Source organism: Sciurus carolinensis, chromosome 7 (genome assembly GCF_902686445.1).
Source record: "Sciurus carolinensis chromosome 7, mSciCar1.2, whole genome shotgun sequence".
Classification (NCBI taxonomy): domain Eukaryota; kingdom Metazoa; phylum Chordata; class Mammalia; order Rodentia; family Sciuridae; genus Sciurus; species Sciurus carolinensis.
Genome location: NC_062219.1, coordinates 115,449,404 through 115,737,761, shown reverse-complemented (window position 1 = coordinate 115,737,761; position 288,358 = coordinate 115,449,404). Strand labels below are relative to the sequence as shown.

The window sequence follows — 288,358 nt, the reverse complement described above, 5'->3', positions numbered from 1 at the left end:
TCCTCCACATTGTTCTTGTCAGCCATTTCCGTCATAGCAACGTAGAGCTGACCAAACCAGTCTCTGTACCACCTCTTTATATTGACTGCCCTGGAGTACGGTTTCCAGTGAAAGTGTGTCCCTCTTCCTCTTAGACAAATGTCTTTTAGTACATTTTTCAGTTTCCTTGAGGGCAGGATCTCTGACTTTCTCATTTTTATATTTTGTATGACTGTTAGACCAGAGCCTGGCATGTAATACTCAAAGTCAGAGTGATCTTTGGGGTGGACTGAGGAGATGTGGGCAAGTTAAATGTTTGTTGAGTCAAATTTTTTAAAATTTATTTTTAATTTATGTATAATATAATAAAATACACTTTTTAATAATGTGCAGTTCTGTGAATTTTGACAAATATGTAGTCATATAAGCATCACCACAAGTAGGACACAGAACAATTTATCACCCCTTCCCCCAAGATCTTTTATGTTATCCATTAGTTGTCAAATATTCCCCTCACTTTGGGCCCCTGACAACTCCTGATTTAATCTCAGCATCTAGTTTTCCCTTTTCTGGAATGTTGTATAAGTGGAGCTGTATGATATGTAGCCTTTGCTTCTGGCTTCTGTCATTCAGTGTGATGCAATTGGGATTCATCCATTCTGTTACACATAGCAGTGGTTAGTTCATTTCTATTGCTGAGTGGTATTCTAGGGATTGGACAAGGCACAGTTTTATCCATTCACTCACTTAAGTACATTACGTGCATCTTTATTTACCCAGGGTTAACACCTAGAAGTAGGTTTGCTGGGTCGTATGGTTAGTGTATGATTTATAAGAACTCCCCCAAACTGTTTTCCAGAGTGACTGTACCATTTTGCATTCCCATCAGCAATATTTGAGAATTATAGCTGTTTTGCATCCTCATCTGCACTTGCTATTGACATTTAAATTTAAAAAAAAAATTAATTTAGTAAATACTAGTATCTCATGTGATAATACTTTTCAATTTCCTACTGACAAATGATGGCAAACATCTCTTCATGGGCTTGTTTGCCACCTGTTTATCTTTTTCATGAAGTTCAAGCCTTTTAGTCACTTACTCAATTGTGATTTTTCTTTGCTTCTCCTTTTAAATTTTGATGAAGTCTAATTTATTAATTTTTTCTTTTATGTTTTGGGCTTTTGTGTCATATCCAAAACTCTGCCTGATACAAGGTCGTGAAGTTTTTTTCTTACATTTTCTTTGTTTTATACTTCTGAATCAATAACTTTGTATTAGGCCTGTTTTGCATTCTTCCACATTTTAAATTAATATTTGTATAAGGTGTGAGGTGCATTGAGTTGAATTCAATGTCTGTGGGAGACAACTTACCTTGGAAGATCCTACTTCCAGCTCTACTATTGCAAGCGTAAGATGCTCCATTTCTTTACATTAGAATCAAAACACCAGAGAGCATATCCTTTGAGGCTGTGCAAATTTGAACTGAAATAAGACTTAATTTTAATCAGACAGGGTTGACTGCAATGAATATTAATAAGGAAGACAAATTAGATGCTGAAATATCTAGTTGTTGGCTTTGACAAGTAAGTATTGGTTGGCAAAATCAACATACAGTATGTCCATCTGTATGTATGCATTCATACACATGCACACACACGTACTGACTATTAAATATTTCTGAGCTATTGCCTCTCCTTTGAACTTGAAGCCGCAATTTCACTTATTTAGAAATTTTAGCTACTCTTTTCCCAGAGGCAGGAGATTTTGGTTAGTGGGTTTAGAATTTGTCACAAATTGTCACATTATTCAGTTTATAAAATGTCCTTGACTGGAGTAGGCCAAAGACGGATTTTCCATGACATCACTTAGAAATAGATAGGTCTTCCCATAAACTCACTTAGACATTTTATCCCAGCTTTAAATTTGTTTTAATCTTTCATTTCTGTTTTTTTTAATAGCACTTTTTCAGGCATTCAGCATGTCCTTTTTGGTGCTGGCAACATCAAGAAGCTTGAGTGCATTGCCTTCCCCCAGCCAGCCAGAAGAGCAGTGTGGCACTTGAGGTCTGAGGCAACTGTCGCTACTGTACTCAATGAGACCTTGCCCTAGGGCTGGGAGCGTTTTACAATTTCTTGGATTTAGGATTAATGACTTTCTCACTGTGTTGTTTCTTTAGTGCTTATGGGTTCACTAAATAAAAGTCACTATCATCCTTGGCCTAGCACATTGTCTATGAATTAAAAAATGTAATTATCTAGGTTAGCCTTTACAAAAAGTATAGAACACTTACTTATTCTGGAAGATCGAATTCTTTGTTCCACCCCTTCACTCCACTGCAAAAGCACCAGACATCTATACTCTTTGCCTCGTAACTTTGCATTGTCCTTCCATGGGACAATGGGACAATGGGAGGAGTTTCTCCCCCCAAGCTCCACTTTATCCACAATGGACTTGACCTTTGGAATGGAGTAGAAGTGGCATGAACAGAAGCTTTTTTAATTTCTTTCTTTCTTTTTTTTTTTTTTTTGGTACTGGGGATTGAACCCAGGGTACTCTACCATTGACCTAAAGAATGGACCAGGCTAAAGAAAAAAAAATCTATAGCAGATTGTTACCTGTCCAGTTCATGGCTAGAAATATTCACTTGTTTGTTCATGTCAGGAAATAATAATTGGTGCTGGTTTCACATTGACTATACCGTTCACAGGAAACATGACTGGAGATGAATAAATGTACTAGTCAGCTATTTCTGTAATTATGCTGTATAAGAAAATTCAGAAGAAAACTCCCCAGTCCTTTTTATTTTTTATTTTGAGGCAGAGTCTTGCTAAGTTGCTGAGGTTGACCTTAAACTTGTGATCCTCCTGCCTCAACCTCTCAAGTCACTGTGGTGTGAGCCACAGTGTCTGGCAAACCGAGGCTTCATGTATGCTTATGTGGTTTGGCTTGTTTTTTGCTCCTGTGATTACCAAGAGAAGAGTATGGCCCAGCTAGCTCCTCTTTCCTCAGGTTGGGCCCAGAATGACACACATGGAGTAAATCCAAAACTAATCTGCATCTTGGACCTAAACTGGTCAAACTGCTAATCCTGAAGCAGAAGCTGAGGACCAGTGAGCAAGAAAAATAAAATGCTGGTTGTTTATAAGCTTCTGAGTTTTCTTACACAGCATAATTATAGAAATAGCTGACTAGTACATTTATTCATCTCCAGTCATGTTTCCTGTGAACAGTATAGTCAATGTGAAACCCTGCACCAATTATTATTTCCTGGCATTAACAAACAAGTGAATATTTCTAGTCATGAATTGGACAGGTAACCATCTGTTATAGATTTTTTTCTTTAGCCTGGTCCATTCTTTAGTAATCTTCTCTGAACCAGTTTTCTGAGTATGTTTTTGGTAGGACCAATCTATGCAGAATTATAAGATATTAGTTATCCTCACAAGTGCTAGATTCTAGTAAGTTTTAATGTTATTATTTATACATGGATTGATGGCATGGATTCCAAGTGGTAGGATTCAAAAATCTTGGCAGTAAGAAGAGCCTTTAAACTTCAACCTTTTCATAATAATATTAACCCTGATCATTAGTGGTTACTAAAGTGTACTCTGCAATGCTCAGTGAATATCAACATAGAACAAGAGTCTGTCCCCCATTCTGCTTTATCCTCAGATGAATACATTTCTTGGCATTCCTCGCTCCGTGAGTATAGAAACATTTTGCAGTTAAATTACCAGGGTTGGCTAGACTTTGTAAGTATATGTCCTTATGTCCAGATGTTTAACTACATAGAACTGGAATATTATTAGAGTGTATTCTGTCTAAGGACATAGATCAACACCCCCTTTACAAATTATACCTCCGAATTGCATGCTATCATCTTAATAGCAGGAAGTTCCTAGGTCACCTCGAACCCTAGATGCTTAACTTTACAGCTTGGTCAAATAATCTTCAGTCTTTTAATCTATAATATGAAGTCTCAAAAAATTTTAAACAATTGCCAAGTACAGAAAAGTCTTACCTTTAATATTTGTTGACTCCATTCTTTTTTTCAAAGTTAGTTCTTTTCTCACCTTGACTCTTTCTACTTTCCGTCCCACTATTTTCTTTTTCCATGAATGCGATTGTTGGGCCTTTGGTTACCCAAATACAGACAGATTAGGCAAAACTACATTTTAATTGTAAGACAATATTTAGTCTACAAAAGCAAATTCTAGAGGGATATATTCTAGTCACTTTTTAATATTTGGTCATGTTAATAGAAGAGGGAGTGTTTGTCTTGTATTGTTGTGTAAAGACTCAATACAGACAAATGAGAGCAAGTCATATGAAAGAAATGTAGGCTCAATTAAAACATTTTCAAACAACTAGGAATATCCAGTGATGAAACAGAAATCAGTGAACTTCTCATCAATGGATGTGTTCAAGCTTCTCAGGAATAAGAGAGAGGAAATTCCCAGGTCTCTGAGTACCTTCCAACCCCAGAACACAGTGACCTGCTCTATTTGATTCTATTTGTTTGTCAACTTGAACATATGAACTGTGTGACTGGGATACCATGGAGCACTTAGTAAGTGCCATAACATCTTTATGATCTTATGATTAAATGGAAAAGACAAGCACAAGTTGTAACCTTAAATTCAGTCTGTTTTTCTAAATAGTCCTGGCTTCTGTGGAATCAAAATGAAAAGCCTATATATAAGATAGAAAACATTCCATTTCTTTGTATTCTACTATTTAGTCTTTCATTGTAGCTATAGCTATTTGGGAACATAAATACACGTGTATCTTTATAGCTGAGATGGAAATTTATTGTGGCCCATGGCAGTTACGAAAGTATCTTGTTACTCTCTTTTTTATTTTCCAACCACAGTGATTTTGGGGTTAAGTTTCCTTAATCTAAGTATATTACTGTATAGAGAATACAATGTGTAACACTTTTTATGTACATTTATTCAATCAAGAATAAAATTCAAAAGATTTGAAAATGGTATACTTTGAAAATTATCCCTTTTTCCCTAATTAAATCAAAGGTCAGATTTTTTTAAAAGTATTTAAGACTTAAGCTTCAGCATTCAGATGATTTAGTTTGAGATTTGGGATTATTTTCTTCTGCCTAAAGACAACCTTTAGAAGTTCCTTCACTGTGATCACTTGGTGGTGCTCTATCTGTGTTTGACAGAAAATGTCTTTTTTGAAGAATATTTTTCCTGGTGAAGAATTTTCAGTTAGAACTTACAGTAGTCCATCCATGTTCAGGGGCATTAGTTTCAAGATTCCCCTGCACATACAAACTCAGTGGATGCTCAAGTCCTCCCTACTAATGGCATATAACTACATACATCCTCCCATGTACTTCAAATAATCTCTAGATTAATTGTAGCACCTAATATAATGTAAATACTTATAAATAGTTATGTATATTATTTAAGAATAATGACAATAAAAAAGTCTGACATGTTCAAATACAGACAGAATTTTTTCCTGAAAATTTTGATCTGCAGTTATTTAAATCTAAGCAGAACTCATCAACATGGAGTGCCAACTGTACTGTTGTTATTGTTGTTTCAGTATACTGCAGACATCAACCCATTGGCTTCTGGCTTACATCGCTTCTGTTGATAATCTGCTGTCAATCTAAATGTTGCTCATTTGAACACAGTTTCTTTTCCTCTGGCTATGTTCAAATTTTTCTCTTTGCCTTTGGTTTTCTGCCCTTTCCTTCGAATGAACCTGGGTGAATTTCCTTTGTTTTTCTTGTTTGGGATTCATTATATTCCTTAAATTGGAGCCTAGACCTTGCATTTATATTTCTAATCAATTCTGGAAAATTCTCATCCATGAATCTTCAAATATTGCTATATATCTGTTCTCTTTCCCTTTGTCTTTTTAATCCAATTAAACAGGTTAAGATTCCTCATATCTCATATTCTCCATGTCCCTTATCTTGCTTCTGTATTTTCAGAATTAGTTATTTGTCTCTCTTTGTTTCATTTTAAATATTTTTGACACACCTTCCAATTTTCTAATTCTTTACATGCTATCCATTGGGATCTTAATTTGGTTATTAGAATTTTTAGGTCTAGAATTTTTATTCATTTTCCTTTGAAAAATTTTATGGTTTCAGTTCCATGTTGAAATTTTCAACTTTTTCTTAACTCACAGAATATATTAAACATAATTTTATTTCAAGTATATATCTACCAATTCTAATACCTAAAGTCCTATATTCTGTTTTTTTTCATATTATATTATACACACAATGTTACCTAGTCTTATTATTTTGATATCTGTATGATATCATGTTGATCTAAGAAATAATAGTTTCCTCATACTTAGGACAGGGAAATTCTCACCTCTTGGATTAGCTGCCTGACACACTGATTTGTCTTCTTGCAGAGTGAACCATAAGTGATTTTTTTCTGTCTTCCTGCATCTTTGCGATAATGATTAATTTAATAATAATGTCTGTGGACTAGGGATGTGACTCAGTGGTAGAGTGCTTGTCCACCATTTGCAAAGTCCTGGGTTCTATCCTCAGCACAGGAAAAAAAAAAAAGATTGTGTGTAAATGGGATCTTGAAGAGAACAGAAAAATGAACTAAAATGATAGGATATTGGGATTATGTGCATCTAAAATGCCTATTACTGTTTTTGCAAAGACATAGTTGGGCAACAAAAACAAATCCATGCAAATGACAACATTAAGTTCCATAAAGCTAAAATGATAATAGCTAATATTTTAATGAGTACTTACTATGTACCAAGCCCTATTCTAAGCCCTTTACATATATTAACTCATGTAATTATCCCAGTGACCCTCTGACAGATTTATTATTATAATATTATTTATAGATTTATTGTTATTATTTACTATTTCATGAATGAAAAAGTTGAGATGTAAAAGTGATAAATAATTTGTCCATAATCACACAATTTTAACACAGACAGTCTGGCTCCAGAATACACTTTCTTAATTTTTGGTTTATAAAAATAAGGAATCAAGAAGGAAAATTAAATGAGAATATCAAGAAGTATACCTTTACCAACTTATTATCACATCTTCTCTGACATTCTCAGCACCATTCAGAACTAGCTTTAGAGAACTAGGCAAGAGAGGAAGAGAAAAGGAACATGTCCTAGGTACCAAGTAGACATAAGGAATTATCCTAAAACTCATTAGTACAAAAGAACCATTTATTTTGCTCATGGATTCTGTGGTCAGGAATTTAGGACATCTGGAGCCTACTAGAAGAAGAGGTGCTGGGAATACTGTAATTGTCGGAAAGCTCCTTCACTCACATGCTGGCTATCGTCGATGACTACTAGTTGGGGCCTCCTCCACTGTCCATCAAGTCCATTGGGACTTTCCTCATAGGCTAGTTTGAGCTTCCTCATGACCTGGGGCTGGCTTCCTCCAGAGGTAGCATTTTGAGACAGAGAGAAAGCCTGGGGGTAGGAGGGTGGGGGAACAGAAATTCTTATGACCTAGATGGGAAGTCACAGGGCATCACACTCTGTCACAACCCCCACTCAGGCTTATGGGGAGGACAAATGATGGGACATAAATTGAAATATACATTATGCCTCAGAAGGAATATATAAACATTTGTTTCTGTGTTGCACCAAAGTCAATAGAAAGAACAGTAGTGATTTAGTAAAATGTGAATGACATTCTTTTTTCAATTAAAATATAGTTAACAAAAACATGTTTCTTTATGCCGGGTGATAGCAAACAATTATATTTGTTTATATAAATGCAAATGATATTAAAACTAACAATGTAACTCTGCCTTGAATAATTTATAAGCTTCATCTATTACTTAACAGTAGGACTATTATTCTGAAGGAAGAAAAATCTGATTTGACAAGATAATGACTGATCTTTACACCAAGGATCGACCTGAGACGGTAGCTGTGTGGGCAACACCTTCCATCAAGCAGACAGAGCCTCTGATAGTTAGAGAGGGTGGCAATTTGGTTCTTAAGTGTAAAATATGACACAAACAGACATTTTGGAGAACATAAAATGGGTCTTGAGTGTCCCTGAAAAACAGCGATAATAAAAGATGAACTTCATGAGAAACAAATATTATATTTCAACAAAGGTGGTCAGTGGGACAAAATTGTCCACTCTGTTTATAAGGTGAAACTAATGCCAGTGATAAACCAACAAATGACACATTGTGCCTTCCTGACATGGCATATAAAAAGCCTGAACTGTAAAGAATGTTTGTGTTCACAGCCTGACCTGAGCCTACTGGAGTGTAAACAGTAGCCTGAGCGTTCAGGAGAAGCTGGCTGTGAACGCCCACCATGTTGGAGATGACTCCACTTTTAGTTCATCCCTAGCCTGTTCTGCAGCCAATGAGGTGGGAAAAGATTCAACCAAACGGGCTCAATAAAATCCTATGCAAGAAAGAAATCCATATGTATTAAAATAAAACCCAATCCCTCGACATGTACAAAAATACTTACAAGTTACTATAAAACTTTTCTTGAAGAAGATGATCAAAATTACAGAATTCAGAGGCAGCAAAGCCAGACACTGGCACAAGAATTCACAGTCCTGTTCAGGACAGATGGTTGAGCCAACTGCTTTATGGGAGGCTCACAAGAAGTGCAACTCAAGACAGCGGGAGAGATGATTGGGGCCACTTCCTGGGCCATGTCTCCAGCCAGCCCCCACCCTGTAGATGTGTGAGTTACTTCACCTCAGGCTAGAGTTTTTCACCCCTTATATTCTGGTGATACTGCCTTTAAGACCAACAAAAGCAAAGACAAAGACAAGTCTTTGCAAGATATAGTGATTATAACTATGTAAGAATCTCTTTGTGTGCTTGCTATAGCTCTGGCAATAGGCAAGGATATACAAAGATTACCTGGCTCATTTATTGAAATCATGCAGGTTTTCTTTTATGATAGCAGGGGTCCATTTGAAATTTTTAAGCAGTAAAGAAATACTGAGAACATAACTTAATAGAACTGGCATAAATCAGAAGTAATCCGGATTTACATATGGATTTAAAAAAAATCTCAGAAGACGACTATACAAAATTCTTTTTCTTGAACTAAGTGATTTTAAAATAAGTTAGAAATACCATCTTGAGCTAAAAATCTTGCATTTAGGGATACCCATTTCAAATGTTATAGAAAAAAAGAAATTTCCAAAAGATGCTTATAAATGTGACTGTTTTATGATGTTATTCAATTGCCAGAGATGTTCTGGAAGTGCATCTGTGGGGACAGAGCTAGCTTGGTAGGAATGGGGTCTGGAGTCTACTGCAGTGTAAGCTACAGGTGCTGATGCGGTAGCATCCTCCTTCCTCTCCCTTTTCTTGGAGCTTTTGGCTGTCACTCTACTGGAGGGAGACAGGAGCTTGCTGTTCCTTGGGGAGTAAACTTGAAGAATGCCATTTTATTTAGAGCTTAGGCAAAGTCCACATGGACCTAACCCATAAAACACATGGTATGGTTTCCTTCTCCTGTCTGACAGGAGAACCAGTCACCCACGCCAGCCTCCTCTCATCTGACTATGTGGAGCATGATTACAGTTGTCCTCAGAATAGTCTCCTTAATGTGCCATAGTGGGATGCCACCCACTGCCCAATATCATCAGAACATGTGGTCTCTCTGTCCTCACTTCTAATGGCTGCTTCTTTTTACCCTCCTCAGTGGTTCCCAAAGCTTTCGTGATCCATTTGCCCATTTCGGCTAGTGAGCTGCTTCCCTCTGGTCACAAAGCCTTTCCTTCTGCTTCATGACTCTGTTCACATGTCAGAGTGTCTATGTTCAAGTTCCTGCATATGTAGTCCTGTGTGGTATGGTTGTTGAGGAAGGGGCCAAGGGGCCTGCCTCCTTTCTCTGTGGTCTGCAACATGCCCCTCTTTGCAAGGTGTTGCACAACATATTAATGGCTTCTGAAAATAATACTTATCATGCCTCTAGCAAAAAACAGGATAAAATTTACTTGAAATAAAATGACCAATGCAATCTCAAAAAAGAAACCCACAAGAACTCACTTTTTTTTTTTTTAAACAAAACAGAAGCCCTTTTGGCCTGAACAACTTCCTCAAATTTACTTCCAGCCAAGGGCTTATTTATAGAGACAACCTGATGGATCCTTCTAGACTTTTTCCTTAACCTAGTAAGTAGGTCAATGAATTTTCTAGTTCCTTTTCCCTCATTCCCTGCCCACCTCAGAATCTATATGCTGAAACAGTACAGGATGCATAGGACTGGATTGCCAAATTCCTGAAAGTTAGCTTCTGAACCTGGTATTTTCTTGCAATACTGAGCATGTCTTAGCACAGATATTGTTCATTTACTTGTAGTTCAGCTTCCAGTTAAATGACAGGAGACATATGTTTGACAACACAGGTTGGATTAATATGTTTGAGATTCCAAAGTAGAATTTCTAAGATCTTGAGCTATATTATAAAAGACATGAAACACACAGATGTTACCTGCCATCACCATACAAATAGTGAATCTCTCTGTGGGGAAACTGACCTTCAGGCCACTATTTCTAATTAGCTGAAAACATAATTTCATCCCTCACACGATGCACTTTCCCTGGATGATTTCAGACACAACTTTAGTTCCCTCTTCAAACTGGAAAATTCTCATATCTCTATCCAGTTCCTAAACCTTTCATGACCTCTAGGCCATCCCATCCAACTGTACTGGAAATATCCATGTGAGTGTCCAACAGCCAACTCAAAATAAATATGTCCAAAACTAAACTCCAAATCTGGTCTTCCTCCTATTCCAAATATTATTTTTTAACGACGCTATCCTTCATACTGGACCCTTGCCAGAAACTCTGACATCATTCTTGACATTTCCTTCAAACTAATTCTCCAGATTGAACTAGTTGTCACATCCCATCTCATTGGACTTCTTAGTTCTTTTAATTTCTGAATAGTTTTTTGAGGTTTAATTTACATTTCTTAAAATTCACTCACATTAAATATAGTCTTTGATGTGTCTTAATAATTAAAGCTAGTTGTGCAACCATCATTCAATTTTAAAACATTCCCGTTACACCAAAATTTCCCCTGTGCCTCTTTATACACAAAATTTCCCCTGTGCCTCAAGCAAACACTTCTTCTGTTTCTGTGTTTTCACTTTTTCTGGAAATTTCATGTGAATGGTATCATACAATATGAAGTCTCTTGTGACTGGTTTCCTTCATCTACGTGATGATTTTGAAACTCATTTATGTTGTTTCATGTATCAAAAGTTTTTTTTTTTTTTTATTGTTGGTAGTTTTCTATTGAATGAGTCTACCATGTTTTGCTTATCCATGGACATCTGGGGTACTTCCAGTTTGGGGCTATTTTGACTGATGCTGCTTTGAACATTCTCATACAAGTCTTTGCGTGGATCTTGATTTTCATTTCTCTTGGGTAGATACCTAGGACTGGAATTTTGGGTTTATATTGTAAACGTATATTTAACTTTTTAAGGAACAGTCAAACTTTCTATTTTACATTCCCTCTAGTAAGTTCCAGTTTTTCCACAGCTTCACCAATACTTGACAGTGTCTGTCTTCGATAGTAACCATTCTGGTAGGAGTAGATGGTAAATCATTATCATATAATTTTCCTAGTGACTGATGTTGAACATCTTTTCATAAAATTTGCCATTCTTCTGTCTTCTTTGGTGAGGTATCTATTAATATCTTTTGCTCTTTCTATGGGGTTGTTTATCTCTTAGCATTGAGTTGTAAAAGTTCTTTATATTTTCTGGATACAAATCCTTTATCAGGTCTATGTTTTGCCAGCCTTTTCCCACCGTTTGTGACTTGACATTTCATTTTCTTAATGGTGTCATTTTGAATTTCTTAGGTCTTTGGAGTCTGGGTTGTTCCTCCCTTTCCACAGCTACTTCCTTAAGTTCAGTTGTCTTCCATTCCTGTCTTCCACAGTAATCCACTGACTGGGCTCTTTATCACCATGTTGCGTTTTTAAATATCTTGTGCTTTCAGGATTGAACACCTCTTCTTAGCCATATGCATAGATGACAGCTATGGACATGTGCCACCCAGATCTCCTTCCAAAGAACCTGTTGCAGGAGCACAGCTGGCTGAGTGCCTCTAGCTGCCCTAGCTGTGACCCACCAGCACGCACACCAATATCACTTGTGCTCCAGGCTGCACTTATCCATCTAATCAGGCCATTCTGCACAGTTCAAGAGTCTTCTAACAGGCAGCCTGTGACTGGCAACTCCCAATCAGCCTGGCCACGGCTTTCTTGGGAGTGCTACATGCTGCAGCTTCCAACCCACACCTTCCCATCTTTGTTCTTTTCAAGATGGCAGACCAACACTGTGATCTGAAGGCTCTCCTGCTCATTAGGCAATTCTCTTTCCCACTATCCTTAAAGGTCTTTTCTCCACTCAGTCTCTTGCCAGTCCCATCTTGTCTTGGCATCTGCTTCTCAGAGTATCCAAAATGATAAACAGTAAGGCCCCCACCTCAATCTTACCACTCTGTCAGCTGGCAGTGAGATTGCATCTTCCCTCTTTAGACACTATAACTGTGGAGAGAACCAGATTTCTTGTGCCTCATCCAAGATTCCTCCCTTGTCTTCAAGCTTCCGGGGCAATAGAAAAAGTCAACCTGCAATACTGTAAAGACTGTATTAATATACTGAGAAGGCATATATGAGCAGGAAGAAGAGGAACTCCAAGGGAAACTTGGCCATTAACTACCACCCTTGCCTTGTCTATACCCCAACATTCATTTTTAAGCTACAAATGTTGGAGGTAGAAGGTACAAAACAATGACCTTTCTTTCCATGGACAGTTATTCTCTTCACACGCATCAATAAATTCATTCCTCCTTTGAAAAATTATGTTTCAGACAATTGGTTCAACTGTACTTTTGGAGAGATATTTTCAGTAGTGAGAGACAGTAGAGAGAAGTAAAGTATTTATCATCATAAGAATCTATTGGGGCTCTTTTAAATAAATTACAGGACTCTGGACCCCAACCCAAATGTTCTAAAATAGTCTCCCCAGAGAGAGGCATTGGTGAGATTATTTTTAACAATCACCCCAAGTAATTCTTAGGATCATATATATTTGGGAGATGCTAATAGAATTAAGAACACAATTACTCAAACCAGTCTGATTCTGTTTCATGTTAGATTATGATCTTTGCCAGCTATGTAACCTTGGACACATCACTTAACATTTCTACACTTTAGTTTATCTATTGTCAGTAAATATGCAATAATGGGTAGAACCTGGTCCACAGGTTGCTACGAGAACCCAAAGAGTATGTGGTTTTCGAGTATGTAGGACTCCGTGGAGTCTACCATGTAGTAAATTGCTCTTTAAACTTAAACTCCTATTATTGTTGTTGTTATCATTATCATTCTTATTAGTAATAATCCAGTTCAACAACAAAGATCTTGAACACTTGTACGATATTATACTAGAATTCAGGGTGGAGTGTGTGTTATTGTCAGGGTTAGAATTAGAATACAGATGTGAGTGAGACACACCATCTGCTCATAGCTTGGTGAGTTTTTCCTTTCCCATCCTCATTCTCCTGTGGACTCTCCACTACCCATGCATGCAGCAGCAGCTACCTGCCCCTATCAGGAGTGGAGTCTGTGGTTTGGTGCAGAGTCAAGTTAATGGTCTTTGATCTTGGCTTCAGAGAGGCTCAGATACATATAGGAAAGGTCTTTCAGGCATGAGATCAGAGTTCACATTCCAGGTTATCTCACTTCCTGGAGGAATGAGTGACCTTGGGCAAATTATTTAAGCTCCCTGGGCTTCTGTTTCCTTAATTTCTGAATGTCTTATGCCTCCCTGGGCTATTGTGAGGCTAAATTAAGATGCAACATGTAAAAACTACTGGTGAAGAGTAAGAATGGAGAAATGGGTACCTCATCTTATTTCTTGGTGTTGTTTTGCTTCACTAAATTACCACCCACAAAACCTGGATGAACCTAGCCATCTCCCTATGAGTTGTAAGCCTCCCCATACTGTTAGGCCCATAACTCAAACATTCCCTCTTCATGTTGGATGTGTCTCTGCACAACCATTAGTTTGTGATATGTGGGACTGTTTGCTCCTTGCTCTTGAAATGCTTTATTCACTTCTACAGACTGGGAGTGATATCACAGTTCCACAGTCATTTAAAATAAGGATAGAAATACATCTTGGTTCAACAAACCCAACTCTTTTCCCAAACTTTGACTTGAGTTTCATCAACATGATTTCGATTCCTTGCCCTCTGCCTTGCTGTTGAGCACATCTTGCCTCTATAAATATGGCATCAAAGTGTTTTCAAAATGAACTTTGGAACAGAATGGTAATTAATACCACCAAAGTAGCAGTCACGGGTCAAATGATCTTTTTAAATAGTCTAACATTTTTGTACTTTGATGTGTCCATATTTCAAAAGAATATGTAAACTAATTGGTATTAATTTTATTTTTTAAAAATTAGAACATTTCTTCAAGTCGTTGCCAAAATTGTGTCTCATTTTGAATGGTTCTTTCTTTCCTCATTTGCAAGGGATTTGGTAAGGATAAGGTTGAGTAATAGAGACTGCAAATCCAAATTTCCTTCTCACAGATTTCTAAGCTTCACAAGAAAGCTAGTGCCCGAAAATGGATCGGGAAGCGCTTGAAAGCTTCATGAAGGCCAAGGGCAGGATCATGCAAAGATAGGAACAGGCAGTTCATGACCTTCTTGATATTTTTCAAGTGTGATGGTGAACTCCTCCAAGTTAATAAAACACAGAAATAGAGACATAACAAAAACTTTTTGGCACTGAGAACGATAACACTGGGATATTCTAAAAATTTGCTAGATAAGCAACTCATGTTCAAAGGTGAAATAAGTCATACACATTGTATGATTGATTTATTTAAACACGAGTCTATACTTCAGGGGAAAGTGATTTCTGGAGGAATTGAGTGGAATTCTGGACACGCTTGCCAAGATATGCTTGAAGAAAAATTGCATCTACCAGATAAAAACCAGGATGTAGGAATACCCACAAGAGTAGACTGCCAATTCCTAGGGTGCTCAGCCACAGCTGATCCTTTTATCCTTTGTACACAAAGAAGAGGTTTCCTTGGGGTGACAGAAAGAACCGCCTTTTGATGAAATGCAGCAAGTGGAATCCTACTGAAACCAGTCCTCAGAAAGGCCAGCGGATGAGGAGGAGCAGTACGGCCGGAGCAGCAGCAAGACTCCCCCTCCTTCCTCGGTGAGTTGGCAGTCCATTTGACAGTCCTGCCCAAATGAAGAGATTTAAAGCATAGTCCCACATGCAGCCTGGGAGAGACATTTTTAGGCATGGTTCTTGGCCTGTGTCTCAGTCATCTGTTGCTGTGGAACAAATTTCCCCCAAAACTTAGTGTATTTAAACATCATCTTATGATTTCTATGATTTTGGATTCAACTGAGTACTTTTCTCCTCCATGTAGTGGCGGTTAGGGACAATTGACTGCAATCTGGTGGTGACTGGACTGGACTGGAAGGTTCCAGAAGACCATGATCACATGTCAGTCAACTCAGTGCTCCTCCATGTTGCCTCTCCATGTGACTGGCGTGGGCTTCCTTACAACACGGTGGTCTCGGAGCAGTCCAGCTTCTTATATGGCAGCAAGTTTTGAAGATGGGGAAAGGGAAGCTATCAGCTCTCAGAACTTCCCAACTGTCACTTCTGTCACATTCTACTCATTACAGAGACATACCTCCTCAGATTCAAATGGAGGAGAAACAGATCCCTTGTCTTGATGGAGTAGCATGACATATAAGAAGGAAGGAAATGGATGGTGGTTCTATTTCAAGACTCCACCACAGCCTGAGAAGGTGGGGCTGGTAGCGAATGGCTTTGAAGAAGAGAGTGAAGCTTTTTCAAGAGGAGACAGTTTGGCATCAAGCTTCAGATGGAAGTTCAGAGATCGAGCAAAGGAAGTTGATCCTGAGGAGTTCCAGGGAATAGAAGAAAGGAAGTAGGAAAAATCAAGCTGGCATGAATCGGATTTCCCCTGGCACCACAAATTTATGAATGCTAAATGTTTAGCAAAACCAGTTCCTTTTGCATTATCTCGTTTCACTGATGACTTCATAAGTTTGTTGGCTTTAGGTAAAGAGCAGGGAAACAAGTGGCTGAGTAATTGTGGAGCCAGAAAAAGCACAGTCAGTTGATTTGGTTGCAAAGGGCTTCCCCACTGTGGCTTTGGACACCAGGGTTCTGAGCCTGGGAAGAAGAGGTAACTTCCAAGGGCATTCCGGTGGGCATCCTAAAGACTTTTGGTGCTGTTGGAAGATCTACTGGTATTTAGTGGAGAGGAGAAAGGGAAGTTAAATGACCAAACACACTCACACTGGCGGGATTAATCCAGAGACATCCCAGTTGAGAAACACTAAGGTAGACCATAGGGATGACGTAGGACATTGGGGTGGAAAATACGTAATTTAATGTTCCATCTACCACAATAGGCTTTTGTGCTCTACTAGGGCTGGTGGCAGGCAAGATGCTAAAACTGTAGGAAGTATGATGTCTATAAAAATATGCTTTTTGGATCATACAAAAAGGTTATCATTGGTAATAAGCATGTTCTCACTTAGCAGCCTAGTCCTTCTGAAATGTTAACTGAGAAAACGAGGAAGATTGTATGAAGAGATAATTGTATGAAGAGATAAGACTGACACTGGGTGAGGGGTAGGAAGGTAGAAAGTGGGAGGGTTACTGTCCCCTAAGCTCTTTCAAACTTCTTCCTGGCCATTGGTTTTCCAGCATCTGTGCAAATCATGACATCCATTTCTGTTGTTGAAAATCAAATATATTCAGTTTGGCTGTGAAGAGATCTTCCTGGTAATTATGCATTGAATCACATTTTGTTCTTTTCTAATCAAAGTGATGTTCTCTCCACATGCAAATCAGCCAGTTGCACACTGTCAACCCCCGTCCTTGTTGATGGCTGAACCTGTCTTATACCTAAGCCTTATGCAGGATGGAATGAGTTGGGTTTCACCTCATGTTTCAGAGACATACTCTATCTTTTCTCCTGTGGTGCTACATTTAAGAAGTGGGCTTAATCAGATTGGGCATAAAACTGCTCCTCTCAATTTGAGTCCTTTTTTTTTTTCCCCTGCTTTCTTTCCTGCTCTTCATTTCACATGAAGCATTCGTGTGAAGCTTGGCTTTGTCCATCCTGAGGCCTGGAAATGGACTAGGAGTTTGCTGCTGTGTGGTCGGCAGATGGGAATCATAACGTAGCAGCATCCAAGAAAAGAGAGTATGTCTCACGCACGCCTAAGCTTAACAAGTTTCAAATTTTAAAAGCTTTTGAACTATTTCTAATTTGTCGATGGATAAGACAAAATTACGCACAGACAGTATGGATTGTGTGCGGTACGCTGACATCTGCCCTTCTTGCTGCATGCATTCAAAAGCTGTGCACAAGTATTTTGGTCGAGTCTACAGTGACCACGAAGAAACTCACTGGAACAAGGGGAGGTTCCAAGTGAAGTGGGTGCAGATATTCATTATCCACAGAGTGAATTACCTGTGGCAAATTTGAAATTCCCATTTTAGTTCTTCGTCTACCTAGCACTTATCTGGCCCCCTGCCCTCTGTGGTTGGTTGATGTGAGCTCTGGGAAGGCAAACTCATTTTAGTATGTTCTCTTTGATGGTTCAGAAGGCATCTGAGACCACGCGGAGCCCCAGGGTCATGATTATGAACAACAATTATTGTACTGGAGAGTTACAGATGTGCTGGTTACTAGAGGGTTGTGGTTAATAGAATGCGAAACAACAAAGGCGCTATTGTATAACCGAGGGGTGGGGGAGCTCCCCAACAGCAGAATACATAATCTCAGAAGGTCAGGGGGCTGGAAGAAAACACATGAAATTGAGTTTTTCCTCTATATAAATTTTTTTTTGTTCCTCCAAATCAAATGGTCAGTTTTAAAAAGTTACTCTGTGGGAATATTTTGCTTCAAAGGAGAAAGAGATCAAATGTAGATGCAACTAGCCAGTGACTCCCATGTGTAAACTTTTTTCCACAGCGTGGTTAAGCCTTTGGTGAAATCTGATTAACTCAAGTCTCGTGGGAATGATTTTGTGGTGTTTTATTTCATTGCACTGATTCAGGTCCCATGGACCTCCTGCAGTCCAAGGAGCATCAGATCTTACCTGTCTGTGGCAAACTCAAATGCAGTTCAGGAACTACCAGGTCTCTTTACACTAAATGCATTAGTGTGACACCAAATTTTAGTGTTATCACTTGACTTAGACTCAGGTAATCATATATCTAAATTGGTTCACCAAAGTCTAAGAAAACTCCGTGGGGATAATGCTTATTATTCTACAGTCAGTAAGGGTCTTCTTTAAAAATATTTTTTACTTGACACACAGTAATTGTACATATTTTGGAGGTATAGTATGATATTTCAAATACAGGTATATAGTATAATTAAGATTCATGTATGCAATGCATTAGGATAATTGGCATATGTATATTGCATTAGACATATCATTTCTTTGTGCTGAGAGAATTCCAAATCCTCTCTACAGGCTATTTTGAAAGGATGAGGGTTGGGAGTGTAGCTCAGTGGTAGAGCACTTGCCTAGCATGCACAAGGCCCTGGGTTCAAACCCAACACTGCAAAAAAAAAAAAAAGGAGGTTCTTTCTTTCTGACCCATTTCCCAAGACTAGAGAAAGCTGCGTCAAAGACCAATCAAACCACAATGAATTTATTTCATGCATTTGGTACAGAGGCTACAGAGCACCCAATAGGTGGTGGTAGAATTTATATGTCTAGTGACTGCTCTGCTCTGCATATCTTCCACTTGCCCCTCCAGATCTATTCTTCACCCTGATTTATTCTTAACTAATAGGATAAATTTTAATATCAATGGAAAGTTTTATGTGCAGAGTCAGAGATCAAAGAGAAAATTTTTGCAACTCTTATTTCTAAGACTTCTGAGGTCCTTCCAGAACTGGACAAGAAAAAAAGTCAGAAAGACATGACATTCAGTGCCTCAAATGTTCCCAAGAACCTGGTCACTCAGAGACTGGTCTAGGTAGGTTGCTGTACTATGGTGGTCATGGGAGGTAACTGAAGAGTCTTGGTCCTTAGCAGACTCTTTGTTCCTTTGTGCTCATGACCATGAAGGATGTCCAGCTCTGCCAACCATTTCACATAGAATTCCAGCAATGGTCCAGATGAGATGGTGGAAGTGGACCCATATTGCTCTGGATAAACCTGTGAGTGGCAGGTTCTTTTCATCAGCCAAATGTAACACCTTAATATGTGATACTGTCCTGCTGTGCTTGCTCCCTTCAGTTCACAAATACAAGAGCAACTTCATTACCTTGTGTTTTGAGAGGCTCAGGATCTCAAAAAACTTAACACCAGAAAACCAAATAACCCAATGAATAAATGAGCAAATGAATTTAGCAGACACTGCTCAAAAGAAGAAATATAGATGGCCAACTAATATATAAAAAAATGTTCAGCATCATTAGCAATTAGGGAAATGCAAATCAAAACTACACTGAGATTTTACCTCACACCAGTCAGAGGGCAGTCATCAAGAACACAAACAGTAAATGCTGGAGAGGATGTGGAGAAAAAGGAACTTTTACATGGTTGGTGGAATTGTAATATAGTGCAACCACTATGGAAATCAGTATTGCGGTTCCTCAAAAGACTAGATCTCGAGCTACCACATGACCCAGCCATACCCCTCCTTGGTATTTATTCCGAAGAATTAAAGTCATCACACTACAGTGATACATGCATACCCATGTTTATAGCAGCACCATTCACAATAGCCAAACTAGGGAACTAGTCTAGGTGTCCATCAATGGATGAATCTATAAAGAAAATGTGGTGTGCATACACAATGGAGTTTTATTGAGACATAAAGAAAAATGAAATTATATCATTTGCAGGAAAATGGATGGAAGTATAGACCATTATGTTAAGTGAAATAAATCAAACTCAGAAGGTCAAGGCTCATGTTTTCTCTCATATGTGGAAGCTAGAGAGGAAAAAGGAAAAGAAAGGTGTTGGGGGACAGGGATCTCATGATAATCAAAGAGAGATCAGTGGAGGAAAGGGACCAAAGGGTGGGAGATGGGGAGGAAGGGGGAAGTGTTGGGGAGTTCTATGGGCCAAATTGTATTGTTTTATTATGTGCATGTATGAATATGTAACAAAAAGTCCCACCATTATGTAAAACTGTAATGCACCAATAAAAATGTGTAAAAAAAAAAAAAGAAAGAAAGAAAGAAAAAGAAAAAGAAAAAAAATAAAAATTTGCTTCTGGTCCAAGAGAGAGGATTGAGGTCATGTATAAGAAAAGCAATATAGGAAGCACTAGAGACATAATGAAAAGATAAAAGATTGGCTTGGACTGTACTTGGAAGTGAAATTCTCCCTCATTTACATTTCCCAGGGGTCATCTGGGTGTTGGGTATTTTCCTGGGATCTGGATCATGCTTTCATTACAGGAAGTCATAGATGTTGGTATCATAAAGACTGCCGCTTACACCAGAGCACAAATTAGACACTTCATGTGAGCTTTGGAAAAGAGCTGAAGCTTTGTTTCCCTCAGTGGTCACAGCCAGTCCTAGATGCAATGGGTTACATGTCACTAATTATAAACAAGCAGACAATGGAGTTTGTTTCTTGCTCTGAGAATCTGCACTTCGTTCCCAGTCAGATCTGAATGCATTTTAACGGTAATAGAAAGCAGAGCTAAGTGCTTTGGGGCTTCATAATGCACTCAGAAAAGCAGAAGTAAATGGAAAATCCAATCTAAGTTTTCAAAAATGAAGTACCTACTATGTGTGGATTGCTTTACATGTTTTGTCTCTAGTAGATGAAATAATCATGCAAGTTCACTCTGCATCCTATTAGCCTTGGTTTATAGATGAGAAAACTGAAGCTTGGTATGGTTATTTCCACATGGGCAGGGCCACCCAGTTAACAAGTGTTTTAGCTGGGGTGGAATATTATGTCCATCTGGCTCCAAAGCCCAGGAAGCATCAATCATCTCTCCATGTGGCTAATTTCCCCCAGTATTTAGGAATATTTAACTTTCTTCTTGAGTGCACATTAGTAAGGCTGGAAGGAAGTTCTTGCCTCATGTCTACTTTTTCCTTCCACTGAAACTACATTTGAACTGCCTCAGATAAATACTATTTCTGTAACTTTCTCTTATTATTTGTTTCTGAGAAGTTGTCTCTTTATGTCTGATCCAAATATTTCTTGCTGTAAAGTCTCTCCTGTCATGCCCTTTTGGGGAAGGCAGTTTTACATACATGCAAGTCACAGACCTATAGATTGTGAAGTTGCCACTCATTACCCCTCTATGGAGTAGGAAAATTGTCCCTGTCAGTCCAGGCAACCCAAGCAATCAGAGAAAAATCTGGCTGTTGTCTGTTGGAGTTTGTTGTGGTTTTTAACCTTTCCTGGTTTTGCTGAGCAAAAATTCTACTTGTAATTAATCTATCTTCAGTATTCTTAACAAGGACCCTCATCCCCCAATTCCTGTACATGCCCTCCCCCATCCTCAACCATCCTTGGATTAAAAGATGGGTAAAGAAACAGGAAGTGGAGGTAAGGGAATGGGGTTGATATAAAAATGCAAACATCAATCACTGTATCGAATTTCTTTGCTGACAAATGCCCTTGCGGAGATGCAGCAGATAGAAGGAAGACCAGAAGAGCTAAAGAGGTGGTCTCTTTCACCTGGCACCTTGGATGCCAATTGACACACCTGGCTGAGTCTGTGTGCGGCCGGTGGAACTGTTCCTGTGGTTGGAAGATCAAAGCAAAACAGTCTGCCCCAGTCTGGTCCAGTTCATCCGGGAATGAGAGCCCAGCAGAGGGAGGTTGCCCACCGTGGACAGAGATCAGAGGGAGGGCTGGGCAGTGTGGTCAGTGGTTGGCAGCAGGATTCCAGTGCAGGGCCGAGGAAGGCTCTGTAAGGCAGCCAAGGCGCTAGATGGCAAGCTCCAGGCTGGGTTCAAAGGAAGCTGCAGGGGAACCAGGACGCTACAAAGATCGGGAGCTGATGAATGCCCCAGTGTTGCATCTGATGCTCTGCATGCACTGGGAGAGGGGCAGAAGCCCTGCATGGCTGTCTTCTGGGGCTCTGAGACCTCCCTGAGCGTTACTTCCCTTCCCAGAGTTTCGGCCTCACCTGAATGAAGATGCTCCCTACCGCCCTACTGAGTGCAGCCAGGAGTTCTGTGAGGACTCCTATTTTAACCACTGCCCAATGTATCTGAACTTGCGGTTCACCTCTTCGATACTGCTCCCTTGCTTTGCTTCCCATCTTGATCACTGATACAACCACTGCTAATTCTCCGAAGCGGGACAATCTGGGATCCTCTGATTCCTCTCATACCCAGATCCCACCCCCATCTGTACCCACACTGTCACCATCTCTTCATCCAGCTCTGGTGTCCCTCCTAGTCCCTTGGAGTTCTTCCTCCAAGGAACAGCTTACTACCAGCTTCCCCACCGCAGCCTCTGCCTTTTCCTGTAGCAGCTTCTGGGTGTGGCCATGCCTGGCTCTGAAGCTCCGGGGCTTCCTTGGTGCCTGTAGGGTACAGACAAGACTTGTCCTTCATCCTTTGACCCCCAAATAACTTGCCTGACCTCACAGCCTATCAACCCTCCTCACACCGCTGCAGTCCAGGCTTGGAATCTATTGGCTGAGTCTTGAGCCCTGGCTTCTTGGGCAAGGTTTTGGTGTCCTAGAGTGATAGCTAATGAGAGGCATCTGGTAGTGTTTGCCACGCTCATGATTGACTTTCTGAACTCACTGGTACCATATGTGCATATGTATACACCCACAAATGCACCTGCACATGTGTTCTTGTGTAAGAAGTACCCACTGGGCACTTACCTTGTGGGTAGGTAGTTCTAAATGCTTATGCACATGAACTCATTGATTCCTCCCTTGAGCCCTCTGGGGTACCTATTATTATTAGTTCCCATTTGTAGGTGAGGAAATAAAAACAGACATGAAGAACTGCCTCAATGTTGCATCACTAGAAAATAATAGTACGTGGATTTGAACCCTTGCCACGGAACTCCAGAAGCCACCTAGGAGCTGTGATGCCACACCTCCGGTCATCCCCTTACCTCAGCGGCACACTTTCTCATTCCAGGAGAGTGCCTCTACTGGCCATCCTGGGGATATATTTTTTTTTCACCATTAACCCTTTATTTAGATCCCTGAAAAATCACAACTGGGAGGACTTTGGGTTCTGGTCCAAGTTCTCCACTGTTCAGAGAAGTGACCTATTCCAGATCACACAGGAGACCAGACAGCTCCAGCCTAGAACTTCCACACTGCTTTCATTGTATGTTTCTGGACATAATTTCACACTCATTATCCCCTCATTGCCTTGCTTCTGATTCAGGACTCCTGCAAATTTGCTGCATTTCAGAAAAGAAAAAAATGGGTGTACATTAAATTTATTATGAATAGTATATGTTTGCACACACATATACTCAACTGTATAAAGGAAGATATGCCCTCAAGATTCTCCAGAGTGAGTTTTGCTTGTTTGTTTTATTTTTCGTGGTGCTGGGATTGAACCCAGGGCCTCACACATGCTCTGCAAGCACCTTGCCCCTGAGCCATATCCCCAGCCCTCTTTATTACATATTGAGACAGGGTCTCCCTACGTTGTCCAGGCTGCCGTGATCTTGCCATCCTCTCCTCCTGCCTCAGGCTCCCGAGTAGCTGGGATCACAGGCGGGTGAGCTCTTCATCTCCAGTTCAACTCTGCTTTACTCTCCCTTGGCTTCTGGCCATAACCTCCTTCCCAGTTCTTGCTGATCTTATCTAGGTTAGAAACCTGGAAGCAACTACAGTGTCTCAAAGAGCTAAATACCTTAATGTGCCTGTGCTCATCTGTTACTAATGCCCAGTGAATGCAAACAAGAACTAACAAAGGCAAGAGGATAAACACATTTAAGCCAGACCTTTTTCCAGAGAAATAATTTAAAGACGGTTCAAACACACAAGAATAATGATTTCCCCATGGAGACACCGTGTGCTCGCTGGCTCTATAACTTTGGCCTAACATGCAGAATCCCATAAAAAGTTAGGGGCAAGATAAAAAGAAACAAGTGGTGCACAATGGAAGAAAGCCATTTGTGCTACAGCAGAATATTCCTCCCCAAAATTACCCAGCGGGAGTCGGCTGTCTGGGGATTCCCGGCGCCTGCTGCTGTCTACGGAAGCCCCGCATACAGATGCTGAGGCACACAGAGAGACAGACTCCTGACTGTGGCTTTCTGGAGTGAGCTTCTTTGTCTGCTCACAAGGTAAGTTTGTCTGTGTTTATTTGTTTCCTTTTTGCAGAGAAAATATCAAAGTAGATATGCAGTTGGGGAGTGGGGGAATGACCTGGTCCCCTCTGGGGTAAGACCGGAGTCACAGGGAAAACATTTCTTTTTGACTCGAACACTGTCTACCCTCTGCCCCTCTGAATCACTTGAAACCAAGACAGGTGTTAGCATCTGGAAGGAGGATTCAGCCCAATCCTGAAGGCTACCTTTGGACTCTCCCACCCACCGGCTCCAGGAGGCATATTTTGGCAGAGGAGAGTAGGGGAAATTAGTGCAGCCAACTCCATCTGTTTTGATCTGCTCTTAAGTCCTCCACTGGGGACATCATCCTGGATGGTAACAACCCTGAAATCTTCCCCTTGGCCTAAGGTTTCCAGACTCTAGGGGTCCATCAAAAGTAATGAGTTGTTTTCAGTATTTCAAGAAAGCTTTAAAAAAAAGGAGGAAGAGCAGAAAAAAGAAAAAAAAAGCCTGTTTCTTCTGTAATAAGACTGCACATGTTGGCTAAAGAATAGGGTTCTTAGCTTATGGCTAGAGTTATGTTAATTGAGAATGTCACATGCTATTGAATCCCACTCACAAGTGCTAATTGGTAATGTAGGACTTGTGGGGACTTTTCTTAGGGCTCCAGACCTGCCTGACAGAGTCCCCAGTATGTATCCTACCCTCCTCCTAAGCTACTCCTGGCTTAGGTCTGAGAGCTACAGCCTGTCTTCATCCTGAATTAGATGCTCCCGAGTTCTGTCGCTCTCCCATGCTCGGATTCCCAGCTCACCATCCTGAAGATGAGGGACCAGAGAGCGCATGAGGACAGGAACACCCTTGGTTCCCTCCCTTGTGTGTGGGCTGAAGCTTTGAGGATGATGAAGAGTCCGACCCAAGGACAGGAATACTACAAGTTCAAGAAGGTGCCTTGAGTTATGAAAAAGGGAGGAAAAACCCCCAAAGACAAAGCAGAAAGGGAAGCGTAGATTCTCATTTGGCTGAAAGTCAGGTTCAGGAGCTTCCCAGACTTGAGGTTTTCACTTTTACCCATGTCTTAGGTGGGGTTTCCCAGGGGAGACCCAAAACAATAACTCCTGTATGAGTCATTTATTATGAAATCACCCCTGGCAATTTCCATGAGGGAATGGCGGCCTGCATGGGGAAGGGGAGGAAGACAAGCAAGGGGCCATTTCAGGCAAAAGTTTAGTGGGGGACACCCGCATCTTCAGGGGGTCTCTGCCCTGGAAGTTCCTCCTCACTGTGGTCACGACCCAGGGTACACAATGAGCTGGACTGCTATACTCCCCGTGTCACAGTCATGGGTTAAGGACCTCTGGGGTGGAGAAAGGGTCATAAGCAGATCTGTGGGTGGGGAGAGAGTGAGGAAGTGCAGGTGTGGGCCACTGAAGTCACAGCAGAAAAAAAGTAGGGGGTGTGCAGAGACTCAGCAGGGAGGGCCCCCGGGAGAATGGACACCGTCCGCCACCACCCAGCTCCCCATGCACAGATTCTTCCCTGACCTGCACTCTCTGGACTACTCAGGCCTGGGCCTTTGCTTTGGAATTGACCACTCAGACTCTGACCTGAGAATCATTCTCCTAACCCCTCAGTCTGGACCCTGATGACTGGGGGTCTTGCCTGGAAGGAGACACCCCATCCCCCTGCCCCACTGAGGCAAAAGGCAGGAGATGGACATGGTGCTTCCTGGCTCAGAGTCACACTGCCCTGCCCTTTGGATCCACACCCTTAGTGGATCCTACTTTAGAGACCAGAGGGAACACCAGGGGTCTACACAGCAGGTTGCCACATGCTGTACATCCAAGTCTTGATTATCCGTAGGGATGGTTCACACCACTGCTCTTTCCTATTGTCATGGTCATAGGCACCTTTCATCTCGTATTTGTGAGCTTAATGGTTTTCTATATTTGTCAGATGAAATGGTAGAAAATAACCTATCAATAATGTATAACTATGTGGGATTTTGTTGAGTAAAGAAATCTATTTTCATTTAAGAGCAAACTTCAGTACTAACCATTCCAAGTTAGTTTGCATAGGTAATAATATAAGGCTAATTATTAGTATTAGTGTAAGAGCGGTTGGTGCTGTGTGTCATGCTCTGTCCCCCATCTGTACATTCATTACGATGTCATCATTTCCATTACTGCCATTTTGCAGAGGAGGAGATCCTGGCACAGAGAGGTTAGGTAACTTGATTAATCCACACAGCTACTAAGGCACAGCAAAAGGATCAAACCCAGGCACGTTCCCCTCCTGCACTTGCCTTCTGCTGTTGTTGCTGCCACAGACAAACAGAAAGATTGAGAAGTTTAATAAAAAAAAAACAGAGAATTATTCCTGCTGTGGATTCCTTACTTCAGAAGTGTAGTGGGAATGTGCCACAAGATACTTATGGACAAGAATGAAATGACCAGGATGGCCCTCTGAGTGGCTTTGATCTGGTCTCAAAGGCACAACCTTAATGGAGATGCAGCTTCCTGAACCATTGGAGAAAACCCACGAGTAGATGAATAAGTGCCAGGGTAGCTCTGTCCCATAGTCTTGTTTATGTCCCCCAATTTTTTCTAACAAGTGTCAGTTTTATTCTTTCGCTTCGAATAGAAGTCAGGAAAAAAATGAGGGTTGGGGGAGTCAAGGGACCTGGGGAGCCTACTGAGGGCGACTTGGCTTCCGCACACATGCTGGGGCGCTCTCGGATGACAACGGTAAAACTCCTCCTGCTGAAATCTCTATGCATAAGATCACAGAGCTCATAAAATTTGGCTTTCTGGTTGTAAAGGGGCACAGCTTAGAAACGGATGAAGACACTCCTCTGTAGAAAAAGAGAAGGACCCTTTATGAAGTTCAGGTTCTATTTTTTAATGTGGTGACCACAGAAAGATAATCTGACTTGTTTGGGAAAGCTTATTTTTAATCTTTTAGAAATGACTCCTTTCTACCAAAAAGGAGACTTGGGGGAAATAGAAATAGTTTTCTGTGGGTGATTTATAAAGCGAGCTATTTCAGAGGATTAAAACTGTCTACCTTGGCTTGAGTTATTTGATTATTTAAAAACTTGAATGAGCATAAGGCAGTTAATTTGTTGGCTTTCAGGTTGGCCTCTGTGTCATCATGTCCCCTTCAGACAAGTTCTGGGGAGATTTATCTGGGGTGGCCCCTCAGTGGAGTTGGAGCCTGCAATAACACTTAGTTCCTCTTCCTCCCGACAGGCCCCCTCCTCAGGGTCTTTCACAATGGTTGCCTTTGAGCCCAGAGATCCTCAGTCATGCAGGCCTCTGTCTAATGTCTCTGAGGAAAATGCTGGAATCCCTCGGAACAGAGCGGAACTGGAAGGGGAGACGTCATTATCCCAGAGCTGACTGTAAATTGTGCTGTTTAGTCTGTAAAGCAATTAGGTCTGGGGAGTGTAATGTGATCCTTTCTGGCCTTTGTGGCCCTCTGTAGGTCTGTGGGTTCTTTGCTGGGCACTAACATAGAGCTTTAGGGCCAGTATCCTGCACTCCCTAAGCCAAACAGATGCTTCAAAACAGGCCAGCTTTCTTGTAATCAGTGGAGTGGCTGCGTTTCCCAGGGGCCTAAGCTGGGTATTCAAGGACCAGAGTTCAAATTTCCACTTTGCTTCTTCCTTGTTTTTTAACCTGAAGCAAGGTCTGTCTCTATGGCTCCCCTGAACAAGGCTCAATTTCATTAAACTGACTTCAACAACGTCTCTGTCACACAGGTTTAGCTGAATTGTGCAAGGCCTGGTTTGGGTGTGATGTGCCTTTTCCAAAATCCATTCGGGTACCTGTGCAGTGTGGCCGGCTGCTAGTTGGTTAGTGGCAGCCATTTGAAAAAAGCGCCACGGTTTCCATCTGCTTCTTGAGAACACTGGTGACCTGAGACCTTTTCCTTATGTCTCTCCCTTACCCTTCCTGTGGAATTCTTGTTGTGCTGTGTACTGTCCTTTTATAGGTCTTGCCTGCTATCCTCTACCCTGGCTATTTCCTATATACCACTTTAGCCATGATATTAATTTGAGTACCTCTTACCTGTGAGCTTCCTGAAAGTGTGACCATGGTGGCTTTATCTCAGTGCGTCCTGCACCAGTATAGTGCCCAGCAGAGTGACCACTCAGTGAATATTTTGTAGGATGAATGAAAGAAAAACAATACATGCCCAGTAGGCAGGTTGGAGTCAATACCCTCCTCCTTGTCTGCCTGATGAAAGTCCAAGGTCAGAGTCACATTCCTGAAAGGTCCAACAGGGCAACTTTATCCCTGGTACCTTCCGAGTACATCTTCATACCCTCGGTACGCAGCCTCGAACTCTCTACAAATGGACTTCTTGCTTATTCGTGAATAAAAAGTGAACTTTTGGGGCTGGAGATGTAGTTCAGGGGTAGAGTGTTTGTTGGGCATGGGTGAAGGTCTGTTCCATCCTTGGCATCTTAAAAAAAAAAAAAAAAGAAAGAAAAAAAAAGAAATAACTTTCTCTTTCATTTATGCTACTATTATTTTGGATCCTCTGCTATATGTAGCCAAAATTTATTTAGTTGATATGCCAGGGAAATTGTGCTCAAGGCAGTTGTAATGGGCTAGGGATTTCTTTGGAACAGCAAATAAAATAATGAGGAGTGTGTGTGTGTGTGTGTGTGTGTGTGTGTGTGTGTGAGAGAGAGAGAGAGAGAGAGAGAGAGAGAGAGAGAGAGAGAGAGACAGAGAGAGGGAGTGAGGTTCACAGGAATCCTGCGTGTGTTTAGTGTGGGAGGAATCTCCACCCCAGTGAAAGATGGGGCATTAGGATTCCTCTTGTTACGCTGTGTGTTGAGCTGAGTCCTCTTTTCTCTGTGTGGACTCCAGTACACATTTGTTTTAAATTATTCCCTAATTGCTTAAGTGTCTGTGGTGTCTTTTCTCTTAACATAGGGCCTGGAGGGTGGAAAGAGGGAATCTCACTGTGGGCTGTCCCCTGTCCCCAGGGTGGAGACCCTCACAGGGAGTCCCCTGCTAGGCTTAGAGAGGCTGGTGGGTTAGAGAGCTAAGACCCTGGAGCGTGAGAAATGGAATGACCACTGGGCTTCCCTTCTAATCCTCCAAATTCCAAGACCAAACTTGGTGCTGTGTTGGGAAATCCAACTGTTTTGCTTTTGTGGCAATGCTAACATATACCTCATTAGTCTGTTTGTCTTAAAATCCACCCACTCTTCAAAAGAAAAAGAAAATAGCCAGGGCTTAAAATAGTTCAGTTGTCTGTGTGGGAGCCATTGCCAGGGCCTTAATAAATACAGAAACCTCTTCTTCGTCTTTGCTGGACCCGCTTCTGGGGCAAAGAGCCGCAGGGACTTGGCCAGTGCTCTCCCTGCTGGGACCATGGGTGGGCTCCTGTGGCTCGGGAGGCAGGGCTGTACACTGAGTGGCAGGTAGGAGTAGGACTGCCAGGGGTGAGAGGCCCTGGAAATCACGGAGCTCAGCCCCTACTGTTTACCCCTGAGATAGCGGAGGACTAGAGATGGTGCTCGACTCACCCACGGTCCCCCAGCTTGCAATGACAGAGCAGTAACTGGAGCCCATCCTCAGTTGGCTCCTTTCCCACTGAAGGTGAAGTTGGAAACACACAGAGTCCAGCCTCCATATGTCATGGACAGTTCTTTGGTGAGTCTCACTTACTGATCTCTTCCTACCCCAAACCAGTGACTTCTGGTTCCCCTCATCTGCAAGGAAGGTCATTTGTTGAATCCTTTCTCTGTGCCTTGACCCTGTGTCCCCATTGGAGCTCATTTGATCTTTATGCCAACCTTGTGAGGTTGTCATAGCTGCTAGATAACCCTAACAACTATGAGTAGGCATGATCGACAGATAACCCTTATTATCCCCTCTGAGGCTCCTAGAGGTTAAGTTCACAGAATGGGAACGTGGTGGGGCTGAGATTGGGGTCAGGGATTCTTGCCCTCTGACTCTGGAGTGCTCATTCTTAACCATGGTACTATTCAGTCTTTTAGACTTTTAACATTTCACCTCTCTGTTCCAGGAATCCAGGGCTGCTCACCAAACATCAATAGACCATGTCCATGGAGCAATTTGTCTTTGGTGATGAGGGAGTTACAGGGATCTATTCACAGTTTCTGGTCTGTTCTGCTTTGTGGGCACACTTGTAGCCCATGTGTAAAGGAACCTGTGTATCCCTCTGGGTTACTTCTCTTGATCCAGAGAACAGGAGAAGGCACCTCAACAGATCTAGGCTGCTGTGCGAGTTGCTCTGCCACTTGGAATGTGTGACCCAGCGTAGCCAATGGTGCTTGAAGAGTCTGTGGCATATTGGCTGCTATATGAAGCCTTTGCTGGGCACTAATATGTGAATCACGACACAGACTGTTGGAATTTTGAGCAAAGATGTGCCACCCAGTGTGTGGATAATGGCTCTTCTTTGAGAAATGACTTTGTCTTACTCCCGGGGCCTAGAAGAGGTGGCTGGCCATGTGAACTAAGCGGCCCATCATGAACCCAGTGTCTTTGTCTGACACATTAACCATAAAGTTGGCTATGCATGCATCCCTCCATCATCAGAGGGAAATGGTTGGTATATATGCATTTGGGTTCAAGCTGGTCCTGAGACACAAGGAAATTGCATGAACAAGTGGCCCAGGTACCAAGGCCAGAGTCCTGCCTAATGCTAGCTAGTCTCACAGAGCCTGTACTCAGAAGGGGTTCTTCTTTGGTTTAAAGCTTGGCTGTCTCTGTCTTGAAATTCTTTATACCAGGGGGCCTTCATTTTCATTTTGTCCTGGGTGTGTCTATGAGAGAGCTCCTGGAGGAGATCAGCATATGAATCAGTAGACTGAATAAAGAAGATCCGCCCATGTGGGCAGACATCCTTTCATTCACTAAGGACCTGAACAGGACAAAAGGGCGCAGGGAAGGAGGATCTCTCCCTCCCTCTCTCTCTCTCTCTCTCTCTCTCTCTCTGCACCAGGACATCCACTTTCCCTTGCCCTCTGACATTAGAGCTCCTGGTTCCTGGTCCTGCAGACTCTAGGACTGACAGCAGCAGCACCTCTCGTTCTCAAACCCTGGGTCCCAGCCTGAGTTATGACGGCTTCCCTGGTTCTCCAGCTTGCAGATGACAGAGTGTAGGACTTCTCAGCCTCCATAATCGTGGGAGCCAATTCTCATAATAAATCTCTTATATGCCTATATATAGCCTATTGTTTCTGTTTCTCTGGAGAGCCCTGAGTAATGTTAGTGCTCTTTTTCCCATAGACAGGATTCAGGGGTCCTGGAATCAAGGCATGGGAATGGGAGTGTGTTCCCTCACTATCACCACTAGTGAAAATTTTGCTCCTTGTCCCTGAACCCATGGCCTCCTTTTGTCTGAAAGGTTTAGTTTTCAAAGGTGGAGCACATTCACCACAGCACTGATTCTATTAAACCGGAAGTTGGGACTGCCCTCTGGCCTCTTCGGGCTCCTTTTGCCAGGGATCAGCAGACTAAGAGGGTGCTGCTGAGCTCACGGCAGAGCTGGATCTTGTTGAGGGAAGCTGGTTGCAATTTTCTCCATGGTGGGGATAAAGAGGAATAGGTGGGGTGTCTGGGATGCAGGAGATTCTTTGGGGGAACTCCTTTTCCTCCAGTGTCCTGTGATAAAAGTCAAAGGTAAAGTACAGGCTGGGCTGTTCATGCCCAGACCTTGTGGGGATGAAGTTGAGTCACTCCATCAGGTAAGGAGCCGTGGCCACTTACTGAGGGCAAAGGAAGTATTGAATGGGTAGTAGAAGAAGGTAGCTACCAATCCATCTCGGACCATATGGCCAATCAGAAATGAGAACTGTAATAATTATGAGCATTTCTTTCTTATTTTTCTGTGAATAGATTAACCTACTTCTCCCTTTTTTTTTCTCTCCCACTTCTTTACTATCTAAAATAAGATGTGTTAATGGTAGTTAACTTTGTATCTTAGTATTTGAATTACTCAGCTGCAAAAGGAATGAACATCACCCACAGACGGATTAAATAACAAAACAAAGCCAAAACCCAAACTCTGTGTACTCTTTCATAGAGAAGGGAGAAGGTCACTGTGGCTCTGATGGTACGTGAGACAATTTCATCACATGAGGCAAAGTGGACATTAAGTATGGTTAAAAGAAATATGTATGGCTGCCAAGTTTTCATGGGGTGGATTGTGGTTAGCTAGGCTGAACCTGTGTTTCCCAGAGTTCTCTCCTCTGTATGGTTTGGGTTAGGGCTGGCCTCATTTGCATAAGATTTGAAAGGTAGAAGTGAAGCTATTGTCTTGGGCTGCTGGTGAGGATCTATGGGTGAGGCTCCAAGTTGGGCACACAGCTCTGCCGGCTCTCACCTGGTACCCTCCTTCCTTTTCTGAATCCCAGGTCAGGAGCAGATGGAGCTGTGTATAAAAGTGCCAGTTTGTCCTGCAGGTCACTTATGTCATTGAGCATCGAGGTGGTGAGGTGCAGAAATGCCTCCCATTTACCCTTCCAGGTTTTAGCTGAGCCTTGGTCTCCCTCACTTCACACCCACTTCCTTCCGGCTCTGCAGACATGGGGCTAATGCCTGATGCAGACGGGGCAACCTTCAATGGACAACCTCCTCATTCTTCCACTCCCTCCCCTAGGTGACACAGGCTAGGTCTCATCACTATAATAAATCCCTTAATTTTATGTCACTCGGAGTGGTTCATCTTTCTTTTTGCTTTTCTTATGTGTTCTTTTTAGATAGTCATGACACTAGGGTGTATTTTGACATATTACATACATGGAGAATGACTTTCCAGTCTTGTGGTTGCAGATGATGTGGAGTTTCACTGGTTGTGTATTCATATGTGAACACAGAAAAGTTCTGTCTGATTCATTCTACTGTCTTTCCCTTCTCCATCCCTCCTCCCTTCCCTTCATTTTCCTTCATCTAATCCAATGAACTTCTATTCTTCCCTTCTCCCCTTTTATTGTGTGTTAGTATCCACATATCAGTGAGAATATTTGGTCTTTGGCTTTTGGGGACTGGCTTATTTCACTTAGCATGATATTCTCCAATTCCATCCATTTGCCAGCAAAGGCCAGACTTTTTCATTCTTCTTTTTGGCTGAGTAATATTCCATTGTGTGTAAAATACCACATTTTCTTTAGCTATTCAACTGTTGAAGGGCACCTAGGTCAGTTCCATAGTTTAGCTATTATTAATTGAGCTGCTATAAACACTGATGTGGCCACATCACTGATTTTAAGTCCTTCCAGTATATGACAAGGAGTGGAATAACTGGGTCAAGTTTTCCATTCCACGTTTTCTAAGGAATCTCCATACTGCTTCCCAGAGTGGTTGCGCCAATTTGTAGTCCCACCAGCAATGTATGAATGAGTGTACCTTTTTTTCCACATCCTCACCAACATTTATTGTTACTTGTATTCTTGATAATTGCCATTCTGACAAGTGAGATGAAATTTCCATGCAGTTTGAATTTGCATTTCTCTAATTGCTAAAGATGTTGGGTTCATCTTTCTTGATTGAACCCTGACTACACCTATACTGATAGATTTTCTTTCAAAATCCTATTGTATCTAGCATCGCACTTAGTCCTTCCAGTAACCCCTTCAGGTATATACTACTAACCTCATTTTGAACATATGGGATTTGATATCAGAGAGCTTAAGTGATTTTACCAAAGCCACATAGCTATTAATAGCCAAGTTAAGACTCAAAGCCAGATCTAAAAAATTCTGAGTTCAAATCTCTGGTCCCCAAACACTTTGAACCTAATTATATTGCTGAATCTGTGTCCTTGTTGCTCTGCTTCTGATCCTGGTAAAACCAGAGGTTAAAAAATAAGATTTCATGGGTGGTAGTCATGAAATCAACTTTACTTTTGTCTCCTGCTACCTTCTCCTACCCATGGCATGTATTTTTTCCCCCGCTACTATGTACAAACTCAGGCTCAGTGACTTTTCTGGTCATTAGTAATTGACAGAAAGTTCTGTAAACATGTTAGGGAGTTAAACGTAGTCTCAGTTTTAAAAATCCAATCTGGCATATTAGTTGGTACTTTGATTTAGAGTTAAATTAAGATTCCCTTCTTCTCTGACCCTCTCTCCCCACACAACCTTCTCTTTGGTTAAAATTGACCGCAGTCTAACTGCCTTTAGAAAAAGATGTGGTCAGCACCCTTGTCTCTTTTTGGCCTGTCTCCTGCCCTACCCACCCTTCTCCCCAGGATTGGAGTTGAGAGGAAAGAGCAGAGGCAGGGACTAAAAGCAAACAAACAAACAAGTTTTACATTCCATAATTGACATACCATAAATTCACTCCTTGCGAGTGTGTAACTCAGTGATTTTTAGTAGAATCATGGACCATCGTAATTTTAACTGTTAGAATATTTCTATTACCCTAAAAATCATTCTCAAGCCCATTTGAAGTGAACCCCTTTCCCTAGTCCAAGACAACCTCTGATCTGTTTTCTGTCTTTGTGAATTTGCCTTTTCTGGACACTTCCTATAAATGACATCATACAACATGTAGTGCTTTGTGTCTGGATTCTCTCACTTAGCATAATGCTTTGGAAGTTCATCCACGTTGTGACATGCATCATAAATCTGCCCCTTTTGGTTGCTGAATACTGTTCTATTGCATGGAAATACCATGTTTATCCACTCACCAGATGATAGCTATTTGAGTTGTTACTGCTTTTTTTTGACTATTATAATAATGCCACAATGAACATTCACATATGTCTTTGTGCAGATTATTTATGTTTATTTGGGTTTCTTCTTTTACAAACATCATACTGTGTTGATAATTGTAGCTTTAGAGTAAGTTTTGAAATCATGTAGTGTAAATACTCTGATTTTGTTGTTCATTTTCAAATTTGTTTTGCTTATTTCTAGGTCCTTTGCATTTCCATATAAATTTTAATTTTTTTCTTTGCTAAAAAAATAAAAAACAGAAAACCTTGCTGAAAATTTAAAGGGATAAACATCCTTATCTTTTTCTGTTTTGTGTTGTTATAGCAAAATACCTGAGTCTGGGTAATGTATAAAGGAAGAAAGTTTATTTGGTTCATGAAATCTGGTGAATTTCCAGTAAGCATGGTTCCAGCTCTGGCTAAAGCTACCCTGTCTGTGTCACCACACAGTAAAGTGGAAAGGACACTGGCTGTGTGCAGAAGGGACCATGCACATTGGGCGGGCTTGCTTGATAACACACCACTTTCATGAGAACTAATTCACTCCCTGAGGCTAGCATTAATCCTTTCTGACCCATGACCCACAACTAACCACCTTCCTAAAGGTTCTACCACCTCTCACATGGCTACCCTTGAGGACCAAGCTTCCAGCACACTTAACTTTGGGGGATACACTTGAACCAAATCCAAACCACAGCAGTCTTAATAACACTGCATCTTCTTAATGCAAGAGCATTTAAAAGTATGTTGCTTAATTTCCATATATTCGAGGATTTCCCAGATTTATTTTTTTTGTTGTTTTATAGTTTTAATTCCTTTATAGTCAAATCCCATAATTTATAAATTTCAATCCTTTTAAGCACACCGATTTTAAGTTTTATAGCCTTGTACATGGTTTTTCCTGTAGAACATTCCAGTGTGCTAGACTAGAAATGGTATTAGAGAAAGGTATTTTGCAATGATAAGATAGTCATCTGATGGCTGTGGAATGCATATGACTTCCAAGCACATCTGAAACATTCTCCAGGTATTATTGGGTTCTGCTATTATTTATCATATATTTCTGATGTATTGACCATTTTTGTCTTTATAATATGTTCTTCTTGGTCCCTAACACTATTTCTAGTTCTGAAGTCTATTTTGTCTGATATTAATATAGCTACTCCAGTGCTATTATGAATACAAGCCCATAAAATAAATCAACACACACACACACACACACACACACACACACACACACACACGTGTGGAGTTGTGGCCCATTTGTGCTGCTGTAATAGAATAACAGAGATGGAGGGATTTATAAAGAACAGAAATTTATTTTCTCACTATTTTGGAGGTTGGGATGTTTAAGATCATGGTGCTGGTGAATTTGGTTTTCTGGCAAGGGGTACATACTCTGCAGGGAGGACTGCTGTATTCTCACATTGTGTAAGATAGATGGGCAAGTTAGCCAAGTGCTACATGAAGGTTTTTTATTAAGGGCTTAACCCCTTTCACAGGGAGTTGCCCTCGTGGCCTAATCACCTTTGAAAGACTCCAACTCTTATTACTATCACACTGGCAATACCTGAGTTTTGCAGGAGACACATTCAAACCATAGCAGGCACACATGCCTGCACACACTCACACAATGTTTGTGTGGTTGTTAAAGTCTTATATATGCTTGCCGCTTTACTGCCTAGTGTCTTAATAATTGGTTGAGAGTGGGATATTGAAATCTTCAACTATCATTGTTCAACTTTCTATTTTTCCTCACAAGTTCTGTCACTTTTTTCTTTATGAATTTTGGGGTTCTGTTATTATTTGTTACATTTTCCTGATGTATTGACCATTTTGTCTTTATAAATTATCCTTCTTTGTCTCTGATACTATTTCCAGTTCTGAAGTCAATTTTGTCTGATATTAATATAGCCACTCCAGTGCTATTATGAATACTGTCTACATGGTATGTCCTTTTCCATTCTTTTGTTTTTAACTGATTTCTATCTTTGAATCTAAGATGTGTTTCTTGTAGACGGTATACAATTGATTCTTACTTTTTAAATACAGTTGATAATCCCTGCCTTTTTATTAGGTTTTAGACCATTCATATTTAATATGTTTATTTTTATGGTTGAATTTTTTATTAACATTTTGCTATTTTTTTCTAGTTGTTTCTTATTACTTTTGACTACTTTCTTTCTGTGATAAGTAAGTTTTTAAGGTTATAATTTTGATTTCTTTCTTTCTTTCTTTTTTTTTTTTAGGACAAAATTTTGGGATTATTTTATCTTTATTTATTTATTTATTTTGGTGCCAGGGATTGAACCCAGAGGCCCTTAAACAATGAGCCACATCCCCAGCCCTCTGTATTTTTTATTTTGAGACAGGGTCTTAATAAGTTGCTTAAGGCCTTGTTAAGTTGCTAAGGCTGGCTTTGAACTTGTGATCCTCCTGCCTCAGCTCCCAAGCCACGAGGATTACAGGTGTGTACCACTGTGCCCAGCTTATTTTGCCTAATTTTTGAGTGTCTTGCTGAATGTAGAATTATTTGTTCACAATATTTTTATTTTTTTATTTTTTATTTTATTTATTTATTTCTTTGATACTGGGGATTGAACCCAGAGGCACTTTATCATTGAGCTATATACCAGACCTTTTATTTTTATATTTTATTTTGAGAAAGGGTCTTTCTATTTGCTTATAGCCTTGGTAAGTTGATGAGGCTGGCCTTGAACTTGCGATCCTCTTGCCTCAGCCTCCTGTCACTGGTGTCACAGGTGTGTGCCACCATACCTGGCTGGTTCACAATATTTTTTTAAAGACTTTGTGCTATTTTACTGCTTTCTGGTCTCCATTGCTCATAAGAGAAGTCAACCATTAATCATGTTGATGTTCCCTAGGTATGCTATTTCTTTTTTTTACTTTCTTGAAGAGTTTCTCTTTGTATTTTTTTTTTTTTTTAAGAGCTTCATTGCTGGGTGTGGTGGTACACACCTCTAATCCCAGGGGCTTGGGAGGCTATGGAGGATCATGAGTTCAAAGCCAGCCTCAGCAAAAGGGAGGCGCTAAGCAACTCAGTGGGACCCTGTCTCTAAATAAAATACAAAATAGGGCTGGGGATGTGGTTCAGTGGTGGAGTACCCCTGAGTTCAATCCCCCCAAAATAGGGTTTGACTATGATTTGTTTAGTCATACCTTTATTTCTGCTTATCTCACTTAGAGCCTATTGAGTTTCTCAGATCACTAGATTAAAACTTTTCATCAAATTTCAGAAATTTTATGCTCAAATGTTTTTCCCTCTCTTCTGGGATTTCTATTTGTGAATTTTGGCACAGTTTATGTTATTTCAAAGATCTCTGAGGATCATTCATTTTTCTTCTCTCTGATTTTCAGATTGGTATTCTTCTATTGATCTATCTTATCCCTAAGTTCACCTATTCCTTATTCTTCCATCTTAGAGGATCTTTTGGTCCTTTAGAGATTTTTTTTTTAAGTTGTACTTTACAACTCATGAATTTTCATCTGGATCCCTTCTTTGTAATTGCTGTGTCCTAATTGAGAATCTCTATTTGTTAGTTCATTGTTGTCACTCTCTCCTAATTCTTTAAACATTGCTTTCTTTTGCTTTTTAAAAACATTTATAGTGACTGATTTTAAATCTTTATCTGCTAAATCCAAAAGCCAACATTTTAGGACATTCAAGACAATTTATATTGATTGAATTTTTTCTCACATATGGATCTAACTGTACCATTTGTGTGTCTTGTACTTTTTGTTGAGAACTAGACATTTAAGAGAACCTGTTGTAGCAACTTTTGCTTCTAAATTTGCTTCCCATGGAAGGCTGCTATTGTTTCATTTGTACATTTACTTTTTACTTGGTTAAAACTGCAAGATGTGCAGTATGCAGACATTGATGTCTCTGTTTTGTCTTTAATATTTTTATTTATAAGGTGGACTTCCTTGTTTTTGTGCAGTGTAGTGATGAACCAAGGGGTTTGAATCAGCCTTGACCTACAGCACCGGAGTCATACAATTCTTACCCTGAGTTCAAGTTTTTAAAGTAGAAACTCTTCTCAGGTTGTCGTATGTCTTTATCTGATATCCAGAGTGCTGAAATGACTGCTTCTGTCAATGATATTCAGATTTATATGGCTTTGGGAGATCAGGTTTTTGATCTCCTCATTCAGCCATAGCTAGATATCCCTCTTTCCACAGGAAAGTTTTCACTTGACTGGTACAGTTGCAAATGGCTCCACTGCTTTCTCCTGAGCTCTCTGGCGGGTTCTCTTCCATTGGCCTCTCTAACTGATCCTTTATGAACTTGGTTGTGCATTCTCTTCTTTTAACTGATTCTCCTCCACTTGGTTTGGGTTTCTAATGGTCCACTTCATACCAACTCTTGATACTGTGGTTCAATAATTCTCCCAGGTAGTCTTCTTGGATAAGATCTAAGTAGAGCTCCAGGCTCACTTTCTCTCTCCTACTGACCACGTATGATCCTTAGAAAACAGGCATTTAATCCTCGTCCTAACAAGTGCAAGGAGTGCCAACCTTTAGTCCACCATCAAATCAAGTCACCATCTGTGTCTCTTTTCTTCCAGGTTTCCAAGACCAAAGTCCAACATGGTCCCCAATTTCCAACTTAGGTGGGCACTTAGGTGGGGTCCTTGGAGTCACACCTCTGCAGCTCTCCTCATTGTGGGGTGGGGAAAGAAACTCAGTGCAGGTCTCTCAAAGAAATCCTCATGCCATTCTTTCTCAACCAACAGGTTTCCAAGGCTTTTCATAAACTCCTTATAAAAAGGGGGTTTTAGAGGCCTGAAGTTGGATTCTCAGATATTTCCTTTTGAAAATCAATTTCTTACTCTGAAACATTATTTTAGAGTTTCTTATCTATTGTATCTGGCTGCTTCATTAAAAATTCCAATTCAGCATCCTGTTACACTCGTGTTTATTTTCAGAGACTTTTCCTAGTCCCTTTCAGACTAAACAACACTTCTTAAAGTTATGGTTGTTCATAGATGTTATATGAAAAATGGTTCCTGTGAGGAGATAACTTGGAGGAATACCGTGTGAAGCACAGGCAGGTCCCTTTGGCTACAGGAATTCTCAGAACCTTGGATATGCTGATATATGCTGTGAGGTTCAGGGGAGGCTGTGGAGTACATAATTTTTATCAAACTTTTTGATCAGATCGAGCCCCTCCCTCACCTTTTTGGCAAACTATTTCAAGGGGTTAGTTTCTGTAGGAGATTTTTTTGAAATATTGACCCTAAAGGTACCAGTGGAAAGGGCAGCTATTTTCTTCCTCATCCAGAGAGCTAACCTCAGGACAGGGCCACATGTTGCCCTTGAGCTCCTGAATAAAGCAGTTCTGAATGTTTCAAACATTTGGAATTTTTAAAAACCTGAAGGTAACAGAGCTGGATTGTGTGGGTCCTCTGGTGGACTGTGGATCCCCTCTGGCCAGGTGCCCATCTTGTTCATCGTGTGCCTCAGGGCTTCCTACATTCCCTGGCACTCAGCAGTAATGAATGGACGAAGGCTTCACAGAAGGGGTTCTTTGCTGCTGTCTCTTCCTTCTTTTAAGGAAGGTAAGAAAGGACTTTATACCAGAGTCCCAAAGCACAGATATGCAGCATTAGGTGCTTATGAATCACCCCCCATCTGTAAGAATCTGTGTTTATGAACATTTAACACAGAGAAGGATGTGTTAAGTATGCAAATGTCCTGTGCTCTTCTGAGGGCATTCGGGGTAAGTTTTATCTCTGTGTATGATTGTGTACACACAGCTGAGCAGACCAGTTGCTGGGAACTTTCCAGAAGGAATGAATGGGATGAAACAGACTGCCAGCTTACCGAGTAGTAATTAAGAACAGATTTTTAACATCATCATTTCCCCATTTTTAAGATATTTTCCTTTAAAAGACAAAACCAATGAATGATGAAACATGGTGTGCTTCTCCTGGAGTCCCTCAGTCTTCCAAAAGTCCTGTTCAACTGCACACACACATATATGGCAGCCCAAGTCACACGTACCTAAACATTGTAAACAGTCTCAGATGATTTCTCAATGGAGAAAAGCGTGTGTGTGTGTGTGTGTGTGTGTGTGTGTGTGTGTGTTTTGCCCATCTTCACCCTCAATACAGTTCTTGGAAAGATTTCTTTCTTTTTTTTTTTTTTTTTTTAATATCCCCAAATACAATTTCATCCTGAAGATGACTGGAGCACTTGGTTCTGAGCTTTATTTTTTTAAGGGTTTTCAAGCTATTGAAAATAGGGATAAAATGTAAGTTTGTGTATGATCATGATAGTGCAAGATTCTCGATCCAGAAATGACAGAAACAGGCAGCTCTGTCTATTAGTGGGTATGGTCTTCTCCAGTCTGGGAACCTTGGACTCTGATCATGGACTGTGTAGGGGGTGTCAGGAAAGAATTCCACCCCTTCCCTGCCCACTCAAGGCCTCTGCTCACTGCCCGGTATTCCTTCCCACATCTGGCCAGGTGTGGTCCATTGGGTCAGAGTTTGCCTTACTGGCCTCTGAAGGGGGCCGCATACCAGATTAGACGCACGCGTGGCCTGCCTCACTGTGGGGGTGGAGGTGGAGGGCTGCCGCCAAGCTGTCCCAGGATTGTGTGTCTTGTGGTTAAACACTTAGGGTTCTGACGTAGGCAAGGCAGCAGAGCTGACCCTCAAAGCTGCTGCAAACAACCTGAGAAGGCGTCTCAGAAATGCAGCCCTTGCCTCGGAAGGAGACGGTCTTTAAGGAGGTGGTGGGGGGCAATTTTCCAATCGCTGCCTATTTGGTGTGGTCATGTCTGAGCCAGGGGAGATTTCTTAACTCTGGGCAAAGAGACTTGCAGAAAACAGGATGCCAGGAACCTGGGGAATTGAATGTGAATGTTAAGTGCATTCTTGGTATTAACGAACAGAGGAATGGTGTGTGGGGGCGTTGGGAGGAGGTGGAGATAGGAAAGAGGGGGACGAGAGGAAAAGGTATGGAAGAATAGCGGACATCTGTAAGGTACAGATATCCCCTCGTGTAATCCTCACTCTAGCACATGGGATAGATTCTTCTCTTAATCAGTACTTTGCAGGGAAGCTAAATGATGCTCTTAGCAGTAAGAATCAGAACTGGGATTAAAATGAGGATTTTCCAAAGCCATATTCTGAGGCCTTTCTATTATACTTCATGACAATGAGGGACTAAAAATACCTTCAAGCTGCTGTGACATCCAGTTCATGTCCTGCTGAAAGGCACTTTGTTGGAGGAAATCGTGGTAGATAGGGGTTTTCTCTCTCTTTAAGTGTATCCTTGGATGTGACTGTTAGATAACAGAAGTTGAGGTATTCTATCCTAAAAAATGTCAGTGAGAAAAGCAAGATCAGTCTAGATCAGACCTATGATCAGAACACCTAGTGAGTGATGTGTCTGTGATAAACTGGGTCTAGTTCAGAACAAACTTATGCCTTCTATGTATTAATAGCATCCTTGATAATGGAGTTCACCCTTTCCCTGAGCAGAGCACCCCGGGGGTCAGCAGGTTGATTCTGACAGCCCAAGTGGTGTTAAATGTTAGTCTTATCTGAAGAAAACACTTTCACAGGAACATCCAAAATAATGTTAGACTCAGTATCTGGGTACCACGGCCTAGTCAAGTTGACACATGAAATTAATCATCACAGACAGTAAGCTTTAGAAAGTTGCTTGCCATGCTAAGGTCACACAGCAGTGAGCAGTGGGGCTGGGGATTTAGCCGAGGTCTCTGATTGTAGCATTTGATCCCCTTCACCACTGATAGCCCATGTCAGTCAATCAGAGCAGGCATACATTAGTCATGGAGAGCGTCATATGGTTAGACGGCATATTCTTGGTGTTCTCATTAATCTTTCCAGAGTCCTATTATGGCTCATGCAGACTAGGGTTCTACCCCCCAGCCAATGAACAAGGAGGAGGCTTTGTGAAGCCTGCTTCCCTCCATGATAGGCTGTGCCTTGGAAGGACTGTTTGACTTTGGAAACTGTGTCAAGCTTACCAATTTAAGATACCGCACCAAGCAGGTACAATTTTCCAGATGGGTACTGTGCTGCATACCTTCTTCCTGTATGTTCAGGGAACAGGCATGGAATACACAGGTGAAGAAAGATGGAGGCCCATACCTGGTGCTCCTGAGAATAAGAGAAACCCCCACCTATGTTAGGACTCTCTGGTAGAGTTGGGGTGGAGGTGAATAGTTGACCTTGGAGAGGACTCTTTCGAACTTACCAACCTCGAAAACAGCTCCACAGCCCTGAGAGGCCCATATTTCATGGACATCCTCTGCTTCTTACTAAGATCACCTGATCACAGGTGGGGATGATTCCCAGACCTGGGGTGTCCTGTGGCTCCTCAGCCTCTCTTCCCCTATTCCCATTCTTGTCACACCCCCCACCTGCCACCTCTAAGTCTGCGGCCCCACCTCGCCTCTTCTTTAATTCCATTCTCTCTCCCTTCACCTGGACTGGAGTCACTTATTCCCACTTGTTCTGCAGCTGCCCATTTCTATCAATTCTTGGGCAATTAGTCTGTGGCATGATTTCCTAGGGAGGATGGTTGCACCATAGCTCCTGATAAATAGAAAGGGGTCTGTCATAAAACTCTCTTATGCCTAAGGAACTTTTCTACATCCTTTTTCTTTTTCGGGGGGAGGTGTATAGGGGGTTGAACTCTGAGGCACTTGACCACTGAACCACATCCCCAGTCCTATTTTGTATTTTCCTTGGAGACAGGATCTCACTAAGTTGCTTAGTGCCTCGCTGTTGCTGAGGCTGGCTTAGAAGTCGTGATCCTCCTGCCTCAGCCTCCTGAGCTGCTGCATCCTTTTTCTTTACAATAATAATTAGTAATAGATCTCACTTATCTAATACACTGAAAAGGACAGACAATAAACAGTTGGAATAAAAGGATTAAAGTCGAGAGGAAAATGGTGCTAGGAGGATAGACGTAAGTATAGAGCCAACGGTTGCCTCAGATCGTCACTGAGCATATGGTGGAATTGGGAGAAAGGGTGAGAACAGGGTTGGGGCTGTGACTCAGTGGTAGAGCGCTTGCCTAGCATGTGTGAGCACTGGGTTCAATCCTCAGCATCACATAGAAATAAAATGCGTAAAGGAAAGGTCTATCAACACCTAAGGAGTACTTTTTAAAAAGGGTGAGATCACTTGAGGAAATCTGTGATGCTGGGGGAAGGGCCGCCTTGGATTCTGACTGAACCCTGAGGAACACTGACCGGTAGGAGGAAGAAGAGGAACAGGGAGAAGGGCAGGAGGGATGGAGAGACAGGCTGACCTCCAGGAGAGGGGAGCGCTTTGAGAGAGGGAAGGGCTCAGCATTTCAAAGGATGTGAGAATGAGGAATGTCAAGATTGGAGTCACCTAAAAGTCCACGTGACCTTAGAGAGAGCAGCTGCAGGGATTTAGGGCAGGATGTCAGAGGGTAGTTGGGGAAGGGAGGGGTTTAGGGAAGAGAGAGCACTGGGTTTAATTGTGAGTGGACTGTGGCACTTTTCAGTTCTAGAATTAACTTGCAGTTGGTTTTAACCTGGTTGAATTAAATTGACTACAAATGACTTGGGAGGAATAAGAATCCTTCACTGAGTTCTTTTTTTTTTTTTTTTATTGTTGTTGTATTATTAAAGATGTTGCAGAAGATACATAGAATTGGAGTAAGAAAGCTAGACCAAGGTCCCAGTTCCCTTGTTTGCTGACTATGTTGTCTGGGGCAGGACTCTTATCATAGACCTATCTTCTTATAATAACAACAAAAAAGAGGTTATGATAATAACTTCCAAAGATGTGAGGTTCAGAGAAGATATATATGAACCAGGTTTTGGAAACTATGAAGAATTAAGCAAGTGCAAGTAGTCATGTTAAAAATCATTGTCACACTCATAAGCCAATGCTCAGTAACTGTTGCAATACTTAGGTGAATTGATGAGTATATCAGGTAAGATTACATGTGGCCACAAATGGCAGATGGCCCAAGGATAACAGACATGCATAACAAGAAGTCTGAAGAAGGTGGAGCCACTTATGGATGTCATCTGGGGCCCATCTCCTACTTTCCTGATCCTTCATCCAACACCAATGGCTGTCATTCTCAGGGTTGCAAGATGGCTGCCTCATGGCCAGGCATCACATCCATACTCTAAGGAAGAAGAACCAGGAGAAGGAGGAATAAGAAACATCAAAGGGCTGAAGGAGCAGGTCACTTGAATCTGACCTTTTCTTAAAGAGTTTTGTGGAAGTTGCCTCTGTCTTCTGTACTCCAATCTCACTGGCCAGAACTGGGTCTCCTAGCTATCCCTGGCTACAAGGGAACCTGGGATGGTGAAGATTGTAGGTTTCTGGCTTCTTTACTCCAGGAAGGCAAGGGAGAAGGGACTTGCCAATGGCTTCTGGAAGCCAATTCATAGTGTCTGCTACAGGGTAGAGCTCTCTTTGCCAATGGACCCTTGTCTTGAGGAAGAAGATGGGGGAGGCAGTGAAATACGATGCTCAGGAGAACAACCCAACAGTGACCAAACAGCAGGGCTCTGAGGCCCTCTGGGGCTCAGATCAAGATAGCTTGGCTAATCCCAAGACTTGGCTCCTTCTGACAATCAGCTCTAACCAGCTGCAATGAAAGGGCGAATGGTTCCAAGTCCTATCTATACTGTAACTGTGAGTAAGGGACACCTCTATCTCCACACCATTCAGCAACAGAAGGTTCACTGGAGTTGGGCTTTAATGGTGATTTTTGCTTATCCTTGCCCCCTCTCATTAATGGGGGACTGAATATGCACACAGTTACCTTATCTAACTGTATAAATAATTTGCGCATGATGAACTTTGCATTTTAAAGTTCATCCTCCAATCTTTGGGAGCCATGAAGAATAAACCATACTGGAAAGATGGCCCCTAAACTAAGTCATTTCCTCTAGCTCCTTCAGCAGGCTGGAGAAACAACTACTGAATTCCAGACCCCAATGCCCAGAAGATTCTGTACAAGTCACCCGGGTGATGGAGTGGGAGGTCCTTTATAGTGGGACTCCTGAGTGTGGGGGCAATGGGAGAAGATCAAGGACTCCCCCGGGGGGTGCTGGCAATCATGGAGGAGACAGTTACTTTTGACTGACATCATTTCCAGTCCTGTCAAGCAGATGAACCACAATCACATTTTTCAAAAAATTAAATGTAATTTTTAGAAGTATGAATAAGAGCTATTGTAAATGGCTCAAACTATGTATATAAGCAATGAAGTAAGATGAATTGACTGGCACTGAGTTGGAAAAGCTATACAGAGGCAGGGAGTGTGGAACATAATTTAATAAAAATAAACTTTTTTTTTTTTTTTTTTTTTTTTTTTTTATACACACACTCCCAAAGAAGAAATGGAAAAGTTGTTAGGGTGTGGACCAGGGCTTCTAATTAGCTGCTGGACGGTGCCTAATCTCTGCCTCCCTTGCCCAGCACCTTCTGGGGACATTGTTGGAGAAGGGGCACTTTGGTGGAGAGGGGATTTCCCCTCCTGCTGAGCTGGCCTTCCACCAGCCTTCTGCCCGCTGCCCAGGGTCGCGGTGGAGAGAAACCCACCGCGCAGGTGGCCACTTGTGCCTCCCTAACCCTGACGTGCTTCCTACCAGAGGGAGCCCTGAAAAGTCTCCCTGCCAAAGTGGGGAACAGCTAGCCTCATTGTGTGCCGCGCCCTGCCTGCCGCTCTGGCCCTCCCTCCCTCCTCTGCGTTCTGTCTGAAAGTGTGAAAATTACAAATCCCAAGGAACTGCAATCAGAACTCTACCTAGGGAAAATTCAGAGTATCCCTGCCATAAATATCCCGCTCCAAGACGCCTGACGTCAGAGCGGGGCGGGCGGGCGGCGCGAGGCCGGGCGGGAGGGGAGCCGCCGGGCTCCTCGGAGTACAGTCGAGGACAGAGCCGAGCGGCGGAGCGCCGAGCAGCGGCCGCCCTGCGGGGGACCCGGGCTGCGGGAGCCGCGACGCGCCATGGGGGCCTCGGGGTAGGTGCCGCGCCGCTCCGGGGAGGCATCGCCACGCTTTCCACCCCTCGCTCTTTACACTGCTGAGCGCGCACCGGAGAGGCAGCACCTCCGCGGGCTGGTTGTTTTGTTTCTCTCTCCAAAGTGTTTGCAGGAGCGCGGACGGACGTTGGAGTGGGCTCCCGGGGCCTGTGTATGCAAGTGTGTGTCCGGGCGATTGCGCGTGTTTGCATTGTGATTGTGTGAGTCTGTACTGGCACATCTGGACACAGGAAATGTCTATGGAAAACTTAAAAAAATTTTTTTTTTGTGTGTGTGTGTATGTGGCTTTGAAATCGGACTCCACTGTTGTCACAAGTGGACAGATAGAGACAGTGGCTCCAAAGCTGACAACTTTTCCATGGTGGCTTTTCCCAGTCCAGTTTGTGCTTCACTTGGCTGGTTGGGAGTCTTCACAAGCCCCCAGCTTCCACTTGGAGGCCTGGCCTCTGGCCGGCAAGCAGGGCAGCCCAAGCGGTGCTGAGGTTCTTGTTCTAAGGGCAGTGGGACCACCAACCAAGGAGCATCTCCAGAAAGGGACACTCAGCACCTGTGACTGGAGCTCACCCTCCGACCACGTTGTGGTCCTGACCTCTCCAGCCATGGGTCTCTGACTTAACTGGGAGAGGAAGGATCTGGTTTGGTGGCAGGTAATTGTAAGAAGGATGCAGAGGATGGAGGAGGTGGTGGCCCCATGCTGTGGCCCTGTGTCCAGCTGTGCCCCAGAACCTAGAACAGGGTAGATGTCTCTGCCACATGTGCCCATGGTGGGGTGAACTCCAGGTTCTCCTAGAGTGCTTCCTGTGATCCCCCAAACAAGATGCAAACTCCTCACATAAAGAGACGTGTCTGAGCTGTGGGATGGAGGAAGGGGGGCAGTGAGGGAGAGCGAGAGAGATTTTTATCAAAATTGAACACAGATTGCTGAGGTCTGGGCTTGATTTAACTCTTCGCTCTCTGCCGTGGCCACTTCTCTACAGTTTGTGTGGTGGATTTGGAAAGTTCCCTAGGGTGGGAAGGAAAATCACACCTCTCCAGGAAAGAGTCCCCACAGGTTTTCCTTGAAATCCACAGAGGAATGATAGCAACTTCCCATCTTTAAAAAATTTCGAGTTTTGTGTTTTCTGACTTCTGAGTTTGGCGTCAGTTTCTTGGATTTCCATTTTTTACCCACTGGGGATCTAGATGGGGGACAGCGGGCTACTAGGGCAGCGAGATGAGAGGCTGTGGGCTGCAGGGACCAGTGGGCCCTGGATGGCACAGCACAGGACACTGCCTGCCGGTAGCAGGAACTCATGAGCAAGTGACCGCAAGAGAGCTTGGGTTGTCAGCTTGCCCCTCGCCAGGTCTCTGGTTTTGTATTTTGCAGTGGAGCCAACCTACACGTTTGGGTGGGAGGGAGATTATTGGACTCTCCCTATGTCCTAGAAAAATGAGAGAATGAAGGGACAGGGAGGAAGTCTGGAAATAAAAACAGACCCACAGGAAGTTGAGATTTGGGAAGGATTTTAGAAATTATACAAATTGAACCCCAGGGAAGTGCCATAAAAGACTGAGCAGGCGGCAATGTCAGAAATGGACTCATTTAACTTCAGGAGTACGTTGCCCACTGAAGCGAAGGGAAGAAGGAAATCACTCTGTGGACAATGTCAACAAGAGTGCGTGTGGACAGGGGCGGCTGGGTCCCCGCGAGATGACAGGCGCGCACATGACTGCGTGGTGATTGGCATGGCCTCGGGCTCGGAGGCATCAATGGTCCATTTCTTCATCTGTGCTGGGAACTTCATCCCACCCCCATTTCTTCCTCTAAAAAAACAACTGTGCTATTATTGTCTTGCTCCCTGGTAGCTGCACACTCTGGCTGCTAACTTCTAGCCAGTTTTTAGGACTTTCCCTCCAGATCCTTGGATGCTGAGGGAATACTTGTGCCCCCATCAGGACGAAAAGGGGAGAGAAAATTCTCCTGGGCCTTAGGACTCAGGAAGGTGGAGGCTGTGAAGGCAGGACCAGTAGTAGGAAGCCTGTGGATGTTTTTGCCTTTGGGGGGCTGGGGGGGTGGTTGAAATACTACTGCTCTCTGTGAGAACATGCCCTCCCCAGTCCATCCTCTTCCCAATTCCCTGTCTTCAATGCTTTTTTGACTTCACATTGTCCCCATTACTGAACAGGTTTGGGACCGGGGTAAGGGATGAAGATAGAGGTGAAGTGTGGGCGGCAGTGAAGGCATAGAGATAGTGAGGGTTGCGAGACTTTCTTCTTTGACTTTAGCGGAGCCAATGGAAGTGACAAGTCGAACTGTTCTCACTTGTTCCCATTATTTAAAAATAGAGAAGACTAAATACCCCAGGGCAGAGGGGATCCATCAGATAGGACTTCTGGAAATACTCTTGGTCTAGCATAGGAATCCCCAGAGGTGGGTGCCGGTGGGAGGCTGACCCCCGAGAGTTAGACTTTCAACTCTTTCAACGTGTGGAGTTTCTCCGAAGGGTGAGTGGAATCCCGGCCCTTCTGGGTTTGCCTTGAGAGACATCTCACCCACCTCAGACCCAGGATGAATTCCCAGGTCACTGACACTTGGACTAATATGGAAGTCGTTTTACTGTTCCTTCCATGAGCTCTGGCTTCTAACTAGTTTTTCATCCTCTCTGAGATCAGATTAATTAGGGAGAGTGCATCCTCAGGCATTTTTGAAGGTCCAAAGGACAAACACACCCAGCAAAATGAACAATGGAGGGTTTGTTGTTGACTTTGGTAGCAGTTGACTCTCTAGGTCTTACCAACCAGAGACTCTGTGAAGCATCCTGTGCCACTTACCTCTGGACGGCGAAGGCAGCATGGCCCAGTGGAAAGAGTGCAGACTTGCAAGCAGACCACTCTGGGAGAGAACTGAGAGCCCTGGGAATCAGCAGCCTGGCATGCATTACCTACTTCTTCTGGGTTTCAGCTTCCTCATCTGTAAACTGAAGACAAATACAAGCTTATTACAAAATGACATTTATGCAGAAGGACCAAGAAGGAAGCCAGGAATGCTGCAGTCCCTTAATAAAGGAAATATCATTTTTTCAAAAAATTTTCAGTTTTTCAGCTATCAGGAGCCATTGTTATTTGGAAAGGACCCCCCCCACCCCATCTGTCCTCATATTTTCCATGATTGCAGGTCAATGGCTGGAGTTGCTGGGGTTCCAGTCACCTTTACTTCCTCTAGGAAAGGTAACCAGTGAGGATTATCCATGAGCATGCCTAGTCCATTATCCTGAGGGGTGAAGGAGGCCTTAGCCATATTGGATAGCTGACCCGGAAATGATCCCCATGTTTGAGCTATGTTGGGAGGGAGAAGGGCAGCTGAGTAGGCTGTGTGTGTGTGTGTGTGGTGGAGAAGGGAGGGGAAGGGTAGCCTGGTGGGGATGTGGGGGTCAAGAACAGATGAGTCTGGAAGAGCAAACCTGAAGGCAGAGGTTGGTTAGGCAGCCATTGCTTCTGGAGGGTGCTCAGGTCAGAGTGAGGGAGAGTCTGAAAGGTTGTGAAGAGTGGGAGCTTTAGCCTTTGTAAACATGTCCAGTGGGTGCGAGTGGGAGGCTGCCCCCTGAACCCCGCTGGATACAGTATCCAGGGGAGTGACTACTCTGGGGAAGGAAGGAGAATCTGATGCTGGAAAGAGCAGCTGCAGGTCCTCTTGGCCCATCCCAGAGCTGCTAAGTTATCCTTCAAGTTGACATTTAAGACTTTGAAGATCACATTTGTTTTTGTTTTGTTCAAGCTCTCTCTTTAACTGTGGCCTGGGATGACTTTTAAGCTTTTAAGAGGCTCAGTCAGTGGCCAACTTCTCTTGAGATGGCCCAGATTGGGGGTCAGTGGATTCCTCCCTCCTGGCAGCATCTATTTCTCCAACTCACTCCTCACATTTTTTGGTTTGTTTTTCATTTCATTATGAGGTTCTAAAACTGCACAGTAAGATGTTGTGGAGGGAGGAAGTGCCTTGGCTTTGAACTTGTGCATGATTGTGCTAGTGCTGCCCAAGGCATATTAGAATAGTCTGATAAGTCATTAGCTAGTGTTGTGGGTTTCTTTCTAGGTTGACAGAGAGGGGGAGACATGGACAAACACCTGGGAAAAACAAACTTTAGGCAGTTTTATGTCTCTTTAAATCTTGGACTAAAGCCTGGTGTAGTGGCACACGCCTGTAATCCCAGCAACTCTGGAGGCTGAGGCAGGAGGATCATGAGTTCAAGGTCAGCCTCAGCAACTCAGCAAGGCCCTAAGCAACTCAGCAAGACCCTGTCTTTAAATAAAATATAAAAAGGACTGGCTCAGTGGTTAAGTGCCCCTGGGTTCAATCCCTGGTACAAAAAAAAAAAAAAAAAAAAATCTTGGCCCAAGAGAATCTGAATAATTTGTAGGTTACCCCATGGTTCTGTGGAAAGAGCTGTACAGTCAAGCATACTTGGCTTTGAATTGTGGCACCACCAGGCCATAAGACATTCAAACTCTCTGAGCCTTCTTTAGCCGTTACATGAGAAAAATAACTACTCTCACTTGCCAGCATTGCTCTGAAGATGAAATGAAATCATACATGGTCAGGACCCAGGATATCATACATATATACCTTTCCTGTCTCCAGTTCTAAGGTCAGGAAAGTACATGAATTTGGACATTTGTCCATAAGTCAAAGTAAACAAGCCACTTATCTGAGGCTTAACAACAGTGCTCAGAGGTAAGATGTCCCAGCCTGGAGATGGAGACCTTCATTCAAAAGCAGAGCACAGATCAGCACTCCCCAGCCAAGCAGAAGGTAGTGCCCTTTGACTCTCTATGGAAATAAATGAAAGGGCAGCATCTTACTCATCCCTGAACCTGGGCTATTAGAGAGTTCTCCATAGATCTTGTTTTAAAAGTGCCCCAAACTGTCTTGGTTCAAAGAATCCAAGTCAAAACTTGGTTTAAAAAAATCACTGAGGAGCACCTAACACAACTCAATAATATTGGCATGGTTTAATGGCAACTGTACTTTAAATTTGTGTAACGATCTGCAGTATGAAAGGTATATACTTTCATTTAAACATCATAATACTATGAGATTGGTATTAACCACATTTTACAGCCCAGACCCTGAGGACTTAAAAGACTTACCCTATTTTACATGACAAGTAAATGGAAGGAACAGAAATCAAGTATTTGTCCAAGCAGTGGGTCTCAACTTCAGCTGCACCTTAGAATCACATGGGGAGCTTGGAAAAGTACCATCACCTGGGCCCATGATAGGCCAATTAAATTAGAATCTCTGGGAGTGGAGCCCAGGCATCTTCAGTTCTGCAACCTCCCCAGGTCATCTGAAGTCGTAGACCAGTTGAAAACCCCTGATTTAAGGGGAGCACGTAAAGCACCAAGTGATCCAGGATACCTGGCATGGGCAAAAGGAACAGGTAAGACTTTGCTAGGATTTAAGCTCTGTGAGGGCAGGGACTTTGTATGGTTTTCTTTGTATCTACAGAACCTAGAAGAGTGTCAGGAAGATACTCAGTAGACATTGGCTAAAGGGATGAATAAACAAAATACTGTAGACAAGGAGCTGGCAACTTCAACACCCATATCCAACCTGTCACCCTGTTTTATAAATAAAGTTTTATTGGAACACAGCCATAACCCATTTGTTTATGAATTATTTATGGCTGTTTCATGCTGCATTGGCAATGTTAAGGAGACAAAACAGAGACTGCATGGCCTACAAAGCTGAAAATATTTACTTTCTGGTACCTTCCATGAAAGGTTTGCTGGTTTCTGTTCTGAATCTGACATGAGGAATGGTTGTAAGGAGGCCTGCAGAGAGTTTGAGAGAAAGAGAACAGAGCAAGCGTAGTAACTTAGGGAAGATCATTTTAGCACAACCATGAAGACTTATGTTCCAGGAGCAGGACACAGTGGTGTACCCTGTCATCCCAGGTACTTGGGAGGCTGAGGCAGGAGGATTGCAAGTCCCGCCTGGGCAACTTAGTGAGACCCTGTCTCAAAATAAAAAATAAAAAGGTCTGGGGATGAAACAAAAAGGCATTCTAGAATAAGAAAAATCTGTGTGCCATTCCTGACTCCCCACTTACCTATTGTAAGAACTTATAAATTATTTTGCATTTCCAGTTCTTAGTTTTCTCATCTGGAAAATGGGGATGATAATAAAATAATACCTGCCTCACAGGATGGTTTTGAGGGTTGTCAGCCCCTGGCCAAGAGCCCTGGCTATGATGGTTGTTAGCCAAGAAGTGGGAGAACTAAGTGACTAAAGTCAAAATCTAAATCCAGTATCATGAGACAGAACAAAGGCTGTGTAGGAAAAAAGCAGTAAGTAAGCCTGTGTGGTGAAGACCGAAGTGAGATTTCTGAGATACAGGGTGTCCTTTCAAGACTGCATGGGGGAGCCAAGATGGTGGATTGGAAACAGGTAGCATTTCCAGCTTCTCTGTGGCTCAGAATCAATGCAGCATGGCTCAGGCCCCAGGTGCAAGTGAGCTCCTGTATGGTGCACTGCTGTGTAGATCGACAATTCCCATCATTCCTCAAGGCTTGGCTTAGGTTTCATGGCACTGAATCTAGTCACAAGAATGTTCTTCTTCTGTACCCTTGTGCATAGTTCTCTCTACCCAAAAGACCCTTCTGGAACCAGTCCTATCTTCCTGGCCTACTCATTCTTCAAGGCTTACTCAGATGTCCCTTTTTCTCAAACTCCCTCTGCAGGCTCCTTAAAACCATTCCTTCTTCCTTAATTCCAAGAACCTGGCACACAACTCTCATGAATTTAACCCGTTTCATTACAGTCAAAGAAGGACTAACTCTCCTTCACATATGTCTTCTATATGTTTGGAGTTCATCAAACTCAAATTGCAGTGTAGAATCCACACTTGGTAGCCAATTGGCATAATTTAGACCCTTAATCCAACGCAGTAGTCTCTGTCAACCCTTGAGGAATAAGATTTGCTCAGGTGTGGATGGAGTTGCACGAGCCAATCCTTACAGCCAACTCAGTGGACGAGAGCTACCCAGTTTACAGACTGTGTGGACACTTTGTGTCCTTATCCCTCCATTCTCTACCATCTGGAACACTTCTATAGTGACTAGCTAGGGAAGGGGAAGGATGGAAGAAACTTAAAACCAACTCTTTGACTTCTTGTGAGCACATGTGGTGAAAAGTTGGGTTTTGGCTTCTCTGAGCTTTTTGTGTATATGTGCCAAGATAATTGGGAGTTGGCTTGGTGTGGCTGGCTTTCATTAGCACAGTAATATAGGAAGCATAGTCACAGATATAGCAAAAAGCAGATAATTCCCACCTTTACTCCTCTACTACAGAATGAGTTGCATAGTTTGTATAGATTTTAGTGACAAATTTATTTTGGTGGCAGATATATTTTGTACAAGGAATAATGTTAAAATGGGTTTTTTTTTTCCTAATGGTTATGGGGCAAAGCATGCAAAACTCTTCACATTAAATTAAATATTTCTTTTGATCATCCTCAAATGGACAATTAGGAGCTGCCTAAAGAGAAAGGAGGAGAGAAAATGAAATGGGCCCCTGCTACATATGTGGTGCTAAGTGAGTCATTTTAAAAAATCTATTGTTCATTTAATTTTTGCATATTATGAAACCATCTTTTCCTTGATTAAAGGAAAGATCATGCAAAGACAAGTAGAAAACTCACTGTGTAGTCCTCCTTTACACCTTGGCAATTAGTGTTCATATCTGGTAGCTGAACTTAAAGCTAAATTAAAAACCTTTGCTATTCCTCTATGCACCCAATACCTACAGGTATATAAACAGGCACGGAAGGGTGTGACTTATTTGGCTTACACCGAAATTGAATCTTTCTCTGCGTGCTACTCTGCAAAAGACTTTTCTTCCCCTCAAGGGTATCTCTACAGAATGGGTCTAATTTTAAAAAAAATTTGTTCTGATTTCTTTATGCCCAGACATACACAGCTTTACCTTTTGGAGATCATGTTTTGCTTGCTAGAATGTTCTTTTTTTTTTTTTTTTTTTGGTACTGAAGATTGAAACCAGGGCCTTGTGCTTGCAAGACAAGCACTCTACCAACTGAGCTATATCCCCAGCCCTAGAATGTTCATTTTTTATCAGTCAGTTATTAAATGAAGTTTCATCCTGGACGGTCACCCTGAGCCCACCAGACTAAGCATCTTACATTGCCCAGGAAAGCTTTGCTTGGGTGCTCAGGCTGCATGATGGACATACACAGCTTGGCGGACCACCATGGGGTATGACTATGCTGTGTGTGCTTTCCTCTCCCTAGGGAAGCTAGGAATGTCAAGTCCTATGGCTGCCTGTGTTGGTCAGTTTTTCATTACTATAACAAATACTTGAGGTGATCAAATGACAAAGAAGAAAGATCTATTTTAGCTCAGTTTTGGGGGTTTCAGTCCAAGGTGGGTTGACCTTTTTTTTGAGCCTGTGGCAAGGTCACAAATCATGGTAGGGAAGTACATAGTAGAGCTAAGCTCTTCACCTCATGGCTGGTATGTGCAGAAAAGGAAGAGAAAGGGGCTGGGGCACACCCAGGGCACACTCCCTATGAACTAAGACCTCCCACCAGACCCCACCTCTTAAAGATTCTGCCACCTCTCAGTGGTCCCATGCTGGACCTTTAGTGGCATGTGGGTCTTAGGGGGACATTCCATATCCAAACTGTCAGCAGTGCCCTCCCTCCTCACGAGAGTTAGCCTTGCCTCCATGGGTCTCCTTAATCCTGAATATGTGGGCAATACAGCAGGAGGCACCGAAGGCTGATAAACTAGATTGGAGAACAGCGCTATTGGAGCAAGTCAGGCTGCGTGGTCTAAAGGTCATGTGTTTGGGCTCTATACTCAGACCATCAGGCTGGATCCAAATCTCTGTGTGGTGGATGCTGGGCCGTGCCACCCAGGCCCCTTAGGACCCAGTCCCTAGTGATAGGGAGTGCTGGTCTCTAGGAGTGAACTCAGCTGAAGAGACCCTCCTTGCCACAGTCACTGCTGACCATGCTGTCCTCCTGGGACACCCCATATGCAGTGACTGGGGAAGCTATGTAGGCCTGCTGCCTCTGTCCTAACATGGGGACATTCTGAGGAGCATCCCAGCTTCCCCTGGGCTTCCGGGAGGCTGCCTGGAGCTAGCTCTCCTTCTCTCCACCCAGTACTTCCTTTACCCTTCCCTCCCTCTTCCAGGTCACCATCCAAGTGCCCTTCTTGATAAACCTCCCACCCCATTCACTCTGCCTCATGATCTGCCCCCTGACGACCCTGCTTTGCCATTGAATAACTTGCCCAACGGGTCACCAACCTTGTCTGCCCTCCAGTTTTCTCACCTGTAAAAGGAAGATCATAGCATTCCCTTCCTCACAGCCTTGCTGAGGCAGTTAAATAGGAAGGTTTATCACATCCTTGGCACAGAGCCTGGTACGACTCCATGAGATTGGACAATGTTATATGAATTTGCTTGAGCCTGTTATTTTCTGTATCTGTGTTGTAGCTAGGTGAGACTATGGAAAAGTGCATTTTTTTTCCTCTGTGTTCTATTTTCTATGCTTTCTAGGTGACCCCCCACTGATTTTTTCTATGAACAGAGTTGTATCATAACTGGGCAAAGTGAGCTAATATCCTGACTTTCAATGTCAAGTTCACATTTGTGTCCCACCCCACGCTCATCTGAGGAGGGTGGTTATATCTGGATGGAAGCATGACCAGATGGCTTTGTTGCTGTTCTGTCTGGAGACTGGGGGCTGGGCAAGTTGACCTTGGGGATTCCTCTTCACCTTAGTGGTGCTTTTGCAATAGATAGAGGGTGGTCTCAGGGGACCCTGCTGGTCCACTGGGAGCCACCTCCCTGCCTGCATAGGTATTCACATCATGCCTGCGTGGGTCTCTCAGCCAAGCCTGATTCCCCCTTATGGGTGTTCATTTCTGACCCCTTTGTCCCAAGCACGGGCAGTCTTTGACACTATGCTTTGAACATCCTGCCTCTCAGGTTATGTACCCTGGTCACCCAGCCAGAATGCCAAAGCAAAGCCTGCCAGTGTGAGGAACGCTTGATATGCCAGGCACAGGGACCCAGACACATTCCCAGGAGCCGTGTCAGCCCTGCTTCCGGTTTCCTCCCAGGGACATATCCCCCAGCTTCAAGTCCTTTTGACCAGAGCAGGGAGGGCAGAAAGTGATTCCAGGTCAGTGGGGAGATGTGTCAAAATCTCCCCAGTGCCAGAGGCAGCTTTGAAGTTAGTTTGAAACAAATTCAGATTTCTGTGCACTTTGGGCGGTAGAAGGACCAGCCCTTTCAACTCTCCCTTTCTCCTCTCCATCAATAGATTTATCAGCCTGTCTCCCACCATGAGGCATTCTCTGGCAGTTTCTCAGAGATAGAGTTGGAAACTACTTTGCCATTCTAAGACACCCAATCGATAATTAACCGTCAACACTGCCCCGAACAGAGGTAATGCTATTGACGCCCATGGCGGCCTAAATGGGAGCTGGGGCTGATGGAGCTGATGGACAGACAGGATTCCTTGACGATGAGAGGTAGCGAGGCCATTTATTCCCAGCAAAGGCCCTGGGTTCAGATAGCCTCCTTTCTAATGCCGACTCTACTTCTTGGTACCTGTGACCTTGAGCAAATCACTTTCTCTCTCTGTGCTTTAGTTTTCTTATCTGTAAAATAAGTCTTAAGAGGATAAAATGAATGTATTATGTGGTCTAAAAGAAAAGAAAGTACCCAAAGCCATGCCTGGCACATAGCAAGCACTAAGAATTGTTGGCATTGACGGTGATGATGGAGAACAGGTACCACGTTTCCTTAGCTCTTCTCCCCACCATCCGCGGGGTGCCTGGCACAGAACAGGAGCTCAGCAGACAGTTATTAAAGAAGGTGTCCCACTGCTGGTTTCAGTTAAGTGTCTGCCTACCTAGACTGCTCAACTCTTTACCAAAGAAAGAAATGTATTTTCCTCTTTCAAACTTTGCATCAATTTCTTTTGAAATGCAACCTTATTTGGAAAATACATGATTTATAAGGACATTGCTCAATCACTTTTCACAAACTGGACACTGTGTAACCAACACCCTGCTCAAAAATTGGAACATTGTAAGCCCTTCCTCCCTCTACCCCATCCCTTCCCCAAGAAGGCCCCTGTACCCATTTCCATTTACTGCCCTTCCATAATCCTGACTCTGAATGCCATTGATTAGTGTCTCCTGTTCTTGAACTTTGTATGAATGGAATCATACAGTGGATACTTGTCATTTGGCTTCTTTTGCTCACTGTATTGTTGTTGTGTTTTCACTCTTGTGTAATATTCCACTACATGGGTCTAATACTTTTTATCCATTCTTCTGTTGATGGACACTTAGATGTTCTTCAAGTTTGGGGCTGTCATCAATAGTGTTGCTGTGCATGTCTCTGCACCTGTTGGGTGAACCCGTGGATTTCTGTTGGTACATTCCTGGGAATGGACCTACTGGCTCATTGAAAATACACATGCTCACCCTGAGGAGGTACTGCCAGTCTTATGAAAGGTTGTACCATGTTTTCCATTTTCTTTAAAGATGAGGAGCAGGTGCAACTGGGTAGTGAAGAAGCTGGAAACCTGGTGATACACTGGATGCTCCCATCCTCTACACCCTTTCTATCTGAGAGTTCACATGTTCTAGGACCTGCTGGGTGATGCAGTACTCTATCCAAGAGACTGTGCTAGGCATTTCCACTTACTCTACTTCACCAATTCCTCATAGCAACACCACAAGCTGGGGCTTATGAAACCCTTTTACAGATGAGGAGAATGAGACTCATGAAAGGAAATTTGAGTGATTTTCCAAAGATCATATAAGAAACTATCAATCAGGATAGGAAACAGAATGCCCAAGTCTAAAACTCATGTAATTTGGAAACCCCTAGTGACTCATTTTGGCTTCATGTGAGCCCTGGAAGGAAAGACACAGACTTAGGGTCTGTTCCCTTAGGACCTGGGCAGGCTATGGGCTGATGTCTATGAGAAGTTCTGCAAAAAAGAGCAGAAATAAGGCAACCCAATGACCTTGGGAAGCCAAATTGCTTTCCTACCCAGGGGCTGTTGGAGAAAGTCATGAATTTCCTGGAAGGCAAGGGAGACCATATAATTTACTGTCTAAACCAGGACTCTTTCAAGAGTGAAAGGGGCACTAACTGGATGGGACAGTAGGGAAATAGGCATAAGTCGAGACTTTCCCAGGTAAACTGGGATATATGATCACCCACTAGAAGTCTGGGTGGGCATCGCCCTGGTCATGGGACTGAACGGGTCCTTTTTAACTCCTTCAGAACGTGGTGTGGAGTTTGCCCTGAGCTCATAGTTGCTCCTAGTCTCTGGAATTTAGTCAGACAGGGTGTCTTCTGCTCTCCACACCATTCCTGGCCCAAATGGGACTTCCTTTGACAGATGTATTCACCTTTGAGATTTATCTGCCACTGAAGCTTCTAGAAGGCTAGGCCTGTGCCTTAGGCACTGTAGCATTTATGGCACCTAGCCTGGGCACAGAGTTAGCTCTCAGGAATAATTTACTGACTGTATATGCCATTTATCATGTGGTCCCTCCCTCCCTTCCTTCCTTCCTTTCCTCCTTTGCTCCCTCCCTCCCTCCCTTCCTCCCTTACTTTCTTCCTTTCTTTTCATAGAACAAGAGCTTAGTTTAGATTCTTTCCTCCTTTTCTTGGTTATTGTTCCATTGACCTGAAAGAGAAGTCTGTGTTGTATATGTGTGTGTGTACAACCAAAAGTGACAAAGAATAAAAGTGGTCAACTTAATTAGTAGCAGATGACGCTGTATCATGGCGCTTGGTGTGAGGATCTAGGTTTGAACTCCTGCCTTCCCCTAGTTAGCTGAACCACCTTCCATGAGCTACTGAGCATTTCTAAGTCTGGGTTTTAGTCCTGTGTGAAATGGAAATGACGAATGACAGTAATCCCTGTGGTATAGGATGGAGGTGAGTCTGAATGACAAAAGGCATATGGAAATTGCTTGGTGCACTGCAAAGAGTTGAATGATTCTGTTGGTAGTGGTTTGGGTTGTTCAACAAATATTTGGGAAGGTGCTGGGTGGAAGACACTCTGTGTTGAGTCAGGCTCTGGGAGTGAATCCCAGGGAGAAAAACTCCCTCCTGCATCCAAGGTTCTGGTCTCTTAAGTGACAGTGTATGTGTGGCAAGCCCACAGGACTGGGAATTTTTATTAATAAGTAAAGGAGGAATCAGCAAATTCTTCAGGGCCTTAGGGATTGGATGTGAGTGTCAAAGCTAAGGATGCAAAGGATAATTAATTTCTTATTAAGTTCACAGCTGCATTCCACTAGAACAACAGCAAGAAATGTTTGATGGCCTGTGTAGGCTGAGTAGATTTGGTATAGCACAGTGGCTTCTAGCACAGATTCTGGGAATCAATCTACTGAGATCCAAAATCAAATTTCACCACTTAATAGGAAGGTAGCCTTGAACACTGAGCCTCAGTTTTCTCACCTGTAAAATGGTAAGAGTAATTAGTGCCTATTCACAAAGGAAGATAACATTAAGGCATGCAAAGTACTTAGAACAGTGCCCGAAATAATGTGCGCTCCTTAAGTATTTGTTATTATTATTTGCCAGATCATTTCTTTTGCCTTGTCGTTCTAGGTAGTATATGGTGCTAATGTAGTACCTATAGAAGGAAACATGGTTTTGAGATGGGGCACATCAGGGAAGGCTTCATGGAAAAGAGGCATCCCATGGTATGTTTTATTTTTATTTTTAGTTTTGGGCACTGGGGAATGAACCCAGAGCTGATTTACCACTGAGCTATATCTCTAACCCTTTTAAAAACTTTTTATTTTTATTTTGAGACACTAAGTTGTTTAGGGCCTCATTAAATTGCTTAGACTGGCCTCAAACTTGCAATCCTTCTGCCTCAGCCTCTCATAGGCAGAGGCCACTGCACCCAGCTCCAAGTTATATTTAGAGTTCTTGTACATCCTAAGCAAGAAGGGCCTTTCATTTCATCATTGCCCTGATGTTAAAGCTTGGAGAAGATTCAGTAGGGAAGAGCATCTATCCCTGAAGAAACAGATTGAGTGCCTCTTGGAACTAAGTAACTGAATAACATGTGGTCCCTGCTCTTACACACTTCCAGACCGGTTCATCCATTTGCCACCATCCTTGTGCCAGGGACTTAGAGATAGACAAATCCTCATACTGCATGATACTCAGCAGTATCATGGTGCAAAGATCTAGAAGAGAAGAATACTGTCCATCTGTCCTATCTCTTTCAGATGCTTGAAATGCACTTGTCTAAAACCTGCTCTATATCAATGGATTTCAAATTATTATCGTGAGGAATAGACTGCCTTTTAAAATGGCTAGTGGAGAAAACTTGGCATGTCAAAGGTATGCCGCAGCACAATGACTCATATGACAGAATACTGTCCCATCTGATGAGTGTTTATGAGAAAGGAATGCTCAAAGTTGAGGGATTTAGATTACATTTAAGAGTTTAGGCCGTGTAAGGATATTACAGAGTCTCCTCCCAGGTTTACGTTCTGCTGCTGGGATGGTAAATACATGGGGCTTCCTGCAGCAGGAAGATGGGCAAATGGGTTCCTGTGGTTTGTGATGGCCACAGGGTTGTGTGTCTTACAGGCAAAGGCGCACAATGAAAACATTCGGAACTCTTTCGATGCCATCAACAGGGTCTCAAAATGTATCCCCTGCCCCATTGCCGGGGGATGGTGGGAATCACTGCTTCCTCTCTGATCTTACAGCTCAAAGACTCACGGTCTCACAACCAGTATGCAAAGGAAATCTTCCCTCTGTGTCCATCTACCACTCTTCCCCGCCCCTCAAGTTTTCTAATGGAGAAGTGACGAGGTACCCACCCCACTCCAAGTTTCACAAATTGAAAGAAAAGTTCTTTTGGTTTCTCAATGATGCAAATATGGGTCTAACATTAAGATGAGCCTATTGAATGATAAGCCTATGAAAAGATGCTCAACTTTCCTTGGAATCAGGGAACTACATAAATTAAATCACAAGGAGATTCTGTTTTATACTCTTCATTTGGCAAAACAACAACAATAAAAAAAACAACCCCATGTTCATTATATTAGCTGTCATGCCAAAAATAACCCCTTTTTGCTGTGGGTGAAATTAAATTGATATGAACATTTCAGAAGGCAATTGGGTACTAGCTAAGAAAATTGAAGATACATTTACCCTGTGACCCAGCGATTTCACTTCTGTGTAAGTCTAGAGAAATTCTAACACATGGGAAAATGAGATATGTTCAAGAGTGTTCACTACGGGGAGGTTTCTGAAAGTTAAAAAGCAACCCAGATGTCTATCATCAACAAGAAGACTGGTTAAATAATTTGATGCATACAAATAATGGAATACTGTGGAATACAGTGGGAAATCGGAGCGTTCTAGAAAGACATGTGCCCACAAGGGTGTACTCTCAGAAATAATTAAGTGCAAAAAACAAGTTGCAGAAAGATGCTGGAGCTATTAAGTTTAAAACCATGCAAAATAATACTCTTATTTGCAAATAATTACATGTGTGATCAAAGTATAAAATCATGTTTGGGAATAACCACAGAATTAGGGAGTTGGCCTCTTCTAGGGAAGGAGCATGGAAGGCTGGGAAGGGGCATTTAGATCTATAATATTTTATTTCTTATCCTGAGTGATGGGCACACAAACGTTTGTTTTACCGTCTATATTTTTAAAATATCTAAAATATATTTTAGTTTTTAAAAAGTCGATTTTTAGAAACAGCACAGATTCCTAATCCATCTCCTCTGCCCGCTGGCATGCTGCAGTGCCAACATGAAGCTGCTCCCCATTTGCTCCAGGTTCATCTGGGACATTTTAGTAGATGTGACATCTCCAAATAGGCCACATGCACATGGTAATCACTGTTTCTGAACAAAAATTCTCGGCCTATTTTGTTTTTTTTCCTGACTTGTGGATTGGTTGGGATCATATTTTTTGATGGTGGTGGAAAGGCAAAATAGGGTCAGAGTAATGGAAACCAAACAGCATCTCCCAGGCTCGTTCCCACATGGCAGACTGATGCAACAATCTCTCCCCAGTTGCTTCCTTGGGAGTTTCTGGAATTTCTTGCACGTGCTAACTGACGGTAGCCATGAGCAATGGTCTCAGGTACCTCTCATTGCCACAGTGCGGAAGGATCTCCTCCTCCCACCACAACTGCCTCCTCTCCATGACACTCTCCCTCCCTTTGGACTTTCATTTCTAGGCAGCCAGCTGGGGCTCTGGGCTTTTGTAAACATCCTTGTGTGGGACAGTGCCTGCCACTGGGAATGGCTTCACTCCTGCTTGACTGCACTGCCAGGCTGATTTCTCTTCTGAACATCTCAGTGAAATGCAGTGAATTCAGCTCAGGTGTGTGCCTCATGCTTTATGATAGCCCCCGTCCCTGGGAATCTGGTCTGAGCCCAATCCAGGTGACACTGTGTTGGCCTCCAGTGCCCCATCAGTCCTCTACTGTGCAGCCTCTGTCCTTGACCAGGCCCAAGAACCTCACCTCCCCGTTCCACAGCAGTGAGGCCCTGTCCAATGAGATGGCACTTACACTGCAGACTGGAGTTGTGGGTGGCTCCTGTCTGTATCCTGCTTGTTTATGCAGCATATAATTCACCTTAATTAAAAAGAGGGAAATCGCATGAAATGGGGGACTTGTTTGAGCAAATCCTGAGAGTATGGTTGCTCTGCAAAGGTATGGCATAGTCTGTACCAGTTGGATCCAGGTAGGAAACGGTCCATGCTCCCCAAAGGACGAAAGGACTATTGGCAGAGAGATCAGGGAGGAAGGTGATGGTGTGGCACCCAAGGGTAAGCAACTCCAGGAAGCTGTTAGCACTCCTTTACTTGAGGGGCAAGGGGAAGGAAGTAGTCGTCAGAGTCGTGTACCAGTCCAAGCCATGAGGTGGGGCCACTTGGCAGGTGCTGTGGCTTAGCAGAAAGGGGTGAAAGAACCTCCCTGAGGGCCCTTCTCCTCCTACCTTCCAGTCACCTGCTCTTGCTTGCCATTGACCAAGTACCACTGGGCACCAAAATCCCAGGCATCTGGGTGATACATTCCATAAAGGTCAGCCTCCTGGGGCAGAAGCATGGCAGAGGAAAGCAGGGAGCAGAGGCAGAGGGGCAAGCAGAGAATAACCAGCACCTTATCTGTTTCTATATGCCTTGCAACCAAAAAGAGGCATCTCTTTGGATTCACCCTGTGGTGATGGACAGGACCTTTGTTCTGTGTTTAAAAGGCCCATGTTTTGGAATGAGATTTGAAGATCAAGTATTTGTTGGGCTTTAAATACTTTGCAATCCATAGAGTGGATGTGTGTTCTCTCCAGTGACTGAGCTTGGTGGTCTCTGGTGTCAGGGTATGAACTGGAGACCTGGCCCAGGCTCAGGCCAAGTGGTACACATCACACATCGTGGTGATCTTAAGGGCTCTGACGAATAAGGGCCTGATGCCAAGGATACTCTTGCCTGGACTCTCCTTGCCTCTCCCCTCCTGGCTCCAGCGTGATTGGCAACACTCATTGCCCTCACCCTAAGGCTTGCTTGAGCACGTCTTGCCTCCCGTGAGAGCTGTGATAAGTGCCAGAAAGGAGTGTCCCTGCATGGCGGGAACACAGTCTCTACACACGATGGCAAAGAACAGAGGAAGCAAATAGTATTTCTGAGCTCCTGAGGGGTACAGAGGTTACAACCCATTAAATGAATCACTCTGTACACACCAAAGAGAAGGGACACCTGAAAAGCCACTTAGCAATGAGGCAACAGTTCATACTGTACAAATAAAAGCATCCTTGGTAAAGGAAGGTGAATGGATGAGCCATTTGATTTGGTGAACTTTGGAGGCAGAGGCCCTGTTCTGTCATGCAGTAGCTGTGTGATCTTACATAACCCACTTGACCTCTCTCAGTAGGCCTCAGGTTCTTCATCTGTAAAATGGGTGAAATGAAGGTGCATTCCTCATGGGCGATTGGGAAGATGGCATAGGATCATCCATGTGAGGCAGAGTGCCTAGCACAGAATCAGAAGTGCTCAAGGAATTCTGGCTGTTAGCAACATCATCATCATCATCATCATCATCATTGTCATCATCATCATTGTCATCATCATCATTGTTATTATTATTATTATTATTATTATTTTGGAGATAAGTTCCAATCATGTTTTTGGAAAGAGAAGTAAGCACTCCAAACTTCCAGGGGCCTAGGCCCCTCCCTTGAGTCTGTTAATTTTCTAGTTCATTGCCCTTTTCTGACCAACCTCGCAGGCCTCCTTCTTTGACTCACACTCGAGACCCATGAAGGGCCAACATCAAGATGTGAACCTGGCTGTCGGCTTGGTTCCCTCGAGGTGGAAAGTCACGAAAGGTTCAGGAGGCAAACTAATCTGCAGAGGTTATCTATTATATAGTGCTTCCCAAACTGCAATTGAGAGCACGCCAGGTTCTCACAACGGTCCTGAGGGGGGGAAAAAACCCAACTGTTGTGGTTAAGACATTTAAGCAACACCCTTCTGTCTCTCCTCCTCTTACCCCGGCAGAGCCACAATGCTCAGAGAAGCGCTGCGGTAATAAACTGGTTTCAGATTGTCTAAATAGCACTCCCCGTTTATTTATCCAAAGAGCTGTTTTCCTGGGACACCCTGCAGAAACTAGTTTTTGAGGTTTGTATCAGTTACAATTTGTGTTCAGCTCCATGGAGTAGAAACTTGAGAGTTGCTCTGTCTTCTAGGGTTTTTAAAAATTATTATTATTGTATAAGCTACACTGTTCAGAGTTGGTAGAGTGGTTTCAGTGTCATCAGGGATCCAGATCCAGGGATCTCTCTTTACTTCAGCCTTCTTTAGAATGAGATTGTCGTCTTTGAGCTGCATTCTAAAGAATGGGACTTTTGTCTGCTCATTGTTTCATGGTTACAAGATGACTGCATTGCCCCCATGTTCACAGCTGCATTCCAGGTAGGAAGAAAGAATATTATGAAGCACAGAAGACCCATGCTAGCTACTTCTTTAACAAGCTTCCATGAAAGACCTATCCAGAAATTGGCCAGAACTGTTCAGTAGAGGTCCCAAAGTGCAACAGTCTGGAGGGAAGCTGAACAGTTTTTAACAGGGCATGTTGCTTTTTCAAACAAGAGCAAGGATCTATTAGTATAAAAGAAGGAGAGACAAGATATAGGGGGCAATTAGCATTGTGTGCCACATCGATCAAACCTTTGCTTCTTTCTTCCATGGGTCGATTCTAAAAGCATCCCAGGTAAAACAAAATAAAAACAAAGCAAAACAAAAAGCTTTGTAATCAATAGAGGACGCAAATACTAAGCCACAAGCCACTTGTGCTCACGGACCCCAAATGGAAGATGCTGCTGGTGCCCCAGGCCAGATCCCCCGTTGCTGTGCTTACTCTGGCCGTGCACACACCTTGGTGGATTACCCTTGGCGTATAGCACTCCTCCCTAAGAGGTGCCTGCGAGTTACCATGCTCTAGTTGCTTGTGCCTTACCTGCATCCTGTGCCACTAATGAGGAAAGGGGCAGAAGCCCTGTACCCTTGCCCCTATGAACAAATATGCACTTCACTCTCCGGAGCCCTGCAAAGATGGGCTGAAGTCAGCCCTCACCTGAGACTACATTCTTGCCTGATCCTCCCCTGCCCTCTGGTTCCCCTGGTGCTGAGTGCGCGGCCTTCAATAAACTGCGCATGCGCATCTGCCCAAGGCTCTGCTGAGGACCCACCTCTGGCGTCCAGGAGCAAGCTGGCTGTTCTTCATTTCCCTCCAAGGCACTGCTCTCCAACTTCTTCCCTCAGTCCAGTTTGCTGGCCACTGGTGTGCTTCGGCTTGGTCTAGGGAGTGGGGCAGCTTCACCTTCCACCTGCCTGCCAGGGCCCACCAAGGACATCTATGGACTCCTTAGCCCACCACAGAGGGGAGTCCAGCACCGCCTCTTCTCAAGGCAGATATTCTTAGAAACATTGATTTGCATTCGTAAGCCTACGAACTGTTTGAAGGGACTTGTCTTGTGGTGTGTGTGTGTGTGTGTGTGTATGTATTGTGTGTATTGTGCGATTTTCCATCTTGTGGCAATGGCAGCTGGGTATTTATAGCTGGATCCACAGGGTCGTTCTCACGTGGCTAAAGAAAATGAGAACCTCATGTGGAGTCTGTTTTGTTTTCCCTCTCTGCCTCTGCCATCACAAGCCCTCTAGTCCTTAAACCGTCGCTGTAACCAGAGCCACCCTGAGCATCGCTACCATGGAGAGGTTATGTAAATTCACTATTTCAGGAAAAAGTGCCTGTTCTCCTTCAGACAGGCCGCAGGGAAAATGAGGGGACTGTTGGGAAGAGCTCGTGGGTGGCACCACAGGGTAGTTCTGCCCAGGACCGTCCTTGCTGGAAAGTCTCCCCAGATGAACCCCAGGGAATGTGGATTCCTTAAATTGCCCCATGATCCTGCTGCTCTTTTGAAAGAAAGCTGTTGCTTTCTCTTTGTTTGTCTGTATTCTTAGGTCTTTTTTTTCATTATAATAATAATAATAATAACTATTATTATTGGTTTTTTGATTCATTGTACACGAATGGGGTCCAACTTTCATTTCCCTGGTTGTACACAAAGTAGAGTCACACTGTTTGTGCAGTCATACATGTACATAGGGTAATGATGTCTGTCTCATTCTAATATCTTTCCTTCCCCCAGCCCCCTCCCTGCCCCTCATTTTCCTCTACACAATCCATCCTTCCTCCATTCTTCCCCCGTTGCCCTGTTATGTATCATGATCCACTTATCAGAGAAATCATTCTTAGGTCTTTAAGTCTGTGTTCCGTCTTCTGGGTTGGACTGAGGCTGTGATCTGTTTGCCCAGGTCACTAGGGTTCTTGGGGGGATGCAGTAACTCAGCCCTGGCTTCCTCCAGAATGGAGGAAGCTCCCTAGACAGCAGGGTTGGGAGTTTGCCTGATGAGTCCTGAGGAGCCTGCAGGCTTCCCAGCAGCTTTAAGCTGAGGACACGAAGGGACCCAGGACCCCTGTGAACTCTCTACAACTTTGTTCTGGAGGTCTGAAGCCCACATGTCCACACTCTGCACCTGAGCAGCTGAGATGGCAGAGAATGCAGGAGTGTGGCTGGGGCAGGGGTGAGGCAGGGTCGAACAGGCGGAGTCCCTAGAGAGAAAAGGAGGAGGGGAACTCGAACTTAGCTGCCCTGGCTTCAGGGGTTTGGGGGAGCATACATCTTCCCATTCCCTGGCCATGCCCAGAGTTGTCTCTGCAGCTGTCCCACTACACTGAGGGTTTTCTAAACTCCCACTCTTCAAATTCCTCCATCAATATTTACCTTTCTGAGGGCCCACTTCTCTGCGCTAAACACTTGAACATTTCAAAACTACATTCTCACTACAACTCTGCACAGTGGCTGTTAACCCCTTTAATAGAAAAGGAGACTGAGGTTCTAAAAGATTAGGAGACTTGCCTGCAGTCACATAGTTAGTTAGTAGTACTGAGGGGATTCTATGAGCCTGACCCCAAGGCCCACATGGTACTGCCCCCTAGTAGGTCCCAACTGTGACTCTTTGTGGTGAACTTGACCACCAACTGCCTGACTTTGCTGTGTTGTGACTCTGACTTCAACAAACATAATTCAGTCTACTGCCTCTATTCAGAGTAGAAGGTGACTTCTGATCGTGGGACCAGAGTAACTTGTGGACTGCTGATAACTTGAACTACCTAGTTAGTCCTGCATCTTAACCCTGCCAACCCTCAGCTCTGCTGCAAACACACCCTCACCTTCCGTTCCTGCCTCCTTCCTCCCTTGATCCAATCCTGTGAGCACTAGAGGGTTTCCAAACCTAGGGTAGAGCCAGCCATTCATTAGTCTTTGTCCTGCTTCCAAGAATCCCAAATATACAAGAATCCCTCATTGAAAACCAAGCATTCTTGGGGAAAGTGTGTGTCACCAAGACAGCAAGATTCCTCACACTGGGAAACAGGATGGTGGTGCAGTCCAGGAAAATAAGTGCGGACTTCAGAGTCAGATGGAAGGGGATTGGCTCCCAGATACCCGCTCAGCAGCTGCTCACCAGCTTTCAAACCACAGGTGGGGAACTCACCTTCCCGGTTCATCTGAGGGCACTAACCTGGTGATGACATTTCCCCTGGACAGAGAAGGAGCAAAGAGGCAGGTTGGGGTGTGTATGTGTGTGTGTGTGTGTGTGGGTGTGTGTGTGTGTGCGCGCGCGTGCGCGCCTGTGTGCGTGTTTTGTGCATGTGCTACAATCTGTGCAGTTCCCCTTGGCGTGAACCACTAACTGCCGGCAGAGCCATTGAGTGAATTTTGGGATGGTCATGGTTCCCCAAGAGCAATGAGCCTGGCTGCCCTTCCATGGTGCGGAAGCACTTCCTCTGGGCAGCTCAGCTTACTAGAGATCTAAGGTCAATGCCGAGGAAAGCAGCTCAAGGTGGTTCAAGGACATTTAGAAAGCAGCCTCTCCTGCATATGCAAATTCATAGGCTAGAAACAGAGGACTAGAGCTAAGAGGAAGCATGTGAGGTGGGTGAGCAGAGTGGATGTGGAGTGAATTATAATCAAGAAAAGCTTTAGAAGGATTTTTTTAAAGCAACTTTCCCTCTTGAGCATAAAAAATAATTCATGTTCATCATAGAAAATACCTAGAAGCAGAAGACAAAAATAAAATTAGCCTTAACGTCTATCACTAGAGGACAGGAAGGGGGTTGGATCTTTCACTCTCCCCACCCCAAGCCCCTAGATCCCCCTGGTCACAAACACCACTCCTGGCGAACATGTCTTCCGAGGTCAGTTAACATCTGGCAAGTAACATTCCCAGTCTTTTCTCTCTGCATACATTTTTAAAGAGGGTTGAGGGCATATTTTATGTACAGATGTGAATCTGCTTTGTTTTCTGATTGTATACCTTGCCATCTTTGTAAATTACCATTACCAAATTTGTAAATGAGAGGTTTGGAGCTGGGTGTGGGTTAGGGTATTGGTAGTGAGAAGACTCAGAACTGGGTGAAAAGGGTATTGGATGCGATTAATCCAATAAAACACTGGAGTACCCCATGTGATGGAAGATCTTTCAAATGGCTCCCGTAGGAACTGTGGACAGCAACAAAGCAAGCTCTTGCCTTGCTCATGACCCGATCCCCTGGCCATGAATAGAGCAATGATATCATTTCTGAGGCTTGGTATTGGATAGACACTAAATTGAGCCCTTGATATAGGATTGATTTTTACAACTCTGAGATGTAGGTGGTTAGATATCCATCTCTCAGACTTGGAAACAAGTTTAGAAGAATTAAGAGCCTTGAGCCAAGTCCCTCTTGATAGCAGCTGAGCTGTCATTTAAACTCATTCATCTTTCTCCTACCCATGGTCCTACCTACATGACTTCCCATCCCAGGAAAGAGTGGGGCCTTGGATTACACAGATTTTGCTAAGACTTCCTAGATGGACTCACCATGGAACGAGGGGCACTCTCCTATCATTTCCAATCAGGATAGGCCATCTGCATAAAGTGTGCTTCCCTGGAGAGGGAGTTGCATTGCCCGAGCCCTGCTATCCAGAGCGCGGATCAAGTACATTTGAAGGATTCAGTAATCCCGGTGTCACTTCTCACCCTTTGACTCTTCTTCTAAGAAGTATTCCAGGTTGAATTCCACGTAACATGCAATCTTCCCCTCCTCTGTGCTTTTTAGTCTTAGACTACTCCAATTTGAAGCCATTCACTAGTTGATATTGTGACCAGATGTCACCTTAGGAGCCCTCTCTTAGAGATTTAGAATAAGCCTGCAGAATCCAACCCCCATAAACAGAGGGCAGTGGTTCTCAAATTGTGGGCTCTCTGGGACCAGCAGCATCACCATCACTCAGGAACTTGGTAGAAGTGCCAATCTTTGGGCCCACCCCAGGCTCCTGAATCAAATTCTAGGGATGCAGCCCCGCAGCTTGAACTTGATCAGGTTCACATGGAGAGTCTGGCACACACTAAAAGTCTGAGAATCACTGGTCTTGAGATCTCAGAGATGGTGGTTGATATTTTTCATGTCACCTCCAGCTCTGAGTTCCCATTTCCATCCTGTTAGTTAATTAGCCCTTGGTCACAAGCAGAGTGGCCCAGAAGTTAAGAACACAGACCCTGGAGCCAGAACACTTGGGCTTCAATTCTGCCACTATGGCTCACTCAATATGTGGGTACCCTGGAGTGAGAGCCTTAAATTCCCTCTGCCAAGACCTCATCTCCTTCCTTAATATGGGACCCCAATGCTGTCCCCCTTAGGGCTACTGTGAGCACTTAGTGAGTCTGGGCACGTTAAGCATGTGCACAGGGCCTGGTACATGGTAAGCCTAGGGTGAATGTCAGGTACCATTACCGTTTCATGCAAAACAACTCTCTTTTGCACCATGCTGACCCAATTGTGTGATTTAGCCCTCAGTCCCTGACTTACACACACACACACACACACACACACACACACACATACACACACGCCATTTGCACAAGGACTTTGTGAACATGGTAAACTTTAAAGCTCTGGGAAGACTGATGGTGTTTACATTACAATAATGCAAACAATTTGAAACTGAATACTAGACATCCTTTTTCTAAAAGAGATTACTTAGCCAAAAGTCATGTCATTTGACTTTCTTCTTCTCTCCCTTGGTGCTGGCCCAAAACCTGAACAAACGTGTTCCCTCTCTTTATCATGCTGAGTAGGTGGGCTCTTTGTACCCCAGCCCCACTCCTCAACTTTGCTTCTTGTTCACTTTGCAAATCTAAAGACATCTTTCAGATAATGGACCAACCCCTTTGATTCTTCTGCTGTATTTCTTCTGCACAGGGAGAAGAGAGTAGCAGTGAAACTTAGTTCTTTATAGATGGGCTAACCCTCAAAGCTCTTTAGTGGTTCTTTAGTTCTGCGTTATCTGAATATGTATATAATTTTTCCATCAGTCTGTCAATGTTCTTCCTGCCCTTCGTTCTAAACCTTCATACCCACATAACTAGCAATTTCTTTCAACCAGGGTTTCTTGACCTTGGTATTAGGCCAGATACTTCTTTGTTGTATGGGGCCATGCTGAGTATTGTCAGATATTCAGGAGCATTCCTATCCTGCGCCCAGTAGATGCTAATAGAATTCCCCAGTTGCAACAAGCCAAGACATCTCCCAAAGTTGCCAAAGTGCCCTGAAGGTGGGTTGTGGGGTGGGGAACTACCCCCCATTGAGAGCCACTAAGCTAAATCCTTCCTGTAATAGTATAAGGCCAATACATCTTATTCTGCCCCAGAGTTTATCTCTGTAGTGTATTTAATGTCAGGAGACTGGGTGTATCCAGTGACAAGAAAGATAACAGAGTTCCTGCAGTTTCTGGCTCACCCTAGATTTTCAGGGGGAACCATCAGTGCTGTGTAATTACATTTCCTCAAAGGCTCCACATTTCACCCGTCTGCATTTGGGCAAAGGACATCTTGCTCTGGATCCTCTCTGGTCCTCTTGACCCTCCCCATGGAGCAGGAAACCTCATAGGCACCAGGGAATGAATGGCCTTTGGTTTTTGGCTTATAAATACTCATCATCTCATTTCTAGTACTGAGATTTTTTTTTTTTTCCTTAATCATGTTTAACATTCTTGTTGCCGTAGTGGAAACTTTTGTTCTTTGGAGAGCTTCCCATTCTAGGTCCAGGTCAGATTCCTCAGCAAAACTCTGAACATTTTCTAGGGAAGTTTCATTAGTGAGATTGTACCTTTGATGCATTTACACATCTGTGGTTGGATTCTAGATAAAGACTCCCAGGACCCCAAGACAGACAACTGGGGAGGTTTGCATCTGCAACTCTCACTGAGACACCAGTATCCAAATCCTTTTATGGTTCCATTAGTTTTCTGGATGTGTCTCCTCACACTCTATCATCTCAAGTCTAAGTTGAACTGCCAGTGCTTCTGTTAGTCTAAGTTAGATTATGCTTGATAATCTTCAATTCCCACATTCTGGTGACTTAGGACAACAAAAGTTTATTTCTTACCCATGCTACCTACCACTGGTCAGCAGAGGGGCTCTGCTCCACTCATTATAGTCATTAAGGAACCCAGGCTGGCAGTACAGATGGTCTTAGATGCTGATGTTGGCTGGGCCAAAGGAAAAGAGTGCCTGGTCCTGCCAAACTAAAAGCTCTAAACCACTAAGGACACCTAAATTAGGGTTTCCCAGAGAAATAAACCAATAAAACCTCCTATCTATCTATCTATCTATCTATCTATCTATCTATCATCTATATTTATTTTAGGAAATAGGCTCACACAGTTGTGGAGGTGAAGAGTCCACTATCTGCAGGGCAGGCCAGCATGCTGGAGACCCATGAAAGAGCTCATCTTGCAGCTTATGTCTGAAGGCAATGTGTGGGTGAGTTATTTCTTCTTCAGGGGACCTCAGTCTTTTAAAGTTTTCAACTGATTGGATGGGCACATTATGGAGGGTGATCTGCTTTATGTAAAGTCTACTAATTATAGATCTCATCTAAAAAATCATCTTCACAGAAACATCTAGACTCATGTTTGACCAAATATCTGGTTCCATGGTCCATCCAAGTTAACACCTAAAATTAGCCATCACAACATTTGATTCCTACTCTTAGCTCTTGGGCCAGAATTAACCTTGTGGCCCCACTCAAACACAAATGGCCAGGAAGTACCTTCTGCCATGTTCCTGGAGCTGGGGTTGGGGATCAATAACCAGCACAACTATAAATAATTTTATCTGAGGATGAAGGAAAGCATCCATATGTGGTATTCCCATTGAAATGAGTTCTGCATAGTGGATGCAGAGCTAGCCCTCGACTTAGACCCATGTGCCCCCTTTTTTTGGTAGGAGACCTAAAAGAAGGAGATGGGGTATGACATGACTTGTCCTCCCGGGTGACTGAATTTGATTACTGTTACTGAACACCTTCCTCTGTTTTGTCCTAATTGTTCTCGTTCTGAGTGTTCTCTGTGTGGTGTTGTACATAAGAATCATTTGTATCATGGGTATCATGGAAGAATGCTTTGCTAATTAATTTGGTCTTTGTGGTTTACTTTGGGTTCCATCCTTGAACTTGTCTTTTCTTGCTTGGATCAGACTCATTGGAAAGGGCTCAGGAGCCAGCTGTCATCTTGCCACTGTCTCATTTTGTGTTTCTGACAAGTCCCTTCCCAGTCTGGGCTCTGGATTTCCTGGCTGTCTAGGGAGGAGTTGGAGCAATGTGATCTTGAAGTTTCCTCTTAGCCTTGGCATTTTGTATGCCGTTGGTCCACACCCTCTCGGGTGGCCTCAATGCCAGGGTGTGTGCACTGGCTACCTGCTTTGGTACAGCTGAGGTTGTATGGTAGCGTCTTCCTTCATGAAGCTGGCAGAATCGTTCTGGGTTCTAATTTGAAGCCATGGCCTCATTGGCACCCTGACCTGCTGCACATCCAAGACAAGAGACCATGTGGTATGTACCAGCCAGGAAGGATCACCCCTTTGCCCACTGTACCTCTGCCTGGCTGGAGAGGGACTTGAGAGCAAGGGTATGTTGGGTCAGAGCCCTGGGAGGCATGTAGAGGGTGGGGGCAAGATGTCAATGTTCTGGCTGAGCTGAAACAAAGGGCAGGGCCCTGGCCAGCCTTTCAGGGCTATCTGGGTGAACCTAACATTCAAAGGGCAGAGTTGCAAGAACCCTCAAACACTATACCTCCTCCAGTAGTCACAATTGATGCTTCTGGTACTCACCCTGGCCAGTGGCATGAAGTTCAAATGAGATGATGTGTGATGCAGTGCTACAAATTCATATGTGATCTTAAACAATTATTATTATCATGTGCTGTTTTATTCCACAAATGTTTGGTGCTAAGTGCTGGGGATAGCAAAGTGATCAAAGGTACTAAACTAATCAGAATATAGTATGGTGACAGGTCTACTAACATGGTGTCTTAGTTGGTTTGGTCTGCTGTAACAAAATACTAGAAACTGGCGAACTCAGACAATGACTTGTTTCCCACAGTTCTAGAGGCCAGGAAGTCCCTAATGAAGGGGCCAGCAGATTTGATACCTGTTAAGGGTCTGCTTTCTGGTTCTTAGATGGCTATCTTTGCACTATGTCCCTTTCATACGTAAGGGGTGAGACAGCTCTCTGGGCTCTCCTTCATAGGGGTGACGATCCCATTCATCAGGGCATCACCCTCATGACATTATCACCTCCCAAAGACCCCACTGCCTAATGCCATCATATGGGAGATTAGGCCTCAACATGTGAATTTGGGGAGACACAAACATTCAGACCATGGGCAAGGGTGACACTTTCGGTAGCAGTCATTTCTGCTTGGAGTAGAAGGCTCCACAGCACCAGTGAATTGGAGTTGGTCTTGAAAGATGTCAGAGTCTTTAGAGGAGGAAAGAAAGGGCATCCCTGGCAGAAGGCGCTGCCTGAGCAAATGGCAGAAGACTGGATAGACTCATGGAAACCTCTGGAAGTCTGGCCTGGTTGCTGGGTGGGGTGGGTGGGACATAGTGGGAGGGAAGCTGCAGAGGGAGTTGAAGATCAAATTATGAAGGGTCTTAAATAACATAGGAGGAATTTGGATCTCACTGCATTTTTTAATTACTAGGTTTTAAATTTTTTTTTTCAGTTTTGACTGAAAGAAAAAAAACCTGTTTTTTATATTTTTTTTAAAGCCTGCCTCTAGGTCTATAATAGGCAAACCTGAACTCAAATAGATTTAATCACAGTTCTCCTGCCCTGTCCTGTTAATTTTGGTCTCTCCTGCCTCTTAGAACTTCCACGAAGAATACTGCACCTTCTTGATCTAGTCTGGGTTGTTTGAAATATTTGAATGGGAGGTAGAAGGTGGAAGCATTCGTTTTTTTTCTCTTTTTTCTTTTTTCTAAAGAGTAACTGCTTTAGAATATGGAAGATACAGAAAGTTATAAAGGTGGAAAATAAAAAGCATAAATAATTCCACCCTCCAAAGTGAATGTCAGCAGTGGGGGCAGGGGATTTCCTTCCACTGAGTATTTTGAGGACAGACACCTTGTCCTGAAGGTCACCTGTCCTAAGACCTGAACCTGATCCTGGTGGGTATTCCAGTTGCAGTTGCAGATTGACATAGTGTGGCTTTCTGGACTCTTCCAAGAAGCTTAGTGGCTAAGATCCAGTACAGTGGCTCTTGTTCAATCCTAACTTGCCCACTCATTTCCTGTTGGATTGGCAATTTATTGTCACTAAGCTTCAGCATCCTTATCTGTAAAATGGGAACAATGATCACCACCTGCAATAATGGTACCTACCTCCTGAAGTTCCTGCTTCTTCCTGCAGAGCCCTTAGGACAGTGAGTCCTTCATACTTGTTACCAGGTGTTGCACTGCTCTGGTTGAGTCCAGCTCTGACTAGGCTCTGCAGGGGTTAAACTGGCTCCTGGAGAAGGGGCCCTCTGCCTCTGGACAAGTTTGTTAGTCCTCAGGACCAGGGTCCTGGAGCTTGTTCCGAGCTTTTCCCTGGAGAATGCTGGCTCACGCTCCCTCTTTTCCTCCCTCCCTCCTTCCTATGTTTCCACCCCCCTGCAGACTCTCAAGCAGACTTTCCCTTTAAGAAAGACAGCTGGATTCTATGCTACTCTGACAGCCAGCCCTGCCTCCCCTGCTGGGTGCTGTGCTGGGCTGCAGCTGGGACCCTCCTGGGCTTGATGTGAGTGCTGGAGCTTCCAGAAGAGGGGGGTTGCTTTGAATCAAGTGCAGGAATCCATGCCCACGAAAGGACTCCCTGTCTACAGCAACCTACTGTGGCCCTGGGTTCCTACTGCCCAGCTCTGTCGCTGGGACATAAGAGGATCATTCTTGAGGACTGAGCTCAGGATCCCTAAAAAGAAAGTTGGAAAATAGCTCGATGAACTTGGTAAGTGAAAGATTCACATGCTGCTTCTTCCTTCTTGGATTGGAGATTGCAGATGTAGGGTTGAGTTCTGGTGATTCTTGCCAGTGGGATTCTGCAGGCAAATGTGAGGAGACAGAGGTGGAGGCTGGGATCCCCAGGGGGCAGTGAGCCTTGAACTTGGGGATAGCCCTGGTTCCTCCCCACCAGTGGTTGTCACCCTTGAGGCAGGGAGATGAGGGTTGACATCTGGACATTGCTGGAACCTGGCCCAAAGAGTGAAGATCAGTGAAGGGAAGATGTCAGATTTCTCCCTCATTTGGAGAAAACGGAGTGTGGCCAGGAAGGTCTGTTTGTGGGACTGGCCGAAGCCAAATGACATTTGCAGTCAAGGGTGGGTGACCCTGTGAGTCTATCTCAGCAGGCAATTCAGGCCAATATTTCTTCCTCCTGGGTAAGGGAACAGACCAAGCCCTGAGCTTGCTCCCCAGATCCCCAAGAGGCCTATGTTTTCCCCTTGGACTGGGGGCAGCTGCCCATGAGCAACAGGCGGTATCGTAGTGGGAGGGGGCAGGTCTGCCGAGGGCAGGAAAGAATGGAGAGCCTGTTACTGCCGAAGCCTGGGAACGCTGCCTCAGGGGGAGGCCCACGCTAGCCAGAGCTGGCATGAGGAGGAATCAGGGAGAGGTCTGCACAGCAGGACACTGGCTGAGCCAGCTCCCCTACCCTCTGCAAAGCATGTGGTCCTGGCTCCATTTCTTATGGCATGGACACAGGTGAGCTGCTTGGCCTTGAGTGCCCAGGTCCAGTTTGGAGGGATGGCTCTTTGCCAAAGGGTGGCCTCCCATGGAGGAGACTGAACATAATAGCATCCTCTGCCCTGGCACTTATCCGAGGCCAGGGTTTCTGGATCAGAGAAGGTTTCTGGATCAGAGAAGCTCTCTACAGAATTCTGCTTCAACAGATGTTTTCTGTGTTCCTACTTGTGCCAGACTCTGTGCTGGGAATTTACCAATACAGAACATGCCATGAAGGAATTGAGAGGGTGTGAAGATCTGGCAAGCTGTCTTGTATATGGGAGTGAAGCCATCATTGCAAAGTAACAATGATAGTTACCATTTATTTTGTACCTTGAATGCACCCATCATTGTGCCAAGGGTTCTCTGTCTCATTTAATGCTTGCAGGAATTCTCTGAGTCATGAATAAGTTTGTAAGTTTTACAGATGAAGAAACTAAGGCTCAGAGGTTAAGGATCTTATGTAGGATACAGAGCCAATGGACTGCAGACTTGAGCATCTGCATTCATTCATTCATTCAACAAAGTTGAACTGATGACTTACCATGTGCCAGCTGTGTGTTGGTCACTGGAGACACAGCTGAGACAAAGGCCAGCAAAAGCCCAAACCAGCCTAACTCCAGAGCCTAGGTTCTCACCAGCACACAATCTTTCACACTGGGGACCAAAGACCCTTGGAAGGACTGCGTGAATGTTTCCTCCAAGGTTTGAGAACTCTGTGCTTTGAAATGTTTTTTTTTTTTTTGTTTTTTTCTTCTTGAGAAATGTTATATTTTGTTTTCATTTTAATAATAATCTAAAAATTGTGAATCAACTGTATGACCACCATATAACCTACCATTGGCATGAGATTTTAGTCTCCAAGTTTGTGTTTCTGTACAAGTTGGCACCCAGTGGTTTCCTAAAATGATAGTGTTTAACTTTTAAATGCTTTGTTGCTTAAACTGGGTTCTGCATTGTATGCGTAGAAGGCCCAAAGTATCAAAGGTTCAGAAAGGCTACATTGATTCTACTGCAGGAAGGGATGGGTGTGATAAGGGTGTCCTAAGAAGACATGGTGTGACATCCTTTCTCCATGGGGACTCAGCTGGGCAAAGCAGGTTCCAAACCTTCTAGTATCCTGGTTTAGTCCCAGGATGAACCCAGGGCAGAGACTCAGAGAGGAGGGCAACCCAGGAGAGAAGAAAGCCCCCAAATTTGGAACTGAGCTCCCAGCTTCTGATTCAGTATGTCTGACCTCCACGGAGGCCTTCGCAGATGGGACATCTTATGCAGAGGCCAGGAAGGGGGAGTGTAGGCCTCCCAGGAACACTGTTCCTCCCAAAGTGTGTTGTTCTCTAGTCATTCACAACTTCTGGCCTCTGGGGTGGGATCAGTTGTTAGGCAAGGTGGCCACAGAGTGATCCTGGATGTAGGGAACTATGAATGTAACTCAGGCCTCGCCATCCCAAGCACACCCAGGGCACACTGGGCTGTTTGGGTTCCTTGACCTTTAGATGGTGCTGGATGCTGGAGAGAAGCAGCTCAGGACTTACATCTTTCTCCTCCATCTCCTTTTCTTCCTTCTCCCGATGAGGGTTTGGGTCTTACCATGAAGCAGCTTGGTGGGGAGGGGGGCGGGTCATAACTACTTTTGCATGATTGGCTCTCTGTTCCTGTCCCTCAGCTGGGTCCTGGGCAATTACCCTGGTCTTCTTTATCCATGTTCTATATGAGGGATCTCCAAACATGTTTTGCACAAAGGCAAGCTATTTATTATTGCGGCCACCAGGTCTCTGTCTCACCACTGGACTCTGTCATTGCAGCCCTGAAACAGTCACAGATAAATCTGTAAACAATGGGCATGGCTGGGTTCCAGTGAAATTGTAGTTACAAAAACAGGGAGGGACCAGGTTTGGCTTGTGGGACATCATTTGTGAACCCCTAACCAGGATGCAGTCAGCCTTTGCTGGAAAACATGGCCTGCTTCCCTCCTGAGCATCGTGGCCCCACCACTTCTGGACTTGCAGGTGGATCTTCTTGTGCCCCCTAAGCCCCACCCTGCCACACTGCACTGCTCGCCTGCCTCCAACATCCTCTTCTCTTCCTTTCTCCTGGGCTTTGCCTTCGTGGTGCCCTCCACCTGGAATGCCCCCTGAGCCCTCTCTGCTTGTAAGAGTTTGGCTCTGTATTCTGGTCAGGTATTCCCTCTTTGTGTCCTGCCCCAATGCCCCACATCTTTACCCTCACCAACACAGTGACTTCTTCCTCTTCTCTCCGCCTGCATTGCTTGGCACCTGCCTCACTAGTGACCGTTTTTATGCTACACTTCAGCAATTTGTTCCTAACTTTATCTCCTTAAGGGCTTGGCTCTCTCTGCTGCCTCCCCCATATCCAGCTCTGTACCCATTAGGAAATATTGTTGGCTTGAATTCTGGTGACCTCTCCCTTTTCCTACTAGCAAAGGATTTTTTTTTTTTTTTTTTTTTTTTTGTGGGGGGTGTCCAGTTGTGTCATTTTGGGTAATCAGGATCGCATTACCTATTAGGCACTAGAACTTTCTGTAGTTAAATCCATCACTGACCCTGAGGGCTGAGCCTTCCCAGACCCTGTGCCCCATGATCAAGCGTCCCTGTTTATTTTGACCTCCTGTGTGGGGCAGAAGAGATCCAGATTTCAAAGAAAGATTTTTTTATTTTTCTAGCAGCCACTGAAGGCCAGGCCCCTGCCAGCTCCTGGGCTCCCATTTAGCATTTTCAGATAATTAAGAAAGCAAACCCCAATCCTGGGCAGTTGGCTCTGCAACTAGGGGACAGAGGAGACTGTGTCAGCATGCAAGAGAGGCCCTGCGGAGAAGGAGCTGAGGGAGCTGAGGGGTGAGCCAGGCAGGACCCATTGTCTTTTCAGTAAGAGGAAGTGCCAGGAAAGTCACGTTATGGGGTAACCAGCTCCATACTGGGTCCAGGACACAGTTTCTGCTCTTCCTTTCCCTTTTCAGGGTGTTTTAAGAAAGGCTGGCTGAGGGAGAATAGGAGAGGAGGGACAAAGGGGACTTTCTTGGGACTTGCTAGTCTTCTTCACAGCCAGACTCTCCCAAGTGTCTAGCTACTTGAGGAATGTGACAAGAAATGACCTGGGATGGCTTTAGTGAGTCTAAAAACTGACCTGCAACCTGCCGAGGGAGGACCAGGTGCTGCTCATCAGGGTGTGAATTTAAAAAGGATTCTCGTTCTTCAAGGGAGCAATAGTTAACTAACTACTGCAGGACTCGCCCGGCTCTGCCGGGGGCGGGGGCACTTCTTGAGCCTGGCTGTGCACTCACACACGCGCCCACCTTTCACCTGCCCAGCCCCCCTGTGGTGTCTAGGAGGAGATGCCAGGTCACCACTGTCCCCACCATTCCAGCCATCAATGTCATCGGGCACTGAGCTCCAGTGGTTACAGGAGCACAGGTGGGAGTGGCCCTGCTGTGCCAGAGTCTGTACTGGAGGGTCTGCCTGTCATCCCCTCCCAGGTGTGCAGGCCCCACAGGCAGGGCGGGGTCATGCATCCCCTTGGACTGGACATTCAGTTTGCCACCTGAACTCCACATGCCGGAATTCCTGTGCCTCTCAGGCAGAATGGGTTAGGAGACCCCATTAGACTCCACTGCTAAATGGCTGGAAAGTTATTTGTGAACTTCCAGATTCTGATGGGAAGTGGGACTGATGCCCACCTCTTACGTGTCCTTAGGTGCCGGTGGCTGGTGGAGATTGGAGAAGGGGAGATCATGCCTGGCTTGAGGAGCCTGACTCCCTCTCCATTGGACCCCTGTCTGGGCTCAGCCTCTGCCTGCTGGCTCAGGATCTGTCTGCCCCAAGAGAGTGGAGAGAAGCAACAGCCAGGACTGTCATCTGCTCCCAGGGGGAGGAGGGGCCTGGGGAGGAAATGGTTGTAGGGTCAGCTCCTGGTATCTGGTGTGACGAGTCAAGCCAACTGACAGTTGGCAGATATTTTTCGAATTTAAAGAGCTTTCTCATTGTCCCTGGGAATTTCAGTATTTTATCACTCACAGTACAAAGCACAGCAGTGAGTAGCTGGGGTCCTTTGGGAAGAGCAGGGCTCTTCAAAGGTGTGGTGTTCTACAGCTGGAGAGAAGATTGGGGGGCTTTTGGGGAGCCTTGATACTCCCTCTCCCCCACCTCTCTCTGCATTTTCAGCCGAATCCTCAAGAAACTGATGTGTAGCTTGTATGACCCATAACTCTTCTTTCCTGGAGACCATATGCAATGCCATCTGACCCACCTAAAATTCCCAGATCTGTGCACACCAGGCTAATTTGGTTTCTGCTTTCAGTGATGATATTTTCTCACTTCCTGTTAGAACTGTTTGCACATAAAATTTTAGGAAAATACACATAAAACTCAGATGTGATGATAAGTAAAGTAAGCCAATCCCCAAAAACCAAAGACTGAATGTTCTCTCTAATATGTGAATGCTAATGTACAATAAGACAAAAGGGAATGAAGAGAAGGGAGGGGGATGGGAATGGGAAAGACAGTAGAATGAATTGGACAGAACTTTCCTATGTTCATATATGAATACATGACCAGTGAAACTCCACATGCACAATCACAAAAATGGGAAGTTATACTCCATGTATATGTAATATGTCAAAATACACTCTGCTGTCTTATAGAAGTAAAAAGAACAAATATAAAATATAAAAAAGAAAAAAGAAGAAAAAGCACTCTGAAGAGCCCTAGGGAAATTAAAATTAAAAAAAAAAATTAGACATGAAATATGAAAAAGCCTGCTAGTGGGTTTCAAGTAATGATCGCAAGTATGCACTGCCATAGGTTTACCTAACCTCAACTTGGCAGATCTGAATCTTTGAAAAAAAAAAAAAAAAAAAAAACAGTTTCTTAGTATACTCCAGACTTCAAAGAGAAAATTTGATGTACAGATTGGGAAAAATTGTGAATTAGTTTCTGGAATATAAGGAAATATCCTCTAAAGAGAGAGGTGGCCTAGCTTGTACCAACACAGGGCTTACCAAATTTATTGGAAATATTCACACTAGTTGAATATGCACTAGAATCCTGGCTAAGATTTTGGGAAATTTTTAATTTTTATTTTTGCATTGTGTTTTTGTAGCTGTTTTCACTACACACACTATCTGAAGTAGAAACTCAAGGGAAACCAAGAATCCACCAAGCTTTGTTCTGCGTCTGCTGTCTAGTAATAAAGAAGAGCCGTGTGCTATGAATTTGAGGATGGGGTTCTAGAAAAGACTCTGTTATGAGCTTGTGCCCTGGCACGGGTGGCTGCTTCTGGGGCTTCAGCTGCTCACCTGTAAAATGGTCTTGACAGTAGGGACCTCTGTTCTCAGCCTTTGGCCGCAGCACTGTGGGAGCCGCCATGCAGGTCCATCAGAGAAAACACGCAGGCATCCCAGGAGGGAGGTATGCTGTTCAGGGACTGAGAGCATAGTCTTTTCCAAAGTCAGATAATTGGAGCTGGGTTCGTGCAGTGGCACTTAGTCACTCCAGAGAGCAGCAGGCCTCACTTGACTGTGAGGCCTGTGGAGGGTCTGTGGAGGTGGGTCTGTGGAGGTGGCCCCAGGCTTGGAGGCAGTGGCAAGAAGATGCTCCTTAGCTCCTTTCCTTGGGGTCCTGGGCTACAGTTCAGTCCCTATCTTTCTGTTTGAAGTGTGCTTCCCCTTAGACCTCTTAAAGGGTCTAAAGGGAATTTGGAAAATCTCAGAACCAGTTTTAGAATGGGAGGAGAGTGAACCCCCAGGACCATGTCCTGGGTGACTTCTCAGGTCCTCTGCCCTCTAGCTGCCCAGGCCCTGCATGTCCCACCTCTTCACATTCTGTACTCCTGCCCTTCCCACTACCTAAAGGCCCATACCTAGGGAATACCAGCCACCCTTCAAACTTAGCTCAAACATTGCCATTTTTATAAAGTATCTCTAACCCCAGTTTCAGGTAGGTGAGGTTCCCCCTCATCTCTACTCCCCCCAGCCTTCCTCCAATGTCACTCTTAGCACAATGTTTGAAAATGACTGTTCTATCTGACACAGTCTCTAAGCCTCCTGAATGCAAGGATCTGAGAGGTTCCATTTTACTTTCCTAGTCTGTCTTAATCCATTTAGGCTGTTATAGCAAAATACCACAGATTGGATAATTTGTAAACAATAGAAATTTAGTTCTCATGGTTCTGGAGTCCGTAACATTCAAGATCAAGGAACCAGTGCAATGGTGTCTGGTGAGAGGTGCTCTTTGCTTCCAAGATGGCACCACATTGCCGATTCTCCTGGAGGGGGATGGTGGTAAATGCTGTGTCCTCATGTGGTGGAAGGGTCAGAAGGGCAAGAGGAGCCCAATCTGGTTCCCTCCAACCATTTTATAAAGCACTATTTCATTCATAAATGTGGAGCAGTTATGACTTAGTCATTTCCCAAAAGGAAATGACAATATCACCCTAATGGGTTAAATTTCCACACCTGAAATTTGTAGTGGACACAGACGTGGAAATCACAGCATAGTTCCAATGACAGGGTCCAACACATGGTAGGTCTCACTGAATTTTGCTGAATGAATGCATGCATAAATAAATACTTAGGATGGAGCAAGAGTGGCCAGTGTTTGGATCATTTACCCAAAGGCCAGTTTTATGAATTGGTGTCTAAATAGATCACTCTAATCAGCATCTCCCCCTTGTATAATATGGTCCCTGGCAGGAGCCCAGGAAGGGGCTGTGCATCCATGTGCGGTGTATGGCTGGACAGCCTACGTGCCTGTGACCTGTGTGGGTAACAAGGATGGTATTTTTCTGTAGATACCAAGAACCACAAACTTTGGTCCCCACTGCCTCTCCTTCTGGCCACTTCCACAGTGGTGTGTGATCCTGTGGCTGTGCCCAGGGCATACTGAGGGAGTGTGACTGTGGAGGGTAGTGGAGAATGGACAGAGCCCCGCTGTTGGTTCCCATGTCCATGCTCAAGGCTGAGAGCTACCTTGTTTGGGAAAGTTGTAGCCTGCGAAGTTTTTCACACTAACTAACAGGAAGTTGGGCAATAGGAATTTTTATGAATGTCAGTGGGATGAGAGAGGAGCAAGAGTTCCTTGGGGACAGGAGTGATCACTCCTCCCGGGTGTTTGCATATCCATCTGTGCACTCATGCTCTTCCTGAGGGGCTTCTGCACATACATCTGTCCCCGTCCTAGGCACTGAAGATGCAGATGGAACCATGTTCTTGCCCTCACAGGGCTTAGTTTCCGGTAAAAGCCCCAGCACGCTGAGAGGAACGTGTCCTCCTCAGAGCCATTCTGAGCCAGCCCCTTGGTGAGAAGCACTGCGTCCCCATTCGTTGGCTCTGTGTCCCCCTGAGATGGTGGCTTACCAGAAGTTCCTTGGTGCCACCCCTGCTCAGTTTCCCTGCCTAGATCCTGTTCATCTAGCTCCTGTCACACCCTGTGCAGCTCCTCGGAGATGTTGCTGCTCCTCCCTGCCTGCTCCCCAGGAGCACCCCTCCCTGGTGAGGGTTGCACTCACTGCTGTGGCCCTACTGTGTACGGTGCCCGGCACCAAGTGGGGGCCCAAGCTGGGGAACCAAGGAAGCCATGGGGCCAACGCTGGCTTCCATGTTTCCTCCTCTCCATCTACACTGAAGCCCGGGTGTCTGTTTCCATCTCTTTTGGGGTCAGCCACGGAGCGGGATGGACTCTTAGGGAAAGTTGCTAATAAACTGGGGCATTGTGAAAAATTAGGGAAACGAGAGAAGCTCCTGGGTGGCGTCACTGTTCTGTGACTTGGTCACATGAAGCTCATTTGCTCTACAACTCCGGCCTTCCCCAGACCGTGGGGTGGGCAGGCTGCAGGGCCTGGGCTCTGAGGCCTGTGGCACTTTTCATGAGTGGAGAGAAAGTGATGCCGGGGCACAGCCTGCCCTGCAGCCCTCTAGCTCAGGCAGCCCAGCTGAGCCGACGGGAGAGCAGGCCGCCTGGGAATCGCTGGGAAGCAAGTCCAGGCCTTGGGTTCCCCTCCTCCAAGGCCAGGATGTGGCGTGGGACCCGGGCCGGCTGAGGTTCCCACTGCTTAGCTCCTGCTCTCCCAAACGCTTCAGGCCCAGCCAGCATCTCTCAGCAGGAGGGGTGGGGGAGGCTTCAGCTGCCTTGGTCAAGACCTTGTAAGACCAGGGCAGCCCCACAGGCACATATCTCTGACATTTGTCCTACACCTGGCCAACTGCCAGTGGCCCTGCAGCCCAGCCTTGCCTTGATGGGGGAGGAGAGTCAACCACTAACTGTATTCAGGCCTCGCCAGAGTCAACTTGAGACTGGTCCTTTCAGATCTGTCAGCAGCTGTCAATCACGTACTAAAGATGGAGGAAAGGGCATATTGCAGATGTTGCTTTCTGGAAGCCTCTCATCAGTGTGGGGGTACAGGCACCAACCCCATTTCCCAAATGAGGAAACTGGGGCCTGTGGAGTTCCAGAACCTGCCCAAGTTTTTATAGTTAGTAAGTTAAGTTGCATATATTCGTTCTTAATTGCAAGGGCCTACTATGTGCTGGGCAGTAATTTTAGTTACTATAGATACAACAATGAATGAGGGCCAAAAATGTCCCATGGAGTTTACATTCTAATGGGAGAAAGATAATAGAATATATAACCTCCCAGATGGCGATGGGTCTGTATGGAAAATGAAGAGAAGGGAGATGGGACACTCACGAAGACCTCACGGAGATGGCACCATTATCCACGCTGAGAGTTAATATGGGGCCAAGTACTTCCCTGATCCAGGTGTGGCTCCTCTCATTCACAAATGACTATTATTTCTCTCACCTGCAGATGGGGACACTCAGGCACAGGGCAGTTAAGTAACTTGCCAAACGTGACACTAGCTGAGGAGCAGTGCTGGCACCTGTGCACACACAGCCTAGCTCCTGAGTCCTGGCTCCTCGCTGGGCTCTCTACCAAGGCCACAGGGACAGTAAGTGGGTAGGGAGGTGAGGAGGTCCACAGGAGCCCACCTGAACAGGTCAGGTGCATGTTCTGTGGGGACAGAGAAGTGGACAAAAGAGCAGGATTCTACTAGGTTTGTGGAAATAAGGTCAGGAGGGAGTGGACCCAGGTGAGGGGTGACCCACCGTGCCTTTCTCCCTCTCCCCACCCCCTTTGTGGTCAGACTCTGAGTCTGACTCAGATCTAGGGACTTTTTTTTTTCTTTTTCTTTTTTTTTTTTTTGGAAGCGGGTGGTGGTGAATGCTGGGAATTGAACCCAGGGCCTTAACCACATACTAGGCAAGCACTCTACCAACTGAGCTATATCCCTAGCCCTTAAAGGGGATTCTTTTTCTATTCTCATCCTCTTCTTCTCTCCCTCCTTGTTAGTCTGAGAATAACTAACCAGTTACGATGATGGTGTTTATGTGCTATGATGAGAGAGTGTGCATATTCATTGAAGAGTTAATGAATTGGGTAGTGAAAATGAAGACATTACACTCAGATATACAGAGATAAGTAATCATTTCCCTTTTAAATTTATTTTTAAATTCTTTGGGGTACTGGGGATTGAACCCCGAGGTGTTTTACCTCTGAACTACATCCCCAGCCCTTTTTATTTTTTATTTTGAGACAGGGTCTTGCTAAGTTGCTGAGGCTGGCCGCACACTTGTGATCCTCCTGCCTTGGCCTCCCAAATCACTGGGACTACAGGTGGGCACCATCACACTTGGCAAAGTAATCATTTCCTATAATGGATAACTTGCCATAGAAAACTTAGCTTGGTAAATGAATGGACTTTGGTCTCCGACTGAAGATGATTGTGGATGGAGTTCCCATCAAGTCACAGTGCAGACTTCCTGTAAAGATATCTTCCCATTCCCTTCTTCCCTGTGGGGTCTGGTCTCCCCGGAAGCTCCAGCATCCTCAAGGCAGCCAGGAAAGGGCCTTGGAAATGAACAGGGCTGTGGCTGACCTCCATTGCGATGTGTCTTGCTTGCAGGGCCTCCGCTGGCACCCACTAATGGGGCCAAGGCAGGTCTGATCCAGGGCTTTTGAGGGATCTGACGCCCACTGCTCCAGCTTAGGGCTTCCTCAGTTCGATTGTCCTTCCAGTCTAGAGAAAGCTTCGCCTCCTGTCCACCATTCCCCACTCTATTGCCCTTGGGTCTGGGAGTCATATCTTCTTTTCCCAGAGAAAATGAGGGCCTGGGCTAGCTCTGACATTAGAAGCCTACAAAAGGGAAAAGAAAAAAAAATATATCTGGGTTTCCCAGGGGCAAATATATTGGGAAATATTCTAAATATGAATTTTTAAAATCCCCTTATCTGATGTCGTTCTCTCTTCCCTCTCCTGATTCCGTGGAAGCCAGGTCCTGTTCTCCTCTCTTTTATTTAACCAAGAAAGGCATCAGGCTTAAAGCCGTCAAGTGACTTCCCCAAGGTCTTGAAGCTGGTGAGTGGAAGAGCCAAGACTGGAATCCAAAAATTCTTTGACTCTCAACCCATCATATTCCTGAGGTTTTTCTGTTTCTCAGGGTGGAGTCTTATGCAAAGAGTATTTAGCTGGAAATCAGTGATATGAAACCTAGTCCCTAAGGAATGTCCAAAATCCTTAAAGAAATGGCATTGGCGGCTGTCGGCCTAACCGAGCCAGCCCCTGGGGTGTCATAGGGAATCTCCTGGCGTTTGGTCTTCAATCCTGCCCTCTGTATGTATTTGAATGCCAACATCTTTTTCTGTCCATTCGTTTGGACACAATGAGTTTTTACTACCTCTTCGGGGAACTGTGCTGGACTAAAACACATGGTGATGTCCCCCTGCTGACTTGCAGGTCTTTATTTTTTATTTTTTGGTACTAGAGATTGAACCCAGGGTGCTTAACCACTGAACAACATCCCCAGCCCTTTTTTATATTTTTATTTTGAGACTGGGTCTTGCTATGTTGCTTAGGGCCTCACTAAATTGCTGAGACTGACCATGAACTTGCAATCCTCCTGCCTCAGCCTCCTGAGCAGCTGGGATTACAGGCGGGCACCACCGTGCCCTGCTGACTTGGAGGTCTTGCCATCCCATGACTCTGTCCCCAGATCAGCCAAAGCCCCACCCTCTTCTCTCTGCCATTGAGATCTGTGGTATATTTGAAAACAGCCCTGGTCTTTGGTTGCACTGGAATTGAAAGGCCAGCAGGGTATGTGGACAGCAGCTAAAAATAATCAGGAGGAAGTCAATGTTGTCTATACACTTTTAGCTTTTATTCCACAATCAGCATCATGTTGTTGGCATTAAAATATTAAATAAAAGGAAGGGGGAAAATCCAGCCACAGTCATACCATATGCATATGAACATGGGTTCGCTTTTCCAAAAGACTTGGTGGGCTGAGCATTCTGCAGTGGAGCGACTGGAAAGAAAGGGAACAAAGTCAACAAGAAGTGGAGATGACCTAAAGTAGCAGGAGCCAGCCAGCCCACAGGATCAATTTCAGGCTTCCTGATTCTCTTCTTTAAGACTCATCTCTGTCATTGCCTCCTCTGGGAAGCCCTCCCTGGTGGGTTTGTGAACAGCCAGCTGTATCAGCTGCCCCTCTCTGCCCCCATCAGTGATGCCCAGCTCCCCATGCCATGTGCTTCCTGCATTGCATTGTGACTGTCATTTATCTGTGCCTGATCGTCCTACTAACCTCAAGCTCTAGGTCCTTAGGAACGCGTTGTCTTTGTTTTGTTACCTCCAGTGTCGGATACATCCAAGCAGGTCAATCAGTGTTGCTTGAGATGCTCATGAAGCTCAGATGCCAGGCACGGGCCAGGCAGTGAGAGAAGATGGCATGCCTTGAGGCTTGCCCGATCCCAAAGTCTGCAGGGAAACAACATGAACTCAGTGAGCACCTTATCCATGTCTGGTATAGTGAGTTTTCCTTCATGTCTGCAAGAAAGAGAGAAGCGAGATTAGGCTTCAGCTTGCTCCTGATGGTCGAAGGGGCTCTTCTCCTGTTAGAAGTCAGCTGAGCATGAGAAGGGCCCATTTTCTCCTATGACCCTGTGAGCACCCAGCGCCTGCCTGCAGATCAAGGGTCCTGTCCTTACCCTGCAGGAGGGCAGGGCTGTGTGGTTTTCACACTGGAATCCCTGCTGTGTGGCACAGTGCCTGGGCAGAGAGCAGGGCTTAGTGAACTTGCATGGAGGAGTGGATGGATGGACAAACAAACATGGAGGAAGGACTCTGCCACCATGGAAGCTTCATCAGGGAAGACCAGAAGGGAGGTGCATGAACTTATCTGTGAAAGAGGGAAGAACATGGGTCAGCAAAGATGGCAGAGAGGGCGTGTGGTTGGGCGATGAGAGAGAGCCCGTGGGAGCTCCTCTTTACCTAGGAAGTTCTAACCAGATGGCCACACTGGTGCTGACTCAGAATGACCGTCTTTTGGGGGAGAGGGAACCTAGGGGACAGGGACAGTGGGAAGTTCATACAAAGACCCAGGCCTAGAGAGGTTTTCCCTCTTTGATTTCTCTTCCTTGCCTCCAGCACTTAGAACTGGAGACATTGCTAAGATTCCTTGAGTCCCTGGGGCAGGGGTGGGGGTGGGGGCAGTTCTAACAAATGAGTCTGGACACAGGCATGTGGAGTGCTACTCAGAGAGGAGGGGAGGGGACGAGAAAATCGCAAGTGAGGAGGAAGGGAAATTCTATTCTGGGTGACAATCTCAGCCCCTCTGCCGGCCAGACTGCTCAGCCCCTGTCCTCTCCATGGGGTTCACTCCTCCTGCTTCTATGCACTGGCTTCTGCTCCGTTTTGGCTCCTGTCCCCGCACCCTTTAAGACTTGGTTCAGTCCCACTTTGCTTTCTGTCTCTTAGTATTTTTGCTGACATCCCCGGCCTCCCCAGACTCTCATGATTCAGCTCATAAGAATCACGTGTGATCATTCACTGTGATCCCCATTTGGCACTTGAAGAGGCTGAGCCCCGAAAAGTTGAGCAATCTGGGTGAGGCCTAGTGTTGGTGGTGAAGCCCTACCTGGAACCAGGTGTCCCAGCTCAGGAGCCCGTGCTTACCTGTTCCTTTAGCTACACAGCCTTCTCTCTAAATTAGAAACTCTGGGGTGGGATGGGCGATCTGCATTTTACCAAGCCCTCTAGGAGATTCTGGTGCACATAGAAGCTGAGAACCACTGGTGTAGCTGATCTGGTTCCAACTTGGCCAAAACTTCCTCATCCACCCTAAATTTGGGGAAAGCATATTGCTGATGGCCGTTACTCATGCTTACTGTTCTGTTACTGGCTCTGGGCACTCAAGACAAGATTCTCAAGTTTCCTGAACACTTGTTTCCCTGATTACAAAATAGGAGCAATTCCAACTCTTCTAGAGGAAGCTCCCTGCCTTCTTGTTTCCAAGAGAGGAGCTTCCGTGCTCCTCAACGCTGGTCACATCTAGCATCACCTGGGGAACTTTTGCTCCCTTGTCAGAAAAAGTCAGTGGACCCATGCCTTTGCTCTTTCGTAGCTAGGTTCATGCTTCTCCCCTAGTCTTCCCTGATGAAACTTCCATGTTGGCCAGAGTCCCTTCCTTCATGTGTTCATCCATCTCTCCATCTATCCATCCATCCATCCATCCATCCATCCACTCCTCCACACAGTTCACTGAGCGTCTGCTCCCTGCCCAGGCACTGTGCCACACAGCAGGGATTCCAGTGTGAAAACCACACAGCCCTGCCCTCCTGCAGGGTAAGGACAGGGTACTAGATTTGGAGGCAGTCATTCGAGGGCAGGGCTCGGGGATTGAGTGGATGGCGACGGGGAACCCTAGCTGCTCACGCTCCAAAGGCAAGGCATCTGACTCAGGACTCTTAGAGAAGTTACCAGCTGGGCCAACTCCCTCCACCTGGCTCTTGGTGGTGAAGTGAGGAGCCTGCTCCAGTGCAGAGTCCAGTTATCCTCCTATGGCAATGATTGGGTATGTGAGTTGTCCTTGCTCATGAGCATAACATCGGGAAGTCCATTGGCCAGAGACCTAAAGCCACAAACTCCCAACTGCTTTCTCAGAAACATGGTTTATATTTTGACTTCCCTCTGTGTGCTTCAAATATTTGTTTCTCCATTGGACCTGAACCTGAGCAAGAAAAGGAAAGTTGTCTGTATGAGTCCCACAAAACCCCAGCACCATGGACGTGACAGAGTTATGACTGAATGTAACGCAATGGCATGTTCAAGCCCCTGAGTTCAGCAGTGCTCCGTAAACGCTGCTGCACGGGGGTCAGACCAAGCCGTCTCTGATCAGCACTACACCTCCCTGAGGGACTGACCTCCCAGCTCCAACCTGTCCCAGCAGGTCGTGCCTGGTTGTTAGCCCCTCAGTCACCACTTAGCTGAAGTCAGTAAACACAATGCCTTTGGTGGTGATTCCCAAAGTATCTGAAGGCGAGAGCTGCACATGGGCTCCTGAGCGAGGCACATCTGGTTGTAGGCACAGCTTTGCCATCAGCGAGCCCTGTGGCCCTGCCTGGCTTGCTGAACCTCTTTGGGCTTAGCTTCTTTGGGTGTCAAATAGGGATCATGGTGATAATACCCTGCTGTGTTTCTTGTGAGTTGAATCAGGACACCTGAGGCACCCAGGATGACGCCTGGCCCAGGCGGAGTGTGGGTACATTGCAGGTGTTGATTATGATTAAAATGGCTCACTTTTTAAAACAAGGTCCCAGCTGCTGTGGGTCTAAGGACACATTGTGAGAAGGTCAGAGCCAAATCACAACAAAAGGCAGGTGAGCCCTGACTTGAAGGGAACACCATGGAGCTGGCTGATTGTAGAGGAGTCTCTTCCCTGGGAAAGTTCAGTGTTTGGCAGTTACCTACAAGTTACCATCCCCTGGAGAGATTTCACAAATGGTGGAGCCTGGCGGGATGACCAGCTCTTTGCCTGAATTGAGAGGCATCCTGGGAGGTGAGACTTTCAGTTTTAAAACTTGGACAATCCTGGCTCCCCTCAAGCCCACCTGGAGATTCTGTTTTAGTTGGTTTGAACTGGGGACCAGGCATTAGCCCTTTTTCAGAATGCCTGGTGATTCTACTGGGTAGAGTCAGGTGTGAGAACACAAGGGCTTTGCTCATGATTCTGGGAAAAAGAGGTAAAAGATGGGAGAAATAAAAAGCTTGGGAAAAGGCTGCAAAACGGGAATAGGAGAGAGCCTAGGAAGAACTGGACTTGGAGAACTTGTTGAAATCCTTATGACTGTGTCCTCGCCCCGTGTACATCAATCAAAACTGAAAGCATAAGCCCCAGGAGATTGGGGATGCACTGTAATTTGAGATCTTCTGCTGAGGTGGGAAAACCAAGAGGTGAAATAAGAGAAGAAAGCTGGGAGACCCAGCTGGGGTCCAAGCAGGTAGCTTGGTGAGTGCTTTTGACCCAAGGCCAAAGGAGGACCGAGAGGGGAGCAATGGAGTCCAGAAGTCAGGCTGGGGTCAGGCTGCCCTGGGCTGGAGGTCAGCCAACCAGCAAAACAGGATGGCGCCTCTCAAATGGTTCCAAGTTTATAGCACGTGCAAGCTCAGGGTGAGGGTGAGACAAGTGCACCACTGCTAGCCGAATGTGCAGGACGGTGTGCCCCCAGCCTCCCAGATGGCGTGACAACCCAGTCACACCTCGTGTGCCTGAACGGAGCCTGAGGGCACACACGGGAGCACAGTGTTGACACAGGAAACATTTCCAAGTAGAGTGTGGAGAATCTGGATAATCATGGGAGCTTTGGCCAGCCTGTTAAAACCTGCCCCTCCATCCCAGCTGGGAAGGTTGTGTGTGCTGGTGACCTTGACCAGGTCATTTGACTTCTCTGTGTGCAAGTGTCCTTGTTTACAAAATTGGGGTATTAATGCCTTTAAGTTTCTTGTGAGCATTAAATGAGATAATGCATAATACCTAGAATATAGTAGTACTCAAGGCAAAGGGGGAGTTAACCGTGCCTCTGTGGTTTTGAACCTCAGACCCGTGGTGCCATTCCCAGAGGAAAGCAGGGGTGTGCAGTCTGAAGGGCAAGGGAGGGAGAAGAAGTCTGTGTGGAGGGACATTTTGAGGACCTGCATCATCACACCTGCATGGAATACACAGAGTTGGAAAAATGGAGCTGCAGATGGGGGAAGGGAGGTGTAGCGTGATCTGCGCTGAGTGAGTCTGAATAAGGAGATGGATGGGTTTCTACAGGGAGGAAGGACAAGGGAGATGGACAGACAGTCAGGGTCTGAGCCTTGGCAGAGCTCCAGCCTATCTAAGGCCAGGCTTTGTGCTGTTAAACTGGAGAGTGTCTGTCACTGACTAAAGAAGGTCTCAGCCCCGTGAGAGTGACTGTAATTCAGGAAGCAATAGGTGGCCTGGTGTTTGACAATGGGAGAAATGGAACAAAACTCAGGATGCCAAGCAGGTTGGGTGGGCCTTGAGGGGAGGGCAGCAGGACAGGCTTCCAGCAGGAAGGAGACCTGGCAGGTGTGGGTCACAGGAGGGGCAAGGGTGGGGTGGGGTGGGCGCAGCTCCTGGGCTGTCTTCCTGGAGGAGGGGCTCCCGGTTTCAGGCGAGTCAGAGACTAGAGGAAGCATGGGAAAGGTGGGTCAGTGTCACATGACCTTGTGGAAGGAGACTGAGCAAAGCACCTTGGGAGGGTGACAGGATGCATGAGATGATAAATGGTTTCCAGAATGAGAAGGTCATGGGCCTCACTCGGCCATGCTGAGAACGAGACCCCTATGGTGGGAACAGGTGGGGTGGAGGTGGCAGGGGTGTCGGGTGGAAGAGAGGTGATTTAGACAGGAGGTCGTGCAGTCCTGCTTGGTGGGCACACCTGTAATCCCAGCAACGCATGACACTGGGGCAGGAGGATGGCACATTCCAGGCTAGTGACACCCTGTCTCAAAAATAAAGCACCTATAAATTTAATCCCCAGTACCTGCCTTCCCTGCCCCCCCCCCCAAAAAAAAAGAGTGCCTGCAAGCACTATTCCCAGGTCCTGGAGACTGATCTGGGGGTGGCCGGGTCCTGGGGGAAGTTTTAGCTTCTGCAGTCCTGGAGTCAGAGTGTGTTTCTCTTGGTGAAAGCATCCCATCCCTGAAGCACAGAGAAAACAAATATCTCTTACGCCTGCAAGATGCCTTTTGTTGACAGGGAATTGGGGGCAGGAATTAAAACCTGGAAACAAAGAAATCAAAGCACCCCATTTGAGCTGGGAATTCCAAGGTCGGATCCACCAAGCAGGTTTACAAAGGAGCATTCCTTTGCCTCTTGCTGAGTGTCACTTGAGACACCTCTCCAGGGTGTTTGGCGAAGGTCTGGATGCCTTGTGCATCCAAAGGTGGAAGAGTCTGGGGGGTTTGCATGTTGATCTCCTCTGGGGAGTTCATCCCTTTTCTTCACACTCAGCTACTAGGGTTCCTTCGTTCAGGAGAACTTTCTGCAGATGGATAGAGGACCTGCCACATAGAAGGCACTGTGCCAGAACCCATCCTCATGGGGCCAGAGTCAAGATGGGGGAAAAGTTCATTGGTATAAAAAATATAATACAACAAATCAAATAACACCAAGTGCCATGAAGTAGTATGTAATGAAGTGCCTTATAAACAAAGCAGAGAGGGCTCTGAGTGCATTTGAGAGAATTTGGGTAGGATGGAAGGCTTCTTGCAGAAGGTGGGGTCTGCCTGAGGACTGGAGGTGAGGAGGCAGAGAGGATGGGACAGGATGGAGGGGAGGGGGAGGGGAGGAGGCAGAGGTGGATGGGGATGGGGCGGAATAACCCACCCACGTGGAGATGGCACAGAGCTGTCCTTTACTGTATTTCAAAGCTAAGCCGTTCTCCCGCTTTTATTATCCAATTGCAGAAGGATGAAGGACATGTAATCTGCGCAAGCTTAATGTAATGTTATGGCTTTGATTATATGTCTTATAATTGATAGGGTCAAGAGTTCAGGAAATACAGCAATTCATTTCATCCATCAGCTCTTATCAAATTCCTGCTGTATTGCTATGGAAAGATCTCCACAGGGGGAGTTGGAGATAAAAACGGAAGTGTCCCTGCCCTTTAGGAATTTCAGTCCCTTGAGCAATGGTGTATTTAGGGAGGAGTGAGTGGGACAGGGGGTGTGGGATGGAGGAGTGAGGTGGAATGAGGAAGGATCAGGGTGGGGGAAGCCCAGTAGTTACTTAGAAGTGGATCAAGGCTCTTTGAGCAGGAAGCCACCCCAGATTAAAGTAACTTGTCTGTTCAGTCCTGACCATTCTGGGACTAGAGGTTACATTTTTGGAAACACACTGGGAGTGGCTGTACTTCCTGGGAAAGATCGCTAGGATGGGCCCCGTAGAGATGGGCAGGACCAGCTGCATGACCCAGTATAAGAGTAAAACGTAGGGCTCCCTATTGGAAACTTATTTGAAAATTTGAGACACAGCGGCAGAGCCTTAAACCAAGTGCCCAGCTCACACACCCAAGATGCTGGCCCCAAACAGATGGCACTGCCTGGACCTTTCTGGGACTGTGTGGTAAGCTGGTGCAGCAGGTTACAGTCTGCGGCGGGGGCATTGGGCTCCTCTGTGCAAGTGCTGAGTTTTTCCAGAGAGCTAGGATGGGAGATGGGTGAAGGGAGAGGACAGGCACCCCACTTGAGGTGTCATGTCTCCAGGAGCACCTACTGTTTACAGCAATGCTGCCTTCTGCCCCTGCAATTTCCATGCCATGAGAAGACTGTATCTGAGTTCTGGAATTGGAGTTCACATGTCTTATGAATTTTCCTAACTTGGGCAAGTTCCTGACCTTCTCTGAGCCTTAAATTCCCTCTCTATAAAAATGGCATCATGATACCATCTTGGCAGAATGTTGGGATAATTAAATGAAATAATAAGTCTGCAAGTTTGAGCCCAGTGTAACTCTTAATAAATGTTAGCATCCTTCTTTCTAGCAATGTGTTGAACATTTATTTTATTTTTTAATTTTTTAAAGCATAAGGAATTGAAACAGTTTGAGATATATTTTTGTCATTAATTTTTTTTCCATCTCTGGCTTATTGGGGAGGAAGATAAAACACACCACCCTAATTTCAAAGAGCAGAGACAGAGGGAGGGTGTACTCTATTGTACACCCAATAGAAATCTAGTCATATCTGCAGTCACGGAGCTGAATTAAAGCAGACTGGAGCTAGATGGCTTATTATTAGTCTAGTTTGGGTATCATCTGCTGGTTTTGATCCTCAGTGTTCCCATCAGTCCAAAGTCCTGATCTCAGTGGGTCACTGTGGATGAAATGAGATGATAATGTGAATACTCAGCCTCTGGTCCATCTTTGACTATCCTTCAAATAGTCTTTGCTCCTACTCCACAGTGTGGTTCATGGAAAACTGAAGAAAAGACATTAGAAACATTTCCTAAATATCATCTTTAGTCAACTCTTTCATAAACTAAGGGTGGGCTTGTTAGAAATTGGCAGGGGGGCTGCTTTTCAGTGGTCTTGCTGTTTTCTCTGGTTCTGTATTTTGGGGAGCTGACAGGTCTTCTTTCTGCTTAGGATGGAAAGTCAGTGCAATTGTGTGTATTTGCTTCTTGGAGACAAACACACAAAAACACACAGCACATGGGCTCATAGGCCACCCACACATGCGCATGTATCACCTACACATGCACCACACATGCATACCACTTACACAGATACCCACACTCCATACGCGCAAGCGCCGCCTACACATCCCATCCACAATACACATATAAACACACAGACACTAAACATACTTGTTGCACACAAACCAAACCACATACATGCACCCCACCTCTGAGCTCATAGAGTCAACCCTCACATGCTAGCTGGCAGTAGTCTTTCCTCTGCCGCTCCTGCCTGTCTCTGCAATCTTGCCTGAGCATCTCTACCTGCTTATCCAGTGTGCGAGGATCAGGTACCTCCCCTGTTCCATAGTACTCTGTCTACCTAACACCCGATGCCTTGTCCTGAAAACTGCAGGTCATGGCATCATCCTCAGTCTTGTTGGCCATCCCATTGGCTTCTCAGAAATTCCTGGGCTGTAACTCAGGCTTCCAGTGTCCCGTTCTTACTCCCCCAGAGTCCCAGCTGCTCAGTTCTGTCCTACACCTGGAGACGTTTGGATGGAGCCAGGCCATGCCTGTGTGTGCTCTGCTGAGCTTCTCTTTACTCCTAATTCAGCCCAGAGCAATCAGCTTCTCTCTATGCCTGTGTGGACCCAGCCCTGGATCTTAGTGACCTCTGTGAGGAGCCAGGGGCCAGGGAAGGGGAAGAGGGCTCAGTGTGAGGCCCTGGGATATGCCCAGCACTGTGCTGGCCCTTTGATACCTGCTCTTCATTGGGGACTCATAGTAGCCCTGGGAGGTGGGCTTTGTCATCCAATGTGCCCATGAGGAACTAAGTAACTTATGAGGTGTACCTCCTGCCTCATGGAACCGAAGATGCACTGAGCCTCAGGTCTGGGGGGGGGGGGGGGGGATTATTGCTCTCCAAACCCAACCCCTGGGCTATGGAGTCTTTCCTGGGATCTTTAAGTGACTTTTTATGTTAGTAGTTTTCTACAGGGTAACAAGCTACAGTGACCTTTGTCCTTGATGGTTTAATATTGTAAGGCATGAGTAGAACCATTTTGATTGTTTTATACAGTCTTATTGAGTTTTAATTGGCATACAACATATTTTGCATGAGTAAAGTATATCATTTAATAAGTTTTGACATTTGTTTGTGACCCTGAAACAATTTCCACAAGCAACATAATGTGTCTATCATCTGTAAAGTTCCTTATAAACCACCCTCCCTACCCACTCTACCTCTCCACGGGCAACTGCTGATCTGCTTTTACTATGGATTAGTTTGCATTTTCTAGAATTTGAGGTAAATAGAATCACACATTATGTACTCTTGTGCTCTGGCCTTTTTCATGTAGCATAATTATCCTGAGATGCATCCACAGGCAGTGGAGAGCAATAGTTCACTCCTTTTTCTTGTTGAGTAGGGGTCCGTCCGCCATATGGATCTACTGCACAGTTTGCTGATTTACCTGTTGATGGACATTTGGGTCACTTCCAGCTTGGAGCTATTGCACATAAAACTGCCATGAACATTCATGAACAAGTCTTTGTATGGATATATGCTTTCATTTCTCTTGAGAAACTACCTGGGAGTGGAAGGGCAATGTGTGCTTAACTTTTTAAGATACTGCAAAACTGCTTACCTTAACAGCCGTACCATTTCACGTTCCCATCAGTAGTAGTGTGGGTGAGTTCCCTGTCTTCCATGTTCTCACCAGCACTTGGCTATTGATCTGGTTTCGAGGCTTCGTTGGTATGGAACTTGTGAGCCCCACCAAATGACTAGCCTAAGAGTTGAAGCTGGTGGCTTTCAGCTTGGACTGTGAAACCTGGAAGGATCCTGAACGAAGGATGGCAGAATCAGGGTTTTCCTAGAAGCATTCTTCAAATTGCTGTTTGCTCGATGACTGGGAAAGGTTGGAAATGAGAGGTTGGCACTAGTCTCAGCATGAGGTCACATGTCTGGACAAGGTCTGTCCATGTTTGAGAATGAAATAAGCAAAATAAAAAAAAAAAAAGACTATTTTTTTCTTCTGATTCAGGGTCTTGCTAAGTTTCCCAGGCTGGCCTTGAACTTGTGATCCTCTGACCTTGGTCTCTGGAGTCAGTGGGATTACAGGCATGTTGCACCTTGCTTGACTTATTTTAGGCATTTTGAAAAAAGGTGGCAAGAGTTGTTAACAGGTAGGGGCATGAGGGATCAAAGAGCAGTCAAAGGGGACTGTGACCTTGGGAGACTATAGCTCAGTGAGGGTAAGAGCGATGTCTGATTGATTTACCTTTACAGCCTAGCACCAAGGGCCAGGCACAGAGTAAGTGTGGGGAAATCGGTGGTCGATGGATGATGACCAAGCGCATGAATGATGAGCTAAGGGGAGCTAACGGGAGCTCACAGAATGTGATTCACCTCTGCCAGCTTCAGTCAGCACCTCATGTATTTGGTGACACACATCTGAGTGTCGGGGGTAGAAGAAACTCTGGAGAATATGTACTTAGACCTACTCATTTGAAGATGAGTTCCAAAGAGACTGTCTCTTGTCCAAGGTCATTCAGATAGGCTGTTAGAACAAAGCTGGACCCAATCCTACATCTCTTTATTCTTCATCTTTTTCTTTAAGCAGCAACCTTTTTCTTTCTAGTTAAAATAAAAGCTGATAGTAGGAAATTTGAAACAATGCAGAAAAAATAAGGAAAGCCATTGAAACCCTCAATAACCCCAAAACAACTACTTCAGACTATCGTGTATATGTGTGCATATGCGTGTGTGTACTTACGTGCCTGTGTATGTGACCAATCCACATTAGCCCATCCTTGTATTTCAGTATTTTTGGTGTTTTCAGTCTTAGAGTATCAGTGACCCTGAGATGGGCTTCAGGTCCTGAAGCTTCAGTAGCATCTCTGATTACTTCCAGCTTTTGTCCTCTCTGTGATACCCTCTCTAAACTGTGTGAGCAGAGAATTCAGGTGGACTAGATCCTCTTTGGGATGGAGTTCTGCAAACATTCCTCAGACTCAAACATTTGTCCTTGGCTTATCACACCCTATCCACAGTTTATTTGTCCAATTGGTTCCTGTCCCCACAAACTGAACTCTTATTTACCCTGTGTTTTTCTAGTTCTTAGCAATGCATTTAGGTGTTCAGCAAATATGTATTAGAATGAATGAACGAACAGATGGGCTTGTGTGAACAGGGTGAGTGGGGAGGCGGCCCTACAGGTGTGACCACGTTTGTCCTCCAGCAGACAGCTCAGCTCCCATGCCCCTTCCCTCCCCAAACTGCACCCCTGAGCAGGTGGATGTGCCTGTGGTCCAGGATTTCTGTCTGCCTGCCCTGAGACCCATTCTGTCTTTTCTGCTGGGAATGCAGGATGCTGAGAGGGACAAGCTGGAGTATAAGAGGGCAGCGTGAGCCGGAGTGGACAGCCTAGGGCTCATGTGCACAGGCCCAGCTGGGTCCCAGGGCAGGCTTGCCCATCAGGACCTGAGGATCCTTTCCTCATAAGTGACAGAATACATTTTGTCCTGGGACCCCAGGAGAAAAGGACCAGAAGGAGCGGCCCGTGGGGTTGTCCATAGCCCTGGGCTGTGGCGTGGTGCTGGGCTGTGGGCACAGTGGGGCCCTTTGGTGGGAGGCTGGGGTATAGAGCCCAGGAGGAAGCTGTGCCATTTCCTCTGCGCCATTCACTCTGTCAGTCCCCTGTGCAGGAACGGGAGGAGGGGGCGGCTTCCTGGAAGCAGAGGGTTGCCCTGTGCAGGCTAGTTTCCCTTTGACCAGGAGCCCCGGGCCTCTAGCTTGAGTGGCAGCAGAGCCTTGGGTGTCGAAACTCCTTCTTCTCTTTCACTTCGCAGCTGTCACCCAAAGAGCTCCCACCACCCCGTCACTCAGCCCAACTCCTTGTTTTATGTGCCCAGTACGTGTCTTGCCATGGTCCCCTTACCTTGCACACGCTGACCTCTCCCTCCTTACACCCCTCACCACATCTCTGGCACCCTTTCCTTCCTCTCTATTCGGGTCACTTCAGGGACTCATTAACTTTCATCCCCAATAGACAGAGTGACCTCTGACTCTTCCGCTCTTCTCCTTCTCCTGCCTGTAATCCACCCTATACACTGCCACCAGGAATGTCTGGCCACATCTCAGCATCAATCAGACCCCACAGATTCTTTCTTCTGAAAGTCAGTGAACTATTCAGCCATACAGCGAACACCCAGCCTGTGAGGACCTTCCCCTCCTGAGCCCAGCACTCAAGGCCTTCCTTTATCTGACCCTAGTCTTGTTTCCGACTGTGTTTCTTTGGGTCCTACATTCCAACCTGGAAACGGTGACTTCCCTTAGCCCCTTGCTCACCTGGGGACATGACTGGTGCCAGGTCCCGGTTCTGGGACAGCCGTTGTTGAGAATGCCTTCTTGGACCCCCATTGCCGTATTCCGCTGGCCAGCTCCTGTGCTACCTCCCTGGCGAGTGTTCCAGATCACCCCAGGCTGAAGTCACTTCCCTCCCTGCAGTCCCAGGGCTGGCGTGGCCCCTCCTCTCCTCCCTTACATCCTGGTTGTTCATCCTGCCTCTCTAATAGGATTCTTAGGGTAGACCACAAGTCTATGGGAGGGTAACATTTGATGTTCGCTTTATCTGAACACCCAGAAAACTGTTGTGCGCACACCCAATGGGTGGGCTGGTGTGCAGCTGGCTGAATGAACGAATGCTTGACCCTGGCCGTAGACAGTCACCATCTCCATGTTTCCTGCCTTGGTAGACAGCAACTCCTTTATCCTCTTTATGGTTTCTCAAAATGAGAAAACCGATTGGAAAACCCACAACTCCAGCCTCACCCCAAGTCGGGAAAAGTCACTGGGAAGGACTTGGAGCTGCGTCTTTCCTGGCAGGATCCCTTTATCCTTCCTCTTCTCCTCATCTCTGCTTCCCCCGGTCCTGGCCAGCACAGAGGAGACTTCTGGGCTGATGGCACTTACTTTTGCTTTCCCAGAGCACAGGGCAAACCGTAATTTAGGTGACTGCTAAATATAGCACCCCTAGTCCTGGAAAGAGAGCTTGCTTATTTTCTGAAGTGTCCCCACCCCTCCCCAGCCTGGCCAGAGGCTCACCCAGCGAGTCAGATGGCTCAGAGTCTGCCTGAGGCCTCGGAGAGCCTTCCAGGGAAGTCACGGGACTGAGCTCCCTTAACCAGGTGGCCCAGCGCTGTCCCAGAGCTGGACACATGGCGTGGGAGGTGGCAAGTCTTTGTGCTCTTGGCTGCTTGTCCTCATCAGGATGATCTGGCTCCATCAGCCTCTGACACACAATGCTGCAGGGACAGCCAGCTGGTGGGGGTCTGAGGCCTGGGTTCAGCCCCAGGCTCACTCGTAGCTTCTTTCTGAGCCTCGGATTCCCTTGTCTGTAGAAAGGGGAGACCAGATTCCCAGATGAACACTCATCCTGGGAGATGCGCCATCAATTGTAACTATTGTGATCAGAATCCCTACGCCTGGCACAGCATTCCCAGTTCAGTGGGTGAGACGAGGACAAGAGACGAGTCAGGGTGACATATTAAGCTGAACCAAATGAATGTTGATGTACATTAAAGATAATTAGATATTGTCAGTTACACAGGAATCAACCTAATAGCACAGAGACTGGCAGAGTGGTTCTGTGATGGACCAGGTAGTAAATATTTTTGGTTTTGTGAGCTATGTGGTCTCTGTTGCATGAAAATAGCCTCAGTCAATACTTAAACCAACAGGCATGGCTGTGTTCCATTAACACTGTATTTACAAAGACGGTCTGTGGTCTGGCTTTGGCTCCTGTGGTATATGCCAACCCTTGTAATGTTATATAAAACTCATTCATACATAAACTTTTTGAAACATATAAGTCAACACTCAGGCACCTTCGCAATTTCTATGTAGCTTTTAATAGCGTTGACTTCTACTCAGCATTAATTGTAGTTAAATATTAACCAATTCAGTCCTTGTGGCAATCCAATGTGGTATAGACTCTTATTATTTCTTCCATTTTTACAGACGAGGAAGCTGAGGCTCAGAGAGGCTAAGGAATTTGTCAGAAATCACATAGTTTAAGCTGATGGCAAGTGAGCAGAACTCAACCAAGCTTGTGGGGTGAGCTGGGCTTTGTAATTCAGGTGGTTTCAGGACAGAAGGGGGTGTAAATAGGGTATGAGGGACCCAGGCCAGTTTGCCACTCACAGAAGAAGGGGATGGTCTTCAGATACTTAGGGTGGGAGTAGACGTGGTGCAGGTGGGCAGAGGGCCTAACAGTGTACTCCAGGATGGAAAAGCCACTTCCTTGCCTTGGGAGCAAGACCCTGGGTAAGCTGGGTCTGGGCCATTTCTTAGGTGACTCCCCAGGAGCCCATGAGGGCCAATGTGCAGGAAGCAGTCTCTGCCTGAGGAGCAGGAAATTGTTTACATTCCTTATGTTTCATGCAGCAGCTCAGGGAGGCTCTGGGCCCAGCCTCAGGGACTTGGTGGAGAGTGGAGGCAAAGAAGCAGGCTCCCCGGGATGCCTTCAGCTCTGCCAGCAAGCCAGGATGTTTACCCTCCCGATTCCCTTGGCCTGTTGACTGAGCTACAGAGGGACCAAGCCACCAGCCAGGACGCTGGCCCACTCAGGGTCATGCTGGTCCATCCTCAGCCAGGCTGTTCCCCTCTCGGGAGGCCTCGCACCATCCTGTGCCCCCTTCCTCCGTTCTCTCGTCTCTTTAAAGATTGACCCAATGTCACCTCCTGGACGTCTGCTCTGACTTCCCCTTCACCACCCCTAGGCTGGGCACGGTCTGCCCTCTCAGTGCCACCCAAACACCTCTCTTTACCCTCTGTGCTATCCCTGCCTTCGTGTCCCCTGCTCTCCCACTGGAAGGGGACTTCCTTGAGGGAGGGTCTGTTGCCTTGCACCCTCACCACCAAGGTGGGTACCCAGCACTGGGTCAGAAGCCAGTGTGAGGGCAGCATCACTGCCTCCAACCCAGCCTCCCCACTCACAGGGCTGGGTCCTGAGCAATTTGTCTGGCCTCTGGGAGTCTTGACACATTCATCTGCAAAATGATGGTGGTCAGAGATGTTGGTGAAGAGTTGGGGGAGTTCATGGGATAATGCAGGAAGTGATCATGACTGTGCCTGGCCTCTAAGAGGCACCATGGAAGAGGCCAAGGAGACAGAGTCAGGAGCATGTCCTTGCCCTGTGACCCTCAAGTGAGGAGGTGGGGAAGGGGACCAGAGAAGGCACTTTGAATGCCCCAAAGCCACAGCATCAACTGAAAGAACTAAAGGAGTTGTTATGGTTTGGATCTGGAATGTCCCCCCAAAGCTCGTTTGTTGAAAGCAGGGTCCCCAGTGCAGGAAGGCTCAGAGGTGGGGCTTTTACACAATGATTGGATCACGAAGGCTGTGACCTCATCAGCAGATTGAACCACTGAGAGCTGTGTGAACAACTGGAAGGTGGGATCTAGTTGGAGGTGTAGGTCCCTGGGGGCGGGCCTGGAGGGGTCATTTAGTCCCTGGCCTCTTGCCTGGCTCTCTCTGCTTCCGGCTGCCAAGAGCTGAGCAGCTCTCCTCTACCACCCTCTTCCACCATGATGTTCTGCCTTACCTCAGGCCCAGGGCAATGGAGTCGACTGACCATGGACTGAGACCTCTGAAATTGTGAGCCAAAGTAAATCTTTTCTCCTCTCAGTTTGTTATCAGATATTTTGGTCACAGCAATAAAAATCTGACTAACAAAGGGGCTTATGAGTTAGCTTTAGTTGTGACGGGACACTGGACTTGGAGTCTTGGAGTCACAATATTCGCTTGGGAGTCCTAGCTCTGTCTCTAAGCCGCTGGGTGTTGTTGACCAAATTGTCCCAGCTCCTGAAGACTCGATTCCATTAACTGTGAGGGGGATTACAATCGTAACCACCTCCTGAGGTCACTGTGAAGCTGAAAGGAGATAGCAGAGCCCCAGAACACCTGGCCCAGCTCACAGGAAATGCAGAATCTGAGTCAGTGAATCAGAATCTGCAGAATACTTGAGGAAACTGCGATCTCTGCCTGGGGAACTGGACACGTGTCCTACTGCTTAAGGGTTTACAGATCAGGAGTTGGACAGTCATGGGTTTGAATCCTAACTATGCCATTAGCTAGTACTATGACTTCATGCAAGCTATTTAATCTCTCTGAACCAGAGATTTTGTTGTAGTTTTTCCATTAATAACTTCTTTAATATGAAGTCACCTATTTCAGACAGTTGTGGGGTAAAGTGTGCATACAGCCCAGTGTCTGGCATATAACAGAGCCTGAAGTGTTAGCATTAGTCTGCATTTTCTAATAAACACTAATGATAGGGAAAAATCCTAAAATGTAAAAACTGATATGTGGGTGGCTTGGGGTCAGGGCTAGGATTTTCATCTTTGCAGGTCAAATAGGAAGAATGAAATCAAGTTAGGAAGTACTTCCTGGCTTGAGGTGGAGTGTGGGCGCAGTGCTCCTTCAGTGTGAGGAGAGCCCTTAGGAATGGGACAGTGGGAAGGGTCAAGGCTTCTAGGATCCTTGAATGTCTTCCGCAGAAGCCAGCGTCCCCCAGAGAGGAAACTGAGTCCCAGAAAGGAACACCATGGTCCCCTGCCTCACGACTGCTAAGGAAAGAGCTGGGCCCAGTCCTAGTCCCTGAGTTAAGGCAATTCATTTCTCCATAGTGTGTGCGGGGCTGTGACAGTGAGTCCGGCTGGGGCCGCAGGAGTGGAGGAGACCCTTTAAGGGGGACTTGCAGGCCTCACAGGAGGTGCTGACCTGGTGGCTGGTGGTTTGTCTAGTCAGGCTATGTTTAGGTGGCTGATGGTCCTGAGAAGACCTCATCCCCACAGGAAGAGGGGAGGAAGCAGGGAGACAGGATGTGGAGGACAGGGAGCCGTCAGCGCCTGGGAAGTTTTCACAGAGAGAAAAGGGGTGATGGGTGGAGGTCCCCCCAGCCTGGGTTCAAGCTCCCGGGTTTCCTTCTCTCCTTGCTTTCTGTTTTCCTCTGTTGTTTCTCAATTCTGCTCTGAGGTGGAAACTGCCATTGCAGCCCTTCCCAAAGGGCTTTTGCAGGGACAAACCTGTCTGACCACCTGGCCTTTCCTGTTCTGTGCCTGGGGTCAGAACCAGGAGTTTTCTTTCTCCCTCCCCTGTTTCCTTCCTTCCTTGTTTTGATTTTTTGGACACATAATAATTGGACATTTTTATGGGGGCAGTATAACGTTTGGATACATGTATACCTGGTACAGTGATCAAATCAGGACAATAGGCTGTCCATCACCTCAAACATGTATCACTGCTTTGCTGACTTTTCTAGTAAGAGAGAGCTCAGAGCCCAGGGAGGAGCCCCCCTCGGGCCTAGATTTCCCATTTACTGAAGGCGCAGCTGGGCAACTTCTTAAATCTGGCGGGGCCAATTCCAACAGGGCCAGGCCTCAGCAGCCCCAGCTGGAGAAGGAAGAGATGCAGTTCTGGGCAGGGCATCCTCACCTTGCTGGTGACCTGACAGTGACACCCCAGCAGCAGTTTGATCTTTATCTAGTGAGTGGCCAGGTTTCCCAGGCTTTTCGCTTCATCGACTCCTTGCCAAAACCCAAGGAGGAAGATGCTTGGTTATTTTGGTGTCAAAGATGAGGAATCAGAGGCCCTCAGAAGCTCAGAGACATGCTCAAGGTCATGAGGCAGAATGGCGAGGCTGGGAGTCACAACCCAGTGTGTCTGACTCCGAGGCCTCTGCACTTGCTTCTGCGACCAGGAAGCTGGAGTGAAGGTATTAGAGCAGGCCAGGTGAGAAATCAGAAAGACGGATGGAGTGGTTCCTACTGGCGGAGAAGAGGCTGGTGGCCTTTGGAATCTCCTTCAGTCTCTGCTCCTCTAGAGGGACCTATGAGACTAGAGGGGTTTTTCTTTTTTTCATTTTGGTTCTGGGGATTGAGCGCAGGGACAGTCTACCACTGAGCTACATCCCCAGACCCTTTTTAAATTTTATTTAAAAACAGGGTCTCCCTTAGTTATTGAGGCTGACCTTGAACTTGTGATCTTCTTGTATCAGCCTCCCAAATATCTGAGACTACAGGCACTTGCTACCATACCCAAATGAGACCAGAGGTATTTCTAAACTAATCTGTAGAGACTGGTCTTTTTTAGCAGAGAGAAGTTATTGGGGGCCTATGGACAAGATGAGAAAAAAGGTCCATTGACAAGTGAAGACAAACTCTGGTGGGACAGTGACTGGACCACAGCTGGCTGTTGGCGTGTCCTTGGTTTTCATCCTAACTCTGTCTCTAGTTGTGTGTCCTTGGATAGGACATATCCTCTTTGATCCTCATTTCTCTGAGCCGTACTATGAAGCTCCATGCTTTCTGAGGCTCCTTCCTGCTGAAAGTACCTGCCGTTTCAGCCTTGGATGTTCGGATGGGGCCTTAAGGAGGGGAAGCAGGGAAAGACTGAGAGGGCGTTGCTGGGAGAAGAGTTGTCTTTAGGAGCATAAACAGACCCGGGAGCCATCAAACAGGCAGCCCCTTAAAAGGGCAAATATGTGCCTGCCGAGTGTGCAAGGCCCTGCTCTTGGGGACAGAACTTCCTCTCTGGAGGGGCCATGTCTACCTTTGCCCTTCAATCCCTGAGCTTAGGGAGATGTTAAAATATTCAATAACAGGTTTGACCTGGACACGAACCAATCAGAGCAGTCATGCTGGGAACAGTAGGTGTATGATTGGACAGGGTGTCCCACCTGTTGGTCAGCCCAGCCCCTGCACTGCATTCCACCCTGAAGAGCCTGGCTCAGGAACTAAAGAGCAAGGAGTGGGGTGGGGAAAGTCGAGTGGGTGAAGGCAGAAAGAGGGGACCACAGACCCTCCCAGACATCAGCCCGTCTCTGCCTCGCGCCCTGTCACGCTGCTGCCAGCCTCCCACACCCTCAGGAGCTTCCCTCCGGTGTTTCATGCCAAAGCAGTCCAGCTCGCCAGCTGCAGGTGCACTGCGGAGGCTCAGGAGACAAAGGGGAGCCGTCTGTGTTCTCTGAAACAGGCAGGGCACCACCCAGGATAGTCCTTCCTGTCTACCTAAGGACATGGAGCCTGACAGTCAGACATCAGGGCTTTGTCTCTCACACTCTTGGCCACTGGCTACCAAGTCCCATGGAAGTCTGCCTTCCTCTACCTTTTCCTCAACTGCCAGCCTATTCTAGGCCTTTGGATCCAAGTGCCAGGATCACTGTGTTCATCTGCTGTCTGCTTGCCCACCTTCAGACTCTGGGACTGTCTTCTGTTCCCTACAGTAGTTCCTGGTGGCTTCTCAACTGGTGACAGAGATTTCAATCAGTATTGCTTGACTGATTATTAAGGACCCCACTTTCCTCCTTTTCCATGAACATAGGTCATTTCCCAATTGACCAAGAGATGTATTCAGCAGCCACTAAGCATAAATACTTTATTAGCTATAGAAGTGGGAGTGGGTGTCAAAGAAGCAGGAGGCAGGGTCCCTGCCCTCCAGTGTCCTTCTGTATCATGAGAGACAGTATGTAAATGGAGAAAGACTAACTGATAATTACAAGACATCCTTAGACAATGCATTATTTGAGGGTTGCCTGGGCCAGTGGAAACACCTGTCACAAATTTTGTAAAGAAAGATAAAAATGTAGAATGGCATTTAAAATGGATTATGATTTATATGAAAAGCCAGATATGGTTACATTAAATTATTAGATTGTTAAGAGCTCAGAAATAAAGCAATGCTTTCTAGAAGTTATCTTGAGCTCACTAGGAACAAGTTATGTCACATTTATCTTGTTTTCTTTTTTGATAAGGTTCTAGAGTTTGGTACAGAGGAATGCTTCAGATTTAGCATACCTTGAGTTCCACAGGGTTTTAGGAAAAACATTTCATTTTGTCATCATAGGAAAGAGGGCTGGATAAAAGCAAAGTCACGTGACTTTAGAGCTGGTTGAAAGAGTGAACTGTGAGAGTATTGATGAATAGTTCTCTGGTATTCTGTGATGAGGTTGTGGTGTTATGGGGTCGGATGTCTTTGTCATTGTTGACATTTTCAGTGACGATGTGGATGATGGCCATAGACCTTCTTATCAGCTCATGATCTGAATCAAGGAGACACTGCTAAGAATCAAGACTCAAAAGCATCTTGACCCCCCACCAAACTAATACTGTGCAACAGAAAGAAAAACATAATCTTCTATTTATGTTCCAAATCCTCAGATCTATAGTGTGGGATGGGGAAAATGTGACTGGGCAGCAGTTGGGGCATGAGCTGTGGTCTCTCTGTGGAACCCATCCAGATTGTCTGAAAGCATGTCTAGGACCCAGCGGTCATGGCCGTGTACTGGTGACTGGGCTTAGAGTCTATGTGGCGTGGACAACTGGAGTAGTGCTCCTCTTATGTTGGTCATCAGTGAGCTAGGACTCAGCTGCTCAGTGTCCATGAGTTCCGGTCTCTGGCCAGAGCAGTGTTGTCTGTTCCTGAGTGGTGGGAAAAGCAGGTCTGCCCAGATTTCTTCCAGCATGTTGAAGACCATTCCAGTGATCCCCATGCCCCTGCCCAGGGTCTACTCTTGTGACTCCCCCGGAGGCCTCTCTTAGTGCAGTTGGCTGCTGCTTCTAGATGGCCGAGGGAACCACTGCCTTGTGATATTTCACATTTTTCCCAAGTACAACAGGCTGGGCAGAAAACTGAGCAAATGTCAGAAGCCTCCAATCCTCTGCTCTGCTGGAGGCCCCTGCGCCAGGAGCTGTGCTACAGACTCAGGAGAGTGTTCCCTCTGCCTGCCCACCTCTGCCCTCCCCTCCCTATCAGGTGGTGCTTTAAAATCAGTCACCTCCAGATCTGAAGGGAATCAAGTGAGTGAACCCTCCTGGAAACTGATCTTGCAGAGGGCAGGTGATTGGATTCTGTCTGCAGCCATGGAGAGCATAAGCTGAGTGCCAGCTCTGAGCACCTAGAAGTCACACTCTGTGACTGCAGCCCTCCTCTCTTCTCTAGAAGTGTCTGTGACAGAAAACACTCAGGGACATGGTAGGAAGGACATGGAAATGCCTCCTGATGGAAGGAGTTGGAGGAAACTGAAGCAGTGGGGAAAGGGAGGGGGCCTTGGCTGTTGGGTTGTGAGCGCCTGACAGCCTGAGGGTCCAGGATTCTGAAGGCAGAGTGACCTCTGCTCCCACCTGCCTGATTGACATGCCTGATTGTCCCTCTCTCTGTTCTGCCTAGATTGCAATGAGGACCTGAGGCCTCTGCCTGTTGACCACCCCGGCCTGAAGTGACCATGGCCCCCCGCAAGAGGAGCCGCCATGGCCTGGGCTTCCTGTGCTGCTTTGGGGGCAACGACCTCCCTGAGATCAACCTCCGGGACAACCACCCTCTGCAGTACATGGAGTTCACCAGCCCCATCCCCAACCCGGAAGAGCTTAATGTCTGCTTCGCAGAGCTGGTGGTTAGTGTGTGAGGGGGCTTTTGACAGTGGGGAGGAGGGCGGATGGACAAGCAGAGTGCAACAGGGGTCCAGGGGCTGGGGTCTCCACCTCTCAAAGCTCCTCTTGGGACTCAGGTAGTCCCCATAAAACACTTCAGAAATGTGGAAAAAGCCTCTCACCAGGGTGGGCACCATGCAATGGTCCCCAGAACAGACCCACCTCCTGTTCCCCCTGGATTCCCAATCATACGATAGCAGTTGGGCTGCCATAGGGTGGGGCAGATCCAAATTTTTGTGAAATAGGCAGTAAGGAGTCTCAGAGAACATCAGAACTCCCGATACCTCTCTCTTTTCTTCTTTCGTCCAGAGTTTCCCCTGGGCCCAATTAATCTCAGGAAGGGAGAAAGGACAGAGTGGGATTCTTTAGGCAGATACTGGATACCTTGGAACAGGATATGAATGGCTAAAAATATGGAGGTAGAGAAGTCTATATCACACCCAGGATCTGATTTGGGTCTGGCATGACTAAACCCCTGTCTACTTGGGGTAATTGCAGGTGTCATTCATTCATATTGGCACTGGACCTTCCTGACCTTTGGCAGTGCCCATTCAGACCAGAGCATCAGCCTGCCATTGTGAGAAGCCCCGTGTATGAAACTTCCTGCTCTGACCACACAGAGGCAGAATAGGACGGAAGCACGATTGCTCTTTGGAGGTCTAATGAGGAACCAAAGCCTGCAGATCAGGAGAGGGCCCAGACCTGAACCCTGGCATAGAGCCAGAAGCCCACGTTCTTCTACCACTAGCTCTTGGTTCCATGTTCTCCTGGCTGGCAGTGGTCAAGCCATAGAAAAATGCTACATATGGTTTGAAATCTGATTTGGCTACGAGGTGTATCTGGTTGAAGTAATCTAGTCCCACAAATACCAGGGCCACTGTAAAATGAGACCATGTAGGTTATCTGAAAAAGTTGTCCAGCTTCCTCATCACACCAGGGTCAGGAAAACTCACTGTCTCCAGATTTATACCTTTCTCCAGAACGGGACCGGGGAACCACTGTATGCTAGTGGAGAGTAGCATTTGGAGTCTGATGGATATTGCTCAGGGATGTTTTCTAGGGTAGAGAGTGTAAACTCTGAAAGGAGAATGGGACAAGAGTTGTTCCCTTTTTTGACCCTTTTTTGTTCAACAAATATTCACTGAGTATCTTGGGTGGGCAGGATCCTCACAAGGCACTTTATCAAAAGCAAGGGTGAGTTGGACGAGCCTTGCCTGCAAGGGGCCTGGTGTCAGGTAGCGATCAAACAAATGAAAAATCTTTCTTAGACTGTCGTGCTCTGGGCCATACAGGGTCCCAGGTATTAGAGATGAGCTAACAGACGGGGCCCTGCCTCCAGAAGAGGAAGTCACCTAGGGAGCACTGGTCTGGAAGAGCAGTGGCAGAGTGGTAAGTGTCAGGACAGGGAGCACTCAGGTGACTGTGGGAGCTTTATTCTAGGCAAGGTCACCGTGGCCTCCACGAATCAGAGACATTTCCATTGAGACCCTAAAGCAGCGTGAGGTTAGATAAGTGGATGGGGATGTAGAACAATGACAGAGGCTCCTTGGAAGAAGAAGCAGCCTTGGTGTGAGTTTCAGGTTAAAAAAGAACTAGGTCCTTCTGGAAGGCATAATGAAAACCAGAATAACTGAGAATTTGGGGTTGAAGTCTAGGGAATCCTAGGAAATCCACTAGGGTTGAACCCCAGGGAAAATCCACTGAAGGTTTGAGGTGATCCCTTCTGCTTTCTTAAAAGACCATGCAGGGTATCAGCTGAAGAGAAGGGGTTGTGCTGATCATTAGGGGTGGCTTGGAGCAGAGTCCGTGAGGAAGGAGAATGGCAGATCAAGAGCGACTTAGGCGGAAATGTAGAAGGGTGGACCATGAGTGAGCCGGAATCAAGGACTCCCAGGCTGCTGAGATGAGGAGCCAGGTGGACACTGGGGCCCTGCACAGGACAGGTGTACTGGAGGAGGCTCGAGCTTAGGGGCCGAGATGATGAATTAAATTTGTCTTTTCTCTCAATGCATCAGTTTCCTCATCTATAAAATGGAGGGATGTTGCATGTTCCAAATAAATGAATAAAAAGCACTTTGAACAGTGCCTGGCACATAGTAAAGGGACATATGTCTATGAGAAACCTGAAGGGCATCAAAGGGGAGAAGTACTGGACACAGCTGGGTCTCAAGGTCTGCAACTCAGGAAGCTGGTGAGCTGGAGGGACAGGTTTATGAGGAGTTGGCATAATAACCGAGTCCTTGGGAATAACAGAAAAGGATACCGCACTGTGTCCAAGGGACAGCAGCATTTAGATAAGATAGAAGGGACATCATCAAAGGAGCCGGAGAAGGAACACAGAATGAGGCATGAGGGGTTGCCCGAGTGTGGCTGCTGAAGAGACCACGGAATAGGTTCAATAAGGAGGGAATGGCCAGCAAAGTCCCATGCTACCTGGGCCAAGCACAGCTGCCAAGAGACACCCATTGATTGAGAAATGGAGACTACTGGCTGGTGCGTGAATACCCAGAATGCAAGGCTGAAAATAATTCAGGAAGGGAGAAATGGTTCCTACCTGGGCAGGTCTAAGAAGGCTTGTCAGAGGAAGCTGCATCCAGGTAGGATTTAGACCATGGTCCTCAGCGAGAGCTGATAGGAAGGGGAAGGACTGTCCAAGAAAAGGAACAAGGTTGAAGAGGGGCAGAGTTGGTGCTGGAAAAACCTCAGGTTAGGTGCTTGCAACTGTCATCTTTCTTCCGTTTCTGATTCTGACCGTGGAAAGGAAACCTCAAACAGGGTTCTGGGAATTTTGACTAAGGACATTTCTGGGATGTGGAGAGAACACTTTGAGGTGTCAACCTTTGTTTGACACTAAATCTGTAGCAGTCTTTAGTTCCAAAAGCAGGTGAACTGATGGGCGTTATTTCACATTCTCATGTATACACTGTCCAAATGGCCGTTGCTGGCCACATGTGGCTACTGGCTAGTCTGAACTGAATGAGCTATAAGTGAAAATCCATACTGGATTTTGAAGACCTAATTTGAAAAAGGAATATAAAATATTTTACTGATTAGTTTTTACATCAAATACCTGTTGAAATGGTCGTGTTTTAGGTATATTGGTTCAAAAATGTATTTAAATTAGCTTCACTTATTTTTAATGTGACTTAGCTTCACTAAGTTTTAATGTGACTAGAACATGTTTAAAATCCATATTGTTCATGTTACATTTCTATTGACAGTTCTGGTCTAGGGGAAGGAAAGTCTGAAATGATCCCCTTTGAATGAAAGTATGGAGAAAAGGTTATAGTTGTCAAGATTTAAGACACTTAAACTTCCTTAGTTATTGCTTTCACTGTTGTATTTGAAAATATAAAGACTATTTAGTAGTATTTTTTTATTTGTTCTAAGTGGTTATATATGACAGTAGAATGCATTTTGAAGAATATTTAGTGGAATTATGCCTCATTGTCTTAATGTGAGTTTGGTTTTTGGTTTTTAAAATGTGTATAATTGAGTTGAAAAGCACACTCTGTTCCCAGTGGCCTGTTAACTCTTTCTTTGATGAGTCTTGGAGTGGCTCATGAATTAGAGGAAAAGAAGCTTCAAAAAAGAGAGCTTTTTAGGGCCCACCTGGTATAGCCAAACCTATAAACTCACTTAAACTACCTACAGAGTAACCCCCAAATGCAACAGCCGCAGAAGCTTCCCAGTCCTACTCTCCAGAAAGCATGGACCCTGCTGCAGGAGGCGCCAGCCTTGTCATGGACAGCCCTGCGGTGCAGAGGCTGCCTCTAGGGGCGCTCTCTCGGTGGGAAGTGGATCAAGGCTGCCCTAGATGTGGTGTACCCTCTGCTCAGCCCCTGTCCTCACTAGCTCTCCTCAGCCCATTTTGGGACCTAAGCTGAGGCTGGGAAAGCCAGAGACTTTCTAGGAGAGACACTAGAAGGGCAGTAGGCTTGAAGAACAGGGCAAGCCTCTGAGAGGGAGGCGGGAGCTGATCTGTAGATGACCCTTTTCTTTGTCCAACCTTGACCTGTGGTGTTGGCAAGCTTAGGAAGGACAAGGACCTGAAAACCAGAAACCCTGGACAAGAAGATTAGGGAGCATCAAAGTAGTGCCAGAGGAGGGCAGGAAACGGGGTGAGCTGGAGGAGGAGCGGGGTTGGACAGGAAGTAAGGGAGCCTGGGTAGAAGTACAGGATTGGCTGGAGCAAGGGGATGGGGCTGTGTTTCTGGTAAAGAAATTCCCCATCCTATCTTTGGTACTTTTGGGAGAAAGCTAGAACACTGAGGGATAGGTTTGGGGCGCTGTAATTTCCAGAGGGCTGAATATTCTACTCTCAGCCATTGCTGGGTTTCACGTGATTTTTCTTATTGTCTTTGCAGGATGAATTGGATCTCACAGACAAAAACCGCGAGGCTGTGTTTGCACTGCCCCCTGAGAAGAAATGGCAGATCTACTGCAGCAAGAAGAAGGTGACCCCCTCTCTGACCCTTCCTGCCACATCCCAGGGGCCACAGCGGGGGCAGCTCTTGATGCCTTAGTCACTCATTCGTTCAACAGATAGTCTTACATGCTAGCGCTCTTCTAGGTGTGGAAGGAACATTGGAAACAGAACAATAATCCTGGCCCCACGGGGGCGCGCAGGCCTGTGCCATCCCCTGGAGCAGCCTTGCTCAAAGAAGCCAGTTTGCAGGGGTGGAGGGGGGTGGAGGCAGGGTGTCCTCTTTTGGAGTGGAGCTTCTGCTCCATCCCAGGCTTGGGGTCACGTGTCCATCCTTGGTCTCCACTCTGTTCATCCCTTTCTTCTTTTCCTTTAAAGAAGCTGTGGTGTCCTGCCTGCGGACTCCCTCCGAAGGCCAGTGCCAGCTCCAGGCAGGGCCGCACTGGATTTTATCTCCTCCTGCTTCCCATGGCTGGTACTCGTCCCAGCATTCTCTCTTCCTCTTTCTCCATCTCTGTGTCCCCTTGGTTCCTTTCCTCCTCTTTTGATCTCTCGTCTCCTTTTATTTTAGCCTTTCTGTTTCTTTGGCTCTGTTTTTCTTTTCTTGGTTCACCTTCCTTCTCTCCCTTCTCCCTCTGTTTCTCAGGCTGGAGTTACAGCTCCCTTTCCCAGCCTCAGAGTGAGGGTATTGGGGGTCAGGGCCTGGAACTCCATCCCCCTGGAGAAGACAGGCAGGTCAGGGGTCTGAGCTGTCCCTCCTCCACTCCCCGTGCCCATTCATGGCTCTCATTTACTCCTCCTGGTCAGGACATTTGTCCGATCCCCAGGGCTCTGTACTAAGCCAGACTGAACTTATAAAATGGCAGGATTAGAATCATATACCCTTTCAGAATTGGAGGGAACCCAAGAAACAACCCACTCACCTCCTTTATTACACAGGAGGCAAGGGAGGCCTAGAGAGGCGTGGACTCACCCAGCCTCCAGCCAATGAGGGCAGGCAGCCAGACCACTGCTGGGGAGAAAGAACCTGAATGCACACACTAGAAGACATTGTTGAATATTGCATGGCACATTTATTAAGCACCTGCAGAATACAATGTTCAGTGTCTACTAACATGAGGAAAATAGGCCTTGAAAAATCTCAAGTCATGGAAGAAAGGAAAAAGAGGAAGGAGAAAATAAACTTTAGGAGTAATTAATCATATTTCATGATTCTCTGCTTTCCAGATTGATTACCAGAGTTCCCTTAAGTTAATCCTTGTACGGTCAAGTAAAAGATTTATTAAAATATAAGGGCATCTCTCACTACTTTGCAAACTGAATGGGGAGTGATTTCCCCATCTGCTCTCACACCTGTCTGTCTTCCCATGGGGCAGTTTCTCTGTCTACAATACCTTCCCCACCTGCCTTAGCCTTAGGAATCTTCAGTAACTCCTCCCGGTCCTCTTACCAACCTGCACCCACAGCCTTCTGTCAGATGCCTGCCCCTGGGTTCAGCACTGGACTGTTATAGCAAAGGCAAAATGACTTTTTACTCAGTACTTGCAGGCTTCGTTATTGATGGGCATTCAGTAGGTATTCATTAAATGCACATGGAATGAATAATAATGAGCCAACAAATGCAAAAAAGTGTATGTTTGCTGATATAATTGTTTTTGCTGGTGCAATTCCTCCCCAAGGTGGAAGCCAGAATATTTGGGTTTTAGTTAATGAAGATTTTATACATAAAGCTGTATGAGGTCACAAAGACCAGAACAAGGCAAATTTCTCACTGGTCTAAAATTTGGATTTTGTGAAACAAAATAGTGGAGCTTGAGTGGACAGAGCTGAGGGATCCAGGGTCATTTGGCAGCTGGCAGAGAGAGGACTGGACAGGGAGGTTCTGGAGGAGGTGAGTTTTTATGTAGATTTGAAGCAGGAGATTGCACATCTTGACAGCAGATGAGAGAGAAGCCAAGTGACCAGGGCACAGGGGCAGGAAGGAGCAGGATGTGTGTCATGCCTAGAGGCAGATCCGTTTGGCCGGAGAAAGCTGGATTTCTGTCAACGTGAATATTTTTTTGAACTCCACCATGCCTGCTGGTGTGAGGGAGAGAGCTGAGCCTTTCTCTTGGGGACTGAGAGTCGCCCGACGGTCCTCTGCACTGCTGACCCGCTGCACAACTCAACTCCATTTGGGGAAGTTGACAGTCAGTGAATCACAGGCATTGGAGGGGTTCCTGAGCCTTTCTAGAACCCATGGTCTTGGGAGTTTCTTTCTTTTTTGTAGCTATTAATTGAGTACTTACTGTGTGCTTTGCACTATACCAAATGCTTTATACTAACGTACTCAAACTGGGAGAAAGACCAAATTTCTAAATTTCCAAACCACCATAGACCATTACTGTTGTATAATATAGGAATGACATTAGCAGAAAATGAAAGACGTATAAAATATAAGCAAAAAATTGTGTTAGACTCAACAGTCATAAGATCACATTTTATGAAGTGTAGGTAGAACAGTTATAGCAGGAAAAAGAATCTTTAAAATGGTACATGTCATCCACTGGAAGCACACGCCTGCAGAGTTTCTGCCCACGTCATTGGTGGGCCATGAGATTCAGTTTGTTGTCTGATTTTACCAAGGAAGAAACCGAAGCTGGGAGGTTTCACGTCTTCCTCCAGTTACCCGCTGTCGGCAGGGCTGGGAACGTCGCTCTGCTGGCTTTGAATAGCGCTCAGGGTCACAGGCCATGGGTCTTGCCAGTTGGTCCATACAACCCTTCTTCTTGTTTCAGGAGCAAGAGGACCCCAACAAACTGGCCACCAGCTGGCCCGACTATTACATTGACCGCATCAACTCCATGGCTGCTGTAAGTGGCTGCTCCTCCCCTCCCAGCGCCCCACCTGGGAAGGCTGTAGGGGAGAGTTCTCACGGTGTTCTCTCAGGGTCCTCCTCACTGAGGTGGGAAAGTTTTCCACTTGTTCCTGTGAACTTATCATAATCCACCCCTCCTCTGTGAGACTTCAGTCCCCCAACTATTTAAGCACTTATGAACTCATCTGGATGTCACTCAGGCTTGGGAAATAGACTGGGTCAGTAATTCTTCCTACTTCACAGATGAGGATAGTGAAGTTCTAGACTAGAACCTGGGTCCTCTCAGATCCTCTGTCTTAGTAACCATTCCCTGAGGCCTCACTCTTCCTGAAGCGAGAGTGCTCCTGAGTCAAACCTGGGCTGGGGCCCAGGTGGCCCAGTGTGACCAGTGTTCCCTCTTACCTACTGGCTCTTCAGATGCAGAGTCTGTATGCATTTGATGAGGAAGAGACAGAGGTGAGGAACCAGATCGTGGAAGACCTGAAGACGGCTCTGCGGACACAGCCCATGAGGTGACTAGGCCTATTTCCCTTCCTCCCTCCATGGCCCTACCCAGGTAGTCCCCTGACTCCCTGCAGCCTCCTGCAGTGCTCTGCTCCCAGACATTCCTAGTCTCTGCTTCACCCTTTCACTTCCAGCTCCATCCGCCCAGTCCTGGGTTGCTGGGAGCTGCTGGGGTGGTGGGGGATGAACACAGGAGGGTCAAATAAGCCTCGGGTCATCAAGGGCAAGCACTTGGTATTGGGGGGACTAATAGAACAGGAGCTGGCCAGATGGATGGGGTATATAAGAAAGGGCTTCCCAAGAACGAGGGGGCAGGGTGAGTGCCCTAGTTAGGGAGGAGGTGGGTGTGGGTTAAGACTAACTCCAGTCGGTGGGTATGGAGTCAGGACATGAACTTTGACCATCTTTGAGTGGGAGCCGTGGAGGCCAGGGAAAGGAGATGGGTGTCACCAACGTCACAGGACGGAACTTGTCCAACCTTCCCAGACCACAGTGGGCAGGGCCCCAGAAAAAGAGCATGAGTTGCGAAGGGTTCCTTGCCTTTGGCTCTGAACACATCGTGTGCTAGAACTCGCTGGTGAGAGATGATTGTTGAATCTTCAGCAAGGGTGCACACTGAGTATTAAACCTAGCTTTGATTAGAATTTAAATCATAAAAACTTATGATTGAATAAGTTGTATCAAAAACAATACTCAAACATATCACTCTCTACTTCTTTTTCCACATTTTGCTATTATATATGCTCTTCACTGTTGAATTTCCACTCTTGAATTTACACCCCTGGTCTGTGTGTGCATCTCTTTTCAACTTCATGTTCAATGACATCACCATTGGTAGCTTGAAAGCAGCTATGCTAGGAGTATTTATGTCATGGAAATGGGTGCACATAATCAGATCTTCTCTTCTCTCTTTTTCCCCCCAAGGACCTAGTTACTTAACATGTATCTGCCATCCACTAGGGGGTAGGTGTGTATTGTCCTGGCTGAGCTCTCTGCCCTGGAATCCTGGAAACAGCCTCCAGGAGGATGGAGCATGTGAATCCCTGTGTCCCTCTGCTAGGGTGGGGGTCAGTCTAGGAAGGAGACACAGTAAAGAATGAGGCCCTCAAAAAGTAAAGGGGTCCAGGGGAGTTGCCAGAGTCATCCACCTCAATTCATTTAACTTTCCTTAATAAAATCTGGATTACAAAAGTTACACATAGTAATTATGGACTTTTGTAGACTACAGAAGAGCATCTAAGAGGAAAAAAAAGGAAAAAATTGTCTATCATTAACTTAATTTGAGAGCATAACCTAGGCATATTTGCACAACACATATAATACAAAATACATATAAATATATTCATATATTGATTATAGATAGTGTTCCCTAAGCTCAATTTATAACCATTTCCTCAGCTCATTAGTCATTATTCTATTGCATCAAGGACTCTAAGCCTTTTTTGTGTGTGTTTCCATGGAGTCTGGCACCCAGATGAAACCTATAGACTGTTTCTCAGAAATGATGTTTTTTAAATAATAAAATAAAGTAGATAAATGGGTAGGGTTCAAAAATAAACAAATTCAATTAAAATATAGCTACCAAATATTAAAAATGCATGAGCTAGCAATAAATGTGCCTCTTTATGCCTTCTACAGCAAGACTGGCACCGGGTCTGATAATCACCATAACCTTGACATACTGATGGGTGTAAATGATATTTTAAGATCCCTGCAACAACCATAATTTGCTATGAAAATAGCAGTGATTTGTTTGGGTGACAAAGTCACAGATTCTGCTAGTAGTGCTCTCTTTTATGGCCTATACTCATCACTGGGGGAAATGCTGAATTTGTTAGAGGTTTTCAAAAATAAGAATGTAATTGTCTTTTCCCATGCCAGTTCTTGGACCCCTGAATGCTAAGCATAGACCCTTTATAAGAACACAAACTCCAGGTTAAGAAGTCCTGAACTAAATGAATTTTAATGTTTTCCACTAATATTCACAATAACTCTCCTATTTTCTTGAGGATCTCTTGAAATGTAGATTCCCATCGCCTTGGTTCTCAGCTCAGGGAGTCTGAGGGCCCCTCTATATTGAAATCTCTCTTTTTATCTGACTATAGTTCTTCTAATTCCCATTTTTATTAGAGATGGATCTTTAGGTATGCTGGCCATTAATTATGATCATCCCTTCACCTACGTCTCATTTAAGCTATGCAACTGATGGTCAACGCTTTGCAAATACACAGCATTTCAAATGCAAACGAAGCGTGAGTTTTCTGTGAGGATGATAGGGTGTCAGTGCGATAGGTAAACTTTATACATGAACCAAGTCTCTGCAGTAGGTAAGAGTGGTGCATGGTGGGATAAAGGTAATGGGGTCGCTATTTGCAAAATGTACATAGAAGGACATTCAGGATACCTCTTTTGCTAATGCCTCTGACTGATAGGTTTGTGACCCGCTTCATCGAGCTGGAGGGCTTGACCTGTCTGCTCAATTTCCTCCGGAGCATGGACCACGCCACCTGTGAGAGCCGCATCCACACCTCCCTCATCGGCTGCATCAAGGCGCTGATGAACAACTCCCAGGGGCGAGCGCACGTGCTGGCACAGCCCGAGGCCATCAGCACCATCGCACAGAGTCTGCGCACGGAGAACAGCAAGACCAAGGTGGCCGTGCTGGAGATCCTGGGCGCTGTGTGCCTCGTGCCTGGAGGTCACAAGAAGGTGCTGCAGGCCATGCTACACTACCAGGTGTACGCAGCAGAGAGGACTCGCTTCCAGGTGAGAAGTGGACCTGCAGGTGGTGCTGCCAACAGGGTGGGCAGAGGTGACACATACTGGTGGCAAGGGACAGTAATGGAAACTGAAGGAAAAGGAGACATCTTGTGGGTGGCATGCCTGCTTGTGGAAGGAAGAGAGGACTGGGAACAAGAGGGCTTACTTCCGAAGACACGATGGGGTTAGCTGGGGAAATGCACTCGTCTCCACGAGGCTGTGAGCTCCTACAGGCTGGAAGATTCTTTTGCTTCATTTTTGTGGTTCTTCCTCTCTGAGTCTAGCGCCTGGCTCATGGTAGGGGCTCGGTCAAGAACTGATAGTGCAATTGCTGGGGTCAAGATTTTAGACCAATGCCTAATGAGGGGACACTGGGACAGCACTGAGACCATGCTATTCTCTTTTTTTTCCTCTCTGACCTACTCAGGAAAGTAGAAATGAGATGAACAATACAAAGTGTCTCGGCACAGTGCCTGGCACAGAGCAGGCCTCAAACTCTATGACTTACGTGCCAGGATAGGCTCTTTGTTTATTCTGTCAGCAAACATTTTTGAGTACCTGCTCTGTGCAGAAAGTAGCCCCTAACCCTTTACAGAAGATGTAAAAGGAATGGAAGGTAGCATCCGTGCCATCGGGAGCCGGGGAGGCGGGCGACATGGGCTACAGCTTGGACCTGGGCCTGCAGCACTGCTCAGCAATAGAAGCTCAGCCTGAGGGCCTTGCAGGCATGAAGGAAGGTGGGGCAGAGACAGGTATGGAGAGGCACAGGAAGCTTGTCACCTGAGGTGAGGCAAGATAAGCTGGCAACACATGATTGGGCAGAGAGAGCAAAGGGGACTGTGGGACATCAGGAGAAAAGGGGCAAAAACTGTTCTTATAGGACCCTGATCCCTGCTCCTGTCCTGCCCTCCCTTCCCAACCAGACTCTGCTGAATGAGCTGGATCGAAGTTTGGGCCGGTACAGGGATGAAGTGAATCTGAAAACAGCCATCATGTCCTTTATCAATGCCGTCCTCAACGCTGGAGCTGGAGAGGTGAGGCACCTTTCCCTTGTCTTTGCTGGCTCCTGATTTCTGATCCTGGGGTACAGTGTGTGTGTGAGGACTTCCTGAGGAAGCGCCGTCTGAGAGAAGGGCCATCTGGTCCATGTGCCTGCCGCTGCCAACATCATCCTCTGATTATCTTTAGAACCTATTGCTTCCTTCACTTGGAGCCAAGAAAGAATAGCCTGTCATGAACCTTGCTGTCACTAGGGCAATGACATGACGGACCTGGACCGCATGAAACTCACTGTCTAATCAGAGGCTTCTCAAAGCTGCTGTGAGAACTGGTTTTGCTTCCACACAGCATTCTTGATTTCACCTAAGCCTGAGAGGGCTCCTGGGGACTCTTGGTGCATTGTTTGTTGTGGACACCCTCCCAGCTGGGCTAGTGGGTGATGACTTAGGTGGGGGAGGGGATTGTTTATGGGAGGATGTCAAGTTTTGGCCCTTCTTTCTAGAGCTTTCTAGAAACCTTCTGAATTGATTTCTGAGTTGGCTGGTCATGCTTTTCTAGAACCTTCTATTAGAAGGTGTGGCTTCTGGTTTCTCTTCAGATCAAAATGTAATCCTTAGACCATTAAGATAGCAACATTAGAAGAACTTGAATATCAGATGAACAACTCCCTCCAATTCTAAGGCAATCAGATGCACCCATCAAGGTGAACTTGAAGGACAAAGGGGGCAAAGGAAGCAACTGAATGACCTCATTTTCCCTTTTCTCTGCCAGCATACGTTTTTTACATGCAAAAAATGATGCCTGAATTAGGCGAGGCAGGATGGGGGAATAATCTGTCCCTAAGATATTGACGTCACTTGCTCTGTACGGTTGTCATCCATTCTGATCAGGGGTAGTCATACCACAGCAGGTGATTTTTATGAATATCACTTCAGCCAGTAAGTTAGTGTTATTCCTATTTAACAAAGAGGAAACTGAGACTTTGCCAAGACCAAAAGTCTAGGAAGAGTGAGAATAGGGATTTAACCCAAGATCTAGCTGACTCCAGAGCTCATGCTCCAGGTCACTCTACAGTGCTGCTTCTGGATGCTGGGAGCTAAGAGAACACTGGTAAGGGGCTAGAAGGAAGTGAGGTGGGAGCCCAGCAGTAGCTTGCTTAGAGGAATAACGAGGTCAAAGGTTATCATGTCCCATCCTGACTTCAAAGCAGCTCAAGTGAGTTAGCTGCAGGCAAGGTGGGACTACGGCTGGGTGTCCACAGGGGATTCTCCTGGGCATGGACCACTCACTCAGTCTGGTGCTTCTTTGACGACCCCCAGGATAATCTGGAGTTCCGCCTACATCTCCGGTATGAGTTCCTGATGCTGGGGATACAGCCTGTGATTGACAAACTCCGGCAGCACGAGAACGCCATCCTGGACAAGTAAGCCACCCAGCCCCACTGCCCACGAGTGGGGACAGTGCCTCGGTGGGAGATGGCCAGGGCTGTTGTGAAAGCTGTCCTTCCCACTGGGGACCACCTGCCATTCCCAGCATAGATTCAGAGTCAGCTGTGTGTGGGACAGGGGTGCCCTAGCCTGTCCCCTGTGCTGACCTTGACTCATCACCTCGTTTAAAGGCAGGTGAGCCCAGCAGTTCTCAACCATGCCAGCACTGCCCCCTGGGGGACACTCGAGAACATGTGGGAGTGCTCTTTGGTTTGCAAGCTGGTTGGTTGGGGACACTACTAGCATTGGTTGTTGGGGACAGGAATGCTAAACACCCTGCGGTACACACCTGATCAGAAGAGAAAAAGCCCATCCAAGATGCGTACTATAAAGCCCTCGCCGATCAAAGAGCATAGTTAAATTCTCGTGTTACTAGTGAGTCCCCTCTGGTTCTGTCCCATTAGCACAGTTCATTTTATTGCACTGGGTTTTAAGGGAGCAAGGATGTCTGAGGAGGAGCGAGCCCGTGTGTTGATGGGGTGGAAAATGAGGGAGAGATTAGCTTGAGGGCTGCCTTGGGGACAGTAGGACACTGGGGAAGAGATGGAGGGCAGCAGTCCTTGACTGAGGGCGATCGTGTCCCCCAGGAGACACTCAGCCCTGCCTGGAGACATTTTGGGTTGTCACTCTTCAGGGAGGGGGTTCTGTGGGCATCCAGTGGGTAGAGACCAAGGATGCTCAACACTTCACAGAGCTCAGTCTCTCACAGCCAAGGGCAATGGAGCCTAAAATGCTGACCTAAGATGATAGGGCCCTGGGCTGATCTCCCTGAAGGAAGGTCATGTGCAGGTATTGGCTTCTCTCAGGTGGCTCCTCTGCTTTGCCTTTGCCTCACCTGAGTTAAACTTTGAGATTTTGCCAGTAGGGGAGGTGGTTGAAGGGGCTGTAATCCCCAACCAGGCATGTCCTGGCTATATCGTCTGCTGTCTCTGTTCCCCCGTCCTATCTAGGCATTTGGACTTCTTTGAGATGGTTCGGAATGAGGACGACCTGGAGCTGGCCCGGAGGTTCGACATGGTGAGGAGCCTGTCGGGGTGGGCTGATTGCAGTGGGGTCCAGGCAACCAGAGAGCCACTGCTCCAGGTCCTGTGTTGTCAGGTCTCTAGGATTGGGTCCTATTTCTGGATCCCTTGTGGTGTGCTGGTTCTGGTGGCCTCGCCTTATGGGTCACACCTGGACGTCTGTCCCCGAGAAGGCCAAAATCCCCCATAGAAAGAGTGCCATGTTCTTTCATACAATTAGTCTCAAATGCTTTTCTGGGGCTGACTTTCTTCTTGCCTTCTGGAAGTTTCCTGAGTCGCCTCTCTTGGTCCCTAACCAGGTCATTCTTAGCAAATCAAATCATTTTAGCTTTAGCAACCCTGAAAGCACAGCCCTCTGCTGCTTAAAGATCATATTATAAAAGCTCTACCTAAGCTGAAGCCTCCTCCCGGGCTGGGTGCTGCTTCACAGGCACCGACAGCACCCCAGTGTACTTTCCCAAAAGCCTGGATTTACCCATGAGAAAGTGGGGGTGGAGGGGACAAGCATCTTGTCTGCTGTGGCACAGCTGGAGAGTAGGTCTGGGACTTCAACCCAGGTGGCAGGCCTGTGCCCCAGGACAGGCGCTGCCTCGAAGCAGCTCGGCCCCGCTTCCTTCCCTTAGTTTGGATCGTAGTTCTCGTCCAGGGCTGGTTGGGTCACTCCCACGGCCGGGGCACATTTGCTGAAGCTGGAGATGGTTTTGATTGTGACAACTTAGGGAGGCAAGGGGAGGGTGCCACTGGTATCTAGTGGGCAGAGGTCAAGGACGCTGCGGCACATCCTGCAGTGCTGGGATGGCCCCGCAGCAGGCAGGCCTCAGCCCACGAGGAGACGGTGCTGAGGGGAAAACTCTGGGTCAGGGAGTCAGCCTCCCTGGGCTCCTTCTTCTCTCCTTTTCCCTCTAAGTCCTGCCAGATGCATGGGAAGAAAGCAGCCCTGAGAGATGGGGCTGCGTGGAGGGAAGCAGGGTTTCTCCCGCTCGTCTCTTTCTCTGCTGCCTGTCCGTCCCCCTTTACCGTGCCATCTGTTTCCTCAGGTCCACATCGACACCAAGAGTGCTTCCCAGATGTTCGATCTGATCCACAAGAAGCTGAAGCACACCGAGGCCTACCCCTGCCTGCTCTCTGTCCTGCACCACTGCCTGCAGATGCCCTGTGAGTGCCCTGTGCTCATGCTTGCCTCCTGGGCCTGAGCGCCCAGGGCAGGTTGAGACGAGGCTTTGGGACCTCTGCGTGGGCAGACTCACCCACATATCCCTCTGCACTTACATGACTCGGGCCCCTCTCTTACCTCCCTCCTTGGGGTCCACTGTCACCCATGGCAGGAGCTGGGATTGGATCCCAAGCAACTCCAACATCCTTGTCCACAAAACAGTAGAGCTTGATCATTGTAAAATCTCATGACAGAGCCTTCTTAGTTCCCCAAAGAAGTTCTGTGCTTGCAGGGGTAGCTAAGATGGACAAAGAGCATGCTCTTTTTTTTTAAGGTCCTAACACTTTTCCATTTAGTCTTTGCTGACTCTCACCCTAACGTCCTTAACTTCTGCTTCTTTACATATCTCATATAGCATCTCTGAAGCAGGTGGCTAAGTTCTTAAGGTCCAGGTGTGGGCAGTGATTGATGACATTACTAATAGCAACCCCAGAATGCGCCACTTGGTACTCTAGCTTTTCACAAAATAGAATATTTTTAAGATTCGTGTGGTCCATCATAATGGTCAACCTGACCAGGTTTGCTGAGTGGTGGTGATGGTGGTGTTGGTGATCCCAATGATGGTGACTACAGTCACAATTTATTGTGTGCTGACCTTGGGCCAGGCATGACATGAGGTTCTTTAGCACATCGTCTCTAAATCTCAGAATGACCCGAGAACTATATACTATTATCTCCATTTTACAACAAATGGATCTGAGGCTGAGCAAGTTCTTCCATAGAGAAGGAATTTTCCTTTCTTTAGGGACAGGACTTTAGATTAAGTTTAACATTCTTTTTAACTGGTGAAAAGTAAGTGGACAGCACTGTCATTTGACAACACATGTGTTAGCGGAACAGTGGAAAGCAAAATAGAGATGGTGAGACAGTGAGTGGGACCAGGAAGTGATCAATTGTCCAAAGCTCAGCTCAGGAGGTCATCAGGGAAGCTGTGGAAACCCTGGGAAAGCTGATGCCTTTTGCTCCTGGAGGTTCCTATGTCTACTGTTCCATGTGCGAGGCGAAGGGGTCTCTCTGCTCTACCCGCCAAATGGAGTTTTGAAGACAATCTGTTGGCTCGTGGGTGGATTTTAAGGTCAGGATTGCACTTGTTGACTTCTATTGGTGATCCGTGGAGACGATGTGTTTGGCCTCAAGGACCAGGAAGAACTAGTGTCTGTCATGTGAAAAGGAAGCCCACATCCAGCTGAACACTGCCTGGAGGGAATGGGAGAGGGGCCTTGTGAGGTCAGGCACAGTACAGGACGCCTTTACCTTCACAGTTCAAGGTCACCTCAGTCAAAAAATCTTCCTGGGTTCCACGAACCACTTCTTTCCCTCATTTTGATGCGCCCTCTGTGCACACCTGTAATCAGTTTCCTTTCATCTTCCTCTGTAGAGCAATAACATAGATAATCCTAAAATCTTTTTAAAAAAAAATCTCCCCTGGAGACTTCATTATTCAGCATGTAATATTTTAGAACAGGTGCTTCTCATAGATAATGTAAAAAGCAATTTGCATTCCCAGAGCATAGTATGCCCAGGGTCCCAAGAGGGAAGAAAGGCAGCCAGGAAGCATTTCTTGGAGTGGAGAAATAGATTAGCAGGGTTGATACATTCACAGACGGTCCACTGCAGGTAATCAGGAGACGGCTGCAGCCGGGAGTCTCCATGCTCAGCAACAGCGTTGCGTCTTCCATCAGACTGGGAGCTTACCATGGAGGAGAAAGGGGTGCCTCAGCGGCAGAGCCTACACAGCCACTCTAGGGCAGGGTCTCCAGGGGCGCCAGGGCTCAGATACGATACCATCTTCCCTCAGACAAGCGGAATGGTGGCTACTTCCAGCAGTGGCAGCTCCTGGATCGCATCCTCCAGCAGATTGTTCTCCAGGATGAGCGGGGTGTGGACCCTGACCTGGCTCCGTTAGAGAACTTCAATGTCAAGAACATCGTCAACATGTAAGTATGGCTGGTCTCCGGTCTGTCTCTCTCCCACTCTGGGTCTCACCAGCGCAGCCTCAGCCCCCTCTCTCCACCCAGACACCCCACACAAGCAGCATGGTTCAACAGAACTCTCCAAGATAAAGGAGTGCTCCCATCTCCAGTGTCCAATGCAGGGAAGCCAAATGTGGCTGCTGAGTACTTGACAAGTGCTAGTGTGACTAAGGAACTGAATTTGAACTTGAATGGCAACAATTACCATCGGGTAGCACAGGTGGATAGGCTGTATTCTCGACTCTTGGTGATCCACCATGTGGGTTGGATGGAGGTTATTTAAACATGTCTACACAGAGGACCGGGTAGGAAACTGGAGCACCTGGGCTAACTCCCATCGTCAGCTTGCTTTTATGTGACCCATGAGCTAAGAGTAGGTTTTATATTTTAGACACAAAAATATGTGACAGAGACTGGACATGGTACATAAACACCTAAAATACTTACTCTGGCCCGTTACAGAAAGTTTGCCCACCATTGATGCAGAGCATGGCTATTTGACGGTGAGGCTTTTGGATAGTTTTTGGAGTCTGAAACCATCTGGCTTATTGTCTTTTACTGATCCTGGATATAGAGAAATACAGAGAAGTCCAAATTTACACCAGCTAATTAATAAAATGACCTTAACAAACTAATTTTTTTTTTTTTTTTTTGGTAACAGGGATTGAATTCAGGTCACTTAACCACTGAACCCCATCCCCCATTTTTTTTTTCAATTTTGAGACAGGGTCTCACTATAGGTTGCTTACAGTCTCACTAAATTGTGTGGAGGCTGAGTTTGAACTTGTGATCCTCCTGCCTCAGCCTCCCTAGCCACTGAGATTACAGGCATGACCACCACACCCAGTTAACACACTGATTTTTAAATATTAAGTGTTAACTTTTGTTATGATTCTGAGTCAATTATTCTTAAGGAGGTAAACTGACTCTCATTGAATCATTATACTGCTTTCCAAAGCCATGTAGAAAAAATTTCTGAACTATTGTTTTCCTTTGTATAATTAATCAGATGTTGATTTGGTCAAAGCCTGACCTAGTATGTTGGGTCAGGGCAACTAAGGCAATCCAAAGGCAGCTTTAGCTTTAGTTTCTGCTAATTTTTGATACTACGCGAGGGAAAGCTTTTCCACTGCCAGGGAATGAACTCATGAGGTCTAAACAAGTTTTAAATCCTAAGTTCACTTTGAGTTGCTGTGGCCAGGAGGGCTAGTCTCAGGTATAAATCGACTTCTGGGCTTGATACAGCTTTAAATCGCTCCCCTGCACTGGCGGGGCCGGGGAGGCTGAAACGTGTGTAGGAGAGGTGGTTGGCTTCTTTGATCTATTCCAGTTCCCTTCCAGTTCCTTCTGTTTCCCACCCCACTTTCCCCTAGCTCATCAGTTTCTGACCCCTTCCAGAGGCAGCCTTAGGGCCAGGAGGAGAAAGGGAAGAGGTTATTTTTTATCGATTGATCAGGCAATATGGTGAGCAGGCCCCTTGCTCCCCAAGCACAGCTCATGCATAAAGATGTCGAGGGGATCCCAACAGCCCCTTGTGGGGGCTTCTCACTACAACAGCCACTCGCGCTCATTCGGGGGTTTCCGCAGCTGACTGCCTGGCTGCTTCCAGCCTCCCATCGGCCCCTGCTTCGCTGGCTGTCCCATGCCCATCGACTCAGGCCTTGGGATGTTCCCGGTCTTCTCCCAGGTGGACCCTCGGGCAGGACTTAGTGGCTGCAGCCAGGTCCTCCCTGTCTGTGAGCAGTTTTCACACAACCTCTCATCCAGCAAAGCCGAGGGATGCAGCATTTCCCAGCTCACCAGCTCTCCTGATCAGTTCTCCTTCACCCACCGGACCTGCCTGGGTCCACATCAGACCCCAGTCTACCCCGCCTGCCTCCCTTTGTCAAGGAACATGGACCAAAACCTTATGGGCCTAAGAGAAGACCCTTCCCTGGACGGGGGAGGAGGAGGCAGCATCTCAGTGACCAGAGCAATAACTGCAAAGAAATCTCATGACCAAACCTACCCCTCTCTCTGCTCCGTCCCTCTTACGTGGTTGAGTAGCCCCAAAGTCACGGATCTAACTGGGGCTCACTTTCACATTTACAAAGCAAAAGCTCGTGGGATCTCACCCTTCTTAAATCTTACTGTCTAGGTAGAAGCTTCATTTCAATACCTTGTGACAGGAGTCTGACATGAACGAGGACTTCCTCTATGTTAGACGTGTCCCCTCTGCACACACTTGTTCTGCGTTTGGGGGCGTGAGCAACTTCTCTTGCTGTCACTCGTTGGTCTTTGGGAGCCTGCATCACGGTAGGGCTGGCATTTCTGCCTCTCAGGTGCACAGACCTATTTTGACACAGGGACACGAGTTTGTACGACTAAGGAGAGCGTGAGATGCAGGCCTACCTCGTTCTGCCTGGAGTAGCAGTTGTCCCCATCTCTGTCCTCTGAGTCTTAGTTCCTTCACAGGTATCACTTAGCTCATAAGGATCACAAGGTCCTTCCTCCTCCATGCGAGAGCTGGGCGGGAGTGGAGACCCAGAGAGGGATCTGGGAAGTCAAAATTCCCGCCTCTGTGAGGTGGCAAGGCAGTTTGGAGATCAGGGTACATGAAGAGGGGGCTCGTCTTCTGGGAGCTGTGAGTGGTGGGCAAGGATCACATGGCCCCTTCCCTTCGCCCCCACCTCACCAGGCTCATCAACGAGAATGAGGTGAAACAGTGGCGTGACCAGGCCGAGAAGTTCCGGAAAGGTGAGAGGTTCCGCCTAGCCTGCTGTGCTCCCTGCCCCAGCCCAGCCCAGGACCCGCCGCCTCCCACCCAGAGGGTGCCCACTCACAGCCTCTGCTCTTCCCCTCTGGTCCCACCCCCATTCCAGAACACACGGAGCTTGTGAGTCGGCTGGAGAGAAAGGAGCGGGAATGTGAGACCAAGACCTTGGAGAAGGAAGAGATGATGCGGACGCTGAACAAGATGAAGGACAAGCTGGCCCGAGAGTCCCAGGAGCTGCGTCAGGCGAAGGGACAAGTGGCAGAGCTGGTAGCCCAACTCAGTGAAATCTCAGTATGTGGTCACTCTCCTCCCTTTGATGTGGTTCAGCTGAGACCCTAGGTTTCAGGACATGGTGGGCAGAGCCCCTTCCTCTAGATGACATTATCCCAGGAAACACACCTTGGATAGCAGAATGTGGGTGGGATATCTGCTCCCCTTACCCTCTCAGCTGGATAGCCTTGTGCAGTCAGTAGCCTGGACAACTGTATGCACCAACATACAGTTTTATTGTGATGACTAGGACTGATTTTCCAGTGCCTGTTTTTGTGTAGATGTTTGTGTTGGATGTTTGGGATGCAGAGAGAAAAAATGGGTTCTAAATCAGTGTAGGAGGTGAGAGCAGGATTTGGGGTCTAGGACAGATGGAGAATAAGTAAAGAAAGAAATGGTGATGGGAATTGACTGGCATCAGTGCTGATGGCTTGGTCCTTCTGATTTTTCTGTCTCCTCACAGACAGGCCCTGTATCTTCCCCACCTCCCCCTGGAGGCCCACTTCCCTTGTCTTCCTCAGTGACAACCAACGACCTGCCTCCACCCCCACCTCCTCTCCCCTTTGCCTGTTGCCCCCCACCCCCGCCCCCGCCCCCACCCCCTGGAGGGCCTCCCACACCCCCAGGAGCCCCACCTTGCTTCGGCTTGGGCCTGCCCCTCCTTCAGGACCCCTTCCCCAGCAGTGACGTCCCACTCAGGAAAAAGCGTGTCCCCCAACCTTCTCACCCACTGAAGTCCTTCAACTGGGTCAAGTTGAACGAGGTGAGTGGCCGCGAAGGGGCCAGCTGGTCCAGCCTCCCGCAGCCAGTGCAGTCAGACCTCTGCATCGTCTGTGGGGTGACGTCTTCCGCCCCCTGGGGTCGGGTTCCTTCTGTGGTGGTGGCGGGGGGATGCAGAGGAGGGGGTTGCTGGAGCCGGGCAGCTCACTGCCCTGGGGAGAACGTCCACCCTGGGAGGGACGCTGGGCACGTGCTCACGCCCAGGCTGACAAAGCCACCTTCAAGCGGAGCTTGTGTGTGCCGAGGGTCGCTGGAGCAGCGGGGACCTCGGTGCCTGGGCCCGGCAGCTGCTCTCTGGACAAGAAGGGCGGGCTAGGATTTCAAGGAGAGGGTTGATTTGGGGGAAAGGGTGCACAGGCAGGCGGGGCTTGGGCCGAGGTCCAGGTCACGGGGAAGTTCAGGGCAATGCGTACAAAGGCCCGAGGAGTCTGTTCTGGCCTCCTCCTGGGGAGCTGCACACACTGCTCACATGTCTAGACCACCGGGGAGAGGCCATCGTGCACGCTGTCCACCAATAATCACCATCCCAGGCCCAGGCGTGGGAGTCGATTCCTCTGCTGCTTCATAAGCTTACAGATGCCCTGGCTCTCCATGGACCCCTGATAATTGAACAACGTGGACAAAGTCCTACCCCTGGTTCTTGCATAATGGCAAATCTTACTAAGAGGACCAGTGGTTTGCTCCCTGGAGCAGATACATGTGGGGTACCCGGTTTCTGCTAGCCTGGCCTACATGCCACGTAGGCACCAACTTGGGGCCAGGGCTCATGGATCCACCTGGACTGTGGGCCTGTCGAACTAACTCAAGGGGAATCCACGACTTACCATTGTGTTGGAGCTTCAGTGAACTCGGATGAAGACTCAGGAGGGAAGAGAGACTAAGCAGATGAGAGGTTTCTAAGCAGGGGCCTGCGGTTGGTCAGATGCCCCTGTGATGGTGGACTAACTGGCCTGTCAGGCTGAGGTCTGCTTTACATAGAGCTTTCTGCTGGGGGATATGACAGGTAATGATCCAGGTGAGAGATGGCACTGCCCCGTGACAGCTTAGGATCTGGCAAACTAGGAAGTATGGTCAGGAAGCAGCTAGAGATCCTGACCACATGGGTCGGGGGAGAGGTTCAAACCCCAACCAAACCCGGTTTGGCTCTAACTACCTGTCTAAATCACTCGTCTTGTCTGTAACTCAGTGTCTTCTCTGTGAGATCATCTCTAAGATTCCTTCCACCTCTGGTCTGATAAACGAGGTGGAAACACACAGCATCTCATTCACAGTCTCCCAGGCCTCCGATAACATCTCCAATCCAAGTGATGAGGGTTTTAGAGCCACCTGTCAGCAGCATTTCAAAACAAGACTGTTAAAACTCACGGCAACTGCCGTGCATGGTGTGGCTGTCGAAGCTTCTGCCAGGGCAGCTGAGAAGACAAAGGGCTCTGCACAACCAAAGCCACGGGCACTGTGGGAATGATCAAAAAATTGTTCATGAGCAGATACCATATTTTTTGTTGTGGTGGTGGTGGTTAAAGAGAAATAATATTTTTGTCTCCTGTACTTAGAATTTAAGGTTTTAAAAACTGTCATTTTAAGTTACAATATGTGCTGATGATTAAGGAATATACCCAAAGCAGCTGATTTTAGGGGAGGATCTTTTCATTACTAGGGAGTTTTGGGCTTAGGATTTTCTCTGGGGTCAACTAATAGTAAAGTCTACATGAATTCCCTAGGGACTCAGAGTAGGCCAGAGCATCGTTGCTAGACTGAAAGGTGTCATTTTGATGGCGTGGATGCCTGGGAGCATTCCTGGGAATTGTAGACTTTCTTGGCAGGAGCAGGGTGGATGGGCATTGAGGAATATTTGAGAACTCTTCCTCCTAGCTTTTAACTGTGTAAAAGAGGCATGTTATTTAATTGTTTGGGCTTCAGCTTTCTGATCAGTGAAATGGGGTAACGCTAATATCCATTCCAAAAGATGGTTGCAAGGATCGATTGACTTAATACTTTACGTTAAAGACTTGAACAGAGACCAACCCATAGAAAGCCCTAATAATAATAATATCAGATTAGTTATTAGTGGCACTGCCCTGTGTGCTCTAAGTATGCTCTCACGGCGACCCAGTGAGGTAGGCACCATGAGACTCAGTTTCCTTTTATGTGACATGGGTAAGAACAGAAGTGCCCACAAACCCCCGTGGTGGCAGGGCTGGGAAGATCAGCCAGCTGGGTCAGCCTGTTCCCAAAGGTAATGCTCTGTGAGGAGGATGTGATGAAATATGTTTCTGAGAAAGATAAAGGGCATCTCTAGAGGTCCAGAAGTCCCAGGAATCCAGACTAGAGATGACGGGGTCTTGGCCAGGGTGATGGAAAGTTTAAATTTGAGAATTATATGATATAAGACGGGCACCTCAGGGTGACGCACTGACAGTTAGATGTGGTGAATATCAGGAACAGCCTGACCTCTGTCTGGCTCCAGACCTCAGTCAGACCTCCAGGAAAAGCCACAAGTCCTTCTAGCAGATGTGGGGGAGCAGGGTGGGGGGCAGCATTTGGGAAAATGTGAGAGGGAGCCCAAGTGGTCTCTCTGCTGCCTCATGTTGGCCACCCAGCACTCCATTCCGGCCCCTTTCCTCTTACCCTGACCTCACCAAGATTAAAGAGGATAGGAAGCTTTACCTCTGTGGGCCTCCCCTCTCCCCACCTCCACCCCCAGCCAGGAGATGCTGGGTCACTCAGCACCCCACGCTGTTGCAGCCAGTTCCCCTCCCGCGCCTCTGATTCAGCTCCCCCTCCCATCTCTCTCTTCCTCCCACATCCTCCTTTCCACGAGTCCAGTTCCTCTCCCCAGTCTCCTTCCTCTACCCTACGCATGCTCCTGGGTATGTATGTACGCACGCGCGCGCACACACACACACACACACAAACTGGTCTTTTCTGCCATGAAAAGAATGTGTCTGTGTTGGGTTTGGCCAGTTGCCTGTATTCCTTGCTGCTCTGAGCTTCCCAGCCAGGCATTCCTCACGAGGGTCCCTGGCCTTCAGAAGGCCACAGGAATGTCCCCACCCCCTGACTCTAGCCTAGCCTCCCTCTTTCAGAGTTTAAGAAAATAAAAGTGAGTGAAAGGTAGCTTCTCTCTCCAAGCCTAGCTGAGGGGGACGTGGAGGGCAGAGGAGGAGGTATCCAGAAGGTTCCCTGGCTGCCCTCTAGGCAGAGGAGGGCGGGAGGTTCTCTTTCCAAGGACAGCAAGCTCTGGATGAGGTGAGGATTCCTGGGAGACCAAGGGGGGAGCACACTGGTGGGGGTGGAGTCTGCACCACACTGAAGTCCTCTTAGCCCATACTCCTGTCCCCTGAGCCATGCACATTAGCAGAGTGTCACAAGACTGCGGGACTGTTTTTGGCTTGGCTCACAAAGCTCCTTTCCAGCCCCAGTGCATGGAGTGGGGTAGTGTCTCCACTGAGAGACCTAGGACAGAAAGTTCTGGGCGCATCCAGTCATTATGGATGGGGACACCTTCCCTGCCTCTGACCAACAGGAAGTTGTGGCAAAGCCTGGATGTTCTGAGCAGTCACTACAGGGGCCAGGGTGTCCCAGTCTTTGGCATTTGTCTTCTTTCTGGGTATCTGGGGAAGCAGGAGGAAGACCTTGGGAAAGAAAATGACCATTTCATACAGGAAACGCAGCCTATGCAGAAGCTTTGAGGATCCCAAATGTGTGTGAGCTCTGATCCTCCCAGTGATTCCAACCAAGGCGGAGCAGCTTCCAGCCAACCCGCCCTTCCTGGAGAGTCTGCCCACGCATGCCCCAAGGGCTCTGCTTTCATACCTGCCTACCCATCGCTCAGTTCTTCAGTGATTTCTGAGATGTGCTTATGGTGGCCCCACATGGAAGGGAAGAGAGGGAAGCTTTCTTGGTCTGCCCTGGAGCAGAGCGTTAAAGAGGGGCAGAGGTTTGGAGGGTGGGAATGGACCCTCCATCCCTGAAAGCCCAGCCATGGTAGTATGTGCCATTGGGGGGCAGATGGGGTTCAGGAAGCACTGGGCATGAAGGAGTTAGACCAACCATAGTGTTTCTCCCTATCCTGAATCCTAGGAGCGTGTTCCCGGCACCATATGGAATGAGATTGATGACATGCAGGTATTTCAGATTCTGGACCTAGAGGATTTTGAAAAAATGTTTTCCGCCTATCAGAGACACCAGGTAAGACCTTGGCCCTGGGGCGCTTGGGTCTTGACTTCTGGTTTTCATCCCGCTCACCACACCCTTGGAACTCAGACCTTAGCCCTTGCCTTCCTCCGCCCCGTCTGTCTCCTTTCTCTTTTCCTCCTATGCCCCTCCCTGTCTCCTCCCCCACTCCTTCCTTGGTTCCCCTCCTGAGCATATATTCTGAATGAGTTTATTCTTGATGAGATTCCATGTTCTTACTGAGAATTAGAGGTGTGTCGTCCAGCAGGGGAAACGCCACCATGTATTAGAGTCACACAGCAAGAGACGCAGTGGTGCGTTGCCCATTCCTCATGGTCATCCTGGAGCACTGGAGGTGGGGTCTTGAGGCCTGGCCACCACTGACCCTTGCTGTTTGGCCTGGGATTTGGAGACTACACCTAGAAGTTGTGTAACTTTTCAAACCACTGTCCCCACCATATGCTCATCTCCCAACACCTCCCACCAGAGTCTGCCAAGCAGAAGATGTTAACACCCCAAGGAAGGGGGCCGGGGGTGCTGCTCGATGTTGCTTCAAGGGGCTGAAGCTGGGGTCAGGCCCTGGAAGGCCAGGAGAGGCCCTGGCCTGCTTCCACTGGCTCTGTGTACACACAGCTGGCCATAATCTTGTTCTCCAGCTATGAAGTTAGGGGGAGCATGTTGGTGGCAGAACATAGGACTCCTTGGACCAGTGATGGGCCCTGTGCCTCCTGGGTCCTGCAGTGGCTGGATGCTGTGGCCTGACTCCCACCAGTCTGGAGAGGGTGTCCTACCCTGCTTTTTGCCAGGCTGGGGCCTGTGAATGACCCTTCCTGAGGGCAGTCAGGGCCAAGAACCTGTGTGCCTGTTCACCCTGGGCCCTGACCAAGGAGGTGGGGGTAGGGGTCAGGCTCAGGCCCTGTCTTGGGATTCTAGAAAATACAGGTGACTTTTTATAAGTTGTAATTACCAAGGCATTCGAATGTCCACTCCTAATTTTAGGAGCCAATGTCCATGTCAGGCTGGCATGGCCACTGGGAGTGGCTAGGGCGGTGGGCACTGGAGGAGTCCTGCTGAGCATGGGTGCTTGTGGGAATCGGAGCTCCTGAGAGGGTTCTGGAGCCAGAGGGAGTGTGTGGGAGTTGGTGGGGGTCAGGCCTGACAATCACACTCCCCCTGCTTTGAGAGTCTTCCTTCAGGTCGGTTTCTAGTCTCCGAGGTTCTATGTGACTGGGTTGGGGACCAGTCAGAGGAGTGAGCGTGAGGTTTAGGGCAAATGGGGTGTGGGACCTTCTGGTTGGTGAATTGAGGAGAGTTAAGACTGGAAGGCCCTGTTCAGCCCGCCTCACCTCTCTGAGCTCACGCAGGCTAGCCCCTGATCCGGGACTGGGGTCAGCCAGGTTAGTATGGCGCAGGAGCAGCCTAGTCTCTGGACCAAAAATGATAGCAGCAGAACTGGGGTGACCCCGGGGTCCGTGTTTCCCTTGTCACCTCCCCTTCCTGTCTCCCAGTCCTGAGTGGTGAGTGCTGCGGTAGGAGAGGTCCTGAGAGCCATGGCCTTCCCTCTGTGCCCTAGACAGGTTCTGAGTTGCGACTTCAGTTCCATCCGTGTCAGGAAGCGGGGATGCAGGTGCAGGACATGCCTCCTCAGTCCCCCTTAGACTTTGAAGACCAAAGGGCCAGGAAGAGTTAGGGAGACCTGCCTTCCCTGCCCCGATGAACACAGCTCCCACGAGCTCCACCTCAAGTTCATATGTGTCTCACCTACGATGAGAAAGAAGAACTCATCCCGGGCGGAGGGATGCCCTCTGCCCTCCGGGTGGCAGGCCTGGGGAGGGGCAGCTGGGCTGCTCTGCCCTGACCGAGCAGCGGTCCTGCTGGGCCCAAGGCATGGGGAGGAGCTGCCTGATCTGCTTGTATGGCTTCTCCGCGAGTGCATGTCTGCAAGAAGCAGCTCATTTCCAGGGCTACTTCTGGGTTCCTGTTTCCAACCACGGGGGTCTCCTGGGGGCAAGTGGACAGTGTAGATGCCGAGGGTCCCTGTATCTGTCCTGGTGCTCCTGGGTCCCTGAAACTCTTGACTAATGTTGTGCATGTTTAATTCTCTGTTGGCTGTGGGTGCTGCCTGCCTAGGACCTGATAACTAATCCTCCTCAGCAGGTGAGTCACTCTTGGGTCTCTGGTCACTTCAGGTTTTAACCACTGTCCTGGGCTGCTGCCCTGAACAGGGCCCAGAAGAAGGGCTTGTCCATTTCACCTCCTACCTTATTACTCATCTGTGTACATCCACATAGGGTGGCATGCAGGAAGGTCCCCAAAGAGAAAAAAGAGGAGAGAGAGGGGAAGTGCGAAAGACCTCTGCCAGCAATGGAGCTGACTGTCTGTGGAGTGAGGAGGAAGCTTCTAGGTCTGACGTCTCCCCCACCAGGCCCAGGCGAGGCTTTCCCGTAGGGCTGCAGGGGTGGGCACTGCGCAACCTAGGGGCCTAACTTCCAAAGAGAATGACGTGAGCAGCAGCCCCTGGAGCTGTGTACCACGGAACCACAGGGGTTCTGTGGAGGACGTTTCCAGAGTAAGAAAAGTGCACCAGAGAGCCAGCCTCACCATCTCCCTCACCAGGGTCCAAGAAAAGAAAGGGGTAGAAGCTTTGATTTCTTAGGAATCTGCTTGCTGAAACCCCAGAGGGGAGGATTCTGCTTGGAATTTGCCTCAGTTTCTGCACCGCTGACCATGCAGACGCCCTTTACTCTGTGCACATTGGGTTGCACCTGATCTCCCGGGGAGTCAGGGGCCATGGCCTTATGGGGGCTTGGACCACCTTCCCATCGTCAGCCTGGGGAGGCTCTCTGGGAGGTTGGCAATGGGAGTCCCCCCATAGGCTTGATCCTATGGGGGACATGGCAGGTCATGTTACCTAAAGCCACAGGGATCAGCCACACCTTCCCCCCTTTGGAGCAGCCCTTCCCTAGGCTACCCAGAGAGGATAATCTCTAAAAGGGCGGCTCTTCGCTCTCTCCACCAATGCTCTCTAGCTCACGGTGAAGTCCCAGAGCCTTCCTGTGAAAGCTAGTTATTCAACACCCTCTCTCTCCGTGTCCTTTTCTTTCCCCTTTTCTCTCCCACTTCTATCATAAGCATCCCATGTTGGTAGGAGGGTGGCTCCCGGCGGGTGGGCAAGAAGATTAAAGAGAGCACATATCTCAACGCTTCCCCTGGGATCATTGCAGAAGGACTTGGGTTCCACTGAGGACATCTACCTGGCCTCCCGCAAGGTCAAAGAGCTGTCCGTCATTGATGGCCGGAGGGCGCAGAACTGTATCATTCTTCTCTCCAAGTACGTGCTAGCCCTGTCCCCAAGGCCCTGCTGGGAGGGAGTGGGCCCTCCAGGGAGCACAGGTTCAAGCTGGGGCTAAAGCAGAAGGTGGTTAAACTGAATGTCCAGCAAGAGGGTGGCAGAGGAATGGGGTGATGGCAGTCTCTGGCCTCCTCCTTTGCAGTCCCCTGGTAAGAGAATGGACACTCATCTAGAGCCCTCTCCTGGAAGCCTCTGTTAAGCATCAGCCTGGGGCTCTGCAGACAGGAAACTACCCCAGTCACCAGGCCCCTGACCAGCCTGGTCAGCGTCTGGCAGCTAAGTTGCTCTAAGCCCATGGAGGGCCCCACTCAGCTTAGGCCACAGAGCAGCATGATCTCAGCCCCTAGGCATTTCCCGCTCCTGCAGAACAAACAGGGCAGTATCTGCACTAACAGCACAGCTTCTGTGCGGGGCCTCCCCCGCCAGGGTCAGGGGCACACCTCCCGTGCTATTCTTAGTGTGGCCCCCAGTTGCCTCGGGGACTTTGCCCCTCTGCACTCCCACAAGGCCCTGAGTCTCGGCTTCTTTCGTTTGATGGTGGGATATGCTGGATCCCCAGGGCTCCCAGGGGTGTGCGTGTGGAGGCTGGGGAAAGGCTGGCAGGTGTGTAGGGGCTGGCTTCTCCCTGTCCCAGACGGCAAGACTGATTGGAGCAGCTGTGTGGGAGCCGGGTGCTGTCAGAGACCGAGAGCAACTCTCTCCAGAGAACGAAAGACAGAGGAAACTGTCCCTCAGAAGTCCTGTCCTCTCGTGGCGACCTGGTAGATCTTTTAGGCAGGAGGAGGAGTCTGCTCTGAAGATGTCCCTTGTATTCCCAAATGCCCCTAGCAGCTCTGACAAGGCTTCATGCAAGACACCAGGGACTCAAGTCTCCAATGAGATGCTTAGATGTTCATTTTCAAGTGGATGGAATGACCCATATTAGTTTAGTCTAAGAAGGCGAGGACAGAGTACTGTCAAAGTACGCCCAAGTCCACGTTTGGGACAGAGAGGTGGCTGAATCTGTGTCATCTGGAAGAGAAGGTTTGGGGGTGCCCTAGCTGAGGGGCCAGGCCAGGCTGCTGAGCTGTGGGCTTTGTCTCAGGTTGAAGCTTTCTAACGAGGAGATCCGGCAGGCCATCTTGAAGATGGATGAGCAAGAGGACCTCGCTAAGGACATGCTGGAGCAGGTGAGGACCCTCATGGGAAGGAAGAGAGCTAAACCTGGGAATAGCCAGTCATATCCCTTCCCGACAGCCCCCAGAGAGGCCGAGACTCTTGGGGGCAAGGAGAAGGCAGACTGGAGTAGTAGGGGAAGAGGTTTCTAGGAACTTCCCTGGACTAACCTTTCTGAGGGGAAGCTGGAAAAGGCTACCAGGAATCTTCGAGGTTCCTGGAAGGAGGTATGAGATCTGAAAGCAAACTCAGGGTAAACAGGGGTCACATCTTCCCCAAATCTCTTCCACCTCAATTTGCTGTGTCCTTTAAGAGAAACCTAGAAAACAAACAAAAGCAACATCATTTGGGTTTCATTAAAATTAAGGGGCACCATCCATCAAAAGGCATTGTGACTAGAATGAAAAGATAAGCCAGAAGAAGATAACTGCCACATATATGTTTATACACACACACACACACACACACACACACACACACATCTATCTGCAAATAAATGAAAAAATGGCAAACACATCAACTTAAAAATGAGTAAAATGAATGACTTGATGAAGCACTTCATGAAAGAGGATTTCTGAGTGGCCAGTGAGCACGTCAAGAGCCGTGCAGTGCTACTGGCCATTAGAGAGACAACAGATCACAGGAGTAGCTTCACACCCACTGGGGTGGCTAAAATTAGAGAGACGGACAGTGCCATGTGCTGGTAAGGACCTGAAACAATTGGGATTCTCAGGCAGTACATTTGGGAAAGCTATCCGGCAGTGCCTGTGAAGGCCAATCACACGCCTACCCTATCGCCCACTAATCCACCCTTCAGCAGAGGCGCAAGAGGAACTGGTACAAATACCGACTTTAAGATATATACAAGAATATTTATAGCAAGTTTATTTATAAAACCCCCAAGGTGCGAACAACTGTCCGTTGATAGGAAAGTGAATAAATAGTCTGGCCTACAGCAAAATAGTACTTAGCAATAAATAAGCACAAAATTACCAGTACACAGCATGGATGGATAGTAAATATAATATGATGAATATTATAAGGATGAATATTAAACATCATGTTGCCAAATGCAAAAAACCAAAAACAAAACCAAAAACCCTTCCCTTCTTGCATCGTAGCCTATTTTCCGTGCTATAACAAAATATGTGAAAGGGATTAATTTACAAATAATAGAAGTTTATTTATTTAGCTCATAGTTCTGGAGGCTGGTAATCTGCTTGGCATCCGGTGATGACCTCGTGCTACAGCATGACAAAGTGGAAGGCATCTCGTGATGAGACGCAGCCAGCGCAGTGACTTGGGTCCCCCTTCCTCTTATGATAAAGCCACTAATCCCATTGTGAGGGCCCCACCCTTGGGATCTCATCTAATCTTAATTACCTCCCAAAGTCCCCACCTCTGAATATGATCCACATGTGAATCTGGGGATTCAATTTCCAACCCGTGACTTCTGGGGGACATGCTAAACCATAGCACAGGTTTGTTCTTATGGCATTTAAGGTGATAGAATTCACTTGAGCTCTATTCGGGAATAGGTGGCTTTCTGAAATGAAGCAAGGGAACCTTCTAAGGGGAGGGAAATACTCCCCACTTTATTCTGATTGTACAGTGGGAAGAAGGTCTTGACAAAACCCCAATGAAGTGAACATTTAAAATGGGTACATTTTATTTCACATTGCTTATAGCACAATAAAGTTGGCTTAAAAAGAAAAGTCATCAAGCTGTGCAGAATTACCAATTTTAAGTAATTTCTTAATTAAGAATAATGTACTTTACTCTATGTAAGCTGTACCTTAGTTTTTAAAGGTGGAAAGAAAAGAGAAAAAAAGAAGTCCTGAGCGAGGGGCCCCGCCATCCCTCCAGGCGCTGGTCCACCCGAGAGCCCCTGTCTCTAAGCCCCTCCCATCTGGGGACCCCGTCTGAGGGCCTGGGCCTCGCACCACCGCACCCACCCCAGCTGCGCACCAGGTTCTTGTCTGACTCGCTCCTGCTCTTTGCAGCTCCTCAAGTTCGTCCCGGAGAAGAGTGACGTCGACCTCCTGGAGGAGCACAAACACGAGCTGGAGCGGATGGCCCGCGCTGACCGCTTCCTCTATGAAATGAGCAGGTTGGGGCGGCCATTGTGGCAAGAGGGTTGGTGCAGGAAGGGGGAAGGAGGCGGCCAGCCCAGGAGGGGTTGGCTCCTGGGGCTGTGGCAGTGGCCTCTTGATGTGCTCGCCCCATCCACAGGATCGACCACTACCAGCAGCGACTGCAGGCCCTTTTCTTCAAGAAGAAGTTCCAGGATCGACTGGCCGAGGCCAAGCCCAAAGTTGAAGGTATGGCTGAGGGTGAGGGTTGTGGGAGGGCCGGGCGAGGGCTGGGCTGGAGAGGCCGAGGCTTCTGGAAGGCAATGCACAGGGCAGAGGGAAGCGCCTTCCTTATTCTTGACCCCCCAAGAAAGAAACAAAGGCCAGGGCAAAGTTCAAACTGTGATGTTGTAGAAAAGTGCCCTTGTTTATATTAGCCTATGTGCCAACCATGTGACACATTTCTGTGTCTCAGCATGCAAACTCTCCACCCCAGAGAGCACCCTGTCCCAGCCTGAGACAGAAAGGAGAAGGTAATAGCCACACCTAGGACAGTGCCTGGTGCACGCTGAGCTCCTGCGTCCTCACCTCCTTGAGAGGTGCTAAGTTTGCAGGAGACCTCTGGGCACAGAATTCATGTTTGAGCTCCTAAGAAAGTAGAAAACTGCGTAAGGTGATTCCTGGAGGCACCTGATTTTCTGAGGCAGGGAAACCTCTTCAAAACAGGCCGTTTCCAGATGGGAAGTTTTAAATTTCTGCCAGGCATGGTGGTGCACAACCATAGGCCTAACTATTTGGGAGGCTGAGGCAGGAGGATTGAAGTTCAAGGCCAGTCTCTACAGTGTAGTGAGACCCTGTCTCAAAATAAAGAGGGCTGGGGTATAGTTTCAGAGGTAGAGTGGCCCGGGGTTCAGCCCCCAGTACCACAAAACAAAAGCAAAAACAAAACAACAAAAATGATGATTTCTGAGAATGATGTGCTATGCAAAAAAAAAAAAAAAAAAAAAGGGATGGTGTCATTTTGTCCTCACAATGGTCCCCTGAGTGGATGCTATTGTCACCCTCAGTGTGCCACCTCTCTCATCTCTGAAGTGGACTGTGGTAGTTGCCTGGGTTGACCATTGTGGCTGTCACTGGTGGGTGGTGGAGCCAGGGTGAGGCTGCAGTTGCTGCTCTTCCTAACCCACGCCTTTCCTCTGGTCCAGTAGTACTGTCCACAGGACATCCTTCTGGGCCACCTGTGGGGATGGAGGAGGAGGGATGGGCAGAGAGTTGCAGAAAAGGTAGGAGGGCTGGATGGGGACAAAGACTGGGAAGTCCAGCAGAGGGGAACAAGAGAGCCTGTGTCCCAGATGCTGAGGGTGCAGGACTGGGGGCAGAGCAGAGCATGGGCCCCCCCTGCTGGACGCCAGGGTCAGTCAACACTCCCTGACACAGCTGGTCCAGAGTGGCCCTTGGTGGAGTCCCGTGGGCTGCTTCCAGGAGGCTTCTGGGGAAGGATGGAGCATGTAGAACTAAAGGCAGAGACTTTCTGTAACCTGAACCCAGTTCCCCTCACACCACACTCGGGCAGTGAGGGACCTGCAGCTGTGGTTAGAGAATGGTCTGAGGGAGAAGGGAACAGTCCAGGAGTGACCCTCCGTTGCTAAGTTCTGCTGGTATCTCCTCATCCCCTGGCCACAGTGAATCCTTATCTTTGTCTTGACTTTCTTCCCGTCGTAGCAGCCTTTGGGGTGTGAGGCACAGATAAGGTGCTCAGCCCAAGATGTGTGTGCTCAACGATTTGTGTGTCCTGGCTCATTGGAGCAAATGTGAGCAATTGTCATCTGGAACCAGAGTAGCTTAGCCATCGGGTGGCTTCCTTTTCCCACTCATAAGTTCTTCCTGATAGTCTGGGGATGTTCTGGAAGGTCTCCCTTTAATATCAAGCTTCACAGAGCAAGATGAGTTTGGGAGACAAAAATGCTGGGGAAAGTAGCTCTCCTCCAGCTGGGCTCTGTAAGAACCGCTCTGCTGGAGCAGGGACTACCGCCTTGAATGCTTGAGAGCTAGGTAGGGAAGAGAGGGCTGAGTTGGTAGTTATAGAATTGATCATGTGCTTGGTGGGGGTAGAGACCAGAGAACTGTGCAGGAGCTGGGAGCCATGCGCTTCTCTCCAGTTCTTCCAGGAAATATTCCTGGAGGAGCCAAGATGGCGCCTCTTCCAGCTGGGCACTGGGCTACGGACACCCACCCTCTCATCCTCCAGCAGGGACTCTGGGTCAACTTACTTAAAGCCAATTCACCAAATTTGAGACTTTACTCCATTCTTCTATGAATACATTCATGAACATATTCATGAATATATTCTTATGAATATGTTCATTGCTGAGTATACCAAATTTACTGATTCTTATTATGTATTATTATGAATACATTCGCTGAATATAGTCAAGATGAATATGGTTGCAAATGTAATATTCTCATGAATATATTCATGAATATACTTCTTGAGTGTATCTAAAATGTCAGGACTGCATAGGGGAGTTTTCCCATTTACACTGATTTCTTTTGAACCCGTCATTTTCTGTTTCGCCAACATTTTAGCACTTTTTAGGATCTCCTTGCAGATTTTTCAAATAGCACATCAACCTTAGGAAAATCATCCCAAGGAATATAAATGGCCAGAAACTTTTAGAACTATTTTTTTTTCCAAGTAAACTTTTTATTGAAATAGGACAAGCACATAGAAAAGCACACAGAGGAGCCCTACTTGATGACTTATTATAAATTGAGCCCCCTGCTATACTCAACACCTGGTCAGGACTGGAAGGCTTCCAGACCCCAGACTCCTCTGTGTATTTTTCTTCCAAACATTCCCCCTTCCAACTATGAAGGCCTCCCTCTTCTATAAAGATGACAGTTATCTTGTCTTCTAGTACTTTTGTTTGTTTGTTTTGAACTTTACATAAATGGAGTTATAGATTCTGAATAATTTCATGCTGGCTTGTATTGCTCAACATTATGGCAGAACTAAAAATTTTTAAGTGCTAGGTTTAGAAAGTAAAAGTATGGTATTTAAGTGTGTATTCATAGAAAGGACATAATCTTTTTATGCATGAAAAAGTGTTTTCAAGTATGTTCTCAGACAGAGTTAATTGGTACAGTCTGAGAAGTCTGGAGACCTGGCCTTGGTGGGTTTGTCTGCGCCCCTGGAGCTGGGGAACGCAGAGACGAGAACTGCCTGGTCCTGCTGAGAAGAGGAGAAAGCCCATGAGAGCTGAGGACATTTGACAGTGCCTTTCTGAACTCTCTGGGGGCATCTTCTCGGGGTGTGAGGAAAGCAGCTGCCCTGCCCGGGCTCTGTAGGACTCTGACCTGTCCCTCCCTCCCAGCCATCCTGCTGGCCTCCCGGGAGCTGACACGCAGCAAGCGTCTGAAGCAGATGTTAGAGGTTGTCCTGGCCATTGGCAACTTCATGAACAAGGGGCAGCGTGGGGGCGCCTACGGGTTCCGAGTGGCCAGCCTCAACAAGATCGCCGACACCAAGTCCAGCATCGACAGGTGGGGACCCGTCTGCCTCCTTAGCTTCCATCTCACCTCACCCTTGACCTCCCTCCATTTGTCTTCCCAAGACTCACTGCCTTACCCTTCCACCTCAGATTCCTCCTGACCCTCATTCCTGGCTCCTTACCCCTGACCTGTCATCCACAGAAACATCTCTCTGCTCCATTACCTGATCATGATCCTGGAGAAGCATTTCCCTGACATCCTAAACATGCCTTCAGAACTGCAGCATCTTCCAGAAGCCGCCAAAGTCAAGTGAGGGGTCCCTCTAAGATGTCCTTTTCCCCATGATCACATGCACTCTGGGCTGACTTGGAGTGGAGGCATTACAGGGGCTGCTTCTGGGAGAACCAGACAGTTTGCTGTGAAATCCTTATTTCAGTGATGCTTCCAGAAAACACCAAAAGAGGAGTGGGGAAGTAAACCAGGAATAAACAGAATGCCAATAACAGGGACCTTGGTAAGCCAGTTACCATGGTAGGCACTGAGCCCCACTAGGTAACTCCTGGACGCTGGTTATCCCACCCATGGGGTGAGGGCACTGGGGCAGTCCCACAGTTTCCTGTGTCAGTCGTTGGCTGAGGGCCTCTCAGGAGGATCTAACTCTCTGACCATGGGCCGTGCACTATAATGGGTGGACTGAGGAAATAGCATGGGGGCACCAACTGCCTCTGCTACGGAGATCAGACCTGAACCCATGGGCTGATAGAAGCCATTTCCGGTAGAACCAGAGATAAAAATGGCTAAGCAGTATCCAGTGCTTGCTGCATACAAGGTGTCCTGTGCCTCTGTCCACTTTCCGTTGCTCTCACATAATACCCAAGATTGGGTAATTTGTAAAAAATAGTTCACTTGACTCACAGTTCTGCAGGCTGGGCTTTCCAAGAGCATGGCATCAGGATCTGCTTAGCATCTGGTACATCATAACATGTCAGGAACAGCACCCTGCAAGACAGCAAGTGTGCTAGCTTGGGTCTCTTGTCCTTATAAAGCCACTGATGCCCTCATGGGGTCCCTGTCCTTATGGCCTCATCTGATCCTGATTACCTCCCATTGGGCCCATCTCCAAATGCCATTAATATAGCTTTTCAATTCAGGAACTTTTGGGGGACACATTCAAGCCACAGCATCCTGTTAAGAACTGATAAGCAGTACCTGGTACTAACAAAAATCTGAGCCAGGGACCATGTGTTAGAAAGTACGTGGTATGGTATTTCTGATCTGAAAGGATCTATGCAATAGAACTCCATGCACCAGCAGGTAGGAGGAAAGTAATTTTTCTAGGACCCCATGTTAGTGGCCTAAGCAGAGCTGGGGCTCAGATCTACAGACCCCCAGGCCACTGTGCTTAGTGCTGCTCTCTACCTGAACCAGCCTTAGCTCCTCACATGCAGAGCGGGTGACCCTCCTCCCCCTCCTCTCTCTCCACAGCCTGGCAGAGCTGGAGAAGGAGGTGAGCAACCTCAGGAAAGGCCTAAGAGCCGTCGAGGTGGTGAGTACATCATCCAGCCTGCCTGGGCTTGGGGGATGGTGTTAGAGAAGTGGCTGCTCATGCCACCGGATCTGATGGTGGACCCCAGCCTGAGGCACTTCTGTGACCTAAAGCTCCTGGCTGGGACGGAAGAACAAATGGCACAGTGAACACAGCCCTCGGGAAAAGACAACTGGGTTACTTGGGGGTTAAATTTCAGTCCATACAAAAGGGACACCTGAGATTGTTTCTATATCCCTGTCCAACATGATGTCCATAGGGCAGGGGACAGAGCTAATTATAAATTTGCCCTTTTTAGTTCAAGTGTATAGGAAAGCTGAAAACTGGCTAGGAACAGGGGCATGCAGGGTTGCAGAGGGGTCTGCTGGTCCCATAAGATCCTTCCTCATGTCTCTTCACCCCACTGGGCCAGAGGGGGACCCATTGCTGATTTTGCTGGAGCCTCAGGTGTCCTGGTCCATTTAGGCTGCCATTAACTGAGTGGCTTATAAATAAGAAAAAATTCTCACAGATCTGAAGTCCATGAAGTATAAGATCAAGTTGCCAGCTGATTTAGCGTCCGGCGAGGGCTCGTTCCGCAGGGATGGCACCTCTGTGCTGTACCCTCACACAGTGGGAAGGGCAATGAGCTCCCCTGGGTCTTTGCTGTGAGGGCACTCATCCCATTCACATAGACTCCGCCCTCATGACCCAACCACAGCCCAAAGACTTCCACCATGTTGGGGGGCAGGGTTTCAACCCACGGATCTGGGAGACACACACGCTCAGGCCATAGCACCCAGGCTTTGGTCCTTGCCATTCCTGCTCCAACGCTTCTCAGCTACTATCATCTCTGGCTATAGGCGAGGAGGGCCCAGTATTGGGAGGTCCTCAACCTTTTGTCCCTCACCCCTCCAAACTAGAGACCCTTCCCCTTTTCCTTGTTAAGGAAGGGGAATGTGAAGAAATGGATTTCAAGAAAGAAGTGACTTCAAGATAAGAAATAACCTTTTGCCACAATGGGGCAAGGGGTGATTTCCAATATTCAACTTGTTAGTCCTATGAAGTGTTACTCAAATATGGTCCTTGGGCCAGCAGCATCTGCACCAGATGGGAGCTTTAGAAACACATATCTTAAATCTTCACATGAATCACCTGGGCTCTTGTTACAATGCAGAATCTGACCCAACGGATGTGGGGTGGGCCTGAGACTCTGCATTTATTAAGGTTTCCCAGATGAAGCTACTGCTCCCAAAACACATTTTATATAGCAGGGTGCTTGAAAAAGAAAGACGCCATTGATAGGTGACGGAAGAATAGCCTTTACCACCTTCAGGACTGCGGGCTCTAGATGTCTCTCTTCCAAAGGCAGGCCCAGTGTCCTGTGAGTGGCAGAGTGGGGTGGTGATGACTCCTGAATTCTTGATTCTGAGCCTGTATCACTCTTCCTCCTTAGGAGCTGGAGTATCAGAGACGCCAGGTGCGGGAGCCCAATGATAAGTTTGTCCCAGTCATGAGCGACTTCATCACAGTGTCTAGCTTCAGCTTCTCAGAGCTGGAGGACCAGCTAAATGAGGCCAGGGACAAGGTAAGGGTGCCCCAAGTGCCCCTTGACCGCAGCCAGCCCTGAGCCCCACTGCTCCTCATCCCAGCTATGTCTAGGCAAAGCTCTGTCACTCCTGCCTACCATAGAAAGCCCGGGGAAGCCAAGCTTTGAGGAGAAACCGTCCGCTCACTCCTACGAGTGATCGCGTTGCAACCATATGGATAACCACACACTACAGAGAGCATGGCCTACTTACCAGGGTTCAGGTTCCACCTGCCTTGCAGGTTTGCTAAGGGTTTACAAGCCCATTCAACAAATGGGACATGGAGAATCAGAGGATGACATGCCTGTGATGGCCCAGCTACAAATGATGGAGATGGCTGAGGATCCTAACTCTGCGTTTCAGCTTGGACTTGGTTGCTGTGCTTCTCCCAGCTTCTCATGCTGACATCACATGGGCCCCCTATGTGGGGATTCTGTAAAATGTGGGTTCTTATTCAAGAGGCTTGGGATGGGGCCTGAGACTCAGCATTCCTAACACGCTTCTAAGAACTGTCTAGGCTGCTGGTCCAAGGAGAATACTTTGATTTACGAGGTGTTCCTTAGAGGGTGTTGTGTGGGTTGAACTAGAGATGGCAGAGGTCAGTCAAAATGGGCCCTGGTACTATAACTATTCCCTTGTACCTATTCTCATTTCCTCCCACAATAACACTATAGATTCTATTATCTCCATCTTACATGTGAGGATGTTGAAGCAGAGAGAATTAAATAAGTAACCCAATGACTAAATGATCTCAGGTCCTTTTGAGTCTGGCTGGGCAGCTCCTGACCTTAGGAATGGCTTCCCAAGGTCTACACTTCACGATCCCAGACCTCCACCCTAACAGATTCAGAAATGGCTGAGGTGGGCTGTCAGCCAGTTCGAATCCCACCTCCCCAGGTGTGGGCCTCAAGCTACTGCTCCCAGAACACATTTTATATAGCAGGGTGCTTGAAAAAGAAAGATGCCATTGGTGTGACCTTATGCATGTGACGATGGGGGCCTCCTCTTTCCCTATTCCCCTGGCCTTGGAGGGCTCTGCTCTGGCTGGAACCAGCTCGCCACAGAGTTGAGCCCACCTTCTTGACGACTCTCCTCCAACCTGTCCCCTCCCTGCAGTTTGCCAAGGCACTGACGCACTTCGGGGAGCACGACAGCAAAATGCAGCCGGACGAGTTCTTTGGCATTTTTGATACCTTCCTGCAGTCCTTCTCAGAGGCCCGGCAGGACTTGGAGGCCATGAGGAGGAGGAAAGAGGAGGAGGAGCGGCGGGCACGCATGGAAGCCATGGTGAGAGGCTGGGCCTAGGGCAGGACGAGGGGAGAGAAGGGGGTCTGCGTGGAGAATCTGAGCAGGGTGCCACTTGGGGTCGGAACTGTTGGGGTGTGAGTGGGACAGGGACTGGGGCACATGTAGGGCCAGTGTCAGTCCTGGAAGACAGCAGTGTGGGGTGAGAAGGTTGGGGCGTCCTGAGAAGTACAGCGGGGCTCTAGTAAGCGAAGCACCCCATCCAGGGGCAGGTCCCAGCTGTCAGGGCATCTGTGCAGCAGCGGGACTGGGCAGCTGCCCCGCTGCTGCCCCTCTCCCTGCGGGGGCCTCAGCTTCTCAACCCCCACCCCCAGCTGAAGGAGCAGCGGGAGCGGGAGCGGTGGCAACGGCAGCGGAAGGTCCTGGCGGGCAGCACCCTGGAGGAGGGAGGCGAGTTCGACGACCTGGTGTCGGCCCTGCGCTCTGGAGAGGTGTTCGACAAGGACTTGAGCAAGCTCAAGCGCAGCCGCAAGCGTTCAGGAAGCCAGGCCCCAGAGGCCACCCGCGAGAGGGCTATTAACAGGCTGAATTACTGACCTGGGGACTGGCCACAGGAGTGGCCAGGAGACAGGGAAGGGCCGAGAGGGGCTGAGTGGAGGCGGTGGAATTCGAGCCCTGGGCTGGGCCCTGGGTGGGGCTGTGTGGCTGGACCAGGTGTCTCTCCATACTTACCTTAAGGAACTCCGTTCACCTCCTCCACATTACTTTTTCTGGCTCCTGGCTCCCAGGGGGATTCTCTGAGGTTGGCTTGGACATCCCTAGCAGGCTGGCCAGGCAATCCTGGACTGAGGGGGCCCTGTTCCTGCTCCCCACCCTGGGCAGACACGTGAGCACAGAACTGTTCCAGATGGAGAATGGAGAGGTCCACGGGCCTTGTCCCAAGCTAATCTCCTGTGCAGTGGGGAGTAATGGTGGGTTGGGCCCTTGAGAGCCAGAGGGAGGGGATCTAGGCTTCCATCACTGAAGAGGAGGCTCAGTGGAACATGAATCTGGGAGCAAACTTTCTTCTTGGATAGAAACAGAAGAGGCCTTATGTAAGAAGATGAGGTGATGCAGGGACCAAAGTCAGGAGGACAGAGTGGCAGTGCCTGTTTCCCACAGTACAAGTCCTTTGGTCTCTCTTACGCGTCTTAAGTCTCTCCCCCTTCCCTATCCCCATGTCCGTCCTACCTGCTAATCTACAGTCCAGAAAATGGACCCTTGGGTTCCCAGGAGTATGTCTTCACCACCAGGTACTTGACAAGCCTGGCTGGTAAGGAGGGAGTTGAAGACAACTTCATGTATCCTCATATCCTGTGACAATTCCCTATTGTCCTGAAGCGAGATCTCATATGTTGCTAGAGTTGCTGGTAGCCCCTCACCAGAGGGTGACACTTGAATGCCTAGTTCCATCCTAGAGCTCCTGGCCTACCACTTAATGTTAGTCGGTCTCCACCCCTTCTGAACACCTGCCTCGGGGCAGAAGCCACAGTGACCTCCCACTGTCCATTCTGCAAGAGACTACCTGGAACCATGAAGAGTTGGCTGGGGTTGGCCCTGGGAAGTTGGTTCCTGAGGGCCAGAGCTACCCTCTGCATTTACATGTCATCTCTAAGGATGGTCCCCCTGGAGGCATTCAAACTGGGGGGTGAGAGGACAGGCAGGGAACTCTGGGGAGATGGGGACAGAAGGCCACCAACTTCCTTGGAGAATATACTGCTTGAAGGAGCCAAGGGAGCAAGGCTGAGCGAAGGCTCCCACTTCCACCTCTGGTGCTCAGTTTAGTTCTCGTGAAGGAGCCCATTCTGGTCTTCCTGTCCGCTACCTTCATTTTGTCTATATTGAGCTGTGCTTGGCAGGTCAGCAAGACAGCTCTATCTGGACAGGTTCTTTCTTTTGAAAAGAGGAGGGTGAGATCAACTCCATGGAGGCTCTTATTTTCAGTACACTCATCTTTAGTCTAGCCCTGCCTGATCTGCACCGTCAGCTGGTTGCTTCCTGGTCCCTTCACCCTTCCCTTTACGGCTCACCTTCCAACCTAATCCTTCTGGCTCAGGGTCATTGCCAGTGGACAGACTGGTGGGCTGGGCTCACTCTTGAGCTGGCTGCCTTCAGTCTTTTCCCTATACCAGATTCCTGGTCTGGGATCATAGTAGCTGTAGGGGAAGAAACCCAGGGTCAGTGAGGCCAGCATGTGCGTTGGTTTGAGAAGGGGGCATGTTGTGTTTTGGTGGGGTCTGTGCAAGTGCAAGCTTGGCCAGAACAAGCATGAGGCCATCCTGGGACCTAGGAAGAGCAGTTGCTGAGAGCTTTGTTATATCAAACTGTATCCCAAGAGCCTCTGGTGCAAGAGCAGGCTCTGGGAGGATGTGCGGTGGGGGTCATGGTTGTGGTCTCCTAAGGTCCTCTCCCAAACTGACTGGGCTGAGTCAGCCAGGGGCCAGGAATAGGGAGGGCTCCATTTCTTTCCAAGAGGCACCGTCCAAATCTTGTCATTCCCAACTAGTATGGAAGACAGGATATGCACCAGCAAAGGCAAGGGATATGGAAGCTGTTCAAGACACACTCGATTCCCAGAAAGGCAGGGTTTGGTTCAGCTGTTTACAGAGGACACATATATTCTTCCAAAGCCTAGCCTTTTCCCCCCAAAATATTTTTTTCTATTTATTATTTTCTGGATCTGGCCGGTAGCTCTGGTACTAGATGCCATTGTGGCCAGATCTTCAACAGTGCCTTGGACTATGGACCATCACAGTCAAATCAAGAAGGCCCTGGTGCCCAACTGGGTTGGTCCTTGATGTTACATGATTAAGCCTGTAAATATATTCCTTGGTTTTGCTTTCCCCAGAATTCCCCCACCCTCCTACCCTTTTGGGTAAATTTCTCTTGCTAATTTTGTGTCCACTGTAAAATTCATTGTCAACCTCATGTGACCCTTCTTAGCAGCAGCACTCCCCCTCCCATGATGGATGTGTTGAGGGGAGTGACAAAATTCTCCAGGTGGATGAGGAAGGGTCTGGCCTGGGCTCTCCCCATGCCCCTCCCATTGCCACCTGGGCAGCCATGACCATGTCTCTCCACCCTCTACGAGGGACCTCTACCAAACGTCATGGCAAGGCTGCTCTCACCAGCTGTCTCAGACGACAAATGAGGCTCATGTACAAAATCTGCAGTGTCCTTTTTACCTGCACCTTTTTTAATAAGAATATATTGTAATACTAAAAAATATTAAATCCATACCACCCCCATCCATGCTGCTACAAACTTGTGGTTCTTCCCAGGGAGGGACTTGAGGTGGGTTGGGGAGTGGGCACAGCCAGGGGTGTGCTAGAGTCAGCTGGCTGGTACCAGCTGCACGAAAGCCAATGTTCCCTTCTTAGGAACTTTACAAGTCACTTGACATTAGATGCATAGCTAGAATTGGGAGTATTTAGATCAGGAAATTGTGTTTTTCAGAGCTGGTTGTTCAACCTTTGCCAGCACACCTCAGCAGAGAAGAGCAGACCAGGGCCACCGAGGACAGACCCAAAGCAGCCCATCCACATTCGAGAACCCAGCAGGCCGGGCCAGTGTTCAGGAGTGTGAGTGTGAAAACCAGGAGCCTCAAGTCACTCTCCTGACCACCAGTAGCTAGTGAAACAAGCAAGGCAGTTGGGGTGCACCACCCCTACAGGGGGAGGGCAGGCATATGGAGAGGATCCCCTTGGCTTTGCCAGGCTCTCGCCCTCTTCTCTTAGGGAGTGGGTCCGGGATGGTTTGAGGTGGGGTGAAACGGTAGCAGCCTGAAGCCCCCCAGATACAGCCCTTGTTCTTGCCTCTCCGATGTTGGCATGGTGGCTTTATTTGTGTTGTGAGGGTGAAGGTCATCTTCAACTCTCTTCTTTCCCTGACATGTTCCAGAATAAAGAGACGTGTGTGAATGAAAGGCAGTGAGCAGGACCAGGCGTGGGGTAGGTGGCCAGCCATGGGTCCCCAGGGCACCCCCCAACATGTATCCTGTGTAAGAGGGGGTCAAGGAAGGGGAGCTGGCAGGTCAGTGAAATTGTTAAGCCCAAAGTCTGCAGGCTGTCTGGAGCACAGACTTGGGCCAAAGGAAGGGACAACTGGCTCTTTGGAAAGAGGGATGGCAGGAATGGAGGGACAGTGCAGGACAGTGGCTCCTTGAACTCGGGAAGGCCATGCTGCTGCAGGGAAGCTGTCATACATTCTTTAAGCAGGCTTGTGCTTTTCCCTTCTCAAAGTGGGTTCCTCTGCTTAATGAGCCCTTATTTTCTCCCCAGGAACTAGAAGAGAGAACCCAAAATGAGTACTTATGGGCTGGGTTTCCTGAAACTAGTGTCTCCAATAGTTCATAAGCAACATGTCCTGGTTTCCTGTCACCTGGTGATGCTCTCTGCAGCCCCCTCCATTACCTCAGTGTCCTTGGAAGACTACAAGGCCTGTGGGCATCCTCTCTGCATAAAGGAACTTCACAGGTTATTATAAATCATCCAGCAGCAAAGGGACTAAGCCCGATGGAAGTCCCCCTGCTGGCCTCCGGTCTTGCTGATGAGTTTGATCTCCCCCACCACGATGTCCCTGCTGACAGCCTTGCACATGTCATACAGGGTGAGGGCGGCCACTGCAGCCGAGGTCAGTGCCTCCATCTCCACCCCGGTGGGGCCGCGAGCCCGGCAAGATGCCTGGATCACTGCAGCATGGCGTGTGCTGTCCAGCTCCAGCTGCACCTGGACGTGGTTCAGGGCCACGTGGTGGCACAGAGGGATGAGTTGGCTGGTGAGCTTGGCTGCCTGGATTCCAGCCAGCTGGGCCACTGCCAGGGCATCTCCTTTCTTTAACTGGTTCTGTTGGACAAGCTTGAAGGCCACAGGCCCCAGGAGGACCACAGCGGAGGCCACAGCCACCCGCTCTGTATCTGGTTTCCCACCCACATCCACCATAGCTGCCTGTCCTTCTGAGTCCACATGTGTTAGCTGGTTAGAGGTTGGCCAGGGTCCTGAGTGGGCAGCAGGAACCCGGGACCCTGGGCTAAGGCACTTTGAATTGGCGTCCGAGTCTACGTGGGAGCTGTAGTGTCTCTGAGGGGAGCCAGACCCCATCCATTGTGGGACCAGAGGAGGAGTCTGGGGGACGCTGTTCCAAAAAGTTGCCATCTGGTTGAAGAAACTCATTCTGGGTCTCAGACCCTGAACATGGAGGGGGTCCCAGGAGAAAATGCTCAGGCTGGCTGGTGGGGAATCTTGGAGCAGCAAAAATAATTCTGGAAGGTAAGAAAGAAGAAAGACTAAGCACAAAAGATAATCGTTTCCCTACCTCTTCTCCCCAGCCCTCTTCCTGTCCCACCTCAAGTTCTCTTTCACTTGGGGAAAAAGGAATGAAGAACAAAAAGCAGCAGGAAGACACAAACAGAAGATAGACAGAAGGTGCCCACGATTCAAGTTTATAACCCTTTGCTCGTTTCTGGTCATAAGGCAATGCTAGCACAGGGTCAGTTCTGGTCTCCCTTTTGTCGCGCAATCTTCCAAAATTCTCTTAAGTACCACCTAATGTCTGAAGGCTGGCGCGTGGATTAAATGACTTCTCAATGTTTCTTCACTTTCTTAAAACTATAGTTGGCCTCACCCTAAATTACCAATAATAGCTATTTCCTTCTTCATGTCCCCTATGAAGAGCTAGCAGAAATCATTTAGTTTACAGACAAGATATAAAAACACTTGATCTACTTAAATAATGCCTCTGGCACATTGAAAGTGCACATAAACTAATAGGTTGATTCCAATGGTCCAGAGGACCTTGGGAATTTTGCAGGCTCTTGCTATTATCCAAATGGTGGCCAGGGGACCAAGGGCTCCAGCACCATCTTAGAACTCATTGGAGATGAAGAATCCCACCCTAGTCCTTCTGAATCAGAATCTAAAACAAGATCCCCAAGTGATTCATATGCACATGGAAGTCTGAGAGGTCCTGGCCCAGGAGCTCTGGCTTATGGAAACTAGACAGGTCCAGTGACTATTTCCCTGAGAGTAAGTGGAATTCCTTTAGAAGTCAAGGTTCTCCTAGCTTCCAGCTTTCCATCTGAGTCCCAGCCTTGTGGATATCAGAGGCATGCCCTCCCTTCTTGGGAACCATGAAGTTGCCTCAGCACCGGCCAAGACCCACCAAGGGGACCACAATGCTGCAGGCGGAAGCTCGGGGAGGTTTTCACAATGGCTTTTTCATAGAGAGCTGCCTTTCCTCCTTGAGGTGGCTAGTGTTCTAAGGCGGCCCCTGGGTCATCTCTACCCTGCTCCAGAGTGCTTTCCTTTGTTCCAATCTCTGGAGAAAAGAACCCTTTGTTCCAGTTTTAATCATTGGTTTCTCTTGTTTAATGGGCCAATTTAACGGGCCCAGGACTGGGTGTGATTCAATGTCAAGACCTCCCCTTCTCTAATCTTGGAACTCAGAAGGGCAGCAGAGGCCCCTCCAGTTCCTCAAGGACTGGCCCAGTTCCCTAGGGTAGGAGACCACACATGGCTTTACAAAGAGGTGTTTATGTTGGAAGTGCTACACACTTGAGACGCTTCCCCTGCCCATTTCCTGGAGTTAAGGAAGGAATCAGGACGTTGAGATCTTAGCCATCTCCTGCCTGAAGCGATGAGTAACACTACTGGGTAGCTACCTCTCTCTGTGCCCAGCACAGGTGCACAACACCAACCTCCAGGGCCAGTGGTCCAGGTGCATGGGCAGGGATCACTCCAAACTGCCGTGGGGATGGCCCTGTGATCGTGTCCAAGCTGGAGGATTCCAGAGCTGAGAAAAGGGTCTCTACTTCAACCAGAAGCTCCATTTCTCAAGGGATAACTAATTTAGTGACCATGTAGTAGTCATTAATGTTCTGTCCTGAATTCTGGTGGGACAGAAGTCATTTCTGTGGCATATATTGCGAGGGGGAGCTCTGGACAGGGAAGAGAAGAAAGTAAAGGCTCAAAGGGGTAAGAAAAGACAAAGGAGCAGAAGACAAAGAGCTCCAGGATGAGGTACGGGAGCTGGGGTGTCTTATGGCAGGGGCCCCACCCCAGAGGACCCCCAAATGACAAGGGTGAGTGGCTACGTACTGATGGGTCACCCACCGATGAGGATCATGGGCCGGTTCTTCATCTGGGAAATATTGAACATGCCTGCGATAAGGAAAGACAGGGAGGGAGAGGAAGGAGGGAGGGGCAGAGAAGGGCGGGAGAGGAGAGCTCACTAAAACCAATGGAGGACTACCTGGCTGACAGCCCTGCCTGCACACAGCCCCATCATGCCCAGGATAGAGCCCAGAGGACAGTCCGGATGCCCAGGGCACGGCCCTCCCTAACAGAAGACAATACGTGGAAACAGGAAAAGGCAACCCTCTCCCGCAGCCAATAACCCGGCCCAAGACAATTTTGGGTCCTCCTGTGCAGCCTCTGACAGGTCAATTTCCCCAAGGGAGAACCACCCACTGCACCCCAAGTCCAGAAGCAAGTGGGAGCAGGGATGCTTAGACCCACCAGCCTCTTCCTGGGCTTTCTGTCTGCTCACCCCTAACTCCAAAGCTCCCTCCCGCTGACCACAGCACCTCCCTGGCCTTCCCACTCCCGCCCTACCTGCGTGACGTGGCTTCTTCCTGCCCACAGCGGCCCCAATGATTCTCAGCAGCTCCTCCTCAGAGGCCCCGGCCCGCAGGTGGTCCCGCAGTGATACCTCCGAGTTCCCAAAGAGGCAGACCTGTGTGGGGTCAGGACAACATGCCGCCCTCACCACTGGGCCTTCCCTGCCTGGCTCTGAACACAAGCCCCATTCTTGAGTTCCCTAGGACCTGAGTACCGATGGCTGAGCCTGTCATGGCAGGTCACACACAAGACAGGAAACCCAGCCATGAGGGACAGAGGGTGATAAATGGAGGGGACAGAAAATGCTGAATGGAGGGGTCAGAGGCTAGAAGGGCAAGAAGCAAAAGCAGCCTTCTTGAGGCCTGTGTCTGATTTAGTCATATTTCCTTTAGTGAATACATCACACTTTAAGAAGTTAAGTATAGCTGGGTGTAGTGGTGCACATCTGAATCCCAGGGACTTCAGAGGCTGAGGCAGGAGGACTGCAAAATTCAAGACCAGCCTTAGCAACTTAGTGAGGCCCTAAGTAACCTGGCAAGAATCTGTCTCAAAATAAAAAATAAAAAGGGTTGGGGTACAGCTCAGTGGTAGAGGGCCTGTGGGTTCAATGCCCAGTACCATACATAGACACACAAAAATGTCAAATAGACGTCAACGGTGATAATGCAAAAATCCAGATCTGTATCTTGCTCTGAAACGTTTGATGGAACAGCCTCATCATCATGAGTGGACCCCAATCAGCTGTGAGTCAGTCCTAGACATGGCATGCATATCCAGTCTCAGTCGGCCCCTCCTGGTCCTTTCACTTGTGGACATTACCACCTGCCCTGCCCCTATTCAAGTCTGTGAGCCCCACCGGGCAGCTGGGCAGCTGAGGGCTGGTACAGATGACCCTGTGATCATCCAAGCTTGACTCAATACTTCCCAGCTTCTGTGAGGGCTGGGTGCCACATGGGCTCAGGGATGGAAGTGGGGTCCCACCATCTTTCCACAGAACCTACTCGGTGCCGGATCTGCACAAGGCGCTGTGGACACAGATACAGAATGTTTGGGAAACCCATGAGGTTTGGGCAGAGACCACTGGAGAAGACAAGAGGCCACCAAACTGGGCTGGAAGGCACACCATTTCACCGAGCTGGGCATCCCCGTTCCCCCCGACCAGGCTCTGAGTTCTATTCTCTGCAGCTGGGAGGGACCCTCAGTTGCCCTTCTGCTTGGGAGATGAGAAGGGAGAGGAAAGACGGTCAGGACATCTCGTCTCTGCCTGACGACGGGAGCAGCTTCCCTCCATAGCTGCTCACCGTGCCGAGCAGGCGGCTTCTCCTTCCTGGGCCCCCGTGATATCACATCCTGCCTTTTCCACGGAGGTGGTGATAGCTATTTACTACTGCTCATCAGAGTGCCTCAATGCCAATTATGGGTTCCCTTCACCCACACACTAGAAACTGCCTCCTCGTTACACTGTTTCCAGAAACCCACCTTCCATTTCCTGCTGGGACCCTGACTGATACAGACACCAGCTGCATCCAAGTCAAGTCTATGTTTCCAGCCCAGGAAGTCTCCCAGCCTTTTCGACAACCTTCTGGATGTTAAGCTGGATAATCCCAAACTCAATTCCTCACCCCAGCTCTAAATGGGTCTCGAGGCCCAGCAGCCGCGTTGCGCCTTCCTTTCCTCCTCTCCAGGCCCTGAGCTCTTTGATTCTCGCATCCTCACCTCACTCTCGAGTCCTCGGAGCGCTGCTGAGTCCTCATACAACCCATCTTCCTAATCTTCAAATCCGAGACCGATGGGACTCCTACCTCCCCATTCACTAGTCTTACAAAGCTCTCCACTGTCAGCAGAGCACGTTCTGAACCAAAGTCCTGTATAGTGTGATCTGCTCACATCTGACTTCAATCAGCATGAGCCTCAAATACACGCCCTTCCCCCTCGCTCCTACCCCACCACTCCTCCAGGTCCTTGGAGATGCGAGTGCTCTTCAAGGCCAGCACTCTCTGCCCGCCCAGACACACACCTGGCACAAAGGTGGGCTTCCACACACCTCTGTGGACTCGCCAGTGAGTTTCTAGGGCCCTAAAGGGGGCAGGCTCTTACATTCCCCACGGGCTGCACACACACAAGACGGTTTCTGGACACGAGGAGTGGATGCTGGTTTCAGAGCTGAGCCCCTGGCCTGGAGGATGGGGCTGATCGGGTGGGTTTGGGCAATGTGTGAGGACCTTCGGCCCCCCCCTCTGAGAGCCTGACGTTGGATAGGGGCTCCCAACAAACCAGCAGCTATTGCAGGGGCCCAAGAGAAGAAAGGAAGGAGGGAATCTGGGTCACAGTGCCACAGGGCCCGTGAGTCCACGGCGCCCACGCTCCCCCCAGATCTGACATCACTGCATCAACTTGAAAACTGCTGCCTCCCCAATCAGGGGGCTCAGTGGAGGGAAGTGAGAACACAGGGCGGTGGGGGGTCCTCGTGGGGAGAGGTGCTCACCTTGAGGTTCCCGTCAGCTGTGATTCGCAGGCGGTTGCAGGTCCCACAGAAATGCTCAGACATGGATGTGATGAAACTGATCCGGCCTAGGAAGCTGGGGACTTTAAAAGCCTACGAAGAGAAGCGCAGCAGAGAGGGCGGGGCAGGCTACTGGGCACAAGCTCCCCCTCCCCTGACATCAGCACCCCCTACTCCACAACCGTCTCTGAGAAGCTCGTGGGAAGGTGGTAGCCAAGGCCCTCAGATGACAGAAAACTCCAGCGTAATGAATGACATGCTGGCTGGCTTGCCCTAGAGGAACCTGCTAATGATACAGGGACCTGGGGCAGCATGGTCTAGAAAGGGCCATGTGGAGTGTGACAGCAGGCCCTCCCGTCACCTGCTGCAGTGTAACCTTGAGAAGGGATTAAGCCCCCATCCCAGCCCGGGCTGCTGGTTCATCCATGACGCAGGGAGGAGGTCACAAAGGTACTGCTGAAATGATCACCCACACTGCCGCCTCTAACCTCCCTGCAACATCCTGGAGTAGAGGCCAGCTGTCTCCATGGCCTTCTCCCTAACCTTGGCTGTGCTGGATTCCTCCTCTGGCAGCTTCTCCAGCTCTGGCCACTGCTGCCGGATGGTGTCCAGCATCTCCTTGTAGCTGACCATCTTCTTGAAGTTCCACTTGTTGCCTACATTTGGGTTGGGGGTAGCAGGGGGAGTGGCTGAGTCACAGCATGGAAGGGGTCCCAGGTTTTCCAGTCCATTCTCCCATGCAGCACAGGAACTAGACCTTAGCCCTTTGGATGGGAGGACAGGGACCCCTGCCCAAAATGGGTGGACCAAATCACACACTGCACTGAAAACACCCCAGCACAACTCTGAACCCAGTGCCAGTCAGGCCCCTCCCACCATCCCCGGGGTCAGCAGTGCACAGGGTGAGCCCAGCCTTGTCCACCTTGCTCAGTGCCAGACCCAGTTCCTTGCCTTGCCTGAACCCTGTGTCACTGACCATCAAAGGGCATGTACTCTATAAAGCGCACGTCCAGGGGGAGTCCCTGGGTCAGGGTCACGAAGTCCAGGAGTTCGTCCTCGTTCAGGCCTCGCATCACCACGCAGTTCACCTAGTCAGGGCCATGGGACTGTGAGGGACACCCGGCATTCTCTTGGGATGGCCTTTAGGGCTCTGGCAACTGCAGAGGTCTTCCACTGGGGGACCCATTCAGCGCCTCTCCTCACCAACTCTCCTTAAGTTGAAGGATTCCCTGGGGCCACGTGGTGTGAAGGGAAATGGTGGGAAGTACATTTCAGCTGTACTGGCCAGGGCCGAGGGCTGCAGTGGGCCTGGTGTCACAGTCCCACTGTCCTGGGGCCGGGGGGAACTTTTGAGAGTGGAAGGCCAAGTGAGGTGGGAGAGGAAGGCAGAAATCAGCAGTGGTGGTAGGACCTCACCTTCACAGGGTTGTAGCCCAGCTCAATGGCCTTGTGGATGCCCTCCATGACCTTGTGGAAGCCTGCAGGGAGGAGAGAGAATCCAGGATCCAGGAACTTCCTCTCCCTCCCCTGCCACAGGGAGCCCTGCAGACCACTTTGTCCTGTTACAGAAAACGCTTGCCCTCTGCAGACTGAGAATAAATATTTCAGGTTTTACAAGCCAAGAGGCAAAGCTGAGGATTCCACATAGGTACATGCCATAAAGTACTTTTTGACTAAATTCAAAATATGATAATGAAGTATTTTTGGTAATACAAATCTATAGATAGGATGGAAGGAGGGAATAATTTTTTTTTTTTTTTTTTTACAAGGATACTATTTTGCTTAATTGGGGTTCACAGTTAATGTTCCCAATCATTAATTAATTCCAGATGTTATCTGTAAATCCATTCTAGGTTCAAAGGTCATACAAAAATAGATAGTGGGGGTGGATTTGGCCTGTGGGTCGTAGTGTGCCAGCCCTAGATCTAGGCGAACGCTCTCAGTCTGGATGAGGAAGCTGAGGGCCAGCGGGAGACACAGTCCCACTGGAGGGCAGCTCCCTCTTGCAGAATGCAGGTTTCCACCTCTCACTGGTCCTTTCTCCACAACAGTCTGTCCTTTATTCATGCAGCCTACACTGAGCGCCAACCATGTGCGGTGCTGCCACAGGGCTGCTCGGCGATTACCGCGCCTGTTGTTCTCACCTCCCTCTGTAGTTAATTCCAGCTGCACCCCTGCCCCTCTCCATCCCGGAACTCCTCGTGCACCCAATCATCTGAGCACCAACTGCGTGCTGGCCCCTCCCCACCTCAGCCTATGCAGCCTGGGTGGTGGCCCCAAGGGAGGGCACCTGGTATGGCCTCTGATCCGTACAGCATTTCTGGTTGCCCACTGAGGGAGGGCAAAGGCAGGAACGTGCAGGTCTTATAGAGCATGCTGCTAGGCTAACCAAGAACCAAGAGTGCGCTTCTCCATAAAGCACTACCCCCAAAGGGGGTGACAAGACTGTGAATAGGGGGAAGACCTGATGTTAGGACACACCAGCTCCAACATATGTGCCAGGGAAGGACAAACAAGGAGAGGGGAGTAAGTGGACACGGGGGTCAGGCCCACGAATGCCCCTTCTGCTTCCCACACCAGAGCCCTTGCAGGTCCTCTGCTCACCATCCCCCCTTCTTCAAGGTCACTACAAATGCCTCCAGGTTGACTAGGAGTTCTCTCCTCCCATGGCACGCCGGTCAGTACCACCAGTCGAGCCACAGCTGTCTTGTCCTTAGTAGCCAGCAGGGCCAGGGCAATGTCACCTGTCTTCTGGTCCCTCCAGAGCACATGGAGCAGCTCCCTGTAGAAGGAGGAGGCTCGGTGCTCCCTCAACACAGAAGGGTGCAGATAGGGAGCCACGTGCTGGCAGAGGGGAGGAAAGAGGATGGCGGCACTGACACTGGCCCTTTTTCCAAAGAACAGGGCAGAGAGCGGACTCTCCCTGGCGTCCCTCTCGCCCTCCAGAGTGCTCAGTAAGGGGCCAGCCCGGGCCCCAAGTCAAAGGGTATACAGCCCTGAAGCTTCCACGGCAAGGAGGCCAGGCCGTGGCCCAGGGAGACCCAAGCTTGTTCTGGCTCTACCAGTCTACCTTGGTTCCCATGCCCCTCCCAAAGCCACCAAGCAGGAGGGTGTGGGCGGTGTACAGCAGGGGCGAACAGGAGAGGCTTATTTCCACTTGGGCACAGGACGACCATGGGGACTGCTGGGGACCCCTACCCAGCAGGGCCCACCCTGGCCCTGCCATCTCAGGGTGGTTACTTCCATCATAATCTGGCCCACATTTCTTCAAAGTTCATTGAGGGTGACCAACTCAGCCAGTTTGCCAGAGACTGGTTTTAAAATTCAAAGGCCTTCATTCTGGAAACGCCCCCATCCTGGGACTGGAGCTGGAGTCAGGGAGAGCTGGGTTGCCCTGGTTCATCGGCATTTATTCTCCAGTTGGTAGACATTTGGCTCATCTATAGCCAGTGACTGGGCCCCTCACTCAGTCATGCAGGAACTTGGGAGGAACACCCGCCCCATCCCGAGTCTAATCACCTTTCCTGCGGACGATGAACTCAAACTTGGCTGGCACCAGGGTGTCCAGGCTGATGTTGATGGCAGTGAGACCTGCTTTCTGAAGTGGGGGCAGCAGCCGCACTAGGTTGATGCCATTGGTTGTGATCCCAATGGTCTGCAGTCCTTCCAGCCGGTGGAGCTGGGCTGGGGAGACAATGCAGGGTGGGAGATGTCAGTGTTTGCTCTTGTGCAACCAGGAGAAAGGCTGGACGGCAAGACTCAGTCCAGACAGATGGAGGGAGTACAGCTCTCTTGACCTGTTAACCAGACTTGGCTTAACCAGTCTTGGTTATGTTAATAACCAAGAAATGAAATACTGACTGTGCGCTCAGTGCTGGGTGCTCCGCAGGCACAGCTTACTGTGCCTCCAACAGCCATCAGCCTTAGTAGACGCTGTGGGCTCAGGTCTAGAGTGTCCACAAAGTCCCGTGTCAGAGGCTTGGTTCCTGAGGTGGTGCTATTGGGAGGTGGTGGAACCTTTAAGAAGTGGGACCTAGTTGGAGGTCGTTAGAGACTTTGGGGACATGCCTTTGAAGGGACTGTCTGACCCTGGACCCTTCTTCCTCTCTTTTGCATCCTGGCCACAAAGTGGGCAGTTTTTCTCTGCCACACACTCCTGCCTCACCACAGGCAAGGCCAACTGATAATGAACTAGAACCTCTAAACTGTGAGCCCAATCCTTTCTCTTCTTTAGTCGAGTATCTCAGGAATTTTATCACAGTGACAGAAAACTGACTAACACAGAGAGAAGAGGCTCAGAAAGTCTAAGAAAATTGATCATAGTCATGCAGCTTCTAAGAACAGCTGAGATTCAAGTCCACATGTACTTGAATCTAGGACTGTGCTCTTAAAAACCAACAACACAGGGTCTGTGACTCTGTATAACAAAAACAAAAAATGAGTTCAGATTAAGTACTATTTGACACCTCTACTCTATGACTCCCTAGGAATAAGGATTTAAAAAAAAAATTCATAGCTGCACTGGAGGGTAAGAAAAAAATGCCATGGATGGTCAGAATGACAAAGGTTGAAAGAGAGGAAGTGGCTGGAATCAGATGGAGAGGTGACCACAGCCCAAAGTACACCCAGAAGTTTCCGTAAAAAGTTGCAGGTGACCAGTATGTGCCAAACCTGGCGGTCCTGTGTGCAAAAAGCCGAGGGATTTCAAGGTATGTCAAGGAAGTAGGCTGGCTGGGGAATCATATCTGGATAATCTGGGCAAAGCGGCCTCATCCCTCCCTGAAAGCAAGGGAAGGGAGCAGAAGCAAGGCTAGAGGAGCAGGTAGACACTAAGGCAGCCTGTGGGACCCCCTTGCAAATCAAAACCCACAGATGCGCCAGTCTCTTCTATGAAAGGGCAGAGAATGTGCATCTAACCAATGCCCATCCTCCTGTATCTCTAGGTTACTTATCATACCTAATACAACCTAAGTGCTACATAAACAGGTCATACTGCATAGCTTATGGAATAATGACAAGACAAGTCTGTTTGTGTTTAGTACAGATGCAAATAAGGTAGGCCTAACAACACAGTACAACAACAGCAAGGACTTACTGTTTTGCACTGAATCTCTCTGATGCACGGTTGATTGATTCTGTGCATGCAGAACCTGATACAGAGAGCTGACTATAGCTACAGAAAGAAAAATCGTGACAGGAAGCAAAACGAACACATGAAAAACAAATGAGCAAGCTGGGAAACTGAGCAAAAGGGATTCTTGAACTGCATACAAAACAAAGGAAAAGAGTGAGACAAAAAAAGCAAAAAATAAAAATCCAATAACATCTAGAGAAAAGATAAGCTGTGTGCTATAGTTTGGATGCTCAGTGATTCTCAAAGGCCCACATGTTAAAAGCTTGGTCCCCAGGGTGGCACTATTAGGAAAGGGTGCAGCCTTTAAGAGCAGGGCCTTAGGTCCCTGAGGCGTGTCCTCAGAAGGGACCATGGGACTCTGCTCATTAGTCTCTGATCCTGGTTCAAGACGTGGCTGTGGCCACTCACTTCTCTCTCACAAGCTCCAGCCATTGCCATCCATTGTCCTCACCGGAGGCAAAAACCCACCGGACCTTGAACTTGAACTTCCAGAAGTGTGAACTGAATAAATCTTTTCTCTTTTAAAATTAGTTGCCTTGGGTATTTCATTGAAGTAATACATAACTGACATATACTGTCAAAGTGTTCGCAATAGTAATCTTTGATCAGTAGGATTACGGGTGACTTTTTTTTTTTAACATATTTACCTATATCTAATTTTTTTTCTATGATGAACAAGTTTTCTTTAATAATGTCAAGAAACACACACACAAACACCCCTTGGTTTTTAGTTGACTTTGTGCTACTGACTAGATCTCTCCAGTCCTCAGACCAGGTGCTTCCATCAAACTATCGGAATGGATGTCTCTTGGTGAAGAACCAGCCTAGCTTCACATGAAAACAGACAACAGGAGAAAAGCATTCTAGTAAAGCTGAACTGAGAAAAAGGCAAAAGATTATCAAATTAGTAGCCTGTTTTGGTAGGACTGCACATGAATGCCCATGCTTATGGAGTCGGGGGGTGGGAAATCCTGGGGAGAAGTTACAGTATGGAACTTTAAAATGCCTTTGACCTGGAATTTTACTTCTATGAATTTAACCTAAGGAAATAATCACAGCTGTGAACTGTAGCTACGGACAAGGACATTTATTGCCGAGCAACACTTAATTAAGGGAGGTGGGAAATAATCCAGACGGAAGACCACATCTCTGGATGACGGATTATCATACAACCAAAGACGACTCTGAAAAGGACTCTGACAAACAGCATGCGGGGTGAGGGAAGTGTGTGTGCTCTAAGTAGAGAGAGCAGGTTAAAAACAGCAACCAGATACAGGGAAAAGGCAGGGGGACACCAAAACAATATGTTGACCATGGTTACAAATGGCAGTAGGCAACATTCATCTTGCTCATCTGAAATACACATAAATTAAAAGAAAATAAGAGTTTAAAAATAGAAGCTGTGTGAAAAAGCAGAAAGGAACTTCACTCTGGCTCTGCCAACTAGGAAAATTAGCAGTGATTGTTGGCTCCCTCCACCAATCTATCCTGGAGAAACGTAAAAAAAAAAAAATCTTGAGAAACTCACAGGAAGAGGGAAGCTACTCTGAACTGCTGTGGGGGAAGGGTGGGGGAGGAGAGGGGGCTGGGGGCTGGGTTGTTGGTGACTGGCAGGGAATGTGAGCAAGGCAGTGAGAGCCCTTTTCTTGCTCCTCCACTGCCACCTCGAAACAATTACTGTCTGTCCCCTTACTGAATAAATCAGTGGCAAATGCCCAAGAGAACCAGTCTGGGAACCCACTGGAAGTGAACTCAGGGAAACTGCCCAGCCCTGCTGGGAGAGGAGATGGGGACAGCAGAAGGGGACTGACAACCCCTTGCATTCACTCCCCCATGCTCCCTCTCCAAAGCCCAGGAGACTGTTTCTTCCCAACTCTGCTTCCCCTGAGGGCTTCAAGGCAAAGACCTGCAGGAAGGCCACCTGCACAGCCCCACAGCACGCCCTTCTCACGGGAAGTTCAGTGAACAGAGGTCTGGTGTCCACCAAGCACGGGGGCTGTTTGGTAGGTACATAATGGACATCAGTGGACAACTGATGTTCTGGGACCTGAGGCCCTCCACTTGAGCCCCGGCCCTGCCGAAAACTAGGATCAGGCCTTAAACTGCTTCAGTTAAGCAAAGCCATACCAAATAGCTGGAACCCTCAGGGGAACCTAGGCTCATGTCTAAATCCCTTCCTCCCCCACCCCCCAAGAACTCCTTTAAGATATACCAGTAGAAGAAACACTGAAATAGGCAGACCAACAATGTGAGATAAGCCTGATAAACACAATGAAAGAAATAGTAATATGAAATAAAGTAGATTCTGAAAGTATAAAAAGGAACAAGACAAACTATTAAGTAAAAACATAATTGTGACATAAAGAATGTGGATGACAAGAGTCATGGACACAGGAGAAATGTGTGAGCTGGAAGATAAAACTAGGGAACCTTCCCAGGAAAAGGAGGAGGAAAGTAAAAAATCAAAATATAACTTAAGAAACATGAGGGCTAGAAGTAGGAGGAGCTACATGCAGATAACAGATATTTTAGGAGGAAAATGTTAATGTAGATAAGGATATACGTAAAGAAATATTGGAGAAAATTTCCCCCAAGCTTATGACAAAACATTTTAGTATTAAAAGCAAAATTTTGCTGTACATGGTGTTATGGGACCTGTTTGCCCAGCTAGGTTTCTTTCTTCTTTTGGACCCATCCTTTTTTCTCTGCCACTACTTCTTCCTTTTGGAATGAGAATGTTTACTCTTGCCATTTTATACTAGATATATGTAACTTGCTTTTGGTTTTTACAAGAGTTTACTTGCTTTTGGTTTTTACAAGAGTTTACTTTGAGCCTCAGATGAAACTTTGAACTTGGACTTTTGGGCAATGCTAGAACTGTTAAGGCTATGGGTCTCTAGGAGATGAACTAAATGCATTTTGCATTGTGAGATGGACATGAACTCTGGGGGGCCCAGGGCAGAATGTTAATAGTTTGGGATATGAGGTCCCCCAAAAGGTTCTGTGTTAATAATGCAAGAATGTTCAGAGGTGAAATGACAGGACTGTGAGAGCTGTAGCCTAATCAGTCTGTCCTCGTCTGAATGGACCAACTGGGTGGTAACTGTAGGCAGGTGTGACATGGCTGGAAGAGGTGGGTCACGGGGGTGATTCCCCTTCCCCTTCTCTCTGCTTTGTGGCCACCATGAACAATGGAGCTGTGCTTCTCCCCTGAGCCCTTCCACTATGAGGGTCTGTGTCGCCTTGGGCCAAGAGCGATGTAGTCAACTCACCAGGAACTGAACCTCTGAAACCATGAGCCAGAACAAACTTTTCCTCCTCTAAAATGAATTTAAAAATAACGAAGTGAAATTTCATCAAATGCCAAAAGAACAATTGAGGAAAATTGTATTTAAGCTAGACTACTAAAAAAAGAAATGCTATAGTAAAATTCAAGGAAATCAGATTTTTAAAAACCCACCACTAATAACTTACAGAGTAAAGACCGTAACACCTTAAAGTAGCAAGGATCAAAGTGAATAAGACTTTTCTCAATAGTGATATTGACTATAAAAGACAACTGGGTGACATTTTTTTGCGGGGGCAGTACTGGTTATTGCCCTGCTGGATAACCCAGGGTCTCAACCTGCTATGCAGGTGCTCTGCAACTCAACTGTGCTCAAAATATACCTAAAGTACAAAAACGCTAAAAAGTTTAAAGTAAAAAATGAAAACAGATACAACAGATATAATAAAAGCTGCTATAACTTTGGTGAAATAAAACAAATATATATTAAGAACTAAGGTATCATGAAAGAGAAAGACCTAGGTAGTGAATTCAATTTACCAAAAAGACACACCTCTAAACATTTATGAATCTAGTAAAGCTGCCTCAAATATATAAAGTAAAAAGCAACAAAATCCCCGGGGAGAAATTAACAAATCCACCCACTCATTTGTCATTGGAAGACCAAGAAGACAGAAAGCCAGAAAAGATCATGACAATACAAAGGGCTGAACAATAGAATCTCCAAGCCAGATCCAACAGATGAATATGTAGAATTCTACATCCATTTTAGTACATTTTTCTCAAATATGCACAAAATATTCATGGAAACTACCAATCTAATTAGGTCATAAAATAAGCCTCAACAGATTGTGAAGGAGTATCTCATAGTTAACATTCTCTTATTACCATTATTATCCAACACGGTATACTCGAGGTCCTAGATATGGTAATAGAACAAGAAAAGAAAATTAAAGGCATAGAACAAGAAAATTAAAATTAAAGGCATTAGATGGAAAAGAAAAGACAGATTTTTAGTTATTGATTATATAGTTATTAGCATAGGAAACTTAAAAGAATTTAAACAGCCATACCATACCATTGATGAAAGAGTTGGTAGCCTGGTTGGGTAATAGAAATATACCAGCAATAAAAATCAGAAATTTTTTTTTTTAAATGACCCTGTCAGGATTGCAGCATAAAACTGAGTTCACCTCAGATGGTTAAAATAGACTACCATGAAGGCTACTTATAAAGGTATGAGCAGGATGCAGGGACCCAACAATGCACAGTACAGCACTCAGACTAGCAAAGTTAGGGATCCATTACCATGCCTAGGGCCAAAGATATGGGGGGAATTAAGTTAGGAGTTTGGTGGAGCCTCTGTGGAGGAGGGGCTGCTTTGTAGGAGCTCTATGAGGGGAACACAGCTGTCAAAAACCCAGCAGAGAATAAGGGAAGGGGCCAGCACACAAGGACTCTACACAGTGTGATCCCTGAGCAAAGACCAGGGCAAAGGAGGAAGACAGCTCTGGAAGGCAGGGTATGAGCAAAAACGATGTTAATGCTTCCCAATTCAATGCAATCAGACCCAGGAGGACTGTCCATGTTACTTGATAAACTGATCCTAAAATTTAAATGGGCAAGGCTTAAGACAGCTAAAGCGCCGTCGAAAAATAATAAAAAGGAATTGCCCTGCTGGATAATGGATATATTCTGAAGCTACAATGATTAAGATAATGTAATACTGGCATGAAAAACTGAGCAATAAATAGAACAGAGTAGAACATGAAACAGATCAATGCCTATATGACAAATTTATGGGAGGAAGTGGGGACTGTTCAATACAAGGAACTAGAAAAAGTGGCCATCTATATGGAAAGATGTTAAGTTGGATTCCTAAAGATCATCCATAGATGAACTAAGAATTTAAATGCAATTTTTTTTTTTTTTTAAAGCAGAAAACAGGCAGTTCATCTGACCTTGGTTTAGGTGTTCATTAATGGATACAAAAATCACCAACCATAAAAGAAAACACTGATATATTTAAGAACTGCTACTGTTCAACAGTATCATTATTCAAAGTAGAGCTTGTTTTTTTCAGATTGGGAGAAGGTATTTGCAACATATACAAACAAGCTTTACCAAATCAATATGAAAGGACAAATAACCAAATAGAAAAATGTGCAAAAACATGGTCAGGTTATTACACAGAAATACATAAGGCTAGTTAACATATCAAGAGATACCTGACTTCATTCTTAACATGAAAATATAAATCAAGACCACAATGAAACATGATTTTACAGAAAATATAAATCAAGACCACAAAGAAACATGATTTTACACATTTAACTGCCAAAAGTCAAGAATGGCACCACAAGTGTTAAGGAGGCCGCTCAACAAGACCTGTTCTGCTGGTGAGAGTACAGAGGGACAAGTACTTTATAAAGCAATGCCAGATTGTTTTCCAAAGTCAAATATTCACATGTTCTATAAGCCAGCAATTCTGCTCCTAGAGAAACTGTACAACAGGAAATGTGAGCGAGGATAACAGCATTCAAAGTAGCACAGTTTACAACACCAAAAAATGGTAACCAATTCAAATGGTCACTAAGACATAAGTACAGTCACATAATGAAACAGCAGCTCACAGAAAAAAGGAAAGAATGACTCTGGAGGCCATGTATGAATTTCACTGGCATCAAAACAGAAAGCCTTGAAAGACTAAACATATAGCACATTTATGAAGTTCAAAAACACTCGGTCTGATTTTATGAAAGCAAGGGAAAGAAAATTTACGAGTGTTTGCCTCAGATGGTAGAGGGGGAAAAGGGGACAAGACGACAGGATTGGGAAGGTCAAAAAGGTGGACAGAAGTGGTTACCAGTGTTCTTATTCTTAAAAAAAAAAAAAAAAAGTTGGGGGAAATCAATTTCCTTAGAAATTGATAACATTATTAAAACAAATGAGAGTAGATTAAATCATTTTGTCATAGACCAATGACAAAAACTCTCAAGAACCAAGGATTATATTTTATAGAATTCTATACAAGTGGAGTCCATCAAAAATAAAAATCGTCACCCTTTTCAAAACCTGTCAATGGCTCCCCATTGCACTAGGCCCTCTGAGAATTTAAGCTGTGGGATCTACCTCTTCTCTATAAGGAAGAGGGAAGGAGTGAAGAAATGGAAGACAAAGAAGGGGGGAGAGAGGGGAGGAAAAAGTAAAGGAGACAGCAGCACTGAAGCTTAGCCCCACCAACCTGACAGTGACAGGTCATCTGAAGTCACCACACAAACAAGGCTCTGCAAACTCCCCAACACCACCATGCACTTGCATGTTTGTTTCCCCCTCCCTTATTTCTTTTGGGGGAGTCCCTGTCCAACATGGCAGCTGCTAGCCATGAGGCTATTCACATTGCAAGGGTAATAAGAGCTTTCCAGTCACATTAGTCACATGTTAAGTGCTTCAGAAATACATGTGCCTACTGCTACCCTATCAGACCACAAAGACTTCCCATCATCTTGGAAAGTTCTAGTGGACAACAGGACCTTCACCCACTGAGCAGACAGAGGGAGCCAGAGGGCTGCCTGGTGCAATCCCGCTCTGGGGAGGCAGCACCCAGGCTGTTGGAGCTTAGGCAGGGCCTGGAGTGAACAGGACCTCACAACCTGCTGAAACCTATGACCTGCCATCCTTTCACTCTGCCCTTGGGTGGGATCCCTCAAAACTACCAGCTGGGAGGCTGAGGGGCAAATGTTAGTGAAATCCCGCCTCAGGCTTCTGCTTCCTCCCCTGCCCTGACCTCCCTCCCCAGCAGCACCTACCTGCCCTGCCCTACCCTTTAGGGTGGTTTTGCTGTGAGGAAGCTCCTCTGGAGAAGATCAGAGGGGCCACCTGAGGACTGAAAGTGCTCCATAGGAGGTCACAGCAGGGCAGCTGCCATTCCATGTAGCATTGCAGGAGGGAAGAGGGAAATCCTCAGTAGAAGGTCCTCATCCTAACCTGTCTACATGGTGCCTAGCAGCACATGACAGCAGGAAAGGGAAAGGTCCTTAAAGTGGACGAGGAGGCCAAGGCAGGGAAGGGGAAGATTTACAGGGCCAGGAGTGGAAGAAGGGGAACAGGGCTGCCAGCCTTCCCGGCTATGCAAGTTGATGGCCACCTTCCATGGAGAGCTGAGAGTCTGTGCCATGCTGACCAGCCAGTACGCCTCCCTGCCTTGGCTCCTCCACAGGGCTGGCATGGAGCACTGGGATTGAAGGTGGAACCTACATGGAGGGCCAAGGAAGTGGTCTGAATGAGGGGGCTGGGCTGGCAACCAGCCGAGCTCAGCAGCTTCAGCCCTTTCCTGGAATCCAAGCAGTCTTTCAGTTCTGAGGACCTGCAGTAACATGGGGTCAGCGTACCCAGCACAGGAGTGCTAGCAAGGTTAGTGACCAGTGGGGACCGGCGGGTGCTCGGAGGGTCCTTTGCCCCTCCTTGGGATTCCCACAGCACCTGGCCTTCACTAGATCAGCCTTAGCATGTGGCTGGCAATTCACTCCAGCAGCTGCTTCCTGTAGTGGGTGGGCTGTGCAACAGCAAGGCCTACAGTTCTGCTCATGAAGCTTCATGTTCCCACACGGTACCAGGCACGTGAGGAGGTTCTAGCAAGAACATTTACAGATCCCACAAATGAGGCAGAGAGCTGAGGAGATCCCATCCAGAGCAGCTGGGAGGGAGGCAGCACCCAAACACGATCTTATTTTCCTTTGATTCCATCATCTAAAATGACATGAACAAGGTCTCCCTCTGCCTGTCCTGGGGACTTAGAAGCAGCACAAAGCGAGAGGCCTGTAGAGCACCCACTGAGCACTGGTCACTGGTTCTCATTTCCCACTCAGGTCAACTCTGTAAGATAGGTCCTATCAGTGCCCCAAGGCTTAGGATGAATTTTGAAAGTTGCCTAAAGATAAACTGTTAGTAAGAATCATAGCTGAGATTCAAACAGAAGTATGTCTCCTACTCCAGAGAAGGTGCTTTGACCCACCCTTTAATTGTCTGTTCAACAGTGAGCACAAAAGTACAAGGTCAGGCCTGGTGTAGGAGCTGGGAACAGACCTGCCCAGCAACCTGAGCTTCCATGTTAAAGGAAGAGTTAGACTACTAAAAACAAAAGCAGAAAAGACAAAAAACAAAACAAAACAAAAACCCATAAACATGTGAACAAATAATGCTAGGATGAGATAAATGTTAAGAAGAAAATTAAACTAGGGTAAGGGGGAGCAGGGATTGCCATACTTTTTTTCTGTGAAAATCCAAATAGATTTTTTTCAGCCTGTCTGGTTAGTTTTGCAATATGGTCTTTACTGCAACTACTCAATTCTGCAAAAACAGCCAAGTGCAATATGTTAAGAAATGGGCATGGCTATGTTCCAATAAAACTCTATTAATGAACACCAAACTTAGGATTTCATGTGGTAGAAAATGTTAATCTTATGATTTTTGCCCCCATCATTTAGAAATATAAAAATCATTCCCAGCCATATAAAAAACAGGTGGTGAACCAAATTTGGCTCCTGGGCTATAGCTTGCCAATTTCTGGGAGGAGTGCCCGGGTGTGTATGTGGGATGCACTTTAGACAGAATGGTCAAGTTTTGCTGAGGGGCTGAAATCTGAGCAGAGACCTAAAAGAGGACAAGCAGGAAGCACAAGGTCCCCTGGAAGGGAACAGTAAGCATGAAAACCTGGCTGTGTGGACTGGAGAGGAGGGAGGAGGCAGATACAAGGCCAATGGAGACCAGCAGGAGCCTAGTCATGTGGGCCACCTGAAGAGGACTTTGGTCTCAATGTGATAGCAAGCCACTGGGATTTGGCATCCAGCAGCTTTGTGACCCTGGAAAAGCTGAATCTCCCCACGCCTCCTTTTCTCATCAAAACAGGAATAATAAATAGTGCCTGTTATAGGACAAAGTGAACATAATGTCCAAATGACAACTGCCAATATTAATGTCAACATCTGAGTTCAGGTGGAGGAGGCAGGAGATGAAAGGAGGTGATGACATTTGTCCAACTCACCCACAATGTCTACCACATCTGGCCGGATGAGGGGCTCTCCACCTGTGAGTCGGATCTTATCAACACCTTCTTTCACAAATAGCCGGGCAAGGGTCAGGATCTCCTCTGTAGTCAGCAGGTCAGCCTTGGGGGTCAAGGGGACACCCTCCTCAGGCATGCAGTACTGGCCTGAGGGAAGGAAGGGGATGAGGAGGTAGGAAATAGGTATGGCAGGCAGGCCCAGGATGTCCCTGCTCTTCAGCTTCCCATTAGGTCAAGAGTTTCCCTAAACCCTGTCTAGACAACGCTCTTGCCAAGTCAGAGGTCCTATAAATCCCGACTCCCCTTCTCATCTTACTGGCCCCCCACCTGGCCTGACAATCCCTCTGTGGGGAGCTGGGAGTAAGGGTTAAAGGAAGTCAACTATGCTGAGGGTACAGTCTGGCTGGGGCACAGGGACACTGGTCCCTCAGCCTGGGACAGGGTCTGCCTAGAAAGGTCCGGGCCCTGGTGTTGTTCATTCTCCTCCTCTAGCTGTGGCAGTCACTTCACTCTGGGCGTGCCAGGAGGTGGTTTGGGGAAAGCTGCTGTCCTCTGTAGCCACACATGACCTCAAATCTACCCTATCTATTACAGGTAGTCTCACTTCATGGAACACTGACGTGTTCCTTCCACAGGGTGAGGTAGCAGAAGGGGCAAATAGGCAAGCTGTGGAAGAGAGAGGGCACCATTTTCCTGCCACCACTTCTTAGAGGGCAGCTCTCTTCAAGGATTGAGTCAAGATCTTATCACAAAGTCAAGAAGTGTGTTGGGTCCAGATTTGGACTGCAGAGACTGGGAAGAACAGGTTAAAAAATGTAAGAATGCAGCACATGTAATGTTTGGTTAAGCATGTACCAAATTTGTGTGTGTGCTTATTGACCCATGAAGTAAATACATTTCTTATGGGGTAGAGCAAGAGGGAAGGAAGGAAAGAATGGGAGGAGAGAAGGGAAGGGGAGCAGAAGGGGTAAGGAGCAAACAAAGAAGGAAGGAGGGAAAGGGAGAACGACCTACCTCTGGAAGTCCCTCTAGCAGGGGTCACACCCCCCAGAGTGCTCCCTGCAGAGGATTATGCAATGAGTGCTCTGTGTGTCAGCCCGGTCTGGGGTGACCAGTCACAGAATTGGGGCATCTCATGGCTGGCAGTGCTGACCTCAGGTGCTGCAGTAGATTTCACTCACATATAATGTCAACCATCCCTGACCCTGCCATGTCCTAGACTTTTGAAAATGGAAGGGAAACAGGAGGAAGGAGACCTGAAGAGTGAGAGGCTCAGGACCCAATCGCGTTACTGTTCTCAAATCTAACCTCAAGCAGGACTGAGCTTCCATAATCCTGAAACTCAGCCTTAACCTCTCTAGGCCCTCAAAGCCTGCCTGGCCTAGCCAGCAAGGCTGGTGGGTAAGGAAGTTGGAAGACCAGTATCAGAGGACCGAGGTGGCTTTCTGGGCATGGGGAGATTTCAGAAGCTACTTCAGCAGAGGGTCAGCAGCCCAGAGTGGGCCCAAGGTAGAGACTCACATCGGAGGTTGCACTTCTCGGTGAGGGAGATCCGCAGGTAGTTGTGTTGCCGGCCAAAACTGTCTGTGAGGAAGGCGGAGAAGGGGACCACGTGCTCCCGCAGGAATTGTCTCCGCCTAGACAGCTCCTGCAAGGACAGGGCAGGGGGAATCATGGGGCGTGAACAGCCCTTTCCCCATCTTACATTTGGACAGCAGTTCTAACCTTTTTATTTATTTGGGCCCTGCAACTTCAGGGGAGTTGGGAGGGTCCCTCTGATTGACAGACTAGGAAACAGGCCTGACAGAAGGTTCCTCTCAGACACTTGGCTGAGGATGGGGAATTCTGGCTGGGCAGCAGGGGGAGGGAAAGGTGGGTAGGGATTCCTTCAGTCTTTATTCTTTGCCCTACCTAGTTCCAGAAGGAAGGATTAGCACCCATTGTGTGGGGCCCACAGTGAGATTGCCACAGGCTCCAAGCAAGGCCCAAACCAGTTCTGGGGAGAGGAAGGAAGCCAACCCCACTCACTGGACAGCTAGTCTGATTTGTCTCCTGTTCAGCTCTCTCCCCTTTCCAAAGCACAACAATCCCGACAGACGCTGATGAGACCATTATGACATGGTGGTAACATTTACCAATCTTAAGGTTCCCAAATAATGTTCAATTCCCACACCCAACATAAGGTATTACTATAACCAAGGCTAGGATGGAGTCCAAGAATACAATTGGCAGAACCAGGACTCAAATTCAGGACTTTAAGTTGTATGTTCTTTCTTCTAATTACACAGGGACAGTCCAAGGTAGGTAGGACAATGACTATGCTTAGGAGAAACTACTTTTCTAGAACCTTTAGGACAAAGAATCACAACCCTGGCACCTATCTGTCAGGTCTACAGGCAGGGCTCTGGGCTGGGGACCAGAACACTGATTTCTGGACCAGCAGCAACCCGATATAAAAAGTTCCTTAACTTTTGGTCTGCTTTCCCACTGTCAAGTAAGAACAAGGTTATAGATCCTACTAGAAGTAAAGAAGCTGGTAGCTGAATACCCAGGCTTATCATGATCTTATAACCCAAGAGCAGGAGGCCTCTGGCCTTCCAGAAGTCCAAGTTAGCTGTGTGCCTATACCTAGGAGGAAGAGACTGATAAGTCCCTCAGTCCAGGCTGCACATAAAAACCATTTGGGGAGTATAAGAAAAATTCCACTGGATTCCCTCTGAATCCATATCTCTGGGACTGTTGCATTGTGATTTTTTCCAGGCGATTCCAAAGTGCAGCAGGTTTAAGAGCCATTAATTGAATCAAAGACAGAAGGGGCACGAGTATGAGCATGTGTGTGTTGGGAAGAGGGGATGTGTCATGATTTTCTTGGGCCTACAAAGCTTTCCTCACCCTATCTACCCTGATACCAGTTCTCACCTCCTTGGAGAAACCCTGCTCACAGTCCCAAAGGAAGGAACCTTCATTTCTCTGAACTGCAGGCTGCTGTGATTCTAAGTCACATACTCTCTTCCCGCATCGTGATGGAGAAGAGTCAGGGGCTGATCCAGCATCTAGAATCCCACTGGCCATCAGACTCCAGAAAACGAAAAATGGAGGGATTGGGGTACATGACACTGCTGCTCTCTTTCCTTCCACTCAACAGCTATTTGCAATTTAATCATGTTAATCACCACAAGCTCTACCTCCTGCCAAGTAGCTCTCCTCACTCTAACATAAGGTGGGGAGTAGCAGGGTGAAGGAGGAGCCAAAATAAATCTAGAAATTGGGAGGTGAGAGGATCAAGGAGCATGACTTGGCAGAAACCAGAGAGCAAGAGGAGCAGCGGAGCCTGGAGCGCTCGCAGGCACTCCATCCTGCCTCTCCTCCTCCCACGCTGCCTGGCCTACTTGCCTTCTTTTGCTATTTTCCCTTTCCCTTCAACATTCTGGAGGAAAAAAAAAAAAAAAAATCTACGCCAAAGGCATCCAGGATTCAGAGGAGATTACCAGGGTGGACAGGGACCTTGCGCACTCAGGGCTGGCTGGGACATGTCAAAGACGTGGACACTCCAGGCTGCCCACATTCCCAGGCCCCAACCTGGAGTAGGCAGCCTCCCCTGCAGGAAGCCCTCCTACAGATTTGGCATCTCCAGCATGGAGCACAGAATGTTGGTACATGTTGAACTGTCGTGTCAGTGAACAAACAGGCCTATCTAATGAAACGGGAAAGGTGGTCTATGGGAAATCCACTTACGCGGAATCACTCGTTTCTGAGCTGGTCTCTGTTATAAAAATAGATTAGCCTAACACAAGGTTCTCAACCCCAGCCACACATCAAAGTCACCTGAAGAGCTTCTAGGAAGTCCTGAAGACAGAGTCCCACCCCAGAGATTCTCATTCTACTGAGTGCCTCAGCCAAGCAGTTCAGCACATCAGGTTAGTTACACCAGGATCAGGTGCCATTCTCTGTTGGAGGGTGGTAGCCGTGGTTCGTGAAATAGGTAAACCTGTATTACAAACCGGGCACTTCCTCCTCTAGAAAGTGGAGATAATAATCCTATTATTCTAATCTGTGCATTTGGAGGAGTTCCTGACATATAAGTGATCACTGTCATTTTCTTAACGTAATTTCTACATTGGATGTGTGTGTCCAACTCTACTAACTGCACGTGGCCTGCGATTGAGAGTTTCAGGTCTGTCACCACACCAACCAAAGCAGGACACATGGAGTCTAAGTTCCTCTAAGACCACTGATACTAGTGCTGCTAACCAGGCTCTGGGCAGCCTTCCATATGCTACCACTTAGCTCTCATCTACCTCATACTCACTGGGATAGAGGTGGGAAAGGGTGGTATTTAGGTAGTTAAGGGAGGAACTTTACCCTTAAGGGTCTTTGACTGGAAGGATAAAGGCCAGCTCCCCAACAGCTCTAGAATCTAGATAGAATAGCAGGGTTACTTAGGAGAAAAAGGACACATTCCGAACTCAATTATCAATGGCCCCAATTTACCTGCTCTTGGGATGGTACATATGAGGGTTTCCTCAAAATTAATCTACTCAATGAGAGGACACAAAGTGCCCAGCCCCAGGCCTGATTCTCCCGCCCTCTCCCAGCATGCCCTCCCTGGGTGTGGGGTCTTCATGCCTGTGGCTCCTGGTGAGGATAGTCCACTTCACGGAGGTACAGGTTTGGATAGGAAGAGTACCCCCTGAAAGTTCTTTTCCCTCCCTGCCCCACGCCAACTCTGTCATCTTCCTCCTGCTTTCTCCCACACCCACTTCCTTCCTGAAAAATCCCCTTGCCTGCATTTGGCCCTTTCTGGTACCCTGAACGGCTGGGTGCCTTTGCCTTGCCCAAAGTCACCTCTCCCCTGCCAGACAATAGGCCAGGGCCTCAGGCCAGACCCTTGTTACACCAACGAAGTCTTCATGGAGCCCCAGCAGGAGAAAGGACAGGGAACCTGGGCTGCACTAAATCCTGCACAGAAGGTTGTCTGGCCCACCCCAATCACTGTGGCTGGTCCCCACTTTCCTAGAAGCCACCATGACCCTTTTGCACCTGTGTAAGCTGTTCAGCCTGTCTTCAGAGCCAGTCAAGGCCCCCCCTTTCCACTGTCTTCACAGCCAGTTCCCACTTACTCCTCACTTCTCTCTCTCATAGCCACATCCTGACACTAACAATGCCCAGGGGTTTTTCATGCAGGCTCTTTCAAAACAGACCACCAGAACCCTGTGAGGGGTGCGGAGAGGGACTCCACTGGAAGGGAAGGTGGGACAGAGATTCCATATGCCCCCACCCCCGTTTTAGTCAACTGGAAAGCTCTGTGGATAAGCTGATCCGACTGATTGATCTATATCAGTCATGTAACCTCTGAGATTCTCTTAAAGACAGAATTCTGTATCCTCCCCTACTGCATGAGCTGGTCCAACCCTCTGAATCTATAGACATGAAGCAACAGTCCAGCAACCAGGAGAAAATGGAGGCAGAAGGAGAATGATGGTAGGACTCCCTCTCCAGTGCTCAGCCTACTATTCACATTCCTCCTCTCTATTTGCATTTCAAGTAGCCAAATAAGTTTGCTGATGCCCCTGCACAGCTGTGTGTTAAGTGCCATGGGGTAACACCTAGAAAGGCAGAGGCAGGCCTGGCATTTAGGAGCCCCCACTATTCAGAGATCAGATGTGATTACACAGCTGACAGGATGACTATCCTGCGTGTCCAGATGGGGGGAAACTAAGAGGACACAGCACCTGCCAAGGATATCGAAGATAATAACTAGCACAAATGCTTACCCAACATAGCACCTCCATGTGCCAGACTTTCCTCTAAGTATACATGCTAGCATATATTAACTGTTAACACTATGGCAGAGATGCGATGAGAAAAAAACTGAGGGTCTGAGAAGTGACTTGCTGAAAAATCTAATAAAGGGTAGGACTGGAGCTGGATTCAAATCCTGACATTCTGCTCTACAGCCCACCAGTGTTCTTCCTGCTACATCACATCTGCCCTTGAGTATAAACAAATGGTAGCATAGCTTCTCTCCCCAGGATCCCACATAGAGTTCCTGCTCCCTTGCTTTACAGGGACTTCAGGGATAACTTAACTGAACTATCGCACCTGAAAATACAGGTACAACCCACCTGATTCTACTTATTATAAAGACTAAAGGAGACCACTTACTGAGTCACCTAGCAGAGGCCCTCTCAGGAAAAGTACCAAATAAGCGGGGAGGGGTAAGGAAACTTCCCTTCCTGAATTCTTTAAAGATCTCTCAGCCATCTTTGCTTTCCCGTCTCTTCCTCAATGAAGTTCAGAGTTCAAGAATACTAAAATTTTTTCTACTTCCAAAAACAATGGGTCTACTTGTTTTAGGATCCCAGAGGGGCTGAGATTTAGGGAAAGCAAGTGCTCTGGTCAGAGTCCCACCCTCTTATTGAGAAAGATGGAGAGGTCAATGACTGAGTGATTCAAAGAATCCTGGGACATGCTGGCCTGGAAGACTGGAAAAGAACAAATAGATTAATATAGAAAAGATGTTTACCAAATGTAAAAGATGCTGGGCAAAGATTTCTCTAATCACAGAACCAAAACAACAAACTTAGAACTTGTTATGACATGAAAGGCTCTGAGGGGGCACTGTCAAGGATGGAGGGATCCTGAGCCAAACCTCAAATGAGGCAGGAACCCTTAACCTGGAAGAAGTCATGTCCTATTCTGTGAACTCTAGAATGAGGCTGAACCCTCCCAACGGAAACAAAGATGAGGCAGAAAGAGCCAGCAAAGGACAGATCACAAAGCTCTGTGACTACAAAGTGACAACTGACTGTTGGTGGCTCCGAAGTGACATTTTTAGTGTCACACTATGATGAAGCTGTTACCACAGGAGCACCTTATCACACAGACACCCTCCACTCTGGGGATAGAAAAGAAAATGTAAAAAAGTGAAGCAGGGCTGAAGGGTACTAACAAAACTTCCAGACCCGAAGACCCTTCCTAGGTGGCCCCCATTTTCTGCAAACTGAGTCCTGGAAGGGAGTGATAAGGGGGTTCTCCGCTCTGCGGAGGCTCGCCTGCCAGCCCAGCTTGGGAACTTCACTCGCTCTCCGACTGAGCGCCGAGGTGGTCCCCGGAGGGGCTCGGAGGACAGGTCTGGTGCTTCTCGGGGCAAGGGGTGAAATGCTCGGGCCTTGCCAGGAAAGGTGCGGGAGCTGGCGCAGGGGGCTCACCTCCGTGGCGGGTTGTAAGGGCTCCCCGGGATAGGGCTGCGTCACCGGGGCCCCCGAGCTGCAGCCCCGGGCACTGGACCGCACGAGCCGCTCCAGTATCCGGGACACCGGCCGCGCCGCCATGAAGACTGACCGCTGGGAGCACCTCGGCGGTGGGGGGTCAGGGAGCACACAAGCACCGGTCTCGCGGCCCGGGCCGTCCCCGAGAGGGCGGGGCCCGCGCAGCCAATCAGCGAGGGCGCCGCGCGGCCTTCTGGGAGCTGTAGTCCTTTAGCCCCGCCTCTTGCCTGCGCTGTGGAGCGCTCTTGGGCAGAAGCCTCAAAGGGGCAGCACAAAGGCACTTTTCCTCCAGCCTTTTCTGGGTCGGAATTTAGGACATGCTGTGACTGGTGGAAAGCACTATAGTCAGGGTAGGACTAGGGCGAGGAGCAAGAGGCACTTCCTTGGTGCAGGATTTAAGGGAGTGCCAAGAAAACTCCATTGTTAAGATAAAATTTCAATGCAGTAGTGTGAAAATTCAGAATCAGTGCAAAAACGAAAACAAACCAAAGCCCACCAACCATGAAATATTTAAATTTTACACCGATCGAGACCGATCTTATGCTTGGAGTACTCACTTCCCTCGCTTTGAAGTGGGATAAATGAAGAAATAGGTAGAAAGGAGACATACAGGAAGGACATGAAAATAGGATTTTAATTCAGAAGTTCTGCATATTTATTCAGACCTGTCTTGCCCTAAGCCAGTCTCTCTTTCAGGTCCATTACTTCCAAATTCCTGGGAAATCTATAAATCTACCAATGCACTGTTAATTAGTCTCCCAGCAATTTGATTAAAAGCAAGGAGGCACCACATCTTGATGAACCTATAATTTAGAGGAATTTCTGGTGCTATTGCTCAGATATCAAAGACCATGTCGACCTAAGGATCCTGAGATTGACCACCAGAAACTGTCTTGAGATGGTCAAACTTATGCCATTCCTATATACCCTCCCCTCATCGAGTTTCCTTTAAAAGAAGGTCTGGGAACACCCCCACCCCCAAGGCATCTTCTTGCTCAAGATGGCCCACATTCTCCCCTAAATGTGTATTCCTTGCTTTACCATCAAAAACATTTGTCTCTTCAGATTTTCCTCATTTTCCCTTGAATTTGTATCTACTTTCCTAAATAAACCTCTGTCTTTGGAATATACTGAAATTCTTTTCTGTCATGCTCCAGAGTCTTTTCTGGCTGCTCCTGAGTCAAATTCCTCCTCTCCCAAAACTCCTCTGGCCCTTCTTAGGAGACACCGTTTTTCATGACATCCCCTCTGCCCTAGCCCAGATTCTGGTTCAGAGTCAGTTCCCTCTTTCAAGATACGCTTCTCTAATTGTGCCCCCAAAGGACTTTAACAATCTTGTCCTCTCTGTTAAGAAAAGGTGTTAATGGGAAGAGGTCAGAGGAGGAATGGATATGACTTTTGGAATGCTTCCTACACACCAAGCACTACACTAAACATCATTTAATGCAACAAAGCTGCCATCAATAGGGTGTTCCTTTTGCAAGTGAGGACACTGAGGCTTAGGGAGGCTCAGCAACTTTCCTAAGGGAACATACCTGATAGGTGTCAGAACTGGATTTCAAATTGATAATAATCCAACCCCATCAAGTCTACAGTTAAGATTCAGTATGTGTCAAAGGGAATAGTGGTGGTATGCCTCTTTCTCTGAAAAACACAATCTTTTGAGATTTTGGATGATAATACACACTTAAATACTAAGAAGCATTATACACAAATAAGCCTGTATCTTCTATCCAAAACATAATTGCCATGGAATTGCAAGAATCAAACTATCAGAATAGACATGCTGCCAGTGTATATTAGGAAGTGGGGCCATGATGCCTTGTCTGGAAAAATTGACAGATGAATCAAGGAGGAAGGAATAATTGAATGTAACTGACTTTTACAAATGCAGAGAGGCTATCAGAAAGACTGGGATAACTTTAGCCTTAGATTCAGGCCGAGTTTCTCATAGTAATACTCAAAGTTCAGACAACACATGGTAGAAGATGTAGTTATATCCAGATCTGTTTGAAACTGGTGGGATATGTTTGACAGTCTATTTTCAAGGGTCCTGAGGACCCATGGAGAACTGCTCAAACTCTGCCATTCCATCCATTTACATGTGTACTTGTCCACATAACTGGGTTGGGAGTGAGGACAGCCACCATATTTAAAAGGTATGAGACCCAAAGAGCCTTCAGGAGCATTCCCAACCTTGGGCAAGAAGTCATAGGACAAAATGAACTTGACACAATAGCAAATCCCTAGAATGTGGAGGAAACAGAATCTGTGTTGGTTTTTAATCAGGTCTGTATTAGTTTCCTATGGCTGCTGTAACAAATTGCCACAAGCTTGGTAGTTTAAAACAGTATATTCTCTTACACGTCTGGAGGCTAGAAGTTTGAAATGAGTCTTACAGAGCAAAAAATCAAGAAGCTGACAGCAAACTCTCCTTCCAGGGGTTCTGTTAGAGTCTGTTTCAGTTGCCTTTTCCACATCTAGAGTCATATTCCCTGGTTCATGTAGTCTCTCCCTCCTTCAAAAAGTGAAGTATCTTCTCTCTGTGACTGTTTCCATTGCATGGTCTATTTGTCTTAAGTGTCTTTATAAGAGGGAGGCTCAAGGAAATTTATCATTGTACTTAGGAATCACTTAAATAAGTCAGATAAGTGTTTTTATCATGAACCTTTTTTGGGGTAGAGGGGTGGAAGAAAGGTGGGAGAAACTGGCTATAGGATAATGAGAGAAGTATCCCAGCTGGCCAGGGACTAGGCAGACCACTAGAGGTAATTGTATTGTTAAATCTTTGAAATGGGTCTTCCAAGACCATCTTTTGCCTTCCAAAAGCATCCCCATTTTTTGGACCCATCTGAAGCAAGAAGCTTTTCTAGATTCTGCCCCCTTTGTCCAAATTGCAGTAGTCCCAAGGGAAGGAATAAACTTTCTTTAAAATGTTTTTATGAGTGCATTATAATTATATTGGTGGGATTCACTGACATTCATACATACATGTAATATTATTAGCTCCATTTCAATCCTTAGTTCTTTCCCTTCACCCCCTATCCCTTCCTGTTCCCCTTCCTCTACTTTCAATTGGTGCATTATGTATACATAAAAGTGGAATTCGTTTTGATGCATTCATGTAAGCATATATGCACAATTTGGCTTCCCCTTTCCCATCCCTCTTCCCTCCCCCTCAGTCCCCTATCTACTCCACTGTTCTCCCTTCCGTTTTTGTGGAATCCCCTCCCACACAAATTTCTAATTCCTTATTCCTCTCTAGCTTCTGCATATGAGAATATTTGACCCTTGACTTTCAGTCTGGCTTATTTCACTTAGCAAGATGTTCTCCAATTCCATCCATTTACCAGCAAGTGACACAATGTCATTTGTTATGGCTTAGTAAAACTCTATCATGCATATGTATCACATTTTATTTATCCATTCATCTGTTATTGGGTACCTGGGCAGGTTTCACAACTTGTCTACCATGAATTGTGCTGCTATAAATGTTGATATGCATGTATCACTATAGTGTGAAGATTTAGTGCTTTTGGATAAATAAAGTAGTGGGATAACTGGGCAAATGAACTAAACAGACATTTCTCAAAATAAATACGAATGGCTAATATAGAAAAAATGTTCAAAATTCCTAGCAGTCAGGGAAATGCAAATCAAAACTACATTGAGATTTTATCTCGCTCTAGTTACAATAGCAATCACCAAGAATGCAAATAGTAAATGCTGGCAAGGATGTAGGGGGAAAGGTACACTTATACATTATTGGTGGGACTACAAATTGCACAACCACTTTGAAAAATCAGCATGGAAATTTCCCAATGAACTCATTTTTAATAGACACTTGGAATTCCAGAGTTGAACAAGACCTTAAAGCTCACTCAGTTTAGTTCCTAATGAAATCTCTACAATATTGCAAATTTAGACACCTCTAGTGCTGGTAAACTCACTGGCTTCTGATGTTCCCATCTTAAATACTTGCCTGTCTATAAAATTCCTATTTGTATTGACCAAAAAACATACCTCTTGTTGTCAACATATGGCAATTGTTTTTAGGACCAGATACTTTGATTACCACGTGAGGGCATAACATTGCCTTCAGGGACCCATTTCAAAGATTTAACACACTATAACCTTTAGTAGTCTGGTCCCCAAATGGAATCATGATTAAATGTTGTGATAATGATTGGGACATGGAAATAAATCTTTAAGAACTCAGATTAGAGAAGGGCTTTGATCTTGAGAGTCTGTACATGGATGGTGTCGGGGGGAATCTAGGGACCCCTGAAATTGGATGCATAGTATTATATATGTACCTTTTTTTTGTTTGTTTGTGTTTTGGAAAGAAAACTTTTATCACAGGTTCAAAGAGGCCCATGGCCCAGAACATGGGCCATCCTCGTCTAGAAATCACCCTTCTGTAATTTCTTCCTGTTGTCCCTATTTTCAGCCCCTGGAGTGTCTGTATGCCCTCTTCTGTTCAAGAGTTCTGTTTATAATAGCAGCAGTTATTGACAGCCCTTGTGGACACCATCATGGGAATCACTGCAGCATTGTAGTCTATCTTTCCAAGAACAACTGAGTTTAAGTCCCAGGGGTGAGCCACACTTCTGCAAAATTATGGCAACAGTAACTTCTATCTCACATGTTTTTCTAGAGTTCTGCTACCCAATAGAACATGCAAGGATGGAAATGTTCCAAATCCTTGTATAATACTGAGTACTCAGAATGTGACTACTGTGACTGAAGAATTGAATTTTAAACTTGAATGAATTTATATCAACAGTCATGTGTGACTGTTCTATTGTTCACTGCTATTCTAGAACCTTTCTCCAAAAAGAGGAGGAATTAATTCTCCCCTGGCATTTGGATGAGTTTGTAACTCGCTTAGAACCAACACAGTAGGAGGAAAGTGGTGCTACATGACTTCTGAGTCTGTCAGAAAAATAAGATCTAACTTCCACCTCACAATTCATTTCTAGATGATATGATGCTATTTGCTCCTTATTCCCTACCCATTCTCTCCCGAATGTGTTACATCTCCTAATGCCCAAAAAAGATCCAGGATGGGGTTTCTGATTATTTGTCCAATGTCTCTCTCCCCCATAACAGGAGCCTCAAGTATTCAATCCTCTGGATGAATGTTGTTCAAGTTTATCCGTATTCTATCCATAGCAGTGAACTCTCCTTGCAAATTCAGGCCTTATACTTAAACAATGAAATAAAATTTTTAGAAAATATTGCTCCAACAAGTCCTATCATTTCTCCTTTTTTGGACCTTGTTCAGTATATTCTCCATTTGCCCCTCCAGATCTCTTTCCACCCTACCCTGGGGACCATGAGTCTCCACCACTACATGGAGGACATTACCCAGGTTCTCCTGCTTCTGTTTTCTAGGTAAATCTGGCCACTGGGAGGCACAGGCAGGAGACCAGGGAGCAGGAAGAAAGAGAAGTCAGTATGTATTCCTCCTAATCCTGCCTTACGCTGCTTCTGGCAAGACCTGTGCCTTTCTACAAGTGGAGCTGGTGTTTAAAGACCCTTCTGCCATATTTCCAACTCTCACTGGGCCAGGAACACCATCCCTAACCCCTTCAGACTGGAGTGGGTGGGATTGACTTTCTTCTTCTGATGGTTGCTAGATGCCTCAATATCCCTGCTGGTTCCTTTAACCTTGCCTGCATCTCAAAAATGGTCCCTTCAGTCAAATTTCCCTTAAAAATTCCAGTTGAGACAGTATCTCACCAAATTGCCCACACTGGCCTGGAACCCGTGATCCTCTGGTCTCAGTCTCCCAAGTAGCTGGGATTGATAGGCACATACCATTGTGTCTGGCTGCCATTGTTCTTTTTAGATCCCTGAGTCAAAGACTTCTCCTTTCCATTATGTCCATTATTAATAGTGGCCATTAAACAGAGTGGTACAATTCATACCTTCTGCATTACACACATTTGAGGGCTGGTGCCAAATCTAAATCATCTGCCATTAGAGCACCTGGTGTCGGGTGTAATGCACTACAGGCTCCCAGTAAATGTGCATTAAATTATGGTTTCCATGTTCTTGGATTGCCATTCCAGTGAGATGTCTGTATCAGTCAGCATGGTCCAAATAGTACTGTTAACACAGCAGATTTCAGCTGTTGAGTGTTAGGGTTATTTTTTCACTTGTGTATGTGTCCAGCAAGGGCTAGCTGGGGACTTTGTTTCCCATCAAACTTATTGTCACTCAGTATCCCTGGCTGATGGGGCAGTTAATATCTGTATACAACATGGATGTTTACCAAGTGAGGAAAGAGTGGCAAAGAACAAATGGTTTGAGAGATTCTTCCTTTTTAATTTTTTTAATTTGTTCTAGTTAGTTGTATGTGACAGTAGAATGCTTTTATACATTTTGATAGATCATACATAAATGGAGTATAATCTCATTTTTCTGATTGTATATATTATAGGATCATATCAGTCATGCAGTCATACATGTACATGGGGTACCTGTTTCATTCTACTGTCATTCCTACCCCTCCCTTCACTCCCCTCTACCTTATATAAAGTAACTCTATTCTTCCCAATGCCCCGCCACCCCACTTATTGTGAATTAGCATCTGCATATCAGAGAAAACATTCAGTCTTTGGTTTTTTGGGTTTGATTTATTTCCCTTAGCATGATATTCTCTAACTTCATCCATTTACTAGCAAATGCCAGAATTCATTCATTCTTTAAAGTTGAGTAATATTCCATGGTGTGTGTATATCACATTTTCTTTATCCTTTCACCTGCTGAAGGGCATCTGGGTTGGTTCCACAGTTTAGCTATTGTGAATTGTGTGCCAGATATTACTCTGAGGCAGGTCATGTGGCCACATCTAATTTCAAAGGGAAGAGAGGTTTAATCTTCTCATCAAGAGAGAAAGCAGATATTTGTGAGCAGTAAAATAAACTTGGCACAGGAGCAGACTTTCCCTCACACTCCGGTGTATCATGCAGGTTTCCTTTCTCCTGGACGACACTTGGGTTTTCTCTTCCCTGTTGCTCCCATTGCAGGCTGGAATAGCCATGGCAACTTGGGTCTGTGTCAATCATGGTCCCAGAGGCAGAACATGCTGGGCTCAGCACTCTCTTGTTTTGAGTCTGTCATCAGTAAAATTAAGAATAATTATAAAATCTCTAATTCAGCTGTTCTCAAGCTGGATTTCCAAGGTCAAAGCTATTTTCATAATAATGCTAAGATATTTGCCATTTCCACTTTCCTGCTCTTATAACTATGCGGGGAATTTACCAGGGCCTACAAAATGGGCGATTCCAGCCGAGTCTGCATTCGAAAGCAGAGAGTCCAGCTCCTTCTGCTAAACCACACATTAAAGACATCTGCAAAAACTAGGCAAATGCCATTCCTAATTTGTTTTGGAAAATAGTTACTTTAATAAAAGTATTCTGTTAATGTGTAATAGGTATTATTGGCATTTAAAATAAGTATTTTAAAACTTTTTCAGCTTTAATTTCTAATATCATGGCTGTAATACAGCCAATTAATATTAAAAATGTTTCAAGATACCTATTGCACAATGTAGTTGCCACAGTAATTGTGTGTTCTTGAAAGTTCCTAAGAGATTTTAAGGGTTGTACTACAAAAAAATGAGATAATGCATACAATATGCAGTATAACCATTCCACAATGCATGTAATATTTCAAAACATGAATATTACATATACAATTTTTATTTTTCAATTAAATTTTAAACTGTAAAAATTTCTGAGACAAAGTTTGATAATTGTTGCCTGAATACATATTCTTTTGTCTTCTGGAGACCCAGTGGAATCCTAACAGTGCTTTTTGTTTTGTGGGACCAGAGATTGAACTGAGACCTGCTCTACCACTAAGCTACTTCCTCAACCCTTTTTAATTTTTTGCGAAAGTCTTGCTAAGTTGCCCAGGTTGACCTCAAACTTGTGACTCTGCTTCAGACTCTGAGCAACTGATAGGCATATACCACTGCACCTGGACTAAGAGTGTTTTTTTTATAACTGCTTTGTGTGTTCATCTTCCCTCCAAACTATTAAAATAGAATGGAACAAATGCATACTTCTATTACCTGGGATCCCAGAGTGGCTTCCAGCTTTGCAAAGGAGATAATATGGGGGAAGATGGCTTCAGGGGTCCTGCCAAGGCTGACCAGGTTCAAAAATGAGCCCCAGGCTGGGAAAATAGCCCCATGTTTCACATCCAACTTCTGCCATATAATGTGTCTGTCTGTGTCCCCCCTCCCACCCCCATTTAGGATTCTGATTAGAAATCAAACGCTGGCCTTTAGTTTTGCTGTAAAGTAAATGATAATGCATAAGTGCTCTGTTGTTTTTATGATACTGTTTGGGATAAAGGGGGCCCTTACCAGAGTCACTGAAACCATCTTTTCCCACATGAAAGAGGTTGAAGAATTAGTTCTTTGGGGCCCATTGAAACTCTAAGAGTTTTTATTATAATTAGGTGATTCTAATAAGGGATCCATGGGTTCATTACAAACCATGAATACCTCAGCTCAAATTAGTTTAATTGTGCGCTTAAAATAGGTAGCTGCTGAGAACATTAATAGGAAGTAGGAGAGGTAGGTATGGAAATGAGGGGGAATGGAGATTGAGAAGGTGCAAGAACCGTCAAAGAGGATTGGTTCCAGCAGGGTCCCATGAGACAAATCTTCCAGTCTTATCTCAGTCCTGAAACCCTATTATGAAACCACCCTGAACTGTTTGTCCTGCCGATCTCCTTCAGGTGTATGATAGGTCTGCCCATTCTTAAACACTCTTCACTGAAAAGGCAGAGCCTCATTCCCTTCCCATAAGTGGGGGGCTGGACTAGGATCCCTACCCAATCAACTGCGGCATCTGCAATGGTGTTAGACTACTAAGGTTGGACAATGAAGGCCTGGCTTCTTCCTTGCTTGATAACCACTTACTCTGGGAGAATTGAACTGCCATGTTGTAAGAAGATCTTTGGGGACCCCCACCCCCATCATAATGAAACCTTCTGCCAATGACCAGGGAGGAACTGAGGCCTCCAGTCAACAGCCATGAGATTTCCCAGCCCCCATCAAAGCTTCAGGTGATCACAACTCATGCCAGTACCTTGACAGCAAGTTCATGAAACCCTGAGCCCAAATTCCTGACCCAGAAACTTAGATATATCTGTTGTATTAAGTCACTGCATTTGGGGGTAATTTGTACAGAGCAATGGAGGATCAATAGTGTGTGTGAATTCCTATGGTGAGCTATTATTTCTTTAAAGACTACCTGTTACCATTTTAAGAAAGAGATGCCCTTTGATACCTGCATTGGTGGGCTCTGGGTCTGAGATCTGTTCTCCCAACATCTTTGATATTCTGGAACAGAAAATGGAACAATTTCCTTTGCCTTTGGGATTCTGCCTGGATTCTATCATGGGAGGCACCGGTAGTGTTAGAGGTCTTCGGGTGCACAACCAGTAGACCTGACTCTGCTTTCGTAACTATCAGGCCCAGGGAGGCAAGGGCTGATATTATTCTCACACCTGCACAGCTGGAACTTACCTGTAGCCTTGGCTCTACCTTTGAACTAGGAAATAATCTTTCATTCCCTGAGACAATCAAATCTACTAGCTTAGCCCGATTCCTCTGCAAGTGAGATCAGGTTGTACTGTCCGGGTCATGTGATTGTTAAAGCGAGTTGGGGTAATTATCAGAGTGGGGATATAAAATAAGATCAAAGGCTAACATTTTGGCAAATACCTCAGAAGTTCTTCCTACTTGTAGGTGAACTGGCCAAACCTGTGACATGTTCTGTAGCAGCCAGGGAGGGGCAAACCTTTGTGGATAGGCAGGTGATGAATCAGGAAAAGTGTGGACTAGGCAGGGGGGAGACCTGACTGCCAGTCCTCACTTGCCACAATTCGTTGCCTAATCTTGGGTTGGTTAAGTTTGCTGCCTTCCTCATATGTCAAAGGGAAAGGTGCCTGATTTACCTACTTCATAGTGTGGTCACTGGAGCAAAAATAAAAACCCAAGCTTGACATATTATAAAAATTCAAGATGAAGCATCAAGTTAAGAAACTGGTCTAAGGATACATAGTGAGAAGTGGTGAGGCTTGAGATTGTAATCCAGCAAGTCCAGCTCCAGGATCCAGCCTGAAGCACTGTGCTCTGTGGATGTCCTTGTCCCTATTGCATCCCTGAAAATAGTCCCTTTATAAATTCTCTTCCAGTGTCCCTTTGGCTCTCCCATCTTCCCTGCTGTTCGGCATGATATGCTATTGTCTTTCACAATGTCACATAACAGTCAAGAAGGGCAGAGGACAATCAAAAAAACTAAGGTTGAGTTATAAACAATTTTATTAGAGCCAAAGCTGAGTTTTCAGTAAATAAATTCTATTAATCTAAATGTAAAATATAAACTATTTTTTTTTAATTAAAGAATATTATGGAGCTGAAGTGAAAGAGCACAAGTCCAAAATTTCTTATATGAAGGACTAAGATAAATTTTTGGAATTTAGAAGTGTTTCAGAGTTGTGAAAAATCATACTGAATATCATACATATTGAGTATATGTGTGAAAGTGGATGGATACGGTACATGTGACAGGGACTTGAGAAGCCTCCAGTAGTCAAGTAAACACTCACACCAAGTGGTATAGATAATGGTTACACACAGTTCGTATCAGAAGGTCATGTCACGCTGACCAGTGAAATCTGGAGAAAACTTTCACTTTTCAGTTATTTGGATTCTGGAATTACACCTGAAGGACTATGGACTCCGAGTAATACAAAACTGAGCCAAATGGAGTTAAAGATAAACTTGTTTCATAAGCAAGAAGGTTATATACTTTTTTTTCTAGTTATCTCTCCAGGGAAGATCAAGGTCTGCAGTTGTTTTACTTTGGTCTTGACCTGGAAGATTTTTTTCCCCTATGAAAACTGGTAGAGGGGGGCTGACCCTGCACTGTGACCACCTTGGTGCTAGAAGTCACAGTGCTTTGGCCATGGGGTTAGCTTCTGCAGGCACCTCCAGAGGTGCCTTCTGCATGTTGCTCTGGACTCAAAGATGCCCAGGGATGAACTTCATCCTATGGCTTCTGAGTTGGTGCAGTGGGGACACCTGGCAAGAGATCAGAGGGAGAAGAGATATGGGGGTATCAGGCTCATGGCTCACTCTGTGTGTGGCTGTATCAATTGCTGTCATCGCTTCTGTCAAGATGGTCCTCCCGGCCTGCTGCTCAGAGCTGTCCCTGTGATGGGACCCACCATGACCTACCTCGGACTCCAGCCCAGGCCAGCAGGGATTGTGAGGGCAGCGTGGCCTGGCTGGCTACACGCCACTGGCACTGCCAGTTTGGTGCCCAAGGAGGTGCACAAACTTGAGGGCAAGACCAGCTTCTCATGGGAGCCGATGGAGCAGCTCCACTGGAGGTTCAAGCGTCCGAGTGAGAGCAGCCCACCATTCACAGCGAGAACTTCAACTTCCCCCACCTGGAGCTCAGCCCAATCCCATCCAAATCGTCCCTGCTCTCTTTGAGAACAGGAACCTGTGCAAGGGACCCAGCCGCCTGCCTGATGAGAGCAATTTTGAGGACTTCTGCTCATGGACACTACTATGGGCAAGGAGCAGGTGGAGCTGTCTCAGAAGCTGAGATTTCTGTTCCACATGTCCAACTTTGACAGTGATGGACACATGCTTGAAGAATATCAAGATGGAAAGTGGTTGAAGAGCTGCTTTCAGGAAGGCCCCAGATTGAGAAGGGGTCAGAGCACTTTATTTCACATGGGGCCACAAAGGAGGTGACCAGCATGTGTCTGGGGCAGATGAAACAGGGGAACTGGATCAGGTGTACCAGGGGATCACCTCTGAGGACTTCCTGAAGTTCTGGCAGGGACTCAACATAAAGATCAAGATAAACTGCTGTTCATGAGGGGACAGCCTCCATGTGGCCTGGAACAGCTGAGGCGTGGTGGACGGCCTTTGGCTGCAGCGCCTATAAATAATCAATGCTCACCTCCGTTTGGCATTCAGGGACTGGAATGTGGGACTTTGCTGTTATCTCTAACAATAAAAAAAAAAAAAAAAACAGGTGAATGGAAAAAAAAAAAAAAAAAGACCTTTTTCCTTCAGCCTTTCCCAAATACAGACACTCACATGCAGTTATTACCTCCAGGATGCCACTTTTTCTTGGGGGCTCCCAACACCCAGTCCTCCCCTTTATCTCACTTTATGCATCTGTCCCCAACTTAAGTGTGTCCTCTGGGTCCTCACACGAGTGGCACAGAAGCCAAGATCAATTAAGAAGTGGTAACAGTTGAACCTATCCGTGCCTATAAGTTGAAATTTATTTAACTATTACTTCCAAGTAATTTAATAGTTAATGCAGAAATACTATAATTTAAAAACAATCTATTAAGGAATGATTTTATAGAAAAATCATTATGAACTCAACTTTCTCAGTATGGGTAATTGATGCCATGTAGTTTTAAATCCTTCCTGGAACCATACAGGCATGATGTGGCGAGCCCCAAGGACTCAATGCCATGACTATGGAAGATGTCTGGAGCTGACCCTCACCGTGCTTAGTTGTAAGGGCAGGACAACAGTACTTGGACCAGGCTGTACTATCCCGCATGGCTGGGGATGGTGTCCTATCTGGGCAGTGTCTCTGACAAACACATTACCTTCTTTATCGCCACAATAAAGATAACGCAAGCCTGGCTCAAAGGAAGAGGTCTCCACACACGTACAGATCACTTGGCTACGAAGACTGACCAGGCCTGATGTGCGTAAGGGGAGGACTTAGAAGAATACCACTTGCTTCCAGAAGGCTCCTCATTCCTGAGCTTGCAACCCTTCCAAGGCGGAGGGGTAGGTAGCATGGTGCAGTCGTTATGAACATTAACCCTGAAGCCAGGATGCACAGGGTCAGATGCCATCTCCAGCACTTACCAGATGCATGGCTCTGACAAGTGAGCGTATCCCTCTGTACCTCAGTTTCTTCATAGTAAAAGGGGCTAATGGTACCCTTGGCCTTTGGGAGTCGGGAGAGAGGGAAGGAGGAATCATTGCCTGCTGGTTCATCTTTCCAGGTTTTGTTCAAGTCAGACACGAAAAGAAATATCACATGATCTCACTTATATGTTGAATAATTAAAAAAAATCAACTACAGAAATGGAAAATGAATTTGTAGGTAACATGGGTGGGAGAAGAGAAGAGCAAACGGGTAGCTGTGGATCAAAGGATACAAAATAGTATATGGAGGATGAACAAGTTTAGAGATTTGATTGCAACATGAGGACCAAAGGTAATAAAATTTTATTAGGTGTTTTTAAAATAAGTAAATTTTAGGGGCAATAGGTGTAGCTTGTTTAGCATATGGGAGGACTTGGATTCAATACCCAGTATTGCCAGAAAATAAAAAGTTGGTTTTAGCTGCTCTTCTCACCTTGTCACGTACTCAAGTAATAACTGAAATGATTGATATATTAATCTGCTTCACTATATTAACCATTTCACTATCTGTGTCCTAACATGTTATAAACCTCAAATATGCACTTTTTTTTTTTTTTTTTTTTTTTTTTTTTTTTAAGGCTGATTGACAGTCCTGGAATCCATCACTTCCTGGCTGGGCCTTAGGGTCATTGTTCACTTTCAGGACAATTTTTTCCCCTGGCACCTGGTTTGTGATCGATAGGTGTGGAGGAACAATGCTGGTGCAGGTGCCTGCAGGAAAAGAAAGGTCAAGATGTTGAGCTCCATTTTAATACAGAGCACACAGCTCAGTTATGGAGAGAGAAAAAAGTCTGACCTCACAAGGTGCTGACTGCCTAGTTTCTGCAACCCAGGGTCAAAGGGCAAGCTCTGTGATAACTTCTACACCTCTCCCTGTTCTCACCTCCGATTCTGCCCTCCGTTTCAGGAAGAGAAAGTGAAGCTGAGGAAAGCTTATCTACCAGTCAATTGGACCTAACTGTTGTTCTGCAAGGATTAATCTGCTGGCACACTGCATTCCCATCTACTTTATTATGCTCAAAGTCTAGCCCAGATTTCCTTGAGGAGCCTTTCCGAAGGCCCCTTCCATGGGCCTTGAATTAGTGAAGGCTATGGAAGGATCCTGGGTGTGGCATGCACCCAGCTAACACCCTACCCCTGGCCCTCTGAGTTCATGGATGGTGAGACTCTACAGCAAGGCTGGTCCTTCCCCCTGCACTCTGAGGGTTTTCTTCTACACAAGAACTTGCCTTGTAAGCACAAGGGCTGAGCGCTGGTGGGGGCATGCCTGCAGAGGCAGCCTGCAACCAACAGGGCATGGCTGTTGGTGGGTACATGGTACAGCTGCACCATTTCTCAGAGGATGCAGAAAAACTCAGGCTCCAAAGTAAAAAAGCATCTTGTTTGTCAGTGCCTTCTTGCTGTCTTTTCCCCTACCACCGTCATCTACTTCACCTGTGATTCTAGCATTCCCCTCCCCAAAAGTAGCAGGACTCAAGTACCTGTTTAGGATTTGCTTTTTGAGAAATCCAAACTACCACGGTTGAATGGAAAGAAAAATATAGCCTACACTTGCACTCCCTCTTACCTCCTATTTACTCTCCTACCCACCAAGGGCCACAGAAACTGTCACTCTGAAACTCTGAGTCCAATGCTATTGTTCTATCCCACTTGATCTCTTGGTAGCAGTTGACCAACCACTTCCTCCTGGGAAACACACTCTTCCCTTTGCTTCTGGGACAGACTTCTTCCCTAGTTTCTCTCACCACTTTCTGTCAAGGTCTTATTCACAGAGGCCCTCTCCACTTCTCTTAAGTGTCCATGGCCCCCGAAACTTCCTCATAAGCCTCTTCTCTTCTCACCCCCTGTGCTTGCTGGAAGTTCCCACCATCTTCAGTGGCTGTGATGGTGAATACCAGTGACGCTTAATCCAAGTCTTCTACCCAGGACGGTTCTGAGTTCCTGCTTTTACATTTAATTGCTTATGGAGTTACAAATCCTAGAACAGTCCCAAGTACGCCCACCAGCCTTTGTGGTAGGACATTTCCATCCCCCAAGAAAGTATGCAGAGGAGGAGAGAACAATAAGGCAGGATCGAGAACACTTACAGCCTGTTTTACATTGGAAGCACTCTGAGATCAAAGGTAACGATACCCAAGTGCAGTTTCTTTGTCAGTGGAGGGGAAAGACTAGACAAAGGAGGAACATAGGTTCAGATCTCAAAACTCTGAAAGGCATCAGGAAAGTAAGTTGATGGAGTTCCTGCTAGATGTCTTGCATTTCCTCCTTGAGGGGAAGGCAAAATCATTTGCTGCGGGTGTAGTCAGAAGGGGGGATTCAAGGATGGAAATAAGATTTTAGAATGGATTATCAGGATTTAAGCAATGGAAAGCTTAACACAAACTGATTTTAGAAAAGCAGTTAGCTGATATTCTTAAAAGACTGAGGGTAGACCTGGGTGTTCTCAAAGTTTGATCCATAGACTCAGGACATCATCCAGACTCTGCTCCCTGTGATTCTCATCCTGTCCAGATCATGGGTTTCAAAAGCTGTAGATATCATATTCATAACGACACCTAGAGGGAGACTATCCCCTAGGGATCCTGCAGAAGAGAGAAGATGCTTGTTTTTCGGTAACACCTTAATTTTCCTCCTCTTGTCTCATGCCCCGGCTGGGTGATGTTCTCTTCCACGATGCATGTTCACTGCTGCCAGAGAAACGAGAGCGCCCATCAGCTTAAGCCCATCAGTGCCGAGTACCCAAACCTACCCCAACAATCTCATTGAGAAAGGGGAAAGGGTATTTCCTTCAAAGAAAACCTGGGTGCCACCGGGAGGGAAAGGGGAGAATGGATGCCAGAAGTCAAACCACAGGTGTCCACTCTCTTATCTGAGTATCTTGCAAGTAGCAATATCAGAAGATTTGCTAAGGTGTGATTGGGAAGCAAATCTTCTGATGAGCATGCAAGAGAAATCTGTAGTGGTTCCAAGCCTCCTTGCTTTATGATCGGCTCCAGCAGTCCCAGTAGGCAGGGGTGGGAGTGGAGTGAGCGATTAGATTGATCCGAAGTTGGAGGTTTTCCAGGTATACACTCTGTGAGGAGAACTGGGCAAGATTCGAGTCGAGGGTAATAGAGTGTTTGAAGTGATGGATGGAAGAAGAGGAGAATTTGGAAGGGAGCTGATAGATAAAGTGGAGTGGGTTCAGAGACTGAATGTTCAGATGAGCTCAGATGGCTGATGGGGAGGCAGAGATGCCTGGGTGCATACACATGAGCCAGCAGGCAAGGCTCAGTGTGCTGGAGAGCAAGAGAAAGCAATTGAGAAAGGAGAAGGATAAAATACTGCCATATAAAACTCACAGGGACACTGATGGAAAGGGGTTCCCTGGGTTCTATTTTCTGTATAAAGACAGTGCCACACATGTGTGGCAAGTTATAGTGGCTTGATAACAAATGTCGGAAAGTCCACACCAGACTCAAATCTGTGACATTCCCTGATATTTTCCCTGAGTATCATTTTCCCCAGATGTTGGTCCGACTGGACTATTTGGGTCAAACAGCTACTGGGAGCTACTAAACATCTACCCTCTTGCTTTTGAAATGGAATCCTAATAATTCCAAGACTTCACTTTTCCCTCAGCCAGGGATCTGAAAAAGGGTTTGGTTATTTTGTCCTTTTCTTCCGAAGATGTGTCAGACCACCTTGTTCTTAGGACAGCAAAGAATGGAATGGGAGGAAGTACGAATAGATACATTCTAACCACTTACTTTATAACCAAACTCTCACTCCCTATATAATAAGAGGCAAAAGGAATCTAAAGTCCTGGGTTGAATGATTTGCTCAACCACTTACATGCTTGAAGAATTGAATCCAATGATCTAAATCAGCTCAGCTTTGGTTTCTACTTATGTACAAAATGTGTAATAATGGACTCTGTACCAGGGGTTAGCAATCTTTTTCCCATTGAGGTCCAAACAAAAAATTTTTGTATCAGATACAAAAATTAAATTGAGGTGGACCCTAGGTCTAATATCTTAGTCTTGGCAGGCCATGTGGCCTGTGTTAAAACTACCGAATCTGTTTTTGGAGTGTTTAAGCAGTCACAGTTAATACCTTAAGCAAATGAGCATGACTGTTTCCATAAAATTAAAAACAAAAATGTGTGGAAGAGAAGAATTTGACCCAATAAAATACAGAAAGGGTTAAGGGGTTCCTCATGTGGCTGGGGTTCCTCGAGTCCCTTTTACCTAACTTTGGTCACTAATGGGACTCATCACCTTGTGGGCTGAACTGACTCCTGCCATTTCTGGGAGGGTCAGTGGATGTTTCAAAGATGCTAATGAACAGAGCAGACACAATTTCCCTTGTTCACCTTCCCCAGACCTATCCTCATGTGATGTTAGTGACCAAGACATACTCTGCCAAGTGAGATTCTCCACCCTGCCACTTCCTCCTGGAGTTAGATGCCTCTGCTACCTGCATCTCTGGATGGTGGTGCCTTGAACCTTCAAAAATGACAATTACACCAGATGCATAGAAAATAGAGTGCAAATCTCTTGTGTAAACATACAATAGGGCTATAAAAAACACGTGAACAGATAAACTTGGCCTCCACTTAGGCACCATATAGTGGGGAGAGACCTTCAAACTTGGCGTATGGTAGCACGAAGGCTGACATGAAATACAAGCCACTGTAACTGGTGAAGCCAGCAGTAAGCCAGGCTGGAGCTGACCTTGCATTTCCGACATCTTTGGTGCTTATCGGGGTTGGAGGGGTAGGAGGGGTAGAACTCTTTCCACACAGGGATTCAATCTTCATGTGATTCCACCATCTTTAAGCAATCTGTATTTTTCTGTATTTAGGCAGAGTGGGAAAGGGGTGGGAAGAGAAAGGAGGTACAGAGGGTCGTGTGGGGAGATTTGCCTGGACAGGGCAAAGTCACTTCCATCCGTTTCATTGTCAGATCTCATGACCAAACGGAGTGCAAAGAAGATTGTGAAATGTGGTCACACTGTGGGTCTAGACAAAGGCAGGTCTGATGAATCTCAGAGTCAAGGATTGTATGTTTTCTCTCATGTGGAATCTAGAGAGAATAGGAAAGTAAAGGTTGGAGGAGGGATTCTCATGAAAATGAAAGGGAGATCAATAGGGGAAAGGAAAGGAACCTGGGGTGGGAGGAAGGAAGGTGGGGGAAGTGCGGGGGAGTGATATTGGCCAAATCATTGTTACACCAGGTGCACGTGCAAATATGTCACAATAAATCTCACCATTGGTGCAACAATAATGCACCAATTAAATGTGGGGAAAAATAGCAGCAACCTTGCTGAACATTCAGGCAGACTGCCACAGTGGGGCACCGTGCACAACAGGCAGGGTGTCTACCGAGAATCGCGTTTCCCAGTGGCCCCTTGCTGCCATTTCTGCTGGGATGCAATTCTCCACAGGCCTCATGCTTGCAGCAGAGGCTCCTTTTCATGGATGTCTGTACTACAAATGGTCTTGTGAGGTGGAGGGCAGTTTACTGTCCAGGATGATAAAGATAATTTTTCAGTGGGGGCAATGGTTAGGTAGGCTTCTCTGCAACCCCTTTAAGGACTCAGGTTTCCTAAGGTCGGGGCTTCTCAGGTGTCACACAAACCTGCTGCATGCTCAGCTTCTATTGCGACCAACCTGGCACTACCCTGTGGCGCTGGTAGGCACCAGAAACAGCTCTAAATTCAACTCATGCTACCTGCTCTAAGTGATAATGTCCTTTCTCTCTTCCCCTAGCTTGTGCCTTCTGGAAGCATCCATGAAACTGTCAGGCTAACGTTCTTAGCTTGTAAATAAGGTGAAACCTCAGATCTTTCAGTTTGAGAGATATCTGTTTAAATTTATCATGGTCAAACCTAATAAATGTCTCTAGCTAGTCAGTCATTTTTAACCTATGGGATCCCAGACTTGTTTTAGGCTTAATCTGAAACCCCTTGCTTCAGCTAAATAAAATGATGTAAGGGTAATGATACAAATGTTGAAGTCCCCAAGTACACGTAACCTGACAGAAGACCTGCACATGGTTTAATTCTAGAATTCATATCATAGTCTATGAATAAGCAACAGTGTCATAGTAAAGACTACAAGAGCTCATTGTATCCACCACCTCAGTAAAAGGTGCCATTATTTAGGTGTCACTGAGAATGAAAATAAGCTACCAATTATGACTAAATGCTCTCGTTATTCTTTTTTTTATCATGTATTTAATTAAAGAGCTCTTTTATAATTAAAGACACTGAAAAAGGAAAAAGCTACCAAATGAAGCATGACAAAATGTTCTCTTGTTATTGTGGCTTTTAAATTTTATCTTTTAAAAGAACTTATTCTTATGATAGATATACTGAATATCAACCTTGTGTACACATAAGAGAAAGAATTATTCCTGTTCAACATGTTACTGGAGAGTCTAGCCAGCACAATAAGGCAAGAAAAAAATTGGAGAGGAAGAAAAACCACTGACATTCATAGACAGTCCTAAAGAATAAAAAATAAAAGTTACTGTTAAGTTTGTCCTTAAATTCACAAGGTGAATTTACAAATAGGTTATTTCCATGTGCTAGCAATGAGCAATTATGCATTTGGAAAGAAATGTCATGTACAATATCACCAAAAATTCCATGAAATATTTAGAGAGAAATCAGACCATGTAGAAGATTTATGTTCACAACTATAAAACAGAGAAAACAAAGACCTAAATAAATGAAGAGCTATATTCTGTTCATAGATTGGAAGACTCAATATTATTAAGATGTCAATTTTTTTCCAAGTTGATCTTTAAATTCAACAAAATCCCTAAATCCCTAGCAGCTTTTTTAGACATAGAAGAGCCAATTCTAGAATTTATAAAGAAAAGAAAAGCAACAAAAATAGTGAAAAACAGTTTTGGAAAAAAAAAAAAAAATCAAGAAAAAGCTGGAAGACACACACCAGATTTTTGGCTTTACTTTAAAACTCCAGAAATTGAGATAGCATAGACTGGTAAGAGAATAGAGAAACAGATCAATGGAACAGAATAGAAAACAGACCACACTTACATGGTCAATTGATTTTCAATAAAGGGACGCTCTTTTCAACAAACAGTAATGAAAGAATTGGATATTAACCCATCCCTTGTACCGTACAGAAATAGAGATGGAATACCAGCCTAGTCATAAAGATCAAATCCTATAAAACTTCTACAGGAAAACTGGAGGAAATCTTTGTGACCTTGGGTTTGGCAGAGGTTTCATAGGTAGGACACAAAGAGTATGCCTCATAAAAGAAACAACCTGACAAGTTGGACTTCGTAAAATTTAAGCTTTCTGTTGTTTGAAAGACTTCTTTAAGAAAATGAAAAGAACAAACCCCAGAATGAGAGATGCTGTTTTCAGAGCACATATCAGATAAAGGATACCCAGAATATATAAAGAACTCTCATTACTCAATAACAGCAACAAACCACCCAGTAAAAAATGATTTGGAAATTCCATCAAGGAAGATACATGGGTAGCAAAGAAACCAACGAGAAATATGTCCAGTATGATTAGCTTTAAAAAGTTAAAATCTCAAAAGGCGGGGGCAGAGAGAGGAAGAGGGTCGGTAACAGGGACCAAAACACAGCTTTATAGAAGTGCCAGTGTTCTGCAGTATATTGGGATGACTAATTCACAATAACCTGTTGTGTATTTTATAAAAAACTAGAAGAGAGGAACTTGTAGATTCCAAACAAAATGAAATAAAAATGTTAATCACCCTAATTTAAACTAGTACACATTGTATACATGTATTGAAGTGTTTCTCTAGTCCATAAATATGTACAACTATTACCTGTTCAAAAATATTAAAAGATAAAAATGCTCGCTACTCTAATTTGTATGTGTGCATTGAATGATTACACCATATCCTATAAATACATATGATTAAAATAGAAACACCATGTAATACCACTACAAACTAATAATGACTAACTTTTAAAAGCTGACCTACCAAGAGCTAGTGAGGTTTCAGAGTTCTTGGAATTTTTCATTGCTGGTGAGAATTTAAAATGTTGCAAACACTGGAAAATAGTTTAGAAATTTAAGTTAAAACTACATTTACCATGTGGCCTAGCAATCCTACTTCTAAGTATATGCCCATGAGAAAGGAAACTACATAGTCACACAAGAACCTATACCTGGACAGTTATAACTTTATTCATAATTGCCGAAAACTAGAAATAGTCCCAATGTTCTACCACGAATGGGTAAGCAAATCATGGTCTAGCTATGTGATACAATACAAAGGAATGAATCAATGATAAATGCAAAAATGTTGGTCTAGGTGATAGAAGTCAGGCTCAAAAGGCAGCATGACTTATGATTTGGGTTCATAATGTTCCCCAAAGCTCATGTATTGACGGTATGGTGCTCAGTACAACAAGATTCAGAGGTGGAGCTTTTACACAATGATCAGATCACAAGGGCTCTGACTTCATCAGTGGATGAATCCACTGACAGCTGAATGGACTGCTGGGAGTGGGGACTGTTGTCTAAGTAGGTCTCTGAGGGTGTGTTCTGGAAGATTCATTTTTCCTGGCCTTCCTCCTCTGCTTCCTGGCTGCAACAGATTTCCACCATGATGTTTCTCCCCTGGAAACAGCTGACCACAGACCCAACCTCTGAGACCATACGTCAAGATCAATCTTTCTTCCTTTAAGTTGTTCTCGTCAGGTAATTTGGTTACAGTGACAGAAATCCAACTAACACTATGACATTATAGAAAAGTTATAACAATAAAGATAGAAAATAGACTTGGATATGGCTCAGTTGGTAGAGTGCTTGCCTCATAAGCACAAGGCCCTGGGTTTAATCCGCAGCACTGCAAAAAATAAGATAGAAAATAGACTGGTATTATGGGTAGAGGAGTGACTACCAAGGGCATAAAGAAACTTACATTTTCATGGTGGATCTATGACTCTGTACATTTTTAACAATTTATAGCAATTTGCATCTTAAATGGATGGGCTTCACTATAAATTATCCCTTGATACACCTGGCTTACATTTTTAAGAACATTGCAAAGTTATTACTAAAATTTTCCTGAAGAACCTACGTTCTCTGAACCATCTCAAGGGGGAGTTGACAGTTTTTTGCAGAGTCTGGTGTTCTCTGGGTTACCAGGAGCCTTGGTGATATTCTTAAGAGTTTTCCATTACTGTCTCTGAATTTTTCTGTCCAAGTGTCTGATGCTCATTCTATAAATTTTGATGCACTTTATTGATCTAAAACATGTCAAAGACATTTGCAGACATTCATTTTTGATGACATGCTGGACAACCACAAGCCCTCAACATTTTGGTCAACAAGCCACTTATATACCAGCTCTCATCCAAATGGTCTTTAAGTGTGAGGAAGGGCAACTACTGCATCACAGCAGCCTCCTAGCCAGCAGTGATTGGCCTACTCTGTTACCGAAAGGTGAAAAATGCTCATCTTCCAAATGAGGTAGCATTCCTAGGGGAAGCTGGATTCCAAATACCCTCTTGAAAGTCTTGTAGAGGAAAGTGACATGATAGAATAATTAGTGTTTGAAATTTTATAAAGAATAACTACCTTTTCAATTTAGGTAACATGTATATCTGCTTTGAAATCCAAAATGTTAAACAAAATACAGGGAAAGTTAAGCTTTCTCCAACTCCTGACCCACAGACACCAAGGGGGAACCACTATTTGAGAAAGATTATTCTGGAAATAAGCAGAGATGGAAGGGGGAGGAGCAAAAGGCCATCTGTCATCTAGGATAAAATGACAATAGTCCAGGGGAGGGGCAGTGAAGACAAAGTCAGTAGGCAAGTACAGAGAACTGTATTAGCTATAAATAAAAGCCATCTAAAAAAGTGACCTCACTTTAAAAAAAAAAAAAATTGGTATTTTTTCCTCATAAGGAAGTCTGGGTGAGCCTGGCATGACTGATGTCTTCGTTCTGTTATTAACACTCAGGTTTTTACATTTTTGCTGTGCTATCCTTAGCATGTTGCTTTCACCTACAAGTTTGCCTCAAGGTTGCTCCCACAAGTCCTCATGCAGATGAACACTGTCCTTCTATTTGCTGTTTGTATCACAGGCTGCCCAGGATGGGCTACATCAGAGGTCTTGATTTTCTGATGGGTTCAGCCAGTGGAGATCTGTGACGAGAGATTAGACTGTGGGAAGAGAACCCTCCTCCTACAAAATCATCTTGTTGGTTTTTGACACAAGGGCCTCTGTTGCAGGCAGTCTGCCCGACTTGTTCCTTACTGGTTGAGCGTTTTCTGATCCTGTGCTATTCTTCATGATTTCTCCATACTATTATTTTTCTGTTTATACCCCAATTCCAAGTTATACTTGATAGCTAAGAGATATGAGTGGCGGGAACATGAGGTTAAGGGGACAATTCTATAAACTAGGCCCACTATGCTGACCCCTACGTGCTTCCTTTTAAACAGCCACTTACCTGCAGTCCTGCCTAGCTTAAGTCAATAGGATATGCTATGTTTCCCAGAGAACAACCTGTCATCTGCAGAAGAAATGCAGGCCCAACGACACCTTCTTGCTAGTTAGAAGAACATGTTACCTTGAAGGGGGGTCTTTTGTGACCCTTACAGAGACCAGATTCCACGACTGAGGAGGACTGGGTAAGCAGAGACAAAGTCCCAACCACAAAATCTGCAAGAATAAGTTCCAATTAGAACCAGGCAGCATGGACCAAGGTGACTCAGTTACTGAGCATCTTAACATTATAATCAAATCCCCTCCCTTGCATAGCGGGGACTTCAAAGTCATGCAGTCCTGCTTTCAGTTAAGTGTAGTGGTATTACATGCCTGGACAGTTATAACTTTATTCATAATTGCCATGGGAGGGACTCTCTGGAACCTTCCCTGGGGCCCCCCAATAAAAGAGGGGGGCATGCTGTCCCTCTCCCCCTGAGGAGTCACTCTCTCCCTTCTTCCCAGGAGTGTCCCTTTTTCCTATATCTAATAAACTTGTGCCCGTTATGTGCAATTCATGTCAAATCCTTGTGTGATTACAAGAACTAGTAACTGCAGACATCTGCGGTTGCTTTGGCTCCACAGATGGCCCTTGCTCTGCACCATATCAACTTCGGTGAGTCATCTGGCATGAACACCAAGGCCAACCTATTCCTGGAAGACATGGGACTCCTTTGTCAGCTCACTTTGGCTAAGACAATATAGCAGCTTTGCATGACCTAATTACAATATTTCCCTTTGTTTCTCCTTCACTTAGACTAAGTTAGGTAGGTCTAAAGACTCTCCCAGCCATTCCCAACTTCGCCCCTATTTTCTTTTCTAGTTGTTTCCTTAAATAATACCCTTGAACATTTATACTGATCCTGGCACCTATGTTTTGGAGGACCCAGACTAATACAGTGGGAATCGTAATAGTACCCATCTCACAGTTGTTCAAAGGATACATAAGTTAATTCACTTAATATGCTTGATAGTGCTTGACAAATGGTCATAACTCAATCCACTTCAGTTATTCCTACTACTAAAGACAAACCTTGTATTCCATTTCTACCATTATAGTAGATTGGATAATCCAAAACTCTTCCATTAGAAATACCATTAAAGTATGATTAAATGTAAAAAATTAGTCTTCTAAATGCATGGCTGAGTTACAAGAAAATATAAATCCTAGGAACCAAAATGGACAGGGAATGAAAACCCAGAGCACTAGTTTTACATTTTTCTGCAGTTGTCCTTAGAGGGATTGCCTGCTTCAGAGGCCCCAATGAAGCCAGAAAGCTGAGAGCTGTCAAAGAATTTTTTCTTCAGAAAAAGAGTAGGAACCAAAACCAAAATTATCCCATCAGCAAAGAGGGATATCAAGGAAGCCTTTTGGGCTTCACTTGTATCTGGACAAAGACAGAGGATGCCCCGAGACACCTGCTTTCTCCGAAGGCAGCAGAGTTTGGCATTTACTCTTTGTGTGACTAAGAACTCCTAAGCTGGTAATATCTGTGACAAAGTGAATGCAAATCCTCTCTGGAGGGACACAATCTCAGCTCAGGATTTCCAGAGTTCCCTTCAATATGCTCTGAAGATAAACTTATAATCCAAAATCACAGAACATACAAGGAAATGAATCCATCATGAGTAAGAATTAACAATGCCAAGAGCAAGGCTAGGTTATCAATATGAAGGACAATTATTTCTCTAAAAACTCCCTCTGATTAATAGCTATATTAAATGAAGTTATGTTTTATAAAACTCCAAATTTCTCAAAAAGAATTAGATATGTTTTAAAGACTCTTAGCCAAGGTTCCACATACAGCAGAGCCTGAGACAAGGATTAAGATGCTGATGTTTTCTTCCTCACCATCATCTTACTGGGCTTGCAACTAACTCCTGGATAGAATAAAAGAGCAAGTGCGACAGGGAAAGATGTGACGCACGATGGCACATTGCTTCATGGCACCAGCCTCGAAGAGACAGCTAGTCACCTAGCAGGCATGTTTGCTTAGAGCTTTCCTGAAAAGTTTGCTAAAGAAACACCACCTCTGATTAGAAGAGAGAAGGGGCAACTTTTCTGCCTAGCTCCCTCCTGTTTTACATTTTCCATTGTGCAAATTACTCTCCATGAAGAGCTGACCTATAGAAATGGTAGCTTATTCAGCCTTTGCCACTCAGGAAACCAGAACCCATTCCCAGATGTAGAGGAGCAATTTGGTGCAGACAGGCCTGTCCCGTGAGATGTCAGGGTCAAGTGGTGGAAGGCCTCTAGCTCCAGGGCGCTTAGTCAGCAAGGCAAGAGTACCTGCTCACTAGAGTGAGTTTTGGAGGCAGGATGGATTTTGAGAAAAGGAAGGTAGTTTGAGAAGATGCACAAAGTTTGTGTCTGATGAACCACTGAAATTAAGAAAAATTTCCTGGTGGATAAATTAATCAGATCCAGATAAAGACAGAATTTAGAATGGGAAGAGATAACTTTAGAAGCTATTTCTCTGTGCTACAATCTGGGTAAGGAAACAAACCACCTGTAATGACAAAAACAAAACCAAAAAAACGGAAAGAAGGTTCCATTACATTCAGTCAGAATTGCAGAAGGTGCAATGAGCAAGAATCAGCAGGGGGTTACATTGATAAAGGATATGGGTTCTTAGATTTGGCTTCTATGACATTTTTGATGTTCAAGGGCATCTTTTATGCACAGGGAAGATTTTTTGGGTTTGATTTAAATTTTATTAAAATCATAAATTAGATTTTAAAAATTCAGATTTCCTTAATTCCTAAATTCATCTCACAAATTTTATCATGTCATTTTAAACCCAGTAAATTTTATATCAATTATTTTCAGGGAGCCTTTAATAGAAACTGAACTGATTACTTAAGGGAATTTGATTTTGATTAAAGTTAAGTAAACTTGAGTTGAACAGACTAATTTCCTTTGAACACTCTAAAAAACATTTGTAAATTTAATATAGTCAATTTTTCTTTACAAAGTTAGAATGTATAAACTCGATAAACTTATGACTCAAGAAACTAATCCTTCCCATGTTATTAAGCAACTCTTTAATAAGTTCTTGTAACCATTTTAAGAGTGATTATAAATTAAATCACTTCCTCTTATATCATTCAACTTCAAATCAAGCATACATTTAATTTGGAATCACAGGCCAATCTGTCATTTACTTTAATATGCCAAATTCAATTATATTTTACAAGCATTTTAAGTACCCAACATTGTAGAGATTATCTTGAATATAACACAAGCTAATTAATGCCATGTGTTTGATATACTTCATAATTTCTACAGTTCTGGGGTTAAGAGATACTTAACCCATTAAGCTTTACTTTAACTGTAGGTTATTGAGACAATAATTCACAAGGACAATATGATTTTCACCAGAAGCAAGTTGGAGTTTCTTATTGGATAGAGAGATTTGGAACAGGGTTTTCAGGCTGAGAGCTTCCCATGTCAGATTCACATTCACAGTCTAGTTTTTGACATGTCTAGATTATAGGAGACCCCCTAGCACACCCTCAGATGGGGTTGGCATCTCCTGTCTGAATTATAGCATCAAGAAACACTGCAGTCTTTCATTTTTCATTACTTGATTTGAGGCATCTGAATTCTGTAAACTCCAACTAGCTTTCAGCTAGTTTTTTGCCCCCACTTACTTCATCACTGATTAACTTTATTTTCATTCACCCCCACCCCCAAAAGCATTGGCAGAATCCCAGGAGACCCTCTTATTTTTCTTTGTCTAAATATACATTTAGACACTTATGTGCAGGATAAACACAGGACAAAAATCTTAGAGCAACCAGAAAAATGACAGATTACCAAATTGGAATGATACATAGCAGACTTCTGACACTTCGGTATCTTTAATTGCTTAGAAGTAGTAATAAACCTATACAATTTTATACCCAGTCAAGCTATCATTTAGTAATGAGGAAAAAAAGTCATTTTCAGAAACCAGACTAAATTTACTAGACTTTCTGGGAAAAACCAAAACAAAATAAAAAACCTGCTGAACTACATAGATCCTTCTTTATGAAAACTCGTGCTATTTGCTATCTGAAACTCAGGAATGAAATGGATTTACAATAACATGTTAGACTTTTCTATCTTACTCTCCAAACCCATTATCCAATCCTGGAAACCAAAAAATATCTGGTGAGGAAAATGTATAACTAAAGATAAAAAAAAAAAATGAAACTCAGAATAAAACTGACTATACTTCATGTACAACCAGAGAAATGAAAGTTGTACACCATTTGTGTACAGTGAATCAAAAAAAAAATAAAGAAGGAATGGTAAGGAAATTAAGAATTTGAATGTAACCATTGATTAAAAAAAAAAATCAATAGTCACTCTTTGGAAGTTTATAAGAAGTAGAAATGAAATGTACACTGAAAAGTCTAAGAAAGAATGGGTTATCAGAATGAATGTTCAAGGTTTTGGCAGTGAGTGAGAAGGAGATTGGGATATTGATGGCAGTAGATAATGTGGATACTGCACCCAGATCCTCTCAGCCCACCCAAGTTCACTGGCAGTTGGGGTAGGAATTTAGTAAGTTGACAGCTATTGTTTATTCTCAAGTCTTCTATGAAAGATACCTTTCTCCTGTACCATACCATCAAAACTTGCTCTGCCTTAAGCAGATGCAGCCTAGAAGTTTAGGGGAGTTCACACCCAAGGGCACTTTCAACCAATGGAATAGATAGATATCCCAACTTCCTAATCCCTTGCTGGGAAAATTGTCAGGCACATTGTTCTTGATTGCTCTGGGGTTTGTGCTTCAGTTGCCCACAAGAGTAACCATGAGTGCTCCTGGGTCAGTTCTCACTTTCTCATTGCTTCATTTGGGCTTCCTAACATCACTTTGCAAATGCTAGTTCCAAAGTTCTTGTTTGAAGAGCAGTTTTTGGAAGAATCCAAATGAGATACTAATTAGCTTTAAAAATTTAATTCAGGCATGCCTGCTACAACTTTAAGAACAATTACTAAAATGACTACAATATGTAACTTCCAAACAAGTGTAAGAGGAAAAACAGTCCCAAATAAGTTGAGATAAGAAGGAGTGGAGGGGAAGAAATAAAGAAAGGGTAGATATTGTATTTCAGACTGAGATGACAAGAATAAACCTACATTTTTATGCTAAGAAAAACGTTACCAATTACAACATGACTTATAAGCATTATAATTTCAAAGATATTAAAATGTGTCTTATAATTGATGAAATTTAATGGCACAAATAGTCTAGAAATATATTCAATAATCATACCAAGGGGCTAAATCATTTAAAATCAGATTGTTTAATTGGATTATATTTAAAAGATATGCTGTTCATAAGTGATTACTTCAAGCATGAAGGAACACAAAGGTCACACATAAAAGAAAGGAAAAAAGATAATACTAGGAAAATACTAACCGAAACAAATCAAGTATAGCTATCTCAAAAGGAAATGAAGACTATCTCTAGAAATGTATTTTGCATTAGTTGTACTCCAGAATGATAATATTTCAATTCACAGGAAGATACAATGACATTTCTAAACACTACTTACCTAAGAGTCTCAAAATACAGAGCAAAAATATCTGCAACAGAAGAGTTTTTTTAAACAAATAGAGCAATAAAAATCCTTGAAGATGTTAATTGATAAAATGAACATATTGAAACTTACACCCCCAATTTTAAAATATAAACCTTATTAAAACATACATAGAACATTTATGAAAATTAGCCACCTATGAAGTGACAAATCTTCACGAATACTAAAAGAATCAATATATAGATTATATTATATGACTAAAGTACAGTTAAGTTAGAAAGCACAATGTAAATATAAAAACACATTAAGAAATTTTAAAACATTGCTAAATTGTTTTCAGGTCAAATATGGTAATTTATGATACCCAAGGAAATACCTTGAATAATGAAAATCTACATGCCAAAACTCAAGAGGTATAGCTAAAGAAGTACTTTCAGAGATATTTATAACTTCCTATGCTCCAAGTCTGAAAAATTGCAATCATTCTACTCAAACTAGATTGAGAACAGAGTCCAAAGTAATCGAGCACAATGAAGGTAAGATCAACAATTGTGGTAGATTGCATTATCAGACTTGCTTCACTCTGTTATAGGATTCCTTTATACATCTGCACCTTTGACTCACATAGATGCTGCATGGAGGGTTCTCAGGAGGAATGCAGTAGGTTCCTGCTCCACTGAACAGGAGGGAGGTAGTCAAAGGTTGGTAGATCTGATAGCAGAGGACTTGATTAACATGTGCTTGTGCTGTTCAGCTTGGTCTCTTGCATGTCTACTGTTCACCAAGAGAAGACCATGCCCCCAGTCCAAGGAGGACAAGACTCAAACAGGACCTGCAGTTTGGTGCCTTGAGCCCACATTTTGGCCTAGCCTAGCTGAGTGTAGCTGACCCATAACCTTAGTAAGAAATGCTTGTTTAAATACTGAGTCTTGGCTCTTACACAGCATTATGGCAGTAATATCTAATTCTCTCAGACAGAAAATACACAGAGCATCAAACCTAAAATATCTTTGAAAGACATTTACAGATCAACTTTTGCCAAATATAGAGTGGAAGAGAAAGAACAAGAGCAAGAGAGGTGCAGATGATCCACACAAGAGGAAAGATGACCAGAGACATGTCAGGGGACTTGGAGTGAAAGAATGTTGTGATCAATTATGCTAATAAATTTGAAGACAAATAAAATAGACAATGTCCTAGAACAAAACATGGCTTATTGAAATGGACAAAGAAAAAATAGTTATAAGCCTATTTTCTGTTTTAAATGAACTAGTAATTTGGCTTCGATAGACATTCTTTTCTTTTTCTTTCACAAATCACAACCACATACTCTGGCCATAATACACAAAACAAACCCAAGACAACTCAAAGAGGAGGAGGTGGAGCAGATGAGACTTCGGAACCTAAGCAACAACAAATGGTGACGTTCCTAGGGTTCACTCTTGTCTTATCTCAGATTTGAGGCTGAAGCACTCCAACATTGAAAAGCCAACAGGTCCAGAAAAGAGGAGGTCTCAACACTGCATTCCTATAACCATGGGACAGGGAAAGGAAGAGCTCAGCAGATGGAACCCTATTAGACAACCACTCTACTCCATCCAAACACTATAGGAAAAAATCTGTGGCCTGACACCCACACAGGCCTGCAGAGGCCAAGTGAGGAACTTTGGCCAGACTCTAAAGAGGGACCAAAATCTCCCCTTCTCCTGAAACTGGTACCAAAGAAAGACAAGGCAGCAGCAGAAATAGTCATCCTGCCTGGAAGGAACAGGCGTCCACAGGGATCCAGCTTGATGGAACTATAGTTGTCTTGGTTTTAACTGCCACTTTGCCCGCCAATCACCCAAACCATATAGGACAAAGTTAAAATAGTCAGCTGAGCACGTCAGTGCTGATCACTGAAGCCCAGACTGTTTCTTAACTGGTGTTGGACATGTTCGTGGTTTGAGAAAGGCCAGGCATATTCCAGTTGACTATGGGCCACCTTTGCCTAGCTTAGTGTATAAACCTCTTCCTCCTGCCTTATGGTTCAGGGATTTTCCTGTCTCACTGCCACCCAAGACATATGTCTTAAGGCTTTAATCAATTGTACTTTGAGTAATCCTGGGTCTGCCTGCCTTTCTCCAGTCTTTTGTCCAATTCTACATTTAGCAGCTAGTTCTCATATAAACCATGACAAATTTTTTTTTTTTAAATCCCACTCTCCACAAGCCAGTGGAGATCATGTGGAAGTCTACACTTCCCTGTCCACCTGAGACTAAACAGGCACTGCTTTCCCTAATGCTGTGATGGTCAGAGGAGGCCTCATGGATTGGGACTTTGACCATCACCTCTACCCCATGGGGTGCAGGGCACCACCTGGGGCACTCAAGACCATTTTGCTGCCAGTCCTACTTCCCCTCCTGAGTGGGCCTTGAGGGAACCAGAATTCCCACCTTTGCCCAAGCATTGGGAAACCCTCCCTCTCAGGTATTCATGAGGGCCCAGTGGAAACCTGGACTTCTATCTCCACCAAGCATAACTCTTTCCCCTACCCGAACAGTATTGGAGGAAGCCAGCTGAACAGAAGAGTCTCATGACATACCCAAGTGTCCAGAATTTAATGCAAGAGTTGCTTCATTCCAAGATCTCAAACTAAAAAGACAATAAATGCTCTTATCAATAGAGGTGTGAGAACTACCTGACAGTTTGAAGTAGTCAACATAAAAATAATTCAAAAAAAGCAAATTGCCCATTTTTTAGTACAGTTAAGGACTTGAATAGACATTTCTCCACAGAAGATATGCAAACTGTCAATAAGCACACAGATACCACCACAGGTTTGGGAAATGCAAATTAAAACCAAAATGAGATGATACTACTACAGCACTCTCCTTAGTATGAATACTATTAGAAAGTGTTGGCAAGGATGTGCAGAGACTGGAATCTATCTATACTCCTGATGGGAATGTGAAATGGTACAGCCATGGTGGAGAAGAGTACGGTGGGTGTTCAAAAGATGAAAAATAGACTACACGATGCAGCAATTTTGCTTCTACTCAAAATTAGACAGCAAGGTCCCAAAGACTTATCTTTGTTTATAGCAGCATTAATCACAATGGCTAGAAATGTGAAACCAACTCAGTTGTTTATCAACGGATAAGCAAAATGTGGGATATACTCACGACTGAATATTGTTCACATTTAGAAAGAATTCTGGCACATGGTACGAACTAGATGAACCTGGAGGACAACTATGCTAAAAATAAGTCAGTCATAAAAAAATACTCAAATATTGTATTATTCCAGTGATATGAAGTGGAAGGTCAGGGATGGAAAGTAGAATGCTGTTTGCACAGGTCTGGGAGGAGGGGTAAAGGAAGTTAGTGTTTACTAGGTAGAATTTCTGTTTTGGAAGATGAAAAAAGTTCTGGAGGTGGATGGTAGTGATGGCTGAGTAACAGTATCAATGTACCTAACACCACTTACAAATGGCTAAGGTGGTAAATGTTATGGATATTTTAGCACAATTAAAAAAAAAGCAATTGAGAAATTATGAACTCATTTGGAACAAATGAAAAAATAGAGATAAAGAAGAACCAAATGGAAATCTTAGAATTAAAAAAATACAGTAAAACTAACTCAGAATTGTCTTAAAAGCAAAATGAGGAATTAGTAAACTTTAAGGTAAATGTTAAATTATACAGTAGAAACCAACAGCAAATAGATCTAACAGAGCCTCGGGATTTGTGGGACTAAAAAATATTCAACATCTGTATCATTAGTGTCCCATATGGAAAGGAGAAGAAAACGTACTTTAATAATGCCCCAAGATTCCACAAATTTGGCAAAAGATACAAAACTATAGTTTCAAGAAGCTCAGAAAACTCCAAATACAGTGACCCTAAAGAAAATCAACTCCAAGACAAAAGTAGTTAAACTTATGGAAACTGAAGACAAAAAAATAAATCCTTGAAAATGACAAGAGAGAAATGATGTCTTGTCTATAGGGGAAAACAATGTCAATGATAGTGATTTCTCATCAGAAACCAGAGGCCAGGAAGAAATGGCACTATATTTTTCAAGCATAAAAAAGGTCTGTCATCTAAAAATTCTATATAAGCAAAAGTATTCTTCAGGAATGAAGGGGAAAAATTAAGACATTCTCAGATGAAGGGAAACTAAGAATTTGTCACCAGTAGATCCATCCTGAAAGAATGGCCAAAAGGAGTTCTGTACACAAAAAGACAAGAAAGCAATCTTGGAACATGAGGAGTAAAGAACGGAAAGAGTCAAACTGAGTCAATTTATTATTTCTTTTGAATTTTCCAATTTACTTGAAATAAAAATTAGAATATTAGCTCATGGTTCTACATGTGTGTAGAAGAAATATTTAAGACAATTTATTGTAATTTGGGGGAAGGTTAAAGGACATAAAGGGAACTAAAGTGTTCAATGCTTCATGATAAAAACTCAGGATTGGGGTTACAGTACTGCTTATCAAATTGAGGAAATTCCCTTTGATGTCTGATGTCTATTTTTCTATCTAATATTATTTTTATAGTCAAAGATTTTGTTACTTTTTCCCCTTTAAGATTAAAAACAAGAATGTCCTTTGACACCATTCCTATTCAACATGGTGCTCAAAGTTCTAGTCAGTGCAATAAAGCAAGAAAAAGAAATTAAATTGTCCTCATTTGCACATGATGATCTATATAGATAACCTAAGAAATAAATAATAACTAGGCACAGTGATGCACACCTATAATCCCAGCCACTGAAGAGGCTGAGGCAGGAGGATTCCTAGTTCGAGGTCAACCTCAACAATTTAGGGAGGCCCTAAGCAACTCAGCAAGACCCTTCCTCAATAGAAAAAGGGCTGGGTGTGAGACTCAGTGGTTAAGCGCTCCTGGGTTCAATCCCTGGTACCAAAAAAAAAAAAACAAAAACGAAAAACAAAAAACCACAATCCACAATCTCCCTCATACAAAAAACAAGAATGAAAACAACAACAACAAAAATCTTCCAGAACAATTCATTTAATGGTTAGTAATCTTACAAGATATAAGATAAAGAAATCAATTGTATGTGATATCAATGAATACGTGGATACCAAATAAAAATTTACAGTTGCTCAACAAATGAAATATTTAATATTTAACCAACCATATACTGGACTTGTACTCTGAAAAATACGAAACACTGAAAAAAATTCAAATGTAGAGATACTCTATCCACAGATAGAAGTGGAGATGGCAATGTAACTATTGAAGATGCCATTTCTCCCCAGGTTTAACCCAATTCCTATGAATATTTTAGCAAGTTCGTTCCAAAAATGCTTCCAGAAAAGGCAAAGTCATTGAAATAGCAATTTTTAAAAAAGAATGAAGGGCATCTGTCTACCCAACTTAAAAAACTTATAGATACAGTAATCAATGTGTAATATAGCAGAAATCAATGGAACAGAATTATTTGAACAGATTAGAGATAAATGATGTTTCAATGAATATACAATTTAATGAATTTTTTAGCTAACAAGGAGTAAGAGACCTCTTAATAAAGTATATCTTCCAAAAACCTATGAAACTAAATTGTTCATATTTTTAAATAGTACCATAAATATTTAACCTTGAACTGACAATGCTAGCTAGGGCAGTGATAAAGATCAAAGCAAAGCTTTCAATATGATATACATATAATATCATGTTATCCTCATTGAAAGCCCAAAAGAATCTAAAGGAATGTGTTCTCATGCATAAATCAAAAGTTACTTAAGAAACATGATTTTAATCCTAATTTCTCTATTTTTACCCAAGAGATAAGGGTTTTAAAACCACTCCAAAGAGTGATTGGAAGTCCATCCTCCCAATCAGGCCACCTGCTCAACAGAACTGCAGAGAACAGTCCAAATGATGCTCTTCCCAAGTTCTCCCAGGCATCTCCTGCTGTCTGTAGATTCCTTCTGCTCTTGGCACACTGCTTTTGGTCACTGCATCCTTCCCTCCAACTTCTTAGAGTTAAACTTAGGTCACAGTATGCCTTACTGAATGATTTAGAGTACAAGATTACAAAGAATAAAGGGAAAAAGTTGATAACTGGGCACTGTATCACTGCTTCTAGAATCTGAAGTCTCTGCTCATTCATGAGAGGTCTCTTCCAGGCTTTGGCCAAACCATCTCTCTTCTCAGCCCTGGTTGCCCCTGCCCTGGCTACAGCAGGAGGACCTTTCCTCTCTCAGTCCTCTCCTTTTGCCCTTGAAGGACTTACAGCAAGATCCACTTGACATCATTTGGTCATGGCTCTAGGCCCTAGACAAAGTTATCAAAGTATCTGAAACTTCGTTCTTTAAAGTTTTCTTTTTTTCCCAAACTGGGCATGGTGGTGCACACCTGTAATCCCAGTGATTCGGGAGGCTCAGACAGGAGGATCAGGAGTTCAAAACCAGCCTCGGCAATTTAGTGAGACCCTGTCTCAAAATAAAGGACTGGGAATGTGACTCACCTGGGAAGTGCCCTTGGGTTCTATACCCAGTATCAAAAAAATAATTTTTCCTGAACTAATCCACTTGTACTTGGGGCTTATGTGTGGGAATGAGCTTTGACTTCTGCCTGAATTACTTTTGGGATTCTGCCAACAGCATGAGATACAGGTATGACTCTGATCCTTTCTGCTATTGTGCGTAAACAACTACCCGCAGGCATTCAGAAGCACACCCTCCAAGAGCGAACTATTCAGAGGCAGATAAACTAATTCATAAACACTTACTTCAATTACACTAAGGACATAATCTAGATGAAGTTCAACCCAGCTAGCATTACTATACAGAGCACCTGCTACCTCTGTTTCAGCCGGAAATATCTATACTCAGACTAATTTTTTTTAAGAAAAAAGTGATGGATGAGTTCTTGTTTCATGTTTGAATAACTAAAGGGTCTACTCATACTTTTTCTAAAACAAGACAGTTTAAAAAATGTTAAGTCTCTAGAGTGCCTTTTTAACACTTAATCTAAAATGACAAAAATTAATCATATGCATAGCACAGGCAGTGTTGAATAGTGTCAAACAAATTAAAATCTCCCTCCCTGGCCTCACTTTCCAAAAAGAACCACTTAAAATTCTTATTTCGGTGCTGGTTATCTAAATGTCACTTCAAATAAATAGGTTGTGTTATGGTTTAGATATGAGGTGTTCTCCCCTGAGCTCGTGTGTTCATGCAGTAACGTGCAGAAGTGAAACGACTGGGTTGCGAGGGCTGCAGCTTCCGTCCATCCCAAGCTGGACTGTGTGCTGACTGTAGGCAGGTGAGGCATGGCTGAAGGAGGTGGGTCACTGGAGGGAGGGGTCCTGACACCCCTTCCTTCTCTGCCTTCTGGCCACCATGAGGGGAGCAGCTTCCCTTCACCACTCCCTCCCACCATGACGTTCTCCTTGGGCACAGAGTAATGGATTTGGTAGACCATGGACTTAACCTCTGGAGTCATGAGCCAAAATAAACTTTCCCTCCTCTAAGTTGTTCTCGTCAGGTATTTTGGTCAGTGATTCAAAGGTGACTAATACCTATTACCTGCTCACATTTAGACATACCTGGTATGAAATGTGCCAAAATTAGTAAGCTTATGCTTCTTTCTGCCTTCCTTTCTCCCTTCCTCTTTGATTTGCAGTATTATCTCCAATCACTTTGTCAAGGTTTTTAACACCTCTGTTCTTTGCAACTCATGTGCGTTTTCAATAGACAGGGTTTCCAGTTGTTAAGAATCAATTCATGTATTTGTGAGATTCTCATGACTTGGCTCTTATTTATAGCTGAGTCCCAAGTGGCACAGTTCAAAAGCTTTACTGAAAGGAAGAGCAAGGGTTTGTCCATGCCACTTGAAGGGAATCTTGCCAAGCACTTAACTGAACTTGGGCTTTCTCCAGAATATTTTCAGTTTCTTCTGCCAATTCTGGGGTCTCCCCAGCTCTTTCCCTTTCTCCCACTTCCCTCTTTTGGGATTCCTTCTTCTCAGTACAGCCGACACAGAGAACACAGGTTTAGTGGGTTGCTAGCTCTGTGAATCTCTGCACATTACAACACATCCCTTGGCTGCTGTGGGAACGTGCCCCTCAGGTCTAACTGCAGAGAGTGTAGTTGTCCCATGGCATCTGTCCTCCATCTGTATGTTCATGCTGAGGCTTGTCAGAGGCTGTTCCAGCCAGAAGCTGGGCAGGGAGACAGACTGTTTGGACTTGAGTTCTCCCCACAAAATTTTTGAACTCTGCTAAAATTGCATGCATCTCAACACTCCTCCCCCACCTACGTCCTCCTCTCCTTTACCTGGGGTCAGATCATCATCATGGGGGTCATTGCTTTCCCCACCTCTCCTAGACACATTTGCCCCAATTCATTTTTTTGTACACTTAGTCCCACTTACGATGTTGCTCTAGGACCTGGACTTATCATCTTTATTTTTCTCCCAATTTGACTTCGTATTTTGTACCTAGTGTTCTATACCCAGTCGTTCCTCTTGGCTCTGAGGGCAGCTCCCTGGCCACTGAGCATTCAGAATTGCTGATGAGGTCTTATGTCTTTTTGATTCCTGTGCTTTGTAGAAAAAAAATGTTTTTTCATCTCTGAAAGTTTTTGAAATTTTCTCTTTATCCTCGAGATACAGAAATGTCACTAGTATATCAAGGTGTGTGTCATTTTAGAAATTCATTCTGCTTAATACTTGATGGGTTCTTTAAAGACTTGTTTTCCCAGCTATTATTTCCTTTCCTCTTATTCCAGTGTTTCTCCATTTTGCTCTTCTGAGAATTTTATGCTGCCTCCATTTTAAACTTCAGAGAACTGTGTTTGAGGGGGAGGGTTGGGGTTTATTTTTCTGTGATAGTTGATTGTGGAAATAAGAGAAGCTCTGGGGAGTTTATGGAACCAGAACAGGATTCTCTAGGGGAGAAGGCTCCAGAGCCATAGGCAAGAGGATCCCAGGCCAGGGGTGTGGCTTCACATTCTCTCCAAGCACATATTTTCACCTGGTGACGTGCTTAAGCCCTTTGTGGATGTGGGTAATTTCCATACAAATTGCCATTATTTTCTGAAGTTGGTGATGAGAGTATGTCATTATGTATGGGTAAAATCCACTGTATGTGAAAGCCGCCACGCCCACCCCTTCCTGTCCTTCCAGCTTGAGCTTTGGAGCAGCACAGGCTGTATTTTCTGGCAAGGAGGAGGGCGAGTAGCAAGGAGAACCACCTCAGGGAAGACCTGATGCAGAGGGTGGGTGACAGCTGATCCCCGTTTATTGGAACACTGGAAGCAAAACCAGTAGTATATGACCCAGACTAAATTTGCATGTCATTACCAATTGTGCAGTGTGGATTTTCCTCCTAAGACTCAAGATCCCCCTTCCCCGTATTTGCGTGTTTATTCTTTCCAATTGATCTAAGTTGTTGTTGTTGTTCTGGTAAAATGCATTACACGTTCTTGGGTTCAACTTGAATTTCCTGAGCTCGGTGCTCACCTCATCCATATCCTCAGCATCCTCTCACAGGTGTGAAAAAGGGCCTTGGATTGGCAGCTGTGAAACTGTTGTCATTTTAGAGCTCAGGTCTCTTGCTGCTCAAGTCCTTAAGCTTCTCATTCATTTACCAAGAAGGTAATCCTGACTTGCCCCTCCCACCGGCCGTGAGGCACAGGATCTCACTGGGCCACCTTCCTGTTCCCACTTTGTGTTTCCTCACTGCCCTACCTGCCTGCCTTCCAGGCAGCCAGCTCCACCCTCCGCCCAGCTCCAGCCTGCAAACTTCTCTTCTCCCCTTTCTCTATCACAACCCTGCTCAGCTCTACTCCACCAAAGAACTGGGAGTTTTGGACAGATACCTGGTAAGCGCATGGTCTGATAGGAGGACAGTCAATTGACATCTGGAAAAGGTGGGAAAAAAACTAATTCAAGCCTGACCATGAGCGTCCCTTATAATCCGCCCCCACACGCCATCCTTCCTGGCCGGCCCTTGGTTCACACACGCCTCAGGCTCCAGCCTGTCACACCCTGACCATGAAGCACTCTATAATGGTGGCCAACCCTGTCTCAACATGTACCAACACATGGAGCCCTTGCTGAGGACTAGGCCCTGCAGGGTTCACAAAGCTGAATAAGACCTCTGGTGAACCAGCTGAGTCTGTGGGGTGATGGACACAAAGGCACCCCCTTGGTATGTTTAACAGTGAACAGGGGAGGCAACAATTGTTGATGAAGGCAGATGGGAGACAGTCTAGAAAACCACAAAGGCACTGAGGTGTGAGCTGGCACACGGAAGACTTTGTGGCAAAACAAGCCTAAGGGTCGACTTTGGCCAGTGGTCAAGAACGCATGGGGGGCGGTTTGTGTGTGACCTGGGTGCTGCGCTCCCTGTACGTAGCAGAGGAACTGTGTGGGCATCAGGTTGGCATGGGAAAAGAGGAGTCAGACTGCAGTGGGGCCCAGCATGTCCCGCAGGAGTGTGGATTTTCCTCCTAAGACTCAAGATCCCCCTTCCCCGTATTTGCGTGTTTATTCTTTCCAATTGATCTAAGTTTTTGTTGTTGTTGTTCTGGTAAAATGCATGTGACAGAATTTATCTCAACCATCTTTCAGCTAGAGTCCCAGCGGCATCAGGTGTTCACAATGGTAGGTGACTATCCCGTCGCAGCCCACTCCAGAGTGCTCTCTACCCTGCCTGTTCAACACGGGCACCCTACCGGCTCCCTCCATCTCCACCAGCAGCCATACTACTTTGTGGCCGATTCACACAAATGGAATCACACTTTGTTCTTTCTTGACTGTCCTTTTCACTTAGCACATCCTCAAGTTCCCTCCTTGTTGCAGCACGTGCCAGAATGTCCTGGGCCGAGGCGGAAGAGATTTCGGAGTCTCCACCACATCTCGCCGTTCCACTCGCCGGCGATGGACACTGGGCTGCTCCCCCAGTTTGGCTATGGCCCAGCAGTGCCATGAGCCTGGCTGTGCAAACCTTTGTGAGCACCCGCTTTCCTTTCTTTTGGGCCTCCACCCAGAAGTGGCACTGCTGCTTCCTGTGCTCATCTCAGGAATCATCCCGCTCTCTTCCACAGCGACTGCGCCACTTCAGTTGCCTATCAACGTTCCCCTCAGGGTTCATTTCTCCACACTTTGGTAAGCTCTTTTCCTTTGGTATCCACCCCAATGGTGTGAGTTGGCATCTGTGGTTCTGGTTTGCATTTTTCTGATCATTAGTGATGTTAAGTCTCTTCAGGCATCATTGGCGATCTTTTCCCCACTTTGCTATGGCTTGGATGTGAGGTGTCCCCAGAAGCTCACATGTGAGACAATGCAGGAAGGTTAAGAGGAGAAATAACTGGGTTCCAAGAGTCCAACCCAATCAGCAAATTAATTCCCCAATAGGGATTAGCCAAGTAGTCATTGAAGTGTGGTGTGGCTGAGGAGGTGGGGATTGGGGCGTGGCTATAGGGTATCTATTTTACATCTGGAGAGTGGAGTCTCTGCTTCCTGATCTGAGCTGCTTCCCTCTGCCACATGTGCCCTCCATTATGTTCAGCCTCATCTCGAGCCCCTAGGAATGGAGCCAGCTGTCTATGGATTGAGACCTCTGAAACTATGAGCCCTCAAACTCTTCTATAGTTATGCTGGTCAGGCCATTTAATAACAGCAGCAAAAAGCTGACTGACATATCCTTGTATGAATTTTTAAAAAAATTTAAAATTTGTTCTAATTGGTTATACATGACAGTAGAATGCACTGTACTACATTGTACAATGGAGCATAACTTCTCATTCCTCTGGCTGAACACGGTGCAAAGTCACAACAGTAGTGTCATTGAACTTGTACATAGAGTAATGTTTGTCTCATTCTACAATCCTTCCCATCTCCAGCATCCCAACCCTCTCCCCTCACTCTCTTCTGCACAATCCAAAGTTCCTTCATTCCTCCCTACCCACCTACCACCACTATGAATCAGCATCCACTTAGAGAAAATGTTCAGCCTTTGGTGTTTTGGGTTTGGCTTATTTCACTTAGCATGATGTTCTCCAGTTCCATCCATTTACCTGTAAATGCCATAATTTTAAGGTTGAATAATATTCCATCGTGTATACATACATTTTAAAAATCCATTCATGGGCTGGGGATATAGCTCAGTTGGTAGAGTGCTTGCCTCACAAGCACAAGGCCCTGGGTTCAAATCCCCAGCACCGCAAAAAAAAAAAAAAAAAAAAAAAAAAAAAAAAAAAAAAAAAAAAAAAAAAAAATCCATTCATTTGTTGAAGGGCATCTAGGTTTGTTTCATAGCTATTGTGGATTGAACTCTGTAATCATTGTGGCTGTGTAACTGTAGTATGCTTCTTTTAAGTCCTTTGGGTATAAACCGAGGAGTGGGATAGCTGGGTCAAATAGTTGTTGTGTTCCAAGTTTTCTGAGGAATCTCCAAACTGCTTTCCATAGCAGTTGCACATTCTTCATAGAAATAGAAAAAGCAATCGTGAAATTCATTTGGAAAAAGTAAGATCCAGAATAGCCAAAGCAATCCTTATCAAGAGAAGTAAAGCAGGAGACATTACAATACCAAACCTTAAACTATAGAGCAACAGTAACAAAAACAGCATGGTATTGGCACCAAAGTAGATGTATAGAGCAATGGTACAAAATAGAGACAAACCCACATAAATACAGTTATCTCATACTGGCCAAAGGTGCCCAAAACATACAATGGAGAAAAGATGGCCTATTCAACAAATGATGCTAGGAACACTGGAATTCCATATGCAGCAAAACGAAATTAACTTCTCTCACCCTATACAAAAATCAACTCAAAGTTGATCAAAGACTTAGTCACTAGAACTGAGACCCTGTGCCTAATAGACGTAGACTCAAATCTTTATATCAGCTTAGGAACTGTCTTCCTTAAGACTCCAAAAGTGCAAGAAGTTAAATCAAGACTAAATGGGATGAATCCGAAATCTCAGCAAAGGAAACTCAGAGAGCCTATAGAATGGGAGAAAATCTTTACCACATACACCTTAGATAGAACACTAATCTCCAAGATATATAAAGGACTCAAAAAACTTCACACACACACACACACACACACACACACACACACACACACAAAAAAAAAAAAAAAAACCCAATCAATAAATGGGCTAAGGAACTGAACAGACACTTCACAGAAGAAATACAATCAAACATGAAAAAGTGTTCATCTAGAAGTTAGAGAAATCCAAATCAAAACTAAGATTTCATCTCACTCCAATCAGAATAGCAATCAAGAATACAGGAAATGCTTGTTGGTGAGGATGTGGGGAAACAAGGTACACTCATACGTTGCTGGTGGGACTGCAAATTACTGGCAATCTTCAAGTCCCTTGCCCATTTCTTTATTTAGGTTATTTTTGTTGAGTTTTTTGGACTTCTAAAGTAAATCAGATGCAAGATTTCCAAGTATTTTCTGTGGAGCAAATCTTTTACTCAGTGTTACTCGATGCACAAGTTTTAAGATTTTTCATGAAATCCAGTTCATTTTTTCCTGTACTACCTATGTCTTCAGTACCTTGTCCAAGAAATTACTGACCAACCTGGTGGGAAGATTTTATGTTGGGTTTCTTCGAAGTTTCATTGTGTTATGTCTTCATTGAGTTAATGCATGTGTTTAGTGTTAGGTTTGAGTCTGTCTTCATCATTTTGCATGTGGATATCCAGGTTCCTCAGCGCATTAGTTGAAAAGCGTCCTTTCCCTATTGAAAGGTCTTCAATCCTTGTCAAAAATCATTTGACCCTCCATGTGAGGGTCTATGTCTGGGCTAATGTATTTCACTGGTTTATGTGTGTGTTCTGGTACCACATTAATTCTATAATCATGGCTTTTAGTAAGTTTTGAAATCAGGAGTTCAAATTCTACAATTTTTCTCTTTCAAGATGGTTATTTTTAGTCCCTTTAGATTCTGTATAATTTTAGAGTGGGTTTTCCTATTTTCACGAAACCTATCATTGGGATATTTATAGCAATGCATTCAACCTGAACAGCACTTTGGGTGTTGTTGAAAACTTAACAGTATTAAGTTTTCAGATCCATGAACATGGAATATGTTTCCATTTATTGATGCTTTAATTTCTTTCAGCAATGTTTTATAACTTTCATTGTATTAATCTTTTACTGCCTCACGTTAGTTCTTAAATATAGTATTTTTTTAATGCTATTTTAAATGGAATTTTTTTTGTCCTTTCCTCTTATTTGTTAGTGCATCCTGAGCTCTTTATCTCCTTCCAGGCCAGTTGAAGTCCTTCCCTGCAGGAGCCTTTCAATCCCTCCTCTCTCCACGTTTCCCAGATGGCTGGAGAAGACAGGTCCCCATCTCAGAAAAGCAGGGTACACTCAGCCAACAGGAGAGAATGATCATCTTTGAGATTCATTGATGACAAAGCAAACTTGCAAAATGCATGACCAATAAACATGGAACAAAAAATATCTGTTCGTGCTGTTTTACTACATGGAGAGTCAATTACAATTCCACATTACATGTAAGTCATTGGTAAGTCATGTTAAAAAAAACATCAAATGACTTGAAAATGATACCTTCTACTTATTTTAATGGAGTCTTGGTGGCTTCCTCCCTATTCTTTTCTTTCTGCCATCTGCATCCTCACCTCTTTCCTCCTCGTCGTTCCTTTGGGGCCAGGGTGAACCTATTTTGCTAAACAGAGGTTAAGGTGTTTCTGGTCCTATAAATCCATCTTAAATGGTGCTGGAACTCCAAGTCCAAGGATTCATCATCATCATCATCCATTTTCTCAAGATGAGAATAAGACTCAGCTCTCTGGTTCTCACACTGAAGCATTGCAGACAGGGAAGGATCACAAACTGGCTTTTGAGGAACCATGCCAGGTTTCTAATAGAGGTATTGCTCTTCTGATGCTGGGTTTGAGAAAGGTGAATAGAAATTGGGACATAGACATCAACAATAGAACTGGAAATAGAGGTGGTTTTCCCTAACAGGAAGACCGTGCCAGTCTTTGGACTATAGAGCAGAAACCTTACATACTTTAGACCAGCCAGCACCCTTAACAACAGCACTAATAACTCAGATCTTAGAGGACATTTCTGCGTAGATGCTAGTGTACCCTAAATCTGATGGATTTCGATAGCTCAAACCTGGGGTGGGGTGTGGTCTTTACAAATGAACTGCAAAAGGTATCTCAGTAAGCTAGAGTGTAATTAAAAACAATAGTAGACATTACAGTCACCAAGGTGACTGGAATTATCAACTAGCATTGATAATTCCCAAAATTACTGGATAGGATCATGAGGCTGAAACCATTGGAAATCGTGAAAAATCCAGAAAAATGCCTTCTTTTGGATGCTATTGTCATCCCATGTTTATACCTAGTAGACAGATGGAGCCCAGGAAGCTTAGGTGGTGTGGACCATTTTTGATAGGCACGGTGGAGGCTGGCAAGTGAGCATAGCCTGCAATTCCTAATGTAGTGAGTTGTGTTCATGGGCATACTAGTGGAAGGACTGGGGTCAGAGAGCCTGAGTTTAGAAGACAATTTCAGTGAGAGCTTAGGTAAAGAGGGAGAGGCATCCTCTTCTGCCTTGTAGATTGATGAGGTGTGGGAGCTGGGGGTGATCCTGCTAAGTGATTTCGAAGGTGCCCACTAGATGGCGGTGTTGGTCAGAACATGAGTCAGCAAAGGTTTCCCCAGGACCTTTCCTTGGGCTGAGTGGGGATGTCAATTCACCCCTGAGAAGATGGGCCATCAGGGAAGCAGGGTAAACTGGGTTCAAGAGCACCAAGGAGAAGCATTTCTTCATTTTCCTTTTCCTCACACTTTTAAGAACAATGCAGTGAGTTCAGGTGCTGCTTCCAGAACCCCTGAAGTTAGTTACTTCTCACATGTCATCTCTCCATTACTGCCTAAAACCAAGGAATACCAGCTTGAGGCAGATCAGTTGCTATGATTGAAGAGAGAGTTTTGGGTCATGGATGGTAGATTATGTGACTCCCTAGGGTCTGTAAGCTGAAGTTGAAATACTTGAGAGTATTCCTCCTGCTGCTGAATTCCCTTTTACTACTCCCTTACTTGATGCTCCTTAAGTTCTGCTATGGTGCTTTCTGTGTTCTGAAGACCCATGACTTTAACCGACACTGCTGCTTTGGAAAGCATCCCCTGACCCATTTAGGGAGATTGGATCACTGTTGACTCTGTGCCATTAGCTAATCTATACTGTTATGGATTTAGGTTGGAGGTGGTATGATAGCCAGGGACCCAGAAATGCCTACATATCCTCTGTAATCCCCTGCTAAATCAGTCAGGACTCCCATGCTTATGACAGAAATCCAATTAAGACTATCCTAGACAAAAAAGGAAATGTTATTGGCTTCAGGGATGAGTGTGGGTACAGCTGGGAACATTTGATGAGCAGGGATATGATCTGTGGAACATTCTTGCACATTTCTGTTGCTTTCAGTGTTGGATTCCGTTTAACAGAAGGCAGACATTTTCCCCACTGGTGGGGGAACACAGAGCCTGGCTGCTTTCTGCTCATCTTTTTATTAAAAAAAAAAAATTATTTTTACAGACTACATTTTGATTCATTGTACACAAATGGGGTACAACTTTTCATTTCTATGGTTGTACACAATATAGATTCATACCATTAATGTAATCACATATATGTATAGGATAATATTCTGTTTCATTCTACTATCTTTCCATCCCCCACCCCCTCCCATCCCATTTTCCTCTACACCAATGTTCCTTCATTCTTCTCTACCCCCATCACTCCCCCTTATTATATATTGTCATCCACTTATCAGAGAAAACATTTGGCCTTTGGTTTTTTGGGCTTGGCCTATTTCACTTAGCATGATATTTTCCAACTTCATCCATTTACCAGCAAATGCCATAATTTTACTCTTTATGACTGAGTAATATTCCATTGTGTATATATATATACCACAGTTTGTTTATCCATTTGTCAATTGAAGGGCATCTAGGTTGGTTCCACAATTTAGCTATCGTGAATTGAGTTGCTATGAACATGATATGGCCCCATCAATGTAGTATGCTGATTTTATGTCCTTTGGTTATAAAGTGAGGAGTGGGATAACTGGGTCAAATGGTGGGTCCATTCCAAGCTTTTTGAGGAATCTCCATACTGCTTTCCAGAGTGGCTACACCAATTTGCAACTCCACCAGCAATGTATGAGTGTGCTTTTTTCCCCCATATCCACGCCAACACTTATTGCTTTTGTTCTTGGTAATCATCATTCTAATTGGAATTAGATGAAATCTTAGGGTGGTTTTAATTTGCATTTCTCTAAAAGGGATGATGAGCACTTTTTCACGTATTTGTTGATCATCTGTATATCTTCTGCTCATCTCTTATCAGCTTTAGGAAAAGGCTCTTTCCAACCGGGATTCTGTTAAAATGAAAAAAAAAAAATGACACTTGCAGAAAATGACCATATGATCACCATGGGACCAACCATTACTGCTTCTCTGCTTGGTTTTCTGTGGGTCATGTGCCCACCCCCTATAGCTTGTGATTGATAATGTCCCAAACTTCATGATTGGAGTTAAGAATTTTTCCAAAGAAAATAGCTCTCACAAAAAAGTTGGAGGGGAGGGGGTGGGCAGAACACTACTGGGAAAGCAACATGTATGTCCATTCTCCTGATCTCTAGGCAACTGGAGGACAGTTACCAAAAAAAAAAAAAAAAAAAAAAAAAAAATGCAGAATTCAACTCAAAGTGCCTGTATTACCAGATAGGTCAGTGATATGTGACCGTCAACACAGAGCTCTGAATTAAGCCAAGGCTTGCTTTGGACGCCTTGGCTGGCCTCCTAAACCTCAAAGTCACAGATGAGTAAACTTAACAGTTCACAGTAACTTTCACAGTTTCAACTGTGAAGAGGAATTTGGACAAGTTACCATAATAACCATGAAACTTCCTGGAGCTCCCTCAGTCCAAGTGTCATCCCTTGCTCTGCAGCAGGACTCTTCACAGGCCTAGACCTTGTTAGCTAGTGAAGGACACCCCAAAGACCTTTCTGCACCCTGGTCAGATAACTGGTCCTCCCTGGGTGAGGCAGGCTGGGGAGGAGCAGATCGATCCATGGAGCATTTCCTCACACATTAGTCCGCTCGTCCTTTGTTAGCCTAGTGGGCTCAAGTTTATGGTCTTCACTCAAGTTTATGATAATCCAGGAGGAAGACCACCTTGGTCAGCAGAGGAGACCCCAAGGTTTACTGCTGGCACTTATCACTGATTTTTGTGGAACCAGAGAAATGATGGGCAGTTCTGCTGTGGGCTCTAGAAGCTTCCGAGATGCATAGAATAAGACCCTTAGCCAAAGTGTTACAGTGTGAAACACTGACCCCCTATTTCTCAAGTCATCCCTCGTCTTATAGAAACTGGTTTGCTAGAGCAGCCAACACCCAATGCCCACAATTCGAAGACTGTCCCCAGTGGAAACTACATGAATTCCCTCCCTGGAGTACATCCCGCTGGGGTTATTGATGTTCTAGTAACCAACTCTCCCTTTCTTTGTTGCCATGGAGAAATAAAATCTCTTTTCTCTTGGGGGAAATTAAACCCTAGTAAAATGAAGGGCCAGTAGTCACTGCAATTTTCTTATTTCCATTAATCCCAGCTAGAGTCTCACTGTGTCGATTCTATTCACTCCCAACAGCCCCATGAGGCTGGTGCCTGGGAATCACGTCACCGGAGTTCTCTTGCTAGCTGGCTTCTCGTCAGGTTTAGCCCATGAGAATTGTGGGTAGGAGATTGGCAAAGGAAAACAGATGGAATGTTTCTTCCATCTTCCTTCCTGCTTTGAGCTGCACTTCTCACTGTGGCTGTGTATCTGGACACCTACGGATCCTGTTGGACCATCCATTTGCCCCAGTTCTGCCTCTCCTAGGCTAAGTCTTCATTATTTAAGGGAATTGGTGGTTTGCTATTGATGCTGGCCTTGGGCACCTCCTCAATGATCCACTCATTCTCTTTATTCTGCCCACACCTCTGACACTCCATTAAGTCCTCTTCCTTGGCAGAGCTTGAGTGACATCCTCTTTACTGCTGTGAACTTGACTTCTCACTCAACCACCCAGCACTAGGCAGCATGTGTAGATGACTTCACTGGTGTGTACTGGATCCTTCTAGCAGTTGCAGTTAATTTTATCTTCGAGTCTGATCTTTTCCTCTCTGTGGAAGGGTGCACTGCCAAAGGGTCAACAGGACCTGGGAGATGTCAGGACACCTACCCTAGACCCATGTTATCTACTTATAAGAGCATTTCCTAAACAAGAGTGATGTTTCCAGAACACAGTACATATATAGTCTCTAGACCCACATTGCAGTTGTCAGCTGTAGACACTAACGCAGATGAAGTGCTATCAGGGGAAATTAAGGTACACAAGAAGAAAAAGTCTGGATTGCAGTTTCATTGGGATGCCAGTTGTGGTCGTCAATAATACTGTTCACCAACCATCCCCACTGAAGACACCTCAATGGACTATTTTCACTGGTTCCTATGGTTAGGTGAGGTCTTAACCAAATTCAGTCAATGAATCATGAATGGAAATCACTGGGGAGGATGTGTTTGGGATGGAGCATTAATTCTGGTATAGACTCTCAAGAGTGCTTTTTCCCTCTGGCATTATTGCCTGCCAGTTTCCAAATGGTGGCTGTCATCAGTCTGGGCCCCTGAGTGACTACAATGAGCAGAATACCCAAGTCAACCTATTATTGACATTAAATCTAATAAAACTGAGCTACCAAAATTTGAAGATTGTGTGGTACAATATAATCTATCCTATCTCGACATTGCCCAAAGAATGCACTGACTTGCCAGTTGCTTCTCCTCAAACCTCACTTGAACAACTATAGAACCTGCCTGCGACATTATGAAACATATATATGGTCTTCATCCCACTCTCCTGGCATACATATAGTTCCTTTGTTCCTGGCATATGTACGTGGTTCCTAAAATACTTGTACTCTCAGGAGCAATGAGTGTTTTGTATACTAGTAAGTTTCAGGATGGGGCTGGTCACTGGAAAGACCAAAGCACAATTAGAGGGTTGGGACTTCCAGCCCTATTCCAACCTGTGGGGCAGGGGACAGAGTTTAAAAATCAAGTTGATCAACAATGGCCAGTGGTGTAATTTATGTAAACCTCCATAAAAAATCCCACATTGGGTTCAGGGAGCTTTTGGATAGCTGAACATGTGGAGATTCCTGGATAGCATGTTCTAGGAGAGGGCACAGAAGCCCTGTAGTGCTCTTCTAGTATTCCTTGCCCTATTTATTTCCTCCATCTGACTGACTATCCTTTTATAAATACGTACAGTTGTTTTCCTGCGTTTTGTGAACTGCTCTATCAAAGTAGTCCATGAAATTTTGTGGGACTGAACTCAATTTGTGGGATCTGATACTAAGTCCATGTAGATAGTGTAGGCATTAAATTCTAGGATACCCCGATTGGTGAGTGCAGGGAGAAATCCCCACACATTTTGCTGACCAAACTTCATGATTGGAGTTGAGAAGAATTTTTCCAAAGAAAATAGCTCTCACAAAAAAGTTGGAGGGGAGGGGATGGGCAGAACACTACTGGGAAACCTTTTGTGTAAATTAAGGGATTCTCTCAGATTGCCCTAGTTCATGCATCAAAAATTCAATGCAATCCAACAGGACTTGTCTGTGGCCTCTGAAATTGTCTTGCTTTAGCCTTTGGATTCCCCAGACTTGACTCATTTTGCTGCCTCAAGGCAGCACCACAGTTCATTTCCTCCTCTAGCTTTCTAACAGCATTAGAACTATGGTTCATCTGAAGAAAAAAACTCCTGAGCAGCAGCTGAGATTTTTTAAGATGGAGTTGTGACAGGAAAACACCATTATACCCACCAGAAATTAAAGAATTACACTGGCCCAGGCCAGAGCCCGTCCTTCTCCACATGGAAGGAGGTTATCCTACAAGGTCTCATACGTGAAATCACTTCCATAATCTAGTGTCCCAGAGTGAGTCTCCCCTGACCCTAGGAAAGAATTCTAATGTAGGCCAAGGAAAGATTCAAACTCAATTCGTTTTAAAATCCTGGCCTGGTTATATACCAGAGACCTCAACATAGTAGACTCTACATACAATGTAGTAGACTCCAATATAGTATTTGACTTCCAAATTTTGTGAATTTACTCTTGATGTGCTATGATTATAGTTAATAACAGATGGGTTTCCAAGAACCCTCAACGTCATACCATCAGTTCACATTGTTCCTTAGAGAAGCACAGGGAACAAGAACTGAATCAATTAAATGGACTAGGAACTTCTACCCAATGTTTGCAGAGAACAAGTAACAAGTAACGAAGTAACGAAGAAGGTCCAAGAGCATCCAGCTTTAAAAATGGTGCCCAATGATCCACCCTAGTGGTCTTTACACTCTCGTGGGATGCCTCCCCACTTTGTGCCAGGATTGGTCTATGTACCCAATAACATGCCACTTAGGAAATTAAGTTATAAAAGGTATTTTTGAACTTTTCTGTCTAGATGTCTTGCTTGGGGGAAATACAACTGCAATTTGAACATTCGGGGATATCTGGCGAGACCCATGGTGGGAAAAACAGGCTTTTGTTCTAACCACCTGGGAGAAACCAAGGCCTATCAACAAGCTTGTCAGCCACCTTGAGCTGACCCTCCAGCCCTGGATGCTTTCTGCCCTGTCAACAGCTCGACTTGAACGTCCCAAGTCAGGCCATCAAACCACTCCTGAGTTCCTGACCTCTAGAAACTGAGGTAAGAAATGTTTGGAGTATTGTGTCCCATGCCTGCGATGGTTTGGATATGGTTTGTCCTGTCCAAAACTCATGTTGAAATTTAATCCCCACGGTGAGATATTTAAAGAGGTGGGATCAGGAGGAAACTAAGATGATTAGAGGTTTGTCCTCATAAATTCATGTGATTATAATGGATTGTCTAGAGGATAGGTCTCTATAAAAGGTCAGTTTGACTAAGTTTCTCTTGTACCCACCTGCCTCTGCCCTGGAACTCCGTTAATAAGAGGAAGACTATTATCAGATGTGGCCCCTTGATCTTGGACCAGGACTGAGTCTAAGTAAACTTTTTAATTTAGCTAGTCTGATGTTTTATTAGTAGCAGAAAACATACTGTGACAATAATAGATAATTAGCACAAGTTCAAGGCTCCAGACACCTGGGACCTTCCCAGACTTCTGATGTCTGTACTGTGGAATCAGAAGCACTAGTCAGCCTCTTGCTTATTTGTTTTGGGGTTCAGAGGCATGGCTCTGGTCCCTTGTAATCATGGGCCACTTATGGACTCCTCTTTTAGAGACAGGGAAGAACAGGAAGGAAATTGGTAAATGAACACATGCTTCACAGGGAGCAGGAGTTGAAGGTTCTTATTTTAACTTTTAGACTTTCACCTATACTAATATTGTTCTAAATTTATCTGTAGTATAATAGTTTTTGTTGACTGAGCCTTGTTTGTTTTATAGACAGAGCCTCACTCCCTCTCCCAAACATACTTATGTGCATTGATACATAGTCTTTGCTATGCAATTAAGGGGAGCAATTTTGTTTGGAAAGTTCAGGAAGTAATTATCAATGAAGGTAGTGAGATCCAAGTCCCAACTGAGCAACAGAGGTGAGACTGGCTCTTCTAGAGAGCTGGTGAGGCTCTAGATCCAAGGAGAAAGCTGTGGAGTTGGGGAGGATCCTTTTTCTTTGTACTTCCTGTTGCACTGCTGTGGTCAACCTGGGATGCAAGCCCCAGGTGGGCGCCTTGTTCCTCGTAGACAGATGGGCAGCTTTGAGAATATCAACAGAAGCAGAGCAACTGAGACCCAACTTGAATTCAATTTCTTTTTGAAATACCTGGAGTGTTTTCTGCATCCCTGACTGCATCTTTGATCTCTTAGGTGAGATGGGTCAACATAGGAGGAAGATGGAGAGAAGGAACGAGACACTCTAGAATACAGTGCCAATGAACTGGATCAACTTTATCTTACCAGAAGCACACGGTTTTGAGCCTCTGCCAGTCCTGTTCCAGGCTGTGTGCATGTGTCTAAGTGATCAGCCTTCTTATTGCATGGCAGAGTGAAGGAACAGAAGTTAGTGATGTTTTTAGAAAAAGAATCACTTCAGGCAGAACTGAACACTTTGAAAAATGCCTTGCTCTGCCTGTCGAGGGATTACTTCGGGCAATGTCGCAGGCAAGCGTTTCCTTTGCATGAGTCTAAACCTACGCCATGGGAAGAATACAAACTATTACCTTGAATACTTAATGTTTTACTGGGAGGTTTGGAGATTAAAGAAATGAGACTTAGCAACACATGAAACTAATGATTCTTGGTTTCTGGAAAAAAAGTATCGAAGTATACCTAGTTTGAATCACCTGTATAATTTAGAAAACAAATCCTGTAAGAAGCCTATAATTTTCCTCTTAAATGGTCATTTTTCATCCTCTTCATATTCATTTAGATATCTGAAGCTGAAAACTCTTATCAATACCAAAATCTGTTTATGATTTCTTGGTACCTTTGGTTAGGCACAACTGATTTTGTTGTGTTTCCCATGTGGCCATATTGCACAGGTAGAGAACCAAGTTAGTGTTGGCTGTAGGGAGGAGCTGGTCTCACCCCACCCTGGCAGCAGATCTGTCTTCAGCTGAAGGCAAGACAGGGTTCACTGAAGTGCACGGAAATAAGTCACTCACTTTAACAGTTTCCTACATAGCAAAATATCCTGGAAGCAAACAGTTTAAGAATTACTATGGCATTTCAATGCACATGAGATGTGAAAATATAGTGAACCAATGAACTGGAGTTATTTTTATTTACATAATGGGGAAAATATACTTAGCTATGGCAGTGTATATAATCACAAGTACCAAAGCATGTGTATTATGGTTGGTAATGTTTTCATATACTTGCAAATACTGAGAATGGAAGTACTTCAGCCCGATTATGTGTATATACAAAATTTTGTGTGTTTTACTCATTAAGAGCTCCTGGATTTTAATGTGGCTTAGAGTACTTCTTAATCATTGTTTGTGACTTTTACATATTTTACATTTGTCAAACTTTTTTTTATTGTTTATAAGGAGGCTTAGCATATTAAAATATTGAAGTGTTTTTTGAAATTAAGAAGTACAGGTTGAGGTAACAAATAACTCGAAGTCAGGCAATGAGGGTACCTGGGACATCTGAGTCACATCTAATTCCCTGTACAACAATTTATTACACACTGGATATAGGCCTTAATCATTGTATTTATTGTATTACATGTAGAAAAAGAAATCTAAAAGAAATGTTTGGCCATGGCTTTTTAACTTTTCAGACTGAGTTTACTTATCTGTAAATTGAGCATTTTAGGTAATTCTTCTGAGAAGGAGGTAAGAAGGGACTGGTTTAGAAAATGCTTTAAATGATGAAACCCCCCAGCTTCCCGAAGTCTACCATTTAACAGTTTCATTTTTCAGTTGTACCTCAGGTCATTGGTTCTTCAACTTGGCTATACACTGTCATCACCTCGGGAGTCTTAAACTGTCCAGTCTTACTCCTAGATTCTGTTTAATTGGTTTTGGGTATGACCTGCATACGGGGTTTTATAAGCTCCAAGGATGATACTATGTGTAGCTTGAGAACTACTGGTGGATTCTGTAGGTTAGAATCACGTGAACTGCTTCTTATAAGGCCAGGCCATTCTTCTCGCAGGCTCAGTTGTCGCGACTCAGTGGGTAGAACACACCCGTTGAACAAGTTCTTCATGCTTGGCGCAGAGTTCCTCAGAGCTACATTTAGAGAAGCATGACTTTTAGGTGCTTCTCCCTGTTTCTTTTAGGCTGCTCTCACTTGCCTACACCCTAAGAAACTGCCCTCTCTCAATTAGAAATAAGCCTTGGGAAAAGGAAGAGGATGAAGGTCATGAAGGGACAAGAGACCATTCCTCGAAAAATATTATGGTTTGATGCTTGCTTCGGAAAAATCAGGACACTGAAGACAACCTTCTAAGGAGAGCGGGAAAGCTGCTCCAGACACAAGAACGCCCCTGTGCAAACAGACCCAGATCTGAACTGCTTGACTTGACCACAGGAGATGAGTTCATAGGTCAGTGTTTGGGACTCAGGCTGCCTCTTCCTTCTTCCTAACCCCAGGTTCTCACACTTGGGTTAAAGCAAGGTGGTCAGTCAAATCCTGCAGTCAACACTGCCAGGCCCAATCTCCTCGGGTGGATTCCTCACACTGGGACACTCAACAGGCTGGGCTTTTACTGCTCTGGTCCAATATAACCAACCAGCAGAGGCCTACAATGGCGATCCACACACCCTACAGGGGTCGCTACCCTTCCTCTTCTCCCTTCTCCATTCCACGGCCATTGTTTCCCGAGATTACATCCAAAAATCAACTACATGCTCTTGATTCTCAGTTTGGGTTCCTTTCTGAATAGATGTTCAAAGACATTGGGATTGTTTTCTACATATGTCAATGTGAAGCTCTTGGATAGGAATAACACTTATCTGTTATAGAAAAGGTTCTGGTGCTCATCTACCTGAACACCTTTGATTTTCTATATCCAAGGGGTTTTTGAACTTTAGACTATATAAATGTTGGGGGCTATGCCATGCGGACTACGCCAAGATGGCGCCCGGCAGCCAGCCAGAAGTTGTTTTGATCACATCGGCGGTGAGAAGTCGGTTAGCACAGACACACTCAGGTGCTTTATCATTGGCCATATTCAAGTGAGTCCACGCACACAACGCATGCACATGTTTTCCCGAGTGCTCCTGCTCGTGCCTGCTCGTTTTGACCTTGCCATGATTGGGCAGCTTGCTCTTCACCTGATCTTTGCTTAATTGGCATGGCCCTGCCCTCCGCCTCCCGGAGGGAATATAAGTGGGCAGTAGGCAGAAGGCAAAAAGCAGCAGCAGAAGCAGTAGGTAGAAGGTAGATCGCAGATTCCAGAGTGGAGGACTAAGAACACACCTCTAGGTCACAGATCACAGATCACAGATCGCAGTACGCGGGACGCACCACTAAGAAGCACCTCTGATAGCACCTTTAGTATGCACCTCTAGAACGCACCTTTAGTTCACAGGATGCAGGATGCACCTCTAAGCAGCAGCAGAACTCTAAGAAGAAACAGATCTCTGATAAGCGTAGAAGCCTGTCTTTCTCTAAAACTTCCTCTATAAGCAAAGCCTATCTTCCTCTAAAATCAAGCAAGCCTGTCTTCCTCTATAAACTAGTAGAACAAGTAAGCAAGGAAGCAGCACAGAAATAGAAGTAGTTTATTTCCAGTCCACCTCTGTTAAATACCCACGCAATTGTTGCTGCAGGTGGTAACAAATATCTGCGTGATTGTTGCTGCGGGCGGTAACATAAAGACAGGAGTAACTTTACAAATTGCATGTATGTTGTGTGTAGTCACTCATTTTGGAATGAATAAATTTCAAGTGACTAGTAGACTATCAGTTTATAAACATTTTTTGATAGACACTGGCATGAACCCAGTATTAGTCTTTTGTAAAAGAACCTCTCCTTTCCCCATTGTTATGGTTTGAATCTGGAATGTCCCCCAGAGGTTCATGTATTGAAGGCTTGTCCCCGAAGTGGCAATGTTGAGAGGTGGGGCTTTTGGGAAGTGATTGCATTCCGAGGGCTCTGATCACAATGGATTAATCCATTCATTGATCCAAAGCTAAATGGATTTTGGGGAGGTGGAAAATTCATGGTGGGATCTAGTTGAAGAGAGTGGCCCCTTGGAGGTGTTCCCTGGGGTAGTATCTTATTCCTAGCCCCTCGCTCTTGTGCTCTTGGCTTCCCGGTGCCATGCTATGAAATCTGCTGTCATGTCCTTCTGCCATGATTTTCTGCATCAACATAGGCCTGTAGCAGTGAAGCCAGCTGAACATGCACTGAAAATGAGCCAACAAATTTTTCAAGTTCATTTTCTTGGGTATTTTATTACATTGCCAAAAAACTGACTAACACACCTACTTTGGTCTGCATTCTTTGCTGATCCTTCTTGGGTTCATACTCTTCCATACCCCTACACAGATCTGCATCAGATCTTCATTTCTTGGTTGTAGCAAGTAATGATACAATGTGGACATTGCACAATGAAGTCATTATATCATATTTGTTCAACACTTCAATCAGCTGTTTGTATAGTTTGTTATCTATGATTCAGAGTCACTGATTTGGAACACAATTTATTTCTCTTCAATGTATTTTATAAAATGACAGCCAGTCATATGGCTCTCCTTATGGGGAATAAAAAGAACTACCTGCCAGCTAGAAGTCTTTCTTAATGTTTGGAACATTAATAGACAGTGGTTGAATAATAGATATCTGTCAAGTTCAGTCAGAAGCTTATGTGACTTTGGCATCAAAATGGCACAACTCACAAACCCTGGGTCTTTGGGGATGTCATTCATTTTGTTTTCTCATCTCAGAATCAATTGAAAGAAAGACTGGGGTGTCCCCATGTAGACAGTCATAAGCTTTATTACTGGTGGTAGTGGACTACAGGGTGTGGATTGGGTCTGAACCAGCATCAAATTTCCAAATATTCTTCCCTCTAAGTGAAGGATTACTACTCCTACTGGAGATGTTGGCCTCTAGAGCAGAGAGACATGCTCAGAATCACTGGGCAGAAAATGTGGCCATATCACAGGAGATGCCTTGGCTTAGCTCATCAGTTCTAATCATGGTTGAGATCTGCCAAATGACATGGATGCCAGATGTCATAAAGTCATGCCACATAAAAGCACTGACGTCGTGACCCTGTGAACTTCAGTCTGACCTATTCCATTAGTCATTTCTCTCCCAAGGCAGTGTTACAGAGAGGGTGGTAGAATCCTGTGTCCTCATGCTGCCTCCTAGGGAAAGATCATCCCCTCCTCTGTGTTCATTTCCCCATTTATTAAGTCTACTAGTTGGCTGAACTTACTAATTACCCATGTGTTTTCATTTTCCATGCCATGCCATGCCCTAGTTCAGGCCGTTTTGTTTGTAGAATTGCCACTGGAGCCTTTTCTTAGCCATCTCATGCTATTGTAAGGCACCACGGACTGGGAAGCGTACATGAAATGCATGTTTACAGTTCTGGACGCTGACAAGTCCAGGTTAAGGTACAGGCAGATCTGGTGCCTATGAAGATCCTCTTCCTGGTTTGTGGCCTTCTCATGTATCAAGGGGAAGGGAAGAGGGCAGACAGCACGTGCACCTGCTCCTTAAAGGGGCACTCAATCCACTCTGGAGGTTCTACCCTCATCCTCTAAATCTGATTAACCCCAAACACAGATTAGTGGCTTGGTTTTGAACATGAATGGGGGTGATAACATACTTCAGTCCATGACAAGACTCCTGTGCATGTTTCATTTGCACCCCTCCCTCACACACTTCTTTGCCTGGGAGGCTGATTTTCGGATTGCATCACCCAGTTGCCCATTACCAACACCCTCCACATAACTTCCTGCAATTAACAGCCTACAGCTGCTTTTCCAAAATATATGTCTGACGTCACTACTTTGACATGCTCCAATATGACTAACTGCCCTCGGCTCAAATCCAAGCTCCTGCAAGGCTCTGGGTGATCCATTTATTCTCCCATTGCCATTCCCCCTTTGGTTCTTTTTAGTTCAGCCAGACCTAACTTCAGAGTTCCTGTAAACTTCCTTCACCTGAGTGTTTACACATACTGCTCTTGACCCAAAGTGACTGTTTTCTCAATTACCTTCCACCCTCCATCCTCACTGTCCCAACCCTTGACCTGGTTCTGTCCTCCCTGGTCAGGTCTAAGCTGGGAGACCACCTGTTCTCTCACAGTCTGAATTAGGGACCCCCTTAGCTGCGACAGCACCCACGTTTGCTAACATGTCTCAGTGAGTAGATCTCCCTGTCTTCTAGTGTCTTCTTGAACACCATCCTATCCCAAGTCTCTGGAACAGTGTCTGGACCAGGCACGGGACTCAGCAGTAGGATAACTCACTTGTTCATTTTCAGGCAGAAGTTGTTTCTTGCTCAGTTTTCAACTGTGGTAAAAACCAAAAACTGTGTAGAGAATATGATACATCAAATTTCAGGCTGATTGGGATCCAGATGTCGTCTTGCCCAGTTAGAATGGATATCCAAAGAAACAAATGCTGGTGGTGATGTGGAGAAAAAGGAGCTCATACACCATTGGTAAGAATATAAATCACTGTTCATTATGGAGAATAGGGAGGGTCCTTCAAAGCCTAAAATAGCACTATCCTAAGATCCAGCTATCCTACTCTGGGGTATTTATCCCAAGGAAAAGAAAACTATACAAAAGTTACCTATAAGTCTTGTTCAGAAATTTTAAAATAATCCTTTGACCACAGGTCACCCTCATAATAGCAAGGATTATCTGCTTCATTGACCATTCATGAATGAAGACATTGATGGACAACAAAAAAGATGTGACATACAGGCAACATAAACTTGTACAGGAAAATGAAGTCCTGTCATTTGCAACAAAATGAATGGTGCTGGAGGACATTATGTTCAGTCAGATAAGCCAGGTACCGAAAAACCATCCCACATGTTCTCAGGTGTGGAACCAAAAGGAAAGTCAACCTGAAAGCCCAATAGTGGTTATAGAGATCAGGAAAACTGCATGGGAGGGGAGGGTGGGAAAGTGTTGAGAGGGAGGATCAATGCACACTGTATGCATTGTATGGAAACTCCACATTGATTCCTACTTAGGTATATACATGCCTATTCTCTTTGTAAAGAATGGTAGGATAAGCCCTGTCATTTCATGTTCTTTAATAATCTTCATTGGACAGAATTGGATTATGGATTAGCTTTTATCTTGGTTCATCAAGCAGTTCATCTGTTAATGGTCATTTAGTTATTTGTATCAAGTGCATATAAAATACTCCCTTCTGCCTCCTACATCCCCCAAATTAAGATTGATTCATCTGTCACCCAGTGCAGTTTTATCTATTCCATACCTCAGTTCTTCCCGTCTCAGGGAACCACCATCCTGAATGCTTGTATTTATCACCTTTCTGCTTTCCTTTTATATCATTTTATTATAGTCTGTAGGTGTTCTTAGAGTGTATTTGAGTCATTTCATAAAAATATGTAATTTTTAACAAGTATACATCTTTAGGGTTTATTTTTTCACCTTACATTGCCGAGTCTCACATGGATTGTTATGTCCTGGTAGTCATTTTACTTGCTGCTTAGTAACCTCCCACTGAAGTAAATTTACCATCTTATGTTCAAAGTCATTGCTAACAATTGTGCTGCAACAGTCTGTACATGTCTCCTATTGTACGTATGTTAGTGCAGCGTATCATAGCATATTCTAACAAAATTTCAGCAGCTTAAAACTACAAAAGTTTCTATCTCCTCATGCTGTAAGTTCTTTGCAGTCAGAGAAAGCTGTGCTTACAGAGACCCAGTCACCACCCCACTTGTGACAGCTGTGCCAGAGGAAGAAAGGGTTCTGGAGAGTATGGAATCAACATCTCCTTTGCCCAGCATGGAAGGGACACATGCCGCTTCCATTTACAACTTATTGCCAAAAACTGGATCTACAATCCCACCCAATTTCAGGGACCAAAAGGCACATTTGATCAGTAGGGGAAATTCCAATGTATTTGGAAATTCAGCTTTAGAAAGTAATACCAACTATGTTTGGCCCAGCCATTCCTCTCCTGCATATAGGCACAAAAGATTTTTCACACTGGTATGTTATCTTCTGAAATGATTTCACCATCTTTTTCATATTTTCCTCTGGGATATAGTTTATTAAAATTTTTATTTTTACCAACTGCATTTTGATTCATTGTACACAAATGGGGTTCAACTTTTCATTTCTATGGTTGTACACAATGTAGATTCACACCATTCATGTAATCATACATACACGTTAGGGTAATACTGTCTGTCTACTATCTTTTCTCCCCCCACCCCCTCCCACCCCATTTTCCTCTACACCGTATAAAGTTCTTCTCTCCCCCCCCATTATGCATTGTCATTCACTTATCAGAGTAAACATTTGGCCTTTGATTTTTTGGCCTTGGCCTATTTCACTTAGCATGATATACTCCAACTCCCAGCAAATGCCATAATTTTATTCTTTATGGCTGAGTAATATTCCATTGTGTATGCATACACCACATTTTCTTTATTCATTCATCAATTGAAGGTCATCTCGGTTGATTCTACAATCTAGCTATTGTGAACTGAGCTGCTATGAACATTGATGTGGCTATATCACTGTAGTATGCCGATTTTAAGTCCTTTGGGTATAAACCGAGGAGTGGGATAACTGGGTCAAATGGTGGGTCCATTCCAAGTTTTCTGAGCAATCTCCATACTGCTTTCCACAGTGGCTGCACCAATTTGCAACTCCACCAGCAATGTATGAGTGTGCCTTTTTCTCCACATCCACGTTAACACTTACTGCTTATGTCTTGATAATAGCCATTCTAATTGGAGTTAGATGAAATCTTAGGGTAGTTTTAATTTGCATTTCTCTTATTAGGGATGAGCACTTTTTCACGTATTTGTTGATCATCTGTTTATCTGCTGTCAAGTGTCTGCTCAGTTCCCTAGCCCATTTATTGATTGGGTTCTTTCTATTTTTGGTGTTAAGTTCTTTATAAATTTTGGAGATTAGTGCTCTGTCTGAAGTGTGTGTGGTAAAGAACCTCCCACTCTGTAGGTTCTCTTCACATTGATTGTTTCTTTGCTGAGAAAAATCTCTTTAGTTTGAATCCATACCATTATTGATTCTTGCATTTATTTCTTGTGCTACGGTGTCTTGATAGGGAAGTCTGGTCCTAAGCCAATGTGATGCAGATTTGGGCCTACATTTTCTTCTATTTGGTGAAGGGTCTCTGGTCTAAATCCTAGATCCTTGATCCATCTTGTACAGGGTGAGAGATAGGGGTTTAATTTCATTTTACTGTATATAGACTTCCAGTTTTGCCAGCACCATTTTTTGAAGAGGCTATATTTTCCTCCTTTGTATGTTTTTGGCACCTTTGTCTAGTATGAGATAACTGGATGTATGTGGGTATGTCTCCATGTCTATCTCATACCGTTGGTCTACCTGTCTATTTTGGTGCCAATACCATGCTGTTTGTTACTATCGCTCTATAGTAGAGTTTAAGGTCTGGTATAATGATACCTCCTACCTCACTCTTCCTGCCCAGGATTGCTTTGGCTATTTTGGGTCTTTTGTTCTTCCAGATGAATTTCATGACTGCTTTCTCTATGAGAAATGTCATTGGGATTTTATTTGGAATTGTGTTAAATCTGTACAGCACCTTTGGAAGTATAGTCATTGATAATATTTCTGCCTATCCAAGAACATGGAAGATCTTTCCTTCATCTAAGGTCTTCAATTTCTTTACTGTTCTGTAGTTTTCATTGTAGACATCTTTCACCTCTTTGGTTATAATGATTCGAGTTTTTTTTTTTTTTTTTTTTTTGGAGCCTATTGTGAACAGAGTTGTTTTCCTCATTTCCCTTTTAGGTGTTTCATCGCTTATGTATAAACATGCTTTAGATTTCCACACTAACAGAAGGGGAGAGAAAAATTACTATCATTCATGATGAGAAAGGAAGTATCACAACAGACACCACTGAAATACGTAACAATGAGAAGTTACTTTGTAATCTATACTACAACAAAATAAAAAATACCAAAGACATCGACAAATTTTAGAGACATATGCTCCTCCCAAACTGAACCAGGAGGACATACACAATTTTAACAGATCAATATCAAGCAATGAAATAGAAGAAACCATCAAAAGCCTACCAACCAAGAAAAGCCCAGGACCAGATGGATTCTCAGCCAAGTTCTACAGGACCTTCAAAGAACTCATTCCAATACTTCTCAAAATATTCCAGGAAATAGAAAAGGAGGGAACCCTACCAAACTCATTCTATGAAGCTGGTATCACCCTCATACCCAAACCAGGCAAAGAAACATCAAGGAAAGAAAATTTCAGACTGATATCTGATGAATATAGATGCAAAAATCCTGGCCAACCACATCCAAACTATTAAGAAGATAGTGCACCATGATCAAGTGGGGTTCATCCTGGGGATTCAAGGTTGGCTCAACATCTGGAGATCAGTAAATGTAATTCATCACATCAATAGGCTTAAGGTTAAGAATCATATGATTCCCATTGACACAGAGAAAGCATTTGATAAAATACAGCACCCCTTCATGCTTAAAATACTAGAAAAAAATAGGGATAGTAGGAACATACCTGAACATTGTGAAGGCTATTTATGCTAAGTCCATGGCCAACATCATTCTTAATGGAGAAAAACTGAAAGCATTTCGTCTAAACCAGAACAAGGTAGAGATGCCCTCTTTCATCACTTCTAATCAACATCATCCTTGAAATACTAGCCAGAGCAATTAGACTAAGGAAATTAAAGGGATACGAACAGGAAAAGAGGAACTCAAGATGTCACATTTGCCGATGACATAATTCTATATATAGAGGATCCAAAAAACTCCAGAAAACTTCTAGATTTCACCAATTTATACTTCAGTCCTTAAGCATCATCTCGTATGTTTGTAATTTTCCCAATTTTTGCTACTGTCAAACAAAATCTTTTCTGTAACATTAGGTTATCTCACTGACTGGTTTGCATATTTGTAATAAAATTTCCTTGTGTTTTATTGGTTATCTACATTTTGCCTCCTGAAAATACTCATCTTTTGCCCATTTGCTGCTTATTTAGTACTCATCTTACTATTATCATAGATTGCAAAAGTTTTCTGTAACTTCTTTCTTTATAAACAAAAAAGTTCTTAAGTTAGTCAAGTATGAATATTCTCTCACAGTTAATACTTTCACTTTTCCTAACTTCAAATTTCAGAAGGAAAAATGTTTTCAGTGAAAATACAGTTGAATTCAAATCATGTGAAATTTTTGGGTGTGGTATAGGTAGTAATCAAATTTCATATGGGTTAAAATTTTCCAGGTATAGTTTTTGAAGAAGATTTTCTTCACCCATAATGATATTCTGTCATGATCTGTTTTGGGACATCCCATTTATAAATTTCCTATCTTGTCAATACCACAGTTAAAATTAATAGCATCATAGTTATTACACCTCATATAGAAGTGACTCCTCTATAGAATTCATTGTAGAACATACTTAGCTATTAACTATTTCATATAAAATTAAGTCATCTTTTGAGTTCTATAAAAATCCCAGCAGTAAACTTAGACATGTTATAAATTCCCATTTGTTTAGACTATAATATTTTAAAATTTTCCCTATAAAGGTTTTATACTTTAAATGTTAAGTCCTTAATAGTGTGTTTTATTTTCTCCTTTCTGATCCTATGTCTGTATTTTTGTTTTATTGTCCTGGCTAGGCTCTTCAATCCAATATTGAACAATTTTTACTATATACAATTTATTTATTTCTGATTTAAAAATACTTTAGTATCTCCCTTTAGAAATTGTATTATAAATGGTTGTAAGATATCACATGCTTCACCCAGTACATTTAGAGATAATTGCCAAGAACTGTGAAGGGTCTGAGATTTTTATCCTATTTGCAAACTAATAATTTAGTGTTTTCTTTCAATTTTGGCTGCTGTAATTTTTAATTCTTTTACTTTAAGACTATCCTTTTGGTTTAAGTGTTTCTCTTGTAAGTTGTATGTATCTGGAGTTTGTTACTGTTTAAATCCCATAAGCTACTGTTTTTTTTCTTAATTCCCATTTATTGTGACTGACTACAACCTTAGTCTTATTTGTCCTACTCCTAGGTCTTAATTCCTTTTTTTTTTTGTGATTAGTACCTATCCTTACAACATAATTTTAGCATGATCTGGCATTTTGTTTGTCACCTGTATTTTGATAATATAAACTCAATTCTGGGTTATTGTAATTTTCACCTTTAAGACTTACATCAAATAGCTAAGGTCAAGGACATTGGATCATTAGTAGACATTGCAAGAGAACTGAACTATTTTTATCTGTGTATAAATACTTCATCCAAAACTGGTCTTAATGTGAATGATGTCAAAAGATGGTGGGTCAGCAGGTCCCTTTTGCATGCTTCTATACCAACAGTGATCTGGCAGTAATTCACAGGTGAGTGTACCTTTGTGGCAACTTTGGAATCCAGGTAGGGTGTTGCAAAAGTCCCTATAAAGCCCCAAACTGTGAAGAACCACTTTCAAAAGTCATGTGTACATCAAGTGGACTGGCTAGATAAATGTGTTTTCTGCTACAGACCATAAGCAACACTTGGTCCTTCCTATTAGTCCCAGCTTTACTTGGTTATGGTTTGGGAACCAGCACCATCTCAAAAAGTACTGGGAGGAGCCATACAAATCTGTCCCTAACAGATCCACTGACCTCAGATTCAATTATGGATCATGCAACCTAGCTCTAGTTCCCTTGTACCATGGTCTTGAAGGCAGTCCTGCTTGCCTAAGGACCCACCCTGGGAGCCAGATCATTAATCTTAACAGGCTCACTGTCTGCAGAGTTGATTGTGGTACCTAGAGCAGCCCTCATCAGTCCTGATCCCTCCGATCTGGAGACTTGTCAGGAACGAGGCCTGACTGCTTCCCGTGTAATAGGTCTGCCAACTCAGGACCCTAGGGTGGACTCAGCAGGAATCATGTGCTCTTGCTTCAATCCCAACTGATCCCGGAGGCAGTCATCAGTCCAGAGACATGGCAGGACAAAGTTTGGACCTTTCAAAGTTCGTAAATATATAAAGCATATATGAACAGAAATGTAGGGAGAAATAGGTATCTATATAATAGATTCCAGCAACCTACTCTCCACATGGGTCTATCAGATCCCTGCCCACGCCCCCCAAAAAAATCCGTAACAAAAGAACTGAAGGTCGCTATGGAGCAAATGAATGCACCATTTCCCACTCAACTGCAGAGGATGCATTCTTCAGTGCAAACATTCTCCAGGATAGATCACGTATTGGGTCCCAAAACATCTTAAATTCAAAATCATTTTAAGAAGATTTTGTAATTTCATTTGTGATCAGAAAACAGCTCCAAGGAAGTGTAAATGCACAAATATATGAAAGTAAATACTTTGAAAAAACTACTAGGTCAAAAGAAAAAAGAAAAGTGAAAACATACAACTTATGGCAGGCAGTGAAAGCAGAAGATCCAAGTTTAGAGCAATTAATGTATTAAAAATGATCTTAACAACTCAAATTCATACCTAAAGGAAACTAATAAACTAAGCTCAAAATTGGAAGGAAATAGAGTGTTAGAGAATAACAGAATAGAAATCAGTAGGTGGGTGTGGTGGTGCACACCTATAATCCCAGTGGCTGGGGAGGCTGAAGCAGGAGGATCACGAGTTCAAAGCCAGCCTCAGCAACAGCGAGCTATTAGTTACTCAGTGAGACCCTTTCTCTAAAATACAAAAAAGGGCTGGGGATGTGGCTCAGTGGTTGAGCATCCCTGAGTTCATCCCTAGTACCCGCCTCCCCCTAGAAAGTAAAACTAAGCTGATTCTTTAAAATCAAAACTTCCAAGTCTTTGTTAGAGTAAGAGACAAATTCAGAAGTGAAAGGGATTATTATAATACTTAAGACAAAAGTTATAATCTACAAGAAATGAATAAATTCCTAGAAACATAAGCCACCAAGACAAGAAAATGCAAGCATGAACTCAATTACAAGTAAGCCTAGAAAATACTAAACTTCCCCAAAAAGAAAATCCCAAGACCACATGGCTTTGTACTGAATTCTGTCCAAGAAATGATATCAACCCTCCGACTAGTCAAAAAAAAAGCAGGCGGGGAGATTCTTCCAAACTCATTTTATAATCCTAGCATCATCCTAATAGCAGGGCCAAATAAAGACATCACAGAAATGTAGGCCAATCTCTTTCATGAACATAGATGTAAAAATCTCCAGTAAAGTACTAATGAAATTCAGCAGCATGCTAAAACATTTATATACCATGATGAAGTGACATTTACCCCTGGGATGCAAGGATGGTTCAATACTTACAAATAAATCTTAGTCATACGTTAACAAAGTCAAAGAAATTTCTACAGATCAATAGAATTAGAAAAGCCATTTGGTAATGTTCAGCATGTATTCATGCTAGAAATTCTCAAAAAATGGTATTGACAGACTTTAAAGACATGTATGAAAATCTCATAGCTAATATTAACAGGGAAAATGCAAAAGCAGCTTGGTATAACCACATACAGAGTTACAGAAAAAATTCACCATTTATTGTCAACTCATGTTTGACCAGAGTGCTAAGAACACAAGGAACAGAAAGTCTCTTCAATAAGTCATGTTATGAAGACTCAGTGTTCACATGAAAGTTGGACTGTTGTATCATACCATATTAACCAACTCAATGGACTAAAAACTTAAGTACCTGGAACCATAAAACTATTCGAATAAGAAAAAGTCTCTTGACACTGGTTTTGGAAAATTTTTTTGTATGACACCAACACTACATGCAAGAAAAGCAAAAAATTGACAAATAGGATTGGAACAAACTAAAGATCCTTCACACTTTAACATGAAACAATCCCCAAAGGAACCTGCAGCAAGTACGAGAAGCTCACCTCTAAAGAGGGAGACTATTCCCAGCATGCATCTGACCAGGAATTAATATCCAAAACAATGAACTATTTAAATTTAAGAAGTAACACGATTTCAAATTGGGCTAAGGACCTGAACAGACATTTTTAAATGACATACCTGTCCAACAGGTGTATGAAAAAGGTGCCCATCACTATAATCAAAACCACGAGATCCAGCAGATCCCAGAAATGGTCATCTCCCAAATGAACAAGCGAATTGCAACTTACAATAGAGAGCATGTGCAGTGTAGCCCTTGAGTCACCTCTTTAAAAGTTCTGTTCCTGCTGATGGGCCGAATCACAGCCTCTGCGACAGGAGTCTCCTGTGTTTCTCTCTTGCTAGCAAAGCAATAAACCTTTCCTTTTTCTCAAAACCACATACTCTTTATTGGATTGGCATTGGGACAAAGATGGACCTTTTGGCAACAAATTTGGCACTCCAGATGGAACTGAGAGCTCCAGATTTCTTGGACAGGCCTGGAATCCCACTCCCATGCTGAGGATTCATGGTGCTGGTAAACTTCAGAGCCAACTGCAGAACAGTCAGTGAGTTTGCCTGGGGTTGAACCAGAGGAGCTGTTCCTGCGAGTAAAGCAATGGATGGACTGAGGCACCATCCCAGCACCTGCTGAAGCTCCTTTTGCTTTTGGGAACTCCTGCCTTCTTCCCCGAACAGTACAGGTTGCTCCATCATGGTCTACTCTGAGAAAGAGGAAATAGAACTCAGGAATGTTGACAACTTTGGACATGAAGTTCCCTGATGTGCATGCCAAGACCCTTGATTCCATATACCTGGTCCCTCTTTCTGGAGAGACCTGTGGCACCACTGGTGTAGTAGTCAGTTAAGCAGGACTCGAGCACCTAGAACAGATCAGAAGGGAGAACATATCCCTAGGTGCTCATCTGTTGTTGACCTTGGGCTTGGGCATTTCCTCTGGTTGTCTGTTTTCTTTGTGTATGTTAGTTACTGCCCCTTTTAAGACATGGCCAGTACTGCATTGATCCTATAGGTAGTCTCTTGGGCAAGATCTTGGCAGATCAATTTAAGTTTCTCATCTCTTGGCCGTGGTTTTGGGGCGGCTCTTTACTTGTCTGTTTCTGTTTTGTATAATCTTGCAGTTGGAGTTCGTCTGTCAAAAAGGTAAAGTAAGTGGAGGAAATTTATACATGCAGGTCTGTTTTTAAAAGGTTCTGGTCTGTCAGCCCTGGTTTTGGTGATCCTCTTTTTATTTTTACACTGTTACTGGCCCTTTAAGACATGAACCATGCTGCATTGATCTTACTGGTAGTCTCTGGAGCAGAGAGATCTTGGCTGCATGGGCCACCTATAGGATAAGACTGTAAGAGAAAGGGTTTACTGTAACACCATCTGGACTTTGAATGGTTTTTCTGAATTATTATACATTCATGGCATTGAAGTTAGTCTGTGAGGGGTAAAGTATATGAAAGAGATTCTGTCTGTAGAGGCATTTATGCAGTTGCATGATAAGGGGTCTGAACAGTCAGGAACTAAGATGAAGGTACCAAAAAGCACTGCCTCTGGTGTGCAAGGATAGCAGGACCCCAGAAGAAAGGGTTAAAAGGATTTAAATCTGTTACCTGTCCCGCACTGTCAGTTTGTGACCTGGGGGCAGGAATAATCTCCCTTTCTACAATCTGACAGGAGACCCCATTTGGCCAGAGGATATCCATCATTGGGGCAAAGCAATTCTTGCTATAATAGTATCCCAAACTCAATGCTGAGGAGACTGGCAGAACAAACAACTGCACCCAGAAAAGAAGACAGAAACTAAGGCCAACTGGTGCTTTGTGAGTAGCCTCTGCAAAGGAATCATCAAGTAAATCCAAAGAAAAGGAGGGAAAGGGTCTCCTCCCTTGCATATTAATGTAACTAGTGTAAGAAAAAGGCCCAAAACGAGTCTCTGGGTACAATTAACAGTAGGAAACTCAAAGTTGATGCCATTGTGATAATGATAATGGAAACAGGCTTGAAAATATCCTGTTCTCCAACCCCTTGAATGTAACCTAGGAGAAAAAAGGTTAAGGCACAGTTTTTGCATATGCTAGATTGCCCAACCCTCTCCTGGGATGAAATTTGTTGTGTTTAAGTTAAATGCACAGATGACATAAGGACTGTTAAAGGGTCCAAAACTGGAAACTTAAGTTATAGGTATGGAAATATATTTTAGTATGGAAAATTAGAAGGTAAAGAAATGTTTCTGGATGACAAAATATTTTGTCTGGTAAACTAATGTTCTCGGGCTAAAGTCCAAGATGAGAGAAGACAAAACTAAGGATGTGAAGTTGTGCATGTTTAATTAAATCGCACAAGGTTTGCAGAAGGTAAATCTTAAAAAGTTTGTGTTTGATAAATTGTCTAATTAGCACAGTCAGTTAAAGTTATTTGAACTTTAATGTACTGATATAATGCAAAATCTGAAATGCTTCTCTAATCAAGATGATTTTCTTGTATTTAGGTTTTATTACTTGGGGAAACAATCTTAAAGGAATTTGGTTTGTACCTGTTTTAAAGTCATGTATGATTACTTTGCAACTGTTTAAACAACTGTTATTTAGGTTATAGCAATATTGACACCCAAAACATATGTGAATAGGTCTATGTATCCATCTGAGAACTGTCACAGCCTTGTCTACGTGTTAAATTTATAAAATGAATGTTTAGGTATGTTTATTGGCAATGTAACCAGTAAGGGCTCTTTTTTATACATTGCATCTGATATAGAAGGGCCACGTTGTCATTTGAAGACCTGTCTCATCTCTTTGTTTTGACTCAATTTCTGATCATTAACACTGTTTCTAAAATGTTTGAGATTTAAGACTATCCTTTGATTTTTGTTAACCCATGCAGACCTGTGATTGTTACCATGAACTCTGGATTCTAAATTGAACTTTACAAGTCCAACTTAGTTAAATGTGAAGTTTAGGAGAGCACTTTGTGAAGTCGGTATTCCTCTTAGCTAAAATTATCTGTAGCAAGTCTCAGATTTGTACAAAATAACCAATTTGGTTGGTATTTATTTCATTTCAGTTTTTATAGCTGGATAAAGTAACCTGTTGGCAATAAGTTATAGACAATTGTGTGTTACTCTTCACACTGGAATTGGAATTTAAATGCACTTTTGGGACATACTAAGGAGACCCTGTTTTGTTTAAAGCTGACACTGTAAAACATGGAAGCATTCTGCCACTTTTTCCACAAAAAACAAGTTAAAAGCTCTTCGCCTTTCTTTGATTCATGTTTCAGATGTAATGTTGTATTGTGTTGTATGTGTATTGAGCATCTCAGGTGTTTGCCACCTCCTAATCATAGGTTCAAGGATATAAAAACAAACTCACTTGAAAGACTTTGCTTTAGAGAGCACTGGGTGGGAGGGTGCTGCTCGCACAGGGCCAGGTAGGGAACCCGTTCCCCAGGATTCACTTCCCCATGTTCAACCATTGTCCAAGTGGGCTCAGCTACCGCTCAAGTCAGTGACTGACCCTGGAGGTGAAGAGCTCCGCCTTACCCGAGATAAGACTCTGCCTCCCGCCCTTACTCCATGTTAAAATACCTCCAAAATAGTCTAGAGTTCAACTCATTTAAAGTTGGGCTTAAAAGATTGAGATCACAATAATCTTCACACAAAAAAACCAGGGAATATACTATATAGCTAAGTAAAGGTCTGAGATAAAAGTTAAATAAACAACAACCAAAAAAAAAAAAAAGAAAAAGAAAAAGAAAACCACGTAAGAGAGCAGTCACCCAAACTGGTGCGAGATACCATTATAGGTCAACTCTAGAACCAGCCCCTCCCCCACAAAGCCTCAGGTGTTGAAGGCTCAGTCACCAGCTGGTGGTGCCCTTTCAAGGTCTTGGAAACATCAGGAGACGAGACTTAGTTGGAGGTGTCCAGTCATTGTTGTCATGTCCTCGAATGGTGCATCTTGTTCTTGGATGCTTATCCCTCTATTTCCTGGCCACAAGGTGGGCACCTTGGCTCCATCACACCCTTCTGTAATGTACTGCCTCACCACACATCAGAAGCAATGGGACAAGTGACCATGCGTAGAAACCTAACCATGAGCCAGTAAACAATCTTTCTTCCTCTAGGCTGACTTTTTCAGGTTTTTGCCACAGAAATATAAAGATGACTAATAAAAGAAATTTGTACCAGAAGTGGAGTTGTTGCTGTGACCGTCTTGACCAGGTAGCTCAGGAGACTTTGAAACTCGTCTACAGGAGTTTTAAAAGTTTTGGAGATGCAGGTTAGAGAAACCATAGAATGTTGTAAGAAGAGCTTAATGGGACATGCTGGCATGAGCTTTGAATACTGGACTGTTGATAGGAACATGAACATTAAAAGCTGCATATGGGAGCGCAAAGTTTCAGACGGGAATGAGGAAATTGCAATAGAGGCCACTTGTGTTACATTCTGGCCAACAACTTGTCTACATTTTTCTCCATGTGCTCAGTCTTTGTGTAATGCCAAGTTTGAAGATACTGGGTTGTTTAATCTGGTGCAAGAAACTAAGGCAGAACAGTATTCAGATTGTGGCATGGGTATTGCTGGATGCTTTATCCAGTTGCAGTATGAGAATTTGAAGAAGAGCTGAAAGATCTGGAAAACTTGCAATTTGACCAGACCATTAAAAAGAAACCAAATACTGTGTGTAAAGACTATAGATGAGATGACTTGAGAGCATCTCAGGTGTTTGCCAGCCCCTAATCACAGGTTCAAGGATATAAAAACATCAAACTCACTTGAAAGACTTTGCTTTAGAGAGCACTGGGAGGGAGGGCACTGCTCACACAGGGCCAGGTAGGGAACTGGTTCTCCAGGATTCGCTTCCCCATATTCAACCACTGTCCAAGTGGGCTCAGCTACTGCTCAAACCAGTGAATGACCCTGGCATCATGACCTACTTAATGCCAATTTTGTAGGCATACAGAATACCAGGGTTACAGGATAATGGAAGTTTCTAACATTTTAGAAGGCAGGCCTGGGAGGCCACACATGTGGCAAGATTGGAGTCTCTGCAGGTAGTCCTTGAGAGGGTGATTAATGAGGCTGAAGCCAAAGCTAGAACAGAGACCCCCGTAAGTTAGATACCAGGAACATGGAATGTTCCTGATGAGGAAAGATACAGTGAGCATTCCAGCCCTGTGTAGTGACCATGTGGGGTGCATCAGGCAAAGTTGTAGGGGTAGGACTTCCTAGATTCTTTGGAGATCATCTCATTCTACTATGTGCCCCGGGATGGACATGCAGCTATTGGATTTAATGTCTGCCTTGCCAATTTGGGTTTTGCTTTAGTCTCTTCCCTTTCTATACCCCCCATTCTTCACTTGTATCATGGGAATGTTTATGCTGTGACTGTCTGACCATTGAAGGGTTAGAAATATTTCACTTGCTTTTTGATTTTTATAGGTGCTCATAGCTAAGTGTTTGACTTGATTCTCAGGAGACTTTGAACTTGGACTTCAACATTGATCAAAGTGTTAACACTATGGGAACTATTGGGGATGGACTAAATGTATTGAGATGGGAATGGGCCTTTGGGGGTGAGGGTCAATGTTAGTTAAGATATACAATGTCTCCCAAAGATCATATGTTAAATGCTTGGTTCCCAGATGGTGGCACTGTTGAGAAGTGGTACAGACATTAGGAGGAGGGGCCTAGGCAGAGGAGGAGGGGCCTAGGCAGAGGAGGAGGGACCTAAGAGGAAGGATTGGGTCACTGGGAGCATTTCTTGTCCCTGTGCCCTGTACCCCCGATTCCTGCCTGCTAAGAAGTGAGCAGTTGTGCCCTGCCTACACCCAGTCGTGACGTTCTACCTCACTGGAGGCCTAGAGAATGCAGCCAAGTGATTATAGACTGAAGCCTTTGAATCTGATCCAAAAAAAAAAAAAAAAAAATCAATCTTTCCTCATTTAAATCGACTATCAGGCATTTTGTAACAACTCTTAAAAAGACTAAAGTGTTGATGAGTATGTGGAGAAAAGGCAACTCATGCTATATGCCATTGTGGAAAATGGGTTTCTAAAAGACTAAGGAGAATTACATTATCAGCTCTCCCTCTGGGGTTAAACACAAAGAAAAATGCCATCTCTACCTTGAAGAGATGTGCACCCCCATTTTCCTTATAGCATTATTCACAATAGCCAAGATATGGAGACAAGCTACATGCCAATGGATAAAGAAAACGTGATAAACATACCACATGATGAACTACTACTCAGTTATTCGACCTTAAGGACATCCTGCCACTTGCAACAATAGGGATGAGCCTGGAATATAGTATACTAATTGAAGTAAGCCACATACTAAAAGAAATACAAAGTCTTTCTTGTATGCAACGGAAAAGATTTGATCTTGTATAAGCACAGAATAAAATGGCATTTCCAGTGGTTGAGGGAAGGAATATAGGGAGACATTGTTTTAAAAGCCGAGAAGTTCAATTATGTGGTATGAATAAACTGTGTATATCTAATGTACAGCATAGTGACAGTGACCATAGTTAATACTACGTTGTATATAGTAGAATTTGCCAAGAAGTGTTCTTATGATCATTTAAGTAGGTGATAATATGCTAGGTCTATTAATTAGGTTAGTTATACTGATCATTTCCACATATTTTAAAAGTATGGCTTAACTGCATGCCATTTTTATTTCTCAAGTATACCTCAAAGTTGACCAAGTATGTAGGTGACCGAACGGCAACATGGGCCTGAGGGCAAGTTTCTAAAACTTTGATTGCCCAACAGTGTTTCAATTATGTTTGTTTGATTGGGTATGGTTTTCTAGCGTACAGCTTGTTTTCCTTTGACAAGTTTAACTAATACTTAAGATGTCCCTTTGCATGTTGTAGAATTGTTGCTTTGAAAAATTTGTATTTCATTAAGATGTCTGGGTTTGAGTTGTTTTCCCTTCTCAGGTTCTCCATCAGCTCTTTCCATCTGAGGAGTCTACTGTTCACATTCCCCATTCAGTTCTTTCTGGGATTCCTGTAAACCTGATGTTAGCATTTTTATGCTCCACATCTTTAATATAAAATTAAAGATTTATTTCTTCCTGTGGTTCAAGCTGATATAACAGAAATCATTTAGAAAATTGACATGTATTTTGCTGTTTACTTGTAAATACAGTGCAGCAGATAATGTTATTTCAGGCAGTCTACTTTTCATAAAGTTTCAAACTTTGTTCTTTTTTGTATATTCTTGGTTTCACCATTTTGAAGTAAGCTTATTAGACCAAGAATCTAAAATTAGCTTATCTTTCCTAGTATTTCTACTTTTGACAGAATTGTTTTAATAGTTGACTCCTCAAACTTTGACCTTTGAGCTGCTTTCCATCCCTCATGTCAAAGCTGATGGAAAGGTTAAATTGAAATCTGTCTCCACCACAGAGCTCTGAGATTCTGGAGGGGAACCTCCACAGAGTACTGCAGGCAACAGAAAGCCCAACCTCAGCTTTTTGCTCCTTAGCTAAAAGCTAAATTAGAAAACCGTAATTTGAGACTTGGTAGTTGGTGAAATATGTCAGAAGCAACTGTCCAAATGAGTCAATCCCCTGCCCCATGCCTTCTGCTTCCCTGGCTTAGTCATGATAACACCGCACACTTGACTTGGGACGTGCAGTCTTTGATTCATTGTACACAAATGGGGTTCAACTATCGTTTCTCTGGTCGTACAGGAAGTAGAGTCACACCATTTGTGTAATCATATGTGTATATAGGGTAATGATGTTTGTCTCATTGTTATTTTTCCTTCCCCCCCACCTGCTTCTCCACCCTTCTCATTTTCCTCTATACAATCTATCCTTCCTCCATTCTTGCCTCCCACCGCTCTCTACCCCTGCATTATGTATCATCATCCACTTACCAAAGAAATCATTAAGCCTTTGCATTTCGGGGATGGGCTTATTTCACTTACATGAATGGAGTTGGAGAATAATTATGCTAACTGCAAATGCCATAGTTTCATTATTCTTTATGTCTGAGTAATATTCCATTGTGTCTATATACCAGTTTCTTTATCCATTCATCTGTTGAAGGGCATCTAGGTTGGTTCCACAATCTAGCTATTTTGAGTTGAGCTACTATAAACATTGATGTATGTTTACTGTAACTGTAACTAACATGTTTCACTGTAACATGCTTTTATTCTAAGGTAATGGCTAGCAGCAGCCTTCTAACTAGTTTTCCCTCTCTGAACTGTCCTCACATGATAGATGCAGTCCCTACCTTCCAAGTCTGGTGTTTCTTCACTTTATACAGGAAACCACCAGAAAAATTTCCTAGTATTAATATTCAAGAAAGGAGGGAGCAAACTAGTAATTTAGCGGGCTCTGTTAGGCCTCACTTATTAGTGCATATTCATTGTACAAATGTGTTTCATAAATTTCATATGTGATTTATCTGTACTTACTCCATCTGACTCCTTTCCCTTATAGTTCCCTTTCTACTTTCATGTCCTTTCTTATTCTAGATTCCATCTATGAGAAAATATACTTGTCTTCATGAATCTGACATTTCATCTAACGTGATGATCTCTAGTTCTATTATCCTGTAAATAATATTTCATTCTTCTTTATGGCTAAACATTCCTTTTTGTACATATCACATTTTTCTTTATCTAGTCATCTACTGATGGCCATCTAGACTCATCTTATAACTTGACTTTTGTGAAGAATGCCAAAGTAAATTTGTGTATTCAAGTGTCTACAGTGTGAATCTGGACATTTAGCCAGGAAGGATTTGAGTTGTGTGGTGTATCTAGTTTGAGGAACCATAGTGACCACGCTCATTTACATCCCCCAATAGTATCAGTACTCTTTCCGCTCTGCACCTCCTCACCAGCATTTGTTTTGATAATAACCATTCTATTCTAAATGGGTTAAGATGATCCCAATGTAATTTTGATTTGCATTTCTCTATAGGCTGTCCCTTTGTTTTCTTGTCTAAAAACTTTGATTTAATCCTATTTGTCAATGTTTGCCATTTCTTTAGCCATTGGATTCTTGGTCAGGAAATAATTGCCTTCATCTTCAAATGTTTCCCCTGTGTTTTTCTGTAGTTTCTTAGGTCTTAAGGTCTTCCATCCATTTCAAGTTGATTTTTGTACAGGGTGAGGGATAGGGATCTAGTTCGTCTTCTACAGATTGGAGTCCAAATTTTCCCAAATTTTACCCGTGTTCTGATGCTATCCCTTTTTCCAATGTATGTTTTTGGGTTTTTTTGGTCAACAACTATGGCTATAGATGCATTAGTGTATTCCTAAGCACTCTACTTCATTGGTCTATTTGTTTATTTTCATGCAAATATATTATAAAGCCAGAGTAACAAAAAAGTATCATGCACAATGAACTGCTTTGGCAATTTGGGGTCTTCATTTCCATATGAATTTTAGGATTTTTCAAGATCTACAAGGAATGTCATTAGCATTTTGATGGGCAGTGCATTAAATCTGTAGTTCACTTCTATTTGTTTACAAGAATTAGTGTTTTTAAAATGGTCAATACATGAACATGGGATGCCTTTCCACTTTCTAGTATCTCCAGTGTTTCTTCAGCATTTTGTAATCTTCACTATAGATGTATTTCATATTTTTGATTAAATTTATTCCTAGATATGTTTTGTTTTGGGGAAAAGTTGTTGTGAATGAAATTGTTTTTCTAATTTCTCAGAAAGTTCAATTGTTGGTGTTTAGAAAATCTGATTTTTAGGTATTGATTTTGCATCCTGTTACTTTCCTGGAATTGTTTATTGATTCTAAGGTATTTTTGGTGAACTCGATTTTCTGAGATACAAAGCCATATCATCTACAAATAGGGATAATTTCACTTTTCCTGTATTTCATTTCTTTCCTTCCTGGATTACTCTAGCTTAAGTTTCCAGTACTATCTTGAGTGGGAGTGACAAGAATGGATACACTTATTTCTGATTTTAGAGAAAATGCTTGCTTTCAGTTGTTCTCCATTCAGCATGTGTAATCATTAATGTGAATTGTCAACTTCATTGGATTAAGAGATGCCACAGATTAAGGTTTCTGGGTGTCTATGAATGATTGGCATGTTGGTTTGCTAACTGAAGTAGAGACCCTTCTTAGGCAGTGGCAGCATCATCCAATAGGATGGTGGCTTGGATGAAATAAAAGTTTGTAGAACAAGGAAGCAGCAGCCGACACAAACTTGATTCTTCTTGAACTGGCTCTCGATTGCTGCTGTGATCACCTGAGGCTGTCAGACTGTTGCTTTTTCACTCTTTCCAAGTAGACTTCCCATGATTCTCTAGGGAGTTTCCAAAACCCTTTGGTCATGGATCTCTTGTTCTGAGGCTTTATTCTCTTGCTGCACAGCTACTGGTTCCTCTAGCTCTGACTTGCAGACCGTCATCGTGGACTATCCAGGTTTTGGTCATGTAAACCAATCTAATAAATCCTCTTATATTTCCTTTTGATTCTGTTCCCCTGGAGAACACTAATACAATGTTGGCGGCACTGGGGTGGCATATACAGCTTTTATGTTAAATTATTCTACACCTGCTTAGGCATCTTAAGCAAAGTGGAATAGTTGGGGAACTTGCATCAGGTGTTTGGCAGTATGGGAAAATTCAGTTAGTCTGGTCTTGAATGTTAAGAAACTATATAAACAAACAAGCATTAATGAAGTAAAATGTACCAGATATATATGCTTTATATATGTTAAAGTTCAGTAGGGCATGTGTGTCTAGAAATTTTACAGGTTTTCTAAATTCTGCAACTTGAAAATATTGAATCTCTGGATTGTGATAGTCAGTCATAATATCCCTTTTGTCTCAAAATTTTGGTGTTTTGGTTAATTTGGCTAAGGTTTTGCCAATTCTGCTTTTTGAAGAATCAACTTTTGCACCGAGTATTTCATGTATCTCTGCTCTTTATTTCTTCTTTGCTTCTACCAATTTTAGGTTTGGTTTGTTCTAATTTTTCTAAGACCTTGAATTCATAATTGATACCTGCTTTTATTTTAGCATTAATAGCTTTCAACTTCCGTTTTGTAACTTCACTGTGCCCCAGAGACTCTGGGGTATGTTTTGTTTTCATTTGATTCTAGGATTTTTAATTCCAGTTTCTTCAAATGACCCACTGTTGAAAATATCCATTTGTTTGTATAATTTCTACAATCTTACTGTTGACTTAGTTTTCAAGTATAGTCTTTGCAAGAAATATTTTTTGCATTTTTTACTGTTTGCTTTGTGGCCTAGAAAGATCTCTTTTGGACAAAGTTCTATATGATGAAAATATTTTATGGAATGCTTCAAACTGCCTATGTCTTTTAATTAACAGTATAAGCCAAATGGACTTAACCGATTTTTATTTTTTGTCTGAAAGCTCTCTTGGTCAAAGTAGGGTATTGAAGCTTCTTTTAGTATTTCTATTTGGCTCCTGCAGGATCTGTTGAATTGTTCATTTATTTCCATTTTCTTATATCGTTCACCCATTTGTATCTTTGGATTCATTGATCCTACTTTTCTTTGTACCAGGGATTGAACTGAAGTGCGCTGAACCACTGATCCACATCCTCAGACATTTTCTATTTTATTTAGAGACAGTCTCACTGAGTTGCTTAACAACTGTTTTGCTGAGACTGGTTTTGACTTACCACCCTCCTGCCTCAGCCTCCAGAGCTGCTTGGATTACAGATGTGTAAAACTGCCTCTGGTCTACTAAGTCATTAAAAAAATTCTTTGACATTTCATTCTCTTTGTCCATGGATTCAGTTACTGAGGAGTTAGATTTTGGGTTTGTTGCCCTGATGTACAATTTCCAACATAAAGCAAACATCTGTTGGGATGGATATCTCTTCTATTATGTGAGGGTTTTCTACGTGAACTACTTTTGATGATGTGCCCTGGGATATTTGTTGTGTACTATTGAGCTTAGTTCTAAGTGAACTTCACATTTAATTTCCCTGCAGCTTCTTAGGTGCTCCGTGGATTTTTACTATACTGTTGCAACCTTAAGGACTCCTTTGAGGGGGGTCCCTCTGCTAATTCAAGCAGGTATGATGGAGTGCAGCATATGAGACAAACTCTTACTACTCCAGACTTGTCAGCACATTTGGGAATGACCTATCCTAGGGCCTCTTGTGAGTGGGGCAGCCACAATAGGTAGTTTTTTGTTATCAAGGTAATAAGTGTAGTAGATATTTAGGGGGCTTCCCCATTTGTGCCTATTTGGGGTAAGGTTTTCAGCTGGGGGCTTTCGTCTCCAAGTTTAGATCTGTAGTTTCAATAGGACTAAGTGTTGAATGGAGTAAGGTATGATTTCTGTGAATGGGGCTGGGGGTGTAGCTCAGCACTGAGGCACCCAACGTGTCACCATTTTGAAAGGAGACAGCAACCACCAGTGACAGCAATCATTTACAAGCAAACCAGACAACCTATTAAAATTACATTATACCACTGACCATGAAGTGACAGTAATAAACTAAGACATCGTCCAATAATAGACAATGAAGGTAAAATAAATGGGCAGGAGGATCAAGTCATAAAAAAGAAAAACAATGAGATGTCAATTGAAGCAATAATATTAAGTGAATGTATGAAAAAATTAGGGAAAACAGAAAAGGTCTATGATTCCTTCTTTAAGATGGAGACATTTCCTTCCCAGACCTGGTTTTGAATTCCATTAGGCATGGAGGTAGGGAGCCACATCTTTTGTGTTTTCTCAGTTCCAGTTCAGACATGCTCGACCACTCAGGACAGCATATACACTGGGCTCCACACCTCTTGGCCCTCTTTGGGGATGAAGCAATCTGCAGCTGGATTAAGTTTACTTGCGGTAAACTTGTACCCAGGTACAGGTATGTGGTCAGAGTAGAAATGGCCTGGTATCCCTCTCCCCCACTCAGTCTGTGGACCAATGGGTTCTGTGTACCCTTGGTTCAGACCTCCAGTGTACTGGGGTGGGGTGGGGTGGGGTGGGGGAACAGGGGGATACCAATGTCCAAGCCCCAGCAGCAACGTGTCCTCTGAATGCCTTCAAGCATGGAGGAAGCAACTGGTCAACAGGATCTGTTGGTGTGCAGGGATCCATGGGAACTAAGCCATCAGACAGTCCCAGCTGGTGCTTCCAGACCCAGGTCCATTGCTGGTCTTGCTCCAATTTTAAACAAGTGGCTTCTGCATCCCTCTATTTAGCAGGCCATACTTCCCAGTGCCCCAGTGTCCTAGATGATCTGTCAGTCTCCCACGTGCCTACCAAGCCAGTGAAGGGAAGAGGCCATTCATCGAGGGATTGTAATTCAGGACTTCTGATCTTCCAAGCAGTATACTTAGGTGACGGGCCTCTAAGATGGCTCCCTGATACCACCCTCTGAACATACTGGGAGGTCCTAAGGATTCCTTCTCTCAGCCCAGCCTGCTGAACACAACAGTTCTCCTACCTGCTCAGTCTGCATGTTTGCCAGGTAGTAGACCTTGAATCCTTGAAATCCCCAGGACTGTTTGCTGAAGGGACACCTTCCCTTCCCACTGAGCCATCAGCACTGGGTGTTGGTGGGCTTTACCACTCAAACCCAGTTTTCCTGGGTTTCACCTGGTCACTGGTGCTCTGTGGTATTCCAGTGCTTTCCTAGGACCCCCAGCCCCAACATGCAGCTGCACACCCGTTTTCATCTTTCTCATGGAGGTTAGTGCTCAGTGCCTCATCTCCCACCTGCCTCTCAGCCTCACTTCTCTTTTACATAAAAAAACTGTTCCTGATGAACTGCACATGGAAAAATTAAGGCTCACAGGTTTCAGGAACCAGCCCCAGAACTAGAATGTCCTCCACACCCGACTCATCCCAGTGGAGGTCTGGGTCAGTCTTCTTGCTGTTCCACCTGCCTATGTCTTTAGTGCCTTCCTCCCGCTTTCCCACCCAACCCTGAAAGGAAGAAACACGGCTCGACTGTGTGCTGGCCTGAGAGTAACTGCCTGGTAACTAAGGTCAGGACCAAGGGGACTTGGAGCTTTCAGTTCATCTGTAGGAACCTGTCTAAGCACAAGCAAGAATTATGGAGGGTGTTGTTTCCCATCGCTAGACCCCAAAGGCCACACTCAATGTACAATCAGGCTTTTCCTACCGGACTGCTCTTTGCAGGAGATCCCAGGAAGGACTGCTCGTTGTGTCACCACACGACTTTACCAGTAACTCACTAAATATCCTGCATCTGATTGAAGTGGTAGGAAGTAGAGCAAGACCAGTTTTGCACGTATCACTGGGGACATGTCACATGGGGTATCTCCTGTTTTCCTACTCATCCTGCAGCTGCCAAAATTTCAGTGATACCCCAGATGTGCCAGATAGTCAAAGGTATTTGACTATCTACAAACACGGCTCCCTTCTCCCCACCTGATCCGAGTTAGGCCAGCTGTCACCCATGAGGCTTTCCAACCATCTCTCTCTGACCAAGGAGTAGAGTTCAGCAATCTATTTACTAGAGGTATCTACACACCGCAGAACACAGGGTCATTGTCATGCTGTAGGGCCTCTGGCAAGGACTGTCTCTCAATCCCCAGTGCCTAGTGTGACAGCACTTTCCTCAGGGACCCTTCTACCTACCTCATCCATTCTTTGTGTAGAGCCCTTTTTCAAATAAACCTCCCTCTAGTTCTAATGCCAGCAAGCCATCTATATCAGTTGGGACCTTGACTTATTTATAAGATACAGCTTATGGTTTTTATGTTGTTTTGTAGTTTTTAATGTTTATAACAGTTACAAGTAACTCAAGTGATAAGATGTTTAACTGTATAAAGTATGTTAATATTTCTAAAAAATAATGTATTATAGGACCTCTGATCAGACATGGCCTATCAGAAAGAGCTGAGAAGCCCCTCGGCCCCTTGGAGTGCTACCCTGCCCCAGCACTTGTGTCTTTTGGTGCATAGCCACGTAACATCTGGCTTCAACCCCACGCTGTGCGCTCTGGTTTGGAGGAGCTGGCACCAGCCAGGATCTGTCCCAGATCCTGGCCAGCTGTGGGAAGCAACCCCATACAGCTCTGTGCTGTAAGGTGGGCAGGAAGCAGCCACAACCCAACCACCATGCCCAGTGGCCCATCAGCTGCAAGAGAGCGAGAGCAAGAGGGACAGGGTCTGTTCTGAATCAGACTCTGCATGTCTGGTCTCCGAGGCGTCATCTATGGGGGAGCTTCAGCCACCCAAATGGTGCCAACATCCTTGTTAAATATTTAGACTTCATTTGCTGGAGCAGCAGGGAAGATACGATTATGGGAAAGGAAGTTTGAGGAGAACAAGCTTTATCTGGAGATTGTTCTCTTCATCGTCCCTTCACAGGGTAGCATCTTTAAATTCCTTCTCAGAGAGGCTCTCGGTTCTGTGGGGAGTGGGAAAGGTGTGAGAAGGGGGACTGGAGGCTGGGCAGAGGAGAGAAAGGGTGGTTTATGGAGAAGTGGGTTCTTTCCATTGGCTGGATCACAGGGCGTTCTGATGGATACTCGCTGGTGCTTTGCAGTTTATACCACACTGTCATGCTCATTCTTACTGAACCCTCAATAGATCTCCGGGCTCAGATTATCAGTTATAAAGAAACTTACCATCAGAGCATTTCCCAAAAGGTACAGACCAGCCCACTTCGGCGGACATGTCTTCCTCCACCACAGCATCACACCTCTGGTGTCCTGCCTCTCTCCAGCCACCGCTGTCACACCAACTGTGGGTAGTGGCATCTGTGTCTCACTCCACTCCTGCATGCACAGCCCAACAGGAGACCGGTGTGCAGCAGCGATATCCACAGGCAACTGTTGCACCGTGAGGGAAAGGGAAGGAGATGCCCCCAGACAGGCCATTCTGGGGGCCTTGCCACAGCTTCCTGGGAGTTCCAGTTAGAGCAGACCTCCGTGACACACAATCAGCCAGCTTACTAGGTAATGTGCTTGGTTTGGCATCTTCTCCTTTAAATTTCACTTCATCCGTTTCCTTGCTCAACTTTCCAGAATCACTCGAGACATATGAAATCTCTTTTGAAGTTGTCATTTGTCTTTCATTATGAGACTTAGGAGTTCCTCTTCCACCAGGTCAAATGGGAGATGGACTGATAAAGATTCTTTGATATGACCTATATTCATTTCTTATGGAAATAGAATGATCACATACTTGGCTTAAATCAGGTTTATCCTGTAGTCTGGGCCATGCCCAGTCTGAGGTCAGAGAATCCTTCCTTGCCTGAACTAGTATCTAACTCCAGGTGTTCTTGGCTTGCTCTAGCATAGCTCTAAGCTCCACCTTTGCCTTCACATGGCTTTTACTGTGTCTCAAACCTCACTCTTGTTTCATGTAGAAGGATGCTTACCATTAGATTTAGGACTCATCCTAAATTCAGGGTGATTTCATCCAAAGATCCCTAACTAAATTTTTAAAAAGCCTTTGCAAATGTAATAAAGTCACATGCACAGTATGAAGGTTGGAACTTTTTGGGGGCCACTATTCAGTTCACCATACCATCCCATTGGGCAAGATATGAAGATAAATACCCTGAGCTGAATAGTTCAGGATCTGAAGACTTCTAAGAGGGGAATAGGTATGAACCCAGAGAAAAAGTTTGCAGGGGGAACAAGGTGACCTGTGTACAGATGTTGCAAAGAAATGTCAAGCAGTCAGATGTGCCTCCTCATGTGCAGGCTACCTCCTACCGACTCTTGGACACAAGCCTGGGAGTGTGGGCTGCACCTGTGGTATGAGAAAAGCACCCACAGGAGGCTCAAAGTTCAAGCCCAAAAGAAACAGATGTCCTCTTCTGGACTAAATGGTGCCAGCCCATCAATGAGATGGAAATACGAGGCTTTTGTCTCTCAAGAGAGGAGAATGTATGGCCGAGTCTTGATGTAAAGGAAAGAAATGGACTCACAGGCTGTGAGCATGACCAGTCTTGGAGTTGGGCAGCATGCTAGGCACTGTCCTTGTTCAAATTGGAAATGCATAGCAATGTAGTCAGATATTTAGCTTGTGTGTTGACTGTGGACACATAGCACATACTCCACTGTATACTTTCTCCAACTAAGACATGAAGTGTTGCTATCATTAAGTCAAAGAAAAAGGGGTACCGTTATGTTTAATGCTTGGAAAAAAATTGTTTTGTTCTGTTTAATGGGTTACACTTTTTCCACATCAAAATAAATTTCAGTATTTTTGGGCTGTAGATCATGTTGTTCTGTAGGGCTACCATGATTGCATCACCGCCAAGCATGTAAAATTATGTTATAAATTATACTTTTCTACCGTAAGCACAGCAATGACTGTTTATACTTGTCTGAGACAAAAAGATCAGGAATTAGGTTAGTGACATAAATGTCAATTTGTCCTTCAAGCCTAATTCTGTTTGAGATAAAATTTCTATCAAGAGAAATGCACAGATCTTAAGTGTGCAACACAATGTTTTAACACATATACCCACCTAATCACCACACATAGAAAATGAACTAGTTCTAACACCCAAGAAAGCTCTCATGCCCCCTTTTAATAATTGTATTCCAACACCTTAGAGGTAAACTGATTTCTTTCACAATAGATTAATTTTGCCTATTCTTGATTTTCATGTATATGGAATCAGTCTTTTTTTTTTATTGAAATCCATTATTTCATCCATCTTGTCCCATGTATGAGCTCATTTTTTATTGATTTGCATTACTTTTTTTATTCCATTGTAGGAAACACCAATTTGCCTTCTCATTTTACACGCTGTGATCTGTTTTTTGGTAACATTATATGAATATGCCACACTTTATGGCACTGACCCATCTTGTCTTATAGAAAGGGTCCTGGAAAATCCTATAGGTACCACGATGGCCAAAACTTAAAGGTTATGTATATACTAATAGCTTTGTTGTCTAAATCATGTTGAGATCTCATTACCAACGCCATCGTGTTGGCCTCAAGGCAGTGATTAGGTCAAGCGTTGAGACTTCATGAACAGGCTCAGTGCCCTTTTAACAGATACACCTCAGAACTGCTTCGTCCCTTTTGTCAGCAAGCAGGCACACTGTACCAGCCAGAAAAGGAGACTTTGCCAGATATAGCCTAGCATTATCAGGGTGGAATGAATCTATTTTTCATGTAAGAACATGCACTTTAGAGGTCAAGGGTGGAATGCTAAGGTTTGCATATTCATGTTCCTTTAAAATTCACATCTCCCATTTGCTGTTAGGAGGTAGAGTCTTTGGGAGTTTATCACAAGGGTGGAACATTCATCAACAGGATTAGTGCCCATATAAAGGGTGCCCTAGAGAGCTATTCACCTTGTGCCTTCCACTATGTAGAGTCACAACTAGCAGGAAGCAGGTTCTTACAGCTACTGAATTCATTATTACCTTGATCTTGATCTAAGTCTCCAGAACTGAGAAATAGATTTTCATTGTTTAACCTACCCAAGCTCATAGCCTAAAACGCACAAGACGTGCTCATATCTTTGCCTCTGAGAACAAATTGGAGATGATCTTAAAGGAACAATTTTGTAGCTATTTCTCCCGATTCTGTCCCCTCTCCACACCATATTGTAATGTAGATTGTTAACTTGTCATTGGTCCAATTAGTCCACAGGTTTTCACTATTTAAGGGTAATTCCCCTGCTATTTGCTCTCCTCTCACTTTCACTCTCCCTTTCTTTCACCCTTAAGAGCAAATAATTTGCTAATAAAGTTTCTTGTGTGAGTTCCCATGTCCCATCCTGTTTTCACTGAAGTAGGAGCCATGCACAGGTCTGCAAGTGGTTTCTGGGTGCTTTCATTGGTGCTATAACTCCGATGGGCTCTGCTGCCACTGCCACGAGTGGAATCCCATCAACTCCCCAGACTTGCTCTCACCTTCCATTTGCCTAGTTGCGCATCCACCACCACCTTCAGATTGGCAAGTGTTCTCCTAGGTCGACTTAAACACTCCTCTGCTGACCCGACTCACCCTTTGGGATGCTTACTAGGAAATCTTAAATCCCTTCACCTGATCCCTGACCTAGAGCCATCAAAGCTTACTTATGAAATATTTGGCCACCATATCCTTTGCAAAGTCAATCTAGGTGGCCGGTTAATGGCACTTTTGATACTAATGTTTTGAGGGACTTGTACGACTTCTGTGAAGAAGCAGGCAAGTGGAAAGAAATTCTCTTCATGCCTTTTGTGCACTAAACCTGCTCTTTGTTCTTCCTACAAACCTGAACACCTCCTTTTGGCTTTTTCTCCCCCCCTCCTGTGACTTCGACCTGGCCAACAAACTACCCCCATACCAGTCTCCTGAGACAGAGGCCTTTCTGGCCCCTGGTCCCCCATCTTCTTTGCTTGCCTGCCTTCCAGCCTGTCTAGTTCTCTAGTCATGTTGTCTTGCACACATGTTCTAGCTCCCCTGCGGGAGGTGGCTGGTGTGGAGGGTGTGATCAGAATCCTTTACTCTCCAATCTTTCCCAGATAGAGAAGCGGCTAGGCTCCTTCACCTCCAACTCCACAAACTTCATTATACGATCATGTCCAACACCTTGATCCCCTGAAGAGCACAGTAGAGTCAGGGAACAGGTGTGCAATTAGGCAGTTGAGGTTCAATCAACCTGACCCGACCCAACCCATCCCATCGGGGCTGAAGCAGTACCAGATAGGGAGCCCCAAATGGACTTTAACATGGGGATTGGGGGTTTGTCGAGGGATGAGTTTCAAGCCTGCGTCATTGCAGGTCTCAGACTACCACTAAGCCTCTTACCTATGATAAACTTCAGGGAGTAATACAGGACAAGACTGAAAACCCATCTGCCTGAGTCATCTCACAGAGGCCATGCTCAAATATACTAACTAGGACCCTGAAACTGAGGAATGAGTTACTCATGACTTGTATATTTCCTCAAAGTTACCTGGACATAAAGGCTAAATTAAGGCAGTTGGATAGGGGACCCCTCACCCCACAACTAGAGGTTCTAGCTGTGGCATTCAGGGTATGTAATGGAAGGGAAGGAATATGAAACTAAAATGCCAAATGCTAGCCAATGCCTTTCAGCCAGCTAGACCTGCCCAGCGGGCCACAACTAGGGGCACCTCCAGGCTCATGCCCCAACCTCCAGTAGCCCTGGTCCTTGTCCAAAATGCCGTCAACCAGGACTTTGGGCAGTGGATTGCCCTGGTGCTCACAAGTGCCAGGTCACCCCCACCCCCTTCCCCCAGTGACTTACTGGGATTGGCAATGGAAGACTGATGGTGCCCGGGACTTCTACACCCAACCACCACCACCACTCAGGAGCCCCAGCTGACCCTTACAGTGGCAGACAGGCAGCTTCCTTTCCTTACAGACACTGGAGCCACCTTTTCAGTCCTGGGGGAGTTTTGGGGACCCACTTCACTTGCCAGGTCCTCTATTGTTAAAAACCATACCACCCCCTACAAGTTCCTCCAATAAGTTGCCATATCAGATAAATTGGCTTCATTCATTCCTTTTTGATTACTCCTATGTGTCCCATTTCCCTCCTGGGAAGGGACATTCTAAGCAAATTGGGTGCCTCTATTTCCTTCTCACCCACCATTTGCCTCCACCTAGACTCCTCTGCTTTTCCTCTCCTCGTGACCTTGCAGGAATATACAACCCAACCTAAGTCTTCATATCCCCTTCCAGACCTTGGTCAACAAGGGAGGGAGGGAGGGACACCTACACACCCTCTTTCGACACATGCTCACCTGTTCTCATGCACCTGAAGGACCCCACATCCTACCCAGCCCAGGCCCAATATCCCCTCCCCCAAAGGAGCCTGTTAGGGCTTAACCAGTCATCCAGGATTTAAAGCAGAAAGGCTTCCTGCGCCCCACCAACTCACCTTACAACATTCCCATCCTGGCTGTTAAAAAGCCTAATGGATCTTACCGTTTGGTCCAAGATCTCTGCACCACCAACTTAGCAGTTGTCCCCATCTTCCCCATAGTGCCCAATCCCCACAACTTGCTTTCCTCCATCCCCTCTGACAACACATGTTTTTCTGTTGGATTTGAAGCACGCTTTTACTGCCCCTCTTCATTCTAACTCATAGGATCTCTGTCTTCACCTGGACTGACCCTCTCAAGTTTCTTCTCGCTGACCCGGACAGTTCTCCCACAGGGATTTCAGGACAGCCCTCACCTCTTTGGCCAAACACTGTCTCATGGTCTTGCCTCCCTTACTTTCATTTCCTCCTCTTACAGTACGTTGATGATCTTTTTTGTAGTCCCTCTCAAGGAGACACTATTCATCTAAATTTTCTGGCTGACAGAGGGTACAGGGTCTCTCTAGCAAAGGTACAGCTTTCCCAACCTCAGGTTTACTTAGGAGTCAGCCTCTCACCTATATTTAAGGTCTTCACTGTAGAGAGAGAAGCACTGTTGCAGAACATGCCCACTCCACTTACCAAGGAAGAAATCCTTTCCTTTTTAGGGCTAAGCAGGATATTTATGATCCTGGATCCCAAGTTTTTCCATCCTGGTGGTCCCTTTGTATGAGGTTAAGGGCATTCCCACTGAATCTCTTCTCAACCTGGTGGAAGCCCCTTTCCAGACCCTAAGGAAAGTTCAAGCCCCAGCCCTAACCCTCTCCCTGATGTCACTAGATTATTCTACCTGTTTGTGTGAGAAAAAGTGGGTTCATGTAGATAGGTCTATAGGATACATATTCAGTCCTACCTTTGGTTCAGGGGCATACCTATCAAAAAGGCTAGACCCCACTGTAAGAGGCTGGGTACCATGTATTAGGGTATTGGCCTCAGCATTTGTCTTTACCCAGTAATCAAAAACATTCCTTTGGGGCTCCCACTGAAGTGCTCTCACATCTGAGTTTCTTACTTATAAGGGTCTGCAAACTCAACTGCCCTGTTGGGTGTTAGGCTTTGTAAACTATTCTTGAGGATTCCTCCATTTCCTTTAAGATATGCCCTCCTTCATATCCAGTCACCTCCTTACCCCCACCCTTCTGACACACATGCTTCAGCAACCCATAGCTGCCTTGAAATTCTGAAAGAGTTACTCCCCTGTCACTCCGATGTTCAGGAGGGGGCCTTACACAACCCTACTTTCATATGTTTCACTGATGGGAGTTTTGTCCATGAAGAAATCTGTTGGGCTGGATATGCTATTGTCTCCCTGGAAAAGTTGTCAAGTCAGGACCACTACCTTACACCAACCGACAGGCAGAACTAATCACCCTCACTCACACATTCAGCCTCGCAAAGGGAGAATCCCTCACAATCTACACTGACTCCAAATATGCTTTTTACATTATCCTTTCCCATTCTGCTATTTGGAAATAGAGGGAACTTCTTACCACAAAAGGAAACTCCATCACCAATTCTAGCTCCATCCTAAACCTCCTTGAGGCTGTTCACCTCCCAGTCACCATAGGCCTTGTACATTGCAACAAGGCAGATGAGGCTGCTCGAAGAATGGCCCTATCTTCCACACCAGCCCCTATGACTCATGATCCCTTACCTCCACCACCTCCCAACAGGGGGTACTTTTCTACCTCCGTTGTCTATTTCACCAACCTTTCTTTGCTCTCAATTCACCAAGACTCATTTGCAGCAGTCCTCTTCTGACATCCCATTTCTGAAAGAACTTTCCTCCACATGTGAAGTTTGCCTATGAATTAATCCTGCAGCCATCAGACCCCCTACTTTTTTGACTCGCCAGGTCCATGGTGCCATTCCAGGGGTAGACTGGCAACTTCATTTGACTCACATGTCCACAGTAAGAACACCTAAATAGCTTTTGGTCATGGTAGACACCTTCCTCGGGATGGGTTGAAGCCATCTCCACTTCCAACAGAAGGGCACTGTCTCCACCTTATCCTTCATGAAATCATTCCTCGTTTTGGAGTGCCTACCTCCTTTCAGTGAAATAATGGGCCTGAATTCATTTCCCAAGTTTCCCAATGATGTGCTAAGGCTCTTGGAGTCCCTTAGCATTTCTGTATTCCCTTTCACCCAAAGTCATCGGTTCAAGTAGAAGAAATCAAACTCAAATGTTTTAACTCTTTAGAACTTCACCTTGATTGGGTTCAACTGCTGCCTCTTGCTCATCTGCATCTTCACTTGCTCCTCAAAAAAACCTAGTAATATGTCTCCTTTTGAGTTGATGTACAGTCATCCCATCCTTCACTCTGGGACAATACCCCTTCCTTCCCCCTCATTTCTCTCCTAAACCATATTTGAGCATTCCTATGGAGTTATGCCAATCCATCCCTGCCTAGACTCTTGTCTGACCCCCTGGCTCAACCTCTGCAAATAGGAGAACACAGCTCCTCTATCTCCCAAATGGCACAGACCCCATACAGTGATCCTGGTTATGCCAATGGCTGTCAAGGTGCAATGTTTACTGGGATGGCTAAACATTTCTTGGGTTAAGCTCTACTCTCCATTCACAAACACCTCTCCAGCTTCTAACACTCAGGCTTCTTCCAACCAATACTTAGCCACTCCCGTGAGACCTTCTCCACCTCAGCCCTCCACCCTTCTTCCCGTTCCAGAAGCCAAGGACCAGAACACTGAAGCACCACACAACTACACCCAGCCATCAGGACTGGACCAACAGCCACAGTCTTGCCTTTGCCATTCACCTTGTCTGCTATTTTTCTGTTATATTTTTTCTAATAGTTCTGTCCAGTTTGTATTATAGGTCTCAGGACCTTATAAAGGATGAATTGAAGCCTGGCTACTAGTGCACACCCTAGGAGAACTATCCAGTCCCAACCCCCATCTACTATAATGACATCTCCCTCCCCTGAATCAGTTCTATGCCCATGTCCAGCAGGAAGCAGTCATTGAAGATGCATCTTCGACCGTATGCCCCAAAGGAATCTTACAAACAAACTGGGGAATGTAAGAGTGCAGCTATTTTCCCTGATTCTTACCCCTCTCCACACACCATTTCATAGTATAGATTGTTAACTTTGTCATTGGTTGTTAGCCCACAGGCTTTCACTACTTAAGGGAATTAAATAGCTCTCTCCTCTCACTTTCCCTCTTCCTTGTTCTTCCTTTCTCTTTCTCTCGCCCTGAAGAGCAGATACTGTCTGCTAATGAAGTTTCTTGTGTGAGTTCCATGTCCCATCCAATTTTCACTAAGATAGGGGCCAGGCACAGATCTGAAAATGTTGTCTGGCCACCCAAAATAGAAGTATTTTCACTTTATTTTCTAGTTTAATGAACCCTGGTGTGAAAAAAAATGCTTAATATCACACTTGTAGTACAAAACAGGCCCCAACTTTTAAGCTTTTAACAAGGCTGAGAAACAGTTCATGAAATTTACCTTGTCTCAACACATCTGAGGTAGTTAAGTCAACAGTACTACCCATTTTAATACCGTCAACACAAGCCTGAGTAATATGACAGACTTAAGCAGTAAGAATTAGAATAAACCATATAGTCTTAGGGCTTTGGTTCTAACACAAAGGAAATGAGATTTAACTTTTGTTTTTTAAAACTATCACATCATTTAAGAGTTTGTCTCTCCCTCCTCTAATACACTCACTTGCTTACTACCTTTTCCAAAGTCGGCATTCGTTCCTTCAATACTATAGGTAAACTGGTCACAACCCAATTCAAGTTAAGCCTCAGGGTCTAACCTGAATTAGTACAAAATTCAGACATTTTTTGAGAACTAAAGTTGTATTTCTTTATTTTAGGTTGCAAAAACAAAGTGAACAAAAACTTGCAATAGGCTCGTCAAATGATGCAATTTCATCCTTTCCAGGAAAGCACTTCACTTCACTGCTGCTTGCACTAAATTCACAAATTCATACTGTCTTATAAACAGCAGTAATAAACACTGTTAATCCAGTTATCTTAGAGGCCTTATACATCACTCATTAACCTATTCACAGAATGAAATTATTTCTACCTAGGCTAATGTCTCCTTTTCATGTGCATTTTGTTAGAAGAGTTCAAAACGAAATAGAGGTAGAATTGCATTTTTCTTAGGTACCAATTCCCTAAACAATTAAGATAATTTCATACCTCAAGTAGCATAATACAAATATAGCTTCACTGCACTTTACAGATATTACTTTCAGATTTCCAGGTTAAACCAACAGCTTATCAATTTTTTCCTCACCATACTTGAATGTCCATACAATGACAGATCTCCTAAGTTTAAAAAATAGGTTACCATATGGGATTTTACCATTTCTTAAAAAAAAAAGAAACTCTGCAGTGTCTCAAAAGTGTAGATATTTAATAAAATCTGTTAGAACTATGAAATCCTTTCTAGTTTTCAAATTAACTCTACCTAACAGGACTAGGGAGGTGACTGTTACAAATTTACAGGTCACATAGGACGAAGCACAGAACAGCCTGATCTGGACATCAGTTTTCCAATGTTCAAAAGTGTATTCATGTGTTTTTAAATCCAAATATCACCAGTATATTTTCAAAAGTTCCAAGTCTTATTAAGGATTTCAAGTTACATATTTTCAATTTTTACAAAGGCATAGAACCCCTTTGGAAGTGGCATAAGTGAGCACTGAATCTGGGCGCTTTCACTTACGTGCAGGGGGATACATTTGCTTATGGTCATGCAGTCAATTCTTTCTATCTTTGGGTCAGTTTACATCACAACTTCTTTAAGAACGGATGGGGAGTAGAAGAGGGAATGGGGAACATGTGAGGGTTGGGCTTCTGGGTAATATAATTTCCCCCTGCCTGGTAATTTAACAACTCCAGTACTCCAGGGGGCAGTAACTCTGGAGGAGGTCTGTTAATTACTGCCAGACTGCAGTATGAAATTTCCCCAAGACCCCTGTTTGCTGGGCTGCATTTCATACCAATTAAAAGTATAATCCAATGGGACCTTTTTCTGGCCAATTATCATGGACTCTGATTAACTGATGCTTTTAGTAGACTGGTATTTGATGGACTCAGTCACAGCTGTAATTTCTCTCCCTTTCATATCTGATCCCAGAGATTTTGGCCATTGGCACATTGAGAGCCAGCAGGAGGCAGGTAGGAAGTTGTTAGCAAACAGCTCTGTTTTTGATCAACTGTTTATCATCAGCTCTGAAAGTTATGTTGGACATTTTATTCCATCACTTGGTTCTTACATGGTAAACTGGAGTTAGAAATAGGACTGTTCCTGTCCTGTAGGAGCTGGGAGTTTCTAGAGGGAGAAACCTCCAGTGCCCTCCTTCCCCCAATGCATTCAGAACCTGGATCATGCCTCACTTCCCTTATGTACAGTTTTCCAAGAGGATTTTTATCTTGAAAATTCTGGTAAATAACCTATCCCCCCTACAAGGAATATTCCTATTGCAAGCTATATCCAGTCTCAGAACCCAGATAGAATTGGAACAGTTAGACAAAGCAGACCAAGACATTCATGGAGTCACATGGTATTCAAGAAGTGACTTGGGTGATGCCCTAATAGTTTGGTTCTTGTTTCTTAGAGACTTTATGAAAGTTCTATACAAGTCAAAGTCTCAAGGATGCACTATTTCCTTGCCCTGTGATTTACAAGTAGAATTTTAAATATGGCATACCTGCTATAATAGCACTGTATCAAGAGGGTGTATACAAAGAATTTTTGTCTGGATCATGGTCCCACAAAATACGGTGTATTTGATAGGATTATATCTGAAATGAAGACAAACTACAGATTACTTCAAACATCTCCATAACATGTAGGTGTCAGGATATTTGATAACTTGAGTGTTCATGAAGTTTTAGACATTATAGACTTGAAATCATTTTAGCATAGACCTTTTTAAACCTGAAGTAGATACGTAGGGTTTGAAGTTGTTTATTCCCATTAAAGTTTTAGCCTGTTCCTTACTGGGTAAAATTTCTTCAGGGAAGCAGCAGCAGCTCTGGACACTAGCTGGGAGACCTCTATCTGGCCATCTCTCATTTGGCAACGGTGGTTCTAAGTAAGTTCATATTTAAGTCAGGGATCCTATAAATCATCTAAGATATTCATGGAGGAAAAGCAGAAAGTGTTTTCCCTTTCGATAGAAAATTGACAATTTGAATGCTCTGCACTTTAAGCTAGACTCGTTTTTGTCGTAGGTAGATACTAATTTAGGATACTACACAATGGGTTAGGACCCACACACCAAGTATCGAAAAGTGATCAGAAGTACCCTTCATTCCCCAACCATCACCTTGACATAACCTTCTGAAGAAGGCACTTTCAATTGTTTTGTACAGTCCAGTTGTGTGGCCAACATCTGCATTCTGTACTAGACAGCCTTCCCCAACCGCTGACTGACCATGCCAGTTCCTTGAATGTGGTCTACTCTGTCCAAGCGAGGCAGGTGTGGATGAAGGGGAACCAAAGAAGGAAGTGCGGTGGATACCACTGTGGGACTGCTGGGAGGGAATGAGCAGCAACAGACCAACAGAAGAGATTCTTCCTTCCCCAAATACTTGGCTGCTATTCCCCTCAGTAGCTTCCAAAATAGCTCCCTGGGCCAGGTGCTTTCATGAGCTCTGCCTCAGGTTCCAAATGTCAGTACTGTAATTACTTCTCCCCTCCAAGGACTGACATTTATAGAGCCCAGCTCTCTGCAGCCCAGACACCACTCAGGAGGTCCTTTCCTCATTTGGAGAAGGATTTTATGACTACAGCCATGTGTCACATTTATCAAAACATCTTGTCACCAGGGACTGAAGATGGATGAGATGGTCTTGCCTTCCTTACACTGCGAACTGCCACTGAATCAGTTTTCCGGTTCTGTCCCAAGATCTGGTCACTATGTAACCCTGCATTTGTCCATACTCCTTCCTGGGGACAGAGGTTAAGCTCCTTGTCCCCTTGTGCTTTCAGCAAAGTTGACATTTCCCCTTTTCTCCCACAACAGTATTTGAGGTGAAGTTCAAGTGGGGAGAAATCAAAATATGGAAATCTCTAGAGCCTAGTAATCTGGATGAGGAAACCAGAAGTGTTATCCTGAACAACTCAGTGTTCCTATTGCATCCTTAGCTACTCTGCCACATTATCTGTAGCTTTCCATCTGCCTTGTCTTCTTCCTTTCTACAATGCCATCTCCTATAAGGATCCCCATGTGGGGCAAAGAACTTCCATTAACAGTGAATACCCAAATGGTGCCATCAGATGTAACTTGGAGCATTGTTACTAAGTTATTTATAAGTGACATTTACCTATAAAGACCTTCAAATTAAAACTTCAGAGTTTCCCTTGAGATCACTGTTTTTCTTTCTGTTCTTTTCTTGGTACCACTACACCACCACGTGCCCCACACCACTGGTTACACACAGTAGGCAAGAAGTAACCCTACAAAACAAGAAACCACTACTTTCTCTTCCAAAACAGTGAGATTCTAAAGGCTTCTCCCCAAGGCCAGCACCCATGAAATATCCATGGAAGGCAGCGGGGACCAGCAAGTAGAGAAATTATATCAGCATTATATGCAAGGCAGCCAGACCAAGTCCCAGTGAGTGGCAGTGAGCCATCCTGGGCTCTTATACAAGAACATTAATTTCACTTCTACCCAGAAGTTGTGACTTTGCTAAAGTGTTATACTTCTGCTGAGGCTGAAGGAGCTCACATACCTAATGGGTTTGAACCAAGAGGCTTAATCACTTATTTTTGAACTATAACAATGAACAGAATTTATAGAAGGGATTAGGTCCGATTTTTTTTTTCTCATCTGTAAGAGGTCTGTTTATTGAGCCTAGGTCATTTTAATAAGAACTTTCATTCCAAGATATTACCACCTCAGTTTCCCCTCAACTCTCCAGCATTCTGTGCCCTCCCTTGGGAGAAGCAACGCATTCAAAGATTAACATAGTTGTGCCTATCTTTTAAGAAAAATTCCTCCTTTTTACAATTCCAAGTGTATAGAGACAGGACTGTAGCAACCAATCAAGTCTTGAAGGGAGCAAGAGTAGATATACACCAGTCCCCTCTATTAAAGGTCACAGAGACTACAGACTCACCTGAAGAATTTAGAGTAATCCTCATGCCTTCCTGGGACCAACATGCCAGTTTCTTGGCAAGAGAAAAAGCATCAATACCTTGCCTTCTTAGTACCAATATACACCCTGATTCTGAAAGGTGAACTCCCAGGAGATAGCCCAATGTACTTTTTTCAGTTTCCTGGAGAAAACTTCCCTGGACTCAAATCCCATGACTTTACCACGGCACTGAGGGCTTTCCTGTGGCTCCTCAGGAGCTTGATAAAGAGGATGTGCTGGTGTGCTTATACATATGCACATGGAGGCCTGATATTCAGTAATGTAATACATGGCTGGTAAGGCATGGGTAAAGTCCAGAACTTGGTCTGAGTTTTACTAGACACTCCAAGTAGTTTATTTGGGAGGTACAAAGGAACTGGTAGATTTATGGGGAGTGATACAGGGAAGTCAAGATAGTCAATTAAGTCAGAGCAGGGGCAACTAATTCCTCTTGGAGACTCTAGGTTATGGTGCAAAGTATATGTCTCAATTCTCAGCCAAGTGGGGGTTGTATGAGAGAAAAGTTGGATGGCAGGATGCTCCTGCCCATCACTGAGGATCTTTCAGAAAATGCTAATTTCTGTCCATTTTCCTGCAGTTTCAGAAAAAACTGTCAGGTACCAGGATTCATATACTAACAATCAAGAATCATCCCCAAGGACTTACAGGTCCAAGGGAAATGGAAGCACTTTACCGGTCTACCTTAGATGTTAACAAGTCAGTTAACTTTAACTGTCACAGGGAAGAGGTATCTCCGGAAGGTCTGAGGAGTTCCCAGACAAGAGGGAATTCAATTCAGGATTAACAGGTACTTGGACTTATGTTAAAAAAAAAAAAAAAAGTATCAGTACCTGTCTATCAGGTTTAGAAAAGAAGATAACTCAAAGGAGAATAAGGGGTACCCAGAAAGTGACACCTTTAGGTAAAGCAAGGAACGGGCATTCAATGAAAAATGTGGGTCACCTTAAGAGGTGCATTTTGGGGGTTCCCAGCTCTTTTAGAGGCAACCTGGTAAGGGGTAGCTATGGGAAGTTTTGAGAATGGTATCAGTCTAGTGATCACAAGATGGTTTATGGTACTGTGGTCATTTTCAGGATCCTTAGGCAGATGTGGTATTCATTATTTGATCAGTAGATGAACTCTCCTAAATTATAGGTTTCTTAAAGTGTCATCTGTGGAGAGCCGTGCATACCTAGCAGAATCAGATTTGGTTTAGCCATGGGATTAGAGAGGCCTAACTCCCAGGAACTGGCAGCCATGATTGACTCTTCCAGATAGCCTTGGAAGTAAGTGGCTCAGTGTGGGAGTGGCTTACCATCTGATGTTATCTAGTTCCCTGAGCAGATGGCCTTCTTAGCTCCACCCCATCCTGTTCCTCACAGAAGAAGCCCCTCATGGTCCAGGCCCCTTTACCTATGCAATTATAAATAGAGGTGACTACTCCATCTTGTTAGAGGCCAGATCTGGTATGTCCAGATCCTTTACTCCCCCTTTCATTTGTAAAGAGTATTGACTCCTGTGTTTATTGACTAAGTTCATTGTTCATTGATTTATTGTCAGCATGCTGTCCTCCAACGGTTAACCCTTCATTCATGTGGGACATGGCCAAAACCCCCACTGTCATCTGTTTGCTTCATCTACTCATTGGGGAGTTTAATGGGGGCACAGCTGTATTTGCAGATTTCCCAGTGATTTGGGAGTGACAAGTATGGGAGAGCTTACGTCAGGGAGTTACAGCCTTGGCAAAGGATGTACAAACTCTAAATTAGTTTTCTTCTCCTCTTAGTGTCTCCTTTCCTCTGCCACATACTTCATTCCTTGAAGCCTGAGGTGAGGCAGAAGTCAGCCATCTATGAACTGAGATCTCAAATTATGAACCCTGAAATACCTTCTTCCTTATCTCATTGTTCTAGTCAGGACTTTCGATCACAGTGAAAAAGTTGGCAACAGTGGCAATTCATACCAGAAGTGGGGTCATTACTGTGACTCACCTGATCATATGGTTTAGAAGCTTTTGGGTTTGTGGGAGTAATTTTGAAACTCAGATGCAAGCTAGAAAAGATTGAGATTTCAGTAAGCACAGCTTAATGGCATGTTCTGGTGGGAGCTCAGAAGACTAACATTTATAGGACTGGACCATGAAGACTGGCGTCATGAGGTTTACAGAGGAAAAGGTAGACTATTGGAAGTGGGACCATCCTGGCTAAGAAATTTATATTTTCCCCATATCCTGAGATCTTGTGCTTCCTTGAAATTTCTTCTGCCAGATTAATTAGTCCATCACCTTTACATTGGGCCTCACAGTTTTCAGCAGGGCATGGATGTTGCTGGCAGCTTTTAGCAAGTTTATTGTGATAATCAGGAGCAGAAAGCAAAGCAGAAAACTTAAAAACTTGCAATTTGATCAGAAAACACAAGTAAAATGGTTTAAGGAAAGTATGGTTCATTAAAGATGTAACTGTCACTGAAACACTAGTTACCACAGGAACAAGAAAGATGGCTTGAGGGAATCTCAGGTTCAAGTGTATGAAAGTTAAAATCCCTTGAGCAGAGGCCAGTGGGGTACCCTGCTTGCACAGGTAAGTTGTTTCACTGTGCTCAGGCACTCAGGTACTGCATCTTGACTACTGCTCGAGATGGTGGCAGACCTTGGTGCCAACCACATGGTGCTGGTTCTGCAGGAATGCAGGATGTTGGAGTTAGGTGGTCATGGAGGCTTCCACTGAGATTTCCAAAGGCAGGCCTGGGATTCCAGGATAATTGCAGGAAAGTCAGTTTCTGAGGGCATCCTTTGAACAGTGGACCCCAAGATTGAGACATGACAGTACCATGGGATATCTGCTGAGGAATCACCAGGAATGGAGTACAGGCAAGACAATAGAAGTCACATGGGCTACAACCAGCAAGGCCACAGGGACAGAGCTGTACAAGCCTTTGGAGAGAACAAAACACCATGTGCTCTAGATGCTGGACATGGAACTACAGGACTTGTTTGCCCTGCTAGATTTCAGTCTTCTTTTAGTCCTTTCCTTTCTATGCCCCCATTTCTGTATTTTGGAGTGACAATGTTCACTGTGTGCCTTTATATCGAGGATGTTTGATTTGCTTTTGATTGCTTTTTAAACAGGGGTTTGTGGTGAGTTTGCCTCGAGTCTCAAGACTTTGCCCTTGGACTTTTGGGCAAGGCTTTAACTGTTAGGACTATGGGGACCTCTTGAAATTGGGCTAAATTTTGAGTTGTGTAATGAACATGGGCTTTGGAGGACAGGGTAGAATTTTATGGTTTAGATATTAGGTGTCCCCCAAAAGCCCCTGTGAGAGAATGCAAGAAGGTTTTGAGGTGAAATGATTGGGTTATGAGAGCCCTAATCCAATCAGGTGGAATGTGGTTGCAGGTGGGTTATTGGGGGCAGGCTTTAAGGGTAGGGTCTGTTTCTTGCTATTATGTCCTGAGTGGCTTTCCTTTGCTGCAGGCTTCTGCCATCATGTTCTGCCGCACTTTAGGCCCCAAGAAATGCAGTTTGCCATCTGTAGACTGAGACCCCTGAAACAAAGAGTCGCCGAATAAACGTCCTCCTCTCGTTGTCAGGTCTTTCACTTACAGCAGTGAAGCTGTCTAAAACAGCTTGTAGGACAAAAATCAGGTCTACAGGTCTTGTATTTCTTCTTTTCCCACTCTTAGCCAATGGATCCTAAAATCCTTCCAAGAATATAATTCTCATTTTTTAAGTAACTTAAAGTGTAGTCACATTAAATCTTATACAAATCCAGCCATCTCTGTATGAATCCTCTAACATGAGGATCATCCTCTGATGCAAGTTAAATAGTTCTCTCCTGGTACATTTAAGATGATTTAATTTGCACAGGTTCAAGAACATGTCTAGAGTGGATAGGATGATGTGTAGAATCTCAATTAGTAATAAATTTGCTGGAATGTCATTTGACTTTTTCTTGGGTTTAAATAAGGTCAAAACATTTTCATGGCTATTATCTACCTCACTTCTAATGAAAATCCCTGATTAGGCTCTGAGATACAAGGTTTTGACAGGACACATGTAAAAACAATTATTTTCAGAGCTTGTGATCACAAGAGGGTCCACTCAAAACTTAGCAAGTCTGAAAAACAAGATTAGCAGTCACTCATGGGGTTTTAAGTGACTTCAGACTACCCATCACTATTTCAAAACCCTTTAAAATAGCCCAGCCAAGTGATGTTTGCAGCAGCATCTGCTCAATGCTTCTGGAGGAGCTGGGTGCCCTACTCTCAGGGGGTTCCTTCTATATACACAACCCTTCTAATTCCAAGCAAATCTGACTCCCTGTAAGTATCAGTGCTGTGAAGAACAACCGACACTCCTATCTCTAGGCCAGTCTTTAAACATCCATGACATATCACTTGTTGGTCATTTGCTCTTTGAGCAACATCCCTCTCACATTAGCTGTTTAATCTTAATACCCTTTGGAGATAGTAATGAATCTCCATTTTTACATATGCATGGGAAAGCTGATGACAGTGGCCATCATGAGAACTGCCTTACTCTCAGCTAACATGTGGTTGGGCCACATTCAAATGAGACTGATTAGAAGGTTCCATACCTTACTTGACCATCTGGTCTGTCTGAAGTCCTTCTGCAGTTTTTACACTTCCTCAGAAGACTTCTGCCAGCCTACATTTTCCTCACATCCTATCCCTACTTCAGTCTTGCTTACTATTCACTCACCTCTGGAAATTCTTAGCTTACTTTGTCTAGAATGCTGCTCATCTTAACTGTTGCTTTATCTGCCTTTGACATCACTCAGCTGCCTCCCTAATTAGCTCTGACATTCCCCAGCACAGATCATTTTCTCCCAACATCCTTCTCCCTGTTGTTCTCCTAGCCCCTGTGATGGGATGTTAATTTCAGTGTCAAGGTGACATTGCATGGTTCTGTCAGACTGTCTTGGTGTGGTGTTAGATCAGCACAGTATACGTTGTGCATTGCTTGAGAGTGAAATTAAAATCTCTCCAATTTCCTACAGTCGAGGTACAACACATTCCACATTTTCAGACATTCTCTAGACCAATGGCTTACAGATCTTTCATGTTCTAAAATTCCCTGAAATGCCCTTCCAATTTCCCCTTCCTAAAGGGGAATACCAGTAGATTTTGTAAGTGAAGTTGTCCCCAGGTTCAGGCTCCCAAACATGGCAATCTTGGATTTCAGAGGGCACCTGGCATACACTCTGCAGTACCAGGTACTTGCCCCAGCTCAGTCTTACTCCTCCAGGTTCCTCTGGCAAGAGGAAACTTGATCTTCCCATCACTGTCCTCTTGCTTGACCTACTTGGTCACCAGCAGGCTAGCAGTCTTTACCATAGCATTAATTGCAGAAAGTCAAAGGAGTGGTTACTGTGCTCCCACCAAGGGTAATGGCAGATGTCTCCATGCTGTGGGACAGATTTTTAGAGATCTTGTCAGATAAGCCCTTGGGGGATTTCTGATTACTTTCAGGATTTCAGGGATATGGCATTCCCATATTATAGATGAAAACCAGGCAAAATATTTGTCTTCTGGTCACGAAGTCACATCAGGTAGCTAGCAAAACTCAGATTATGTGAGACCAATCTCAGGGTTTTTCAGGTTCCTTCAAGTGGGCCTTTCAGGGTCCAGTGTCAGACTGGGTTTTGGCAGGGGCCACTACAAGATACAAGTTCGCACAACAGTGTTCATTTGAAAGGTGACTTTGAGAAGATGCTGGTAAGGGAGGGGAAGAGAAGAGCTTGGTGACGGCCTGCCTGTCACCACTGTGGAAAACTCCAGTACAACCTCACTGAGGAATTCTCAGACCCCAGGACATATACCCCAAAAGTCTTTCTACCAGAGGAACAAGGAGCTGGGTGGTTCATATATCAATCCTGTCAGCCATTGACTGAGGGACACTCCCAGTGGTGCTCGTTCCCTAGCCTGCCACATGCTAGTTTCCAACAGCCAGAGAAACCTCCATGCATAGTCACAGGGTCACAGGTGATAGGAGAGACCAAGTGCTGTAAAATGCTATGACGGAGTCCATGCTGTGGACTTGGGCTTACCACAAACAACGTCTTAATGCCCAATCTGGTAACTCCTATTTAAGGTACATTGCCACATATGTTAAAATAAAGGCTCCAAAGCTTTGGAATCCCCAGTCAGGTGGGATCCTGAGACACTGGCCCCATTGCCTGTGGGAATGTGCTTAACTGAGGCATAGGGGGCCTCTGGGGGTGTCGTTCACTCAGGCACACTGTTGAAGCTGAAGGGCTCTGTGTCTCCACTGCAGTTCGTTTCCAGCAGGAGTCTGTCAAGGGCTGGCAAACTTCTCTATCAATCCTAAAGACTGTATGGTCTTCAAGTCCTGAAGCATCGACTATTCAGCTCTTCTGTTACATGCTACAGCAGCCATGGACAGTAAGTTCTGGGAAAACCAGAATGAGGGATCACTGCAGCTCCGAATGTGGGATCAGTGGTGTTGGAAGCAGCCCCTCTAGTTCCACTCAAGACTTCAGATGACCGGTTTCTCATGAGCACCGAAGTTAGAACCTCAAAAACTGAGCTCAAAAAACCGAAGGACGAATGATCTCGCTGATAAGTGGATGATGACACACAACGGGGGGTGGGAGGGGTTGGTGTTAGGGAGGGGGGAGGAAGAATGGAAGGACTGTATAGAGGGAAAAGGGGTGGGAGGGGTGGGAGGGGTGGGGAGGAAGGGAAGAAACAATCAAACATTACCCTATGTAAATTTATGATTACACAAATGGTATGCCTTTATTCCATGTGCAAATAGAGAAACATGTATCCCATTTGTTTACAATAAAAAAAATTTAAAAAACTGATCTGCCCCAGATTCCTGACCCACAGGAACTACCTGTAAAGAATTCTTTTTGAACTACTATTTGTAGGATAATTTTTTAAACCTAGCAATAGGTCATATAAGCACACAAAATCCAGCCTTTCAGGCAAGCCTTGGCAACGAGCTTTGATGGGCACATCCACATACAAGGCAAGTTAGGAGAACTCTGTACCAGATGCTCACTTGTTAAAGATACACCCTCTTCCGCCCTGGCAGGTTGAACTGCATGGATTGCGTCGAGAGGACCCCCTGCCTCACTCCTCCACACCTTTGGGCTCAGAAGCAATAACATCTGTCATGACCGAGTCCTCATGGTTTCTGCCATGGTCTGGAAGTTTGTATTCAGTTCATGTTGACATCTTAACCCCAAGGTGATGGGTTAGAAGCTGAGGGCTTTGGGAATTGTCAGAAGGGGGGGGGGGTCCTCATGAATGGGATTCAAGCTCTTATTCAAGGGCTGCATGCACTTGTCCCTTCATGTGAGGGCACAGCAAGAAGATGCTCTCTATGCACCAGAGAACATTGTACCAACTCTTCAACTTCCTAGCCTTCACAACTGAGAAGTTAGTTCATTTTCCTAAGCCACTCATTTATGGCATTTTGTTATAGCAGCCTGGACGAAGACTCTTCTCTTCCCAAGCTCTGAAATGAACTCTTTGGAAGGTGACCTTGATCAGTTTGACAGAGCCACCTACTTCCTACTGGAACCCTATTAACAGAACCGGAGGGCAAGCTGTTGACCTCACCACCTGGAAGTAGCTCCTTCCAGACAGGCAGAGGGACTTGGGAGTTGGTCACAACATTGCTCATAGGTGCCTTGGGGTGGGACAGAGCAGCTCATGTGTCAGCACCTGTCCTACCCATTCTGAGCAGCATTTTAGGGTACCTAAGAGACCCCAAGAGGGGGTGTCTGGTACAGCACACTGCAGTTGTGGGCAAAGAGCGACTCTTAGGGATAGGCCATGTTCAGGTCTTAGAGCCTTAGGATCTCTAAGAGGGATGCTGAATTCTGGCCCCTACACCCCAAGGGAAGGGCTTGCCCAGTCCTGAGGGTTGTCTGGGGAACTTGCTCCAATTGCCTCCCCAGACAGGTGGGAGAAAGTAAGTAATAAGAGCCCTTGTCAAGACCACATCAAGGAGACAAGAGACAGGAAGTCAGGTGGCAGCAACTGGGACAGGGTGAGGGAGGGAAGTGGGCCCTGGAGTCTAGTCCTGCCACACAGTATGTCCTCGCTGGCGTGCCTATGAGAATCCCGAGGTGAACACAACTATTCCTGAACTCAGTGACCGTGCCTCTGCTCCTAGCCCCATGACAGTGAGCATGGTGGCCCTGTTCTTGACATTCAAAGAAAAGCAGGCTTCCACGGGGGGGGAGGCGGGGAGCAGAGCTGGTCAGAGGGACCAGGACCAAAGAGGCAGCCAGTATAACCCAACTCTTCTACTTGCACAATTGCCATCTAAGAAGGTAAAAAGTAACCAGGAGAGGGAAGGCATTCTCCCCCTCAGGAAACAAGATGTGTTAACCCTCCATTACTGGTGTTTACTAATTCCCTAGCTGCTTAATGCTGTTACCTGCAATAATTACAAGCTCCATGCCCAAGATGGCTTCCCAGGGCCTTCAAACTATCAGTTTGAGTCTGGTTGCCTTGGGGTAGAGTTTGGAGGCTGAGGATGTACAAAGGTGACCAAGTTTGGGTTCAGTTAATCTTTTAAGACAAGTTCAAGCCATGCTTCAACACAGAACCTGTGATTATGAATTACTGTGAATCCCTCCCAGGATCCCATTATCTCATGTGGGACAAGCCAGCCCCTCATGCTCCCTCAGTGACTCGGGGGCTGGCTGTCATCCTCCCCCTCCACTGTCTCGAGTCAGTATTCAATTGGTGAATAGCCCCATCCTGCAGATCCCAAGAACCACGTGGGGTTGTGGGAGCATGTTTTAGACAGATGTGCTACCCAGAGTCCTGCTGGGGACAGCTCCAGATCAAGCCTTCCTGGGGCATCCTGTTCCCATGACAGGGCAGCACGCAGATGCCCGAGTGCTCGAGTGACTGGAGTTGCTACAGAGCCCCCCACAGTGCTGACCAAGGTTTTGTGGAGTCAAGTCTGCATTGTAACATCCTGCTCCATTCCACCTACTTCCGTTTTCATAGGTGATGATCTCAGCACCCTGCTTCCCACACCCCACCTCAGCATCTGCCTGTGACAAGGAGTAAATCGACATATGGAGGAATTATAGTCACATTCTTTAAATGCGAGAAAATCTGGGATGAAATGTAGAGTTACAGAAAAGGGCCAGAAGGGACTCTGAACAAATGGCATCAGTGTTGCCTGACTATACCTTAAACCTGCACCAATCCAACAGCTCCCCAGCTCTGGCCTGAGGTACACAGGGGCTCCTTGTCACCCCTGAGCACGGCCCCTCTTGGGGTGCAGGTGACTGCTCTCCGGAAGGCAGACTGGGCCGCCATTCTCCTGGGACAGGTGCACTCACTCCTTCCCTGGGCTGTCAGCCAGCTCCTTCACTAGAACCCCACTGTGACCCACTCAGGCATGTCCTCAGGAGTCTCCCGTTGCTCTTCTCCCTGGGAGGATGCTCCTGTCACTGAACTGTTTAATCACCTCACTTAGAAGCGCATCATTTAGCATCAGTGTGGCGTTTCCTTGACAGCACTCGGGGGGGAGTCTCGCACAGGGCTGACACGCACGTCTGCCACCAGAGGCAGTGACAACCATGTGCAGACAGATCTTCCCACACCGTGTGGTGCATGTGACGGGCATGCACACCTTTTCACAACTCCTCAGATTCCTACAGTGTTTCCAAATGGCCCAGCTCCCCTACCAGAAGATTTAAGGGCACTGGGCTCTTACCATATAGGGTCCATATAGGGTTTGAGCCTTGAAGCATGGAGGAGGAAGTGACAGATTAGTTCTTCTGGGTTTGCCCTTCCACAGCCAGTCTTTCTCCATACACAGGAGGCTAACCTGTGTGGATTATGTCACCCATCTCTTGCCGAGAAGTGTTGCTATCTCCAGAAGGACATGCTGGGTATGGGTTGCAAGATGTTACGTATCGACACCTGTGTCAGGAAGCCAGGGAGGCAGGTTGGTAGGAATGAAGCCCAGAAAGCACTGCAGCTGCAGTGCAGGCCCAGCATAGCTTTGGCCAGCTTGGCAGGAGCTCTGGAGCAGAGGCTGCCTATCTCTGTCCTGGGTCGGGGGTGACAGAGCTGGTCCTTGAGGGATTCACCTCCAAGTGAATATGAACGACCTCAGGTTGGACATGAACTTGGGTGAATGGTTCACTTTCCTCAAAGGCGTTCTTGATGGCATAGCTGTGTTTTTACTCGTTTCTTGGTTTTTAGTGGCATCAGCCACCTGGACACCCTCACAGGAGGTCAGGGCTGAGAGGAAAACAGGAGAAATTTCTTCCCCTGCTGCAGACAACTGTTGGGAAGGAGAAGTGACAACTT

General features: G+C 45.1%; 2 protein-coding genes and 1 pseudogene across 8 annotated transcripts; 2 read left to right on the top strand and 1 right to left on the bottom strand.

Moving 5' to 3' along the window:
* Window positions 1-46,916: 46,916 nt before the first annotated feature.
* Window positions 46,917-153,782, top strand: Daam2 (dishevelled associated activator of morphogenesis 2). 4 transcript variants are annotated; one of them, XM_047557420.1, is made up of 27 exons: window positions 46,964-47,049; window positions 73,425-73,540; window positions 110,584-110,806; window positions 115,211-115,300; window positions 118,047-118,121; window positions 118,544-118,638; window positions 121,063-121,396; window positions 122,314-122,424; window positions 123,709-123,812; window positions 124,827-124,893; window positions 125,936-126,053; window positions 127,910-128,048; window positions 130,762-130,820; window positions 130,946-131,130; window positions 131,573-131,872; window positions 135,973-136,080; window positions 138,196-138,222; window positions 139,290-139,396; window positions 140,502-140,586; window positions 142,576-142,682; window positions 142,805-142,893; window positions 146,019-146,187; window positions 146,338-146,445; window positions 147,622-147,682; window positions 149,118-149,249; window positions 150,367-150,537; window positions 150,870-153,782. In XM_047557420.1, the coding sequence occupies exons 3-27, from the start codon at window positions 110,639-110,641 to the stop codon at window positions 151,089-151,091; spliced, it is 3,231 nt and encodes a 1,076-aa protein (XP_047413376.1). In that variant the 5' UTR covers window positions 46,964-47,049; window positions 73,425-73,540; window positions 110,584-110,638; the 3' UTR covers window positions 151,092-153,782. The 4 variants fall into 4 exon arrangements, with proteins under 4 accessions (XP_047413375.1, XP_047413378.1, XP_047413376.1 ...); XM_047557419.1 differs by lacking the exon at window positions 73,425-73,540 and having other exon boundaries at window positions 46,917-47,049; XM_047557421.1 differs by lacking the exons at window positions 46,964-47,049; window positions 73,425-73,540 and adding an exon at window positions 77,028-77,045.
* Mocs1 (molybdenum cofactor synthesis 1) lies at window positions 153,710-182,550 on the bottom strand. 4 transcript variants are annotated; one of them, XM_047557423.1, is made up of 11 exons: window positions 182,349-182,549; window positions 176,659-176,785; window positions 175,117-175,284; window positions 164,173-164,337; window positions 162,070-162,131; window positions 161,630-161,741; window positions 161,197-161,309; window positions 160,636-160,746; window positions 158,145-158,265; window positions 157,644-157,691; window positions 153,710-155,794 (listed from the first exon to the last, which is right to left on the bottom strand). In XM_047557423.1, the coding sequence occupies exons 1-11, from the start codon at window positions 182,469-182,471 to the stop codon at window positions 155,040-155,042; spliced, it is 1,905 nt and encodes a 634-aa protein (XP_047413379.1). In that variant the 5' UTR covers window positions 182,472-182,549; the 3' UTR covers window positions 153,710-155,039. The 4 variants fall into 4 exon arrangements, with proteins under 4 accessions (XP_047413379.1, XP_047413382.1, XP_047413381.1 ...); XM_047557427.1 differs by having other exon boundaries at window positions 155,656-155,794; window positions 157,629-157,691; XM_047557426.1 differs by lacking the exon at window positions 175,117-175,284 and having other exon boundaries at window positions 182,349-182,550.
* An 11,118-nt stretch (window positions 182,551-193,668) lies between these two features.
* Window positions 193,669-194,332, top strand: LOC124989305 (calcineurin B homologous protein 3-like; annotated as a pseudogene).
* Window positions 194,333-288,358: the final 94,026 nt, after the last annotated feature.

Bases quoted from the DNA above. Each gene is read 5' to 3' on its own strand.
- Daam2 (XM_047557419.1), top strand. From the start codon at position 110,639: ATGGCCCCCCGCAAGAGGAGCCGCCATGGCCTGGGCTTCCTGTGCTGC. The intron at 124,894-125,935 runs GTGAGGAGCCTG...CTGTTTCCTCAG, and splicing joins TGGCCCGGAGGTTCGACATG to GTCCACATCGACACCAAGAG. The intron at 139,397-140,501 runs GTACGTGCTAGC...GCTTTGTCTCAG, and splicing joins TGTATCATTCTTCTCTCCAA to GTTGAAGCTTTCTAACGAGG.
- Mocs1 (XM_047557423.1), bottom strand. From the start codon at position 182,471: ATGGCGGCGCGGCCGGTGTCCCGGATACTGGAGCGGCTCGTGCGGTCC. The intron at 162,132-164,172 runs GTGATTAGACTC...TCCTCCCTGCAG, and splicing joins GTTCATCGTCCGCAGGAAAG to GCTTCCACAAGGTCATGGAG. The intron at 155,795-157,643 runs GTGGGTGACCCA...CTTACCTTCCAG, and splicing joins CCGGCCCATGATCCTCATCG to AATTATTTTTGCTGCTCCAA.